Below are 245,196 nucleotides of genomic sequence, written 5' to 3'. Positions count from 1 at the left end.
AAAAAAAAAATTGTTTCCAGCCTTAAAATCCCACTGGATGTTATCTGCCTTTATACATTTTTCTTTATAGTGTTTCAAGAACAAACTGTCACCAACTAGTTATTTTTTTCATTTAGGTCCAGAAAATGTATGTTATTTTTTTCTTCCTACTTCCCACATGCCAGCTAAAACCACTTATTTCCATTTATTCAAAGCTGTCTTCAAATATATCTCCTCCAAAAAAAGAAAGTTGCAAAACCATTACCTTCTGTATAATCTCATATTTCTTTTTTCCTACGTATTTCCTGAGTGATACATCCTTCAAATTGAGTAATTTATATCTTGTCCAAAGAGCTTTGTACTGTTCTTTGTGATGCTTTCTTGTTTTTTTCTTTTTTTCTCTTTTTTGCAGGTGCATGTGTTTGTATTGGTGATCATAGTCGGAGGAAGAATTCATCATCCTTTCTTCACTTTTAAAAATACATCATCTCTTACTTTTCAGTTTATACAGGGGCTTCCATATTGGTGGGGGGAGTATGTATAGCTTTACAGATATAGATGTCCATTCATTCATCCATTCAACAAGGACCTATAGTGTTTTGGCACTGTTTTAGGTGTGTGATAGACAGCAGTGAAGAAAAGTTGAATTCTGCTCTCAGAGATCTTAACTCCCAGTAGGGATCATAGGCAAAAATAACACAAACAAGTAGACACATAGTATAATATCTGAAATGTCAGTAGATACATAGCATAGTGGTAAGTGCTATGTTACAAAAATAAAGCAGGGCAAGAGCAGTATAATGTCTTGTTTAAAAATAGCAGATGAGATCAGAAAATCTAGGATACAATATGGTGACTATAGTTAAAACCAAGGTATTGTATTCTTAAAATTTGTTGAGAGTAGATTTTAAGTTTTCTTACCACAAAAAAATTATAAGTATGCGAGGTAATGTATTAATTAGCTCGATTTAGCTATTTCACAATGTATACATATTTCGAAATAACATGTTGCACATGATAAATATATAAGATTTTTATTTGCCAATTTAACAACTACTTAATTAAAAAAAATATATAGCAGATGAGATGACCATATAGAATATGGCTCTGGAATTAAACTGCCTGGATTTTAATCCTGGCTCTGATACTTATGAGCTTTGTAACGTTGGGGAGGTTATTTAATCATTTGTATGACTCAGTTTGCACGTCTGTAAAGTGGGGATAATATAGTATCTACCTCAAAGAGTTGCTGTAAAGACTAAATGAGTTAAAATATGTAAAACAATGGCAGGGCACTGTTGCTTACACCTGTAATCCCAGCACTTTGGGAGGCTGAGGCGGGCAGATCACTTGAGCTCAGGAGTTCCAGACCAGCCTGGGCAACATGGCAAAACCCCATTTCTACTAAAGATACAAAGAAAATTAGCTGGGCATGGTGGTGCACCCCTGTAGTCCCAGCTACTCAGGAGGCTGAGGTGGGAGGATCACCTGAGCCCAGGAGGTAGTGGCTGCAGTGAGCTGTCATTGCACCACTGTACTCCAGAGCCCGGGCGACAGAGTGAGACCCTGTCTCAAAAAATAGTTACAATAAGGCTGGGCGTGGTGGCTCATGTCTGTAATCCTAGCACTTTGGGAGGCCGAGATGGGTGGATCACCTGAGGTCAGGAGTTCAAGACCAGCCTGGCTGACATGCCGAAACTCTGTCTCTACTAAAAATACAAAAATTAGCCAGGTGTGGTGGCGGGCGCCTATAATCCCAGCTACTCAGGAGGCTGAGGCAGGAGAATCTCTTGAACCTAGGGGGCGGAGGTTCCAGTGAGCCAACATTGCATCACTTCATTCCAACCTGGGCGAAAATAGCGAAACTCCATCTCAAAAAATAATAATAACAATTATTATTATAAACTATTAATATTAAGAAGAACCAGAAGTTATGGGGGTCCTATTAAAGTTTAATGAAAATCAATCTGAGGAGGTGAATGAAATGAAGGAAACAAATCTTGTGATGTCTACCAGACAGAACCTACCAGGCAGAAGAAAAAGCACACAGAAAAACAGATGAGGTTGGTATGGCTTGAGCAGAATGAGTGGGTAATAGTTGTAGGGAATGTGGTAAAAGAATGGAGTTGGGCCAAATCAGCTAGGGCCTTACAGGTCATAGAAAAACTTCAGGTGGTATTCTAAGAGTGATGGGAAGTCATCAGAGGGCTTTTAGCTGAGCAGCATCATGACCTAATGTTTAGAAGGATTATCCTGGCTGCTATGTGGAGAATAGGCTAAAAGGGGCAAGACAGCTGGTTGTTAAAAACATGTACCAGCACACTACTGTATTCAAGATATACTAATAAATAGAAAAAGGCAAGGTGTGGGACAAAATGAGTGATATACTGCCATTTGCATTTTAAAAATCTCTATATGTGTGTATTTGTAACATATATGTGTATATATACACATACATACATTTTACAGCTATACATAAACATTACATGTATACATATGCACAATGTATATTAGATATGTATTTTCTTCATATACATATCCTATCTCTGGAAGGAAGGATATGTAAGAGACTGGTAACAGTGATACTTTGAAGAAGGGAACTAGATTACAGGATTTAAAAGATTATCTTTTGCAATTTTTGAATTTTGTTATTTGAGACAGAGTCTCGCCTGTCGCCAGGCTGGAGTGCAGTGGCGCGATCTCGGCTCACTGCAACCTCTGCCTCCCGGGTTCAAGGATTCTCCTGCCTCAGCCTCTCGAGTAGCTGGGTCTACAGGCGTGCACCACCATGCCCAGCTAATTTTTGTAATTTTTAGTAGAGACAGAGTTTCACCATGTTGGCCAGGATGGTCTTGACCTCTTGTCCTCGTGATCAGTGCCTGCCTCAGCCTCCCAAAGTGCTGGGATTACAGGCATGAGCCACCGCAGCCAGCCTTGGATTTTGTTCTATGTGAATGTATTACCTATTTAAAAATAGATAAATATTGTTGGAAACTTGAAAAACAGAAAAATAAAGAAAACATAAATAAACATTAAAAGGAAAAAAAAAATCAGAATCATTTTACCCAGATGTTAAAAGGTGGTAGTGAAATCAAGGTTGAGGGACAGGGCTATAACTAAAGGTACCACGATGGATTGGATATGCTCGATAGGAAAAAACATGAACATCACCCCCAAAGGTCCTAGTATGTGTAAAATAAAGTAAAACACGGCATCGTTTCCTGATGCCTTTTTATTTCAATGATAATTTAACTAGTGTCAGTTGGGTGTACAATTATTGTGTCATACTTTATTTCCTTGATTTTTTTTTTTTTTTTTTTGAGACAGAGTCTCGCTCTGTCTCCCAGGCTGGAGTGCAGCGGTGCGATCTCGTTTCAATGCAACCTCCACCTGGTGGGTTCAAGCGATTCTCACACCTCAGCCACCTGTGTAGCTGGAATTACAGGTGCGTGCAACCACGCCCAGCTAATTTTTGTAGTTTTAGTAGAGACGGGGTTTTGCCATGCTGGCCAGGCCAGTCTCCAACTCTGGACCTCAAGTGATCTGCCCGCTTCAGCCTTCCAAAGTGCTGGGATTATAGGCATGAGGCACCATGCCCAGCCTTCAATTCTTTCTAACTTTAAAAAATTTTGGTCATGTGTGATGACTCATTCCTGTAATCTCAACACTTTAAGAGGTTGAGGCAGGAGGTTCGTTTGACCCCAGGAGTTGGGGACAAGCCTGGGCAACATAGGGAGACCCCATCTCTAGTAAAAAAAAAAAAAAAAAAAATTAGCCAGAGGTGGTGGCGTGGACTACCTGTGGTCCCAGCTACTTGGGAGGCTGAGGCAGGAGGATCACCTGAGCCTGGGGAGATTAAGTTTACAGTGAGCTATGATGGTGCCACTGCACTCCAGCCTGGGGAGACAGGGTGAGACCCTGTTTCAAAAAAATTGTTTCTGTCGGCCGGACGCGGTGGCTCACGCCTGTAATCCCAGCACTTTGGGAGGCCGAGGTGGGCAGATCACGAGGTCAGGAGTTCGAGACCATCCTGGCTAATACGATGAAACCCCGTCTCTACTACAAAAATACAAAAAAAAATTAGCCTGGCGTGGTGGCAGATGCCTGTAGTCCCAGCTACTCGGCAGGCTGAGGCAGGAGAATGGCGTGAACCCAGGAGGCAGAGCTTGCAGTAAGCCGAGATTGTGCCACTGCACTCCAGCCTGGGCAACAGAGCAAGACTCCGTCTCAAAAAAAAAAAAAAAAAAAAATAAGAAAATTAGCCGGGTGTGCGGAGGGCGCCGGTAGTCCCAGCTACTCGGGAGGCTGAGGCAGGAGAATGGCGTGAACTCGGGAGGCGGAGCTTGCAGTAAGCCAGGAACGCGCCACTGCACCTGGACGACAGAGCAAGACTCCATCTCAAAAAACAAAAAAGTTTCTGTCACTTAAAAAATGTTTTTCTTTTAAAAAAAGAAAAATCCTGCCCTCTGTGTACATCACTGTGTTTTCAACAATGTCTGTTTTCCTTTGTGCTGCTTGCACATCATGTTCACTTCCGCAAATTTTAACATTCTTTTCACTTCTCTCTAGGCCTTGCTGTCTCATGTTTTGTCAACAGGAAGAAAAATACGTCTTCAAGTTTGTTTTGTTTGTTTGTTTGAGATGGAATCTCGCTCTGTCGCCCAGGCTGGAGGTGCAGTGGCGCGATCTCGGCTCACTGCAATCTCAGCCTCCTGGGTTCAAGCGATTCTCCTGCCTCAGCCTCCCGAGTAGCTGGGACTACAGACGCCCGCCACCGTGCCCGGCTAATTTTTTTGCATTTTTAGTAGAGATGGGGTTTCACCGTGTTAGCCTGGATGGTCTCGATTTCCTGACCTCATGATCCGCCCGCCTTGGCCTTCCAAAGTGCTGGGATTACCGGCATGAGCTACCACACTCGGCTGTCTTCATGTTTTATCTTATCTTCCTTGACGCTTATATTTCTGTTTTGTGTTCTTTTAATTCATGACAATTTGTTTAGTCTCAACTTTTATTTGCTCTATGGTGAGAATGCTTTATCTACTATTTGTTTTGCGGGGGCGGGGGGTGGGTATTCCCATCTTTTCTTTTTTTTATAGTTCCTATGCTAGTTTTTATTTTATTTTAGGTCAACTTTAAATAAGGTGAGTTCTTATCTATTTACTGGAGTTTTGTATGGAAGAGGCCAAGATGGTATTCATGGTCAGCAGAAACTCTCCTCATGAGACAGGGTTATGTGCTACATGTGTGAATAAACTGTGTTTTGCTTCTCTGCAGCCTCCTTGAGATCAGCACCAATGGGATGTCACAATGCAGACTCTCTCCCCTGCTCTTTCCTCAACTACAGACTACTTCCTGAAAAATATGATTAGTTTATGATGTTTCTTGCTCAAATCTGCTTCCTCAGCTTTTTCTCAGTACCAAACTGTCCAGAAAAGTTCCCACCACCAGAATCTCATTCCATTGTTGCAAACAAAGAGATTATTGATTTTTCATCTTAGGCTACGCACTTCACGTTAGAGTCATGGATTCTGCTGGCTCTGTACATTTCTGTTTGATCTTCACTGCTTTTGGCAGACGTTTTTTCTATTTTAGTTTCAAATGTCTTCTAGTTGCATCAGATATAGAGTTGACATTACCGTTTCTTATTCTTCTTATTACTTTTGGGTGGCTAGGCAGTAAAGACCTACGTTCTTTGCCATATTAATACCTAGATAAGATCAGAAGATCATTTTGCATTAATTCTGCCTGGCATTTAGTAGACTCTTCCAATCCAAGTCTGGGAAATGTTCTTTTTTTATTTCTTTGATAATTGTCTCCCTTTTATTCTTACAGTCCTATAGCTGTATAATTTTAGTTATATTTATCTTCTGTATCTCTTAATATTGCTGTACTTTTTCTTTTTCTTCTTTTTTTTTTCTTTGAGACAGAGTCTTGCTCTGTTGCCCAGGCTGGAGTGCAGTGGCACGATCTCGGCTCACTGCTGGCTCTGCCTCCCGGGTTCACACCATTCTTCCCCCTCAGCCTCTGAGTATCTGGGACTACAGACGCCCGCCACCATGCCCAGCTAATTTTTTTGTATTTTTAGTAGAGACGGGGTTTCATCGCGTTAGCCAGGATAGTCTCGATCTCCTGACCTCATGATCTGCCCGTCTCTGCCTCCCAAAGTGTTGGGATTACAGGCATGAGCCACCACGCCTGGTCTATTGCTGTACTTTTTCTTTTGTTCATTTTTTTTCTTTTTTGCATAAATTTTGGAAAAGTCTCTCAGCTCAGTTTTCCAACTCATTAATTGTATATTCAGGTTAGGGTTAGAGTTATTGTATATTCAGCCCAATTATTGGATTTAGCAATCTTTTTTTTTTTTTTTTTTTTTTTGAGAAGGATTCTCACTCCATCACCCAGACTGGAGTGCAGTGGCGCAATATCGGCTCACTGCAATCTCTGCCTCCTGGGTTCAAGCAATTCTCTTGCCTCAGCCTCCTGAGTAGCTGGGATTACAGGCGCCTGCCACCACGCCTAAGTTTTGTATTTTTAGTAGAGACAGGATTTCACCATGTTGGCCAGGCTAGTCTTGAACTCCTGACCTCAAATGATCCACCCGCCTCGGCCTCCAAAAGTGCTGGGATTACAGGCATGAGCCACCATGCCTGGCCACAATAATATTTTAAAATTTCCATGAATTCTGGTTGTGTTTCACAGCAGCTGTCTCTTGTTTCAATGTGATATACTTTAAAGCAACTCTGAGGATATGAACTATGTTTAATTTCAAGTATTTATCTGTTTCTATTGACTATTTTTTTTAAGTGGGCTAGTTCTATTTGTTAAATTTGGTGCTGTCTCTAATGCTCTTGGTTTCTCCAAATGTTTGTTGGTTCTTTTTTTTTTGTTCCATTTGTAGGAACAGAATTTCAGTCTAGACTGAAATTCATAGCTGGACGCATTTCCTCACTTCAAATGAGAACTCATGTTTACCTGGCAGTGAATGCAAGTTTTGATTACAAGAATCCGCCTCATGGGATTTGGTAGGGATAGGCAGACTCTGTAGGTAACGTCTCTTCTTAGAACGGTTTCCTGACCCTCCAGGTTATTGTCCTTTTCCTCTGACCTTAGCTTACTCTGGAACAGTAGTATGTTGGTAAATGTTTGACAGCCAGCTCTGGGTGGAGTGGGGGAAGTCCTAGTTTGCAGCATTTCCTGATTTCCATGCAATGTAAAACCTCCCACCCTAGCCAATTTTCAAGCTAGCAACATAACAATCACTGAATGGGGAGTTGAGAAGAGATGTGCAAACTAGATTCTTAAGAGACTGACTTCATTTAGAATACCATTGCTGTGGGGCTGCTGTACTATGTCAGAAAACTATACCCATGACACTCATCTAAGCCCAAACAATGGAGCCAGCTGCTCCAAGAGCAACTCCAGGAATTGATGGGGACTTAGGGGTATGGCTCCGTTATTTCTTCAGTTAACAAAGTACTTTGTTCCTTTGAATGGTTTTAGGTTCTTATGTCCTGCTAGATTTCTCTACCAATTCCCACGTTTTTTATTTTTTTCAAAAATTCCTTTCCATGTTGTTTGCTGGAAGAACCTTTTCTGGTTTTCCTGTGCTGCTTTGAATTCATTTTTCTATTTCTTTGTGATTTCAGTGGAATTTGGAGAAGGAATGGCAAAGCGGAAGTCCGTCTCCTATTTGATGCCTTAACTTGTTTTTACTGGAAGTCACTTCCTCTTTCATCTCAGAGGCTGATTTGCCTCCCATAACCAGTGATTTTCCTGTAAGCTCATTATCCTGGATGATGGTTTGACTAACCAAGGCTACTGGCTGCTGAGGGGTTTCTGAGGAAACTTTGGTAGCCTGATTGAGGCCATCTGCCTCTCCACCTGGGCTCTAGTTGTGGAGTACACTGCTCTGTTCATGGAGGCCATGCACACTGGCCAGAGAAGAGCAGCCCAGGTGCAAAAGGATCCAAGTAAGCATTTTCCTTTCTCACAGGTCAAATAAGAGGATTTCCCACATTTATTCAGAAGGTAGTTGAAAGTGGTCAGCCCCAGATCTCCTCTATGTGACTCTTTGGTTGATGCTACTTGTACCTCCACACTTGGAAGGCCCGTTCTGGACAGGAGCAACTTTCACTTTACTCTGGAAACGTGGGCAGGTGGGCACAGAATAGAGTGAGTCTGAGGCAGAAACTCCTTCAGGCTAACTTTGTGACAGACACTGTTCTAAGTCTTTAGGTGAGTTAACTCATTTAGTCTTCAAGACAATCCTCTGAAGTAGGTATTGTTATCATCCTCAGTTTGCAGACACAGAAACTGAGACACAGAAAAGCCATTCAGCCACTCAGTGGTTGAGGCAGGACTGACACTCAAGAAGTCTTGTGACAGTTGTAATGAGTTCGTCGTGATGGTGGCTACCAGGTAGGTGTGTGGATAGATATGTAGTGGCCTCTCCTCCGATGGAAAACTCCCAAAGCACTGTGAAACAGTCTGGTAGCTGTAGTTGCTGAGGTGTGTAAGGGCATCAGTGAGCTCAGCAGACTGTGTTCCAAGTCACATTAAAGAGGCAGATTTATTGCAAGCCTATCTCCTAGAGACAGAATGTATTTTCCAAAAATGGGCAAAACACTGTGTCCCGTCTCACATGCTGTTCTTATAATGTAACTTTGATACTACATACTTATTTAGAAATGGAAGCCCGTGTTTCCTCCCTTTGATGCTGGGCAGAATTGTGACTACAATGAAAATAATGCTATATGGCTTTTGAGGCTAGGTCCTAAAAGGTAATGCAATATACATATAGTTCTCTTGGAACATTTAATATTGAAATCCGACCACCACGCTGTAAAGAAGCCTGCAGCCCACGGAGAAGTCCACACAGCCAGAAACTGAGGCCCAAGGCTCACATCCCTAGCTGAGCTCCTGGCCTACAGCCAGCCCCAAGGTGCCGTCATGTGAATGAGACGTTTTGAAAGTGGATCCCCTAGGCCCAGGCAAGCCATTCCTGACAATAAAATGTGGAACAGAGATGTGATTCCTTTTTAAGACCTCCCCAAATAACAGATTCCTAAGCAAAAATAAAGGACCGTTGTTGTTTTAAGCCACTAGGTTTTGGAGTGGTTTGTTATATAGCCATAGATACATTCTTGGCTATTACCTGCTTGTCTCCAAAAAATCCAAAACTCAGTCTAATAGGTGGGACTTCCCCTGAGGGCTCTGGCAATTATCAAACTTTCCCCATAACTTTCACCAAATTATTGAGCTGCTCCAGGAGAGGAAGAATATAAAGAGTATATTTACAATTCTGTCCGGAATTGGTGGGTTCTTGGTCTCGCTGACTTCAAGAATGAAGCCACAGACCCTGTGGTGAGTGTTACAGTTCTTAAAGATGGTGTGTCTGCAGTTTATTCCTTCAGATGTTCAGATGTGTCCGGCGTTTCTTCCTTCTCATGGATTCGTGGTCTCGCTGACTTCAGGAGTGAAGCTGCAGACCTTCGTGGTGAGTGTCACAGCTCTTAAAGGTGGCGCATCTGGAGTTGTTCATTCCTTCCCGTGGGTTCGTGGTCTTGTTGGCTTCAGGAGTGAAACTGCAGACCTTCAAGGTGAATGTTACAGCTCTTAAAGGCGGTGCAGACCCAAAGAGTGAGCAGCAGCAAAATTTATTGTGAAGAGTGAAAGAACAAAGCTTCCACAGCGTGGAAGGGGACCCGAGCATGTTGACACTCCTGGCTCAGGCAGCCTGCTTTTATTCCCTTATCTGGCCCCATCCACATCCTGATGATTGGTCCATTTCACAGAGAGCTGATCAGTCCGTTTTACAGAGAGCTGATTGGTCCATTTTGACAGAGTGCTGATTGGTGCATTTACAATCCCTGAGCTAGACACAGAGTGCTGATTGGTGCATTTACAATTCTCTAGCTAGACATAAAAGTTCTCCAAGTCCCCATCAGATTAGCCAGATACAGAGTGCTGATTGGTGCATCCACAAACCCCGAGCTACACACAGAGTACTGATTAGTGCATATACAACCCTCCAACATGAAAGTTCTCCAAGTCCCCACCCGACTCAGGAGCCCAGCTGGCTTCGCCTAGTGGATCCCATGCTGGGGCCGTGGGTGGAGGTGCTTATCAGTCCTGCGCCACACGCCTGCACTCCTCAGCCCTTGGGCGGTCGACGGGACTGGGTGCCACAGAGCAGGGGGCGGTGCCCGTCGGGGAGGCTCTGGCTGCATGGGGGCCCAATGGTGCTGGCGGGGCTCAGGCATGGTGGGCTGCAGGTCCTGAGCCCTGCCCCGCAGGGAGGCAGCTGAGGCCCCGCAAGAATTTGAGTGTGGTGTGGGCGGGCCAGCAGTGCTGGGGGACCCGGCGCACCCTCCACAGCTGCTGGCCTGGGTGCTAAGCCCCTCATTGCCTGGGGCCGGCAGCGCCGGCCAGCCACTCTGAGTGCGGGGCCCGCTGAGACCACGCCCACCCAGAACTCATGCTGGCCCGCGAGCACTGCATGCAGCCCCGGTTCCCACCTGCGCCTCTCCCTCCACACCTCCCTGCAAGCAGAGGGAGCCAGCTCCAGCCTCGGCCAGCCCAGAGAGGGGCTCCCACAGTGCAGCGGCGGGCTGAAGGGCTCCTCAAGCACAGCCAGAGTGGACGCCGAGGCCAAGGAGGCCTCTCAATCCCCCCTCTAAACAGGACACCCCAACTACTGTTGGGAATTTGGCCAATGACCGCTCTAGCTACTTCCTGATTGATAGGGGCAATGAAGGGGTCCTGCAGTTGTAGTGTCCTCCAGAGGGGGAGCTCTCTAGGCCAGTGAAAGTGCCAGCAGGTCAGTCCAGGGATCCTCGGTAGAAGTTGTTAGTTGAACTCATTTGGGGTTCCATTTGTAAGACCATCTGTAGCTTGATGGCCTCGATTCTAGAGGAAACAAATTTAACAAGGAGGTTAAAAATACAGGGTCCAAAGGCAAGTAACAGCAAGATGGCTGCCACAGGACCTAGAAAGGGGAGAAGCCATGTTGCCCAACTCCAGAGGTTGGTATAAGAATTCGACAGGCATTGCCTGATTTCAGGAGCCTTTTCCTGTAAATGCTGGGTGGCATCTTGTACTATCCCTGACTGGTTAGTGTAAAAACAACACTCTTCCCCTAAGAAGGTACAGAGTCCTCCTTTCTCAGCAGTGAGGAGGTCTACGCCTCGGTGGTTTTGGAGAGTCACTGCTGCCAGAGAGTCTATTTGGGATTGTAGAGTAAGCATAGATTTCATTATTTCTTGCAAACTATCTGAGAAAGCCTTTGAGAGTGTGTGGTAGTAGGATAATGAAATAGATAAACTGGCTATTTTGGTTCCTGTAGCAGTAGCCATTCGTAACCCTATAAGTAGGGGTATTAGTTGTATGGCTCTGCGCTGATGGACTTGAGCTTTGAGGGATACTGATAAGGTCTGATTTCCTGGGGCAATGTTAATGTTGGGACTTAGAAAGACTAAGGTGCAGGTGCCTGTCCAGTTAGTGGGGAGGCAGATATAGGTCGATGTTCCACATAAGAAGAATATACCTTGCTGGGTAGACAGAACTGGTTGTGTATGTTAAAAAGGTGTGTGTATTTGTTGTTTTCATTTTCCCATATTCCTAGAGTACTTGCCAAGGTAGCTCCAGTGAGTGGCTGGAAAGGGGTGTTGGGAGCAAACTGAGTGGCTCCCTGTGTTCTATTTTCCCATTGGAGAAAAAAACATTTTGTATCCACTAGGAACCATTCAAGACAGTGATTGAAATAGGGGATTAGAAGGCATTCACTAGTGGTGGGGGAGCTTTTACAGGGGGTCCAGGGGTGAATGGTCATGCAGGGAGTATGTTTGCCATTACCAAACCTGGACTGTTCATTAAGCAGGGAGAAGTTGATGATTTTTGGGGGCCCTGAGAAGCGGACAAGCCATCTGAATGGAGCTGTTTAGATGACTCGGAAGTTACTATGATCAGTTGGGGCTTGAAGTTGTAGGCTGTAATTACACTGATGTGGTAGTAGGTGCCCCAGGGGCAGGCCTGATAACAGGTTGCATTGGATGCATAAAGGGGCTTGGAAAGTTAAGATGGTATTCATAGTTACCGGGCCATGTGTGGGCTTTTCATTGCTTGTGTAATAGGTGAGGTTGGAAATGTAAGAACTTAAAAGTTGGATTGCACGTCCTGTTAGGGTATTCTTGGTCCTATCAGAGATGGAGAAGTTGGCTGATGATTGCATATTTAGAAGTCAGAAAGAGTCTTTTCCTTCATAACAAGGGTGGTACATTAAATTGGTTAAGACCTAGTTTTTTGCGGGAATGGGAGTGGCAACATAAGCAGAGGTTGATAGAAAGATACAAAGCCAACAGTCATTTGCCAGGGAAGGACTGGACTGGTTTAACAGAGAGTGGGTTAAATTGAGAGTCTTGTAGAGGTAACTAGGAGCTAGTGGAAGGGGAGGGGTGATTGTATAAGGTATCCAAGGAAGCAGGAGGGATACATAGGCAATGAGCAAATAGGAAGATAAAGGGGGTGCTCTGGAACACGAGATCATTTTATCGAGTCTGAGTTAAAAGTAGGAGTAAATTGCTGTCAAAAGGAAGGAAGATAAAAAGAAGGTTGACGTGATTAGGATTTTTGTCCTGGCAGGAGCTACAGTATATAGTCCTATCGCAAAGAGTATGGTTAGTATGCTGTTTTCACTTATCTTTTTTAAGGAGGAAGGGGTTTTTCCTCAGGATCAGTGGTAGGAGACTTTTTAGTCTGGGATGTTTCCTTCTGAAATAGGAGATGCAAGTCCTCCAATGGTTCGCAGGTGTATCAATGCTGGTCTGGCTGATCTTGGGACTCCAAAGCTGATAGTCCTGCAGGTTCCTCAGGGGATGTCCAAAGTTTAACTTGGGTGTGGTGAATCCAAGATTCCACTCCTGCCACCTTAAGTGCAGTGAGTAGAGAGGATTAGCGAGTGTGGTCCTTCCCACAAAGAGTCCATAGATGGGGAGGTAGATGGGAGAGATTTGACCAACACTAGATCTCCTAGTTGAAACATCTCTGTTCCCTTTACTCTGTGACATCCTGCAGGTAGGTTTTTAAGGTTTTATTGATATTTTGCCAAAGAAGTTATATCTTTCACCAAGTTGGCCATTTCCTGATCAAGTATGAGGTCATTTGTGAGAAAAGGTCGTCCATACCACATTTCATATGGACTGAGCCCTATTTTGTGGGGAGAATTTCGGATTCTCAACAGGGCCATGGGCAAAAGAGTAGGCCATGGGAGATGAGTTTCTTGTGTTAGTTTCCTTAAGTGCCTCTTGAGTGTTTCATTTGCCTTCTCGACCTTCCCTGAGGAGTGTGGCCTCCAGGAGCAGTGAAGGTGATATTGTATCCCTAGCACCCTGGAAATTCGCTGAGTTATCGTGGCTTTAAAGCCACAATATGGCTTTAAATGGCTTTAAAGCTGGACCATTGTCACTCTGTAAGCTTTGGGGAAGCCCAAATCTAGGAATTATTTCATGAATTAGGACTTTAATCACTTCCTGAGCCTTCTCTGTCTTGCAGGGGAAAGCTTCTATCCAATTTGTAAAGGTATCAACACAGACCAACAAGTACAGAAATCCCTTTGACTTACGCATATGGGTGAAGTCTAACTGCCAGTCCTCTCCAGGATAGTGACATATTTTTTGTTCCCCCAAAGGGGCCTTATGATGGACCAAGGGATTATTCCTTTGGCACGCCTCACAGGCTTTGACTACCTGTTGGATGGTGCGGAGGAGATTTGGCCCTGTTAATAGGGATTTGGCCATTTGATGAGTGTTTTCAATACCCATATGAAAAGTTTGGTGGAGGGTTTTAAGTATTTTCCACTAGCTGGCTTCGGGTATAAGTACATTTCCTTCTTCTGTTGCCAACTACCCTGAGGGGAGAAAACTATGCCCCCCTGAAAGTCCCCACTCTGCTTCAGCTGGGGAATACTGGGGCTTAATCTCTTGGAGGGGGTTGTTCCATACCAAGGGTTCTTCCATAGGTATTTCTAGTGGGGGGTTCTGCCTGGCAGCAATTTTGGCCTCAGCATCTGCCCGACAGTTTCCTCCTGCCTTTTCTCCTTCACCTTTCTGGTGGCTTTGGCAATGTAAGACTGCCACCTCCTTGGGTTTTTGCACTGTGTGCAATAACTCTATAATTTCCTTGTGGTATTTAATAAGGGTTCCCCCAGAGGTTAGGAATTCCCTTTCTTTCCATATTGCAGTACGGGCATGTAAGATTAGATAAGCATACTTGCTATCTGTATACACATTTATTCTTTTTCCCTTTCCCAGTTCTAAGGCTCGGGTAAATGCCACTAGTTCTGCTAACTGGGCACTGGTCCCTGGGGGAAGAGGCTTACTTTCAAGTATGGTTACATCACTAACTATGGCATAACCTGCCCTTTGTATCCCATTCTCCACAAATGAACTTCCATCGGTATATAGGTTAAAGTCAGGATTAGCTAAGGAGACTTCTAAGAAATCATCTCAGGCAGCGTAAGTCTGGACTATAATTTGTTGGCAGCCATGCTCAATTGGATCCCCATCCTCTGAGAGAAAAGTGGCAGGGTTGAGGGCCATGCATGTACGTTTTTGAAGCACCAGTCCCTCAAGGAGTAGCACCTGGTATCTAAGTAGGTGGCTGTCTGATAGCCATAAACTTCCTTTGGCACCTAGTGTGCCATTTACATCATGAGTAGTCCAGACAGTGAGATCCTTTCCTTGTATTATTTTGATAGCCTCTAACACTAAGACAGCCACCGCCGCAACTACCCATAAACAGTGAGGCCAGCCTTTTGCTACTGCATCAGTTTCCTTACTTACGTATGCCACTGGTTGTGGGGTTGTCCCACGAGTCTGTGTAAGGACTCCAAGAGCTATCTCTGCTCTCTCTGTGACATATAAAGAGAAGTTTTGTCCTGTGGGAAGGCTTAAAGCTGGAGCTTGTACTAGGGCCTGCTTTTAGTAGAATGGTTCCCATTCTACTAGATGAGTATTTGCCCTCTGGGTTTCCTTGACTAGAGTATAGAGGGGCCTGGCTTTCTCACTGTATCAGGGGATCCATAGTCAGCAAAAGCCAGTAATTCCAAGGAACCCCCACAACTGTTTTAATGTCTTAGGGCAAGGATAAGCCAGTGTAGGCTGTATTCATTCCTTGCTGAGGGCCTTGTTCCCTCTGGGCCTAGATATTTGACCTGCTGTAGGCAAAGCTGGGCCTTCGACCTAGATACCTTGTACCCTTGATTAGCTAGAAAGTTCAAGAGATCTAGAGTAGCCTGCTGGCACGAGGCTTCTGAACTCGTAACCAAAAGCAAATCATCCACATACTGACGGAACAGAGGGCCTGGACTTGAGAAGTGGCCTAGATCTTGGGCCAGTGCCTGACCAAACAGGAGAGGGCTATCCCTAAACCCTTGGGGCAAGACTGTCTATGTAAGTTGGGATGTGTGGTCTGTGGGATCCTCAAAGGCAAAGAGAAACTGGGAGTCAGAGTGCAGGGGAATACAGAAGAAGGCATCCTTGAGGTCCAGAACTGTGAACCATTCTGCTTCCTCTGGTATTTGAGAGAGGAGGGTATAGGAGTTTGGTACAACTGGATATAAAGGAATTACTACCTCATTGATGAGTCTAAGATCTTGCACTAGTCTCCACTGAACGTTCGGTTTTTATACTCCTAGAATTGGGGTGTTGCAGGGACTGCTGCATTTCCTTGCTAAGCCTCGAGCTTTTAAATGTTTAACAATATCCTGCAATCCTTTATGAGCTTCAGGCCTTAAGGGATATTGCCTTTAATAAGGAAAAGTGGTGGGGTCTTTTAGCCTGATTTGCACTGGGCGGGCATTTTTTTGCCCTTCCAAGTTGTCCTTCCAATACCCAGACTTCAGGGTTGATTCCCTCCCCAAGTAGGGGACAACAAATGGGTAACTTGTTCCCCGTATTCATGTAGATAATAGCTCCAGCTTTGGCTAATATATCCCTCCCTAATAAGGGTGTGGGACTTTCAGGCATAACAAGAAAGTCATGTGAAAAGAGCAAAGTCTCCCAATTACAACTGAGGAGATGGGAGAAATACCTGGTTACAGGCTGTCCCAGGATTCCTCGGATGGTAACGGACCTTGAGGACAATCGTCCAGAACAGGAGATTAGCACTGAGAAGGCTGCACCAGTGTCCAGGAAGAAGTCAATTTCCTGGCCCTCAATGGTTAAACATACCCGGAGCTCAGTGAGGGTGATGACATGAGCTGGCGTTTGCCCCAGGCACCCTCAATCCTGTTGTTGGATAATCTGGTTGGGGGCTTCTGACCCAGAGATCCTTTGTCCTCTGGGGCAGTGCACCTTCCAGTGATTGCCTCGGCATAGCAGACATGGACGAGGGGGCGGCTTGTTTCTCATTGGACAATCTTTTTTAAAGTGTCCTTGCAAACCACACTGGTAACAAGCCCTACTGGGTGATTGGCCTGCTCCACCCTCTGTCCTCTCTGAACCACCAAGGCTTGCTTGTCTGAGGGCCAAGACTAAGGCTGCAGCCTTTTTCTGATCTTGCTTTTCCTTTTGGGCTTGTTCCTCTTGGTCCCTATTATAGAACAATGAGGTTGCCAGGTTTAATAATGCCTCCAAATTTTGTTCAGGGACCAGGGATTGCTTTTGGAGCTTTCTCCTGATATCTGCAGCTGACTGGGTAATAAACTTATCTTTTAGAATCAATTGACCCTCGAGTGATTTGGGTGACAAGGGAGTATATTTTCTTAAGGCCTCCCACAGCTGCTCAAGGAAGGCAGGATTTTCTTCCTTTCCTTGAGTTATGGTGAACATCATTGAATAATTCATGGGCTTTTTCCTAATTCTCCTTAGTCCTTCTAGAACACAGGTCAACAGATATTTATGACTCCAGTCCCCATAATCTGAGTCAAGGTCCCAGTGGGGATCCATACTGGGGACGGCTTGCTGACCGGAAGGGAATTTATCCCTTTCTTTGGCTGTCAATTCTATCATTCACTTGACTAAGATACCAAGTATCTTTTAAACTCTTGGGCTGCAGCTAAAGCTGCATTCTTTTCATTAAAGGCCAGGGTTTGATCTAACAGTAGCATGACATCCCTCCAAGCAAGGTTGAAGGTTTGCCCTAGACCCTGTAGGACATCTATGTACCTATCAGGATCATCTGAAAACTTCCTCAGTCTGCCTTGATCTGCTTTAAATCACACAGGGAGAAGGGGACATGTACCTGGGTTGGGCCAAATTCCCTTCCCCCTACAGCGTGAAGGGAACATAACCGATAGCCTGGGGGTTTTTGTGGTCCTTTGGAGATTTCTTTGCTTATTTCCTTCTGGGCAGGGAAGATTAGAAGAGGATTATCATTAATAGGAAGGGTAGCTATAGGGATGCTAGGATATGGGGGTAAGTTGAGAGGTCCTCCTGTGGGATGTAAATTGCAAGCTTTGCATAGTTGTATATTCTCCTTCAATGAAAAGAAAGCTTGGACATAAGGTACTTCACTCCATTTGCCTTCCCTCTTACAGAAAAGGTCAAGCTGCAGGATAGTATTGTAATTTATACTTCCCTCAGGTGGCCATTTTTTCCCATCAGAGAGAGAATATTGGGGCCAAGCCATAGTGCAGAAAAAAATGAGCCGCCTCTTTTTCAGGGTTTGTGGGTCAAATTGGTCCCAATGGCTTAGGATGCATTTCAAGGGTGAGCCTGTTGATGCCTGTTTCCTATCTGAAAGACAAAACTGCCCACGGTTTTGGTTTGTTTTGTTTCTCCCGCTGCCCAAGAACCCGCAACAGTCCCTGGACCCTGCTGATCAGAATAGTTGCACTCACCAACGCAGCAGCAGAAACAACCCCTGCCCAAGAACCCGCAAAAGTCCCTGGACCCTGCTGATCAGAATAGTTGCACTCACTGACACAGCAGCAGAAATGCTAGTTTTCCTCCCAGACCACAAGGAGAACTGAGGAAAGTCAGATTTAGTGGCCTTTATTGATGCATTCTCGAAAACCTGCACCCTTGCCTGTCCTCCTAGACCACAAGGAGGACCAAGAAAAATCAGATTTAGTTGCCCTTACTGACGCATTCTCAAAAACCTGTTAGAGTCCTAAGCATTTTCCTGTTAGTATTGGGACCTTACCCATGTCCTATAAAGATGTTATGCCCCAAAAATTAAGTGGAGGGCCATACCCTGAGGGAGGGAAGGGATTCTCCAGGGTTGGAAGAGTGACATCTTTTGTCCTCACTTATATGAATAGGAAGGATACAATTTCTGAGGTTCCCCATATCCTAGCTTCAGGAATAGCTTTTGTTAGGCCTGCTAGTCTGAGGAGGGATCCTACAATTCCAGGTAGTCCCCCCTACGATGGGGCTTTGGGCAAAAATTATGTCTTTCTGATTGGTGAGCCTGGGTGCCTAAAGAAAGGAATAGAGTCCTAGAGTTTATACTAGAAATCATTCTTATAGGAGAAACTAGAAAAGCACCAGAGACAGGGAGTGATTTTTAGAAGTGGGACTAGCCTCGGAGAAGAGAGGCAAGAGGAAGTTTGTTGGGCAGGCATTAGGACCCAAGAGGCAAGGGTCAGGGTAGATAGAATAGATGGGCGAGTCTTGCTTGGGCGACATGACTTTGAGAGTTCCGCTCATGGCTGCAGGGTCAATCAACTTGTTGTCGGGACCCCGGAGCTGAATGGCTTTCCTCTCTGTCAACCCTCAGCTCAGCCCAGAAGTACAGGAAAAGCAATGCTCCCAACTCTGAAGAGTTGGGGGTTGTTAGCCCTTTCCCAGAAAGCCTGACACCCGTGTCTTTAGTCTGGCGGCCGCACTAGTTGCTTTTAACTGGCCAAGAGGTGCCCAGTATTTAGCCGCCCAATTCTAAGGAAAAATAGGACAGAATAGCAAGCAAAAGGGGTCTGATGGTACTCACTGCTTGGTGATAGGTGACAGTCTCACCGCTTGGCAATAGGCGACAGTCTCACCGCTCAGCGATAGGTGATAGTCTCACCACTCAGCGATAGGTGATAGTCCCATCTGGGTCACCAAAATGTGTCTGAAATTGGTCTTGCTGACTTCAAGAATGAAGCTGCAGACCCTCGCAGTGAGTGTTACAGTTCCTAAAGATGGTGTGTCCTGAGTTTGTTCCTTCAGATGTTCAGATGTGTCCAGAGTTTCTTCCTTCTGGTGGGTTCGTGGTCTCGCTGACTTCAGGAGTGAAGCTGCAGACCTTCGCATGAGTGTTACAGCTCTTAAAGGCAATGCATCTGGAGTTGTTCATTCCTTCCGGTGGGTTCATGGTCTTGCTGGCTTCAGGAGTGAAGCTGCAGACCTTCGTGGTGAGTGTTACAGCCCTTAAAGGCCACGCGGACTCAAAGAGTGAGCAGCAGCAAGATTTATTGCAAAGAGTGAAAAAACAAAGCTTCCACAGCGTGGAACGGGACCTGAGCAGGTTGCCACCACTGGCTCAGGCAGCCTGCTTTTATTCCTTTATCTGGCCCCACCCACATCCTGCTGATTGGTCCATTTTACCGAGAGCTGATTGGTCCATTTTGACAGGGTGCTGATTGGTGCATTTACAATCCCTGAGCTAGACACAGAGTGCTGATTGGTGCATTTACAATCCTCTAGCTAGACATAAAAGTTCACCAAGTCCCCACCAGATTAGCTAGATACAGAGCACTGATTGGTGCATCCATAAACCCTGAGCTACACACAGAGTACTGATTGGTGCATATACAATCCTCCAGTTAGACATAAAAGTTCTCCAAGTCCCCATAGGACTCAGGAGCCCAGCTGGCTTGGCCTAGTGGATCCTGCGCCGGGGCCGCAGGCAGAGCTGCCCGTCAGTCCTGCACGGTGCACCCACACTCAGCCCTTGGGCGGTCGATGGGACCGGGCGCCGCGGAGCAGGGGACGGCACCCGTCGAGGAGGCTCGGGCTGCGTGGGAGCCCACCGGGGGTGGGGAGGCTCGGGCATGGTGGGCTGCAGGTCCTGAGCCCTGCCCCACGGAGAGGCGGCTGAGGCCTGGTGAGAATTCGAGCACAGCACGGGTGGGCCGGCAGTGCTGGGGGACCCGGCGCACCCTCCACAGCTGCTGGCCCGGGTGCTAAGCCCCTCACTGCCCGGGGCCGGCAGTGCCGGCTGGCCACTCCGAGTGGGGAGCTGCGGAGCCTGTGCCCACCCGGAACTCGTGCTGGCCTGCGAGCGCCACATACAGCCCTGGTTCCCACCCATGCCTCTCCCTCCACACCTCCCCACAAGCAGAGGGAGCCAGCTCTGGCCTCAGGCAGCCCAGAGAGGGGCTCCCACAGTGCAGTGGTGGGCTGAAGGCCTCCTCAAGCACAGCCAGAGTGAACGCCGAGGCCGAGGAGGCGCCGAGAGCAAGTGAGGGCTGCTAGCACGTTGTCACCTCTCACAATCTTCCTTTATTTCATTTATTTTTAAATTTTTTTTTTTTTTTGAGATGGAGTCTCACTCTGCTGCCCAGGCTGGAGTGCAGTGGCACAATCTTGGCTCACTGCAACCTCCACCTTGGGTTCAAGTGATTCTCCTTGTATCAGCCTCCCGAGTAGCTGGAATTTACAAGCATGTGCCACCACACCCGGCTAATTTTTTTTGTATTTTAGTAGAGATGGGATTTCACTATGTTTGCCAGGCTGGTCTCGAACTCCTGACCTCAAGTGATTCGCCCACCTCAGCCTCCCAAAGTGCTGGGATTATAGGTGTGAGCCACTGCACCCAGCTTACCTTTAAATCTTTAACCTATTTAGAATACAGTTTAGATGGAGTCATAACATAGAAATCTAACTTTGTTTCTAGTTATAACACAACAGTTAATTAAATTTTTCATCGTTTTGCTATTGATTTAAAATATCACCTTTATCATAAATTGGGCCCCTAAAGGCAATATTATCAAGGTAAAGTTGAGCATAAAATAAACCTACACACAGAAGGGGATAGAAAGGAAATTTGCTAATTTGACCTTCACACTAGATGGAGAAAATCTCTGCTAAAAATTCATAACCACAAACCAGGGTGTACATGAATGTGTAGCCTGAGTTCATGGTACTTAAAAAAAATCAACCAACTCTCAAGCAGAAAATGTATTTCAAAGTGGCCCTGGGTTACTTGTATGCCAAGTAAGTAGCAGAGGCAAACATAAATTTTCTCTGGACAACAATAATTTCAACTCATGCCTCAAGAACTTCCACAAATAAAGTTCTAAGAAACATGAAATAAGCAAAGTTAAAAATCACAAAACACAAGGAAATCAGGTGCCATAAAGAAAAGAGAATCACACATACAAAGAATTCAGATATTGAAATTATCAGACACACAGTATAAACAACTATGTTGGCTGGGGGGCAGTGGCTCATGCCTGTAATCCCAGCACATTGGGAGGCCAAGGTGGGAGGATCACTTGAGGCCAGGAGTTCAAGACCGGCTTGGGGAACATGGTGCGATCCTGTCTCTAACTAAAATAAAAAACTTACCCAGGCATGATGGCATGTGCCTGCAGTCCTAGCTACTCAGGAGGCTCTCTTGAGCCCAGGAGTTTGAGGCTGCAGTGAGCTATAATCATACCACCACACTCCAGCTCAGGCAACAGGCTGAAACCCTGTCTCTAAAAAGAAAAAAAATTATGTTTAATATGTTTACACAAAAAAAAGAAATTGAAAATCATAAGCAAGGAAATAACAGACTATATAAAGTAACCAGATTTGAAAAAGCATTAACTAGAACTTTTAGTTCAATACAATAAATAAAATTAAAAATTCAATGGAAAAATTAAGTGGAGAATTAAACAGAACCAAAGACAGAATTAGTGAACTGGAAGATAGATATCTGAAGACAGTGAGAAAGAGATAAAAATACTAAAAAGTGGCCGGGCCTGGTGGCTCATGCCTGTAATCCCAGCACTTTGGGATGCCGAGGTGGGTGGATCACTTGAGGTCAGGAGTTCAAGACTAGCCTGGCCAACGTGGCGAAACCCTATCTCTACTAAAAATACAAAAAAATTAGCAGGTTGTGGTGGTAGGCGCCTGTAATCCCAGCCACTCGGGAGGCTGAGACAGGAGAATCGCTTGAACCCAGGAGGTGGAGGTTGCAGTGAGCCAAGATCGCACCACTGCACTCCAGCCTGGGTGACAGAGCAAGACTCTATCTATCTATCTAAAAGTTATTAAAAGACAGACAAAAGAGTGAGGTCTAACAAACATTTTATGATATTCCACAAGTAGACAAGAAAATATTCAATGTTTTAGAAGTGAACTGGTAAAAATTATTAATAGGTATTAATCTGCATACCTAGCAAGACCAATGTCTCCCAAGCAGGATAAATTAGAAATATTTCCACAAACAGGATAAATTAGAAGGATTTCCACACTATTTTAAGATCTGAGAAACAAAGAGAAAAGCAGATGACCTATCAAAAAAATGAAAAAAAATGGTAATTCTCTGGGCGTGGTGGCTCACACCTGTAATCCCAGCACTTTGGGAGGCCGAGGCGGGTGGACCACCTGAGGTCAGGAGTTCAAGACCAGCCTGACCAACATGGAGAAACTCTGTCTCTACTAAAAATACAAAAAAAATTAACCGGGCGTGGTGACACATGCCTGTAATCCCAGCTACTCAGGAGGCTGAGGCAGGAGAATCGCTTGAACCTGGGAGGCGGAGGTTGCGGTGAGCCAAGATCGTGCCATTGCACTCCAGCCTGGGCAACAAGAGTGAAACTCAGTCTCAAAAAAAAAAATAAAAATAAAAATAAAAAAAGGTAATTAGACTGAGGACTTACTTGTCAACAACAACAATTTAAGGCTCAAGACAATGGAATGATATCTTCAATGTGCTAAGAGAAAATAAATGTCAACCCAGAATTATCTGCCCAGTGAAAAGATCTTTCAAGAAAGAAAGCAGAATTAGAAAAAAAAATTAGGCAAGCAAAAATAGAATTTACTACAACTGGTAATATGGTTAGGCTGTGTCCCCACTGAAATCTCATCTTGAACTGTAGTTTCCACAATCCTCATGTGTCGTGGGAGGGACCCAGTGCGAGGGAATTTAATCATGGGGGTGGTTATCCTTATGCTGTTCTTGTGATAGTTGTCATGAGATCTGATGGTTTTATAAGGTTCTTTTCCCCCTTTTGCTTGGCACTTCTCCTTCCAAATTGCAAAATCAACAAACAAATTTTTTTAAATTGGGACATTATTATTCAATATTAAATACAAAACTACAGGAATTTAACTTTCAGCCACAAAACAAATTTGCTGTAGATAGAAAATGGATTAATTGAACAGTAAATGTATTTATTAATACTACACATCTCACCATTTATGTGCAAACTTCTGGTAGACAGAAAAATTTGAAATAGTCATCTATTTTTTTTTTGCCAGATTTGCAAGTAAGATTAAATTGGTGGCTTTGGAAGATTAGAAAAAGTAACACCACCAAATAAAACTTTCTTCTGATAATATGATGATTAACTGGAATGGCAATTCCTATCAGAAAGCCACAGAAGATAGCTTAGTACTGACCTCTGGTGCAGCAGAAAGCCTGAAAAATAGATATTAAATAACTCCATTTGGCTGGTTGCCAACAAACACTTGAGGAGCTCCTGTCTTTATCAATCATCTTTAATTTGGGATTATGACAATTCATTCCTTTGGCTGATGAAACTAGAAGACTTAACCAAATTAGATAATGGGTTAAGGACTACTGGGCCCCTTGTTCCTTCATTAACCCTGAGTGAGTCTTAACTGAATGTCTCTCTTGTTTCTTTCCCACCCCTAATGTGTGAGCCCAATCAGAGTGGGAAAATGCTCCCCACACCAACAGTGTGCAGTCTTGACTACCATCATCAGGACTCTATGTTGTGGCATAGCAAACCTCACAATCAGACAGGAACAAGCAACCATAAACAGATATATCAGGCCTTTGGACAATAATCACCTGTATCAGTCTGATACTTGAGCTCTGTGTTGGTAACAACTTACCTAAAAATGGGTGGCAGTGACAGTATTTTTGTTAAAGCATGGGCTCTTGAGTCACACTGATCAATTATTTGGGTTCAAATCCTGGTTTCATTACATATGACTTATTTGCTTCTGTGAGCCAGGAATAATAGAACTTACCTCAGAGGCTGTCAAGATTAAATGAGTTAATATACATAAAACACTTAGACATGTCCTCATTCATTCAACAAATATTTACTGAGCATTTACTTTGTTTCAGGAATTTTTCAGGGCACTGGAGATACTTGAGCAAACAAAATACAAAAAGCCTCTGACATCTTGTGAAGTGTACATGCTATTTTGTTATTGTTGTTAAAAGGGAACTTCAATTTCCCAAGAACTCTCTGGGTCCTTGCTAACTCAAAGTGAGTGAGTAAGGTCCATAAACAATGAGGCATCACCTGGGAGCCTGTGAGAAATGCACAATCTCAGGACCAATACAGACTTAATGAATCAAGAGATGCATTTTAACAAGATTCTCAGGAGACCCACATGTACATTAACGTTTGAAATGTCCTGTCTATATCATAAATACTGTACTTGGACTTAAGGAAATATCTTGAAGGTTTCCTGCATTCCAAGGTGAGAATGGCATTGAAATTGTAAAACTGCTCTAAAAAATGTTTTCAAGATTATTTTCATGTAAAAATGCACGTTGAAATAACTGACCTTAAGGGGTGGAAATATGCTTATTATATGTATATGCCTTACATTCCTACAAAATACTGTTCCGATAATAACATTCCAGGGTTAATCTAGGTAAATGGCTCCCTCTAATGGAAATATTTTGATTTATACATCACTGGGTATAGCTTAAGCTTAGAGTCCTAAGAGAATCTCAAGAAAAAACTCATTCTAAGAATCTGAAGGAAAATGTGCATGCCTACAAAGGACAAATAAAGGATGAGGTTTAACAAAAACAGAAATGCTTGTAAAATCCTAGCATACACGGGAAAGACTTAGTAACCTTCAATTCCTTTCTTTTCACATATAAAGAGTGGGCCTTCGAACAAGTGTTAACTTTTAAACTGTAAGGAAGTGTTAAGAAGAGAGCATCTCAAATATACTTTTCTAATTGGGAATATGTGCCTTCAAAGTGAAAAAGTGAAAGTACTTAAGGAATTTTGTCAGTAAAGATGACAAAATTTCAATGGTAAGAACGTCAATTACTTTTGCACCAACCTAATATATTATCTGTCCTTGTAGAAAATATTGAATACTTGAGTTTAACAACAAAACCTCTTATACTCTTTAGTTCCCAAGAATACTGGATTAGAAATGATCTTAAGTTAACACATCATATAATAAGTGTTGTTATAAATTTGCCTTTTTAGGGTGGGCATGCTGCCTCATGCCTGTAATCCCAGCACTTTGGGAGACCGAGATGGGGGTCAGTCACCTGAGGTCAGGAGTTCGAGACTAGCCTGGCCAACGTGGTGAAACCCTGTCTCTACTATTAAAAAAAAAAAATTAGCTGGGCATGGTGGCGGGCACCTGTAATTCCAGCTACTCAGGAGGCTGAGGCAGGAGAACCGCTTGAACCGAGGCGGCGGAGGTTGCAGTGAGCCAAGATGGTGCCACTGCACTCCAGCCTGGGGGACAAGAGCAAAACTCCATCTCAAAAAACAAACAAACAAAAACACACACAAAAAACAAACAAAAAAACTGCCTTTTTTCCCAGTCCTAGTTCTATTATAAAAGGCAAACTTGCTAAAAAAAAATAATAGATATGCTGCCATTGTATGGTAAGCAAATAGATCTCCTCTGGTGCAATGAAGTTATGTTTGAAATGAGTATTTATGTACCATTTAAAGAATAACCATGTGCCCACCACCCAGGTACACAGATGTTCATGATTGTATTCTCAGCTCTGCTTCAAAGATGTAACCATCTTAATGTTGTATTATACATGTATACATGCATCACTATGTATTTTTTTTTTAAACTTCGATATAAATGGCTTCTCTTTAGGTACAGAATTGAGACTGGCTTTTTTGGCCAAGCTCTATTTTAAAAGTTTGCCCATTCTTTCGAGCATTTGGGTTATTCCTTTTTGTTTTTTTGCTATTACAATGCTGATATACACTCTTTCCTGGCACATATGTCAAGTTATTCTAAGGCATATATACACCGTACATACACCTTGGGGGTAGAACATAGGTCTAGGGGTAGGCATAGGTTTTAGCCTACGCAAGTGTTCAACTTTACTGGGTAATGGCAAATTGGTTTCCAAAGCAGTTGGACTAAATCATCACTGTAAGTTCCTATTCCTCCACCATTCATCCTAACAATTGATAGAGACTGAGTTTTCAATTTTTGCCAGTTCAGTGAATGTGAAGATATTTAGCACCTTTCCATTTGTTTACGGGCTATCATGCAGGTTACTTAGGGGATGATTTATAGGTCAAACTATACACACAGACATATATATGTATTTTAAATATATTAGTAATTTATAAGTTCCCTTCACGTTGTACAAAGTTACTCCCACTAGCGATGTATGAATATCTGTTTCTATATTCCCTAGATAAGAGTATGTCCTCAAGCCTCTTTCATCTTTAATGTGTGTGTGACCTATTAAATTTCAGTTGATTGGAGTGACTATCTTTAAAACTTAAACTCAAACTAGTGAACTATACATACCCATTGCCTACTTTTCTATTGGGCCATCCTGACTTGTAGTGCTTTATAGATTAGAACATTACCATTTTCTGTGAAAGGAGTCTGTCAAGTTTTTCCCAAGCTTTACTGTCATGTAGACTTTTTTTGTTGTTGTTTTTTGAGACAGGGTATCACTCTGCTGTCCAGTCTGGAGTGCAGTGGCATGATCATAGCTCAGTGCAATCTTCAACTCCTAGGCTCAAGTGATCCTCCCGAAACAGCCTCCCAGAAGTAGCTAGGACCACAGGTGTGTGATACTATGCTCGGCTAATTTTATTTTTTGTAGAGATGGGCATCTCTCTAAGTTGCCCAGGCTGGTCTTGAACTCCTGGGCTTAAGCAATCCTCCCAACTTGTCCAACCAAAGTGCCACAACGCCCAGGTAATTTTTGTATTTTTTGTAGAGATTGGGTTTCACCATGTTGCTCAGGCTAGTCTCAAACTCCTGAGCTCAAGATCCACCTGCCTTGGCCTCCCAAGGTGCTGAGATTATAGGCATGAGCCACCACACCTGGCCTTTTAAAAATTATACTTTGAAGTGCCATAGAAGAGTTTCCAAATATACTAGTGTATTTAGATGTTTCTAAACTTAGTTCTTCTAAGCTGCCTATTCATCCATCAGTTTTAATTCCTGAAGCCATAATTTAAAAGAATGTCAAACTGGCATTGTCCCACACTCATTATTGTTTTAACAATTTTTCTGCCTTATCTTACTTTTTCATATGAACTCGAAAATCTCATCTAATTACAAAAACTTGTTGCTCATCTTTTTTTGGGGATGGTGTTTTATTTTGAATGTAGACACTAGAAGCTGGTAATATTCAGGGTTGTAATCTGGCCACTTTGGCCTGTTTATTCACTCTTCATAAGCTTCCAAATTTTTTGAACAACTCAGTTTTAAAGAAACAAAGCCACTGAACTTGGCCTTGAGGAGAACAGAAGCCCAAGCTTTGTAGAATCCTAGAAGAGAGGAAGGAGATGGCTCTCATTCTACGTCTCCCATAGCCATACAGAAATCTGCCAAAATAATGACCTTCATGCTATAAATGTAATTCTCACTGCGGCAATATACATCACAATACTACGCTCCTTTGATCTTTAGTCAGCTCTCAGACTTTGATGTTGAGTGCTACACGGTTAGTCCCTACCATCTTTAATTGTTCCAGTCCTCAGATGATGTTCTTGTTCAATGATTTGAAACAGTATTTATACACCAACTTCCTGCTTTCCATCTTCAGCCAGGTTATCTCCCTGAACTCCAACTGCCTACTCTACTTCTCATGGATGTCTCAAACCAAATGCCAGATCTTCCCTACTCTGGTTAAGGTAAACTGCACCCTTCCAGCTGCTCAAGTCAGACCAAAAGTCTTAAGAGCCACCTGTGATTCTTCTCTCCACAACCCAACTCCAGTATATGTTGATTCCTTAAAACATATCCAGATATCCAGCCACTTTTCACCTTCCCCACTACCACCCTGATTCAAGCCATTGATAACTCTTCCCTGTTCATAATAGCATCCCCTAAAGGGTCTACTTGCTTCGACCCTTGTGCTATATAGTCTATTCTCAACTACATCACTTTTCTAACCCAAAACCCTACAATAACCCTTTACTTCATTCAGATATAACACCTATACCATCTGGCCTTCCAGTTCTCTCTCAGATCTAATCTACTCCTCTCCCTTAATCTGGGTGCTCAAATTAGAAACCTCTCATTTGTTTTACACAAATGCACTACAGTTCTTGGGACATCTGTCCTTATTGTTCCCTTTACCTGAAGTATTCTTCCTCAGACATCTATCATTTCTTCAGCTTTTTGCTCATATAATGACACCCTCTCAGACCCACCTGCTTACTCCATTTGAAAAAGCAACCTCCCCTACTCTATCATCATCTTCCATCTCCTTCTTTCCTTATGGGCACTTGCCACCATTAACACACTACTATCTGTCTTCCTAAAAGAGAATGTTAAGCTCCATGAGATCATGGAACACTGCCTGCAATATAAGACTCAAATAACTGTTAAATATGTAACAAAAACCTAGATTCTGTATATAAAATTTCCTAAAGTTAGAAAATCATGCTATTAAATCACAACTTACAGCACACATGACAGAATCCACTGAAGTTGGTGCTGGATATGAAAATTAGTACAATTTAACTGAAAGGTAATTTGACTAGACCAACTACCTTTGACCTGCTAGTTTCACTAAGAAATCGCTACAGATGTTTGCAAACATTTAAGCATTGCGACTCTCACTACAACTTTATTTCTAAGAGTGAAAAATTAAAAATAACTTCTGAATGTCCAACAACAGTAAGATAGTTGCATAAATTGCTTACAGAATATGTAGGTATGTCCATGTATATTAACGAACAATTCTGGATATAACTAAAAACACAAATTCACCATATATTTATATATGTGCACAGGAATATTAACAGCAGTTATCACTAGGTAGTTGTATTACAATTCATTTAACTGTTCACTTGTCTTTCTTAAAATTGTTTCAAGTTCTTCAAGAAGTAACACAAAGCTTGAAAAGAATACTTAAGATTTAAATAATCAGAGTAAGACTGCCATAACATGCATATAAGTGAATTGACCGGCACAAAAACCTAAAGGGTCTCAGTATCTAACTCTTCTCTGTATTGTTCTTGCCAATGGTTTAGAAATTGTGTTAAATTTACAAATCGTGGCCAGGGGCGGTGGCTCACACCTGTAATCCCAGCAATTTGGGAGGCAAAAGTGGGCGTATCACTCAAGGTGTTCACTTGAGGTCAGGAGTTCGAGTCCAGCCTGGCCAACATGGCCAAACTCTGTCTCTACTAAAAAAAAAAAAAAAAAAAAAAAAAAATTTAGCCAGGCGTGGTGGCGTGTGCCTGTAATTCCAGCTACTTGGGAAGCTGAGATGGGAGAATTGCTTGAACCTAGGAGGCGGAAGTTGCAGGGAGCAGATATCGTGCCACTGAAGACTGGGAGACACAGCGAGAGTCCTCTCAATTAAAAAAAGAATTTAAAAATTGTGATGTGTAAATTATTTGTGTCTATCTGAATACTGAAGATGTTTCAGGAGGTTCTTAAACTTTTACATCAAATTAACACAACTCAGAAATTAAGAATTTTTAAAATGACAGAGCTTTGGCAATTCCATATTCCACTGTATAGAACACAAAGAAAATTCAAAGTTAACTGTGTAGTTCCTATTGCCACTTTTCCAATCATTCTTAAAGAATCTTAAAGAATCATTCTTAAAGAATCACGTGAAATTGTGGAGTCATACTGATTATGAACTCATTACAAGAATGCCCACCAGTCCAAGAATTGTTAAGCCAGCCTTACTCATTTATCATTACGATGGTTTAATCACCTGAACTGAGAAGAAAAAGATCATTTGCATAAAATGGGTAGGGCTCTAGTATCACTAAAATATTGACGACTTAGAAAAGACTTTCGGTTTCTAATCTTGAATAAGAATTAGGATAACTTTAATTATCTTTTCCCCACAACCTAAGTCCTAAAATTCTGGAATATTAAACTCTTGAGGCTGTGTTTTAGAACATGATATCCAAGTTCCAATTTTATTTTCTTGTTAACACAACAGAAGTATCTCAAATATTTTCTTGGCCAGGTAACAAAGAAAAAGAAACCCAAGCCTCACTTCTCTTAAAAGTTTTGGAATTGTACTGATCTAATCTTAGGCTCTTTCCTGTTCTAAATCTCAAATAAAATACTGTATGACAAGGCCGGGCACGGTGGCTCACAGCTGTAATCCCAACACTTTGAGAGGCCGAGACAGGTGGATCACCTGAGGCCAGGAGTTCAATCAAGACTAGCCTGGCCAACATGGTGAACCCCCATCTTTACTGAAAATATAAAAGTTAGCCGGGCGTGACAGCACATGCCTTAATCCCAAATACTTGGGAAGCTGAGGCAGGAGAATCGTTTGAACCCGGGAGGCAGAGGTTTCAGTGAGACAAGACTGTGCCACTGCACTCCAGCCTGGGCAACAGAGCAAGACTCCGTCTCAAAAACAAAAGACAAAAAACAAACAAAAACATATGACAGTTATGCACACATACTCCCTGAAATGTGTTAATACATTTAATTAGTAACATGCAACTATATTAATGGATTACAACCTGAAGAAAAAATTATTTTATAAATGTTAATTCCCCAAATTACAAATCTTAACTGTTTGAAGGATAAACAGGAAGCCTTAATAGGACATACATTCATACACACTCATGCAATCTCTCCTTACATCAACGTTTTATATTCACAATTTCACCTTTAATTCCTTTTACGGAATAGTATCTCCCCATCCTCAAACAGCAGAACCTATAATCAACTGTTTAAAACACATCAAGGAGTTAAGTTAAAATGCGGAAAAATAGGCTTTTACTATACTATACAAATAAGAAAACACTTGTTTTAAGAAATAAATGATGTTCCACAACAAAAGTGTACTAATGTGTAAGCTAAGGAAAAAACAAACAAAACAAAACCTCATACTAAAAACAAGGAAAAAAATCCCAAAAAACATAAGGCTTATCTAGACCCAAAATGGGGTAAGAGGGAAAAAGAAAACTCATTTCCTTTCATTAAAAATCAGAGTGCAACATCTATAGTTAAACAACTTTATTAACATAGTCAAGCAGTGATTAACATTCACATCTATTATGTCACATCATACAAATGTAAATACAAAATTACTACAGTACAATATATATTCTCTGCATGATCCAAAATATTTGGTGGCCCCAAAAAACTCTCTTTAAAATTCAGCAGCTTATCAAAAATTAAAACCGTGTTCTATTTAAAATGGAGATCTGTTAGCACAGAGTTAGACTTCAAGAAATATCAATTTAGTACAGTTTGAGAAGTTGCAGGAGGATATGTTTGAAGGACACATTCTAACATAGTGTGGCAGGTACAGGAAACAAGATTTAAAGCTTTTAAGCATAACTCATACAACCTAAGTTGTCAGCAGAAAGATCCAGTTATTTATAACTAAAGCTAATGCTACTAAATTATTGCACCCAATGTTAACATATTAAGTGTAAAACTGTTTTGTAATATGAAGTGATTTACCACGTTTAAACATCTCTTCTCACAAGATGATAATCTATTAAGTAAAACTAATTATACAGTATTGTCTAATTATTGTCTCCATAAAAATCACCCAAGCTCAATGTGCTTATATATCCATAAAGGAAAACAACAACAAAGTAATATGCGGAAAGTACAGTGGAACCCCTTTATGAGGCCGATATTAGAAGGGGACCAACACTGCCTTACAGGCTAACCATGTTATAACAGGCTTTTAAAAAGATGTAATACCAGCGAAATAGCTAACCTTGAATAATACCAAGCCACAGTATAAGGAAATTCTATGGTAGATAAACAAAAACTGCAATAAAAGGAAAAACTGCTTTTCTTATTAGTGATACATTGCTTGGCAAATAGATTTGGCCTGGTTTTAAAATGTACAAGATGTGAAAAAAAATCACCATTTTAACTTCTTTCAAAGTCATGCATACATTCAGCTATTATGCATCTTTTAAAAAACACAATACATTCTGGGATACAAATCACAATGAACAATTGTGTAATTTAAATGTATACCTTAAAAATTAATATGTATAATAACTAGGCATAAAGAATTATCTACGTAAGTAATGCTAATGGGTGAAAGATCTATGTAAGATTGAAAAAATTAGTCACAACTCACTTGGAAAGCCTAAAGGTGAATAAAACTAACTTTTATGTAAAATCTAATTTTAGAGAGGCATTAGAAGTATCTCCATATTTAATACAGTATAAAATGCACTAAGTTGGTATACAATGCTATATTGCATGGTATTATTACCAGATAATATTGTTAACACAGCTCATTACTGATCTGACTTTTCACTTAGATTATCCCAGGCCCTTAACTATCTTAAGACCAGTTTTCTTAAATGTTCCAAGGCCTATACTTCATTAACAACACTAGTAGCAACAGTTAGTTTCCCCACCTTGTATTATTTGCAAAAATAATTCAGTAAGCAAAGCTGTGTGTGTTTTAAAGTATTATCAAAGGAAGGACTTAAATTGCAGTTATGCATGATACACTCTTCCCCTGGGAAGAATGCTTTTGCACCATTATGTTAATACATTCAATATGAATAATATGAAGCAAAAAACCACTTTTCCCTCATGGCAAAGGACTTAAATTTAGACTAAGAGTTTAAGATGTAATTAATTTATTTCTGGCATTTCTGCTAGGCAGAATAATTATATATAGGGGAGAAAAATTTCCACTTTCCTATTTTGAGAGTTGGAAGAAAATGACGACCGTATGTAGCTCATTTTCAGGTAAACCTGTACGCAAAAGGCTTGTCAGGAGGGCTTTATACCACCCCAGCCTGCTAGAATATTAGGAAAAAAATCAGACTAAATGGAAAGATTCTCAATGAAATACACTAAAAAACAAAGAATGTAACTAAGATGACCCTTTATAAGCATGTCACCAAAGCAAAAACAATACAAGAGTATTCACCTGAGATAAAACTTGTATCTGAATATTTTATAACTGAGTAGACACAGCATTTCAAGAGGAAAATCCATTGAAATTAGTTTAAAATATACATCTGATCCTATTTTACAATATATGCAATTTAAGCAATTCAGATCAATGAAAAAGTCTTAACCAAAAAAATCACAGTGTTTATCAATGTTAATTACAAAATGTATGCTACTTGTTTTGTTTTTAAGATGTAATGGCTTGGTTAAGTGTTTTAAAATCTATTCTTCTGAAATCTAACTTGCGTAACAAAATCAAGTAGCAATAATGTAAAGCATCAGAACTGGCTCTTAAAAGATTATTTACATGTTGATTATTTGGGAAATAACCAACCAAAAAATATAAAAAAGTGATTTTTTTTTTTTACACAGTATGAAGTCATTGAAGAGATTAGACAATACAAAAAGCAAAATTCTTTCCTGAATAAATGAATACCTGTGGCACTAAGTTCACTCGCTAATGGACTGTAACACGGAACTGCCAAACATGCATTTAAGTTATATTAATTACACTTTCTGTTTCCAACTTAGGTTGATCAGCAGCTTTGTTCTGTTAGAATCCTTCAAAGAGAGAAGCTCAAACAGGAAAAAGAAGGCATATATAAAACAGTAAACACTGACCTCCTGAGGTTCCTACAACATAAAAATATTCAAGTAGAAAATCTACATCACTTAGCAGCGGCTATTTCTGTAGTTGAGCACACTAACAGCATTTTAGTGTGTAAGGAGCAGATGAAGTAAGCCGTGCTTTAAGCATGCCAAGAGGCAGAAACACTGGAATGTAACAAAGACAAACTCACAATTTCATAGACATTCAGTCAACATTCAAAACTATTAAGACTACACCACAAGAATTAAGTTGCTTTATATATATCCCATGATGTATTAGGTTTTATCAGAATAAATGCTAAATCAGAGCTTACCTCAAAAGATAACTTAAATGGCTTCTGCAAATTCCTGTTCTACACTATGTATCTGAAATATAAATTAGGAAGAAACAATAACCTCAAGGGTGAAAAGTACACAAAAAATCCCAACTCAAATTCAGATTGCCAGTCATATTTACCTAATTTTATTTTCTATTTTCAAATTAAATTTCATTTAAATACAAAAAAAGTCAAGTGATTACAAAACTGGGTGCATTTTTAATAGTGTTATTCATCTGCCTAACTGGAAACTAATTTTTAACGAGACAGGTGACAATATTGCCTTTAGTCAATACAGAATTGTCAACCACAGGTTCAAATAACTTTACTGAAGATTGTTATGTGTTTAAATTGAATTTGGTCATGTCCATTTAAAATACTATCTATTCCAGAATATTAATCTCTCATATTAGAATTCTAAGTATTTGAAGCACTACAGAGTATCACTATAATCTAAGAATAAAACAGCTACTCTACTCAGTTATTAAAAGACTAACAGGGAGGCAAATTTTGAGCTCCCAGTGAAGCAACGGTACTAGAAAACAAAATGCTGTATACCCTTTGAATCCAACTTATAATTTTAAAAATATCAGGCACTATAAAATAATTTAATTTCAGGCTCTACAGACTGAAATTTGCAAAGCCAAAGTAGAGGAAAGGTGAAAGAACATGTTAAAAAACAGAACAAAACGAAACAAAACAAAACACACACACACACAGTAACAAAAACCTTTCTACATGCTACCATGCATTTGAAATTTTTGAAACAGTATAAATTCACACGCACACAGCTCAAACTTCAGTGCAATGGCTGTATCATTCAACACTTTTAGAGAATAGAACCATGCAAAGAGGAGCAACTGCTTATAAAAATGGTTATTCAGTATTTATTCTGCAATGCAAACGTGACAAACTAAAATATAAAAAGGCTGTTATGGCTTAACATTTTTGTTGCAGATTAAATATGCAGCATTGAAAAATGGAAAGGCGTGGCTTCATCTCTGACCAGCAGAGTTAAAAAGAAAAATCTCTCCATTTTCCTTCATCATCATGGGATACACTGTTCAGGCAATCCAAATTAATAAAGACTTGCACTTTCATATGAACACAAGATCAAGTGTACCAGTTAGGTTTTCACATTCACAGTATATAAGAAAATACACATGGAAGGAAAAGTAAAGGGTTAACTTAACAAGGATTTATTCACAGGAATACATGTAAGTAGAGAAAAATAACAGAAAAGCTAAACAAATGAAATGAAGAGGATCCAAACCAACTTTCACTCTGTAGCTTTTAACTTGCACCCTGTGTGCATATATCTAGGGCACAGAGGGCCACCAACATGCGCCAAAATACAGTGTAGGAACCCTGCATTACATCCATTAACTTAAACATATCTTTAAGATCATGCTTTGAACAAAAAAAGGGAAGCTTAGAAGGCAGTATGTTGAGTGGGAATAAACATTGAAATATAGCAATCATTTTTCAACTTCTACAATTGTCTTTATGTGCCAACTAACATTTATGCAGCCTTTTACAGATCTTTTACCATGTAATTTAAATTTTAGAAGTTTTGATAAAATCACTAGTAGTATATAACCATGCAGAAAGCACATCACACTGACAGCACAGAGGCAAAGATTTTGCACAGGTATATCAGCTTTCCACATTGTGCAGGTTACACACAATACAATATCAATCTTATTCCTAACAGATCCTAAAAAAGATATTTCAAGGCCTACCTGTAAACTACAGTACTTTATATATCTATATTCTTAATAAAAATAAAATCCACAAATCTTAAAAAGGAACTTTAAATGCAGGGCTATATTGAATTGGTAAACCGCAACACAAACTGGCGCAACATAGGTAAATGAATACCAATCTCACTCTATGTGATGCAAGCATGCTACTTTCCCACTAATTTAAATTACTTTCAACCACTATGAGCCATAATGCATGCCTGAACCTTAAACTGCACTTTAAAAAGTAACATCTTGGCCTAGAAATTAAATCTAATGAACCATCAAATTATATCCGCTACATTAATGTTCAATGCAAAATTAAGATGTCATCTTTAGTTTGATATGCCCAACCCCATTTATTCCTCCCCTCCCTGCCCACCCCAAAAAAGGTAAAAGGAGTGACTCATTTGGCATTTCACAGGGTGCTTCATTGTTTATGTTTGTTTTGTTTTATTTCCAACTTTTTTGGGGTACCTTAAATTGTAACTTCCAAGAACCTGCTTCTACTATGGGAAGGCAAGCTGACTTTAACTATATTAGTTTTGTTTGTGTAGTTCTTCATCAACATGCAAAACAAGGCCCCATCATGTGGGAAAACTTATATAAAAAAACTTTAAATTAAAAAAAAAAAAAAAGCTTCTTTACTATTTGTAACTCCCATTCTTAGGTTTCCTTTATTGTGCGCTATAGAATTGTTCCTCTTTCTTGTCCCTAGGCATCATTTATATGGTTCTTGTTTTGGTACAATTCCCCATAATATTCCACAATGTACTGTTTTGTGAGTAGACTGAATAGATTTTTTTTTTTTTTTTTGCTTCTTCACATCCACTGCGGAGTTGTAACTGGAGACATATTTCCACCCACAAAGACTCCAGATGTTAAAACGTTTCCCAACATCGACTTAATACAGTGACGGCAACACCTCCCTCCCGCCCCTCCCAGTAGGGTTGGGATTGTACTGTATTCCCTACTGGTTTACCCTTCCCCCCTGTAAAGGGTAACATTTTCCCTGGGTGCAGAGGCTCCCTCATAGTCTCCAAGACTGAAGGACCTATAAGAAAAAGAACAAAAACAATTTTATCTTTAACAATCGTTTGTCTTTCAAAGCCAGCGGAACACAAAATTAATCAAATAAGAATGCTATCTTTACCTATAAAGAAAAGGAGAAATTTGGACAAATTGCCTAATATTGTGTTAGTCACTTACAACCATGCTGCTTCCTTCTCCTATGGCACTGAATTGTTTGCTGCATCAGGTATGAAAAGTGAGGCCAAGCTGGGTAGGAGAGTTGTATAGACAGGTGCACAACTTTGTATAGTGAAATATGCCTCGTATGATGCTATCAGTCTAATTCTTTATCCCCTTTTGCAAAATGGGACCCAGCGGGAACTGGTTATTTCTTATATAACAAGTGGCCTTACTTTCTTAAAAATAAAGTAGCACTTTCTTTAGGACAATCCTTAGAATGAAAACCCCATCTTTTTTCCCCCCAGTATTCCCAATATTAAGCAAACAAAAATCCAACCTATCAAAACACAAAGGAGCACTTGTTATTTGGGGTTGTCTGGTATTTTAGCCTAGAAGGCACTAGAAGTGTTCATTACCACAGCAGGGTCACTACATTCAGTAATTATCAGAAAACAAATTCTACATAAAAACAGAGAGAAAAAGGCAAATTTAACATTTATTTATTTATTTTGGAGATAGCACCTTGCTCTGTCACCCAGGCTGGAATGCAGTGGTGTGAATATGGCTCACTGAAGCCCCAACCTCCTGGGCTCAAGCAATCCTCCTGCCCCAGCCTCCTGAGTAGCTGGGACCATAGGTGCATACCACCATGCCCAGCTAATTTTTTTCTTCTTAATTTTTTCATAGAGATGGAGGTCTCATCATGTTGCCCAGGCAGGTCTCAAAATCCTGGGCTCACAATGCTCCCACCTCAGCCTCCCAAAATGCTAGGATTATAGATGTGGGCCATCACACCCTGCCTACACTTGCCTTCTTGATGTTCCTAATTAGTTCTCATTCTGATCCTATTTCACTTGGTCATTTCCACTATCTTCCAGTCACTTCGTTTTCCTGGTAACAACTTTTTTCTATGCTAAACAGTTTTAATGATAAAAAGGATATTAAGAAATAAGGTAAGATTACTGGGAGATTTAAACTGTTACCTGATAGTGGTCCTTTTACAAACAGAACTCTACTACCCAATCATGCCAAATTTTGGTCATTTACGAACGTTCATGTGAATTCACAGAGGGCAGTTAATCCATCTGTGTAGAAATACAAGCAACCCCTTTTCTCCTGCCTCTGAAGAAAGGGAAGAGGAGTATAAAAAGGCAGGAATAAAAGATACTGATCTACTTTTAGCTCTAATTACAAAACCGAGAACTATTTCATACTGTCTTAGAACAGTTAATTCATAATTGGTGATGAGACCACAGAGGTAATAAATCTGAAAGTGCTCAAGACTTGTTAGTAGCTCATTGAACCTTTGAAGCTACAAGTCATTCTCATCTTTTGCATTCTCATAATCTAACATAAGGTGAATCCAGCACTTTTCCAAAATGCCAAAGCCATTTTGGAAAACAGCTCTTGAGGATTCAAGACTGAAGGAGGACAACACATACAAAGGGCTCTGACACATTCTGGAAGCTTCGAGTCCATTTCTACTACCTTCTAGGTTAGACAGCTTGGATGGTGAAATCTTTCCAGATTTAAATTTTAGCTTGGAGTAAACAAGCAAGCAAGCCAAAAAAAAAAACCCTCCAATTCAATCTAAAGTGTAATTCAACTTGGTGTACATCTTCTGTACATGCTCATTCAGCACATCTTCTGGCTTCCAGTCAAATATGTCTTAATTCATGTTGAAAATCTAAAGATGCATGTCGAAACCCTGATATTTATTGTACTGGCCCAGTTCCTAACCTTTACTGAGTCAACTTAGTGTGCCAGGCAACATACTAAGTTCTGGCATCACATACAGTATAGTATTTAATCCTCAACATAACTCAATGACAAAACCGAAGCTCAGAGATGAGAACTGCTAGTCCCATTTAAGTACAGAAAAGCTCAAGGAGCAAGAGTCCAAATGAATATAGTCCATCCCAAATTAAAACAGAATCTTTCATTACTTATTTTAAAGTATAGTGCTAGGCACCGGGCTCAGTGGCTCACACCTGTAAATCCCAGCACTTTGGGAGGCCGAGGTGGGTGCATCACGAGGTCAGGAGTTCGAGACCAGCCTGGCCAACATGGTGAAACCCCATCTCTACTAAAAATACAAAAATTAGCCAGGCATGGTGGCATGCACCTGTAATCCCAGCTACTTGGGAGGCTGGGGCAGGAGAATTGCTTGAACCCAGGAGGCGGAGATTGCAGTGAACCAAGATTGCGCCACTGCACTCCAGCCTGGGCGAGAAGAGTCTCTGTCTCCAAAAAAAAAAAAAAAAAAAAAAGAGTGATGGGCACATGGTAGGTACCCAGTGAAACATACAGTGAAAAACAAAAACAGCGGGAAAACCCAATTGAGTTTTCTTTCAAAGCACATGAAATGAAAAGTCCTTGTTATAGCAGAGACTATAAATTCATGCTCCAAAATGAAATCAATTTTACTCCATAACTACGAATGCCAATGTCTTCTTGCAGGAAGAAAGAAAGAAAAAAAGGAATAGTTGAAGCAATGTCGAGAAATCCAACCAGTGTACCAACATGGATTTCTTTATACCTACGATTCAACCTGGAGCTATTCGTTTTTCTTGGCTTGTTGGTTCTATTAAGAAAATTTCTTTAGCCTTAAGTAATTTTATTTTGTATTTATTTGAGATGGAGTCTTGCTCTGTCCCCTAGGCTGGAGTGCAGTGGCAAGATCTTGGCTCACTGCAATCCCCATCTCCCAGGTTCAAACAATATTCCCACCTCAGCCTCCTGAGTAGCAGGGACTACAAAAGCACGTGCCACCACACGTGGCTAATTTTTGTATTTTTAGTAGAGATGGGTTTTGACCATGTTGGCCAGGCTGGTCTCAAACTCCTGACCTCAAATGACCTGCCCACCTTGGCCTCCCCAAGTGCTGGCATTACAGGCATGAGCCACCACACCTGGCTCACTTAAGTAATTTTAAATTTAAAGCCCAAGATAGAATGATATGAGGCTACATTTTATTCAACCTCTATAGAAAACGAATAGCTTTTTATTTTATTTAGTAGTTTGAAATGATAGCCCTAACAAAATTTTCTTCATCCTGAAAATTTCCAAACTTCTTATAACTTACCCCTAATTTTGGGACTGCAGCTTAAGTGTATTAGATTAAACACCATAAAAAGCTGCAAGACGCTCTTTTAAGGGAAGAGGAAACTGGTCAGAGAAACGCCTCCAATTTTCATCACCAACTTGATTTTTAAATCCATGAAGGATCTGTAAGAGTGAAAAACCATTAATTTATCAATAACAAGAGAAAAATTCAGATCAGCATAGCTTCTGAAATCCAACACAACTATTTTATTATTTATAAATTTTATCCATTTTAAAGTAGCAATTCTCAAACTTCGTAGGATTCTACACCATTCCCTGCTAATATGGTCTGGCTCTGTGTCCCCACCCAAATCTCATCTTGAATTGTACTCCCATAATTCCCACGTGTTGTGGGAGGGACCCAGTGGGAGATAATTGAATCATTGGGGTAGTTTTTCCTATACTCTTCTGGTGGTAGTGAGTAAGTCTCATGAGATCTGATGGCTTGATAAGGGGAAACCCATTTCACTTGATTCTCATTTTCTTTCTTGCCTGCTGCAATTTAAGACTTGTCTTTCACCTTCCACCATGACAGTGAGGCCTCCCCAACCACATGGAACTGTGAGTCGAATTAAACCTCTTTCTTTTGTAAATTACCCAGTCTTGGGCATATCTTTTTGTGTGTTTGGGGGGGACAGAGTTTCACTCTTATTGCCCATGCTGGAGTGCAATGGCACGATCTTGGCTCACTGCAACCTCCACTTCCTGGGTTCAAGTGATTCTCCTGCCTCAGCCTCCTGAGTAGCTGGGATTACAGCCGTCTGCCACCACCCCCAGCTAATTTTTTGTATTTTTAGTAGAGATGGCGTTTCACCATGTTGGCCAGGCTGGTCTTGAACTCCTGACCTCAGGTGATCCACCCGCCTCGGCCTCCCAAAGTGCTGGGATTACAAGTATGAGCCACTGAGCCCGGCCCTTGGGCATATCTTTATCAGCAGCGTGAATATGGACTAATACACCGGCCTTGCCTAAAAGTACCTCATAGCATATGCTTAAACTCTGCTTTGAGAAGTTTAGAATTTGGCAAGTGTTCCAGTAACAGATATACTCTAAGCAATCTCTGATACCATACTAATGAAAAAACAAAGCAGTAGAGAAGTCATCCAAGCAATACAATTTTTATGTCGTATTTTTTCAAACTGGAAATATACAAGCTTTGAGTTCATGGCAAACTATAGTTCACTAACTTTAATCTTGGGTGATTCAAATGTGTAACTGCATTTTATTTTTTACTGTGGCTGATGAGTTAATCAAAAGGGGGTATTAACAAAGCAAATAATGACATGGGCTTACTCCTGTGGCAGCCATTTAGATTTACTCTTTTTCAGATTATACTCAAAGTCTCCATTTCCATCTTGAAAAACATATACTATTTTCCTTAAATGGAATAATGGGACCACCTAAACTAGTGGTACACTTGGGAAAATACTTTCAAAGTGCATCCTCTACAGATAAGAGTCACTGCTGCATTTTAAGAAAAGATCAAGCCAACTTTGTTACCAAGAATAAAGGTTATATATATAAACTGTCAATACTGACTTGAAGAGCCTAAGTTTCACAAAAAATGTAAACACAATTTAAAGTTTTCCAATAAGATATTAACAGTCCCAAGATGATGCATTATAAAGACTTATTAGTTACCTTACAGAACATGTCTCTGAGATCATCTTTTGGGTTAATCCATGATGCAACGGCATCACAAAAAAATATAAAATCCTGTAACAAGCAAGAAACACATCTTAGGTTGATATTATATTGGTCAAACTCAGCAAAAGATATATGTAAACCTCAGAGTTTAAGTCACAATAGAATCTAGCTTAAAAAAGGAAACATTTAAAAATTAACTATGATCATAAGGAAGTAGAAGAGATTACCTTAATGGCTGTCCCTATTAGCCCACAGTCAAGGAACCTCAACTCATTCAGTTTATACCAGACTTTAATGTCCTGCACCACACAACAAAATAACCCCCTGTGCAGTAAATGTTCAGCATCAGAAATGAACTGAAAGCACCAAATCGACACCCATAAAAATACTCTTTCATTTACCGGATTAAAGAAAAACATAAAACCAATGATCTTACAGTTCTGACTGGCCTAGAAAGAAATTAAAGCTAGCTAAATATATATTAAATGACCTTGATTTGAAATAGAGAAATTAGTAATTTCAAGGTCCATTTTCAGATATAACTTAGTTGAAACAACCAAAAAATTGAAGAAAAACTAATTATGTAATTACAAATACCCAATCCAAACAAGAACAAAAAACCCAACTTTTGGACAATTACTTAAAAGATAATCAGGCTATTCTGACTACAAGAACAAGATGATAATATGCTTTAAGCATTTCATTAAAATATTCTCAATCTTGCCTATCATACTGAAACATTAACAGTTCAACAAACAGCATTCAACATATTGCTGATTTTGACATGTCAACTATAAATTTTACTATTAAATTCAGAGAACTTCACTAATTTCAAAAAATTTGGTAATACTACAGTGTGTGTATGTTTATTTAAGCAAATAAGATTTGCTTAACATAATTTATTCAAATTATGGCTTCCAAATACCAAATCTGATGTTAAAAATTTAAATGCACAGATACCTAGAATTTGTGATCAAAAAATTTAAATGTAAATAAACCTATGACATTTTATTTTAACCATATCCAAAATAAGGTATGTGAATCAAAGTTATAAAACAGAAATTTCTACCAACTCTTAAGTTGGTAACAATTTTATGATCATACATGTGCTACTTTTATCATCTTAAAACATTAATTCAAAAAGAAAGAAACAATAAAATCCTGGTCGGAAGATACTTTTGAAAAAGATGGTACATGTCATATCAGATACCTCTAACACACATTTGAGATCACACAAAGTTCTTAAGTATTAAAAAAAAAAAAAACCAGAAAATGTCAAAAGCTTATTTTTTAACTAGAAACCTCTCAAGATGGCACTGGCTTGTTCTAACAGTAAGTTATGAATATTTTATGAGTGTGAAATCAGTCAGAAGTTATTTTCTAATTCTAACTTGTAGGTTTTCAACGTCTATCACCTATATCGATTTGAATTTTATAAAACAGAATTAACGTTTCTAAAACCGAGTGAAGAAAAACCACAATACAAGCTAGGAAACATCAAAAGGTCACAATTTAAAAATGTTCAAAACACCCCTCTTGGAGTGGAAAGTTTCAATTTTCTTGAAAATTAAGAATTGTGAGAAAGTTATTGCTATAAAAGCATTTTTTTGGGGCAGTTTTATAACTCTTGTGTGCATTCCTGGAAACCAAAATTTAGTTCTTCGCTTCCTTCCCTCAACTACATTTTTTTTTCCAGACGAAGTCTCGCTCTTGTCCCCCAGACTGGAGAGCAATAGCGTGATCTCAGCTCATTGCAACCTCCGCCTCCCAGGTTCAAGCAATTCTCCTGCCTCAGCCTCCCGAGTAGCTGGGATTACAGGCACCTGCCACCACGCCTGGCTAATTTTTTATGTGAAGTAGAGACGGGGTTTCACCATGTTGACCTGGCTGGTCTCGAACTCCTGACCTCGTGATCTGCCCGCCTTGGCCTCAACTACATTTTTTAATTGATTTGATGTATCTTGGGTCTCTTGTCTACAGGATTTCTTCCACGCTTTCTTTTCCTTAAACGTGTCTGCTGAAGAATCCAGGTATTTAACCTAGAGTCCCACAGTTAGCATTTTGTTCACTGAATATACATGGTGTAATTCAACATGTTTTTGTGTGTTTAGAAAATTGGCAGTTGGATCCAGATGCTTAACTGGACTCATGTTCAATACTACTTTCGAATAATTAAAATGTCTACACATAACTTGAACTTGGAAAACATAGTAAAGATGAATAAATCATAAGCTCTCAAAATTAGAGCAATTTCAATGGTTGATTTGTATTTTGTTTTATTCATTATTTCTAAATCTGATTCAAAGTATTTTATTTAGAACAGAGAGATAGTATTCCTACTATTTGGTCACTCTATTAAGTGTAGATATCCACAAACTGATAACCAGGGATGGGAGGCAGGGACAAAGTAAATAAACGAGGTCTGAAATTTGGATGAAAGAAGCCATGGCCTGATTCAAGACAAGAATATAACCTTGTTGTCCCAATCTGCTGTTACTATCTCATTTCATGACAAAAAAAATTTAGGGAAAAAAAAAGGCATTACAATTTCAAGATATTAAGAAATATACATTTTAAAGGTTTAACTGTATTTTGATATCTTTGAAAATAACTTTTTATAATTAAAGTATTAGAATGTTTCTTCCTTTAAAATTTTATTAATTAGACATTAAAAACAAATCTTTGTGAACATCTTACTTGGATTACGCCACTGGGATTCACACTGATCATGGTACAAATTCCACGGAATGCTGAATCCTTTTCCTCATTGTCTCTTATGTTTCTCAGAGAGGTGCACCTATTGAATTACAGAATTGAGTTTAGCATTTAAGTAACAAGCAGATTCAATTACAATACTAATGGACAGTATTTAATGGAATAAGCACCACAGTATAGATAATGATTATATTAAAAGAGTTTTTCGGAAAGCTTTAGTTTCGTTTACTCATACTTCCTGTTTGTTGGGCCCATCTTATCTCAATACAGTAGAAACAGTGAAATCCACATTTTCTTAATAAATTGCATTTATAAAGCAGATAACTAATTTGAATCTCCCATTTAAACTATTAATGAGCCTGAGCCAAGAAGAACAAATTACCAAATTAACTTTTAAAATTGTACTCATGACTTGTATTCCATTAAACACTACTAAAATGATTTGAATTGAAAGATTATCAATTGAAAGAAGCAAAACATAGGATATAGTGCCACAATATAAACTATTACTATATAGCTTATGGTGTAGATGTTTAACTTTTACATTAACAAGCAAATAATATTTTTATACGTAACAAATTTAAACATGTATTTCTTAATGCAATCCAAGTTTCCAAATTAATTCTAAAAAAGAAACGTAATGCAAAAACCTAAATTTATAGAATTTGCATGCATCTTTATTTTTCTGGTGGATATTTAAATGCTTTTTATGTATAATCAAGCTTTTTAACACAGCAAGCATGTGACAATCTTATCCCATGCATCAATTAGTCGTTAGCCACAACATAAAATAAATATACATGACGATGCTATTGAAAAACCTCACAAACCTGATAGGACAAGATTAGTCACATGGTTGGCAATGATAAAGGATTGTGATTTTTGTAACCAACTGAAAATATATCTAAAAGTGAGATAGAGAAAGAAAGAGTGAAGAAAAATGAATTAAAAAAAAAGATTGAATAATACACACCAGGGTCTTATAAACTGCTGTAGCATGGGGGCCACCTCTTGAGGACAAACGTAACCAAGACGACCAATTGTTATTGCTAAGGTAACGCAATCACGGTTATACACCACCAAACGCCAACCAAGACATGAGCAAATGAGGGGGAAGGAGAAAAAATAAAGAAAAAACAACAAATAACTCAGAAACAGAAACCAACAGAATTTGTGTATGATAATAAACATAAGATTTCACCAGTGCTGTTTATTACCACCCCCTAAAATAAGGGGCAGCAACATATATGGCATACTCTTGGAAAAAGAAAAACAAAAGGAATTAAAAAAATCTAAAGATTGAGAGAACACCAAAAACCATGATGAACTGCTTTTCTCGCTCAATCGAGTGTCAAGGTATCATTCTGTTAATAAGATGAGCAGTTAAATGGACAAATTTAGAGAACCTTCATTCAAAAGCCAGCCAAAATTTCAGAATTTAATAATAAAATCCATAGTTTTTTTCGTGAGGAAATATCAGTAAATGTGATTATATTTCTCAAGTATCTCAAACTAATACAGGTAAAAGTGATTTCCATTCCTTGGAAATTATCTAGGGAATTTAAACCAAATTTTTGGTAGTTTTAAAAATTTTTTCTTTGATTAACATTTGCCAAACCAACCAGTGGAAATTTGTTACCTTACATCAAAATCAACTGTCAGATTTTAGGTCTCATGGTACTCACTGAACGAATGGATTAGAATATTGCTATGCTACAATGTCAAATCTCATGTTGTCAAACCTCTGATAACTCAGGTAACAGTCCACTAACTTTAAGACATGTTTGAAATAAAATTCTAATAAAGGAAATTTACAGTCCACTGCAATGACATATGATATGTGGACCATAGGAAAAAATAAATATTCTGTTTCTGCTATTAAAGGTACAGCACAAAATAGATACTACATTTTACTAATTACATACTATTTTTTTTTTACAATTTTGAAGTGGGCAAACATATATTCACCATAGAAATTGAGGAAGTCTTTAAACTTACAAAGAGCTAAAACAAGTGCAACTCGGAACTGCATTCTGCAATTCAAAGGTACGTACATGTAAATACATTCATACACAACAGGAAAAAATACAAACAGAAAACAAACCATGAAGTGCTTTAATGGTGTTCTCTCAAAAACTTACAGGTTAACCTTTCATAAAAAAAGGGTGGGGGATAAAGAAAAATGTTTAAGGATTACTTGAAGCAAACTACACAGATAATACTAAAATCCAGCAGATTCATATGAAGCAAGAGAAAGAAAACCTATGTTCAAAAGACACAAACTATGCAACATTCTCATTAAACAGGCAAGTATGAACAATCCAATGAAACATGCGATAAAGCAGATGATGGTCCATTGAAAAAGTTCAGTGCAGGATATACTAATCGGAAAAAAGCAAATTAATGGCAGACTAAGGAATTGGCTTTATGAAATACTGAGATAAAGGTAATTAAAAGCTGCTAAAATCTAGATATTAGCCATTGACAACGATTTTAATAATTAAAAAAACCCACTTTTTTGGGTAAGAAATAAAGAAAACAATACTTTATGTAGCCACTTGTGATAACAGGTAATCTAATGAATCCCAAGTGTGTTTCTCAATAATATCAATTTAATCCATCAACTTTAGGGTATTATGACTTATTTATTTATGTAGGACATAATCATACTTAAAATATAATCTTATAAATAAAGCCAATTTGTTAAACTATGTAACAAATTCACCAGTTGATATCCCACAAGAAACTTTCATATACATTACACTCAACATTTATTTGCAGTTAAGCATTCACATTTAAAAATAAATAGAAGTTTCTTTAGGTTCAACAATAATTTTATAATGGCAACTGTTTCAAATCTGAATGTCATGTATAGGTACTGCATTCTGAAAAGATAAAATCCTAACAAGATTTCATAACCCATCCTATACATAGATTTTTGTACTTTTCAGCAAGAAAATCTAATTCACTTTGTGAAATAAACAGTACCCATACAGCCAAACAGCCAGATAACTGCTTCATAATTAAAAGATTTCCTTCCATACCAATAAACATTATCAATTTTAATAGCATTAGAATAAAATGAACTTTCTATAACTTAAAAATACCAAATAAAAATGCCTTTGAAAAGTAACTTTCTTATTTGGAAAACCTTATTTTAATCTTTGGTATTCTGGTAGAATACTCATTGAATTATAAATAAATTATGGGAATCATCTTAGTATGTAAAGAAAGGAATGTGCCTGAATGAAAACAAAATTTCTGTTTTTCTGGATTGTTAGCAGCAATCAGGGAGGGTAGAAAGAAAAGGACCGAATCCACCCACAAATGTGTTCTATAGTATGGAAGGTACTCTTTAATATAAACATGCTCTCTATAAATGCAAAAGAGAAACAAGCTTCCTAAAAAAAAAAATAAATAAAAAAAAAAAATCCCATAACATACTGCCTAAATTCCCAATTCGAAGAAAATTATATGATGAAATACAAACTACAAATGCCACTGTTAACCAATTTGCCACTGAATCTTTTTGACCACATTTGGACAGATTAAAAAAAACATTACTTCCCAGCTCCCAGTTACTCTCCGAATTGATTTAAAAGCAAAATTCAGGTGGTTCAATAGTTATCTTTGCTGGGATCCATTTTAGGAAGTATTATAACACTGGAATAGGGGAAAAAAGTGTTTTTCTGGTGATACCACTGAATATATAACCACCGAAAACTGGTTATAGAATGTAGCTGAAACAGTCTAATTACTGAAAATCCAAAATAGCAATTAAATACAAAATAAGCTAGATTTTAAAAGCTAGTTTTGCTTTGGTTTCTCTACGCATATTAAAATTAAAAGGCAACAAATTTTCTCTTCACTGAAACAGTTCAGTCATATGGTACCTGTATTCTCTAACAACGTCTTTGGTGTGTTGGGTCTGTTAATGATTTCTACAAGCTGGTGCAACACCATAGGAATATAAGGCTGCATCTCTATACCTAGAGATCATCCCAAAAAGAAAAAAACAAAAAAGAAAAAATTGAACGTTAAAATATCAATGTGAAATATTTTGCTTCCTGTATTAACTCTGACATGTCATATATAGAAATACAAATAATTAAAATTAAAGCAATTACAAAAATATCAAGGCACCTAAAAATGTATATTTTATTTATTTATTTATTTTGAGACAAAGTTTCACTCCGTCGCCAGGCTGGAGTGCAGTGGTGCAATCTCAGCTCACTGAAACCTCTGCCTCCCAGGTTCAGCGATTCTCCTGACTCAGCCTCCCAAATAGTTGGGATTATAGGCACCCGCTACCATGCCAGCTAATTTTTGTATTTTTAGTAGAGACGGGGTTTCACCATGTCAACCAGGCTGGTCTCAAACTCCTGACCTCAGGTGATCTGCCCACCTCAGCCTCCCAAAGTGCTGGGATTACAGGCGTGAGCCACCGCGCCAGGCCTTATGCTTTTAAATAGGGAAAAACATCTTACCCATTTGAATGGAGATTTCTCCAATTGCCCATGTGGCATTGTTGCAGACTGAAATGAATTCTGGATTTAGGTTGGTTCCCAATATTGGCATGAAATCAGCTAGAAAAAAAATTTAAACTATGTAGTAAACTTTTCAATAGCAGTATATTGTACTTTAAAGGAAATCTACTAGGTGGAAACAGAAATCTAAGCAAGAAATAACAAGTTTCACCATTAAAAAAAACTATTGCAACATCAATTTTAAAATTGGTGGAAATAAACTAGACAACTGTATTTAAAAATATTTTTTAAAGGGGTTGGTAATGTTTATCTTAAGAAACTGAAGAAAGCAGTATCTGGCCAATGAACTTTCAAATAATGTGGAACAGGAAATACAAGTTTGGGTATATTTTACATACCACTAAAAAGAGTTGGTCAGAGTAATCTCTTGTAATTAAACTAAAAAAAAAAAAAAAAAATCAGTGATTTTGGCTTTTAAAGCAACTTTCACTCTTGTGCTCTGATTGTGGTCTCTGAATATCATTTTCCACTAAAAAAAAATGGACTCTCAGAAAATGTCACATTACAGGCAAAGGCAGGAAATGTGCAAAATAAGTGGACTATCTTGTCATAATGAAAGAACTCGGGAGCCAACTTAAGTTCTCACTGCAAGCAGTACAACAGCTTGAACATCATGAAGTCACACTAGCACTAAAAAAAAAATAAAACAAAAACTAAACTCTGAAACATCAAAGATACCTTTGGAGGATGCTAGGAATCAATTCATTATTTTGAAAATTGGTAAATAAAAAAGAATCAAGTATTTATCTTGCCTCTGCTATATGATTTTACCTCAGGATAGTAATTTATTGATATGAGAAATGTCTCTCTATATAAGTATCTTCATTATTAAATGAAGAATTAAGAGTATCATAATTTTTTAAACTCCTAATAAATCAGGAGATGTAAGCCAGGGTTTCTTGATCTCAGCAATATTGACAGTTTGGGCCAGATCATTTTTTTGCTGGGGGGAAGGGGAGCTGTCTCCTGTATTATAAGATGTTTAGCAACATCCTTTGCTTCTACCCACTAGACATCAATGCACCTCTCCAGCGTTAAACAAAATGTCTCCAGACATTGGCAAATGTTCCCTGAATGGCAAAATTGCCCCTAGTTGAGAATCACTAATTGAGACAACCATCAAGATTGATAACATTTAAAAAAAAAAAAGGAGGGGCAACTAGACACTATGTACAGTAAGTACACAATACCATCTATAAAGTCTTAAAAACAAAACAACGTAAATCTCATTAAACCTCAGTCTCCGTATCAAAACAATTTACAGTAGATACAACGGACAGAGGAACATGTTAAAGACAACAGAAAGATGCAATCAGTAAAATCCACAGTAAACGAAACTCTATAGAATAAAAAACATGGTTTCTTTAACAAAAAACAATTGTTAAGAAGAGATAGTATAGTATGTCCTAAAATATTAAGACTTCAAATGCTGTGTTTGAGATTTGCTCCAAAATATCTGAGATCTATGTATCTCACCATTGACAACAGTATATAGGAAACATGACTGGACAGTTGAAGCTGGGTGATAGGAGGTTTGTTACATTTTTTCTACTTTTGTACATCTTAAACACTTTATAATAAAAAAATTAAATCCTTTCATATAAGTTTCAACTAAAAAACTAAACTAGATGGTAAATATGAGAATGATAAGCTTCCCATAAGAATTCATTACACTGTTAGGTTTAAACTTGATGGTTCTTAATATATCATAATTCATGTTAATTATGTTAGTTTTTTGAGAAATGGTTATTATCCAAAAGCACAATTATATCAGATGATAAAACATTCAATTAGTATTTTAAATTAAGGTTTAAATGAAGTATTAAAACAATTTTTTTTCTTTTTTTTTTTTTTGAGATGGAGTCTCGCTCTGTTGCCCAGGCTGGAGTGTAGTGGTACAATATCAGCTCACTGCAGACTCTGCCTCCCGGGTTCAAGCGATTCTCCTGCGTCAGTTTCCCAAGTAGCTGGAACTATAGGCACATGCCACCACGCCTGTTTAAGTTTTTGTATTTTTAGTAGAAGCGGGGTTTCACTGTGTTAGCCAGGATGGTCTTGATCTCCTGACTTCATGACCTGCCCGCCTTGGCCTTCCAAAGTGCTGGCATTACAGGTGTGAGCCACTGTGCCCAGCCGTATTAAAACAATTGTTACCCAACATGCTGAGATACAGAAAACGGGGAAAAAAATCCCATAACTCATTTATAACCCATAGGTTTGAGAACAATTCAGGGTACAACATTCAAGGAATTCCTTATCATTGTCACAAAAGGCCAAGACAAATGCTATGCTAGTCTCGAACCTCGCACTCCTGACCTCAAGTGATCTGCCTGCCTTGGCCTCCCAAAGTGCTGGGATTACAGGTGTGAGCTCCCAGGCCCAGTCTCAGTTGAAGTGACATTTGTTGGAAGTTTTCTGCAATATCTGAAAAAGTATGCTGGTTTGCTAGAGAAGAAAACCTGATTATTACTATTTCTGTGTACCTCTACCAAAAAGGTGGCTACTCAAAAAAGGATCTATTAACTAGTCCATGGTACCAAGGCTTCCCTGGTGGGCATGTCCTTTACTTTAAAGTATATTACTAAGCTTTCCTCCAGTCACAGGAGTACCTAAAAAGCTGAGATGACAGCAAGCTCAAGGAAATATTAGGGGTTCCTGCCATCTTGCCTGTTTCAATCACAGCAAGTTTACTTTAACCAATAAAGTGTACATTTATAAATGTTGGGATTCCATGCAATTTCAGTTTAATAATAAAAAAACAAAGCTGATGTAAAAGTAACTTTAAAAAACCATATTCATAGCAGTAGAAAATATTCATACCTATACAAGGCTTAACATGCTGAAAGCAAGCTTTTGTGAGGTCACCTAACAGGGCAAAAGAACTCTGTCGAACTTCTGGCATTTTATCCTACAAGAAATAAGAAGAAATTAACCCCAATGTGACACAGAGAAACAGGCTTCAATTCATTTTCACCTTTCAAGTCTCACCTGCATGCACTGATACATTAGTGTTAGGATATTACTTCGGGCTACCAGCTGTTCAATGTTGCCTCCAAGTCCTTCAGCCAGGCCACTCAGTAAATCAAGAGCCACTATCATAAAATCTTTATCTGGAGCTTCATATTGATCTGGTTGAGCATTGTTTAGCTGAAATTAGACACAATGTTTTTTGTAAGTTTGTTTTTAATTAACTACTTAAAAAGTTTGTATACATTATGCCTATCTTTAGAAAAATGTCCACCATGTCAAGAAGGGGAAGACATTTTAAAAAAATTACCATGGCTTGTGCAAGAGTCTTCTGTACTAGGTTTACACAACGCTGATACACAGGTTCACAGTATGGAAGGAAGCCAGACTGCAGTGCTGTGGCAACCGAAGATAGGCACTAGGAAGAATAAAGTACACATGCTAAATTTTCTGGGTATACTGAAGATTATGATGAATGCTTAAAAACTGCGCTCAACAGGATCTCCTGGTCATTTATGAGCTTGCTCTACTAGTTTCTACAGTAGCAGGTTTTTTTAATTACCCCCCGCCCAAACCTCTCTTTTGGAAGCCATTCATTGTTGTTAGTTTGCAGGCCAATCAGGTCAGCTTTACTCAGAGGAAGCGTTTCTACAAGAAACATTATATTTCAAGGACAGATTGAGTATTATGTGTTCATATTTTTCCTTCAAATTGAAGAGACTCATTTCATGCTCCCATCATGGTCAATGTTGTGAATGGACTTTACTGGGGACATTCTGAGATCCTGCCAGAAAGTAATATATATACAGTTGGCCCTCTGTATCTACGGATTCAACCAATCTTGAATCAAAAGTATTTAGAAAAACAATTAAAATGATTTAAAGTATATTGGGAGGAGATGCATAGGCCATATGCAAATACCACACCATTTTATATAAGGGACTTGAGCATCGCTGGATTTTTGTATCCAAGGGGAGTCCTGGAAACAATCCCCTGCGGATACTGAGGGATGACTGCATACAAAAAAAGAACCATAATGATTCTTCTTGTTTTGTTGGGCCCAGAATTGCTCTTGGTCATAGAAAATTTAACTTCTTTGGTTAAGGACAATCCACAGTAGAAGATGGTGAACCTTGAAATAACGGGGAGCAAGAATGAAAAGGCCTGAACTGGTTCTATCGATGTCAGTTCAACTAAGTTTAAGTGACTACATTTCACAGTGTGTTCAGTTACTAGAACATCATATAAAAGTTTGCAATGGAAGGGGTGTTAAAAAAAAAAAAAGTAGTAAGTACACATGGAAACATTTTCAAATTCGAAAATAAGTACCTCCTTACTGGCACCAAATCCCACTACTCCACATGATATGTATGAGTGAAAAGATACATGTATATTCCGGTATATATATCCTCCCAGTAAGTTATCTACTCTGGACAGTAGATAACAAAACAGAACTTAAAACTCTAATTTATTATCAATTAAGTAAAGCAGGTTAGAGAACAACATGTATTATATAATTTCCTTTGTCTACTTCAGAATATAAATTTATTAACACTTTTCTTATCATATATACCCATTTTGGATTTGAACATGTGTTCTTGGCAACAGATTAAATATTACTAGCCCTGCATACCTCAAGTAAAGGGAAGAGATCTTTATCTTCATCCTTTAACATGTTCCATTTCTGGATCAGTGGAGGCATTAGCATCTGAATATATTCCTATTTACAATGATGAAAAACATATAAAGTTCCACTATCACATGTCAACAAGACCATTTTGAGTCTTTGAAAATTAAAATCCATTTTGAGCAATTGTGTAAAATCATTACAAAAGGCATTTTAAGAGTCATTCTTCACTCTGCATAGTCCCTTTTAAAGTTTTCCTTTCTTTTGCCTACCTTTATACTTACATGACCGTGTTCTAGTTTTAGATCTAGAACTAGTGATCTACTGATCTTTATCCTTGTTGAAAAAAAAAGTCTATCAATAAACACACAGCTAATCAAAATCTATTACTTTAAAAAATCACAATCAAGGAAGATCTAAGTTTTTCTTTTTTTTTTGAGACGGAGTCTCGCTCTGTCGCCCAGGCTAGAGTGCAGCGGCGTGATCTCAGCTCACTGCAAGCTCCGCCTCCCAGGTCCACGCCATTCTCTTGCCTCAGCCCTTCCGAGTAGCTGGGACTACAGGCGCCCGCCACCACACCTGGCTAATTTTTTGCATTTTTAGTAGAGACAGGGTTTCACCGTGTTAGCCAGGATGGTCTCGATCTCCTGACCTTTTGATCCGCCTGCTTCAGCCTCCCAAAGTGCTGGGATTACAGGCGTGCGCCACTGTGCCCGGCCCTAAGTTTTTCTCTTTAAGTTACAGAATATTTTTAGTTCTGGGGCTGGGCATGGTGGCTCACACCTGTAATTCCAGCACTTTGGGAGGCTGAGGCAGGCAGATCACTTGAACCCAGGAGTTTGGGCCAGCCTGGGCAACATGGCAAAACTATCTCTACAAAAAGTTGGCCAGGAATGGTGGTACACGCCTGTGGTCTCAGCTACAGGGGAGGCTGAAATGGGAGGATTGCTTGAGCCCAGGAGGTGGAGGTTGCAATGAGCTGTGATCACACCACTGCACTCTAGCCTAGGCGACAAAGTGAGACCTTGTCACAAAAAAAAAAAAAAAAGAAATTCCTTTTAGTCATGGAACTGTAACGTGTAATATGGCTGTTACTATATAGTACATTTTTAAATCAACAGGTAAACTTATACAGATGCATTTGTAGAAAAACAGACTTAAAATCATTTAAGTGTCAAACTAAAGAATGATCCATAAAACGACTAAACATAGTGATCATGTAAACAGGGGCACAGATTCTAAAGACATTCAGAAAACAAACCCCCACGAAAACCAAACCAAGCAACCAACAGCAAAGCAAACCTATAAACTGCCCTATACCAAATCTTAAGTGTAACCTAAAAATAAAACAATTTCTTAAGACTTTGGATATAGCAATCATATAGAAGTCTATTCAGCAGGGTATGTGGAGCTATATTAAAATTCTACTATCACTTAAATCCTCATTAGACAAATCCATCCTCCTCTTCTACTAACACTACTGGAAACAAGGAACTTTTGCATTATTATTTAGCATTTTTAAACCTACTACCCCAATTTCTAATTGTTTTATACAGTATATTCCCCATACCTGCTGAGAAAACAAAGATGTCTAGATATGGTACTCTAAAGCTACAGTGTTTATGAAGCGGTAGATTCAAAAACATTAGGAATTAAGTAAAAGCAGATATCTAGATTATAAAAACTTTTTTACCCCTTTGCTTTAGTCATTCTAAAAAGTATCAGAGCATTCATGTGAAATGCTGCTGTAGTTCCCACACCAAGTATATACTTACTTTAAGAATACCATACGAAAGGGGATACACTTGCTGCCTTTGTAAGATCTATACTCTTAAAGTAGCTAACGCTAACTATTCACATCTCCCAAAACATCTTAATTTCTAAATATATGCTAATCTATTGATTGTAACTATGCTACACATTATTTTCCATAATAGTTCTTAACAGATACTTACTGGTTTGTTTAAATGATGTCCTACTGAATCTGCTAATGTTCCTATGGCATCGTAAAGAATGAGCAGGTTCTTATGCTGGTATTTACTAAATGCAAAGACCAGGGTATCAAGTATATAAGCAAGGTAAGGAACAAGTTCTGTACAAGCCTCCTCTTCTAGGGTAGCAAAGGCACTGTTTAAAAAAAAAAAAAGAATACTTATTGACTGTAAGATATATCTAACTCTTAATTTCTAAAATGTTTATGTTCTGTTTCACCCAATCAGGAATTTCCTAAAATGGTCTAAGCCATCTGTTAATGAAAGCCCTGGTCATCAGCACCGCGAATTATTTACCGATTTCTTCTATAGCACTTGCCATAAATGATAATTATGTTGTTGCTTTCTACTTCCTACTAACCTGTAAGTCTCAAGATGGCAGGGACTTTATGTAAACTCAGCATTTAGTATATGCTTAACAATTAATAGCTTAAAAAAAACCCACATACTGAATGAATAAATTATAGGATCTCAAACATAATCTATATCCTCCCTCCCTTAATATCTTCCAGATATGACTGCTTCAGATGGATTAAGGTTAAACTCAAATTTACTTTCCCTGTCAGGCGCGGTGGCTCACACCTGCAATCCCAGCACTTTGGGAGGCCAAGATGGGTGGATCACTTGAGGTCAGGAGTTCGAGACCAGCCTGGCCAACATGGCAAAACCCCATCTCTACTAAAAATACAAAAATTAGCTGGGCATGGTGTCGCACACCTGTAGTCCCAGCTACGCAGGAGAATTGCTTGAACCCGAGGGGCAGAGGTTACAGTAAGCCAAGATCACACCACTGCACTCCAGCCTGGGCGACAGAGCAAGACTCCATCTAAAAAAAATAAAATAAAATTTTACTTTTTTTTGTTCAACAGTTATTTTTTCCTACTATCAAGGTCAATGGTAAAAGCAAACCTACTCGAAAAAGAACTATAAACATAAGCAGAAGGCCCTTTTAAAATATAAAGGTATGTTGCAGGAAACTGGAATATTTGTAGTAATAAAAGCAACTGCTGGCTTGATATAAAGAGACAGCTTCCAAACCAACCAATAGAATGGCTACTAGAGCAGAACTACTAAGCGCTCAAAGACCTGTAACTGGTTAAGTGACAGACCACAGGTCCCTATGGGACTTTCTGAGTTACGGTGGTTGACCTGTAGTCTAAGGATGTCAATCTGCTCAAACTTTGTTATTCCTTCAAGAGTAGGAGTCCTACCATCACTACTTCAGATGTCTGAGGGAATTAGGGTGTAAGATAATTCTGTTATAATAACCACTGAGTGGGAAAAATGAGCCAAAGAAGAAACAGCTAAGATCGATGTCATCACATTTAGATCTACAAAATCATCAGGTAAAACCCACATGACAAAATTCTCCTGGCCAAACAAAATGTATAAAATATGCTAATATGCAAACCCAAAAGCTACAGATCCTGCAAAAAACTTCACCAAGAAAAAAGAAAACTAAGCTTTCTGATGTAACTGGAAAATTTTCAATTACGAAACACTTCATTAAAGGTTTAACACCAACACTCCATCAGAAGGTTGAAAATTAGTTTTTCACTACCACAAAGAACACTGTGTTATGAATCTGTCCCACCTGCAGGCAGCTTCTTGTACTCTCTTGTTGCTATCCAGGATGCGCTTTAGCAATTCTGTCATTAATGGCTTCAGGTACGTGTCTGGTGGCTGGCTGACTACCCAGTGTGCATAGCGGCTAAGAGTCCAGCATGTTATGGAACGCACAAGAGCCTTTTTATCAGAGAGGCACTGAATAAGGTGAGGAATAAGCTCAGGCAAGTATGGAATCATGCCCTGCATGCAACCTAGAAAAAAAATAAATCTTTCAAAATGCTAAAATTTAGTTAACATTATTTTGGTTGATTATGAAAATAAAACACGTTATCTATGAAAAAATTCAGAATATCTCTACTGCTATACACATACTACAATAATCTATACCAAAATTATTCTTAAAACCCTGAAGTTAGAGCTACCTGCTCCCAAGCATCTTACAGTGTTTCAATTTCTTCTAATAGATGTTTACTGCCAGGACAAAATCAATAATAACCCTTCATAGAGAATGATGAGAGTCTTGCCTTATTGTGCTTCCTATACTTTCCTAAAGAATCAAGGATTTTTTTTTTTTAAAGCAATGGGGATGCTTCAGACATCAGAGCCTTTCATGCTGTTCCCTTAATTTTTTTTATTTTTTATTGAGATAGGGTCTTGCTCTGTCACCCAGGCTGGAGTGCAATGGCACGATTTCAGCTCACTGCAACTGTCACTTCCCAGGTTCAAGCAATTCTCCTGCCTCAGCCTTCCAAGTAGCTGGGACTACAGGCACATGCCACCACGCCCAGCTAATTTTTGTAGTTTTAGCAGATGTGGTTTCACCATGTAAACCAGGCTGGTCTTGAACCCACCTCAGGTAATCCACCCGCCTAGGCCTCCCAAAGTGCTGAGATTACAGGCGTGAGCCACCATGCCTGGCCTCTGTTACCTTTATTATAACAAAAACATTTTGCAAAATATCTAGCTGGGGTTAGAAGACAGCCTATGGCTTTTTAATACTAGTTATCTGGTTCAAAATAGAAATTCCTTAAAGTAGCCTAGCCTTATTAGTACCTAATAGTAGTAAGAAGCCAACTTACATAATTCAAACTGGACTTAGGCTTACCTTCAGCAATTGCTCCTAAAACCAAAATGCCTGATTCTTTAACAACCCATTCATGATGAAAAAGTAATTCTTTCAAAAGGGGCAAAATATGTGGCAGCAGTTCATCACGATACACATTTGCAAGAACATCTAGGGCAGCAGCAGAACATTTTCCTAAGGAAATATTTAATTAAAAAATATTACATTAACCTCTATTACTTATATATTAAAATATTTATTGTATATGTAACATTTTATTCATATCTCTAATACAGAGTTTTAAAATAAGAATTCAACTGAATAGGAGGTAGTTTGTCATGTGAAAACATTTCTGTTTTTTTTTTTCTGAGACGGAGTCTTGTTCTGTCGCCCAGGCTGGAGTGCAGTGGTGCAATCTCGGCTCACTGCAACTTCCGCCTCCCAGGTTCAAGTGATTCTCCTGCTTTAGCCTCCTGAGTAGCTGGGATTACAGGTGCGTGCCAGCACACACAGCTGATTTTTGTATTTTTAGGAGAGATGGGGTTTCACCATGTTGGCCAGGATGGTCTCGAACTCCTGACCTCGTGATCCACCCTCCCCAGCCTCCCAAAGTGCTGGGATTACAGGTGTGAGCCACCACGCCCGGCCGAAAACATTTTCTATTAAGATGAATATTTTTTATGACAAGAACTTACTTGGCAAATTAATTGTGAAGACATTGTATTCTGTACATAACTGTCATACTAGAATTCTGTCTATACAGTAAAACAAATACTGTGCCACTCAATTCAGTGCTTCTAACATAACCATTCAATATGATACACTCATATTACAATCATGATTACAATCACTGTTACAATCATGCACAAAACATACATTATTAACTCTACTTAACATTTCCAGCAGTATATCATCTAGAATTAAACAGACAATTACTTAGCTGGACTTTAGACACAAAAACTGGAAGAAGTCACTGGCACATGAAACATAACACATGCTAGAAAATACTCTTTTACAGACAAAGAATTAACTATGGGACTATAAATCAACCCAATTTTTATTATCATAATAATTTAGACAAGAGCAACAAAATCGAAAAGAACAACAAAATATCATTTAACTGTTATGGGTAGGAACGTGTTCCTGAAAGTTCATGTAAAGCAACAAAGATGGGAGGTGGGGCCTATCAAGAGATGATTAGGTCTTAAGGGTTCTGCCCTCATAAATGGGTTAATGTCGTTATTGTAGGAGTGGGTTAGTTATCAAGAGAGTTGGCTTATTATAAGCGTGAATTGAGCTCTCTCTTAGGTGTGTCCTTCTGTCATCAGATGATGTTGCAAGGAGGTTCTCACCAGACGCAGCCCCTCCACTCTGAACTTCAGGTATCCTGTTATAGTAGCACAAAATGGACTACGAAAATATCAAAAATTTCCAACGTGAACTAGGCATAGCAAATGGCTAATCACAAACTACTAGACAATAATAAAATCCTTAAAAAAAACCCAAACCAAACCAAAACAAAACCATTACATTGGCCAGAAATTAACACCTTACCCATCAATAAGGATCTTAGTTATACCACATGGTAGAGCCACACAACTAAACAGTACACTGACATGCAACAAAAGGAAATCTAAATCTGTAAGTACTGAGGAAGAATAAGGCATATGATATACACAAAGAAAGCAGCAGAGTACATATAATTTGATTTCACTTTTAGAAATTTGGCTTCTCCTCTAAAAAAGATGCCTGTATGTTTTTCCAAGCATGCACAGAAAAGCTTTTGGAAGGATACAAAGAATGGGATATGAAGAGGAAGTGTTCCCCCATCCATGTATATTATTTTGTAGAGTTTTCTGTGTAATGATCTTGAGCTATCCTGCTCCCCCAATCTGAAAGTAGGGATACACTGGGAAGTAATCTGTAATAGTAGTAAACACCATGTGTTGTCTTAACAAGTGAGACTTGGGTCCCAATACTAGATGTGCTATCAGTACTAGCTATGCTAACCTTGGGTAAATCTCTATTTCTGCAGTTTTCTTGCCTATTCAAGGTTGTTGGAATTCTTAAATATTACTTTATTCTTACTTATGATTAAACAGACTTTGATATGCATGCAAAGTCCTTGGCCCAGTGCCTGGCACATTAGGCACTCTAAATAGAATGTTAGTTATAGGAAACTGAAGAGGCAACAGAGAAATTAGCATTATCTAACCAAATGAATAACACAGCCCAGACTGATAATGTCTGTTCTTAACTGCTTTAATCATAGTTATTAGAAATCCCAACACTTTGAATTAAGAGTAGTGGCTCTAAACTGGGGTTGATTTTGTTCCCCCAGGAGATAATGGTTGTCACAATTGTGTTTGTGCTGCTGGCATCTTTGGGTAGAGGCCAGGGATGCTGCTTAACATCCCACAACGTGCAGGACGGCCTCTGCAACAAAGAATTACGTGCATGATGTGGCACTCACATGTAGAAAAAAAAAAAAAAAAAGAATTATGTGGCCCAAAATGCCAATAGTGCCAAGGCTGAGAAACCCTGAACTAGAGCAGTAGAGGTTTAAAATCCAGAAAGCAAGCAAGCAAAATCAGAACACAGGTGTTTAGGTTCATCCCCAATTAGGAAGTGTGGGCCAGAATGCTAGCTCCACAGGTGATATGATTTTGCAGCTAAGGTTGGAAATTAACGTATTTTAAAAAGCATATTTCATAAGTTTTGAATATAACAAAGCAACTTATATTATTTTAGAATTACCTATGATAGCCAATTCTCATGCAAATTACCACACAAAAAACACTCATATTAGAAAAACCAAAAAAGCTTGTGGCAATGTTCTTACAGTATTAAAACAAACAGCCTTTTGAGAAATGGTAGTTTAAGAATATAATAATGATAAAATAAGAGCAGGTCCACCAGGAAAATGCAAACCAAAACCACAAAATACCACTTCACATCCACTAGAATGACTATAATAATAAAGAGATAATAAAGCAAGTGAGCATGTGAAGAAACTGGAACCCTCCAGACAATGCTGCTAGGAAAGCAGAACGGTGCAGTCACTTTGGAAAACATCCTGGTTATTTCTCAAAAGGTTAAACATACAGTTACCATACGACCCCAACAATCCTTCTCCTGAGTGTTTACCCAAGAGAACTGAATACACATTGGGCCAGACACAGTGGCTCACGCCTGTAATCCTAGCACCTTGGGAGGGCAAAGCGGGTGGATCGCTTGAGCCCAACAGCTCAAGACCAGCCTGGGCAACATGGCAAAACTGTCTCTACCAAAAAAAAAAAAAAAAAAAAAATCAGCCAGGTGTATTGGTGCACACCTGTAGTCCCAGCTACTTGGGGAGCTGAGGTGGGAGATCACCAGAGCCTGGGGAGGTCAAGGCTGCGGTGGGCCATGACTGCGCCACTGCATAATCACGCTAGCCTGGGTGACAGAGACCCTGCCTCAAAACAAAACAAAACAAAAAACAAACAAACAAAAAAAGTCTACACACAAAAATTATACATGAGTATTTATAGCATCACAACTCAACAGCTACAAAAAGAGAAACACAGATGTCCACCAACCAATGAATGGAGAATATGTGGCATATTACTACAATGAAATATTATTTCACAATACAAGTGAATGCTACAACATGAACCATGAAAACTTTATGCTAAGTTACAGAAGATGGTCACAAAGGACAATGCATTGTATGACTCCATTTACATGAAATGTCTAGAATAGGCAAACCCAGAGATAGAATATTGACTAGTAGTTGCCCAGAGCCAGTGAACAATAGGGAGTTACTGCTAAAGGGTATGGGTGATGAAAACATAGTCTACAACTGATTGTGGTAATGGTTGAACAGCTCTCTAAATATAATAAAAACCAATGAAATGTATACTTTAATGGGTAGTAAATTGTACAGTAGATGAATTATACCCCCATGAAGTTATCATCAAAGTAGGCAACTGTGCTTTTCCCTTTCTGACTTACTTAGATTCCAGTCAGAAATTGTATCATCATCATCAATTTCATCATCATCATCATCTTCCTCTTCAATTCCATCTTCATCATGCTGCTGAGCCACCGTCCTTGATCGGTGAAAACGTGGCCGTATATCCTGTTCACTATCAGGAATCGTTTCGTCTTCTTCAACATCACCCTGTTGTTTTTTTTTTTTTTTTAAGAGAAATTTTTGGTGGCATTCATTATAGGCTAATAATATGTACATGAGTAAGAGAAACAGAATATCCAGAGATGGGGTCATGCACAGAATTCTGAAGTATACTTCCAGAGTGATTAAGAACCACGCCCATGTACAGAACATATTCGTTACAGAGGGGTGAATAGACTGACATAACACACCTGTTAGGTTATATGGACCTTTCAGCCAACTACATGGCCTCCACTGGCTGGTATAATCTAAGTTACCTGAATCAAATTCAGAGCAGCATATATAAGAATGTTTTTAAAATAACTCCAAGTAATTAAGGGGAAATTAATAATAACCCTACCAATGTCACCATCTAGTACCAAATTAAGCAAGAATTTATCATTACTCAAACTTACGCTTCTATCTTTAAACTTCTGTAACCTATTGTGGATAACAGGAAGTCTATTTACAGGAGATCTATTCTCAATGAATGCTTTATTGGCCAAATCCAAAGATGTACTAAGTCAATATACAAATCATGTTCCCTATTCATCAAAAAAGCTTCCTTACCTTAAGTAGGATAATATCTATATCTGAGTACTTCATGCCATTCACTAACACAGGAATCAACCTATAAAGAAAGAAATTCATGAAACAAAGACCTAAAGATCTCAACAGAATAATTAGTAAGTCTTAACCTTACACGTACTAATAAAACCAATGAGATAATCAACGGTAATATTATCTTTGAACTTATTCAGTGATATATGTCTGCTCTCATTAACTGAAGAAATGCTAATAGAGAAAAGGAAGCAGTGAAATACAAAATCCCCTGGATAGGTTTAAGAAATGTGGGCCAGCCAAACTTTCATGCTCAAAGTCCTTCTAAATTCTAAAATAGAAAGATTAGTAGTAATTAAACATTAGAGCTAGCACAATTTAACTAGGTAAGACTTACAATACATAGAACTATATTTTGTAAGATACAGGCATTTTGCAGGAGAACCAGGTGTATCTGGACACTAACAGTTAATCACTGACGATCTTTGTCAACAATTTCAGGGAAATGGTGAGGACAGACATCAGAATGTTAAGATAATGAAGAGTTAACAAATTGTGGGTTAAAGAAGTGAAGACAGTAAGTCCCACTCAAAAAAAGTTTGAGTTTTTTTTTTTTTGAAGGCAAAAAGCTGCAGCAAGTTATAAAGTCATGGAAAATGAGGCAACAAGGAGAAGCTAAGAGTGAATATTTATCTGGTATGGTGAGGGTCTCTGGGTATAAGAAAATTTTATACTATACAGACCCTTAAGGAGAAAATTGGTTAGGAGAGAACAGCTCATATGAAATTACTATCTGTAAGTTTTGGGGCAAGATAAAGGGTCACCTGCTTTCTTTACAAGCCTAAGTGCTCAAAGTGAATTAAGAGAATATCAAAACAGTAATAAAGGTTTCAAACAGTTGCTCTTGGTGAATAAAAGATAAAAGCTGATCTAGAACATGAATTAGCAGATTGTGAAGAGACCACTTGCGGTTGAAGACCACAGATTTCTATAGCCAACAATCCCCCTAGGGGAGTGTAACTTTCCCCAAAGGCATTCGACAACCTGGTTAAAGAAAAGAGTTCAGAGTTCAATTAGTCTAGAGCAGGGTAGATAGAAATTTCAGGTTAGTATGGTTTATTTGTGGCTCTGACATTTGTCAGATAAAGAGAGAATAAAAATAATCAGATTAGGTCGAGGCGAGCAGATCACGACGTCAGGAGTTTGAGACCAGCCCGGCCAACATAGTGAAATCCAGTCTCTACTAAAAATACAAAAATTAGCTGGACGTGGTGGCACACGCCTGTAGTCCCAGCTACTTGGGAGGCTGAGGCAGGAGAATCACTTGAACCCGGGTGGTGGAGCTTGTAATGAGCCGAGACTGCGCCACTGCACTCCAGCCTGGGAAACAGAGTGAGACTCCATCTCAAAATAATAATAATAATAATAATAAAAGAATCAGATTAGAACAAAAAGAGGTCAAGGGGCTTGGAATGGGGTGGCAGATGGGCCTAGTAAGGTTTGCAAGAAATAAAGGACTGGCTGGTAAAGCTGGGCAAATAAGAAAAAATGAGGTCAGAAAATAAGACATGGAAATTAACTGTGACCATGTGGCAATTTGGCATGTGCCTGGCCAAGTCTAATCATGCTAGGCAAACTCTTATCTTTGAGCAGGTCTAATTGTGAAGATTTCTCCTGAAGCCCCCATGTAGCCATTAAAAACGAGTTTTTTTTTTTTTTTGAGATGGAGTCTTGCTCTTGTCACCCAGGCTGGAGTGCAATGGCACAATCTTGGCTCACTGCAACCTCCGCTTCCCGGGTTCAAGCTATTCTCCTGCCTCAGCCTCCCAAGTAGCTGGGACTACAAGCATGCGCCACCATGCCTGGCTAATTTTTTATATTTTTAGTAGAGATGGGGTTTCACCATGTTGGCTAAGCTGGTCTTGAACTCCAGACCTCAGGTGATACACCTGCCTTGGACTCCCAAAGTGCTGGGATTACAGGCATAAGCTACTGCACCCAGTCAAAAACGAGTTTTTTAACGCAACATCACATAAAGTAATAACATAGACAATAAACGTTTACTGAATACTTAAATATGGGCTGAGCATTGGGTTGTTTTACATGGAAAATCCACACAACAGCCCTATAAGACATTAATGTACAAGAATAAAGGTGGAAAAAAGCCCAAATGATTTTGTAAAAACAACAGAAATCAAGAGCTGCTATATCAAATCACAAAATACATTAATGTTCAATAATAAAAACAGTACTAGTTAAAAAAAAAAAAAGAGAAACTATATAGCCCAGAATGATAATAGAACTTAATATCCTCCTTGTTACACTGGTGCATTTTTTTTCTGAGAAAGGGTCTCACTCTGTTGCCTAAGCTGGAGTGCAGTGGTGCCATCTCGGCTCATGGCTCACTGCAGTCTCTGCCTCCTGGGTTCAAGTGACTCTCCTGCCTCAGCCACCCAAGTAGCTGGAATTGCAGGCATGTGCTGCCACGCCCAGCTAATTTTGTATTTTTGGTAGAGACGGGTTTCACCATGTTGCCCAGGCTGGTCTTGAACTCCTGAGTGCAAGCGATCTGCCTGCCTCAGGCTCCCAAAGTGCTGGGGTTAAAGGCATGAGTCACTGTGCCCAGTCTACAATGGTGCTTTCTAAATGAGTTTATATTTATGAGTGATCTTGTAACACACACAATTTTAATTCCTATGCAAACACTTTTTGCTCGTATTATACTAAGCAAGTGTATAATACTTGTTTTTCCTATTAATAGGAAAAACAAATTACTGCGTTGTGCTTTTTAATCTCAGCATCAGATTGATGTTGATATTCTGCTATCCTGTCAATACATTATCGAAAACAATAAAAACAGCTGCGTTTTATATATAAAAGTGGCTCCCACTGGGTACCGTGGCCCATGGCTGTAATCCCAAAGTTTTGGGAGGCCAAGCAGTATGAATTGCTTGAGGCCAGAGGATCAAGACCAGCTTGGGCAGTACAGTGAGACCTCCTCTCATACTCAAGTCATGACTGGCTTGAGTTGTTTAATGTTGGCACTAATTAGCACAGCAAAGTGGGTGGTGCTAATCTTTTAATTTCCTGCTTGGTTTAGGAATATTTGGATTATATTAGTGCAGTAATAGAGTTAGAGTACCTAGTTATAATTCCATATTTTTAACATCATCTCTAATGTTATAGCCTAGGTTTTCATTAGCATAGGTTTGTTATAGCATAGGTTTATGTTATAGCCTAGGTTTCTATTAATAAAATCTCTGGAGTGAAGCAGCTGCTGCTGAAATTTGGGGGCAAATAACTGCAGCCTGCTGGGAACAGGACTTCTAAAAGGAAGTATGTCTGGAAGGCTGTGGCCCAAGGCCTTTTCTGCTGGTTAAAAGCAGGGTCTCCAGAACCAAAGGAAACACACAGCTCTTCTTAAAATTGAAGATGTTGATGCATGAGGTGAAACAGAATTCTCTTTGGGCAAGAGATGTGCTTATGTACATAAAACAAAGAACAACACAGAGACTCCTGGCGACAAACTAAACAAAGCCAGAGTAATCTGGGCCCATGGAAACGGTGGCACGGTTCGTGCCAAATTTCAAAACAATCTTCCTGCTGAGACCATTGGACACAAAATCTGAGGGATGCTGTACCCCTCAAGGATTTAAACTAACGAAAAGTCAATAAATAAAAGTGGATTTCTGCTCTTGAAGAAAAAAAGAAAATCTCTGCAGTTTTAATAAAAATTAGTATCTATGACTTTTAGAATTATATGACCCCACAGAAACCCAAACGTATCATCAAAGTGGTATTACAAAGTAAAGAGAAAAGGAAGAACAATTAATAGATTTCCTAAAGAGAAAAAAATCCAGTCAGTGTATTTGGAGGGCAAGGTTAAGCAAGATACGACGCACCTTGCTTAACCTTACCCTCCAAATAAACTGACTGGAATTGTTGCTTTCTTGATGGAAAGAAAAAACTCAGTTGACCATATGAAAATAGGAACATTCAAGTACCATAAACATCTGAAAAAAAAACCCAAAAAACCCTTTACTATTAAGACATATTAAAAACTTTTTTTGTTTTTGCTTATCCAGATGGCTAAGATTTGAGAAATTAAAATTCATGGCTGGCAAAGTTGTGACAGAATAGACACACAGTGGGGTATATACAGTTCTATGAATTTCCTAGAGAACTATTTGGAATATTGTGAAAAAACATTAAAATGCTTATATACTTTGAGGAAAAAAATCACTCCTAGTAATTATAACAAAAAGAAACAACCTTTTATTGACAAAGAAATTCACTCCAGGATTATTTATGAGGTGAAAAAAAGCCAAAACAACCTAAATATTCAATGGCAGAGAACAGTCTCTCTCTCTCTCTCTATAGTGTACACATATATAATCGTCAATTATGTAAATATGGTTATGTATACCATGATGGAATAGCATCCCTCCACTGAAGTTTTAAAGACTAATGACATGGAGGAAAGCACACAGCATACAATAACTGAAAAGAACAAACCATTAAATAGTATACTTAAAATTTTAAGCACTAACTATAGGCAAGATGTCATGTTAATGTATTATATATTATTAAATCAAATTCCTTCTCAAACACCCTGAATACATGCTATTTAGTATACAGTACTTTCACAGAAAAGAACATTAAAAGATGACATAAAAAATACTACCAGTGATTACTCAGGGTGGTGAAAATGCGGAAAATATAAAATTTTCTGCAATTTAGTTTTCTCCCATGAGCTTATATTACTTTACTTTTAGAAAAATGGGCTTAACATTAAGTTAACTAAATTTTGCTGCATCACAACTAGTGGGAAATTATTTTTTGGAAAAAAACAAAACTTCACAATACAGTCTGTGGTTAAATAACAAGGATTGTTTTGTAAGAACAAAACCAAAAAAAAAAAAACCAAAAAAACCCCACAAAAATACTGTGCTGTAAATTATCCAAAATCAATTATAATTTAGAACAAACCATACTCACATTTTTTTTTTAAAATAGGCAATTGCTTTTTGAAAAATCTCTTTACCAACAATAAAATTAAGTGGCTTCTTTAGAATCTCACTCCGATGGCAAAAGAATGAATTTTATAAAAATATGAAAATGAAGAATCACTTAAGAAATTAAAGAACAAGGCAGCATTTATAAGAGGGAACACTTACTTAGGAAGATGCCTTACGAGTACATCTTTGCATATTGGCTGTTCAGCTAAAGTTAGCCAAAATTCACAGGCTTCTAAAGCCACATTTTCATCTTGATCTTGAGTCCTCTGTAGCATGTACTGAAAACACAAGATCCTTAATATTAGTCAGTTTAAATCACACAATTAATATCAATTCAGTCCTATTATCAAGCAAGCTTTTGACCTTATGGTTTTCAACCTAGGCATTTTAATTTTTTTGTTTTTTTGAGATGGAGTCTCACTCTGTCGCCCAGGCTGGAGCGCAGTGGCGTGATCTTGGCTCACTGCAAGCTCCGCCTTCCGGGTTCATGCCATTCTCCTGCCTCAGCCTCCCGAGCAGATGGGACTACAGGCGCCCGCCACCACGCCTGGCTAATTTTTTTGTATTTTTAGTAGACAGGCTTTCACCGTGTTAGCCAGGATGGTTTCGATCTCCTGACCTCGTGATCTGCCTGCCTTGGCCTCCCAAAGTGTTGGGATTACAGGTGTGAGCCACCGTGCCTGGCCTGCATTTGAATTTTTAAAAAGTTTCCTAGGTGACTATAAAATACAGTTAAATTTAAGAAACACTGATTTAAACTGTTACTCAATGAAAAGTGTTCAGTGAATGTATTATCTGTTTCTGTGTAGTTTTTTTATGATACTACTGAGATTTTTGAAATGTGAATGTTAAATATTAAGCCTTCTTAGAAACATAAAAATAAAAATTAAGAACTCATTATATATTTCTTAAAATGAAGACTCCACAACTACTCAAGCTGTCTCTTGTATATAGACTTTCACGTATTTAAAGTGACATATACACACTGAAATTATAAAGATAATTTTTAATTTGGGAAATAGTAGTGACATTTCTTAGTGTGAATATAATTTGTAATTCTCAACAAAATAGATTTCTCATGTCCTCTGAACACACCAAGCCAAATTCACTCACGTGATTTCACAATGTACCTGAGGGTAGAAGTGCCAACTAACAGATTGTACACATCCTCTTACGGACTGAAACATCTCACCTAACAAAATATGCCCACACAACAGTGTCATAGGCCAACCCCTATTACATGCTACATCAGGTCCTACTCCTTTGCTACTGAGTATTGTGGAAGAAAGAACTGTAACATTATAAATTAGGCTCCCAAGCTGTGACCAAGCAACTGATAAAATTTCTTCACTTTAGTTAACACTAAACTTTCAATCAGTCCCGCCTGACTTTCCAAAGAAAAAACAGGCCTACCTTATGCAGCCATGTGTAAAGTTTTAGAACAGGTGTTGCTGCATACCATGAATGCTAGCCTTTTAACAGATCTTAGACTGCATCCTTTAAAAAAGATCCTCCCTTCTCTCTACCATATGGAACTTTGGAAGTGAAAAGGAGGCTCTAGATAACATACTACTTAAAACACTTCCAAAGTTATACAGTATGTACAACTATACCCAGAAATACAAAACTCCCCACAAAGATAACTTAAAATTTTAAGACAATCATAATTATTTTACAGTCCCCTTCTCATCCGGTATGTTGTATTTTCTATCTAGTATTTCTCTTAGGGGAAAGATGATGAAAGAGCCTTTAAATTGCCAATGTTACCTCAACTATATTATGCATGTGAGGAAGCAGGCGATCCATTCGAACTTCGAGCAACATCACAAGTGCTCGGCACACATTTTTCCGTACCTCTGGTTCTTCATCACCAGCTAATGCAAAGAGATTCTGTTGCACAAGAAATAATTTTTTCTAGTTTTAGAAAGGCTTACACACAAGTAATAAGTAACCTGCAAGTTGGTGACATTTAAAGGAACCCTACAAAGGTACCAAAAACTGACTGAATTGGCCTACAATATTAGATTATAAGAATTAAATAATGATAACTGACAAAGATTATGATTTTGATAAAAGATGAAGAGCTATTCTTTTCTGATAGAGTACAATCAGTTGTACTTTGAGGAAATTTTTAGTTTTTAAGAAACCACGTCATTAGGACATAGGAGCATTTGTTTGCTCATCCAGAAGCAGAGACAAAAGACTATTCCCTGCCAACCCTGATTTTTAAGGTGAGAGGTGGTAATAGATTCAAGATTTATAAAAAGGTGATACAGATTCAAAAGTCGACAAATATTAGTATATACTGATTTTCTAACTTAACCCTAAACTGATATTGTTCAATAAAATTAGTAATAAATACTATGCTGTTCCCTACATCTGCAAGTAAAAAGCAATGTCTGAATGGACAATAGACTATTTTGTTTAATCTTCAAAACTCTAAGATGTTATTATTCAATTTTACAAATAAGGAAAGAAACTAATAGAAGTTAAGTAACTTGATAACCAGCAGAAGATGTGAATCTGGCTTTCATGGAATCAGAGTTCACACACTCATTTCCCTATACCAACAAGCTTCCACTAGAAGAAAAAGACATCTCTCAGAGTGGGGATGTGAGAGGAAAACACAATGAAGCCTTCCTCATGTCACACATAAAGTCTTACTTTATTTACACATACATGTATTAAAAGCAGTAAAACAAGCATTTAAAAAGTAAGTAACATCCCATGTGTCCCACTGTCTTTTTCCGGGAAATCACAGAAACCCTCTACAAAATGAACCTAAAATCTCATTACAAGAAAGAGGAGAAATTCAATGATCAAATGGGACATTGTGTGAAGTACTATTGCAGCATTTTTAAAATGCTGATTTCCCCAAGTCCTGCTTCCACATTTGACACTCTCAAAACTATGTAGTTCCTGTTTTAATTGTATTTTACATAGAAAAGAGCACTGTTTTCCCAGCAGGCATTGCCATTAACAGTACATCCTCCATTAAATTTTATTAAAAGATTTCATTAATTTACTCTAGAGAACAGCAACTGGCTTGGGGGTGGGGATATCCAATGCCATCATCTTGCATTTGTCACTTTTGTTACTACTGTCAATGAATACCCAGCTTTGCCAAGGTTATACATTATAGCCATGTACTGGTAACCAACAAACTTTTCATCAATATGTTAGACTTAGCAGACATGATACCATGAAAACAATGGCAAGTGAAGAAAATTAGTTTACTTATTCACTTGGCAAATTGCTACTGAGAGCCTACTATATGTTAGAGGCACTTCCTCCAGAGGTTTACTGTTTTTGTAGGGTGGAGAATTGGCTAAATCCTGTAGGACTATCAAGTAGTAAACAAATATTAACATATTTAATAGTAAAGCAAAATATTTTAAAATGTTAGAAAATGTTTCTGCCTCACTTGCTGAGTACAGTCCTATGAAATTTTTATTTTCAGAGATAATTCAATTTCATTTATTTTAGATTATATTTCCTTATAAGGTGCTGGTATGTCTATCACTGTCCCCTTTATTAAACTGTGAAAGAATAATACTAAAAGAAAACGCCAGGATAATTGCAACAGAAATACTACTGTTAATACTTTAATAGCTAACATGAAGTGCTTGCTTACTCTGTGGCAGGCATTGTTCCAATTTACTTATATCAACTAGGTTTATAACAATCCAACAAGGTAGGTCAATTATTGACTCATTTTACAGATGATATAAAGAAAACATCAGTTAAATAAAGCGTCTAAGGTTAAAAGCTACTAAACTGAGAAGCTGGGATTTGAACACCAATAGTCTACTCCAGACCTCTACTATTATCCACTACATTATGAGACTAGACTGAAAGAAAACACCTTGCAGGCATAAAATTTAAGTATCCCTAGTATCAAACACAGTTATCTGTTCCATAGTAGGTAGTAGTCAGTAAAACTATTTAAGACACATTTTGGTTTTAACTTGTAAATGGCTAAAGGATCTTTATGGCTACTACTCTTAGTTTATTAGTAAAAGATGCTCAGAAAGAAGCTGGTCAATTTAAGTGACGAGAAAAAAAGTTACGTAACCCCCCCTTCTCTTCCTTATAATTTCCCAACAGTAGCATAAGCAGTCTGACTTCTAAGGGACTTTTAAAATTCGATTTCATGAAAATAAAAGTGAAGGTGCTTAAGGAACTTTAACAATCCTTTTAATTGTTATCAAGTAGCAGAGATTTTGAGAAGAAATTGTGGTGCTTATGGTTCCTGGCCAGAAAATTATGCTCTTTCCGCTTTTATCAGAAAGTTCAAAATGCCTTTAAGAGTCTACTTTTCCTGATGCCTCTAATTTTACAATGGAAACCAATGGAAAATGCTGTCCTTGTAGTCTGTGCCTTCAGATTCTACCAAATCAACTTAATCTAACCTCACCAATTTTTCACATTTCAAAAACTGCATGAGCTGAGGGACTTGGTTTCCATATGCAATTTGAACAGTATATTGAAGGAAAAATTTTTAAAGTAGTCAAGATACTAAACATCTCCCGCCACCAAAATCAGTGTTTGTAGAATGAAACAAGGAGAAAAATTAGTAAAAGTGCCTTCTCAGCTAACAAAAGTTACAGTCTATCCCATATCCAGTTTTAATACTATCAGAAATAATTTAATTAAATATTGAGTTTAGAATTATAAATGATTCTTGTTTTAAAGCAAAACTACATGCAGTTAGCATCACCTAACCTTCTCAAAAAAAAAAGCTGGGGGGTGGGGTGGGAGACAAGAACAAGTCTTACCTCAATAAAAGAATCAATGTGCAACATCAGAGCTTGAGTCCTACTGATGATAAACTGATTGACACATGCAACAGCATGAGACCTGGAAACAAAGTTTAAAATTTAAAATATGCTCATTGTAACTTTGTTCTATCTATAGAAAATTGGCAAAAACATTCCTCCATAAAAATATTATGGTATGTCTATCAATACACCCACTAAAAAGAATAAGTCAAACTTCTGTATCAACAAGGAAAGAATTTGAATGAAATATTAAGTGCAAAATGCAAGTTGCAGAGCAATATGTATTTCTAAGCAACTGAAAAATGTTAGAAAGGATGTGCAAATTTTTAATAGTGCATACCCCTGAAGAGTGGAGACTGGGGAGGGGCAAAATTTATTTTTTTAGATACCTACAGATTTAAAAATGATAGGTAAACATTCCTTTTCAAACTAAAAATGGAGAATAGTCCATGTGTTCTGGCATATGCAATCCAATTGCTCAGCAGTTCTTATTGGCACCAACTTTAAAAATTTACTCTTAATCTAATCATTTCTCACTGCTTTCACTTCTCTCATCCAAGCCATGATCTCTGATCTCTTACCAGGGTTAATGAAATAGGCTGTACTTGGTTTCCTGACTTCCCTTGTGCCAAACCCCACTACAGCCTGTTTGACACACACAGACCACATTATACTCTCATTCAGATTGCTGCAGTAAAACTTAATCTACTTTTTCTACAAAAGGTCAAACAGTAAATATTTTAAGCTTCATGGGCCACATGAAGACCTTTGTTATCATTTTTTTCCCTCTTAATTGCAACCTCTTAAATTTAAAAATCATCCTTACCTTGCAGGTCATGGGCTAAATTTGGCTCCATGGGACATAGTTTGCTGACTACTTGCCTAGACATTCCTTTATACTGTGGCTCCTCCCTTACGCCCTAACTTCAATTCCCATTATGCTGCTACAACCCAAAGTTTCTTTCTTTTGTCACTCTAAAAGGCTGATTCCTAATTCCAGAGACTTCTCACTTGCTGTTCTGTCTTAAACATTCTTCACCATCTTTCATAGACTCACTTCCTTACTTTGTTCAGTCTTTGCACAAATGTTTCCTTTACAGAGAGCCATTTTTATAAAGTATCTCTGAATCACTGTCTATCCCTGATCTCATTATTTTTCCATTGTACTTATCACTGTATGAAATCATATTACTTATTCATTATCTGTCCTGTCTCCTCTTCTGAAATATAACCCCATGAAAACCTTTCTTTGTCTTAACCACTGTGCCAAAAACAGTTGATTTTTGGTTCTGCAGTTACAGCAAAGCACATAAACATTTACTAAAATAACATTAAGTGAAAAAAGCATACTATGGGGAGCTCAACCACTTAAATGTTCAACACAGGGTAAGCTGCCTATGCTTTAAAGTCTGTTTTTCTCATTCTATAAAACTACTACTGGCTGGGCGCAGTGGCTCACGCCAGTAATCCCAGCACTTTGGGAGGCCGAGGCGGGCGGATCACTTGAGGTCAGGAGTTCTAGACCAGCCTGGCCAACATGGTGAAACCCTGCCTCTACTAAAAACACAAAAATTAGCCGGGCCTGGTGGTGCATGCCTGTAATCCCAGCTATTCGGGAGGCTGAGGCAGGAGGCAGGAGAATCGCTCGAACCCGGGCAGCGGAGGTTGCAGTGAGCCGAGATTGCGCCACTGTACTCCAGCCTGGGCGATGGAGTGAGACTCAGTCTCAAAAAAAAAAAAACAACTCTGTCTCAAAAACAATAGTAACCTACAATTCATTCATTTGTTGGGGGGGATTAAACTACATGAGCTAATATATGTTAAGTACTTGGCATAGTAAACAAACGGAAAAAAAATAATACAATAAAGTCTTTTAAAGGGCCTTTAAATCAAGAACAAAAATCTTTTAACTTGCATTTTTTTTGTGTGCATGTAAGGCAAAATTTAAAGGCAGAAATCTCTCCTATCCCCAACCTCCAGAGGCACCTACTACTAGCCTCCCCAAACCATTTTTAGAAACTTGGGAACAGTTAGGACTTACATTTTAAATTAAAACAAACAGTTTGACATGCTTTCTTTAGAAGTTTAATATAGTTTCTATACATCAGCAATTAAGAAAAAAACTAGAAAGTGTAACTTAAATGCTACCATTTACAATAGTATCATAAGACCAAGTGCCTAGGAATACATTTAATATGTAATATGTTCAAGGCCTCTAAAAAGAAAAGTATAAAACTTCATTAAAAACAAGCAATTGGCCAGGCACGGTGGGTCACGCCTGTAATCCCAGCACTCTGGGAGGCTACGGTGGGTGGATCACCTGAGGTCAGGAGTTGGAGACCAGGCTGGCCAACATGGTGAAACCCCATCTCTACCAAAAATAAAAAAATTAGCTGAGAGTGATGGCATGTGCCTGTAATCCCAGCTACTTGGGAGGCTGAGGCAGGAGAATCGCTTGAACCTGGGAGGTGGAGGTTGCAGTGAGCAGGGATAATGCCATTGCACTCCAGTCTGGGAGACAAGAGCAAAACTCCATCTCAAAAAAAAAAAAAAAAAAAGCAATTAGTATTGTGAAAATGACTATTTCTCCTAAATTGATCTACAGATTTAATGTTATTTCAATGTAAATTCCAACAAGGCTTTTCATGAAACTTGACAACTGTAGAATTTATAAGGAAGAGAAAAGGCATTCCTACTGTCCTACTGTAAGCTCTAAATATCATTTCCTAATAAAAGAAATCAGATCTAGGCCAGAAATACAGATGATAAACTTGGAATGCTATGGATATCTGTGTATATAAAAATAAAACTTCCTTGTATTGATTTCTGGTGATCAAAGGCAATAACAAAGGCCTTTGTTATTAAAAATAAATAATCAATAATCAATATCAATTTGTTAATTAGATCTGTCTGATACTATATAAATGGCATTTGTGAAGAATGAATTTTTTTCCAATATGATCTCTTCCTTATAGATTATAAGAAAATATTCCCCCTAGAAGCATCTGAGGTATTTAGCAAGCTCAGAGTAATTCTGCTAAATCATGTATATTTTCAATTCTAATTTCTCATCCTGAAAGTCTGCATATTCCAGGTCAAATTCTGATTTTTAGCCTTTCTTCAACTCATATTTTTATAAGGTAAAACTGTTTTTATTTTTTTTTTTTTGAGATGGAGTCTCACTCTGTCACCCAGGAGGGAGTGCAGTGGCACAATGTCAGCTCACCGCAACCTCCGCCTCCTGGGTTCAAGTGATTCTCCTGCTTCAGTCTCCTGAGTAACTGGGATTACAGGTGCATGCCACCATGCCAGGCTAACTTTTGTATTTTTAATGGAGGTAGGGTTTTGCCATGTTGGCCAGGCTGGTCTCAAACTCCTGACCTCAGGTGATCCACTCGCCTCAGCCTCCCAAAGTGCTGGGATTACAGGTGCGAGCCACCATGCCCTGCTGTTTATTATTTTAAAAGTTCTGCCAAATTTATATGCTGTAAAACTGTAGGCCTTATTTTCATTCCATTCTGGGACAGAATATAAATTTACCTTATAAATAGGAGTAACGTTACCCAAAATTGTTTCCAAGTTGAGATAAGCCAGAACACAAGAAAAATAAGGAAAAATTATCTTAATATAGTTTGAGCTGTTTGTACAACTCTTTCCTTGCTGTGTAGAAATTCATTGCAACATGTTATAAACTTTTTTATTTTGAGATGGAGTTTTGCTCTTGTTGCCCATGCTGGAGTTGCAATGGCACGATCTCGGCTTACTGCAACCTCCGCCTCCCAGGTTCAAGTGATTCTCATGCCTCAGCCTCCCGAGTAGCTATGATTACAAGCGCCCGCCACCACGTCCAGCTAATTTTTTGTATCTGTAGTAGAGACAGGGTTTCACCATGTTGGCCAGGCTAGTCTTGAACCCCTGACTTCAGGTCATCCACCACGCCCCAGCCTAAACTTCAAGTAACTGCAACTTGTTAAAAAAAGAAAAAAGCCTCAAACACTCCAATTTTCGCTCTGAGATATATCAGAATTCAATTTGAAGCTTTAGTCATGAAACAGCAATGGAATAAAATAGAGGCCCATTAATACACCTATGCATGCATATAACAGAGGTGACATTTTAAACTGATGGGGAGAAAGGACTATAAAATAAATGTGACAGCAAGAAAAAGTTACCTAAATGGAAAAGACAGAATGTTTATCTATCTCATAACACACCCACAAATGCCTGATATATTAAGTTTTTTTCGTTTTTTTTTTGAGATGGAGTCTTGCTCTGTCATCCAGGCTGGAGGGCAGTGGCACAATCTCAGCTCACTGCAAGCTCCGTCTCCCGGGTTCATGCCATTCTCCTGCCTCAGCCTCCTGAGTTGCTGGGACTACAGGCGCCTGCCACCATACCCGGCTAATTTTTTGTATTTTTAGTAGAGGCAGGGTTTCACCATGTTAGCAAGGATGGTCTCGATCTCCTGACCTCGTGATCCGCTCGCCTCGGCCTCCCAAAGTGCTGGGATTACAGGTGTGAGCCACCGCGCCCGGCCATATTAAGCTCTTAAATGTCAAAAAGCCCTTAACATTTTAAACTCTTAGTAAAGACAAAAAGGGATTAAGATATTCTCTACACACATAACTGATAAAGGATGAGAATTCCTATAAATCAATGGAGTACAAATAACCTAGTAGAAAAAAGGAAGAGACAAGAACAAGATAAAGGCAAAAAACATACAAGATCTTCAACATCATTAATGATAGCAGAGTATAATCAAGACCATAATGAAACACCAAATATCTATTTGATTGGCAACACTTAAAAAATACGCCAATTGTCACGCAATGGAATGTTACAGGAGTCAAAATGAGCTATAGTAATTCAGTACAGATGAATGCAACATAACATTAAAGTTGCCTACGTCTACATTCAGTACTGTGCAGTTCTTACAATGCTAAAAACTAAGATATATATCACCCTTTGCATATGCATGCAATAAAATTATCTATCAAGAAATGTAAGGCAAGTATGAAATTGGGATTTAGATGTAGACTGCTGTCAAGGTCTTCATTTTGTTTCAGGTGGTGGATCTGATTGCTTATGTTATTAAAAATAATATATAACTAAAGGCTAAATACGAGTAGGCCATGATGAGAATGTCATCAACTAAGAATAATTCAATTCTGAGTACCTCAAGTCTGATAAAATGGTTCTTATTTTTAAATTGTTTAGTCATTGCCTATAGAACTAGGCAATACAGTTTCCTATACTCTAATTTTATATTCTTGAAGTCCAACAGTTATGTTGAGAGAAGAACGCTTAAGAGTACATAGTAAATGTCAAACTACATTAATAAGGTATTAAATAATGTAGAATAACATCATATTAAAGATGGATGATACATTTAGTATATATTTACAGCAGATAGTTATTTACCCAAATATACATTAAAAAGAAAAATGCTAAAAGTATGTACAACAGAATCTCAAATGGGTATTAATCAACATTCATGGAACAGAATTTTTTTTTTTTTCAGACAGGGTCTTACTCCATCACTCAGGCTAGAGCACAGTGGCTCACTGCAGCCTTGAATTCCTAGGTTCAAGTGATTCTCCTGCTTGAGCCTCCAGAGTAGCTAGGACTATAGGCACACACACCACTACACTCGGCTAATTTTTTAAACTTAGTTTTTGCAGAGAAAGGGTCTTGCTATGTTGTGCAGGCTGGTCTCTAACTCCTGGTCTCAAGCAATCCTCCTGCCTCAGCCTCCCAAAGTGCTGTGATTTTAGGTGAAATATTTCTGAATTGCTCTACTTTACCTAATGTTTTAATCAAATGACCATCTACAAAATAAAAATTGTGAAAAAATATTAATATTTAATATCCAGCAATGGTGTATCAATTACCAGAAATATGGTTTTTGAATTTTTTTCTGTTTTTCTTTTTTGAGACAAGGTCTCGTTCTGTCGCCCAGGCTGGAGTGCAGTGGTACAACCTCAGTCCACTGCAACCTCCTCCTTCTGGGCTTAAGCAATCCTCCCACCTTGGCCCTCCAAGTAGCTGGGACCACAGGTGTGTGACACCATGCCCAGCTAATTTTTATATTTTTTGTACAGATGGGGTCTCATCACGTTGCCCAGGCTGGTCTTGAACTCCTGAGCTCAAGTGATCCACCCACCTGGGCCTCCCAAAGTGTTAGGATTACAGGCATGAGCCACCAGGCCCAGCTGTTTTTTTTAATTACTGAGAATCAGTCACAAAAAGTGAAGTATGTATATTGCCACATTTTCATTACCTTAGTTAAAATGTTAAAAGGGAGAAGCTTCCTGGAAACATGAACTCCTATCCAGTTAACTATGCCAGAAATAACAACATTATAATAATGTTGTAATAATGGAAAACCAAATACCTCCACGTTCTCACTTATAAGTGGGAGCTAAACATTTGGTACACATCGACATAAAGATGGGAACAACAGACACTGGGGAATATAAGAAGGGGGTGGGAAAGGGCCAAACTAGCTAATGGGTACTATGCTTACCACCTAGGTGATGGATTCATTTGTACTCTAAACCCCCAGCATCACGCAATATGCCTTTGTAACAAACCTGCACATGTATCCCAATTCTAAAATCAAAGCTTAAAAAAAAAAAACAAAAAAAAACAAAAAAAAACACCCACAACTAATCCTGGCCTTAAATAAAGGAAGTTAGAAGATGCCTGTTAACTACCATGAATATAATTAACCACTGTAAAAGGCACAAAACTTTTATCATGTTTAACGAAAATTTCCTCACAAAGAGTCAACATTTCACAGGTTTTGTTACTGAAGTAGTCAATTTCAATTACATAAGTTCACCTCTCTGGAACATCCAATATCTTTTGCTAATGTCAAAAATATTAGGTAATGAAAACTAAGATAATGGTCAGGTTTCTATCAGAGTTAATCAATTAGTACTGGCAATGTAAATACCTTATTTTTGGACTACTATGCTTGAAGAACTGTAAAAATTTGGGAATCATGATGTTGAGAGGACGATCTAAAACATCACTATCTAAAATCTCAGCAGAATCTTCACAAATCTTCTGAAGGGCACCAAATGCTCCCTGTAAGAGACACATTTAAATTATTAGAATTTGTTAAAAAAGAAGTCATTTGAAAACAAACTGAAGAATGCTGATTAATTTGTATGGACTAATGTTCTCAGCCCACATAAAATGCCTTCTAAAATCCGTAAATTTAATCATTCAATTTTTTTTTTTTGAGACGGAGTCTTGGGTCTGTCGCCCAGGCTGGAGCGCAGTGGCACAATCTCGGGTCACTGCAACTTCTGCCTCCCGGGTTCAAGTGACTCTCCTGCCTCAGCCTCCCGAGTAGCTGGGATTACAGGTGCCTGCCATTGTGCCCGGCTAAGTTTTGTATTTTTAGTAGAGATGGGGTTTCACCGTGTTGGCCAGGCTGGTCTCAAACTCCTGACCTCAGCTGGTCTGCCTGCCTCAGCCTCCCAAAGTGCTGGGATTACAGGCGAGGGCCACCACGCCCGCTCTAATATTCAATTTTAAAACAAATTATTATATCATCGAGTATGTAAAAATCTCAGTTAAAATGCAAGGGTATATTTTAGTTTTAGCATTAAATGACTTAGAAGTGGAGGATATTTTGGTTGGCAGGAATTAAATACCAGTTTGTTTAAATTAAATATAAAACTCCACATTTACATAGAAGAGTACTTAACCACTGTAATACTTTTCTTTTTGAAGCACAGAGAGGTCATTAATACCATTAAAAAGTTACTTAGGCCAGGTGTGGTGGCTCAAGCCTGTAATCCCAGCACTTTGAGAGGCCGAGGCGGGTGGATTACCTGAGGTCAGGAGTTCGAGACCAGCCTAGCTAACATGGTGAAACCCCGTCTCTACTAAAAACAAAAAAATTAGCTGGGCGTGGTGGTGCATGCCTGTAATCCCAGCTACTCTGGAGGCTGAGGCATGAGAATCACTTGAACCTGGGAGGCAGAGGGTGCAGTGGGCTGAGATGGCACCACTGCACTCCAGCCTGGGTGACAGAGCGAAACTCTGTCTCAAAAAAAGAAAAAAAAAGTTACTTACATATAGAAAAAAAAGTTACTTACATATAAAAGTATTCACTGGGTAACTGGTGACAAAATCTGTTGCAAGGGCAGGCAATGCAAATTGGCAACCATTTTCCTATAACCATTTTAATACTAAAGGGGATAATCCAGAGCCTTTGTACATAACATGTAACCTACTAGTTACCCACCCACCTACTTTACTGTTTATATTATATAATTCCATCAGCAGCAACTTGATGCTTATTCTCCATAGTACAGTTTTAAAGTGTCCAACAGAAGGTAAAATCCTTTAAGGAAATTACCCAACATCCTTTTAGATTTTATAATGTCTTAAAAATATTAAATCTGAAAATATTTTTAAGTCTAAAATTAAATCAATATATTAAATTTCAGTCTTCAATTTAATATGCATTAAATATCAGAAATTTTAATTGTCATGCTAAAATAGTAATATTCAATTATTAAGGGTTTTTTTTTAAAAAAAGCTTTACTTCTGAAAGCCTATTACATCAAGTTAAATGTGAACTTGTTACCCATGTGGCAATTAAAAATTTCAAATAAGAACAAACATTTAGCTATCACTCCATACCAACATCTGGAAAACCACTATCTTTAGTTCAGATGGATGGGAATATTGTTTATTTACAGTATGACTTCTATGTAGTACACTAGCTCAACAATTTCACAATTACTGCAGCTTAAATTTTTTATTCTTGGAAAGCACTTGCTTAAAATTTTGATCTTCTTTTACATTATTACCATCACACCAAAGCACTATTTAAATGCAATCAACTGTCACATGATGACTTATCATTTAGCTTTTCTGTAATCTGTAATCTTATCAGTGTATTTCCAAAGCCGTTTTTTTTGAGATGGCTGGAGTGCAGTGGTGCAATCTCAGCCCACTGCAATCTCCACCTCCTGGGTTCAAGCGAGTCTCCTGCCTCAGCCTCCAGAGTAGCTGAGATTACAGGCATTCGACACCATGCCTGGCTAATGTTTGTATTTCAGTAGAGATGGGGTTTCACCATGTTGGCCAGGCTGGTCTCTCAAACTCCTGACCTCAAATGATCCACCTGCCTCAGTCTCCCAAAGTGCTGGAATTATAGGTGTGAGCCACCACAGCCTCCTGAGTAGCTGGGACCACAGGCACACATCACCACACCTGGCCAATTTCTTCTAATAGGGTTTTACCACATTGCCCAGGCTGGTCTTGAACTCACGCAATCCACCCACCTAGGCCTTGGGATTACAGGTGTGAGCCACCATGCCCGATCGTTTTTTTTTCCCTTTTAGGTTAGGTTATTCCTGTGGGGGTTTTTTGTTGTTGACAGGTTATTCCTGTGCCTGCCCTGCCTTCAACCTCCGCTCTTTGAGAGGTAGAGGAGTCACTGCTTTATAGAGTCAAAACACCAAATATGGTTTCCACAAAAAATAGATTTCTACCCAAATTGGAAGCCTAATTAAAGAGATACTTACAGTATCCACTAACCATGAGAAATCATCCTCTCTCCCCAAACGAAAAGGATGCTAGTGATCTAATCAGTGGCAAAAAAAAAAAAACCAAACCAAACCAAACTAAACCCCACAGGTCAGAGTTAATGTATGATTAAAATGAAGACAATGGTCCAGCGCAGTGGCTCACACCTGTAATCCTAACACTTTGGGAGGCTGAGACAGGTGGATCATTTGAGGCCAAGGGTTCAAGACCAGCCTGTCCAACATGGTGAAACTCTGTCTCTACTAAAAATACAAAAAAAATTAGGCGGGCTTGGTGGCTCATGCCTGTAATCCCAGCTACTCAGGAGGCTGAGGTGGGAGAATTGCTTGATTCTGGGAGGCAGAGGTTGCAGTGAGCTGAGATTGCGCCACTGCACTTCAGCCTGGGCAACAGAGTGAGATCGTTTGAAACAAACGAACAAACAAAAAAAACGAAGACAAGTTTAGTGAAGTGCAGTGGCTCATGCCTGTAATCCCAGCACTTTGGGAGGCTGAGGCTGGAGGACTGCTTGAGCTCAGGAGTTCAGGGTCAGCCTGAACAGCGAGACCCCATCTCTACCAAAAAAAAAGAAAAAATTAGTCTAGCATGATAGCACATGCCTGTAGTACCCACTACTTGGGAGGCTGAGGCTGGAGGATTGCTTGAGCCCAGGAGGTTGAGGTGAGCTACGATGGTGCCACTGCACTCCAGCCTGAGCGACAGAGTGAGACGCTGTCTCAAAAAAAAAAAATAAATAATAAAAAAATAAAAAACACAAGTTCAGCATCCCTTAGATATCTCACATTAAGAGGCATAAAAACAATTTAGAGAAGCTAAAAAAGTACTCATGGTCCAGAAATTTGGTAAATTTCATTCTATCTTTAACTGATTAAGCTTGACAAAAACTGTATATTACATACATATACATCCAAGAATAATTTTAGAACAGAAAAGCAAGATACGTCCCTGTGTGAAATATAGTAAAAGAGGTTTATAATGTAACAGGTTTTATAGAAAAACAAATGATTTACAAATGTAATATAACACAAAGGTAACTTTAGGTTTCTAAGTTTTGAGAAGCTGTATGTTTCAGAGGAACTATTTTTCCCAAAAGCTGCTAATACACAACATGACAAGAAAAACAGAAAACACCCAATTATGTATGAAACAAATACCCTTACCTCACAGGTATTATAATCTTCAGAATCCAACAGGCTACAGAGTTTTGGTAAGAGATCAGGCCAATTCTGCAATTCTCCCTTGGAGGCTATAGTTGTGATCAAAATACCTTGAACAAAAACACACTTCTTTAGGAAATCCAACAGCATTATGTCAGGTATTGCCATGTGAGCAACTGTGTGCACAAACACATTTTATGTAAATAATAACATTTGGCCAGGCATGGTGGCTCATGCTGTAATCCCAGCATTCTGGGAGGCCGAGGCGGGCAGATCTCTTGAGCCCAGGAATTCCAGACCAGCCTGGGCAATATGGTGAAACCCTCTCTCTACTAAAAATACAAGAAAACCAGCTGGGCATGATGGTACGTGCCTGTGATCCCAGCTATTCAGGAGGCTGAAGTGAGAGGATCACCTGAGTCAAGGAGGTCGAGGCTGCAGTGAGCCATGACTATGAGACCACACTCATGCCTGGGCAGAGGGAGACCCTGTCTCAAAAAATTAGTAACACTCACCAACACCCATACCATTGCGTACCTTGTCGAAAAAAAACCTCACATAAACCAGATCTGTTTCTAATACTGTTTTTCAACATTTTACCCTCTAAGGTTTTTTGAGTTAAATTTACCAAGTATAAGAATGCAACTTCTTTTTCTGTCATAATACCAACAATAGCTCCACCAATTAAAATTAATTCTAATGGCTGGGCACGGTGGCTCACACCTGTAATCCCAGCACTTTGGGAGGCCGAGGCGGGCGGATCACATGAGGTTGGGAGTTCAAGATCAGCCTGACCAACATGGAGAAACCCCATCTCTACTAAAAATACATAATTAGCCGGGCATGGTGGCACATGCCTGTAATCTCAGCTACTCAGGAGGCTGAGGCAGGAGAATCGCTTGAACCCGGGAGGCGGAGGTTGCAGTGAGCCGAGATCACGCCACTGCACTCCAGTCTGGGCAACAAGAATGAAACTCTGGCTCAAAAAAAAAAAAAATTAAAAAAAAATAAAAAATTAAAAATAAATAAAAATTCTAATTTATCCGTACAAAAGAGTAGAAAGAAAATATGCCAAAATGTTAGCAGCACTTAACACTGGGTGATGAACTTATGAGTCTGTTAGGTTCAAATAAAAGACACATTAAGAAGCTAAAAATAGCTCCCTGACTTAATCTGGAACCAGAGCCAAGGACCATGGTAGGAAAAACTTAAGTAGATGAGTATCACTTGAGAATAATCCTCTTTGTTTCGCTGCTTACAACACTCTCCCTCATGTAGGCAGGCTACATACTCCTACAACAGTTCCCACTTACTGGATCAAGAATGAGTCGCCAGAAAGGTGATCTTGGAGGCTGGGTGGCCCATGCTCACTGATCATGTTGTTCTGACTGAATGGATTATCTCAACTGTGTTATGCAGTAGAGTTGTGATAGTCAATGAATTACGCAAATACACACAAACGTAAGGAAAGTTTTGTTAATACAAACACAAGGACAACAGAAAGGTTTCGTGTTAATATTTTTTCCTGCCTTAGTAAACATATTAGTGATATAATATGCTTAGTGATTATGGATCTTTTAGTGCCAGAAGAGTATAAACTCTGACAATAGGCAAATTATATGCATTCTAAGCTGCAAAATAGGAGTGTACAAAAATGAAAAAAGAAAACTCTTCATAGGGTTATTTTGAAAATTCAATTGGATATATAGAAAATGCCTGGCATCTAGTAAACACTCAATGACTATTACTGAGCAGCAAATATCACCATGTGTATAAATTTTCTACCTTTAGTTTTGAGAAGGTTGCTCTCAATGATAAAGAACTAAAAAAGAATCTAGAAAGTAAAGCTCCTGGCAAATTTATTCTCCACACACAAAAAAATTAAATTGTATAGTAAGAATTAATGTACTGATAGCATTTTCAAGATATAGCCCTTACAATAAAATAGCCTTCCATTAAGATCCAAAAGCAGCAAGATCTGATCCTTCCTGAAAATTAGTCTTTCCTAAAGTTAAAATATAAAAGAAAGAAGGGAATGAGAAAGATCTGGATCTGTCTAAAAGAAACCAAGCATAACTTAAAAAAGACTACAAACAAGCAATAAATAACAAAAATTAAACCCAATCTACAACTTGGTACTAACAAACTGCTCACATTCATTACTTCTGTTAGCAGAACACTAAAGAATGTTGATGGACTAACAAACTTATCTGGACCCATAATCTCACCCAAGCATGAAGAAGCATCTAATACCTAGCACAGCTGCAAAAAGTGGGAAGTGACACATATTTCTCAGTATTTATAACAAATACGGGAATGAAATCAGTGTGCTTGGCAACACCTATTAAAATCTTAAAAACATTTAAACACACTTTGACCCAATAATGCCAAATACACAAATTAATCCTATAGAAATTTTCCTGTAAGTATACAAACATATAGGAGATAATATTCATTGAAATAATAAAATTACAAACAAACTGTATACTCTCTAAACAAGAGAAACATCTTTATTTCATCTGATGAATTTCCCCACAGTCATTAAGATGTGGTCCCTTCCAAATAGACTTCCTTGATAAGATTCCCAACATGTATTGTTAAGGTTAATAAAAATTTTACAAGCCAAAGCTGCTAGTCTATTTTTATAATCAGCAATCTTTTAATTAAAATATTTAAGTATTGTATATATTATTAATAGATGCTGAGAAATACAAAAATAACACATGGTCCTTGCCCTTAAGGAGCTCAGTCAGGCACTCCCTGACCCCAACATGTGGCATGGTCTGGAGACATTTTTGGTTGCTACAGCAGGGTGTGTGGCTGCTGCTGGTATCCAATGGGTAGAGGTCAGGTGTGCTGATTAACATCCTGTAGTGCACAGACAAAATAGCCCAACAACAAAGAATTATCTGGTCCAAAATGTCAAGTGCTGAGGTTGGAAAACTCTGGTCTAGAGGAACAGAGTCCTACATCAACTGATAATGTAGAGTCAGAGTACTTGCACTACTATACATATACCAAGAATTTTCTGTGAAGGTTAGTAAGTGATGAAGAGTCTGTTGCCAATTCTTAGAGATGATTTTCAGAAACTCTAAAAAATTATTTCACTTACAAAATATGTTCCTAGAAGTGTTTTAAATCTTTTTCTCATGTAAACTAAGATTAGGCAATTTGAGTGATTAAAAAAAAAAAACCTTCCCAGATTTGTTGGAAAGCACCTGTTTAAATAACTCATCAATTTTCCTGAAGCAAAACAAATAAAACAACAACAAAATTATAAAATACTTAAGAGTCTTTTTTTTTTTTTTTTTTTGAGACAGTCTCACTCTGTCATCCAGGCTGGAGTGCAGTGGCGCGATCTTGGCTCACTGCAAGCTCTGCCTCCCGGGTTCATGCCATTCTCCTGCCTCAGCCTCCCGAGTAGCTGGGACTACAGGTGCCCACCACCACACCCGGCTAATTTTTTGTATTTTTAGTAGAGACGGGGTTTCACCATGTTAGCCAGGATGGTTTCGATCTCCTGACCTCATGATCCGCTCACCTCGGCCTCCCAAAGTGCTGGGATTACAGGGATGAGCCACCGCACCTGGCCAATACTTTAGAGTCTTAATGCTGTGCCCCCAGAATAATTTCTCCCCTCTTTGGGAAGAATCTGTCAATCATACTTTCCACCACCTTCACCAATGCATATCAAAAATCGGGGTGGAGGTGGGTGTGAAGGGAGGAGGGACAAAAATGAACTCATTTTTAGCTAACTTATTTCAAGCTCATAGCTGTTTTATCTAGTTAATATTACAGACTTTTTAAAATAGAAAATTTCACATACATATATAAAAACAGAAAAATATAATGAACTAAATGTATCCATTAACTAGCTTCAGCAATCATTAATACATGGTCAATCTTGTTTCATCCATACTTCTACCCACAACCACCTTCACATTCCTAATTGCTTTTTTATCAAATCCCAGACATCATGTCATTTGAAAATACACTGCAGTTATGTTTGAAGCTCCTTCATCTGTAGTAAAGCAACTAAATAAAAGCTGTTTCTATCCTGAAAACTGCAGTGGTCCCTCACAATTAGAATACTTAAATATCTACTTAACGTAAACAAACTAAAATGAAAGACCTTTCGTATTCTACTAAAACACAGCAAGAAATAAAAATGCCTACCTAAGTCAATTTCACCAATCTCTGTTTTAAAATAAGTCAGATGATACCTAAGTGCTTAAATAATTCCCAAGATAAAGTCAGCTCCTAAACATGTTCAAAAACCTTATGGAAGGTGAATGCACTCATTGGGAGATAAAACCAATTCTCTCCCCCTAGTTCTATTACTTCTAACCTTTCAAATTTAAAGACACAAAGTACTGTAGTTTGAACCAAATGGCACTTAAAGATAGGTTTATAATGAAATACAGTTTAGGAAGAAACAATCTCAAATCTAGTTTCTATATCCTCTCCTTTCCTTTCAGCTGAGTTGCCAACACTCAGAGGAAACCCACCTTCCTTCTAAATCCCATTCCACTTATGTATGGGGATTTCTCTCCTGGATCTGAAACGGAAAAAGCTGGCACACACTCACCATTCTTTTTAACAGTGTCAAGAGTAGGTAAAGCCTCAAGGTACGTAAGAGTACATTAGAGTAAACTAGGGAGTCCTTTTTCTCAAACCACAAATGTCCTCTACCCATCAAATTTAAAATCAGTGTCAATGATGGCACTGTTTAATACAAGAGTATCTGGAGGGAGGTCATAGAGCCAATGCTTTGTAAGTAAGAGATAAATATTTTTCAAACCCACAACAAGACAAAATAGGAACTCTTTTTTTTTTTTTTTTTGAGACAGATTTTCACTCGTCACCCAGGCTGCAGTGCAATGGCGTGATCTCGGCTCACTGCAACCTCCACCTTCCGGGTTCAAGCGATTTTCCTGCCTCAGCCTCCCAAGTAGCTGGGATTACAAGCACACGCCACCACACCCAGCTAATTTTTTTGTATTCTTAGTAGAGACAGGGCTTCACCATGTCAGGCTGGTCTCGATCTCCTGACCTCAGGTGATCCATCCGCCTCAGCCTCCCAAAGTGCTGGGATTACAGGCATGAGCCACCGTGCCTGGCCAGGAACTCTTAATGAAAGCATCTGACTCATTTAACGGACTTTCATTTAACCAGCTTGGGTAGATTAACAGAAGCTTTCCAGGTCCCTGTAGAAGTTAGCTGCTTAAGCCCATGGTATACTAAAGGCTGCCCATTAGTAGGCTCCTCTTCAGTATAGCTATTTATTACTGCTTCCATTGGTTGGCAAATTGTGTTAACCAATAGCCAGTTGTGTGTGTTTCCAAATAGATTTATAAGAGTTACTATAATTAAGCATGTTAATTCAGTATTACATAAGCTAACAGAAAGCTGTACTGCGCCTGAAAATAAGTTGAACGCTCTGAAAAGACTAAAAAGTTGCTGCTGAATTACTGACAAGGCAAATATTTAAAAACAAGGGAGAAAATAGTAAAAATCTAGAATCCTACATACACTTAGGTTTTTCATAAACAATTAAAAATTATTTCTTCACATGTAAAAGTGAAACAAGGAATTACGCATTATGCTAGACAGAAAATAGGAACTCCAAGCCAGGCGCCATGGCTCAGGCCTGTAATCTCAGCACTTTGGGAGGCTGAGGCAGGCAGATCACCTGAGGTCAGGAGTTATAGACCAGCCTGGCCAACATGGTGAAACTCTGTCTCTACTAAAAAGTACAAAAATTAGCCAGGCATGGTGACGAGTGCCTGTAATCACAGCTACTCAGGAGGCTGAGGCAGGAGAATCACTTGAATCCAGGAGGCGGAGGTTGCAGTGAGTTGAGATTGTGCCACTGTACTCCAGCCTGGGCAATAGAGACTGCTTCAAAACAAAAACAAAAACAAAAAACAGAACTCTAATCTGCATGCTCAAGAAAAAGTAGTGTCCGCAAATTAATATCACTTGTTGATGCCCCATTTTAACCAACTTTGATTAGGCTAAGTTTGATTAGGCTCTCCTCTTACCCAGGGTCACTGGTTTCACTGGATGAGAGAGCTTTTACCATGATTATACCATTTCAAAAGAATTTAAAGGCAATGAAAGTTTCCCCATCACAATTTAACATGAAACAGATAAAAATTCCTAAGGAAATAATCTGTCATCTCTAAAAATGACCCAGTTACAAACAAAGTAAGCAAAACTGTTGTAATGTAACTTACCAACAGTGGCTCTAATCAGAGGAGAGGAGTCACCAATATTATTTAAACATTCACTTTTAATAAAGTCTGTTACACCATTTGGGAAGTTCTGAAAGTGTGCTTTCACATTATTCTTCAAGATGAGACCACTCAATGATCTTGTGGGTTCATCTGTAATAAAATAGTAATAGTAATGAGTTTTGAAGTAGTCTTAATTTCAAAATGTGCCGATAATAGTTTTAAAAATATTTATATTCAAAAGTTGATTGACATTCAAACTTGCTATAACCAGTTAAAATAATTATAACTGATTAACAAAAGATTAGCTCTATCATTTATAGCTCAGGGTTTTTCAACCTTGACATACTGACAATTATTTGTTGGAGGGTGCTGTCCTGTGCATTTTAAGATGTTAAGTAGCATCATCAGCCACAGATGCCAGCAGCACCCCTCCAAGTTGTGTTAACCAAAAATGTTTCCAGATAATGTCAAATGTTTTCTGGGGGTTAAAATTGCCAATGGTTGAGAACCACTGATTTAAGAGTTAATTTCGTTTATATGTATGGCCACTGTGCTCAAGCTTTATTGTTTCCTGATATAAACATCATTATAGGGCTGGAAGTATTAGTCATTAAAAATATCCTATTAAAATTTTGTTGTTGGTTTTTTTTTAAGGCTGGGCGTGGTGGTTCATGCCTATAATCCCAGCCCTTTGGGAGGCCAGGAGTTCGAGACCAGACCGGCCAACATGGTGAAACCCCCATCTACTAAAAACCCCCAAATTAGCCAGGCATGGTGGTGTGTGCCTGTAATCCCAGCTGCTTGGGAGGCGGAGGCAGGAGAATCACTTGAACTCAGAAGGCAGAGGCTGCAGGCAGAGAAGCCAAGATCATGCCACTACACTCCAACCTAGGCGACAGAGTGAGACTCTATCTCAAAAACAAAAAAAAAATTTTTGAAATCATTTTCCTCCAGTGTCAAAAAAATATTGAAAAATTAAGTGGACAAAGAATATATAAGATCATCTTCATGTAACAAATATAATTGCTGTTAATTTATATCATGTTTTTCATTTGCCTCTGAAGTTAAAAGCAAAAAAAAACCTCCAAAAACATTTAAAAAGAGTTTTCTTAAAATAAGTTTAATCCATAGATAGTACTTACAAATTTTCAAAAAGCTACTTAATACTAGTAAAACATAACTGATGGCTTTACCAGTTGGCATCAACACCAACAATATTAGCAACAGTTAACATCTTCGAAATGCTTATGACTTATTAAACATTGCTAAGTGCTTTCCAAGTGGCACTGCACTTAATCCTTACAACTTCATGAGCCAGGTATTATTCACCCCATTGCACAAGTGAAGAAACTAAGGACTTTGAATCATTCTTCAGTATTACCCCCCTCTCAAAGGGCTGTAAGATGAAGAGCTGGCATGTTGAACAGAATGTTACTGTAACACCATTGTTTTACCCGTCTTATTAAAAAATAATATATCCCAAGCTTGTTCTAGTTAGTATGATGTTCCCAAACTCTGACTGGCGCTGAAATCTTCAAGAGTGAAGCACATGTAGAGGCAAAAAGAGCAGTTTCTCTGCACACAAACTTCATTCAGGTCATCACAGCACTATAAAACCTTGTATGTCATCATTTAAAAACTACTTTCCATTTTCAATTACAATCCATTGAGAGACTCCATCTCAAAACAAAACAAAACAAACAAACAAAAATACCTTTAAAGTCTCTTAAAAGTTAAAAACTGCCACGAAATAAATGAAGCCAGATATTTAACTTCTTTAAGCAATAAACTTGCCTTAAATTACTTGTTAATAATTCAGCCATATAATTATTTTAAATGGCATGACTTTGTTTACAAGAAATATAGTATATTGTTTTTACCATAAAGGTTACAAGATGAAGAGTTTTAATAAACCACAACATGAGGTGAAACAACTCAATATTAAAAGTATATACTCTCTTAAAATCCATTTTAAAAATTCAACGACTAACGATTTCCTTTGTTTTACAAAAATTATGACTACTTCAGTGGACCCTCAATTTGTTCATTTGTAAAGTGAGGTAATTAGAGCAGCTGATCTGAGGTCTCTTATAGATCAAAAATTTTACTCTACAATTCAGTGATAAGATTACTAAATTAGCATTTTCATTTAAGATGTTACTTGTATTGCTGCTTTAATATGAACAGCCATGATGCAAAGATTTTTTTAAAATGGAAAACTACATGCAGCAAACTTGTGTCCCAATCTTCCCAGGGAAAAAAAATAAATGCATAAACACAGGAAGAAATACCAAGTGTTATACCAACGTAAAACTACTGCATCCTCGGAGAAACTGCATAACGAACATAAGAAACACATTTTAGGGTCAAGAAAATCTGAATAAAATCCTTTCCAACATTTTATGGTTTTGTAATTAATGTCTTTGTGGAAGCAATGACTTCCAAACTCTCTTGCCACTACTGAACAAGTTGTGTGTTTGTGTTTTTTTAAAGTACTTCTTAAGTACTTAAGTACACTGGAGTGCAGTGGCAGGATCACAGCTCACTGTAGCCTTGACCTCCTGAGCTCAGGTGATCCTCCCACCTCAGCCTCCTGAGTAGCGGGACCACAGGTGTGTGCCACTATGCCAGCTAATTTTTAGAGATGGAGTTTCACCATTCACTATGTTGCTGATCTTGAACTCCTTGCCTGAAGCAATCTTCCTGCTTTGGCCTCTCAAAGTGCTGGGATTACAGGCCTGAGCCACCTTGCCTGGCCTGAAGGAAGTATCCTCATATCCCAAGAAAGCTTTACTCAAAAGTATAATATTTTAACAATCCTAGTATTTGGAATGGAGGATAAGAACATGAGAGTGGACAGCTTAGTAAAAATAAATTTAAAAATTTCAAATAAAACAATTAGATTTAAAAAATCCATTTATAAATATCTTAGTAAAGAAACAAACAGGTTGATCACAACCTGTGTCAGAAAAACTTCTACATTAAGAAGCAATGTATCACAAATATATTTATCAAACTAGGAATATTAATTGTTGAAATAATTCTTAGTTTCTTAAAACCTAGACTTCAGAGTTCTAAATTTTCTATTGTGTCCTTCATTCACAAATTAAAATCCCCCAAATTAACTACAAAATCAACTGAAAATAAAATCCCCCAAATTAACTACAAAATCAACTGAAAATAATTCAAAAGAAATCACCGTGCATGAATTATGAAAATCTGATACAAGATCGTGAGTTTTTACTACACATTAACACCATTAACCTGTCAGAATTTGGAGCTGAAACTTTACAGATGGTCTGGTTGTCTAAAACTTGTTATTTCCCAATTCCAAGTGCAGTGATTTTATTAATTGCACCATGGCTTCTAAAACACTAATCACTGAATAGGGTACAGTGCTTTCATTTAGAGGCCAATTAGTTGCTCAATAAATATTTAATTGACTTCTATGTGTCCACAATGTTTCAGGAAGGGAATACCCAAATAATGCTATGAGAAACAACTCTCACTACAACGTAAGCTCCTTGAGGGCAGGATTTTTGTCTGTTTTGTTCACTTTTCTCTCTTGAGCCTGTAAATTGCATGGCAGAGATGGTGCTCCATAAATATTTATGAAATAATGTCTAGTGGGATGCATTACACATTATTAGAAATAATCAAATGACCATGTTATTTAAAAATCAGACTACTCAGGCTTTAAACTGTCATAGAAATCATTTAAATTTAAAATTAAGAGTCATGAAAAAGTTTCATGTATACTTTTAGAAGTTTTTTAAAAAGTTACAAAAGTCTACTTATGAATAGAATGATCCCACTTTTTGCTAAATAATTTTAAAATAGTATGTGGCTATATAAGAGCAGAGAAGGATATAATTCAAGAGATCAACAATAATCATCTCTGGAAGATGGGATAAATAATTTTTCATTTTGATTATATGACCTTTCAATTTTTTTCTACAAAAAACACACATATTCAGTTATTAAAACCTACATTCAATCTTTGTATTACAACCTTTGCTATATCCATCTATATGCATGAAAGCAAAACATTAAAGTAGACTTTACAACAAATTTTTCATCTGCAAAGAATTAAGTAACTTATTATACAAACACCCTATTAAAAATGAATGCTGGCTGGGCACGGTGGCTAACACCTGCAATCCCAGCACTTTGGGAGACTGTGGCAGGCGAATCCCCAGAGGCCAGGAGTTCAAGGTTAGCCTGGTCAACAAGGCAAAACTCTGTCTCTACTAAAAATACAGAAAAATTAGCTGGATGTGGTGGTGCATGCCTGTAATCCCAGCTACCAGGGAGGTTTGGCATGAGAATTGCTTGAACCCGGGAGGCAGATGTTGTGGTGAGCCAAGATCGCACCACTGCACTCCAGCCTGGGTGATAGAGTGAGACTCTATCTGTATATACATAAAAAAAAGGAATGCTTATTAAACATGTAAATACTGAGTGGTATTAACTAAGACTGTTCATCCCACATCTATAAAGCACAAGGCTACTACAAAACGAAATCCTTTGAAATGAATAATTCTCAGTACATTTAAATAGGTCTTAAAGAAACTTTAAATAGTTATCAATACAAATCCTACTTACCTTCAGATTTTAATTTTGTAAGAACAAAAATCAAGTAGTTGTTAAAGTCTGGATATTGATTAAGTTGTTCCAGTTTCTAGAACAAACAGTAGTTAAGGAAACTTCTCTGTGTAATCTCAAGAAGAAATTAAGCATTTTAAATCTAAAAATCAAGGATCTCTTTGGTGATATTTTCAGTCCTACATTTTTTTTTTTAAACTAAGAATAAGGATATCTTACTAAATCTATCAACATGCTATTTCAAAAACACGCTAGTGCTTGCTAAACCTCTTAGGTGCTTTATGGCTGAAATGTATCAATTACATGCAATACAACATAAGAAAGTTCCAGCTTCAGCATGCTCAATATAGCAAAAAATATTCAAAAAAATTATTGGATTTCAACTTTAAACCACTCTAAATAGAAAGGTATTTAAGCATAAAATGACAAAAATAAAAGCATTCCAAATGAAAACAAGTCTCTCAGAGTTGAAGATCATTTAGAGAAATTAACTTTACAGAATAACTTTAAAAAAAAGATACTTTTCAGACTCATTTGTTCTTTAGAATCCAAAAAGATAAACTGCCATTTATGCACAAGGCTATATATCTTATTATAAAGTCAGCATTATGAGATTATTGCACTACAGTTGTACAATTCTTCCCCTCATCCCCAAGATTCAACATTTCTAGTGATACCAATTTGCAGGTATTTCATCGCTGTCGGGAGGCAGCTGTGACAAAATGCTCTATTACATCTTTTTTCAAGCCCTGACTCCCAACTCCTAACTAATATGCTTCCCAATTGTGTTTTACTACACAGAAAGATTAAAATGTTTTGTTACCCAACAAATCTAAATTTCTGATTAAATCCATGAATCAAACTCCAGTAACACTTTATTAGCTATTTATTACATATTTGAATACCCTCAATGTTTAGGGGTCAGAAAGTAAACGAACCAACAACATAGTCTCTAGTAACTGCAAGGTGTAACTACTTTCTCCAACCAAGACAGTAATTCTTGTTTTAGTGAATGGCCCAGATTAACAACATGCTGATATGCCAATGAATTTTTCAAAACTATTTCCTGATAAGGTTTACCTTCTTACAACTTGAGCTACATCTCTTTATCCTATTATACTGGTCTTTCAAAAAGTACTCAAAAGCCTATACAAAACAATAATTAAATATATTATCTTCTTAGGAGAGACAAAATAAGGCACTCTGAAACAGCAGTATGTATTTTTAGCTAAAGTAGTTTTCCTCTCAAAGCAACAGAAAGTTGTTCTTTCTCAGAGGACATACTAAGTTCCAGGCACACAGAATAAACTGTAAATAGACTACTAGCCCAAGCACGGTACTAAGCATTTATGAGGTACCTAATAAATGTAGACTAAAACAAGAAATTATGATATATGGTGCCACAGAATAACTACAATGCAGGATTGGGCTAAGTTAAGAAACTAGTAACTGTATAATACCTGCAATTAATCAACTATCAACTTCTATCATCCCTAGAACTATGACAACACAAATTAAGACTGAGCCATAGCACGGTTTACAAGATACAAACGGCAATACATTCCAAAACTGTTCTTTCCTCAGTACTAGAAGTATCCAAACAAAATGGCTTTAAAAAATCCAAGCAGATCTAAATAATCATCCCTTCCACTTTTAAATGGGAAGTATTACATTAACCAAGAAGGTAAGTACTAATTTTGTCATCTATTGAAGGTTTTAAATTACGGCAATGCAGTATTTCTGCGAAACCCTCGGGGTAAATAACTTCATCTTTATAGATGTTTTAAATGTAAATAAACTCAAACACGAAGAGCTTACTTACCAAACTCCATATTAAATAATTTTGCTGCTTTTTGACAATAAAAATCAAGAGGCTTTTCTGCAAAAAATAGTAGACTTAACTAACTTCTTTAGGCTTAAAAGATCGGGGGTTAAAAGGTTATTCATGATATAATGAGTGAATGTTTCCTTTACTGGATCCAATAAGAGCTCTCCATTTGAGCACGGTTTAGGGCACTACAGAAAGCATACGTGGTACAGTTTTGGTTCTCTTAACCTTTTCTGTCTCTCAAACCGTAGCAACAGGATCACTACACCAGCACACTCGGTAAAGACCTAGATAATTGTGCAGTCAGCCTTGAGCCAAAGCTTTAAAAAGAAAATCTCACTTGGGTGACACGGAGCTCGCAACAGGTGTTAACACCAATAACCCCAGGGTGAGGCACAGAGACCCCTTTCCCCCACCTGTAGGTCCCCAGCCCTTTTAGGGAAAGGACGTGGAAAAAAAACCCCAGGACCCACAGCTGCAGTTCAAACCCCGCGCCAGCTCCACCCATTTCTGGCCAGTCAGGCGGCGAGCTCCGCCGCGCACACAGCGCCCTCCACCCGGCCTCCCGCTCGGCCCGCCACCCCCACCCGCGGGGCGCATTGTGTGGGCCCGGGCCGCTCCCGCCCGCCCGCTCCCTATCCCCGCGGCAGGTCAGCGGCGGGCGGGGACGTGGCGGCCCGGCCCGCGCACATGTCGCGATCCCGGGCGGCGGCCGGGGGCCCCCGCCTCCTGCGCGCCGGAAGCCGGTGGCCTTGACGGCGTGAGCCCCACGCGGCGGCGCCCCCGGCCCAGGCACCAGGGCCGCGTGCGCGACTCGCCCGGCAGGGGCAGCGGCTTCCCCCGCGCGCGGACCCAGGGAGGAGGCCGGGCTCGGAGGGCGGGGGAGGGGCAGAGGCGGAGGCGACGGGAGCCCCCGGCCGCCGGGAGCTGGGCCGCAGCGCGGGGCGAGCTGCGCGGGTGGCGGCCAGGCCTCGGAAAGGATACTTGTTGCACGGTTCTCTGGATGGTGGTGTCTGGGGACTGGGACTCCTTCAACAGCTGCAGGATTTGCTGAAGCCCTTGCTCGTCAGGTTTCCACTCATACTCCATCTTGGTTTGCTGCAAATAAAGCCAGACACAGGAAGAGACGGAGCAAATGTTACTCCCGGTGCACAGGCCCAGAGGCTTCCCGCGCGCAGCTGACCCGTTCTCCCCGCCACCACAACCCCAGCGCTACCCAGACGCCGCGGACCTGCCTGAGGTGCCCTGAAGGAAGTCACGGACAGTGAAACCCGGCGGAACTGCTCCTGGCAGCCCGGCCGCCAACGTCTGTTGCTGCTGCTGCCGCCGCGGCCGCCGAGCGCAAGGAGCCGACCAGACTGAGTCACCGCGAATTTGCAATCTGGCCCCAAGATCCGCTCACGGGAGCCCCCTGGGTCCTAGTGCCACGCAGTTTTCTCCAACCCAACCCATCTCTAATTCCGACCAGATTACTACTGACTTAAGGGCTAATAAAAAGTCAAGTCCTTATCAAAACCCCTGCGCAACACCTGAAGAGATCTGTTTTGGGTATATTATTTTACATACACATGGTGAATTAACGAAAAATGATCGAAATAGGGTAAAAAGGTTGTTAATTTCCCTGACAGTTCAGCAATAATTAGAAGCAATAAAAATGTTTACATTTCAATTTGATATATAAGACACTAAAAATAGTCTAAAATATTGATGCAGTCACAACCCAGACCTCGAAAACCATTATATGCAACATTTGCAGAACCTGACAAAAAAAATTGCATTTCTGCATAAACTTCAACTTTTGAACTCTTATCAAGGGAAATAAATTCCATTATGAAATAACTACATTCCAAAAGTAAGGACTTTGGGTCGAAGGAAACACAATAAAAATGATGTAATTTTACAACTGGATAGTGTTTAATTCCATTAAAGTATTTTCACATACTACATTTTCTCATTTGATTTTCATTACAACCTAGTGAGGTATTATTTGCCTCCATGTGGCAACTAAAGCGAAAAAAGATCTGAGCAAACAACCACACTTAATCAGTGAAGACTGAGACACGAATATAGGTTTTTAAAGCTACTGTGAGTGGCATCTGCTACAGTCAACTGAAGCTATTAATGGCATTTTTCACTAAAACTAAACGCTTAAACAAAAACAACAAAATGTAATTATCAAGCATAACTTATTTGTAAAAACCAAACAGTATGATAAAGGAGAGGATTTTTAACATGAAAAGTCCCTTGCTAGTAGGGGCTAAAAAAACTACTACCTTTCCACCTCTCTAGTTAGCTTTTTCTTTCTTTTTAAAAATGCCTTTTCCTCTCTCTTTCACTCTTATTTTTCTGCTTAATATCCTGTAATCTGACTTTGCTCACCAAGTTCTAATGACTTCGTAAATGGCCTAATCTAATAAACTGTTCTTAAACAAAAAAAACCCAAAACAAAATCACCACCATCTGGACATAAAATGTATTAATACTGTAGTGTTTTTATTCTAGTCTTCATTCTATGTGTTTTTATGCACATTATATTTTATAATAATGGGATTGTCCTGTTACTTGCCTGACTTTATATATCATTAAATATTTATTGAAAATATTTCAGTAAAAAGTGAGTAGTATTCCATTGTACCACTATGTCATTTATTTTTATACACTTTTATTTGATACAATATAGACACAACATTGTACAAATGATAAGCATATGATCCATAGATGGATTTTTACAAAGTGAACCCATCTGTGTAACCAACACCCAGCTCAAGATAGAGATCGCTGAGTACGAAGAGGTTTCTTTTGTGTCCAATCCCAGCCATCAACCCTTCCTAAAGTAATCCCCAGTATAATTTCTATCACTATAGATTTCTCCCCTTCCCTCTCTTAACTTCAGAAACTTTTAAAAAACTACAAATATTATAATAAATCAAACAACATGGTTGTATAAGACAAGTTAGTTCAATCCTATCTCTAGGCTCCCTAGAGAATCTGTTTTAACAGTTTTATGTGAATCTTTCTACATTCTAATCTCATATATATTTTTCCTCTTTTTTTTAGATCATCCTCAATACTACACTAACACTAACTCTACAACGTTTTTTACACATAATATGACATGGCCATAATTCCCGGCCAATACATACCAATTTAACTCACCTTTTAATAGATGCACATTGGTCTTGAGAATGGATAGAGCATAATTTGTTCAACCATCTCCTGATTGGCTTCCAGATTGCTTCTACTTTTTTGCCACTACCAACAACACGGTAAAAAAATTCTTGTACCAATGTCCCTACGTAATAGTGGCAACCTGGTGGGGTTATTAGGCCAAAAAGTATGTGAATTTAAAAACTTTAAACAGTTATTACCAAATTACTTTCCAAAAAGTTACACAATTCACACACGCCAACAATATGAATGTTTCCTTTATCTCCACCAGCACATTCTTTTAATTTTCATGAAGCTAACCAATGACAATTTAATTTCCCCTGATACTAGTGGGGGTGGGGAACTTAAAGTCTGAGCCTTAGTAATATTAGAGTTGGAGCTGCTACCAGGCATACCCTACCTGCTGAGGTGACATTCAGATAGCCCACTTAACCCCCTAGCTGCCCTTTTAAACAAGAAACTAAAGCAAGGGACCAATAGCAGTCAAGTCTGAAAGGCATCTTCATTATCACATCCATCCTGAGGATGGCTGCACCATAATATCAGGCCAATAGCATGCTTCCTTCTTTATTTCTGTCGTCAAATAGGGTTTTCTTTTCAAATGGCTTGGTATTAAGGACATTTAATTTGATCAGCCTATGATGACAGAATAGGTGTTTCCCCACACCTTACTCAAATTATCTGTAATAAAGGGCTCTCAAGAATATTTGATTCAGATGACTGCTTGATAAGAGATCTTAGGCCACTTTGAACTTTTCTATCACATCTTTTTAAAAAGTGTGATAAAATCTACATACATAACATTTATCATTTTAAGTATACAGTTCAGTGGCATCCATCTCCAAAACTTACCATATTTTAAAAGCCATTAAAATTAGGAAAAATCTTATACCCTGGGGTAGCCAGACATTGCAGGGTTAATTAGATAACATCTGAAGTACTTCAAGCTAACCAAGCACATCAGGATTATTATATGAGGTAGAAATCATTTATTTAAATAGTAAACTACATTTATATTAATTAAATAGAATATCAAGATCAATATTGGATTTTCTTATAAAATTTAAATATTACCTGGAGTATTCTTTTTGCATGTTGAAGGCTCAGCTTTCTAAATATCTCAAAAAAAGGAAGCAGTACTTCAAATTTCACTCCCTTAGATGATACTCCATACTACACTAATATTAACTTTACAACTTATGCCTGATTGGCCCATGACATTCAATGGTGACCAAAAAAAAAAAAAAAAAAAAAAAAAGGCATTTCAACAAGCCAAAATAGTTATTTGAAAAACAAGATAGAAGACAGCCCCAGAATAAAAAGTAGCCTGCAAGTGGTGAGTTACTGTGATACCATTTTGGACTTTCAGAAGACTAGAGCTTACTCATGAGTAAGTTTTTAACTTAAATTTACATAAAAATTTTGAATTTGCTACAGTTGAGAATCATGTGAGGTAAAGAAGCCAGACTGGCTGAAGAGAAAGTAAAAATATATAGCTTCTTCCTTGCTGGATAGTCTGTAAAATACAGTTTAAAAAGCAGACTGGAGATATGGACTCAACTGACCTATGTTTGAATTCTAGTTCTTCCACTTAATAGCAGTGAAAACCTGGGCAAGTTAATTAATGAGTCTTAGTTTCCCAACCCTAAAATGGGAATATACTAGCTCTGTATGCAGATCACAGGTACCTTGCACACAATATGTGTAATTTGAAAAATAGTAGTTTTATAGTTAAATGAATGGCTTTCTAGCATCTGCAAGATAAAAATCTAACTTCTTTTCATGGAAGAAGTCTCTTCATCATCTGGTTCATCACCTTCAAAGACACTTTTATCTATGACTCAACTTCCAACTTTATGCTCCATCATCTTTTCCTGCACCTCTCCTACCTCTGAGCTGTTGCATAGGGATTTCCTGCTGGGAATGCCCTCTTTAAACCTGACCAACTGGCAAACTCCTTCTCACTCTTTAGAGCTACCCTCATTCTCTGATTTTCCAAATATTTATTGAGAGTCTTTCTTGGCACTATGATTGATACTGGATACTATTTCTCTTCTGTGTCATTATTCCAAGATCTCCCCACAAGACTTAAGTGTATTTTTCATTACAGATCTATGGTTTATAGCTATTTCCATTCTAGAAACTGTCATATTGTATTATAATTATTTCTAGGTCTGTCCTGGCAATAGATCACAAGTTCCTTGAGAGCAGGGACAGTGTCTTTTCACTTTCTTTGCCTAGCAGAGTCCAATTCAACAAATACTTGTTGAATAAACACTATTGTTGTTGCTATTAATTCAACTGAGTAAATATTAAGTAGAACAACTACCATGTGCTCAGTGAATTTCGGAGATTCAAAGATAAGTAAAATATAGTTTTTATCGCCACTAAGTTCTCATTTGGTGAGAGACGCAGATGAGCTGTCAATGAATAAAGTATATGATAAAGTACAATAGGAAAAGAGAGAAAAGCAAATACATTCCACCAGGAGAGAGAGATGCATTTTCCCCCCATCTGGTTCAATTAAAATTTTTTCCATCTAATTTCAACTAAATTCAAAGTTAGACGTTTCCATCTATATGCTGAATCACTATGAATGTGAGAAATGTTGCTATTAGTGACGTCATTTCCCAAAATGGTAAACAACTCTTGGTAGAGATCCAAACAAAACAAGGTACAATTGTCCTTCAATAACATAGTAGTTTTTTGTTTTTTGTTTTTCTTTTTTTGAGATGGAATCTTGCTCTGTCACCCAGGCTGGAGTGCAGTGGTGCGATCTCGGCTCACTGCAACCTCTGCCTCTCAGGTTCAAACAATTCTCCTGCCTCAGCCTCCCGAGTAGCTGGGATTACAGGTGTGTGCTAGCATGCTCGGTTAATTTTTGAATTTTTAGCAGAGACAGGGTTTCACCATGTTGTCCAGGCTGGTCTGGAACTCCTGACCTCAAGTGATCTGCCCGCCTCAGCCTCCTGAAGTGCTGGGATTACAGGCGTGAGCCACCTTGCCCGGCCATAGTTTTTATTCCTAGAAAATTCAACATATATTAAAACTCTGCAAAAAGTTCCACGTGTATATGTAAAATTGAGTTAGGCTCTTGGCTCTGATATCTATAAACAGATTTCTTACACCTTTGTGACTATCTAACGAGACATTTATAAATCATACAAAGCTAGGACAATTCTTCATGGTGAACATCTAGCACCTCTCAGCCCTGCCCAGTAAATGACAAGAGCACCTCCCAGTCACTAGGACACCTCCAGAGAGCAGCACTGCCTCAGTGGAGAATGACTATGGTAGGGAAAGTACAAAGGGCTGTGAAAACATTATGCTAACCCAGTTAGGAGGTCAAGAAAGGACTTCCTTGATGAAGTGACTCTTTATCAGAAATCTAACAGGAATTACCAAAAAGCAAAAGTGAGGCTAGGAGGACCTCATAGATGATGTTAGGAAGCTTGGACTATCTTAAGGATAATACAAAGCTTGTGAAAGGGGTTTAAATTGATAAAAAACACGATCAAAGTCTGGAAAAGAATTAATCCTCCTAGAAATGGGGAAGGAGAGGTTCATCTTTTGCTCTATAGCTTCAATATTAGGTTAATTTTTAGAATGTGGCATATTTCAATAAAAAATGATTTTTAAAACCCATCAGTTTGCAATGAGGGCAGGAGGAGCCATAGGAAGACCTAACTGTCCAATCTGCATATAAAATGGAATTCCAGTTTGTTAGGGGAAGGGCAGTCCTGTTTCACAGAGAGCCAAGATGCTACCAAAAACTCTGGTACTTAAAGACTTAAACACATGCACTATTTTGTTAGTAATAGTGATAGCTAATATTTTTTGAGTGCCAAGCAATGTTCTAAGCACTTCACAACTCTATGATGCTGCTCTATTAATTACATTTTACAAATAAGTACATTGAGGCACAGAGAAGTTAGTTGCCTAAGGTTGCTCAGCTAGTAAATGCCAAAGCCATGATTCAAACCCAACTAATCCGGCTCCAGTGTCCAGTCTGGAAACCCCTGATATACTGCCTTTCCAAAAGAAACATCAATCTCCATAAACTGGGAAACTACTCATAAATATAACCATGTGCATACTAAAGAACATATATTTTTATACCTTTGTGGTGAGGTAAAAGAGAAAAGTAAAATCACACTTCACCATCATTAAAGTCATAATAGATCTAAAAAACCAGTAGTATGTATATAGTATGACAATATAATAAAAATGAGGTATTTCCGTAGCATTGAGTAAATGAGTTAAAAACATTCTAAATATAATCTTCACAACACCCCTCTGTCGTAAGTAGGTAGCAAGTATTATTTTTATTTGACAAGCAGATAAATCAAAACAGCTTAAGAAATTTGCTGAATCATTTGCTGAATGTGAATCAGATATGTAGACTTCCACAGAAAATATCTCTTATGCTGTTTTCTTTTTTTTACAGAAAAATGCTATGATGAGCAAGGACAAAAAAAATCACAGCTATCCAATGATCTAAAAAGAGCATGCTATTTAAAGAATACAATTATTTAATAAAACTTTTATGAGAAATTGAACCAAAGTTCAGGTATGAAGGGAAAGAAGGAAAAGTTTACAGGCACCTAATGATGAATCAAAATGTTGACAAACTTGTTAAATTATAGCTATCAGTGGAACTAGAAAGTCCTTTAAGGAAGTCTATAGGCTGGGCGCAGTGGCTCATTCCTGTAATCCCAGCACTTTGGGAAGCCGAGGCGGGTGGATCACAAGGTCATGAGTTCGAGACCTGGTGAAACCCTGTCTCTACTAAAAAAATACAAAAATTAGCCAGGCGTGGTGGCATGCCCCTGTAATCTCAGCTACTTAGGAGGCTGAGGCAGGAGAATCACTTGAACCAGGGAGGCGGAAAAAAAAAATCTATAATGAGCGAGGCGCGGTGGCTCACGCCTGTAATCCCAGCACTTTGGGAGGCTGAGGCGGGTGTATCTCCTGAGGTCAGGAGTTTGAGACCAGCCTGGCCAACATGGTGAAACCCCGTCTCTACTAAAAATACAAAAAATCAGCTGGGCGTGGTGGTGGGCGCCTGTAATCCCTACTAGGGAGGCTGAGGCAGGAGAATCTCTTGAACCAAGGAGGTGGAGCTTGCAGTGAGCCAAGATTGTGCCATTGCACTCCAGCATGGGTAACAAGAGGGAAATTCGGTCTCCAAAAAAAAAAAAAAAAAAAAAAAAAAAAGAGAGAGTCTAAAATCAGAGGTTATGGATCAAGAAGGAAGAGAAAAAAATGCAAGACTAACTGTTGAACTCATATTAGTTGCGGAAATGAGCTCAACTAGATTAGAAGGGCAGGGACCATAACTCATGTTACACAGTGGTAGGCACATGGGTTTTAAATCATCCTCGATTGAGACTGACGGGTAAATCATTTGGTTCACCACTTGAAAATAGGCTAAGATGTTAAAATTTTAACTTTCTGGCATTACAAAGTTATTGTCATCTAAGAGACACAGAAAATGGAAAATAGGTACTAAGGAAAGTTTGAATAAATGTATGCTTAGAGTGCCTTTTCTGGAAGAACTTTGAAGATGACTAGACATGCTTACCAAATGCTAGTTAAAGTTTACAAATCAACATTAAAAAAAAAGTGTGGTATCAAATTGAGTGATAAGAAGGAAAGCTTGATCTCAAAATTTGACCCAATCTATAACCAGACACTTCCTATACTTTAGCCCATTTAATATTCACAATAGCACTATGAGGTAGATGTTAACTCCATTTTATATTAACCGAGGTTCAGAGAGGTTAAGTAGCTTGCCCAGCTAGTATGTGGCAGATGAAGCATTCAAAACCAAACCTGTGTGATTCCAAAGTCTAAACCATGCCTACTAATAACAGCAACCCTGTTATCATTAATGGGTCCTTCCATGTGCCAGTTATTATGTTAAATTCTTTAAATACATGATCTCATTTAATTCCATGAATATGTACTATGATTATCTCCATTTTACAGAAGAGGAACAGGCTTAAGAGAACTTAAGCAATGTGTCCAAGATCACACAGTAATGAATAAAGCAAGGACTCAAGCCCAGATGCACCCAACTCCAGAGCCCATGCACTGAACTACTACTCTGCCATATTATTCTCATTCTGCCACCCCACGAACATGTGACTAACCCTTAGAGAACTTAACAGTGGGCAGACTATGAGCGGTCTGCGTTATACAACTCTTTCTCTTTCTATTCCATGCATCACCAATAATTCAACAGCTCTCTTGATGAATGTCTACTTCAGGTCAATCACTTGAGATATGATAACTGCACCTTGCTTTTCAGAGCACAAATTTTTCATTTTTAATGAAAACAAAAGGCTGATAGGAGTAACACCTCCCACATATTTAACTTTTAGTTATCTCATTGTCACCCTCAAAACATCAACTCCTTGTTGAGTTCTAAAACAGATTTAACCTTCATGGTTGGTCTCACTCTCCATGTATGTTTAAGCAACTTAAATCAGTGGTTCTCAACCCTGACTACACATTATAATTACTGGGAACTTATAGCCAGTTGAGAACCATTATATTAAATTAATATATCTGCTCCTGGCAATTTCCATTATTTCTTACTCTAATAAGCAGTGGTGTTCTAGCTGTACTAGAAATAACAGAAAACAGAAAAAGACAACAGAATACAGACTGCACCGATTAATATGGGAAACATTACTAATCACTAAAGAAGTCTTTGATGAAAACCAAAACATAAGAACATACTGTTTAAAGTTACATAATAATTTGTACTTCTTAGTAAGGACTGGTAAGTACAATGTTTATTTACTTTGTAATTTAACAGTGACAGAGAATGGGTAAGAAGTTCCACTTAAGTTGTAAGACAGAAATGAGAACTTGGGAAAAGTAAGTTTTGGGGGAAGTTTATCTCCCGTAAATAATAACAACACACACTAGAAAATTATGATCCTTAACTGGCAAAATATGATTTACATTTGTATATCAAATCAACTTATCTTGTGAATAACTAGATCTTTCTTCAAATGGCAATATTAAGTCATTCATAAAAGTAAACTCTTCTAATAAGCCTACACATTAAAAACCAATTAATCAAAATAATTAGGTCCCTGATTCTCTTAGCATCATAGGATTTATTAATGTGCTTTACTAGGGATTGTCACACTGCTACATTCAACTGGAGAGTTAGTTTTTAAGTAGTTCAATGGACTACTGTCACTGCCTATTGTTAACCCTAGTCCAATAGTTTTCATTTTTCTGTGACACAGATTTAAGAAAAAAAGCTTCTTAAAAGCCTTACGTATTATAAATTTCCTTTCAGAACATTGACTTATCACTGCCAAGTGGTTTTAAGTAAACACAGTGCTTAAAAAGTTTCAAAGTACTTTCATATTTTACTTCATTTAATTTTCAAAACTACCCTGTGAGTTAAGGAAACTGTCTCAGTGATATTAAGTCACTTGCCAAAAATTGCTCAGCTAGTAAATGTTAAGAATTGGGTTGGAATAAATGTCTATTTCTGGTCGAATGTTTCTACTACTCCAAACTATTCCTTTAATTCATAGTTCATTAAATATGTAAGTACCATCAATTAAAAGAGTAGCTTGTCTTCAAGTAACACTGCTCTACACTGATTATACATTTGCTGATTTATATGATGATATGCATAAAAGATGGAGACAAGCTGTAGTACTCTAGGTAAAATAATGGTACTGAATGACAAAATATGAGCACCAGGCAAGTTATTAATTACAGCTATACTTACTGAATTTAAGGAACTAGTAAAAAAGGCTATGATGCAAATAGCCAAATATTTTCCTGTGAAACACATCTGAAATTGTAAGTTAATAAAAGGTATGATTCAATATTTTAGAATCCACTTTACAAATTAATAAAGTGAGACATACCTAAACAGTTGATAGGAAGCCAAGCTGATAATTAAAAAAAATTAGCACACTGGGATAACCATTATAGCTCATTTTGATAACTACAAGTATACTGTTTTATTGCCGTTCGATTGCTCCTGAAGTTCTGAAGTGAGAGGGATCCAGGAATGTCTTATTCATGTCCAAAGCTATCCTTCATTAAGTATAATGTATGGATTCAGTATTTCACATTTTCAAGTGTATGCAGAAAAAGGAACACAGCACTGTATTTATTGGTAAGGGCTGAATGAGAAAAGGATCACAGCAGTTTAGATAGCAAAATAGAAAGGTTAAAAAAAAGTTAAGTGGTTAGTAGGCTGATTAGCATTAGGTTTTACCTAACCATACATTTCTTCATAGAAATCTTACACACAACAGGGGCATATATTAGTCAGATTTCAGTTATGAAAAGATAGACATAGCAGAAAAAACTTTTGAAAGGGAATCAATTTTTACAAGTTTAGTTCCTGATGGAGTAGAGGAAGCATGGGTTCTGGAGTCATACACTCATTGGCTCAAATCCCAGTTCTGTTAATTATTGACGCTGTCTTTTTTAGGAAAATTGTCCAATCTTCTGAGCCACAGTTTAGTCATCTGTGAAATGGGGTTGATGAGAAGATTAACTGAGAATGTAAAGTACCACAATAGTCAGTACTTAATGTTTGTTCCCTGCACACTATACTCCCAACTAAAATTGTCATTAAGACCCAGGTTTACTGATGGCAGTTCGTACCATCAGATAACAATAAGATGAAGATTTCTTAGATTATTTTTGTACAATCAAAGAATATGTATCAAAATGGGCTGTTTAACTTATCATTTAAATGAAGTGATGCTATGGTTTGAATGTTTGTATCCCTCCAAAACTCATGTTGAAACTTAATTCCAAATGCGATAGTATTAAGAGGTGGGGACTTTGGAAGGCACTTTGGACTGCCATTGTCATGACAGCTCTGCCCTCGTGAATGGAATTAATGCCCTTATAAAAGGGCTTGAGGGAATCTGTTTGGCCCTGCTGCTCCCCTTCAGCCATGTGAGAAAATAGTGTTTGTTCCTTCCTCCATGTGAGGATGCTGCAAGGTGTCACTTACGAAGCAGAAAGCCAGATTTCATGACACACCTAATTCACTGGTGCCTTGAACTTGAACTTCCCAGCCTCCAGAAGTGTGAGAAATATATTATATTACTTACAAATTACCCAATCTAAAATATCTTGTTATAGCACAGGAATGGACTAAGACAGAAATTGGCACCAAGAAGTGGGGTGCTACTATACGAAATACCTAAAAATGTGGAAGTGGCTTTGCAATTGGGTAACGGGTAGAGGTTGGATGGTAAAGGGCTATTCTGGTAAGGGCTCAGAAGAGGAGAGCTGCATGACATGCCTCAATCCTCTTAGGGATTTCTTAAGTGGTCCTCTCTGTACTGGTAGAAATACAGACAGTAAAGGCTATCCTGATGAGGTCTCTGAGACAGATATGAGGAATATGTTATTGGAAACTGCAGGAAAGGCCATTCTTGTTGCAAAGGGGCAAAGAACTTTGCTGAATTGTGTTCATGTCCTAGCGTTTTGTGGAAGGCAGGACTTAAGAGTGATGAAATAGGATATTTGGCAAAGTGTTCAAGGTGTGGCATGGCTTCTCTTGACTGCTTATAGTAAGATGCAGGAAGAGAGAAACAAATTGAAGATGGAATTTGTAACTAAAAGGAAGGCAGAACTTAAAGATTTGAAAAATTCTGAACCTGACTGTTTGATAAGGAGATTAGTATGGACAGAAAGAAGCTAGGTGCTATTCATCAAGACAATGAACAAATGAACCAAAGGCATTTCAGAGATGGTTGGGACTATCTTGCCTATTAGAAGCCCAGAATGCCAGTGCCTTGGGAACAGAATGATTTCAAGGCTCTGCTACCCACATTATAGTGCAGCACTCCCTGGCTACCCTAGCTGTGGCTCAGCCACACCCAGGTGCAGCTCAGACCACCCCTCCAGAGAGCATAGGTGGTAAACCTTGGTGGTATCTACATGGTGCTAACTCTGCAGGTGCACAGAATGCACAAGCTGTGGGAGCACTGTTACCTCACCTAGATTTCAAAGAACACCCTGAAAAACCCTGGGGCTCAGGCAGAGCACCATCACACGGTGGGGCCACCGCAGAGGCCCCACTAGGGCACTGCCTAGTGGAGCTGTGGTAGCGGGGATACAGCAGAGAGCCTACACAAGGGCAATACCTAATGGAGCTGTTGGAGTGGATCCCCTTAGACTGAAAGAGCCACTGGAGTGCAATTCCAGCTTGGGAGAACCACAGGCAGTAGACTCTAACTCATGACAACTGCAGCATAGGCTGTGCCCAGCAAAGCCATGGGGGCAGGGTGACCTGGAGCCTTGGGAGCCCAACCCCCACCCAACTGTATCTGGAAGGCAACACATAAAAGTCAAAGAAGATTAATCTGGAGCCTTAAGATTTAATCTTGTTTGCCTTCTTGGGTCTTGGGCTTACTTGGTTTTGCAGGCTCATAGCTGGAGAGCAATTTGCCTCAAGATGAATCATACTTTGGGCCTCACTCATATCTGATTTAGATGAGATTCTGGGCTTCAGACTTTTGAATTAATGCTGGAACAAGTTAAGACTTCTGGGACTATTGGGATAGAATGAATGTATTTTGATAGAAGCACATAAATTTTGGGGGGCCAGGGGCAGAATGCTATGATTTGAATGTGTCCTTCCAAAATTCATCTTGAAACTTAACCCTCAATGCAACAATATTAATAGGTGGAGCCTTTAGGAAGTGATTATGTCATGAGAGTTCTGTCCTCATTAATGGGATTAATACCCTTATCAAATGGCTTAAGGGATCCAGTTTGGCCTTTCTGCTCCCCTTCCACCATGTGAGGGCACACCCCTTTTTCCATGTAGGGATGCAGCAAGAAGGCTCCATTTATGAAGCAGAGGGCAAGCCTTCACTAGACATCAAATTGGCTGGACTTCCCAGGCTGTGTACTACTATGAGAAACATATTTTTATTATTTTATAAATTACCCAGTCTTAAGGTATTTTGCAACAGGAACAGACTAAGGCAGATGATATTCTAAAGTAGAAAAATCAAAACAGAAATACTGGAAGAATAAGAACAAAGAAAAAAATGGAAATCAAGCAGATATGAATTAAATCAGTACAAAAATCGTATAAGGGCAAAAACTAAGTACAGTCATGTGTCAGCTAAGGACAGGGATACAGTCTGAGAAATGCATTGTTAGGCAATTTCCTTGTTGTAGTAACATCATAGAGTATGCTTACACAAACTTAGATGGTATAGCCTACTATACGTCTAGGCTATATGGTATAGCTTGTGGCTCCTAGGCCACAAACCTGTATAGCATGTTGCTGTACTGAATACTGTAGGCAATGGTAACACAATGGTAAGTACTTGTGTATCTACACATATGTAAACATACAGAAGGTACAGTAAAAAAGCATAAAAAGATAAAAGGCATAAAAATAAAAAATAAAGTATAAAAAGCATGAAAAATAAAAAAATGGTTTATCAATATAAGGGACTTACCATGAATGGAGCTTACAGGACTAGAAGTTGCTCTGGGTGAGTCAGAGAGTAAGCAGTGAGTGAATGCAAAGGCCTAGGACAATACTGTACACTACTGTACTTAACATTTTCTTTCTTCAATAATAAATTAACCTCAGCTGTTACTGTAACTTTTTACTTTATGAACTTTAGATTTTAAAAATTTTGACTCTTTTAATACTTAGCTTTTAACACAAACACATTGTACAGCTATACAAACATATTTTCTCTTTATATCCTTATTCTACACGCTTTTTTATATTAATTTTTGTTTTACTTTTTAAACTTTTTTGTTAAAAATGAAGACACGAACACACACATTGGCCTAGGCCTGCACAGGGTCAGTGTCATCAATGCCACTGTCTTCCACCTCTGTATCTTGTCCCACTGGAAGGTCTTCAGCAGCAATAACAAGCATGGAGCTGTCATCTCCCGTGATAACAATGCCTTCTTCTAGAATACCTCCTGAAGGACCTGGCTGAGGTGGTTTTACAATGGGCTTTTTAAAAAATAAGTAGAAGTACACTAAACATAACAATAATATAGTAAATACATGAAACAATAATAGTTATTTACTATCCTTATCAAGTATTATGTATTGTGCATAATCATACGTGCTATATTTTCACATAACTGGCAGTGCAGGTTTATTTACACCAGTGCCACCACAGACATATGAGTGAGTAATGCATTGCATTATGGCATCAAGACGCAATAGAAGCTTTTCAGCTCTATCATAATCTTATGGGACCACCATGGTATGTGTAGTCCATTGTTGACTGAAATGCATGAGTGTAGCTGGTGGAGGATGGACCTCATATTATGCAAAGGGATAGGACAAGAAAATTCTATAGAGATGGTCCAAAAGTGGGAAAAAATCAGTAGAAACTAATGTCATACGATAGACTACCATACAACTAAAAGTTTAGTACAAAAAACAGCAGCATATATTCTGTAAGTGTTCACATTATTTTTCTGTTACTGTGATAAAGAAACATTGAGGCTCAACCAAGATTAATGAGACGTATAAAAATTCATGAGTATAAAAAACAGAATGAAATGTGAGATGGGAAGGAAATCTGAAATTACACTGGACACAAAAGATAATGTTAATCTGTACACATTAAGAAAGTGTTGTTTATAAGCATAGACCCTTAAAACTGAATCTTACATTAAAAAGCTTATTTTAGTCTTACAAATAGAGATATTAAGTTGTTGGCCAATTGAATATCATGTGTATTCATTCCCCTCAGCCCACAAAATAAAAATTTATTAACTTTAACTGTAATTAGAGAATGGCAATCATAGCATCTAAGCTTCAGAATGCAATGAGTACTAGAAAACATCTATCCAATCCTCTTATTTTAAAAATAGGGAATTCAAGACCCAGAAATCAACATTACAGATTAAGAGGGGCTGTGTGCAGTGGCTCATGCCTGTAATCCCAGCACTTAGGGAGGTAGAGGTGGAAGAACTCCCTAAAACATTCAAATTCTTCCACTTAAAGCAAAAACATCTTGGGACTAGTTTGTCATAATACATAACATTATATAATTATGTAATATATATAATCATGTGGTATATATTTGAATTTTTGTCTAATATTGCTAACCTGATTAAGCTCTTTTATTTTCAAGAGGGGGAATAACTCAAATTCGGATTGTCTAAGAGAAAAGGGGAGGTTTATTTTAAGTCATTCATGGATTAGAAATAGAAAGCCATCAGGAAGTAAGGCAGTTTTCAGCAGCAGGGAGTTCTCTAGGAACTGCAGGGTTGGTACAATGAAGGCTGATGACTGCCATGGGAATTAATTTCCTTCGATTTGAACACCAATGTAAATCTGAGAGCTGACATGCAAGTCTCTGAAAGGTAGGAAGTCTAATGAATATACCCAGATGGGTGGAGAGTAAACTGAGTGGGAAGAGTAGAGAAAACCCAGAATAAAGTCATCTGCCAATTCAGGTGTACACCTCTTTACGGACAACAGAATTCCTTCCCCATCTACTTCTATCCCTCTCCTCTCTTCTCTTCCCCTATCTTTTCCAAATTACACTATTTTGTTTCTGAGCACTGACAATCACTGCCACTGATGCCATCGAGGGAAAAAACACCTCACAATATTCATTTTACTAACACTTTACACCAGGAGAAGATGTAGGGACAGTGGCAATTTACTCTCGCTATGATGCTAGCTTTCAGGTAGTACTTGGTTCTCAAGACTCAGACACTCCATATCTCAAAGGACCTACAACATCTCTTAGGCATTTCCAGGAGGTACCACTGTTGACAAATATAGCAGATGAATATCTGCTTTATATGAACAAGTATAAAAGAGAGCTCCTAAAATATTCCAACAAGAAAGCAATATATTAGTAACTTTTCTGGGAAGCTAATATAGAACCAATAGTAGCACATGAAAGAAAATTCACAGGAGGAAATACAACATTAAACAAACATGAGAAAATGCTGAACCTTACTAGTAATCAAATAAATGTAATAATGAAGCAATGGTTTTAGTCCAATTAGCAAAGATAATTTTGGAATGATAATATCCTATGCTGCTGAGGAGATGATGATTCAACTTTAACAAATTACTGATGGTAGTGTAAAACTAATATGACCTATAAGGAATAACTCAACAATCTATATTGAGCCATATACATTTTCATATACTTTGTCCTCATGATTACACTTCTGAGCCTGTATCCTAAGAATCCTAAATACACAAAAGAGGGTATTATACTCAAAGATTTTATCCTAGGGTTATTTCTAGTATCAATAGTAAATATATGGCAAATAATATAACCTTCAACTGATGGGGCTATTATGCAACAATCAAAAAAAGAAGGTTAATTTCTGTAATGACGTGAAAAGTATTTATGCTTAAAAAGTGAGAAAAAAAGATAAAATACTTAAGTTACGGTACCTAAATGGTTAAGTTTTAGTTACCTAGACAATTAATGTACTTAGACCAACTTTTTCCCAGATTAAGCTATTAAAATAAGTAGGCATACCATGAAGAAAATACTGAAAAGAAAAAATCTTCATAGTTATAAAAAAAATGGATTCAACTTTTGCAAAGCTCAATCATTGTACCAGAAAAATTGTTTGATAATCCAAGAGACTTAGTTTCAGAGAAAGGCTTTCTCGAATATTAGAGAACAGAAGTTTTACTTAGGTAATAGGAGTTATTACATAGTCTATACTTGTGATTACTGTTCTGATACCTTGTGTATACAAAATAATTTTTAATATGTTAATAATATGAAATTCATGTTGACATTTAAATGCTACAAAATACTAAGTAAAAAATACAGAAACAGTAATAGTATAAAATTTAGAAGAACAAATCCCCAAATTTTATTTTATATCAAAAGACATAATAATACAAGGATCTTTCATCAATTTCCTAATTTTTCAAATGCTGATACAAAATTCTGGAAATATAAGAAAAAACAATAAATAGCTCAAACAATATGTTGAACTAGAAGAACTAAGAAAAAAACCCTACTAAATGTGTAAAAGCCAAAAGCAAATGAAAATGAATTTTAGCTTAGAAAAGAGGGCCTATATTCTTCAATGGTTCTTGAGACTTCTGCAGAAATAAGTTCTACAGACTGTCTCAATAATCATAACTAAAATATGTTAAGTAAAAAACTAATTCATAGTAAAATCTCTACTGCAAAAATAAATAAATCTAAAGTACTTATGTTAGAAACATCAATAGATTCTTCTTAATACATTTTTCTGCCGAAGAAAACTAATGTGGTAAATAAGAAGGGATGGAAAGAACATGAATGCTTACAAATATCTTGACTAACGAGCTAATGGCATAATTCTGTGTGCCTGTTTAGTCTTTAAGGTAGATACCATTCATGGCTATACACTTACAACTGGTAGACATAAGAGTCTAATTACTATTTCAAAAATACATACTATTTCCATTACAGCAAACCGATTCTTAGAAAAAAACATAAATTCATTTATTATAAACTTGTCCTAAATCCTGGAGGAGGGTTGAGAGGCACAAAAAGAAAATCTTTGTCTTGAGTCACATGAAATGATACCTCAATTTAAAGAATAATTTCATGTAGTAACTGATCCATATTATTTACAGTTAATAAAATACATAATCTTCAGTTAACTCTTGGTCATACATTATTATAAGCATACTGTGCATCTCCTAGAAGGAAGGAATGCCCCCTATTAAATCAAAAGCAAACATTTCTTAAGTGCTTGTATGTGCAGGATCTCACAGCTGGAAATTACCAATATAATAATAAAACATCTGAAAAGAGAGGATGAACTCAGAAATTCCTAAGATTTCTTAACTTATTAATTTAAATTGTTATTAAATTCAATAATTCAATATGTGGGTAGGCATTTGATGAACTTGCCCAAAAACATTTGAGATGTTCAGGAGTTTGTATTTCCCAGAATCAGAATACAATAATTTTATCTAAAATGACAATTTTGCCCTAGCTGCTGAGCAATTTAAACTCTACGGGAATCACACTCCAGTGAGTGTGTGTATATTCTGCTTTACAAATAAAAATTGCCTGCCACGTACCTAACAAAAGTCTCTAGCCCATTAGGATGTAAGGTTAAAACAAAGCTAGAATTTTTATTAGCGCCTTATCCTTTTTATGTCTCATCCTTTTATTTCTCTACTGACTCTTAAGCTTCTCCATCAAATTCCTACATTAAATATTGAACTACCATACCACTCTCTTGATTCAGAGCTTATTATCTATGCTAAAACCAGACTCCAGGAAAATCTCCTACCTTCACAATCCCTTTATGGTTTCATTGTTTCCTATTTGGGCAGGGGTATCAGGCCAAGGGAAGGATGACACAGACACTTAAACTCACAGCCACAACCTGTCTAGAGCTAACAGCCCAGGGTAACTGCATGGGGCTTTAGGACCAACTGCCTTCCTCTAAGGGTGTTTAAGTCTTCAGTGCCAAGAAGAGCCAAAATAACATCAGAAAAAAAGAAGGGGCATCAGGAATCTGGGGCTCTAGTCTCAATTCTCTGCATAAGAACAGCCAGCTGGGAAATCCTACACCAATCACATACTCTCATTTGGTTTAGTTCCTCACCTATAAAGCAACTAAAGACCATGTTCCTTTCAGCTTCTAGAAGTAAAACATTTAGATAACTATAAACAAGGAATAGTCATACTTCACATACAGAAGCTGGCATTACTTCTTATACTTGCTACTGAAATCTCCAAGCCACTCCTATCCTTGAGGGAAACTTGTATTCAACTCGATTGTTCAACAGTAGTTCTGGGTCTAAGTTACCTGAGTGAAAGCTACATGTCACTTGAATCTTTCAGCAAATACTTGGGCTCCTGTGAAAGAGCACAGTACTGTGCCAGCCTTAGGTGACTTCTTGCAGAAGTCATATTCAATAGCAGGAACAATCTTTGGTTGAAAATGTCAGAGACAAATTTTCATCATAACTTGTGCTTCTATCCAACGGAAGTCTTTACTCACTACCCCTCAAAACTGTGTAACAGAAAACTGTGTTCATCACTGAACCAAAAATTCAATGGAGCATTCTAATGCCTATTCTGAAGCACTTGTGGTTCCAATGTTTCACTCTTTAATGCTCTTTTCCTAAATTAAGTCTCATAATATTTTCTAATAAAGGTTTGACATGCAGGATTTTACAAGCTGAAACAAACTCTTTTTGAAAAACTCTTAAACCATGTCCATATACTACTGCCAACTCAACTCTATCACAAAAGAATCCAAGTTGTTTTACCTTTCTAAACAATGAGTACCAATAACTCTGAAAACACATCATTTATGCCAAAGTCTGATAAATTTACATATAAAGTATCTTCACTTTTCTCACTCTTCCTTCTGTTCTAATGTTTATCAGGATGACATATTAAACTGATCTACCATAATGAAGAGTTATAATACACATCTAGAAATTTTTTAATTATCCTTCTGATATAACGATCATTGCAAATACCTCCATCTAAAAAGACATGACAACTAAATATAGTATAAAATCCTAGACCAGATCAGGTACTGGTAGAAAAAAAACATGCTACAAAAAATGTTACTGGGACAACTGGCAAAATTGTAATGTGAGCTGTAAAAAACTAAATATCCTGAATTTGCTCACGTATGCAGTTTCATAAGATAATATTCTGGCTCTCAGGATATGCACATTAAAGTATTAAGGGCTAAAGAGGCACAGATGTATGCAGCTTACTCTCAAATGACCCCCAAAAATTTGTGTGTGTGTGTGTGTGTGTGTGTGTGTGTAGAGAGGGAGAGAAGCAAACAAAAATGTAGCAAAATGTTAAAAATTGGTGAATCCAGGTAAAGTAAATATGGGAGTTTTCTGAATTATTTGTACTACTTTTCTGTAGTTCAAAATTAATTTAAAATAATATCTTTAAAAACCAGCTTAGACTCCATTCATCCCCCACAACTAAATTTCTCCACTCCCTACCATTCACAGAAACATCTTGAAAGTTGTAAATAGTCACTGTCTGCCATTGTACTCCACTCCACTGAGAGATTTCCATGGTGCCAAACCCAACAACTTCTTCTTGGCCTCATCTTAATTTCTTCACAGTGCTGAATGCAGGTGACCACTCTTTCACCTCTTATGGCACCACATCTCGCTGGTTCTCCTCGTATCTCACGGGCTGCTCTTTGTCTCCTTTGCTGGCTCCCCTCAATATCCTAGACCCCCTTCTATTCCCTATCTATATAATCTCATCAGTCTGCAACATTAAAAGCACCCTGAATTCCAGACTCAAGTATCCAACATCTGACAAGACATATCTGCTTGTTTGTCAAATGGACATCTCAAACTTTGCTGGTTGAAAGAAAACTCTTTTTTTTTGGCAGGATCTCCCTCTGTTGCCCAGCCTGGAGTGCAGTAGCATGACCACAGATCACTACAAGCTTGACCTCCCAGGCTCAAGTAATCCTCTCACCTCAGCATCCTGAATAGCTGGGACTTATAGGCACATGCCACCATGCCCAGCTAATTTAAAAAAATTTTGTGTGTGTGTAGACAGGGTCTCCCTATGTTGCCCAGGCTTGAAACAAAACTCTTGATTCCCTTCTCCAACCCATTCCAATCTGCTTCTCCTCCAGTTGCCTAATACCACTAAATACTACTAGTTTTCACTCAGTTGTTCAGGCCAATTATGGAGATCACAAGCAATGATCCTTATTTCCCTTGATTTCCTTCCTATCCCAAATCCTAACCATCAGCCAAGACTCTTAAAATACACCATCAAAATATACTCTGAATTGACCACTTCTCACCCCCTCTGCTGTCTACCCTAGTCCATGGTCTAGACAGATTTCCCTGCCTCCTCTTTTGTTCCCTCATAACCCATTCTCTGAGACAAAGCAGCAAAAATGATCTGTAATTATTAAATCTGTAATTAAATCATATATTCCCCCCATCAAAATCTTCCAATGGTTTCCTATCACACAGAAGATCTTATATCCTCATCACAGCCTGCAAAGCTGTACCTAACATGGGTGCCTGCCCATCTCTCTGAACTTATCTCCTAGTAGTCTCTGTCCCCTTTTTCACTATGTTCATCATACTGGTTTTCTTACAGTGCCCAGATCATGCTAAGTTTGTTCCCACCTAAGGGCCTTTACTTTTGCATGCTGTTTCCCCCATATTCACATTGCTCACTCCTTCCCTTCTTTCAGATTGACTGCTGGCCAAATAAGACATTTAAGAAAGGCAATGTCCTCTTTCTTTTCTCTCTACCCTACCCTTTACTCTCCATTTCCTCCCACTGCTTTATTTTCTTAATATGTATTTGTTTTTTCTCATCTCTTCATTAAAAAAACTTAATGTAAAACATTAACATGTGACAGTTTCTCATTGCTAAAAAAAAGAAAAGCAAATAATATATATGAAATTCAAGCTCCTTTCAACTGTCTCTCTTAATCCTGGTCCCCTCCCGAGAAGTACTTTAGTATGCATTTGGTTATGTATCCTTGTAGAGTTCTTCTCTATGGAATTAAATACACAGGTATCTGTAGAAACAAAAAGTGTTTTAGGCCTGTTCTGTAACAAACTTCAAAATACGCCTTAACTTTCCTAGTCATTATACACAGATTTTGTTACTCATTGTAATATATAGGTCTATTGGTGAACATTTAACATAATTACCATTTTGCACCATCACGAACAATTCATTTAACAAATACTTACTAAGTGTCTACTACATTCTAGGCTCTGTATCTGTATCTTGCAGATACAGCAAAAAATAAAACAAAGATCTTGCCCTCTTGGAGCTTGTATTCTTGCAGGAGGAGGAGGAGGACAATAAACAGAATAAAATATATAGTGTAAACTTTTTTTGAAAAGGGCCAGAGAGTAAATATTTTTGGCTTTGCAGGCCACATATATATGTCACATATTTTTTGCTTTGTTTCACAACTCTTTAAAAATGTAAAAACCATTCTTTTGCTTATAGGATGTACAAAAACAGGGCAGAAGCTCATGGAGCTGTGGCTTGCTGACCCCTAATATAGTATGTTAGAAGGTGGTATGTGCTATGCAAAAAATAAAAAGGAGTCCAGGATAAGAGTGGGCGGGGAAGGGCAGGACAGAATATAGTATTAAACAGGGTATTCATAGACGGTAAGATCTGAGCAAAGACTGGCAGGTTAAGTCCATTGAGCCAAGCAGATATGTGGAAGAAGTGCATTTCAGAGAGTGGAGCCAGCAAGAGTCCTAAAGTAGGAACAGGACAGACATAGCAAGGAGGCCAGTGAGTAAGGGGAGGACAGTGGTAACAGTAAATGAGGTCAGGAAGGTAAGGAGAAAGTGGAGGAGATTGGGCAGATCATGTAGAGCCTCACAGGACCAGCTTTTCTCTGAGTGAATGAAAGGGAATGACTTAGTCCATTCAGGTTGCTATAACAAAATACCATAAATGAGATAGCTTATAAATGACAGAAATTGATTTCTTACCATTCTGTAGGATGGGAAGTCCAAGATCAAGGCATATTCAGTATCTGGCGAGGGCTGCTTTCTAGCTCACAGACTTCTTGCTGTGCCCTCAAGAGACAAAGGGCAAGGGATCTCTCTAGGGTTTTGTTTTGTTTTGAGACAGTCTCACCCTGTCACCCAGGCTGAAGTGCAGTGGCGTGACCTCAGCTCACTGCAACTTCCACCTCCTGGGTTCAAGCGATTCTCCTGCCTCAGCCTCCCGAGTAGCTGGGACTACAGGCACGTGCCCCCACGCCCGGCTAATTTTTTGTATTTTTAGTAGAGACGGGGTTTCACGGTGTTAGCCAGGATGGTCTCTCGATCTCCTGACCTCGTGATCCGCCCACCTCAGCCTCCCAAAGTGCTGGGAGTATAGACATAAGCCACCGCACCTGGCCTCTAGGACTTTTTAAGGGCACCAATCCTATTCGTGAGGACTCCACTCCCATTTCCTAATACTATCACCTTGGGAGTTAGGATTTCAGCAGTTTGGGAGGACACATACATTCAGACCATAACAGGAGCCATTGCAGGAGAAGTGACAGGGACTGTCTTAATTTGCGAAAGGTTTATTCTGGCTACTGTATTGAGAAAATACTGCTGGGAGGGGATAGGGCAGAAGGCGCAGACCAGGTAGTAACCTATTTCAGTAATCCAACAAGATGTGATGGTAGTGGCTTGGACAAGGGTGGTGGCAGTGGGGGAAGCAGTGAGGCATGATAGGATTTTGGATGTATTTTGACGATACAGAAAACAGATTGTCCTGAAAGAACAGATGTGAAGAGTAAAAGAAAAAGTGAAGTAAAAAAATAACGCCAAGATTTTGGTCTGAGCTACAGGAGGACGGAGTTGCCACTGACAGAAATGGGGGAGTCTGTGGGTAAAGCAGGCATTGGGGAGAAAGTTTAGGAGTTTAGTTTCGGATATGCTGACTTTGATGTCTATTATTAAACATTTAGGGGAGATGTTGAATAGGTAGTTGCACATATAAGACTGGAATTGAGGAGAGGGGCTAAAGATCTAAATTTGGGTATTGTTGATATTTACGTGGTATTTAAAGCCATGAGACTAAATGAGATTACCAATAAAGTGAGCACAGATACAAACAAATAAACAAACAGTTAAGACTTGGGGCTCTCCAACATTAAGAGGTCAGTGAAAATAAAGGAAAAGGAGAATTACAAGGACCAGCACTGAGACAGCAGATAACCAGGAACGTGTGACATCCTGGAAGGCAAAGAAGAAATGGTTTCAAGGCTAAGGGAAGCAAACAGCTGTGTCAAATGCTGCTGACAGGTCACATAGGATGAGAATCAATAACATAGGACATTTAACAATATGGGGGCTACTGAAGAACCAGAGGAGCTGTTTCTGTGGGAGTGGTGCAGACAAAGGCCTGACTAGAGTGGGTTTAACAGTACTAGAGGAGAGAACTTGGCAATAGCAAGTACAGACAACTATTTTGAGAAATACTGCTCCCAAAGGAAACAAAAAATCGGGGTAATGTGGTGAAGTGGAAGATTTTTTCCTAAGAGGGGAGAAATAATAGCATATCTGTTTGCTGACAGAAATTATTCAATAAAAAGAACAAAATTGATGATGTGGAAGAAGAGAACCTGAAGCAAAGTCCTTGAGCAGATGAGAGAGAATGGGGCCTAGTACAAAGGCAGACAAGAATATGAACAGTTAATCTAAGGTAACGGGCAGGAAGACAGCCATGTACTGAGCAAATGCTGCATAGACCCTTTCATAAATAGAGTGCCAGAGGTATGTGGAGTGGTGGCAATCTATGGAAGTTCTGATTACTTCAATTTTCTTAGCAAAGTGGGAAGCAAGGTCATTAGCTGAAGGTGAGGATGGGAAAAGAGATATAGAAGGTTTGGGGAAAATAAGATATGAAATAGTCATTTAGAAGAGTGGAAGAGTAAGCAGACTAGGAAAATACAGTACAACCATCAGGCAGCATTACAGACCCACTTAAGGTTTGTGGCCATGTGTGGTTGTGTGGTTTTTTTCTGGCCATGCTCAGTTACATAGGGGCGAGTGCAAAAAAACCCCCAGAGTTTGTTTTAACTAGGGCTCTGGTTTTGCCAAACAAGCAAAGAGCAAGGAAAGGGATCCAAAGAAGTAATTAAACTGATTAACCATGAAATTTAGATGAGTAAATTCCACGTAAAAGGGAGTGAAAACATCAAGAGGGTAAGGGGCAGGGCAGCAGTAATAGGATCAATGGGTTGGAGATTCCACTGGGGTCAGAAGATGGTTAGGGCTGAGGCACTAGCAGTGAACTGCAAAAACAGGAAGAAGCAGTAACAGAGCAGAACACATGAAATGGCAACTATGAAGGGACTGCAGTTATTGACAGTGCACGACGGTATCACTGTGGAATGAGTGGCTGATATGGCGTAGATGGGAAGAGCACTGGAAGAGAGGTCTAGGAAATGAGAGGCCAGGGTTTGGGTGGATCAATTATGTACATTCTTATCAATTTCAGTAAAAAGACTGGAGAGTGGGACAGTGAACCTTTATGACATAATTCAAAACTGAAGATTATAGGGAGAAAGGAGGAAGCATAGTCTGAAAGAAGTAAGAAGACTCATGACAGATATCTTTCCCACCTCTAGAAACAGTGGAAGAAAAGTTACGGAGCAAACAAACAAAAACAGCCACAACTGCACAGTGGAAGAGAGTCCGCTTTCCATTAGAGCAAGAAACTGAAAACAACATCTAAGAATGGTTCAGACTGGATTTTGCAGATGATGGACAGTTAATTTCACAAAGTACAGTAGAAGGGTATGAAAAGTTGAGAAGGGGTTTAAGAAAAAGCATAGACCCCACTCCAGCCTGGACAAGAGAGCTAGACTGTGTCTCCAAAAAAAAAAAAAAAAAAAAAGAAGTGTAGACCCAGGCCAGGACGGCAGCGGTGGCTCACACCTGTAATCTCAGCACTTTGGGAGGCCAAGGTGGGCAGATTGCCTGAGGTCAGAAGTTGGAGACCTGCCTGCAGAGCACAGTGAAACCCCATCTCTACTAAAATACAAAAAATCAGCTGGGCATGGCGGTATGTGCCTGTAGTACCAGTTACTCAGGAGGCTGAGGCAGGAGAATTGCTTGAACCCAGGAGGCAGAGGTTGCAGTGAGCCGAAATCACGCCACTGCACTCCAGCCTGGGCAACAGAGCAAGACTCCATCTCCAAAAAAAAAAAAAAAAAAAGTGTAGACCTTTTTATGAATGGAGTGCCAGAGATAAAATGTGAACAGGAAGTCTGGAGTTTCTGTGGTTACTGACAAAGACTAATCCTAGCACACATGACTCCTGATACACTCATGTGTTTCTCTAAGCAATGGAAACTGCTGGGTCAAAGATGTTTTTACTTTAAATTAGCCGTACTGATACATTCAATGTTATCCTTACAACCTTCTCAATACATACTAACAAAACTTTTTTCTCTTTTGCCAGTATAATGAGAAAAAAAAAAATGTCACTGCTTTACTTTGCATTTTTCTGCTGGTGAGGTAAATCATTATTCCATGTTTACCTGCTAGCCATATTTCCTCTTCTGTGGAGCTTGCCCACTTAAAAAACTGAGTTATTTTCCCTTTTAAATCGATGTAGAGTGCTTTAAAAATCTATTTTATTCTGCTCTTAATGATTCATACAAATCAATCTTCTAGATTCATTTCACATCTTTCAATGGCTCATGACAGGGTGACATAAGGCTTAGTAGGTTCTCTCTCTTCAACACCCCTTTGTACTATATATTAGTTTCTCTAATTAAGGCCTTAGTCAAATCTGGCCATACCATTGGTTTCATAACTGTTTTTGCACTACAGTGGTAGAGATGGTATGGCCCACAAAGCAGAAAATATTTGCTATCTGGCCCTTTACAGAAAGTTTGTGGACCCCTGCTATATACCTTTCAGGGCCCCTGAACCACTTAAGAGTTCCAAGAACACAGCAGATCCTTATGTTTACTGACACACTCACTGAAATGCTGTTCCTAGTTCCCAAAATGCTCCAGACTTTCCCCCTAATCTATTCAACGAATCTATTACTGGCCTTTCTTGGTGTTTTTACAGATTTATATCACAAAAGCTGTAAATACACTTATTGAACTTGTTTATTTACATATCTCTTTCTCCACTAGTATGTAAATCTCTCGACAAGAGATAATCCCAGCAGTAATAAATGGCACAAAAGTCCTTCATGGTTTGCTAGCTCTCTCATCATTTCCTAGTTCTGCTATGCTCCAGTCAAAATATATATTTAATTTCATTAAATATTTTTCAAAAACATAATTTCAAATGGTAGCATAATAATCAATACTTTTATCTTCATATAATACAATAATCTGTACTTTTATATTCATATCTAAAATTTTGGTGGATACCACCTATTCTTAATAATTTATTTGCATTTATTTAGTATATTCATGATTTGCGGAAATACTTCTCTTCCTTAATTCCTTTCTTAGTAAAAACAAAAGTGGTGGAATCTTATCCTTCATAGCATTAACTTTTTCATCTGTGGTAGAAACATATGCATCTAGGATAAAGGGGCTCCACTAATAAATTATTTTACTAATGGCTTCGGAGTCATCTATAAAATGCAACTCAAATATGAGTGTTTTTTTCTCTAATTTTCAGTATAAATTTAACTTCCTACACCTTGTAGGCAGTTCTATTCTCCTTATGTGAAACACATATTACTTTTTTGTTTGTTTCCCCAGGAAAACCTTCATTTACTTTACCGGGAGTTTTACTAAACATATATTTCAATTTAAGCACTTATGGGCTTTTTCATTTCTCTTACTCCCCAAATTTAATCAAATTTGAGATTTCTTTGGTTTTCTCTCACCTATTTGTGTTAAGATCATTAAGAATTGCACCCACAGATATTTGGTGCATTCACTTTAGAACCCGGTTTTATATAGTTGTTACCAATTATATCTCATCCAGGTAAAGATTTTCTTTTTCTAAAATGTGGAAAGTTAAGCCCTGTCTTGTTTAACTTTGCAACTTACCCATTCATTATTCCCAGCTCAGTTTAGCTATCTTGAAAATGTGGTCTGTGATCTATAGTTAGTTACAGTATAAAATTCTGAATATGTATATGATATAAAAGTATACAAATAAAACAGCACGATGAGCTTTGCAGTCAAGCAGATCTAGATTCAGATTCAGGCTGGAACGCTCTGAGCCCTTGGACAAAGTACTTACCTATTTACACTTTGTTTTCTCATCAGTAAAATAGAAGTAACTCCCATGTATAACACAGAGCCAACATAATAAATGAGAAAAATGTACACGAAAGTGACAATGTATGTTAAATGCCTACAAATGATGTCTAGTACATTACAAGGAAAATGTTAATCCACCCTCTATTCCTCCAATCCCAAAGCAACAGGAACAATAAATACTGTGTAGTCTCAATTTATTATATTAATAAGTTCATTATTAAATTCCCTTAAGTAAAAGCAATTTGGCAGTATGGACCATGAGCTTTGGATGTTTACTTTGACTCAGTATTTTTGCTTTGGGGACTCTAAATAATCTAGAATGCAGAAATTGATTTTTGTATGAGGATGTTCATTGCAGTGTTTCTTATAACTGCAAAAAAATTAGAAACTGTTTAATAATGAGAAATCCACACAAACATGCAAACATTAACTATGGTGACAAAATAATTAAGGAGCATAAGAAAATGCTTATGGTGAGAATACAAAATTACTCACATAGTAAAGTCTCAACTGTGAAAAAAATCCAATAAACTCAGAAAAAAACATTGGAAGGAAATGCACAAAAGGGCTTACAGTAGTTGCTACGTAGTACTGATATTTGTAATTTTTATTTTATGGTTTTCTATATTTTCTGAAATAATTAACAATGATAATGACATTGATGATAACAGTAGTTATTATTTATAGAAAAGTTAATACATGTCAGGCCCAGTTTTAAGAGCTTAGTGTATTAACTCATTTAATCCTCATAAGATGAAAAAGTGAGATTAAATAACTTGTCCAAGGTCACACAGATAATTACAGAAGGTGCCAAAATCTGAATCCAAATAGTGTGGCTCCAAAGCGCCTGTTCTCTAGACTACACTGAAAAGTTTTGCTTTGTTTCAAAAATTTAACCATTAAAAAGGAATATATCAATCCCAACTTTATGGTCTCACAGTTATCAGCTTTTTTTCAGTACTGAGTTGTAACATTCACTCTGGCATGGAGTGTCTTTTTGGATTAAGATGTAGCCACTATTCCTATATGTATTCTATCTACTCCAGAAAATTCCAGGACAAATCCACCTCCCTATTTCCCATTTCAATATCTCATTTGACCATTGAGACTCTAGAACTCTAATATTCCTACTTATTACAGCAACTTACAGTACTTCAAAGGACCCTTCAAAGCAACCCAATCAAACTTGCTTTTGAAAACCTCTCCTAACTAATATCCACGCATACAACTACAAATCAGTTACCACTTGCTGTGGTTTGAATATGGTGTGCCTGTCTCCATCAAAATTCATGTTGAAATCTGATCATGATCTCGTGGACATGATTTAGTTCCCTGAAGGTGAGTTGTTAGAAAGCCAGGCCCTTCCCTCAGATTTCCCCCTCTTTGCCTGGGGGTGGCTTCCCCTTTGACCTTCTCTAGCAGGTTATGATGCAGCACAACACGCTGACCAGATGGCGGCGCCTTGCTTCTTATACTTCCCAGCCTGCAGAACCGTGAGCTAAATAATAAAGCTCTTCTCTTTATAAATGACCCAGTCTCAGGTATTCTTTTACAGCAACCCAATACGGATTAAGGCACCACTCTTGCAACCATCTGTCTTCCATTGTGAAGTTCATCCCTTGCACAATCCGGAAGACTCCTTCACCTGCCAACACTCAACAGATTTACCATGGCAATGGCTGAATAGGGTCAACTAAGAAAAATCTCAACCTCCAGGGGAATTTCACTGTTTCTGATCCTTCCTCTTTGAGGATGGCATTGTTCTCCATTGTTTTTGAAAACCTCATCAGTTTCTTTGATTCTCTCAGCTTTCTCACCCTTTTGCTGGTAAACCAAACTGTTTTGAGGGGGGAAGATATCTTTTTAGCACCAATATGTATTCAAATATCAATCTCAGGAAAAAATATCACAATTTATACCCTGGCCAATAAAAAGAACTCCCCCACTTACTGCTGTGCTCCTCTCTGCAGTTTATATTTGATAAATTCATTTATTTCATTACATATGTCACTTGGTTTGACTTCGCTTTATAACCAGGTTTTTTTTCTTAAAAAAAATTTGCAGAATCCAACATGGTTAAAATTCAAGAAATTCTTCTAAATATAGATGTTTACATTTCAATATGGTAGCTCATTTACAACATTTAGAAAAACTGAGTTCATGGAATGGCTTTAAAATTATAAATAAGCAAAATTACAGTCATAAAAACAATGAACACAATAAGAAGTGTTGATATTGGAAAAGCTCACAACTAGAATCATATATTTTTACAAAAATCTTATTCTGCTCACATTATATAATGGTAATAAAGCCACTGAGAGTTGAGGTAGAAGTGCAAATAAGATTTTTATAGATATTTCAGTGGGAGGAATTTAATAATTCCTGACTAGGACAAAGATGCAGCCACATCAAGGGTGGCGGCCCCTTTTAGGAAAAAGAAAACAGAACACTAGTACTTCATTAGGCTCACGTTAAATTGCATGAAGTAAAAATCGTACTGCCAAACTAGTATTAATTTATGCATTGCATAGCTAGAGACTAAAAAAGAAATCTGCACCTACAAACTATTATTTCCCTTTTGTGGTTGCTAATTTTCATCCTGGTACAGCCTTCTCTAGGAACAACTAGGGTGCTAGGTAAGGTAAAAGTGGAAAACAGATCCTTTCCCAAAAAACGGAACTTCCCCCTTTTCCACTAAACATAGCTTCTTCACCACTCTAACATGAAAGCTTTGATATAACAGGGAAACTTAAAATGCTGCAGGAACTTTTGTTATTCTAAAAGTGAGTACGTCAGGACAGCCATTTTACAACCTTCATTTCCAAACACCTATTACACCATACATCTTGCAATTTTAAAAGTATTTTTTCTTTAGGGTAAAAAAAGTACCACTTACACATTCATCATTTAAGTCATTACAGTTTCAAAGGACAGTTATTAAGCTTCTTAATACAGCTGTCAAAATCAATTTGTAGATAGCCTCCAATTTCAAATTTCTACATTTACATCTACTGATAGACCAACCTGATTAGCGATTAAGATAACAGACTTAAACTCTAAGCAATCCTTGCAAAATCCAGTTGATTTTTAAAATCAGTAAGCAACACGCGATCATTTTTAAAGAAAGTCATTCCGAAAATAGCTTGATTGTGGTGGCCAGTCTGCTCCTCAGCAGCTGTTCCCTGTTGCTTGTACGCATGGGAGTGGAGGTAGAAGTGCAAAACCCACAAGCCCACGCAAAACTCGTACAGTCACAAACATTATGTAAACATGTCGTGAGGCCAAGAGGCCCCAAGGAGAAAGAACCGCCAGGAGGAAGAGATCGGCCAGCTGCATGTGAGGACGATGGGCGCTGTGTGCGGACGCGGGAGACCCGGGCAGAGGGGCCCAGGGCAGGACAAAGACTAGCCCATCTCGGGCAGCGCCGACCAGCGCCCAGAACCAGTGAGAGGCAGCCGTCCCGGGGCAGCCGACTGCAGCACTCAAGGGCCCTCAAACGCCACAGCTTAACAGGCGAGGCAAACGCTCCCCTGAATATCAGACCCTTCCCTTCCCGCCCCTTGTAACGGGCTCCCGCCGCCCCTAACAGGCTCCTCGGACACTTGAGGAGCCGCCGTCGCCTGCTCCCTACCCGGGTCCCGCAGGGCGCCTGGGTGGGCAGCTGTTGGGGTTAGAACCGCGCCGCCGCTGCCTCCCGGCTTCAAACGGCCGGGCAGGCGCCGAGAGAGCGGGCGAGCCCGGCGTCTCTCCCGTAGGCGCGTCACGCAGCTCGAAGCTCCCAGCCTCCGTTCCCGCCCCTCCAGTTCGGGGCCGCGCACCCTCACGCCACCTACCCGGTCCCACACCATCCCAGAGGCCTCGGGCGCTCGGGCCTTCGGCCGAAGCGGCACTGCCTCCCGTCCGGGGCCTGAAATGGCTGCGGAACAAAGAGAATCTGGGCTTCACCGAGCGCCGGTCCGATTGGCCGGGGGGCGGAGCCCGCCGCGGGAACGTTCGGCGGCGGTCGCCTTGGCAACGGCGGCGGGGCTGGGAAAATTGCTGCCTGCGTCGGCTGGGCCTGTGGGCTTGTAGGCCTGCGTCCGGCAGCGCGCGGCCGTGCTTTCTAAGCGGGCTCGGTAGCACCAGACTTCACCGGCCCGGCGCGGGGCTCGAAAGTGCTCGCACTCCCTGCGGCCAGCGCGCTGACCGGAGCCTCTGGGTCTCGCACGCAGCAGCTGCAGACGCTGCCCGGCGCGGTGGGGCTGAGAGCAAAACGGCCCGCCAGTGTGGTTGCCCAGACAGTGCTGGGCCCTCCTAGGTGGATGGCCCTGCCCCAGCCTAACTTCTGTACCCCAGCATAACCTCCAAAGCAACAGCCGTGCCCTGGGAGCCTGTTCAACACTGAACATATCCCACAATAACACAGTTCCAGCGTCGCTGGTAAAAAGCAGAAATGGCTTTGGTAGGTAGATGCGGGTGGATGGCTGCCTGCTTAGAGCAAGATGGGCTTTTGACGTATGTTGTATCTGGCGTATAAACTATGTAATTAAAATTCAGTGATTTATAAAATTTTTACGTCTCCAGGTGTGCAATCCTATAAAACTGTAGTTTCTTGCTCTTAGAAATAACAAGCCCTTCTCTCCCTAACCTGCCATCATGAGAAATTAAAATGTCCTGTATTTTCTGTACGGCAAATGATTCAAAATTGGAGTGGTGGACGTTTTTATACCCAATTGCAACAACGGTAATGAGATAAATATCAGTTCCCTTCCCTCAGATTATTCTTATATATAAAATTTACCGTATAAAAATACTTAAAATTTGCATAGCTAGCTGATTTTTATTTTCTAAGGTGATGATGCCCGTGATAATATTCCTCACATGATCAATGTGAGTAGAAATACCAGCAGTTCCGACTATCTTACTGGAAGTGCTGTATATATTTTGAAAATGTGTAACAGTTGTTGCCTTCCTGTCATAGTTTAGGTAAAATTACAGTACATAATACTAGAAAATGTCTAAATTTTTACTAAGATAATTTATTTGTTCATCTAAACGTGTTAACAATTTTCATTTGAACTATTTGAACTATTTGAACTATTTGAAATAATTTTCATTTTGCAGGAACAACTAGTTTATTTAACTTAAAATTTGAGACTAAAAGTACCTTTTTTAATCATTGGGAAATTGAATTTAGCAAGGGAAAATATTATAGATAACTAAAATACTCATGATTTCAACATGTTATAATATTAATTTGATAGTAATTGGATACAGTAGTGTATATCAAAAAGAGGCCCCCCCCCCAAATAGGAGTAGATTACTAAGAAAAAAATGTAATATAAACTTTTCTAAATGGTAGTTTATCTGCAGGAAAATATACCCAGAAAAAGTATATTTATCCAAATAACAAATGGCTTATTTCTGCATTTGAAAAGTTACATCGTGGATTAGGATCTATACAAATCAGAAGATGTGTAGTATTTGCATTCTACTTTGCTAAAGGAAAAAATACAAATATTTCTAAAATCTAAAGCATTAGCAAATAATGACAGATGTAAATACTGCTGACTAAGCAATTAGTAGTACACTTGATTAATAGTTTGGAAATAACTGAAATGAATTGAAGAAAAAGTAACATATTATTTAGCATAAGAGTATTTATTGGCCAAAATATTTTGAAAGAAAAAAGTGTTGATTATCAGATGTTGTAAAATTGAGATTAAGCAAATTAAATATGTATTCTTTTGTAAAAATTAAAGTGAATGAAAATATTAATATAAAACAGTTCTATGTTGAATAGAGATTACACATGTAGCCTTTTTGTCTCTTCTAGGTCAAATTAAAAATACATGTTTTAAACAGTAAATCTTATTAACAAGGATTTATTAACATGGCTTATTTTATTTTTCTTTGACAGTTTGCACATATAATAGCAGCTATACAGTAGTATTTTCTCTTTATACCTAAATATGCTCATGTGGTAAAACTTTGAAGAATTATTAATAATTTTTAAATGACAAAAATGAAGTTAAAATTTATAAACTTTGTTTTTACCTTTAAAACATAGATACTTTATATTTAAAATTTCTGTATTAATTTTATTTTCTTAGGTGAAAAATTTACCAAGACAAAAATAAAAACATGTTAGAAGTTACAAAATAGCATCTGAGGGAGAAAACATACCCATAAGCTTTCACCTAGGAATGACAAGATGCTTATTTTGTCAGGTGTAGCATTGCTGAAACAAGTATGGAGCTTGCAGACAGAGGACCTATATGCAGATGCTGGCTTTACCATTTATGAATGCTTTTGGTTCAGTCTTTCTGAGCTTCACTTTCTTTTGTCTGAAACAAGATTAAGTAAGGTAAGTTACATAAAGAACTCATTAGCAGACTGCAGGGCAGGTTGTTAGAGGGCAATGAATGAAAGTGTTACTAGACATTAATATAAATCAAAGATGTTTGAGAAGGAGGAATATTATTGAAAAAGTAGGTCTGGAAGTTCAAAAATTGTTAAATAAATATCTTTAATAGGCAATTGTTGGTGAGTATATGGAAACCTAGTAAGATAAGTAATTTTTTATATACAGGCAAGCTTCTAAAATAGAATAAGCCTGGGTGCAGTGGCTCACGCCTGTAATCCCAGCACTTTGGGAGGCTGAGATGGGCGGATTACCTGAGGTCAGGAGTTCAAGGCCAGCCGGCCAACATGGTGAAACCTTGTCTCTACTAAAAATACAAAAATTAGCTGGGCATGGTGGCAGGCGCCTGTAATTCTAGCTACTCAGGAGGCTGAGGCAGGAGAATTGCTTGAATCTGGGAGGCAGAGGTTGCGGTGAGCCAAGATCAGGCCATTCATTTGCACTCCAGCCTGGGTGACAGAGCAAGACTTCGTCTCAAAAATAAATGAAAAAATAAAAATAAATAAATAAATAAAATAGAATAGAATCTTCTAAAATATTGTTGCCATTTATACTTCTGGAAAGACAATTATTTCACATTAGGTAGTTTAAAGAATTGCCTTACACTGAAACATCTTCAGGTTGACATTATGAAAAAAAGTTTCAGTAATTATTTAGAAGAATTTAATTAAAATATTGAAGAGGACAATTGTAGTCAATATTCAGAAATGTGTAAATAATCTACAGGCATTTCTCATTTAAAGTAAACCCAATATATAAAGTTTGAATTCTTAAAAATGATAAATTAGGGAGTTATTAACTGGGAAAAATTAACTTCAAATCTCCTGTAAGTATTAATATGTCCTAGTGATTATAATATGATTCTGCTTATAAAAAGGTCTACTTAGACTTCCACTTTTGGGAAGATGGAGTAGATATACTTGTCCCTATTCCTCCTACTAAGTATAATTAAAACTTCTGAACATTACATATAAAACAAACATAAAAGTCTCCAAATGGTGGAAAGAAGACAGATCAACTAGAGACCTTGGAACCCAAGGAACAACATGATGGTTAATTGCCTGTGTCTTCTTTTTGCTTTAGATACACCGGACTTGAAACTTTAGACATCAGCAACCTAGAAACACCAATGGCACAGACAAAAAAAGCCCTATCAAAACACTGCTCCAGCTGAAGGGCCAGAAAAGGAGTATAGCAGACAGAAAACTTTTTGACAATAAATGCATACTCTAGGCAAAACTACAGACAGAATTGTGACCCCATCCTACTCATGTCAGCAAAGTCCTAGTGAAGAGCCTAAACCCCCACCCTCACCAGACTATTAGGTAGTTTAAAGAATTGCCTTACACTGAAACATCTTCAGGTTAGCATTATGGAAAAATATTTAAGTAATTATTTAGAGGTGCCCTAAGCCCTTCTTCCCAGGGTGGTGTCAGAGAAGGTCAAATAAAGAACCAGTACTTTCATCATCACAAGCCAGTAACAAGGAGTCTCCCATCTTGGGTGTCAGTGGAGGCCAAATGAGGAACTTGGATGTCTCCTCCAACTTGGCAACAATGAGGTGGTGCCTGCTCCCCATACCCACTTCCCCTGCCACTACCATGCTAGAAAATGCCAGCTAAAAGAGATTTTAATAAGATTCAAAACCTCATAAATATCCCGTATGTCCAGGTTTTATGAAAATCACTCATTATATCGAGAACTGGGAAGATCTCAAACTGTATGAAAAAAGACCATTAATAAATGACAAAACCAAGAAAACAAAAATGTTAGCATTATCTGACAAAGATGTTAAAGCAGACATCATAAAAATGCTTCAGTGAGCAACTACAAAAACACTTGAAACAAATGAAAAAAATAGAAAGTCTCATTAGATAACAGAAGACATAAAGAAAAACCAAATGGAAATTTTAGAACTGAAAAATACAATAATGAAAATAAAAAACTAAATGAATTGAGTAACAGAACGAAGGAGACAAAGGAATGAATCAAGGAACTTGAAGACAGAACAATAGAAATTATCCACTCTAAAAAAGAGAGGAAATAGACTAAAAAGAACAGAGTCTCATGGAACTAAGTGACTGCAACAAAAGATGTAACATTCATGAAATCAGAGTCCTAGAGGGAGAAAAGAAAAAGGGTGAGGCTAAAAGTACTCAAATAAATAATGTCTGAAAACTTCTGAAATTTGGTGAAAGAGATAAACCTACAGATTCAAGAAGCTGAGTGAATTTTCAACGAAGGAGCCAAAACAGTTAAATGGGAAGAAGGTAGTTATTTTTTAACAAATAGTGCTGAAACAACAGGGTATCCACATGTAAAAGAACAAAGTTGGACATCTGCTTCACACTGTATACAAAAATTAACTTAAAATGGATCATAGAACAAAATATAAGTGCTAAAACTATAAAATTATCAGAAGTAAACATGGAATTAAATTTTTGTGACCTGGAGTTAGGAAAAGACCTCCTACATATGACACCAAAAACACAAGCAATAAAAGAAAAAGTAAACAAGTTGGATTTCATCAAAATTTCAGACTTTCATGCTTCAAATGGCACCACCAAGAAAGAAAATGAAAAGACAGCACACAGAATGGGAGAAAATATTTGCAAATTACATATCCAATAAGAGATTTATATTTAGTATAGATAAAAAACTCTTACACCTCAATAATAAAAAACAACCTAATTAAAAAATGGAGAAAGGATCTGTATAGACATTTCTTCAAATAAGATATACAAATGACAAATACACTTATGAAAAGAAGCTCAAGATCATTAGCTATTAGGGAAATGCAAATCAAAACAAGGAGATACCACTTCACAATCATTAGAATATCTATAATATGAAGTACAGATAACAAGAATTGGGGAGGATATGGAGAAATTGGAACCCCCATACATTGCTGGTGGGAATGTAAAATGCTACAGCTGCTCTGGAAAACTGTGGCAGTTCCTCAGACAATTAAATATAGAGTTACCCTATGACTCAGGAATTCTACTCCAAATAAAAATGAAAACATATGTCTACACAAAAAGTGGTACAAAAAGCAGGATTATTTGTAATTATTTGTAATGTCCAAAAAGTGAAACAACTCAAATGTCCATCAATTGATTAATGAATAAACGAATATAGTATATGTATACAATGGACTATTAATTGATACTAAAAAGGAATAAAGTGCTAATACATGCTACAGTATGAATAAACCTTGAAAACATTATGCTTTCTTTAAGTGAAAGAAGCCAGTTACAAAAGCCACATGTTACATTATGTGAAAGTCTAAAATAAGCAGATATATAGAGACGAAGCCTATTAGTGGTTTCCAAGGGTCAAGGAGGGAAACAGTGATTACTAATAGGTATAGGGTTTCTTTTCTAGGTGATTAAAGTGTTCTAAAGTTAGATAGTGGGGGTTACACAATGTTGTGAATCTAAAAACCACTGAATTATAAACTTTAAAAGGGTGAGTTTCATGGTTAAAAATTATCTCAATAAAGCTGTTACTAAAAAAAAGACAAATGAAACCTAATAGGATAAACTCAGAGTTTCATGCCAAGATATATCATTCAACTTTTGAAAACTAAGAACATAGAAAAAATTGTTAAAAGCAGAGAGCAAGAAATTACACCTTACTTGTAAGGGAAAAGCAATTTGAATGACAGTGGATCTTACATCAGAAACCATGGACTCCATAAGGAAGTGACACAACATCTTTCAAGTGCCAAGAGGAAAAAACTGTCAACCCAAATCCAATATCCAGCAAAAATACCCTTTAGGAATGGAGGGGAAATAATGACATTCTCAGATGAAGGGAAACTAAGAGATTTTGTCACTAGCAGTTTTTTTTCTAAAAGCGTGGCTACAGAAAGTTCTTGAAACAGAAAGGAAATTATGAAAGAAAGAATATTGGAACATTAAGAACCAAGAAAACACTAAGTAAAAATATGAGTAAATATAATAGGCTTCCCTTCTCCTCTTGAGTTTTCTAAATTATATTTGAAGGTTAAAGCAGAAATTTTAACATCTGATTTGGTAGACAGAATACTTGAGACAATCATATTATAAAAGGAAAAAGGTAAGGAGCTATAAAGGGAAATAAGGTTTCTACACTTCACTTGAACTGGCAAAATGACACCACAAGTACACTGGGATAGGTTTGATATCGATATTGACTTAGTCCGCTTATGCTGTTATATCACAATACCTGAGACTGAGTAATTTAGAATAAACTGAAATTGATTTTCTCACAGTTCTGGAAATCGGGAAGTCCTAGATCAAGGCATTGGCATCTGGTGTCTGCTGAGGACCATCTTGTTGCATGAAGCCTCTTTCATAAGGGCCTTAATTAATGAGGAAGAACTTTCATGACTTAATTACCTCTTAAAGACTTTATTACCTAATACCATCACATTGGCAATGTCTGAATTTTGGAAGGGACACATTTAACCATAGCAAATATATGAAAAAATTTAAGTTATAAAAATATGTATAATTTTAATACCTAAAGCAACTAGTGAAAAAGAAATAGATACACCCAAAAACAAAAATTAATATGGAATTCTAAAAAGTAACCCACAGGAAGTAACCCACAAGAAGATAAGGAAAAGAAAACAGAGAAATGAAAAACAGAGAGAATAGACAGAAAACAAAATACAAAATAACTGACTTAAGCTCTAACATATCTGTAATTACATTCAACATAAATGGAAAAAAGGATTGTTGGAGGTGGGTGGCAAGATGACTGAATAGGAACAGCTCCAGTCTGCAGCTCCTAGTGAGATCAATGCAGAAGGGCGAGTGATTTCTGCATTTCCAACTGAGGTACTTGGCTCTTCTCATTGGGACTGGTTAGATAGTGGGTTCAGCCCATGGAGAGCAAGTTGAAGCAGGGTGGGATGTTGCCTCACCCGGGAAGCACAAGGGGTCAGGGAACTCCCTCCCCTAGTCAAGGGAAGCTGTGAGGGACTGTGCTGTGAGGAATGGTGCATTCTGGCCCACATACTATGCTTTTCCCACGGTCTTTGCAACCCGCAGACCAGGAGATTCCCTTGGGACCCTACTCCACCAGGGCCCTTGGTTTCACGCATAAAACTGGGCAGCCATTTGGGCAGACATTGAACTAGCTGCAGGAGTTTTTTTTTCATACCCCGGTGGCACCTGGAATGCCAGCGAGACAGAAGCATGCACTCCCCTGGAAAAGGGGCTGAAGCCAGGGAATCAAGTGGTCTAGCTCAGTGGATCCCACCCCCACAGAACCCAGCAAGCTAATACCTAACTGGCTTGAAACTTTGCTGCCAGCACAGCAGTCTGAAGTTGACCTGGGATGCTCAAGCTTGGTGGGGGGAGGGGTATCTGCCATTACTGAGGCTTGAGTACATGGTTTTCCCCTCACAGTGTAAACAAAGCCTCCGGGGAGGTTCAAACTCGGTGGATCCCACTACAGCTTAGCAAAGCCTCTGTAGCCAGACTGTCTCTCTAGATTCCTCCTCTCTGGGCAGGGCATCTCTGAAAGAAAGGCAGTAGGCCCAGTCAGGGGCTTATAGATAAAACTCCCATCTCCCTGGGACAGAGCACCTGGGGGAAGGGGCGGCTGTGGGTGCAGCTTTAGCAGACTTAAACTTTCCTGTCTGCCAGCTCTGAAGAGAGCAGTGGATCTTTCAGCACAGTGCTCGAGCTCTGCTACAGGACAGACTGCCTCCTCAAGTGGGTTCCTGACCCTCGTGCCTCTTGACTGGGGGACACCTCCCAGGAGGGGTCAACAGACACCTCATGCAGGAGAGCTCTGGCTGGCATCTGGCAGGTGCCCCTCTGGGATGAAGCTTCCAGAGGAAGGAAAAGGCAGCAATCTTTGCTGTTCTGCAGTCTCTGCTGGTGATACCCAGGCACAGAGAATCTGGAGTGGACTTCCAGCAAACTCCAGCAAACCTGCAGCAGAGGGGCCTGACTGTAACAAACAGAAAGAAATAGCATCAACAGCAAGAAAAAGGACGTCCACACAAAAACCTCATCCGAAGGTCACCAGCATCAAAGACCAAAGGTAGATAAATCCACAAAGGTGAGGAAAAACGAGCGCAAAAGCCTGAAAATTCCAAAAATCAGAATGCTTCTTTTCTTCCAAAGGATCACACCTCCTTGCCAGCAAGGGAACAAAACTGGACACAGAATGAATTTGACAAATTGAACAGAAGTAGGCTTCATAGGGTGGATAATAACAAACTCCTCTGAGCTAAAGGAGCATGTTCTAATCCAATGCAAGGAAGCTAAGAACCTTGAAAAAAGGTTAGACGAATTGCTAACTAGAATAACCAGTTTAGAGAAGAATATAAATTACCTGATGGAGCTGAAAAACACAGCATGAGAACTTCGTGAAGCATACACAAGTATCAATAGCCGAATCAATCAAGCAGAAGAAAGGCTATCAAAGATTGAAGATCAACTTAATGAAATAAGGTGTGAAGACAAGATTAGAGAAAAAAGAATGAAAAGTAATTAACAAAGCCTCCAAGAAATGTGGGACTATGTGAAAAGACCAAACCTACATTTGATTGGTGTACCTGAAAGTGACAGGGAGAATGGAACCAAGGTGGAAAACACTCTTTAGGATATTATCCAGGAGAACTTCCCCAGCCTAGCAAGACAGGCCAACATTCAAATTCAGGAAATACAGAGAACAGAGAACACCATGAAGATACTCCTCAAGAAGAGCAACCCCAAGACACATAATTGTCAGATTCACTAAGGTTGAAATGAAGGTAAAAATGTTAAGGGCAGCCAGAGAGAAAGGTCAGGTTACCCACAAAGGGAAGCCCATCAGACTAACAGTGGACCTCTCTGCAGAAACCCTACAAGCCAGAAGAGAGTGGAGGCTAATATTCAACATTCTTAAAGAAAAGAATTTTCAACCCAGAATTTCATATCCAGCCAAACTAAGCTTCATAAGCAAAGGAGAAATAAAATCCTTTACAGACAAGCAAATGCTGAGGGGTTTTGTCACCACCAGGCCTACCTTACAAGAACTCCTGAAGGAAGCACTAAATATGGAAAGGAACAACTGGTACCAGCCACTGCAAAAACATACCAAATTGTAAAGACTATCAACACTATGAAGAAACTACATCAACTAACAGGCAAAATAAACAGCTAGCATCATAATGACAGAATCAAATTCACACACAACAATATTAACCTTAAATGTAAATGGGCTAACTGCCCCAATTAAAAGACACAGACTGGCAAATTGGATAAACAGTCAAGACCCATTAGTGTGCTGTATTTAGGAGACCGATTTCACGTGCAAAGACACACATAGTCTAGGGATCAATGCAACAAGAAGAGCTAACTATCCTAAATATATATGCACCCAATATAGGAGCACCCAGATTCATAAAGCAAGTACTTTGAGACCTACAAAGAGAATTAGACTCCCACACAATAATAGTGGGAGACTTTAACATCCCACTGTCAATATTACACAGATCAACAAGACAGAAAATTAACAAGGATATTCAGGACTTGAACTCAGCTGTGGACCAAGCAGGGCTAATAGACATCTACAGAACTCTTCACCCCAAATCAACAGAATATACATTCTTCTCAGCACCACATCACACTTATTCTAAAATTGACCACATAATTGAAAGTAAAACACTCCTCAGCAAATGCAAAAAACGGAAATCATAACAAACAGTCTCTCAGACCACAGTGCAATCAAATAAGAGCTCAGGATTAAGAAACTCACTCAAAACCACACAACTACATGGAAACTGAACAGCCTGCTCCTGAATGACTACTGGGTAGATAATGAAATTATAAGGCAGAAATAAGTTCTTGGAGACCAATGAGAACAAAGACACGATGTACCAGAATCTCTGGAACGCAGCTGAAGCAGAGTTTAGAGGGAAATTTATAGCACTAAATGCCCACAGAAGAAAGTGGGAAAGGTCTAAAATCAACACTCTAACATCACAATTAAAAAAGTTAGAGAAGCAGAGGCAGGCAGATTCAAAAGCTAGCTGAAGACAAGAAATAACTAAGATCAGAGCGGAAGTGAGGGAGATAAAAACATGAAAAACCCTTCAAAAAGTCAATGAATCCAGGAGCTGGTTTTTTGAAAAGATTAACAAAATAGATGGACCGCTAGCTGGATTAATAGGGAACAAAGGAGAGAAGAATCAAATGGACACAATAGAGAAAGATGGAGGGGATGTCACCATTGATCTCACAGAGATATGAACTACCATCAGAGAATACTATAAACACCTCTGTGCAGATAAGCTGGAAAGTCTAGAAGAGGTGGATACATTCCTGGATGCATGCACCCTCCCAGGACTAAACTGGGAGGAGGTTGAATCCCTGAATAGACCAATGACTAGTTCTGAAATTGATATGGTAATTAATAGCCTGCCAACCAAGGAAAGCCCAGGGCCAGACAGATTCACAGCCAAATTCTACAAGGGATGCAGACAGGAGCTGGTACCATTCCTTCTGAAACTGTTCCGAACAATGGAAAAAGAGGGACTCCTCCCTAGCTCATTTTATGAGGCCAGAATCATCCTGGTGCCAAGACCTGGCAGAGACACAACAGAAAAAGGAAATTTTGGGCCAGTGTCCCTGGTGAACACTAATTCGAAAATCCTCAGTAAAATGCTGGTGGGCCGAGTTCAGCAGCACATCAAGAAGCTTATCCACCATGATCAGGTCAGCTTCATCCCTGGGGTGCAAGGCTGGTTCAACATAAGCAGATCGATGAATGTGGTCCATCACATGGGCAGAGCCAGTGACAAAGGCCATATGATTGTCTTAGTGGATGCAGAGAGGGCCTTTGATGGAGTTTGGCACCCCTTCATGCAGGAAACTCTAAATAAACTAGGTATTGATCATACGTATCTCAAAATAATGGGAGCTGTTTATGACAAACCTATGGCCAATGTCATGCTGAATGGTCAGGGGCTTTGAAAACCAGCACAAGACAGGGGTGCTGTCTCTCACCACTCCTACTCAACATAGTATTGGAAGTTCTGCCCAGGGCAATCAGGTAGGAGAAAGAAATGGGGGGTGTTCAGACAAGAAGAGAGGAAGTCAAATTGTCTCTGTTTGCAGATGACATGATTGTGTATTTGGAAAACCCCATTGTCTCAACCCAAAATCTCCTTAGGCTGGTGAGCAATTTCGGCAAAGTCTCAGGATACAAAATCAATGTGCAAGAATTGCAGGCATTCCTATACACCAATAATAGACAAGCAGTGAGCCAATTAGTGAGTGAACGCCCATTCACAATTGCTACAAGGAGAGTAGAATATCTAGGAGTACAATTTACAGGGGATGTGAAGGACCTCTTCGAGGAGAGCTGCAGGCCACTGTTCAATGGAGATAGGAGAGGACACAAATGGAGTGTTCCAGGCTCATGGATGGGAAGAATCAATATTGTAGAAATGGCTGTACTGCCCAATGTGATTTATAGATTCAGTGCTATCCCCATCAAGCTACCATTGACTTTATTCACAGAATTAGAAAAAACTACTTTAAATTTCATATGGAACCAAAAAGGAGCCCGTATAGCCAAGACAATCCGAAGCAAAAAGAGCAAAGCTAGAGGCATCATGCTACCTGACTTCAAACTATAATACAAGGCTACAGTAACCAAAACTGCATGGTACTGGTACCAAAATAGACATATAGGCCAATGGAACAGAACAGAGGCCTCAGAAATAATGCCACATATCTACAACCATCTGATCTTTGACAAACCTGACAAAAACAAGCAATGGGGAAAGGATTCCCTATTTCATAAATGGTGTTGGGAAAACTGGCTAGCCATATGTAGAAAACTGAAACTGGACCCCTTCCTTACACCTTATACAAAAATTAACTGAAGATGGATTAAAGACTTAAATGTAAGACCAAAAACTGTAAAAACTCTGGAAGAAAACCTAGGCAATACCATTTAGGACATAGGCATGGGCAAAGTCTTCATGGTTAAAACACCAAAAGCCAGGGCAACAAAAGCCAAAATTGACAGATGGGATCTAATTAAACTAAGGAGCTTCTGCACAGCAAAAGAAACTATCATCAGAGTGAACAGGCAGCCTACAGAATGGGAAAAAATTTTTGCAATCCATCTGACAAAGGGCTAATATCTAGAATCTACAAGGAACTTAAACAAATTTACAAGAAAAAATCAAACAACCGCATCAAAAAGTGGGCAAAGTATATGAACAGACACTTCTCAAAAGAAGACATTTATGCAGGCAACAAGCATATGAAAAAAAGCTCATCATCACTGGTCATTAGAGAAATGCAAATCAAAACCACAGTGAGATACCATCTCATGCCAGTTAGAATGGTGATTATTAAAAAGTTAGGAAACAACAGATGCTGGAGAGGATGTGGAGAAAAAGGAACACTTTTACACTGTTGGTGGGAGTGTAAATTAGTTCAACCATTGTGGAAGACAGTGTGACAATTCCTCAAGGATGTAGAACCAGAAATACCATTTGACCCAGCAATCCCATTACTGGGTATATACCCAAAGGATTATAAATCATTCTACTATAAAGACACATGCGCCTGTATGTTTATTGCAGCACTATTCACCATAGCAAAGACTTGGAGCTGACTGAAATGCCCATCAATGATAGACTGGATAAAGAAAATATGGCACATATACACCATGTAATACTATGCAGCCATTAAAAAGGATGAGTTCATGTCCTTTGCAGGGACATGGATGAAGCTGGAAACTATCATTCTCAGCAAACTAACACAGGAACAGAAAACCAAACCCTGCATGTTCTCACTCATAAGTGGGAGTTGAACAATGAGAACACATGGACCCAGGGAGGGGAACATCACACACTGGGGCCTGTCTGGGGGTAGGGGGCTGGGGGAGGGATAGCATTAGGAGAAATGCCTAATGTAGGTGATGGGTTGATGGGTGCAGCAAACCACCATGGCACGTGTATACCTATGTAACAAACCTGCACATTCTGCACATGTATCCCAGAACATAAAGTATAGTAAAAACAAACAAACAAAAAAACAAAACACAAATGATCTACAACATTGTATTTTGACTGGCAGAATGGATTAGAAAATATGAACCGTGTATATGCTTTCTACAAGAAACTCACTTCAAGTATAATAATAGGCAAGTTGAAAGTAAAAGAATAAAAAAAGATATATGATGTAATAATTAACCAAAAGAAAGTAGGAGTGGCTATATTGATATCACATAAAGCATACTTCAGAGCAAAGAAAAGTGCCAGAGTCAAAGGGAGATATTATGGAATAATATAGGGTCAATCCACCAAAAAGACACAGCAATTGTAAATGTGTCTGCACCAAATAACAGCTGCAAACTAGTGAAACAGGAAACGTCCCGTTGTCCCCCTCTCAGGGCATGCGATGTGGGTGTGGCTTGCTTCTTCAGTTCCCTGCTGGTCAAACCTCTAGAGGAGCATACAAATGGGCAAGCTGTGGGCCTCCAACCCCATGGCAGTGTCTAGGGGTGAATGTTTACAGCTGAACCCCCGGTGGGCATGTGTTACAGGGTGCTCTTTTAGTTTAGCCATCCATAGGTGGCTTGTGTTAGCTTAATTAGGCTCCTACCTTATCGCAAAGACAGAGGGCTTTCTGTATCCCAGGGTTCTTGCCTTGGTGTACCAGAAGAATCAGATCACACATGGGCTTGGAGAATGTGTGCAAGGTTTTATTGAGTGGGAAGTAGCTCTCAGCAGATGGGGGAGCCAGAAGGGAGATAGTTTTCTCTTGAAGTCGGGGTGCTCGGCAGCCCAGGGTCTCCGTCGATTGCCATGGCCAAACTCTGCCTTGTTCTGCTGGTCGATGGCATGCTGGTGCCTGTTATGTGCTCTTCTGCCAGTGTGCTCCCCTCGCCATCCTCTCGCCGTCCAGCTGCTTGTGTGCCTCCCTGCTAGAATCTTGAGAGTTTTTATAGGCACAAGATGGGGGTGTGGTGGGCCAGGGTGGTCTTGGGAAATGGAACATTTGGGTATGGAGTCAGGAGTGCCTGTCCTCACCTAGGTCCACGGGCACAGAGCCAGCAGTTAAGCCCTTGCCAGGGACCTGCCCTTCCCTTCCCAGCACTTCCTTGCCCACTTCTGTATCACTAGGTGAACTGATAGTACTAATAGGAGAAACAGGCAAATCCACAATTATAGTTAGAGACTTCAGCACCACTTAATAGTTTATAAAACAGCTAGATGAAAAATCAGCAAGAATGCAGAAGAACTCAACAATACCATCAACCAAAAGGATTTAATCAACATTTATAAAATACTCTACCCAATAACAGCAGACTTAACATTCTTTTCAAGTGTTTATGGAACAAATGTCAAGATAGACCATATCCTTGTTATAAAACAAAGCTCCATAAATTTCAAAGAATTGAAATTATATACTGTGTTTTTTTACCATAACATAATCAAACTAGAAATCAATAACAGCAAAATGTTCTCCAAACATTTGTAAACTAAACAACACACTTCCAAATAATCTATGGGCCAGATAAGTCTGAAGGGAAATTTAAAAATATATTGAACTGAATCAAAATGAAAATATAACATATAAAATTTTATGACACAGCTAAAACAGGGCTATAAGGGAAATTTATAGCATATGTTAGGTTAAACTTAAGTGCATTTATTAGAAATGATGAAAAGTCTCAAATCAATAAGACAATAAATGTAATTTACCCTTATATCTCTTTACTGTCTCCTTTTTTATAATTGTCTTAAATGTTTCCTCTAAATACATTTAGAATCACATCAGATAATGTGATTTTTCAGCCATCAAACATAATTTAGAAAACTCAAGGGCCAGGCATGGTGGCTCATGCCTGTAATCCCAGCACTTTGGGAGGCTGAGGCAGGAGGATCACGAGGTCAGGAGTTCAAGACCAGCCTGGCCAACATGGTGAAACCCTTGTCTCTACTAAAAATACAAAAATTAGTCGGGCATGGTGGTGGGTGCCTTTAATCCCAGCTAATCAGGAGGCTGAGGCAGCAGAATTGCTTGAACCCGGGAGGTAGAGGTTGCAGTGAGCCAAGATCATGCCATTGCACTCCAGCCTGGGTGACAAGAGCAAGACTCCATCTCAAAAAAAAAAAAAAAAGGAAGAAAAAAAAAGAAAACTCAAGAGAAGGAAGCTTGTTGTATTTAGGCATATTTTTGAGTAAAGTATTTTTTCTTAGTTATCAATGTTCCTAAATTCCTTCTTTTATAATGTACTTTCTGTTTAGATTTTTTTAAGTCATTCTTTTAAAAGAAGTCTGCTGGTGACAAAATCTCTTAGTTTTCTTTCATCTGAGAATGCCATTATTTCCCCTTCCCACCCCAAGATCCTAGAAAAAGAAAGAAAAACCAAAAGCAAGTGAAGAAACAGAATTAATAAAGGTAGAAACAGAAATTAATGAAGTTAAAAACAGAAAGAGAAAAATCAATGAAACAAAAAGCTTCTTTGGAAAAAAATTAAAATCAACAAACGTTCATCTCTTTTTCTTATGAAAAAGAAGAGAGAAGACATGAATTACCAAACTCAAGAATGAAACAGAGGATATCACTACAAACCCTGCAGATATAAAAAAGATGATAAGGGAATAGTAAAAACAATTCTGCATGCAAAAATCTGACAACTTAGATGAAATGGATCAATTCCTTAAAAAGCACAAATGACTATAGTTTGCCCAACATGAAATAGATAATTTGAATTATATAACTATTATATAAATGTAACTATTAAGAGAATTGAATTTATAATTTTAAAACTGCTTGAAAATAAATATCAAGGCCCAGGTGGTTTCACTGGACAATTCTACCAAACATTTAAAGAATTAACATCAATTACATATCTTTTCCAGAAAAATAAGAGAGGAGGGAGCATTTCCTAATTCATTTTATGTAGCTATTCTCACCCTGTTATCAAAACCATACAAAGACAACATAAAAAGGAAATCTTCAGGCCAATATTTAATGAACATGAACTCAAAAATTCTTAACAAGATGTTAGCAAATAGAATTCAGCAATATATAAAAAGAATTACATACCATGAAAAAGTGATTTTTTTAATGGATGCAAGTCTAATCCAATATTCAAAAATCAGTCAGCATCATTAGCCATTACAGAAATGCAAATTAAGCCACAATAAGACATCACTACACACCTATCTGAATGTCTGGAATTTAAAAAATAAGTGACAGCACAATATCTGGCAAGAATTCAGAGAAACTGAATCACTTATACATTGCTGTTGGGAAAAAAACGAAACTTGTGATTACCCTTTGACCTAGCCATTGTTAGAAGAGTTATCAAATAAATCAAAACTTATTTTCACAGAAAATCTGTACATGAGTGTTTATAGCAGTTTTATTTGTAATGTCTAAAAACTGGAAACAACCCAGATGTTTTTCAATGAATGAATAAAGAAAGTGTGGTATATCCATAACCAAGGAATACTACTCAGAAATAAAAAGCAGACAAACAATTGATACAAACAACAACCCGGATAAATCTCTAGAGAATTTTAAGGGAAAAAGAGCCAAACCATGGTTCCCCTAGCAAAGGCCATTCCCTGTACATTATGTCCCTCCAGTCTTCTCTCTCCTGACTTCTTCAACCTCAAGTGACACATATTACCAATTTGCCATTTAATCTCCTTCCTTTTGCATCTTCACAATACAACTCTGATTTTCTTTTTTCTTCTTTAAGAAGTAGTGAGCACAAGGGTTAAAGGCAAAGCATTAATGCCAGGTGTATCTAGGCTCAAATCTTGGCTTTGCTATCATGGAGACATCAGTTGGCCTTTGGAAGCCTTGGTTTCCTCATCTGTCTGATAATAATAAAAATAGTATCTATCTTCTAAGGTTGTTGAGAGGATTAAATGAGCCTATGCATGTAATGGGCTTGTCACAGTGCCTAGCTCAAAGTAAGCACTCAACTAAATGCCAACTATGATTATTTTTATTGCTTGGGGTGCATAATAATTTGTTCTAGGTGAATTGAAAATAATGCCAATTCTACTAACATTATTAACAGTATAGCCAAAATGGAGGAATGCAAACTTTTTTCTTTAGAAATGTCTCAGTATTGATAAATGTTTTGAGTGTAAAAATAAAGATGAGTTGGGCATATTGTTTAATCCAAACAAAGCAAAACTAGTGGCAAATAATGGCAAAACTTAATGAGAATGCTATCTAAAGGTATCTCAAATTTAGATCTTTTGTTGAAAGGCATGGGGGTAAAAGACTGAGTTAGTCTTCTCTTATCTCTTGCATGATGCTAATCGGGGTAAAAAATCAGTTTTCTTCTATTGCCTGCATTCTTCACCCACCCCCTCCAAGTTCTTTTCCTTCTGATCGTTTTTGTTTATGCCTTTGATTTTGGAGGCTTTCTTTAAATATCTGGTGAGGTTTGGTTCTCCCTTCAGAAATATTTAAGAGTAAGGCACCGAAAAGCTGTTTGGAAGCTGTGTTGTAATGAGGAACTTGTAGACAGGTGGGCATCTCTTGAGGGATGTGGGACATTAAGACAGCTTTTGTGTTGAGGGACTTTCTGGGTCTCCATAGAAGGCTCCTCTGATGTCTTGGTTGGGAGGAATAAGAATGATTCCTTGTGTCCTGGCACCTGGAAGGAGTTATAGGGCTAGAGGTAGAAGGTTGATTATGACTAATTAGTCCCTTATTTTCTGGCTGGTGCCTCATCTCTGCTCTCTGTGTTCCTGGAGTCCTCATATCTGGGGCCTCACTGGTTCAAATGCCATAGAAAATAAACCTCCTCCTTCCTGAAGGGTGAGACAAGAGTAGTTAGCTGGCTTCATAAGGTAGGGCTCCAGTGCTCTTTTCAACTGGTTCTCCCTCTGTCAGTCCCACCCTGCATCTCTGCCTTTTCTGTACCTCCAATTCCTGAGCCCTTTTCCAGCTTCATGGAGAGAATCAGCATACTTCCGTATGGTATTAGGAACTTTGATTTCAGGTTTCTCTGCTCTTCTAAGAGCAGAATTTGGAAAAAATAGAAGAGTTCCATTTCCAAAATTTAGAAAAAATGGAAGACATTTACCGTCAGTTTCAGGTGCTTTCAGAAGAGAGAAGTGACAAAAATATATGTAGTAGCTTAAACCAAAATATTTGATCCTACTTTAAAAATATTTTTTAATTTTTTTTTTTTTTTTTTTTTTTTTGAGACGGAGTTTCCCTCTTGTTGCCCAGGCTGGAGTGCAATGGCACAATCTCGGCTCACTGCAACCTCTGCCTCCCGGGTTCAAGCGATTCTCCTGCCTCAGCCTCCCGAGTAGCTGGGATTACAGGCATGTGCCACCACGCCTGGCTAATTTTGTATTTTTAGTAGAGACAGGGTTTCTCCATGTTGGTCAGGCTGATCTCGAACTCCTGACCTCAGGTGATCCGCCCCCCTCAGCCTCCCAAAGTGCTGGGATTACAAGTGTGAGCCACCGTGCCCGGCCTAAATTCATTTTATTTTTTGAGAGACCAGATAAGCTGGGCGCTGTGGCTCACACCTGTAATCCTAGCACTTTGGAAAGCCAAGGCCAGTGGATGGCTTGAGCTCAGGAGTGAGATCAGCCTGGGCAACATAGTGAACCCTACCCTACAGAAAAAAACATACAAAAAATTAGCCCCACTTGGTAGTGCGACTGTGGTCCTAGCTACTCAGGAGGCTGAGGTGGAGGATCACCTTAGCCAGGCAGGCCAAGGCTGCAGTGAGCCAAGATTGCGCCACTGCACTCCAGCCTGGGCAACAGAGAAAGACCTTGTTTCTATTCTTTTTCTTTTTTTTTTTTTTGAGAGACAGGGTTTTCTCTGTTGCCCAGACTGGAGTGCAATGGCACAATCATAGCTCACTGTAGCCTCAAACTTCTGGCAATACTCCTGCCTCAGCTTCTCAAGTAGCTGGGACTACAGGCACAGATCACCATGCCTGGCTAATTAAAAACATTCTTTTTTTCATTTTTGTAGAGACTGTGGTGGAAGGGTATGGAGAGTGTCCCACTTTATTGCCCAGACTGGTCTAGAGCTCCTGGGCTCAAATGATCCTCTCACTTCCAAAAATGTTGGGATTACAGGTGTGACCCACAGTGCCCAGCCTGATACTACTTTTTAGAGCCATTAAATTATATTCTAAACATGATTTCATTTTTAATTTTGATTGTAAGAAAAAAAGTAGTTCCATGTGTGTGACTATATGTAATTTTGAGTTAGCAGGTTTACAACTAGAATTAAATATTTTAAACATTTAGTTTCAATTTCACTAATAATTTAGAAGTCACTTATAATTTTATTATAATTACATGTGGAATAACATGTAATTGGTCCAAATAATCTGCCATATCATTTTTCATGTTTTGTATGTCATGAAAATTCTGCACAAAATTAATTTATACATGAATTCGAAGCTTTCATAAAAAGAGACATTCTATCCAGAAAAGTTTATGTTTTTAAACCTAGATTGTTATAGCAAAATTTACAGATTAAAAAATCAAGATTCCTGTATACATATCTCTTAAATTATCCCTGGAGATAGAAACCAAATAAGGGAAATAGGAAAATCTGTTTATAATTTTTAATTTCTGTACCAGAAATTCTGGAACCATAATATCCAAGCATCAATGCATTCCACCAAACCATGGAGCCTTTCTGCTACGAAGATGACTTCCAAACTTTTAAAGTAACGAAAGATTTCCTTATAAAGTTTTCCCTTGGGGCTCTGAAGTCATACCTATGCTGGACTGGCTTCTTTTTCTCTTCCTCTGCATTTTTAGTTCAATTTCAACTGCACTTCTCAGGTATTACGTCTGTTTTGTCCTTAGTATTCACTGTTTTTCTTCCTTTAAGAGTCAATAGATTGGCAGTTTGTCAAAAGACCAATTTGTGATTCCGTATGTTATGCTTTTTCTAGCACTCCTGTCAGGGAAGATTTAAAGAATTCTAAAATGAGAACTGTCTCTTTTCTAGTTGGCCTGAAGTGTAAGTGGTAATTTGGATTTGCTTTGCCCATACTGGTAATGATTGTACAGTTAGAGAAATGAATTTTAAAGCATGAAAGCTCTGCCTCCATTTCACAGGGCTTGTGTTGCCCATGGGGAAAAACATATCTCACGGTCCCTTAGGACTAAACAGAAGGAAGACTTTCTAATCTTGGAATTGGATTTTTTCTGACGGCATACATATTTGCATAAATTACAAAGAAAAATCATTAGGGATTTTATTATGAAGAATATATAAGTTGATAAGACATCTACAAAAATCAAAACAAAGGAAAATTTCAACAATAATTGTGGATAAGCTATTAATTTCTGTCCCTTAACACCTTTCCCACTTCCTCATTAACTCTTTTCTGTATGCTGGTTAGTCATGTTTATGACTTTTTGCTCAAATAATTGTATTCTTTCCTCAGAAGTATGTTCTGATATATGGAGTGCATAATTACTTTGTAATTCTTGTGGATATAATACTGGAATTTGACTGCTGAGGAAGCAGGAGGCCATCATATTGCTACGTCAAGGATTTACCATGATTCTAGTATATCTTAAACTGTTTTAATCCAAAAGACTATTTCTCTCAAATTATCACACATCTTTTATTTTTTCTCTCACTTCAAGATCTGAGAAGCTGAAATTAAGGCCCATCTTACAGGTGCAACAAAAATCTATACATCGTTTACATAGTGTCTAAGATCCTGTAAAATCTTCTTTAACAGACAACTGTACTACTCTGTGCAACAGAATCTGAAGGAGAAGGGCTCAGAAGTGACAGATTCAAGGTGAAAATATCTCTAAGCCACACAGATCAATTTTTGCTGGAGAAAGTACATCTTATACTAGTTAAGCTAATGGGAAAATTTCAATTTAAAAGGAAGGAGTAATGTGAGCAGATAACTCAAGGCACTCTCATAGAAGTCACAGAGGTGAACAGGGCTATGGGAGAAGTAATCATACCTGCTGGGAAGATTATCTGAAGATGAGAGATTTCATCTTATTAGAAGTTGTGTTCTTTTAGATTTATTTGATTGATTTATTTTTTTTATTTTTTTTTTCGAGGGAGAAGGCACCAAACAAGACTCTGACCAGCTTAGGCAAAAGGAAGAACTTATATAAAGTATACTGAGATGAGTTGAACAAACTACTCTACAGATAAGAATCCAGCTAGCCTAGGGACCAGCAATATTAGATCCTCTGCTTGCTTCTTTTTTCTGTAGACTATCTTTTTCATGGGAACACAGCTGCCTAGCACACCCAAGGTTTTCACTTTATGGCTTCAAGAATGAGAGACCAACTTGCTTTCCATATTTTTTCCTATCCAAGACCTAAATTCCTGAGGATGGGACTCACTGGCTCTGATTAGGCGAGGTATCCACACCTGGATCACACAGATGATTAGCAGTGGCCAGGAGGAAGGGTCACATTATAGCTGCACTATGATGGAAGGATGAAAAAGGGAGGGAGGAGCAGTTCCTAGAACAAGCAGAGAAGCTAGAGAGACTTACCCCAGAGTTTTCCATTGCAGAGGTACTACTCCAAATCATATGATTTGTGAGATTTAATTGGAAGAAATGATTTGATGTTTGGGTACAAAAATTCCACTATCCCATCATCGTATTTTGATAAGATAGCAGTACCTAAAGGTTTACCAAGGTTTACTTTAACAATTTAGATATGAGTAGTTTATTAATATTAATTTTATACATTTCTCTAATAGGTTATTCATTTTAAATTGCAGCCGCAGTCATCCATAAATCTAATGCAGTAACCTCATTTTACAGAAGAGAACTCTAAGAGGATAACTAATTTGGCCAAGATCACATGGTAAATAGTGAAAACATCTGGGCTGGAATCCAAGTGTTATTTTTTATCTAGTGCTACTATCTTGATCTCATTATTTGTTTAGAAGTACTTTATCTTTTGCCAAAAATATTTAACAATTATGGGTTCTTATATGTACAATCTTTGAATCAAAGTATACATAAATCCCAGGTCTCCCAGTGTCCAGTAGCAGCAAGACTTAGAGGAGGTCAGAACATTAGCTCAGAAACTGAGGAACATGAATTCTATGTAGTACTCTGTGCTGAGTGAAAGGCCTCTTCTGCACAGAGATGACTTGCAAAGAAATCTGAAGGAAAAGCCAGGATTTAGGAAGCAGGTTTGGATTCTATTAGCTCCAGGATAGTACTGTAATGCTAGATCAGGGTGTATCACAATTTGATATTGCAAAGATGATCTGACTGATAAAGATTTCAAAGCAAGCATTACTAGTAAGGGCGCCATGCATAGAAGACGGACAATAACATGTAAACCAGTGGCCCCCAACCTTTTTGGCACCAGGGACCGATTTTGTGGACAATTTTTCCAGGGACTGGAGTGGGGGCTGTGTAGGGGGGTGTGGGGGTATTGGGGGTGTGGGGGTATTGGGGGTGTGGGGGTATTGGGGGTGTGGGGGTATTGGGGGTGTGGGGGTATTAGGGGTGTGGGAATGTATGGGTGAGGTGGATAGGAGGGTGGTTTTAGGATGAAACTGTTCCACCTCAGATTATCAGGCATTTGATTCTTACAAAGAGTGTGCAACCTAGATCCTTCGTGGTTTTGGGATGAAACTGTTCCACCTCAGATCATCAGGCCTTAGATTCTTATAAAGAGTATGCAACCTAGATCCCTCACATATGCAGTTCACAATAGGATTCGTGCTTCTATGAGAATCTGATGCCGCTGCTGATCTGACAGTAGGCAGAGCTCAGGCAGTAATGCTCGCTTGCCTCCTGCTGTGCAGCCCGGTTCCTAACAGGCCACGAACCAGTACCAGTCTTCGGCCAGGGGGTGGGGGACCCCTGATGTAAACAAACAAGCTAATTCAAAATAACAATAATAACTGCCATGAAGAGAGCAAAATGAAGGATGTGATAAAGAGTGAGGAGAGGCTACTCAAGACTGGGGAATCAGGGAAATTGTCTCTCTAAATCAGTGAATGATTCAATGAAAAGGAAGCTTCCTCCCTGCTTCGAGTTGTCCTGCCTTTTCTAGATGGAACCAATGTTCATCTTACCTATGTTGATTGATGTCTCATGTCTTCCTAAAATGTATAAAACCAAACTGTATTCTGACCACCTTGGGCACATGTCATCAGGACCTCCTGAGGCTGTGTCACGGGCACGTATCCTCAGCCTTGGCAAAATAAACTTTCTAAGTTAACTAAGACCTGTCTCAGATTTTCGGGGTTCACAAAAGTATGAAAACTTTAATGAAATAATTTTTAAAAACGCAAATGAAAGGAAAGACATAGTATGACTATGAATAGTAAAGAAAATACTTCCCAGATTAATGTATAGATTTACCATATTCCTATTAAAAACCAAAGAATACTTTATAGAACTCAATAAAATGATTCCAAAACTGTTTTCCAAAATAAATGGGCAGAATTTTCATATAGTACTCTAAGAGAAGAAAAATTGTAAGGAAGAACTATTCTTGTTAGATACTAGGATTTTAAAAGGAATGAGTGGAAATGATATGGAATGAGTTTAAAAAATGAAGTAAGAGGTAATTGAACAGATAGCCTAGTTTACATAGATGTTAAAGATATGATGAAGTCAGCTTATGCAAGTAATGAAGTAATTAACAAAAGAATCATGATTTAAGAACTAGTAAGAAAACCAACAGGGCATGGTAGCTCATACCTGTCATCCCAGCTGTTTGGGAGGCTGAGGCAGGAGGACTGCTTGAGCCCAGGAGCTTAAGGGTTCAGTGAGCCACTGTACTCCAGCCTGGGTGACAGAGTGAGACGCTGACTCTAAAAAAAAAAAGCATGGGTTGGAAACTTAATCCTCAATGCAGTAATTTTGGGAGATGAGACCTAATGGGAGATGTTTATTTTCCACCCTCATGAATGGATTACTGCTGAATAAAAAGGAGTTGAGGCTTCAAGTTTGATCTCTTGCTTGCTAACATGCTCTCTTATCCTTCTGCCCTCTACCGTGGGATAACACAGAAGGAAGGCCCTTGACAGATGCTGGCCCCTCAATCTTGGACTTCATATCCTCCAGAAATGTAAGAAATACACTTTTTTGTTGTTGTTTTTTTTTTGAGACAGGGTCACTCTGTCACCCAGGCTGAAGTGCAGTGGCATGATCATGGCTCACTGCAGCCTCAACTCCTGGGCTCAAGTGATCCTCCCATGTCAGCCTCCCAAGGAGCTGGGACTACCTGGCTAATTTTTCTTTATGGTAGAGGTGGGGTCTCACTATGTTGCCCAGGCTGGTCTCAAATTCCTGGGCTCAAGTGATCCTCCCCACCTTGGCCTCCCAAAGTGCTGGGATTACAGCATGAGCCACTGTGTCCAGCCAAATTTCTTTTCTTTATAAATTACCCAGTTTGTGGTATTTTTCCATAGCAACAGAAAATGGACTAAGACAACCAGATATTAATATGCAAAAACTTTAACTTGGACCTTCACCTCACACTACTTTATTCATTCTGCAAGAGGCTGCACGTCAGGACTTTACTTTTTTGGAAACCTAGCATTAAATCATTTAAAAGTTGCCAGATTTTTTTTTTTTATAAAGATGGAGTCATTGATTCATCTTTGGAGCAGGCTTTCTTTGTTTTGGGAGAATTACCAGAATGGGCCTTTTGAATTACACACATCTAGAGCAAGTACTCACTTGTTGCTTTTTGAGGAGATTGAAGTTTCTAGTAAGCTGACAAGTTTCGTTTAGAAGTATAAATTGGGTTTAGTGGCTTGTGTATGTCCTTTCAAAATCAGAGGGGGAAAATATGTAGCCTTAGAATATGGATTTTGGCTGAATTGTCCTTGCAAACTACTGTTTGTTTATTTATTTTGGAAGAGAGAGTCAGAGAGAGAGAGAGAGAGTTTTGTCTAAGTGATTGGTAACAGGAGATTGTCTCACTGGACCATGCCAAGAGTGTTGTGTAGATCTGAGCTCTTTATTATGGAGATAAAAATTGTGAAAGGGAATCAGGGGACTAGGATTGGTATAATACCACCTGGATTTGGAACATTGGTGTCTTTCACATAGTGTTATTTAAGACAGAATAACTCAGACTTGTGTTATTTAAGAATAACTTAAGTTACAGAATAACTGAGACTTGTAAAATGTACTGCTGATCTTCATCATTGCCTGTCTGGCCATAGGAGCCAGACTGTACTCTGCATTAGTGGGTGCTCCCACTGTCAATTATTTAATTTAACTCATTTAATCTTCGCAACAGCCAAAAGAAGCAGGGCATGGATTTGAAGAGGAAAGATCTCTCTCTGAATCTCTTTGTTTGTCTTTACATCTCTTTCTCCTCTCTGCACACACATATACTCCCACCACAGCGGTTCTTAGGGCCAGTGTTCCAGAGTGTGGAGATGCCTGGCGATTTTCTGTTGGTGGGGTGAGCTGGCCATTGCCACATTGTGTTCCCAAAGTAACTCCTTCCAGTTGAAATCTACACTGCATTGAGAGTTTTGCTCTGTCACCCAGGCTGGTGTGCAGTGGTGCGATTTCGGCTCACTGCAATCTCCACCTCCCAGGTTCAAGCGATTCTTGTGCCTCAACCTTCCAAGTAGCTGGGACTACAGGTGTGCACTGCCATGCCAAGCTGATTTTTGTATTTTTAGTAGAGACAGGGTTTCACCATGTTGGCCAGGCTGGTCTTCAACTCCTGGCCTCATGTGATCCACCTGCCTCGGCCTCCCAAAATGCTGGGATTATAGGCATGAGCCACTGTGCCCAGCCTGCATTGTACTTCTTTCATACCCAAGTTTGCAGTACATTTTTGTTAATTGTTTTATTCATGTGTTACCTGTGCTTTAGATAATTAAGGGAGGGATCAGAGTCTATGCTTGGAGAATAACTCATAGGGCAGAGCAGTATTCCAGAGAAGCTGGTTATCTGATGGCAGAAGTGACTTGCTGGACTCTAACAGCGCTGACAAATGATTATAGTACTGATATAGTGGAACATTTAACAGATCCATGGGAAGGAAATCCTCCGGAAGAATAGCTTTTTTGTAGCCTATGGAATGCAAGTTCATAGTTTTTATAAGTTGGCTATTAAAGAAAAAGTGACCTTATTATGTAGTCTCAAGTGGGTGTGGTCTGTGGACTACTGGGGCCAATTCAGTTGTTCCTTCACTTATTCATTCCACAAATATTTATTGGTAGTTCATTACATGCTGGGACTGGGCTAGGCATATAGATACAATGATGATTAACAGAGTCTCTGCCCTTTAGGAGAAAACTACAGGAATTTAAATATTAACAAACCAAATTGTAAGAAAATAAGAAGAAAAAAGGAGAGCAATCAGAAATGAAAAAATAGAAGATGGACGCACATAACCATACAAACATTTAAAATATCTATAATGTGAAAAACAATAAAAGGAGCTTAAAAAGAAAACAAGAGACTGAGAGAATTACTTGTACTAAATAGGTCTTTGCCAATTAATAACAAGGATAGCCTTTACTCCAGTTTCCAATACCTTTGTCCTCAGTTCCATCTGAAACCTCATCAGAACAGCCTTTATTATCCATATTTTTTCTTAAAAAATTTTTATTGATGCATAATAATTGTAAAGATTTGTGTGGTCCATTTAATATTTGATACATTCATACAGTGATTAAATCAGAGTAGGATATCCATCACTTCAAACATTTATCATTTTTCTGTGTTGGGAACATTTCAAATATTTTCTAGCTATTTTGAAATATACAATAAATTATGGTTAACTATAGTCACTCTACTATGTTATCAAACACTAGAAATTATTCCTTCTGTTAGCTGTATTTTTGTACCTATTAACCAACCTCTTTTCACCCCCAATTCTCCCCTACTCTTCTCAGCCTCTGGTAATCATCATTCTACTCTGACCAAGAGACCAACTTTTTTACCTACCACATTTGGGTGAGAACATGTGATATTTGTGTTTCCGTGCCTGGCTTACATCACATAACATAATGTCCTTCAGTTCCATCCTTGTTGCTGAGAATGACAGAATTTCATTTTTTTCATGGCTGAACAATATTCCATTGTGTATATATGCTACATTTTCCTTATCCATTCGTTTCTGGACACTTAGATTGATTATATATGTTGGCTATTGTGAATAGTGCTGCGATAAATATGGAGTGCAGATATCTCTTCAGTATACTGATTTTCTTTCTTTTAGCTATATACCCAGCAGTGTGACTGCTGGATTATATGGCAGATCTATTTTTAGTTATTTGTGAAACCTCCATACTGTTTTTCACAGTGCCTATACTAATTTACATTCTCACCAACAATGTACAAGCATTCCCCTTTCTCCACATTCCACAAGCATTTGTTATTTTTTTGTCTTTTTGATAATAGCCATTTTAACTGAGGTGAGATGATATTACATTGTGGTTTTGATTTGCATTGCCCTGATGATTAGTGATATTGAACATTTTTGTGTGTCTTCTGAGAAATGTCTACTCATATCATTTGCCCATTTTAAAATCAGATTTTTTTTTTTTTTGCTGTTGAGTCCTTGTATATTCTTTTTATTAATCCCTTGTCAGATGGATAGTTTGCAAATATTTTATCCCATTCAACAGTCTCTTCAGTCTACTGATCATTTCCTTTGCTGCACAGAAGCTTTTTAGTTTGATGTAATCCCATTTGTCCATTTTTGCTTCTGTTGCTTTTGAGGTCTCACCCAAAAAATCTTTGCCCAGACCAATGTACTAAAGCATTCTCCAATATTTTTCTTCTAGTAGCTTCAGGATTTTTAGGTCTCACATTTAAGTCTTTAATCTATTTTCATTTGATTTTTGTATATGTTGAGAGATAGGGGTCTGGTTTTACTCTTCTGCATGAATATATCCAGTTTTCCTGGCACCATTTATTGAAGAAACTGTCCTTTACCCAATGTATATTCTTGGCACCTTTGTCAAAAAATAGTTGGCTATAAATGTGTGAATTTATTTCTGGGTTCTATTCTGTTTTATTGGTCTATATGTCTGTTTTTATGCCAGTACCATGCTGTTTAGGTTACTATAGCAGCTCTTTAGTATAATTTGAAATCAGGTAGTGTGATGTCTCCAGCATTGTTCCTTTTGTTCAAGATTGCCTTGGCTAATCATGGTCTTCTGTGGTTCTATGCAAACTTTAGGATTTTTTTTTTCTATTTCTGTGAAGGATATCATTGGTACTTTGAGAGGAGTTGCATTGAATTGGTAGATCACTTTGGATAGTATGGACATTTTAAAAACATTAGTTCCTCCAGTCCGTGAGCATAGCACATCTTTCCATTTGTTTGAGCCCTCTTCCATTTCTTAGTTTAAGTGTTTAATCGATTTCATCATAGAGATCTTTCACTTCTTTGGTTACATTTATTCCTAGTTTTTTTTCATAACCATTGTAAATGGGATTGCTTTATTGGTTAGTTTTTCAGATTGTTGGTTGTTAGTGTATAGAAATGCTGCTGATTTTTGTATGTTGATTTTGTATTCTGCAACTTTACTGAATTTATTGACCCGTTCTAACAATTTTTTTGGTGACATCTTTTTCTAAATATAGGACCACGTTATCTGTGAACAAGGATAATTTGATTTTCTCCTTTCCAATTTGGATGCCCTTTATTTTGTTCTCTTGCCTAATTGCCCTGGCTAGGACTTCCAGTACTATATTGAATAAAATTTATGAAAGTGGGCATCTTTGTCTTCATCCAGATATTAGAAGAAAGACTTTCAATTTTTCTCCATTTAGTATGATGTTAGCTGTGGATTTGTTATATATGTCTTTTATTGTTTTGAGGTATGTTAGTTCTATATCTAGTTTTTTGAGAGATTTTATCATAAAGGCATATTGAATATTGTTGAATGATTTTTTAGCATTTATTGTAACTATCGCATGGTTTTTGTTCTTAATTCTGCTAATGTGATATATCTGTTTATTGATTTGCATATGTTGAACCATCCCTGCATTCCTGGGATGAATCCCACTTGATCACAATGAATGAGGTTTTTAATGTGTTGCTGAATTCAGTTTGCTAGTATTTTGCTGAGAAATTTTGCATCTATGTTCATCAGGGATATTTGCCTGTAGTTTTCTTTTGTGTTTGTGTCCTTGTCTGATTTTGGTATCAGGGTAGTGTTGACCTCATAGAATGAGTTTTAAAGTATTCCCTCCTCTTCAACTTTTTGGGATAGTTTGAGTAGAATTGGTGTTATTTCTTCTTTAAATGCTTGGTAGAATTTAGCAGTGAAGCCATCATGTTCTGGGCTTTGATGGGAGACTTTTTTTTACCACTTCAATCTTGTTACTTGTTATTGATCAGTTCTGATTTTCTATTTCTTTGTGGTTCAGTCTTGGTAGATTGTATGTGTACAGGAGTTTTATCCGTATCTTCTAGACTTTCCAATTTGTTGGCATATAGTTGTTCACAATAACCTCTAATGATTCTTTATGTTTCTGTGGTATCAATTATAATGTCTCCTTTTTCAACTCTGATTTCATTTATTTGGGTATTCTCTCTTTTTCTTAGTCTAGCTAAAGATTTGTCAGTTTTGCTTATCTTTTTTAAAAATCTTTTTATTTTGTTAATCTTTTTTTGTCTGTTTCATTTATTTCTGCCCTGATCTTTATTATTTCTTTTCTTCTACTGATTTTGGGTTTGGTTTGTTCTTGCTTTTCTAGTTCCTTGAGATGCATCATTAAGTTGTTTATTTGAAGTCTTTCTACTTTTTTGATGTAGATATTTAATGCTATACCCTTCTTTCTTAGCACTACTTTTGCTGTATCCCATAGGTTTTGGTACATTGTGTTTCCATTTTAATTTGTCTTGAGGAATTTTAAGTTTTCTTTTAAATTTCTTCATCAGTCCCTCCATTGTTCAGGAGCATGTTGTTTTATTTCCATTAATTTGTACAGTTTTAAACATTCTTTCCATTATTGATTTCCAGGTTTATTCCAGAAAAAAATATGTTGTTATTATTTTGATTTTTAAAAAATTATTAAGATATATTGTCTCTCCTGGAGAATGTTTTGTGGAAATCTTCCACGTGTTCTGGAAAAATATGTGTATTCTGCAGCTGTTAAATGGAATGTTCTGCAAATATCTGTTAGGTTCATTTGATCTAGAGTGCAGTTTAACTCTCATGTGTCTTTGCTGATTTTCTGTCTTCACAATCTGTCCATTACTGAAAGTGGGGTGCTGAAGTCCCTTACTATTACTGCACTGTAATAATACATGGTATTATAATCTCTCCCTTTAGGTCAATTAATATTTGTTTTAAATGTTTGGGTGTTTTGGTGCTGAGTGTATATATATTTGTTGTATCCTCTTGCTGTATTGACCCTTTTATCATTATATAATATCCTTCTTTTCCTTTTTTTTTAAACTGTTCTTGACTTAAAGTCTATTTTCTCTACTGTAAGTATAGCTACTCCTGCTCTTTTTTGGTTTCCAGTTGCATGGAATATCTGTTTTAATTCTGCCACTTTCCATCTGTGCATGTCTTTATAGGTGAAGTGGGTTTCTTAAAGACAGCATATAATTGGGTCTTTTAAAAAATCTTAACCCATTTAGCCACTCATGTCTTTTATTTGGAGAATTTAATACATTTACATTCAAAAGTATTATTGATAGGTAAGGATTTATTACTGCCATTTTGTTACTTGTTTTCTGATTGCTTTGTGGGTCCTTCCCTCCACTTTCCGTCTCTTACTGTCTTCTTTGGGGTTAAGCAATTTTCTCTAGTGATACATGTTGATTCCATGCTATTTAAGTGTCTCTATTATATATTGTTACTTTCTGGTTACTATAAAGCTTACAGAATCCTCTTATAGTTATAACAGGTTATCTCAAACTGATATTGACTTGACTTTGATTGCAAAGTAAAGAAAGTAACAAAACAAACTCTACACTTTAGCACCCTTCTTTTTGATTCTTGATTTTTCAGCTTACATCATTTTATATTGCTTATTTCTTAACCAATTGTTGTCATTATTTTTATAAAATAGTTTTGTCTTTTAGTCTTCTTACTTAAGCCATTAGTTGTTTCTTTATCTCAATTACAGCATTAAACTATTCTAAATTTGTCTGTTTTCTTTCTTTTACCAGTAAGTTTAATACATTTAGATGTTTTCATGTTACACATTAGCATCCATTTCTTTCAGATTGAAGAACTCCCTTCAGTACTTCTTGTAAGGCAGGTCTGGTGTTGATGATTTCCTCAGCTTTTGTTTGTCTGGGAAAGTCTTTATCTCTCTTTTGTGTTTGAAGGATAGCTTTTCTAGGTACAATATGCATGGCTGGCAGTTTATTTTCCTTCAGCACTTTGAATATAGCATCCTTATCTCTCTTGGCCTACAGGGTTTCTGCTGAGAAATCCATTGCATATCATATTGGAGCTCCATCAAATGTGATATTTTTTTCTTTCCTTTTGCTGCATTGAGTATCCTTTTTTGTCTTTGATTTTTGCTAATTTGATTATGATGTGTCTTGAAGAATTCCTCTTTGGACTGAGTTTGGTTGATAACTTCTGAGCTGCTTGTACCTGGATGCTGTCATCCTTCTTCATTGTTTCCTTAAATATGCTTTCTAAGCTCTTTTCTCTCGTTTCCTTAAGGAATTCCTATTATGTAGAGGTCAGTTCATTTAATGGTTTCCTGTAATTCTCATAGGCCTTCCTCATTTTTTTTAATTCTTTTTTTTTCTCCCTTGATTGGGTAATTTCATATGTTTTGTCTTCAGGCTCATTAATTCTTTCCTCTGTTTGATCAAGTCTGCTCTTGAAGCTTTCTAATGAGTTTTTCAGTTCAGTTATTGTATTCTTTATTTGTAGGTTCTCTATTATTTTAAAAATTGTTTTCGTTTCTTTGTCAAATTTCTTATTTTGTTCCTGGATAGTTTTCCAAATTTCATTTAGTTTTCTATCCATATTTGCTTGTGATCTCTGAACTTGTTTAAGAGGATTATTTTGAATTCTCTCTCAGACATTTCATGGATATTCAATTCTTCTGGGTTCATTGCTGTAGCTTTGTTGGTTTCTCTTGGTCATGTCATATTTCTTGAGTTTTCACAATCTTTGTTTCTTTACATTGATGCCTGATAATTTGAGGAGACCGCCACCTCTTCCAGTGTTTGCAGATATTCACTGGTGGTGTTAGACCTTTACTACTTACTCTCAGAACTTAAATGCTGTTCTGTTGTTGCTTCTCATTTTGGGGAGGACTTATGGTGAACTGAACTGACACACTGCAGTGGAACTAACTTGTTGCCCTATTGTTGTTTCCTGGCCTGTGGGAAGACTCATATTGAACACTGGAATTTAAATGCTTCTCCATAACTAAATTGTTGCCCTCATATTGTTTTTGAGTCTGTGGAAAACTTACAGTGAGCACTGGAACTTAGATGTTGCCCCAGAAATATATTACTGCCCTGCAAATATTTCCCATTCTGAGGAAGACTTATGTTGGCACTGTAACTTAATTTTGACCTTTTAGTTGTTTCTGGGAAGGCAATTCTCCACACAAGCACCTGGGCTTTGTGGAACATGCAGCCAAGGATTTGGGCTTTCCTGTGGGTTGTGACCCTTGCAGTGCTATGGTGCTAATCAGTCTCTTCAACTTGGGATCTCCGCTTATTGGAGTGCAGAGAGGCTCTCAAGATCTACTTTCCAATCATGGTGACTAATGCCCTGCTTTTTGTCCCCAATTCACTGAAGGTGGTTTAGCCCTCCTGGAACTCCTGATGATTCCTGTGGGACAGGAGAGGAGTAGGCTTCCATAAAGATTTGAAGATCAATGGAGAGATAGAACATGCACCTCCAATTCCCTCCGCTCACCACAGAAACCATGAGTTTAAAGAAATTCTCTATAAGTGGTATTTTGCTGGCTTGGGAAAGGCAATGGCACAATCTGAAATGAACATTTCTTTTACCAGTTGTGACTTCTCTCAATTCTGTGGATGCAGGGGAGGTCTCCATTTCTCCCCCAAGTTCTGGAGAATTCAGGGTGATATTCTTGCCTTTGAATATTTTCTAGTTATATTTTTGTTGTGGAACTGATGCTGGGGAATCTTCTACTCCACAATCTTGCTGATGTCACTGTACTGTTCATATTTCTATCAGCATCCTAATCACAACCACTTAGGCAATAACTAAGGAGTTCCAAACTTTCTTTAGTCTTCTTGTCTGCTAAGCCCTCAAAATCCAGGCTTTTTCTAGCTTGTTTCTACAAATTCTTCCAACCTTTTTCCATTACCCAGTTCCAAAGCCACTTCTACATTTTCGGGTATTTGTTATCAGCAACACCCCACTTCTCTGTACCAATTTTCTGTATTAGCTTGTTTTCTGTTGCTTGTAACAGAATATTTGAAACTGCAGAATTTAAAAGAAAAAGAATTTATTTCTTACAATTATGGAGGCTAAGAAGTCTCAAGTTGAGGGGCGATAGCTGGTGAGAGCCTTTTTGCTGGTGGGGCCTCTTTGAAGAGTCCCAAGGCAGTTCAAGACATCACATGATGAGGGGGCTGAACATGTTAGCTCAAATTTCTAGTGCTTGTCTTATAAATCCACCAGTCCAACTCCCATGATAACCCATGAATCCATTAACCATTTAATCTATTAATTCATGAATGGATTAATCTGTTCATTATGGCTAAACCCTCATGATCCAATCACCTCTTAAAGGCCTCACCTCTCAAAGATGCCACATTGGGGAGTAAGTTTCAAAATGAATTTTTTGAGGGGACATTTAAATCATGGCAGGGTATAGGGTTTCAGATTTGCAAGATAAAAAGTCTGGAGATCTGTTTCACAACATGTGAACATACTTAACACTATTAAACTGTATGCTTAATGGTTAAGATGATAAATTACAGGTTATGTGTTTTTTACTACAATTTAAAAAAACTATGCCTGTTTTAAATAAGTAGCTCACTCTCTTGTAAAATTTACTACCTTATCAAATTGTTCAAATTGAACCAGTGACTGAACTGTGGTCTTCTCTAGGGTACTTAAAATTACTAAAATAAAAGAGTCAGTATATAAACCAACAGCTGGTAATGCTTTTAAAATAATTCACTTATTTAAACTGTGACACAAAAAAGAGGTTTTAAAATCTTACTCAAGTACTCTTTAAAAATAACAAATATATTAATTACTTGATGTCTTTACTATATCTAAAATAATTGCTGTAACAGAGGTAGAGACACAGTAAAAGAGGTACTATTGAAGCTAGTATACTATACTGTGGATACTATTGAAATACGTTAGAAGTACTATTGAAATTTTTTAACAGAATAGCACACTAAACAGACTGACTGAAGTTCTTATACAGGGATCTCATGTAAATAACAACAAAATAATAATAAGTCCATCAATTCCATAAGAGATATATACAAAATTTGGATGCCAAAATTCTTTTCTTTTTTTTTTTTTTTTGATATGGAGTCTCATTCTGTCATCCAGGCTGGAGTGCAGTGGCGTGATCTTGACTCATTGCAACCTCTGCCTCCCATGTTCAAGTGATTCTTCTGGCTCAGCCTCCTGAGTAGCTGGGATTACAGGCATGTGCCACCATGCCCGGCTAATTTTTATATTTTTAGTAGAGACAGGGTTTCACCATGTTGGCCAGGCTGGTCTCGAACTCCTGACCTCAGGTGATCCACCTGCCTCAGCCTCCCAAAGTGCTGGGATTACAGGCATGAGCCATCGTGCCTGGCCTGGATGCCAAAATTCTTAAAAGAAACATGGGAAGTTATCTCCTTATAAGCTCCATAAGACTAAGATCTGGCAAAACCAGATCTTGAAGTATGAGATGAAACCTCAAATTGACACTTGCCAAAATTCTCCATTAAACACCACATCACAGTAGGGATAAATTTGCCACAGTATTAAACACTGACTAGAAAACTTCTGTAGTATAACAGAGGACATGTCCTGTTCATGCATTATCTATACTAAATTAAGCTCAGTATGGTTTTGGGATGATTCAAGCACATTACATTTATTGTGCACTTTATTTCTATTATTATTACATTGTAATATATAATAAAATAATTATACAACTCCCCATAATGTTGAATTAGCAGGAACCCTGAGCTTGTTTTCCTGCAACTAGAAGGTCTTATCTGGAGGTAATGGGAAACAGTGGCAGATAATCCTCATAAGGAGTAGCCACCTAGATTTCTTGCATGTGCAGTTCACAATAAGATTCACACTTCTGTGAGAATCTAATGCCACCGCTGATCTGACAAGAGGCAGAGCTCAGGTGGTAATGTGAGTGATGGAGGACAGCTGGAAACACAGATGAAGCTTCACTTGCTTGGCCACCACTCACCTCTGTGTGGCCCGGTTCCTAACAGGCCACGAACCGGTGCCAGGGGTTGTGGACCCCTGCTCTAAGTAATAGTTTTAGCATCCCCAAATAGATTTATATAATTTATACAATTGTGTTTATTAATGTGTACTAATAGGTACAGTTATTTTCTAGGTAAGTTGAAGTATTTGCCTATCAAAAATCCACAGCCCTTACTATGGCAGAAAACAAAATAAAAAAAAAAACAACAAAATAAAAGCACAACTAGATTTTGTGTTACTAACTTAGAATATTCCAATTATCTAATACACAGGCATATTTAATTAGAATGCTTATTTATAGAATGCTTACATAAAAGCTATGTAAGTCTTTTTCCATTAGTCATAAACTTTATTATCCTTATCACTCTTAATCCTCTGAAAAAATGAAAAGGTCCTTGACCAAACTGAAAAGTTACATCTGCTAGATATGTTAAATTGAGGTTCTCCAGAGATCCTTCAGCAGATGGTTCACAGAAGTTGACTGCTAACCCAAGATCCTCAGAACAAGCTAATGATTACATGGAGTAGATAATTTTGGCTCCAGATCATTGGAAGAAGATTCTTCTATATATTACACTCTCTATTGAATATTCTTATATATTACATTTGTGGTAATACTATTCTCCTTTATTGCCTTAAAGTATTCTACTTCTGACTTACCCTATCATATTCACTTTACTAGTGATAATGAGTTACTATGTCTAGACCAGAGTTGACAAACTATGGCTTACAGACCTAATCTGGCCTCCCACTTGTTTTTGCAAATAAAATTTTTTTAGAACACAGCCACAGCCATTTTTTTTAACATGTTGCCTATGGCTGCTCTTGTGCTACAACAGCAGAGCTGAGTTGTGACCAAAAAACAATATATGGATCACAAAGCCAAAAATATTTAATATCTAGTTTTTTACAGAGAAAGTTTGCTGATCCTTGATCTGGATAATTATCATCATAACTCTACAATTCAGTTATTCCAAGCTATTTTTAGCTCAGCCATTTAAATAAATGATGTTAAGGTATGTTACTCTGACTTTCCAATAGCAGTACTCTTTGTCCAAGAAGCATAGTGAGAAAGAAAACAACAACAACAACAACAAAAAAAACCAGAAAAAGCCAAACAAACAATACTCTGCATGCAATATATAAGTGAAATAAAATGTCCTTGCACCAGGGAAATTACAAAATACAAACAACAACTATTTGTCAACAGTACTCAGAAACAATATATCTGGAGTTCCATCAATGTTGAATTATCTCTTCTGTATATTTTTGTTATTTTTTTTTCTGTAAAACAGTGAAACTCTTTAGTGCCAACATAGGACCAAGATTAATTGTTCTGTTGAATTATTAGTTAGGCCATTCCAACAGTGTAATTTCTGTGGTAGTCAGTCTCCAAGATAATACCTAATGATTTTCGCTTCTTGGTGTTCATGCCCTTGTACACCTCATACCTCTCCCACACTGTGCTGAGGTTGGTATATGTGACCTCTATGGCAACAGTGATGGTATGTTACTTCCAATGTTAGATAATAAAAGACAACGTATTTTCTGCCTTATTCTCTATCATACAATTCACTCTAGGGAAAGTTAGCTGCCATGTTGTCAGCAGCTCTGTGGAAAGGCCCATGTGGCAAGGAATTGAGAAATCTTGCCAACAGCCCATGAGAAACTGAGGCCTCCAGTCCACAGCCAGGTGAGTGATCCTTCTTGGAAGTACGTGGATCCTATACTCTATTCCAGCCTTCAGAGAACTGCAGCCTTAGCTGACATCCTGGCTGCAACTTTGTAAGAGACACTAATCCAGAACCACTCAGATAAGATGCTCCAAAACTTATAACCCTCAGGAATTATATGACATAATTTTCTTGTTTTCAAGCTGCTAAATTGGGAATCATTTGTTATAGAGCAAAAGATAACTGATACAATTTAGCTCCCCCACTAAATTCCCCAACATCCCAAATGAATTATGTATCATTTCAAAGAGTACATAAAACCCTTTATGGAGAGAGAATTCTGAGAATAATGATCCTATCCACAGGAGTGAAACTACTAGAAGCTTTCACAAAAAAATTACTTTGGTTGACATAGTAAATACTACATCCCAAACTGTGAGGCACAGCAAACACAACAAACCAGTTTAAATTCCTTAAACCAAGTAGTTATAAATAATAGAATTGTCTTGGATTTTATTTTGGCCAATCAGAGAAGATTCTTTACCGTTGCTAACATTGTGTATTATACCTAAACACTTGCAGTGAATTGGAATAATCTACCTCTAAGCTAAAAGAAAAGGCAACCTGGCTACCTAAAATAAACTTGGAAAATCTTTGAGACTTGTTTTTGTGATCAGGTCTGAGAAATTTGGGGTCATGGTTCTGAAATATCTCCTGGGCCTTTCCAGTTATATTTATCTCACTGGTGTTCAATGTCTATGTTCCAGAATCTTAAATGCTTGTGTGCAGCCACCATCCTGACAAATGATTCAACAAATGATTCAAAGACAAAAACAAGAATGCAATTATTCTGATAGACACGTAAAACTGAAAATCAAATATCCACAGATGAAACTTCACCTTCAAGGAAAATTGCCAACAGAGGAAAAGAGCTGCACAACACCTGAAGTTTTCTCCTGCAGCTTTGATTGAACAAGCACCAGTAGGAAGGACTAAAAATAAAGAGGTTCCTACAAACATAGAAAAAGACTGTTTTTTTTTTTCTGTAGCAATGGAAACAAAATAGCCACAAGTACCAGTTTTAAACCCATTCAGTTGATCAAGAATAACCTGCATCAGTGAGCCCCTCTCGCTTGAGTCAGCTCACAGGGAAAGAGTCACTTCAATAAACACACCTCTCAGTGCCAGCTAATCAGCAGCAGTCTCACCTGAGTAACTGAGCTGCCGCAGATGATGTCCAACCACTCATACCCCTGAAAGTCTGTCAATTCCTAGCACTTCATGCTTCCCCTAAAGAAAAATCTGATATAAGGCTGTCTGCTGTGCCTGACTGGCATAGCCCTCCCTGATTATAGGAAGCAATGCATTCAGCTTTGTCTTGTCAATATTTTTGATGTTGAGTGCTCGTCTCATCATCTTTTGACCAATTCCCCTGATACTTTTATCATTTTTTTAACCTCTTCCTGTTTAATACTACTAAGAGTAATAGTAATGATGATGATGATTTTGTAACTGCTACTCACCATATGCTATGCACTGTGCCAAGGGCTTTCATTATCTTAATATCTGGCTACCAGCACTTTTTAGATTTTCAGGTAGCACTCACACCTGAGGCTATCCCTGGCTTATTCCATGTGCCAGTCATTTGCTGGTTGCCTTCGATTCATTCCTCACCCTTTCTCTGTTCTGTCATGGAAGGCTGACTCCTGCAGACGGAGTCTGCCAGGCTCTTCTGTCAGCTGGCTTCCAGTTCATTTCTGCTAATGGGAATCTGTGGTGAAAGATGAAAGGCCAGAAGGGAGAAAGGAGGAATATTTCTTCCCTCTCTGCTTCTGGAGGTGGCTTGGTCAATATCTGTGTTTCTTCCCATTGCTCCAGCTCTTTTGAACATGCCTTATTTCTTTTGGTGATAAAGGCATGATGCTGTAGATATCTAGGTTGTTTGGCAATCCTGTTTGGATTCTCAGCTTTTACAACACCCAATAATAAATTCTTTTTGAAACAGCTTCAATCTTTGTAATTTCCTAGAACATTGACAGAATGAGCAAGAATAGGTGGTAGAATTCATATCAGGTAGAATTGAGAGTCTTGAGATTTAGTCCCAAGTTTGTCTCTGAATCACGTGTGACCTTGAAACAATTACAGGTTGGTGCCTCAGTTTTGCTATCTATATAATGGAATTACTGATCTTTAAAGGTTCCCCTTCTGGCCCTCCGCCACTACCCTGCCCAATTAGAACCTTCTATAATGCTGGGATTGCAAGAATTAGTTTAACATTTATAAGAGTTATAACTGTTCTATTCTCTCACATAAGAGTTCAAAAATTGCTTTAAAATGAAAATGCAGAGCCCTCATTTAAAGAGCAGGGAAAAAGTGTCATTAAAAGTGTTATAAGTAAAGATTTTCCTTTAAAATTTGTATTATTTATAAAATGCTATAGAGGTAATAGTGATATATGAGCAACAATTAACTTAAAAAGTACAAAAAATTTTCTGGCATTATAACATTATACAATACAATATATAATACTACTTTATTAATGTGATATCTTGATTAATGATAAGATTTTTCAGGCTTGCTTTTCCACAAATTCATTTAATGGATCATCAAAATTTAAACTTTTAGAAATTTTATTTTCCATTGATGCAATTGAAAGTGACATTAGTTTCTCTTGGAAAATGACAGATTGCAAATAATTTTTGATAATTTTAAATTTTGATGAGGATCTTACTGCTGATGCAATTGTTATTGGAGCTGTTAAGAGTATTTTGTAGCCTGTTACATTTGGGATACATTTCTGATAAATTATTATTGCTACTATATTTTAAGACTAGTTAAGTATAGTAGTGAGAAGGTAGAAAGAGTAGAACAAAGAGTTTGATCTGTAACTGACTGAATAATCAATTGAGATAACTCACTACTCTCAGGTCAGCCTGATAAATTATTTTGATACAAAAATTTTAGCATATGTAGAGCTGATAATTCTCTTGGAGCAATTTTTCTAAAAATATTTAATTCTTTATACAAATTAGTTTTGTATAAGACTAAATTTAATTTTAAATGTAAATTTATACAACGGCATCTTAATGTTTCCTCTGACATTTCCTATAACTTGTAGAGGTTGTACAAGAAATTAAAAGTGGCTTCTTTATTTGTATAAAATTCAGAATGATGGCTTATGCAGTCTACCAATGTATCTTCAATTATAAGGAAAAAACTAATTTAAACGTGGTCTCAGCTTCCATGGTGGCACCTACCTGTAGTCCCAGCTTCTTCAGAGCCTGAGGCAGAAGGATCCCTTGAATCCAGGAGTTGGAGGCAGAATCCCTTAAGTCCAGGAGTTCAAGGCTGTAGTGTGCCATGATCATGTCTGTGACTAGCCACTGCTCTCCAGCCTGGGCAACACAGCAAAAGCCTGTCTCAAAAATAAATAAATAAATAAATAAATAAATAAATGTGAAATTGTTTTACTCATTAATAGTTTGCTCATTTGAAGCTTCATATGAAACTAGTGTATTTTTCTATCAAATGCTACCATCTTTAAATTTATTTTATATTTTTAAGCCATGATCTTTAAATTTCTTTTCCATTTCCAAGCCTATTTCTCTTTCTAAGCAGCCTTGTAATGTTGAGGCTGTTTTCAAAATGTAAGATTCTCAACTCTTTAGAGAATTTTAATGGCTCCCTGATATGCTTTCTCGCAATGTCCGTGTGTGCAGTTTTATTTTGTAATAATCTACTGAGAGTTTACTGCCTGTGTCCTGGCAGTTCCTGTCCTGGCCTCAGGCCAGAATTAATATTTGTACAGACACCACAAGGTTAGGTTCCAGGGACTGATGGCCAAGCCCGTCTCCCTCTGTGGGTCCCAGCGACGCCTACACACAGAATCCCTTCTTTCTCCCTTGGCTGCAGCCACTGCTGCTCTTGCGGCTGCTGTCACTCTCCCTGCTGCCATCCTGGTCCCATGTCCAGGTCCAGCAGCCTTAGTCAGGTAAATATAATCTTTTTGTGTACTTAAGACCTTGAAAGATGAGCAGAATACTGCACAAGAGGAGCCAGGGGTGTTTATCTTCTTTGTACAAGAAATTTTTGTAGCCTCAAATGTGAGGGACCTCAGTCATTGAGACTTACTGGCACCAGTAAGTCTAAAATCAGGGGCCCAGACACAGAGCCACAGATGCTCAGGAAAAGCCGTAGCATTGCCAGGGGACCCAGGGGATTGAGCACAATTGTTTCCGAGATGTTCAACAACATATTCGGTATTATAGGTGACTGAGAATCTTTCAGAAGTGGTGTTACATGAAGATTGGTGTGTTGGAGCAAACAGTATCTGACCACCTTGAGGAAACTTAACAAGTTTACTTACATGCCAGCATGTTATCTTTAGTACTTCTTGAATATTCTACATGATTCATTCACTGTAGGTGTGAGATATGTTGTACTGTTTTTTTTTTACAATGATACTGTAAAAAATTTAATGGAAAAATGTTTTAAAACAAGTTTTGAAAACTTTTTGTTATGGAAAATTTCAAACATATTCAAAAGTAGAGTGAATAGATAGTATAATGAACCCCACTTTAGGTACCCATTAACTCAGCTTCAGTGATTTCTTGACTGAATTTTATCTACGTCTCCATTCCCTTCCCTCAGTCCTAGGTTATTTTGAAACAAATCCCAAACATCCTATTATTTTATCAGCAAATATTTTAATAGTATCTTTAAAAGATTAAGTACTATTATTTCACCTAAAAAATGAACGATTCTTAATACTATAAAATAGTTGTTAGTTAAATTTCTCTAATTATCTCAATTTTTTTTCAGAGTTTGTTTGAACCATGATCTAAACACACTCTGCATACTGCTATTAGTTGGTATGCTTCTTAAGTCTCTTTTAATATATAATTGTTGGCTGGGTGCCATGGCTAATGCCTGTAATCCCGGCACTTTGGGAGGTCGAAGTGGGCAGATCACTTGAGCTCAGAAGTTCGAGACTAGCCTAGGCAAAATAGAGAAACCCTGTCTCTACAAAAAATACATAAAAAAATTTGTTGGGCATGGTGGCGTGTGCCTGTGGTCCCAGCGACTTGGGACGCTAAGACAGGAGGATTGCTTGAGCCTGTGAGGTGGAGGTTGCAGTGAGCTGAGATTGCACCACTGCAATCCAGCTTGGGTGACAGGAGTAAAACTCTGTCTGAAAAAAACAAAAAACAAAAAATAAAAACCAAAAAAACCAAAAAAACCCTGTCTCAAAAAAAAAAAAACCACAAACAAACCCAGATGTATATACATACATATATACACATATGTATGTGTGTGTATATATATATATATATATATATATATATATTTGCCCCATCTCCTCTTTTTTCCTTTGTGATTTATTTGTTGAAGAAACTGGGTCATTTTGTCCTGTAGAATGAATCATGGTATGGATTCCGCTTCTTGCATCCTGCTGTGGTCTGAATGTTTGTGTCCCTGCAAAACTCATATGCTGAAATTCCAGCCCCTAAGGAAATGGTATTAGGAGATGAGGTTTTTGGGAGGTAATTAGGTCATGAGGGTGGAGCCCTCATGAATGGCATTAGTGCCCTTCATCAAAGAGATCCAAGAGAGACCTTGTGTTCCTTCCACCATGTGGGGACATGGTAAAAATATGGTTGTCCATGAACTATAAGCAGGCCCTTGCTAGACACCAAAGCCTTGATCTTGGAGTTCTTAGCCTCCAGAATTTGAGAAATAAATTTCTGTTTTTTATAAGCCATTCAGTTTATTGTATATTTTTTAGAGCAGCCTGAATGGGCAAAGACACACCTCTAGGTGATTGTTTAACATATTCTGCTGTTCTTTGTTTTTTTTTTTTTTAAGAGAAATAACAATTTTTATTTAAGGTTCTCATTCAGCACTTCTTGGGTTAGCTCCAGGAATTCCTATTTTCTTTTTTTTAAAATTTTATTATTATTATACTTTAAGTCTTAGGGTACATGTGCACAACGTGCAGGTTTGTTACATATGTATACATGTGCCATGTTGGTGTGCCGCACCCATTAAGTCGTCATTTAGCATTAGGTATATCTCCTAATGCTATCCCTCCCCGCTCCCCCCACCCCACAACAGTCCCTGGTGTGTGATGTTCCCCTTCCTGTGTCCATGTGTTCTCATTGTTCAATTCCCACCTATGAGTGAGAACATGTGGTGTTTGGTTTTTTGTTCTTGCAATAGTTTGCTGAGAATGATGGTTTCCAGTTTCATCCATGTCTCTACAAAGGACACGAACTCATCAATTTTTATGGCTACATAGTATTCCATGGTGTATATTTGCCACATTTTCTTAATCCAGTCTATCATTGTTGGACATTTGGGTTGGTTCCAGGTCTTCGCTATTGTGACTAGTGCCGCAATAAACATATGTGTGCATGTGTCTTTATAGCAGCATGATTTATAATCCTTTGGTTATATACCCAGTAATGGGATGGCTGGGTCAAATGGTATTTCTAGTTCTAGATCCCTGAGGAATCGCCACACTGACTTCCACAATGGTTGAACTAGTTTACAGTCCCACCAACTGTGTAAAAGTGTTCCTATTTCTCCACATCCTCTCTAGCACCAGTTGTTTCCTGACTTTTTAATGATTGCCATTCTAACTGGTGTGAGATGGTACCTCATTGTGGTTTTGATTTGCATTTCTCTGATGGCCAGTGATGATGAGCATTTTTTCATGTGTTTTTTGGCTGCATAAATGTCTTCTTTTGAGAAGTGTCTGTTCATATACTTTGCCCACTTGTTGATGGGGTTGTTTGTTTTTTTCTTGTAAATTTGTTTGAGTTCATTGTAGATTCTGGATATTAGCCCTTTGTCAGATGAGTAGGTTGCAAAAATTTTCTCCCATTCTGTAGGTGGCCTGTTCACTCTCATGGTAGTTTCTTTTGCTGTTCAGAAGCTCTTTAGTTTAATGAGATCCCATTTGTCAATTTTGGCTTTTGTTGCCATTGCTTTTGGTGTTTTAGACATGAAGTCCTTGCCCATGCCTACTTCCTGAATGGTATTGCCTAGGTTTTCTTCTAGGGTTTTTATCATTTTAGGTCTAACATTTAAGTCTTTAATCTATCTCGAATTAATTTTTGTATAAGGTATAAGGAAGGGATCCAGTTTCAGCTTTCTACATATGGCTAGCCAGTTTTCCCAGCACCATTTATTAAACAGGGACTCCTTTCCCCATTTCTTGTTTTTGTCAGGTTTGTCAAAGATCAGATAGTTGTAGATATGTGGCGTTATTTCTGAGGGCTCTGTTCTGTTCCATTGATCTATATCTCTGTTTTGGTACCAGTACCATGCTGTTTTGGTTACTGTAGCCTTGTAGTATAGTTTGAAGTCAGGTAGCGTGATGCCTCCAGGTTTGTTCTTTTGGCTTAGGATTGAAATGGCGATGCGGGCTCTTTTTTGGTTCCATATGAACTTTAAAGTAGTTTTTTCCAATTCTGTGAAGAAAGTCATTGGTAGCTTGATGGGGATGGCATTGAATCTATAAATTACCTTGGGCAGTATGGCCATTTTCACGATGTTGGTTCTTCCTATCCATGAGCATGGAATGTTCTTCCATTTGTTTGTATCCTCTTTTATTTCATTGAGCAGTGGTTTGTAGTTCTCCTTGAAGAGGTCCTTCACGTCCCTTGTAAGTTGGATTCCTACGTATTTTATTCTCTTTGAAGCAATTGTGAATGGGAGTTCACTCATGATTTGGCTCTCTGTTTGTCTGTTATTGGTGTATAAGAATGCTTGTGATTTTTGTACATTGATTTTGTATCCTGAGACTTTGCTGAAGTTGCTTATCAGGTTGAGGAGATTTTGGGCTGAGACAATGGGGTTTTCTAGATATACAATCCTGTCATCTGCAAACAGGGACAATTTGACTTCCTCTTTTCCTAATTGAATACCCTTTATTTCCTTCTCCTGCCTGATTGCCCTGGCCAGAACTTCTAACACTATGTTGAATAGGAGTGGTGAGAGAGGGCATCCCTGTCTTGTGCCCGTTTTCAAAGGGCATGCTTCCAGTTTTTGCCCATTCAGTATGATATTGGCTGTGGGTTTGTCATAGATAGCTCTTATTATTTTGAGATATGTCCCATCAATACCTAATTTATTGAGAGTTTTTAGCATGAAGGGTTGTTGAATTTTGTCAAAGGCCTTTTCTGCATCTATTGAGATAATCATGTGGTTTTTGTCTTTGGTTCTGTTTATATGCTGGATTACATTTATTGATTTGCATATGTTGAACCAGCCTTGCATCCCAGGGATGAAGCCCACTTGATCATGGTGGATAAGCTTTTTGATGTGCTGCTGGATTTGGTTTGCCAGTATTTTATTGAGGATTTTTGCATCAATGTTCATCAAGGATATTGGTCTAAAATTCTCATTTTTGGTTGTGTCTCTGCCCAGCTTTGGTATCAGGATGATGCTGGCCTCATAAAATGAGTTAGGGAGGATTCCCTCTTTTTCTATTGATTGGAATAGTTTCAGAAGGAATGGTACCAACTCCTCTTTGTACCTCTGATAGAATTCGGCTGTGAATCCATCTGGTCCTGGACTTTTTTTGGTTGGTAAGCTATTGATTATTGCCTCAATTTCAGAGCCTGTTATTGGTCTATTCAGAGATTCAACTTCTTCCTGGTTTAGTCTTGGGAGGATGTATGTGTTGAGGAATTTATCCATTTCTTCTAGATTTTCTAGTTTATTTGCATAGAGGTGTTTATAGTATTCTCTGATGGTAGTTTGTATTTCTGTGGGATCAGTGGTGATATCCCCTTTATCATTTTTTATTGCGTCTATTTGATTCTTCTCTCTTTTCTTCTTTATTAGTCTTGCTAGTGGTCTATCAATTTTGTTGATCTTTTCAAAAAACCAGCTCCTGGATTCATTAATTTTTTGAAGGGCTTTTTGTGTCTCTATTTCCTTCAGTTCTGCTCTGATTTTAGTTATTTCTTGCCTTCTGCTAGCTTTTGAATGTGTTTGCTCTTGCTTTTCTAGTTCTTTTAATTGTGATGTTAGGGTGTCAATTTTGGATCTTTCCTGCTTTCTCTTGTGGGCATTTAGTGCTATAAATTTCCCTCTACACACTGCTTTGAATGTGTCCCAGAGATTCTGGTATGATGTGTCTTTGTTCTCATTGGTTTCAAAGAACATCTTTATTTCTGCCTTCATTTCATTATTTACCCAGTAGTCATTCAGGAGCAGGTTGTTCAGTTTCCATGTAGTTGAGTGGTTTTGAGTGAGTTTCTTATTCCTGAGTTCTAGTTTGATTGCACTGTGGTCTGAGAGACAATTTGTTATAATTTCTGTTCTTTTACATTTGCTGAGGAGTGCTTTACTTCCAACTATGTGGTCAATTTTGGAATAGGTGTGGTGTGGTGCTGAAAAGAATGTATATTCTACTGATTTGGGGTGGAGAGTTCTGCAGATGTCTATTAGGTCCGCTTGGTGCAGAGCTGAGTTCAATTCCTGGGTATCCTTGTTAACTTTCTGTCTCGTTGATCTCTGTAATGTTGACAGTGGGGTGTTAAAGTCTCCCTTTATTATTATGTGGGAGTCTAAGTCTCTTTGTTGGTCACTCAGGACTTGCTTTATGAATCTGGGTGTTCCTGTATTGGGCGCATATACATTTAGGATAGTTAGCTCTTCCTGTTGAATTGATCCCTTTGCCATTATGTAATGGCCTTCTTTGTCTCTTTTGATCTTTGTTGGTTTAAAGTCTGTTTTATCAGAGACTAGGATTGCAACCCCTGCCTTTTTTTGTTTTCCATTTTCTTGGTAGATCTTCCTCCATCCCTTTATTTTGAGCCTATGTGTGTCTCTGCACGTGAGATGGGTTTCCTGAATACAGCACACTGATGGGTTTTGACTCTTTATCCAATTTGCCAGTCTGTGTCTTTTAATTGGAGCATTTAGCCCATTTATATTTAAGGTTAATATTGTTATGTGTGAATTTGATCCTGTCATTATGATGTTAGCCGGTTATTTTGCTGGTTAGTTGATGCAGTTTCTTCCTAGCCTGGATGGTCTTTACAATTTGGCATGTTTTTGCAGTGGCTGGTACCGGTTGTTCCTTTCCACGGTTAGTGCTTCCTTCAGGAGCTCTTTTAGGGCAGGCCTGGTGGTGACAAAATCTCTCAGCATTTGTTTGTCTGTAAAGGATTTTATTTCTCCTTCACTTAGGAAGCTTAGTTTGGCCAGATATGAAATTCTGAGTTGAAAATTCTTCTGTTTAAGAATGTTGAATATTGGCCCCCACTCTCTTCTGGCTTGTAGAGTTTCTGCTGAGAGATCAGCTGTTAGTCTGATGGGCTTCCCTTTGTGGGTAACCTGACCTTTCTCTCTGGCTGCCCTTAACATTTTTTACTTCATTTCAACTTTGGTGAATCTGACAATTATGTGTGTTGGAGTTGCTCTTCTCAAGGAGTATCTTTGTGGCATTCTCTGTATTTCCTGAATTTGAATGTTGGCCTGCCTTGCTAAGTTGGGGAAGTTCTCCTGGATAATATCCTGCAGAGTGTTTTCCAACTTGGTTCCATTCTCCCCATCACTTTCAGGTACACCAACCAGATGTAGATTTGGTCTTTTCACATAGTCCCATATTTCTTGGAGGCTTTGTTAATTTCTTTTTATTCTTTTTTCTCTAAACTTCTCTTCTCACTTCATTTCATTCATTTTGTCTTCCATCACTGATACCCTTTCTTCCAGTTGATCACATTGGCTACTGAGGTTTCTGCATTCATCGCGTAGCTCTTGTGCCTTGGTTTTCAGTTCCATTGGGTCCTTTAAGGACTTCTCTGCATTGGTTATTCTAGTTATCCATTCGTCTAATTTTTTTTCAAAGCTTTTAACTTCTTTGCCATTGGTTTGGATTTCCTCCTGTAGCTCGGAGTAGTTTGATTGTCTGAAGCCTTCTTCTCACAACTCGTCAAAGTCTTTCTCCGTCCAGCTTTGTTCCATTGCTGGTGAGGAGCTGCATTCCTTTGGAGGAGAAGAGGCGCTCTGATTTTTAGAGTTTCCAGTTTTTCTGCTCTGTTTTTTTCCCATCTTTGTGGTTTTATCTACCTTTGGTCTTTGATGATGGTGACGTACAGATGGGTTTTTGGTGTGGATGTCCTTTCTGTTTGTTAGTTTTCCTTGTAACAGTCAGGACCCTCAGCTGCAGGTCTGTTGGAGTTTGCTAGAGGTCCACTCCAGACCCTGTTTGCCTGGGTGTCAGCAGCGGTGGCTGCAGAACAGCGGATATTGGTGAACCACAAATGCTGCTGCCTGATCGTTCCTCTGGAAGTTTTATCTCAGAGGAGTACCCGGCCATGTGAGGTGTCAGTCTGCCCCTACTGGGGGGTGCCTCCCAGTTAGGCTACTCGGGGGTCAGGTATCCACTTGAGGAGGCAGTCTGCCCGTTCTCAGATCTCAAGCTGCGTGCTGGGAGAACCACTACTCTCTTCAAAGCTGTCAGAGAGGGGCAGTTAAGTCTGCAGAGGTTACTGCTGTCTTTTTGTTTGTCTGTGCCCTGCCCCCAGAGGTGGAGCCTACAGAGGCAGGCAGGCCTCCTTGAGCTGTGGTGGGCTCCACCCAGTTCGAGCTTCCTGGCCGCTTTGTTTACCTAATCAAACAACTAACTCAGCCATGGCGGGTGCCCCTCCCCCAGCCTCACTGTGGCTTTGCAGTTTGATCTCGGACTGCTGTGCTAGCAATGAGTGAGACTCTGTGTGCATAGGACCCTCTGAGCCAGGTGTGGGATATAATCTCCTGGTGTGCCGTTTTTTAAGCCTGTTGGAAAAGAGCAGTATTAGGGTGGGAGTGACCCGATTTTCCAGGTGCCGTCTGTCACCCCTTTCTTTGACTAGGAAAGGGAATTTCCCTGACCCCTTGCGCTTCCCGGGTGAGGCGATGTCTCACCCTGCTTTGTTTTGCGTACGGTGCGCTGCACCCACTGTCCTGCACCTACTGTCTGGCACTCCCCAGTGAGATGAACCCGGTACCTCAGTTGGAAATGCAGAAATCGCCCGTCTTCTGTGTCGGTCACGCTGGGGGCTGTAGATCGGAGCTGTTCCTATTCGGCCATCTTGACTCCTCCTCCTGTTCTTTGTATTTCTGTAACTTGTTCCTTGTATTTCTGTAGGCTTAAGAGATTTATCTTTGATTATTTGGTGTGTGGCTACTTCATAGGTGTTCTTGCGTACTTCTATCTAGACACAATAATGTCACTTTTTTGTGATGTTAGCAGCCATTAAATCTTTTTTCAGATCCATTATTTCATGAGGGTTTACAAAAGGATTATATTTAAATTGTATCATTATTTATTAGCTGGGCTATATCTATAAAGATAAACCTCTCTGTATAAAATATGGTTATTATGGTCTGAAGTATAGTATGCATAAAAAAACAAGACTTATGCTTATGCTTGATTCTTTCTCTTTATTTGCCAGTTTTTGAAATAGTGAATTGCTTCTCCAGCATTCTCCATATGTGACCAATGAGTTTTTAAAAGAATAATTATCAATTCATGAGTTTAAATTTATTTGATGTGTTTTAATCCCTACTAATGCCCACATTGTCTCATCTTTGGCCAGTGAGAGAATTGTTTGGCTCTTGAGTCCTTTGACAGGCTCACCCTAGTCTTTTATAGTTTCCTTGCTTTTTGGTATAGCCTGATATTCCAGCTTCATCTGGCACATTTTCTGTCCCAGGTTTGGAAACAGCTATTTCTCCAATGTATCCTCTGTTTTTTAGTGGAAATGATGTTTTCAAAGTACAGTCAAGTTTGTAGGTTTTTCCAGTAGACAGAGCCAGGAGTTTTTAAAAATAAAATAAATGATGAATTCATACTGATACTTCTAATTCAAACTCAGCATCACAGGGTTTTTGTTTAACATTATCAATCTTACGTCATCTGTATCTTCTTTCTCCATGAAGAAATTGGTTGCTTCTCAAGGACACCAACATAATTATTCATTTGCTTTGTCCCACAGAACATAACCCCCAAAATAACTGTATCAACACTATACCAACAATGTGTTTACTGCAGACAATTTATAATTCTTTTATTTTATTTTTAGAGACAAGGTCTCACTTTGACACCCAGGCTGGAATGCAGTGGCACGATTATTGTAATCTTGAGCCCAGTATAGCTGGGACTACAGGAGCACTCTTTTACACCTAGCTAATTTTAAAACTTATTTGTACAGGCAGGGCCTCACTATGTTGCCCAGGCTAGTCTTGAACTTCCGGGCTTAAATGACCGTCCTACCTCAGGCTTCTAGAGCCCTGGGATTACAGGTGTGAGTCACTGCACTGGCCCAATTTACCGTTATTTATATAGTACTTTTTGTCTTTAGGTTTAATCCTACTAGGATTAAACAATCAAATTATTGTGTTATAAAGTCATTGGAAATAATTTGTGTGATCTATTTTTAAAATTTTGTTTTTGCTTTATTGAATTTAATTTTTAAATTTAATTTTGTTTTATAATTATGTAAAATATTTATGTGTCCTCAAAGTCAAATATACAAAATGAAATATATTCAGAGTAGTGTAACTTTTGCCTCTGCCCCTACTCTATTCTCTCTCTCTCTCCCACAGTTTTTTTAAAATTAAATTTTTGGTTTAGTATTCTATTTTTTATAGTTATTATAGTGTGTCAAGAAGATATATAAAGTTGGTCAGGGTCGTCAGCAAACTAGGTATCTTTCACAACCTGAAGTTGTAGAGTCTAGGGGTGAGGAGGGAAAAGGAGGATGGAGGTAGGCATTGGGCTTCTGATGGGCATAGCAAGAGTAAATATGACCTGGAGATTGAAGAGTCTGCTGTTGCTTGCTCAAATAAACAAAGAAAAATGCTATAAATAACTGGGAAGATATTAGAAAAACTAGAATGACAGTGAGAAGAAAGGTAAAGATTCATTCAACACTTATCAAGAACTCATTGTTTTCTAGGAATGGTGACAAGGCAAGACTGATCAAGTTTCACAGAAGGTCTAATTTCTTAGTCAGTATACATTTTCATTTGTGATTACTTGGGTTCTCTTATTTTATTCATATAGTAATGAAGTAGTTGAGAAGAAGTTGACTTTGGATTGGGCCTATCAGGAAATGTTTCAGTCCAGTTCTAAGGTTCTATAGTGTCTTGTTTCAGTAGATGGCTCTTGGTAGATAGACAGCCAAAGAGATAGATAGAGAGGCAAAGAGAATAGATTGAGAGGCAAAAGATAGACAGGGAGACAAAGAGAAAGGGCATCCCAGGAAGAAGGGGACAGGTGACCTAGGTGTGTTTGTGAGCATTCATTCATGGCTGTTCTCATGTGAATCATTTCTTTTTCTTTTTTTTGTGATGAAGTCTTGTTCTGTTGCCCACGCTGGAGTGCAGTGGCGCAATCTTGGCTCACTGCAACCTCTGCCTCCTGGATTCAAGCGATTCTCCTGCCTCAGCCTCCAGAGTGGTTGCGATTACAGGCACGTGCCACTACACCCAGCTAATTTTTGTACTTTTATAGAAACAAGGTTTCACCATGTTGTTCTTGAACTCCTGACCTCAAGTGATCTGCCCACCTCGGCTTCCCAAAGTGCTGGGAATACAGGTGTGAGCCATTGCCCCTGGCCAGGTAAATATGGAAGGTGATGGATATACATATATTTTTTTAAGAGATGGGGCCTTGCTATGTTGCAGGCTGGTCTTGAACTCCTGGGCTCAAACGATCCTCGCACCTTGGCCTCCCAAAATGCTAGGATTACAGGTGAATCATATGAATCATTTCTAAAACCAGGACTTGGGCCAAAACAACTTAACATGCTTAAAAATACTAGATGATTTGGCAGAACCAACCAGTATGGTATAAATGGAACATTTTAAAATAAGAAGAATTTATTTTCTCTCATAGAATTATGTTATCTAGAGTAAGATGATTAATTGTGTGTATCCACTTGACTGGCCACAGGGTGCCTAGACTAAATACGATTTCTGTTGTGTCTTTCTAGATGTTTCTGGATGAGATTAGCATTCAAATTCGTGGACTCATTAAAGTAGATGGCCCTCTCCAATATGGGTGGGCATCATCCAATCTGTTGAAGGTGTGAAGAGAACAAAATGAGAAGGAAGGAAGAATTCACCTTTTTTCTTGCTGCCCACCTGCTTGGGCTGGGACATCGCATCTCACCTTCTCCAGCCTTTGGATGAGGATTTACACCCTGGTTCTCAGGCCTTCAGGCTCTAACTGGAGCTACACTGTCAGCTTTCCTGGGCCTCCAGATTGCAGACGGTGGATCACGGTACTTTTTAGCCTCCATCATAATGTAAGCCAATTCCTAATGATATATCTCTCTCTCTCTCTATCTATATATCTATCTCCTCTCTAGTTCCGTTTCTCTGGAGAACCCTAACACATACAGTCAGAGATTAAGTTTTTTGTTTTTTGCTTTTTTTGAGACGGAGTGTTGCTCTTGTTGCCCAGGTTGGAGTGCAATGGCGTGATCTTGGCTTACTGCAGCTCCGGTTCTCATGCTTCACTCTCCTGAGTAGCTGGGACTACAGGTGCGTGCCAGTATTCTTAGTAGAGATGGAGTTTCACCATGTTGACCAGGCTGGTCTTGAACTCCTGACCTCAGGTGATCCACCCACCTCAGCCTCCCAAAGTGCTGGGATTACAGGCGTGAGCCACTGCGCCTGGTCAAAATTAGTTGTTGTTGTTTTTTTTTAATTTAAATAAGGCCCGTCTGTGAAAAAGGCAAAAAGAGCCCTTTTAAACAATACTGTTTGTTATTTCACAAAAATCTCAGTTGCTCTTATTACAGCTCTAAAAGTGAAATAGTCAGGTGAAATGGGAAAAAATTGTTCTCAGTTATTCTAAATGGTTGTAAGGCACCACTTGTTATAGTGCTGCTTTTATTTTTTCTGTGTTACTTGTCGGGTTTGTGAGGGAGTAAAATACGTTCTTGGTTACAGTAGTAAGAGAGAGAAGAAATTACTGCATTTCATCAACTTAAGATGCCATCGACTATAAGATGTACTGTTATTTTATGCACGTTAAGAAAGAGAAAAAAACTGTCATTAAACCATAACACAATATAAGATCCATTTCAATTTCAGAGATATTAAAATGTGAAAATAAGTGTGCATTTTAGAATCAATATGATCTAGTAATTGTTGACTGCCTACTGTGTACCAGGCTTTGTTGCTGATCCTTGACAAACACTGCCTTCATTAACCTAGTGATGTGTGTACCCCTGGCCCTATTTTACAGATGAGAAAAAAGAGGCACAGTGAAGCTAAATATATTGGCTAAAGATCACAAAGCTAGTAAGTAGAACAAGCTACTTACCTACTTGAACAAGAAACTTCCTCTTTTCAAACCTCTGTTCTGTTCTTTTTTTTGAAACTACGACAGTCATTTATTCTCTCTAACAGTTACTATTGGTGAGGAATTTTGGAGTAATTTGATTGGGTGTTCTGGCTCAAGGGTCTCTTATGAGTTTGCAGTCAGATGTCAGCTGTGGCTACATCATCTGGACACATGACTGAGGCTGGAACATTCAATTTCAAGGTATCTCATTCATATGGCTGGTAAGTTGGTGCTGGCTGTTGGCTAAGAGTCTTAATTTCTGGCCACATGGGCCACTCCATGAGGCTGCTTGAGTGTCCTCTCAACATGGTGTCTGGATCTTTGGATTACAAAAGACCAATGTGGAATCTGCAATGCCATTTATAATTTATACTTGAAAGTTCACACACTTCTGCTGTACAAACTTCTGTTCTTACCTGTGACTCTTTTGTCAAGCTGTGTCTTGATAAATTGTAACACTTTTGAGTCTTTGAAGAAGGTGATCTGTTTTTAGTGTAGGTACTTTTCATTGATCTCAAACACTTGCAGCATAATACTGGGAAGATAATGAATCACTGAGTTTAAAATCATTACTTGAGTAATGTTAATGAAAATCTTTTGGGGTATATATTTGAATGCCAAATAGTTATTGACTATCCAAAAAGTGGTTTTCCTTGGTCTCTAGACAGGGACTTTGCATGTGTCAGGGTTCTTAAGTAGATAGAAAGAAAGCAAGATAAATCAATAGATAGATTTAGATACAGCCGTATGAGAGGGGATTTAGTAGGGGAATTGGCTTACATGATTATGGAGGCTGAGAAGCCCCACGACAGGCCATCTGCAAGCTAGAGACCCCAGGATACTTGTAGCATGTCTCAGTCTAAGTCCGAAGCCCTCAGAACCAGGGAGGCTGATGTTTAACTCTCAGTCTGAAGCTGAAGGCCTGAGAACCCGGGGGGCCACTGGTATAAGTCCTGAAGTTCAAAAGCCAGAGAGCCTGGAGTTCTGATATCCAAGGACAGGAGAAGAATATATCCCAGCTCTAGAAGAGAGGAAATTTATTTTTGTTCTATCTGGATCCCCAGCCAATTTGGTGGTGCCAGCTCACATTGAGGGCAGATCTTCACTGGTCAGTCTATTGACTCATGCACCAGTCTCCTCCAGAACCACCCTCACAGACACACCCAGAAATGATCCATAACCAGTTCTCTAGATATTCCTTAATCCAGTCAGGTTGGCACCTAAAATTAACCACCACAGGGCTTTACTTTATATGTCTAACATTCCTCAAAGAGTTCCTAGCCAAGGGCTATTGTTGTGTTCAATAGTAGAATGCTAAAATGCCTTTTATTAAGACAGTTCCGTACTGCTTTTAAAATGCTCTGGGCTATTTCCATTCTAAACTACTGAAGCATACACTTGTGGAAAAGCAGTAAGAATCCTAACACATAATCTAGTTGAGAGCAGAACTCAGAAAATGAGACAGTTAACAGGCAAGCATTTGTCTTTGGGGTGAAACTTCCCTTTGTTTTAGTGTGGACAGCTTGAGTGAATTATTTTAGTAATGTATTTGTAGGGCAAACACCTATCCATTTTTTGGGGGGAAGCCCAGGATGTAAAGTAATAATCTCAAATGCAAAAGTTTTAGAGTAAGATATTAAGTGTTTGTTTAATAATATAAATGTAGTGTATTAGCAAGTTAATGAAAAAAAATCCTAAATCTGGATTTAGACTATCCTTTACATGAAAATTATTGTGTTAGTGGAATTACGTGTCTTTTTGTTCAAGCAGTGTCATTTTAAGGTTGGGAACCATGGCAGGAAGATCATGCAGGTCTGGACTTCCTTTCCCCTCAAGGCAAATAGAATTCTGTGATAAGGATATAGAGCGGCTTGAAGCTAGATGAACTGGTGTTCATCTGTGTAGGACCATTGGTGTCTTACACAGAAGCTATTTAAGAAGGAACAGCCCTGGTTTGGAGAAATGTTTAAAGACTCACTCTAGTGATTGTCCCGGGTGCGTCTTTGAGATGAGGGCAGCCTCACCCTGAAGGAACTGGGTTCTCATGTTCCTGCCATCCTGAGGTGAAACAGAAAAGGGTCTTGGACAATGGAGTGAAAGCAATCAATCCTTGTTTCTTGGGAGCAAAGAGGGAATTGAGATTATCCTCTGGTATATGGAAGTGTCTGAAGATTTCTGTGGATGGGGGTGCACCTGGTATATGGAAGTGTCTGAAGATTTCTGTGGATGGGGGTGCAACTGACTCCCACTCCTATTAGAAAAAAACCTGTGGGAGTCAGGTAGAGACAGTCAACTTGTGTTTGGGCTGTGGCTTTCAAAGTAACCACCTTTAGTCATGCTATAGGTTGCCTTCTAGGGGTATTCTATTCTTTCAAATCTTTCAGTGAAGCCTTATTTAAAGGGATAGCCCCTTCCTAGATGTGCCTTGGGGGCATTAATGAAAGGATCTATGTCCATGCTTGGGGTCTACATGACACTGGGGAGGCAGAAAGAGTCTAGGGCAGGGGGTTAGGTCTGAGCGGAAGTGCTGTGCACGGAGTAGCCCAATAATCCAGAAACAGCATCTGTCTGGGGTATCCCAAGAATTTGCAGAACTTGCCATCATTCCTCAGGTTTTCACTGCTGTACTTGAGAAAGTAACCAAATGAAAGATGTGACTTTCTGCTTTTACAGGGATGTAGGTCAGGCTATTGTCATTTGGGCATTGAAGAGAAGGTTGCCTTTGGAAAGCAGGAGAACTTGGGGGGAATAGCTGACTTGCATATCCTTCAATACTCCACTTAGCTATCATTCCTTCTAACGTCTCCTCAGCTTCATGTCTGAGTTCAGTGTATTTTCTAGTGTTCCTTTAGCCCCCGGATGCTATCATTTACACAAGCAAATAATAATTACAACAGACTCTTATTGAGCGCTTACATTGTGCCAAACACTAAGTTAAGTGCTTTACATGGATTATCTCATTCAATAATTTGGTAATCTCCATTTTTCAGCAGAGGACACTGAAACCTAGAGAAATTATGTGATTTTCTTCAAGTCCTACAGAGAGACACTCATAGAGCCAGATTTTGAACCAAGATGGTCTAGTCCAGAGCCAGTACATGCAGGATTTAGAATATACTCATTTTATTTTTCCCCTTTTCCAGTTTTTTTTTTTTTTAAGTACTATGAGCTTTCTTAGGATAGTCTCTTTCCTTTATATCTGTATCCTTATCTTTTAGTATAGGGCTAGGCACCTTAGTAAGTGTTTGACAAATGTTTGTGAAAAGGATAAATGAAAGACAGAGCCTAAGCCATGAAATTTTAAGACAATACACTGAAGCTGTTACAGTTTATGACTGAATAAATAAAGTACCCAGCTCTCCTCTTGGTACATAATCATCATTTAATAAGTGTTAATTATTTGTTGTCATTAAGTTAGTTATTTTATTATCATTTAAGGCCAGAGGATCACTTGAGGCCAGGATTTCAAGACCAGCCTGGGCAACATAGTGAGACCTCTGGATCTCTGCCAAAAAAAAAAAAAGTTATATTTATTTAGAAAAACAATTATTTTTGCATAGAAATGCATCATATGTCTTAATTTTTCAAAATTTCCTTCACTTTAATCACATATTTCCACATGATTTTAGAAAGAGGTGAATGGTTAATTTCTATGCAGTATTTTGAATGTATAGGAGTTAAATGTCACTTTTGATAGAGTTTTCCCTTGAAATTTGAGCTGTGCTTGCTTGAAATATGAATATAGTTAAGTAGAAAAGCAGGCTGCTACAAGTTCAATTTAAGAAATCTGTAGTGTAACAATTTGAGAATGAAGATGACACTAAATGTAAAAGGTTTCTTATCATATGTGTCCAGCTACCACAGCCTGAGGACAAAAGCCAACTGCCAGATTAGAGGAATATTATGATTTTAGTATACAAAACTTAGCTTTCTTATTTTTTGCTTCATAGCCAATCTATTCCCATTATTCTTACTACAAAAGTTCCTAAATTGATTTTACATTAAAAATTTTATAAATCTAAAATATATTATGATACCTACTTATGGTATTGGAATATCCTGATGTGGATGTCTTTGAGGAGGTATCTCAAGTAAATTATTATATCTCATTATTGTTATATTTACCCTTTACCCATTTGTGGCAGAGCCTTCTGGTTGTACATTCAAATATCCATTCTCTCTCCTCCTTACGAACAGAATCTTGCATTTATATGGGGGCAATACACCAAATAATGGACTTAGCCTTCCTTGCAACTAGGTGTGGGTGGATTATCTGCTCAAAAAGATAAAAATGCAAGTGTTGTGGGTTATTTTGGGAAAATCTCTTTTAAAAGGAGGGAGTAGACCCTTCTTTTCCCCTTCTTTTTTCCCATTGCCTGGAATGTATACCTAATGCCTGGAGCTCCAGCAGCTATTCTGGGAACATGAGGTGACATTGGGAATAGAAGCCAAAAATGGCAAAACATTAATGTAGAAAGATCCTGGGCCTCTAACACCATGAAGCCTTAACACTAGCATTGAACTACCAATTTCTGGCCTTCTGTTATGTGAAAGAGGTATACACTTTCATCTTATTTCCACTGTTACTTTGGGTCTTTCTGTTATATATGGCCAAACCCAATCCTACTAAATAAACCATTATTTTAATAAAGTATCAGAAACTTTTCAAGAGAACTTTCTTTGTATTTCTATCAGTGTGTCAAGGTGCCTTCATTGTGTGGTGTTTTGTTTTTGTTCATCTCTAGCCTCCTTGTCCTATCTTCCCTTCTCTAACACTCTTGTTAGTTTCCCTTTAAGATGTCAGCTATTTTGAGGACCCTTATTGCCATACTCCTGTTTTCAGTATTACTGTAAGGATCTTATCATTTTCTCATTTACCGCTCTTTTCTCTGAAATTTGCCTAGGGCCGCAGCATAAATCTACAGTTACAACCGTGAAGGTAGAAGTTGCTCATTAATTCAGAGGGCAGGAACTTGTGAACACAACTGTTCTAAGTGATATTTTATTTAATAGGATTTGTGGATACTAATTTTTAGATGGTGTTTCTAGGATGATAGATTAGCAAATAATGAGTTGAATACAGATAGTCTTGATTTCAACCAAGCATTTGATAGTCTCTAATGAGAAACAGTGCATACAAAGAACCCTGACCAAGGAGTCTAGAGCTTTGACTCCCAGCTCTGACATTCATTAGCTATAAGAAAATATATCTTTTGACTTGGAAAAGACATCTAAACTCCTTGACCCTCTGTTTCCTTATCTGTAAAACGAGCTGCGATAATGATAAAATGAGCTGTGATAAATATTAAATGAGTTAATGCACACGTAATAATACAAACATTTTTGTTTTTAGTTCTAACATACTTTGGAAATATAATGTACTTTGCAAACATAATGTACTTTGGATCAATGGTAAAAAATCTGAGTCCAGAACTAAGTATAGTCTTGCTAGCTATGTGATTTGGGCCAAATTATTTAATGTCTCTGAGCCTCAGCTTTCCTATCTATAAAATGAAAATGATGATAGTACAGCCTTACATGGCTGTTGTGAGAATTAAATGAAATAATATATGTGAAGACTCCAAGGCAGTACCTGGTACTCAAAAAATGAAAAATATTAGTATTCTTATGGTTATTGCCATTATTACTTTCTTGGAGATAAATGGTGAACTTGTAGATAAATGTCTTGCTGATATTTAGAGTAGATAAATGGATGTGTAGTTGACCCATACTATAAAAAGAATATCTATTACTAGCTTAAAATCAACTTAAAGGAACAAAATGGGTAGAATATTGCAGGCTCAGCCAATGTTTTTATTAATGTGATGTGTGAAGATCAACTTTGCTTATTACATGTGATCATAACACCAAATTGGTAGGAATGAAACCACGGATGTAATATAATGGAAAAGACTTAGAGTTCGAACACTTTGGCTTTGAGACCCAAAATTCAACCATATGACTCAGTTTCTTCATCTGTAAAATGATATTAACACTAGCAAAATACCAGGAAGATGCATTGTGAATATATGTTTTAAAGTGTCTCACATAATTCATGACTCATTCTGAAAAATGACAGTAGGTTTGCTTGTTTGCCATTTAAAGTAGATCCAATAAATGGCAATAATATAAATACCATTTACAAGCTTCAAAATTATGCAATTTCTTTTAAAAAATAGAGAATTTGAATTATTTCAAATTTTATGCACAAAATGTACATTTACTAGTATTTCCAATTCATGTACTAAAACTTTGCATAAAATGAATCAACCTGGGCTGCTACTCAGGAGATGGCTGGATTTTTTGGATTCTGAAACCAGCCTGAAACATTGGGAAGATTTGAGAAGAGCAATTTGACCAAAACCTGATGGTTGTTCCTAGAAAGATCAATTTTGATAGAAGACTGACAATACATTTTTTTGTCTCTCAGCCGTATCTCGGAGACAATGATGCCCTGCTGGTATGGGGTAAAAGCTGGCTGAAGCTGACTAGATAAGCTAGATTTATGTATTAAGTTGGATAAAACTGAAATTTGAAGCTATCCTGGGTACCTGTTATTTTCCTGTTTGTCGTTCAGACTACAAGAAGGGTCTAGCCACAGATATCTACCAACAGTGGCTATATCAAATGCAGTCTCAGTCTTACTTGACTTCTAAAGCCTTGTGTTTTTATGGCTTTGCCATAGCTACTGTGGTGAAGAGCTCTACGTGGGCCCATGCATTTCTCTTACCTGAGGCTAACACTCAGAATCTCTGGCCTATCTTACCATTACTAGATTTCTATGAAGTCCTACATAGAAGACTAGCTGCTAGTGGCTGCTGAAGTGGCCACAGCCTGGATGTTCAGAGGAATCCGCTCCTCATAGAGCAAATTTTGATTAGGGGGAAATAGGAATCAGGATGGAGCTAGCAGAAAAATTCCCTCCCTACTTCTCCCTGCAGTGGACTGTTCTGAGTTATGATTTTTCCATATAGCCTGCCCAGACAGGTCCTGCATGGCCAAGTGGGAGTCAAGCAATGCTTGTTTTGAAATAGTAGCCAGTGTGATCAATGCATTATCTTACATTTGCTTCCCATATTCTGCTGCTTCAATTGTCTTTTCCTTTTCTCTTGCTGCCCTGGGATTACGCTTGTCCATAAGCCTTGCCTCATGCTCATTTTTTTTTTTTTTTTTTTCTAGAGAACTCAGACTACAGCACTTACTATGAGCAGTAAATTCAGCTAGGTAATGAGTCTGTACCTTCTAAAAGCTACAATTTAGGTTAAGAGACAGACACATGAAGCGTACACTACAATACAAAGCCACACAGGATGACAACACATTATCTCATCTTTGAGATCCTCCAAAACTTGGGTAGTTATCTCGGGTTCTGGTGATTTCTTTTTGCACTACTTATCACATCCTGATTTACCTCTAACATTGCAGTTAGTCCTCTGAGATTTATTGAAGCTCTTCACCTTATGTGAAGGCCAGCATTTTCCTTGGAGTTTCAATAAAATATTTTGAATGTGTTTGTTTCTGTGGATATTTTGCTTTAGAAAATATACCACTTAGTTTTTCTCTAATAATAGCATTTTATCATAGTTCTCTTTTAAAATCAAATTATTGTCAGATTTTTTGGCTATTCTTCTGAGTCAGATAATTGAGTATAATGATGTTGTTTACCCATAGATACTATTTAGACTAATTTTTGTCCTGCTTTGTTAAATTAATTTAGCAGTCCTTGCAGCCTAGCTAGCTGCCTATATGGTGCTATGGTGGGTGTTTTGGACCCAGACTTTATATTTTTGAACACAGTTGTCTCTAAGTGGAGACAAAAATGTGACTTAATTTGAAAAGTGCCAGAAATTTGCTTTAGTTGACTAAAGGTAGAAGATAAAATGTGTTGTGGGGGAAGTCTTTTTCTTCATTTTGGAAGGATTACTTTGTTGTCTTATTCATGTAGATATAAATTAGGTGTATAGGTTAAATATTGCTGCTTAACAAATCATCCTAAAACTTACAACAAGAACAGTAATTTATTTTTCACAAAGTTTCTGAGGGTCATTAACTCAGAAATAGCTTAGCTGGGTAGTTCTGGCTCAGGGTCTGCCATGAGATTTGCTAATCCATCACTTGGCAGTTATGATGTTGATCAGGGATGTAGTCTTCAAAAGGCTTTACTGGGGCTGGAAGATCCATTTCCAAACAGGCTCACTCATAGGGTTAGCAAGTTGATGCTGGCAGTTGGAGGAGGCCTCAGTTCCTCACCACTTGGATATCTCCGTGGGGCTGTTTTGGTATTCTCATGACATGGTAGCTGGTTTCCCCAGCATGAATGATCAAAGAGAAAGCAAGAAGAGGGTAGAATGTTTTAAGTGACATAGCCTTGATAGTCGCACATTGTCACTTCCATTGGATTCTGTTGGTTGCACAGACCAACCCTGATATACTGTAGGAGGGAACTATACAAGGAAGGTAATGAGCACCAGGAGGCAAGAGTCATTAGGGAGCCATCTGGAGGCTGGCTACCACATTAAATTGTATCTGTTATTTTTCTTGAAAGCCTTTTAACTGTGGAGTAATCCAAATGCAAATCTTATCAGACAGGGATGAGAGGTATTTTGTTTGATAACAACATTCTCAAAGGCTGACCTGATGGGAGATCAGCATGCATCTCTGCAGAGATTAATTTAATGATAAGTGATTTTTCTTCCTCCTCTGCTGGAGAGACCACCAGTGGTAGTGAGAAGGGAAAAAACGAGATGCCCATTGGAAGGACTCACAGGGATGGGGTAAAATCTTAAGTTTTTGCAGTTTTAACTTTAGTAACTCAAAGTTCCTGTAGCTCACACTTCTGGCAAAATTCCCACAGAAAGTTCTGTCATTCTCCAAAGGGCCCCTGGCTTCATGCATGCCCACAGTCCAGCCTGTTAGGAGCAATCATCACATAGGACTGCTGTGTTCTCTCTCGTGTTCCAGCTTCACTGAGTCCATGTCTGCAGCCTCCATTTTTTTTTCTGGAATATACTTTTTTCCCTGAAGCTACAAATACGCTAGGAGCTAAAGGGATGCCGGACCCAGTGCAGCTGATTTCTCACAGGGAAATCAGCCCTTTCTCTAACTTTTGGGTCCTACGTCATTGCCAGGGCCCTGAAGCTGCACCACCTATGCCCAGATCATTGCAAGGTGTTTCATGAAAACAGGTCCTTTATGTCTTGGATTAACTATCCACCAAAAATGCACAAGGACCAATAGTAGTGTTTAGGCACAGTTAGTCTAAAACCACAGTCCAAAAGAAAACATGCCTCCAAAGGAAATGGTGTTTGCAGAAAATCAGCTCGTCCTATAACATAGATAACATTTTCTCATCTCAGCTTGAGCATTCTTTTTTCCTTGAGAGGTACTCTCTTAACTATTTTTTCATTATGGCCTGTGACTTGCATACCCAAAGACCCTTTCTGGTAGGCTTTCCTAGAACAAAGAGTGAGTCTTCTGTAATGCCTTATCAAAATCTCTACTTCTTAGGCTAGCAGGGTGGCTCATGCCTATAATCCCAGCACTCTGAGAGACTGAGGAGGGAGGATCACTTGAGCCCAGGAATTCGAGACCAGCTTGACAACATAGCAAGACCCCCCATCTCTAAAAAAATTAAAAATTAATCAGACATGGTGCTTCAGTGAGCCATGATCACACCACTGCACTCCAGCCTGGTGACAGAGTGAGATCTTGTTTCAAAAAAAACAAAAACAAAAACAAAAACTCTACTTCTTGCATATCAAAAGCTCTTGCATAGCTGGACTAAATCCTTCTTGGTCATGGTGTATAATTCTTTTTACACATTGTGGAGTTTGATTTTCTAATATCTTAGAGGATTTTGTGGCTGGGTTCATGAAAGATACTAGTCTGTAGTTTTCTGTTTTCTGGAAGAGATTGTGTAAAATTGGTGTTAAATTTTTGGTAGAATTCCACAGTGAAACCATCTGACAATTGATCGGCTTCTCCTTCCCTCTTTCCTTCCCTCCCTCCTCCCTTCCTTCCTCTTTCTCTTCCTTCCTTCCTTTCTTTTAATAGACTTTATTTTTTAGAGCAGTTTTAGGTTCACAGCAAAATCGAGCAGAAGGTACAGAGATTTTCCACATGCTCTCTTGTCCCCACGCATGGGTACCCTTCCCCATTATCTACTTCCTTCACCAGAGTGGTGCATTTGTTACAACTGATGAACCCACATTGACACATTATTATCACCCAAAGTCTGTGGCTTACATTAGGCTTTACTCTTGGTGTTTTACCTTCCATGGATTTACACAAATGTATAATGACATGTATGTACCATTATAGTACTGCACAGAGTTGTTTCACTGCCCTGCGAATCCTCAGCTTATTCATTCCTCTCTCCCCTGGCAACCACTCATCTTTTCACTGTCTCTGTAGCTTTGCTTTTTCCAGAATGTCATATACTGTAGTATGTGACACACAGCATAGCACATAGCTACACACAGCACGTAGCTTTTTCAGGTTGGCTTCTTTCACTTAGTAATAAGCATTTAGGTTTCCTCTATGTCTTTTTATGGCTTGACAGTCATTTCTTTTTAGTGCTGAATAATATTCTATTGTTTGGATATACCACACTTTATTCATCTACTGAAGGACATCTTGTTTTTTTCCAAGTTTTGGTAACTGTGAATAAAGCTACTATAAACATCCGTGTGCAGGTTTTTGTCAACTATATCCAGTTGATTGATGGGTCACTGAGTTCAACTATGTCCTTATTGATTTTCTGCCTAATGGATCTGTCCATTTCTGACAGAGGGATAGTGAAGCCTCTAACTACAGTAGTGGGTTCATCTCTTTCTCTTTGCAGTTCTATTAGTTTTTGCCTCCTTTATTTTGATGCGTGCTTGTCAGGTGACAGGTTGTTATGTGTTCTTGGAGAATTAGGCCCTTTATCATTATGTAATAATGCTCCTCTCTATCCCTGAGAACTTTCCTTGCTCTGAAGTTTGCTCTAACATTAATATAGCTAGTCCTGCTTTGTTTTGGTTAGTGTTAGCATAGTATATCTTTCTTTATCCATTAACTTTTAATCTATGTGTGTCTTTCTATTTAAAGTGGGTTTCTTGCAGACAATGTAGAGTTGGGTGGTTTTTTTGATCAATTTGGATAATCTGTTTGTTAATTGGTACACTTAAACCACTGACATTTAAAGTGATTAGTAATATATTTGGATTAATATCTAGCATACTTATTACTGCTGTTTGTTCCCTTTTTTCTTATTCCCTTTTTGTCTTCCACTCTTTTTCTATCTTTTGTGGTTTTGATTGAATATTTTATGATTCTTTTTTTCTCCTTTCTTCACATATCAGTTGTATTTTTTTTTTACCTTTTTTTCAGTGGCTGCCCTAGAGTTTGCAATATATATTCACAACTAATCCACATTCAAATAACACTATACTGCTTCACAATTAGTGCAAGTACCTTATAATTAAAAAATAATCACAATTCCTCCCTGCCATCCTGTGTGTATCACTGCTTGCATTCATTTCACTAACACAGAAGGATACATAATCAAATACAGTAGTCCCCCCTTATCTTCAGTGGATACCTTCCAAGACCCCCAGTTGATGCCTGAAATCAAAGATAGTACTGACACTGATTGGCATCAAGTGGAACACACTTCTGTTCACGTCTTCCACCCACAAATTTAATGCCTTTTTCATCTTAACAAAGCACTTATCATGCACTGTGGCTGTAACTTTTGCAGTCTGAGGTCTGACAGCAAAACTAGCATGCATTTTGTTTTTCTTTCTGCACAGTTCACGGATTGAAATTCATTCTTATTGTAGAATTTAGCAACCTCAGCATTTTGTTTTTTCCCCTTTCCCTATTAAGTAAAAAACTCACCTTTTCATTTAAAGGGAGCACTTTAAGGCTTCCCTTTGGCCTATTCAAACTGCCACCATCACTACTCTTGTGCTTTGGGGCCAAGCACAAGGACTGCGATACTGAGGCAGTTGATCTGATTACCAAAATGGCTACTAAGTGACTGACATGTGGTTAGGGTACACAGCAGAGGTCCCCCACCCCCGTCGGTCGCGGACCTGGACCTGTTTGTGGCTTGTTAGGAACGGGCCGCAGAGCAGGAGGTGAGCACCCGGCAAACATTACCGCCTGAGCTCCACCTCCTGTCAGATCAGCAGCTGGCATTAGATTCTCATAGGAGCGCTAACCCTATTGTGAACCGGTATGCGAGGGATCTAGATTGAGTGTTCCTTATGAGAATCTAATGCCTGATGCTCTGAGGTGGAACAGTTTCATCCGGAAGGCATCCCCTCACCACCCTGCCGTCCGTGGAAAAATTGTCTTCCACAAAACCGGTCTCTGGTGCCAAAAAAGTTGGGGACCGCTAGTATACAGCATAGATACGCTGGATGAAGGGAAGATTCACGCCCCAGGCAGGATGGCATGAGATTTCATCACATTGCTTAGAACGGCGGACAATTCAAAACTTACCAATTGTTTATTTCTAGAATTTTCCATTTAATATTGTATTGTATTGTATTGTATTATTTTTCGAGACAGTGCCTCTCACTCTGTTGCCCAGGCTGGAGTGCGGTGGCGCCATCTCGGCTCACTGCAACCTCCGCCTCCCGGGTTCAAGTGATTTTCCTGCCTCAGCCTCCCGAGTTACCTGGGATTACAGGCATGCGCCACCAGGCCCAGCTAATTTTTGCGTTTTTAGTAGACATGGGTTTTGCCATGTTGGCCAGACTGGCCTCAAACTCCTGGCCTCAAGCAATCCACCTGTCTTGGTCTCCCAAAATGCTGGGATTACAGGTGTGAGCCACCGCGCCTAGCCTCCATTTAATATTTTCGACCTTGGTTGACCATAGGTAAATGAAACCGAAGAAAGGGGAACTGCAGATAAGTGGGAACTATTGTACATTGTTGCTATTATTTTTTTGAACAAACTCTTCTCTGTGGGATTAGTTAAAATAAGAACAAATAAAACTTTTAATTTTACCTTCACTTATTCATTCTTTCTTGTTCTTCCTTTATGTAGATATGAGTTTCTGACTTACATATTGTCCCTTCTCTCTAAAGAACTTACAACATTTCTTGCAAGGCAAATCTATTGGCAATCCATTCCGTCCATTTTTATTTGTCTGAGGAAGTCTTTATTTCTCCTTCAGTTTTGAAATATAATTTTGCAGAATTCTAGATTGGCTTTTTTTCTTTTTATCTCAACACTTTGAATGTTTCACTCCATTCTTTTCCAGCTTGCATGGTTTCTGAGAAGCTGGATGTAATTCTTATCTTTGCTTCTCTGTAAGTTAGGTGTTTTTTTCCCCTTTGGCTTCTTTCCTGATTTTTGGTTTATCTTTAGTTGTTCTGTAGTTTGAATATGCTGAGGCATAGTTTTTTGACATTTATCCTGCTTGGTGCTCTCTGAGCTTCCTAGATCTGTGGTTTGGCATCTGACATTAATTTGGTAAGGTTCCCAGTTATTATTGTTTCAGGTATTTTTCTTCCCTTCCTTCTTTCATCTCTTTCTTGTATTGTCATTGCGTGTGTGTTATACCTTTTATATAGTTGTCCCACAGTTCTTGAATATTCTGGGGAGTTTTCAGTCTTTTTTTCTCTTTGCTTTTCAGTCTTAGCAGTTTCTGTTGAGATATCCTCAAGTTCAGAGATTCCTTCCTCAGCCATGTCCAATGTGCCAATAAGCTCATTATTCTGTAGTTCTGTGTTTTTGATCTCTAGCATTTCTTTCGGGCTTCTTCTTAGAATTTCACCTCTCTGCTTACATTGCCCGTCTGTATGCATAGTGTTTACTTTACACATTAAATAGCCCTTATCATCTTAATCATAGTTGTTTTAAATTCCCAATTTGGTAATTCCAACATCCCTGCTATATCTGGGTCTGGTTCTGATACTTAACTCTGTTTTTTCACATTATGTTTTTCACCTTTTAGTATACCTTGTAGTTTTTTCTTTTTTGATGTCATCTGAAATAAAGATAATTTATTTTTCGCTTTTCAAACTCAAGGTCTTTTTTTTTCTTGCATAATTTTCCTGGCATCACCAGAACAATGTTTAGAGGAAATAATAAAAGTGAACATTCTTATCTGGTTCTCAATCTTCTGAGGAAAATATTCAGTGTTCAGTCTTTCATCATTAAAAGTGAGCCTGAAGCTGGGCACCGTGGCTCACGCCTATAATCCCAGCACTTTGGGAGGCCGAGGCAGATGTATCATTTGAGGTCAGGAGTTCAAGATCAGGCATGCCAACATGGTGAAACCCTGTCTCTATTAAAAATACAAAAATTAGCTGAGTGGTAGTGCATGCTCCTGTAATCCCAGCTACTCTGGAGGCTGAGACAAGAGAATTGCTTGAGCCTGGGAGGTGGAGGGTGCAGTGAGCCGAGATTGTGACACAGCACTCCAGTCTGGGCGACACAGTGAGATAGAGTGAGACCCTGTCTCAAAAAAAAAGAAAAAAAAAAAGATGCTAGTCACAGATTTGTAGTCTTTATCAGCCATCTGTAAATAGCAATCATTTTTTTTCTTTCTATGTAATTTGTTTTTGATAGCCTGACATGATGTACTGGGTAAAGAGAACTTCGTAAATAAGCCTTTAGTAATGTGGTAGTAAGGTGTGGGGTGAGGGGAAGCCTTCCATAGCCCTATGGTTAGGTCTCAGTCTTTTAGTGAGCCCATGCCTGTGGACTGTAAACTTAGGGAGTGGTTCTCAGTTTTTCCCCTTTAGGTGGGACAGGATGGCTACAGGAGGCTTGAGTTGGGTATTTTTCTTGTGTTACTAAGAAGGCTTGAACCAGCTGGTTGGATATTTCCTTTCCCCCAGGTCAGCTAGACTCTGATAAAACCCCAGCAGGTTAGGCTGTGATTTGTTTCTTCCGAGGGCAGGCTTTGTTAAGAAGAACAGAATGCTCTAGAGCATTCACAATTACTCATTTTCTTTCCTTTTACTGGAATCACTAAGGGATGTTTCTCTGACATTTACTCTCACAAAAATGTGCCATCTTCCCCATCCCCTTGACTGGGTATCCCTGGAGTTTTTATCTTCCAGACTTGTCCACACTGAGCCTCCAGCAATTTGTCAACTACAGTTCAGGTTCTCTCACCCTGTCACCAGTTCCACATAGGTTTCTGCTCATGAACTCCTGCTTTGGTAAATTATGATTCTCTGTATTTACCTGTCTTCCCAATTTGGGGGGCAGCAGATTGCCCTACAAGCTCACTTCTCTTATGGACCTAAGAGGAGCTGTTGATTTTTCAGGTTATTCAGCTTTTTTACTTGTGATTAGGGCAGAGTGACCATGTCAAAGTTTCTTATATGTTGGACCAGAAATTGGGAGTCCAAGATTTCTTATTCAGAAGCTTTTAAATTATAAATTTGATTTAATGGCTATAGGGGTAATTTAGTTATCAATGTAATCTAGGCAGAGTATGGGTAGTTTGTTATTTTTAAGGAATTGATTGGTCTATTTCTTCCAAGTTGTTGACTACATGAACGTGAGGTTGTTATGTAGTGATATGCTTAGGCTTTGCATCCCCACCCAAACCTCATCTTGAATTGTAATCCCCATAATCCTCATAATCCCCATGCATCAAGGAAGAGACCAGGTAGAAGTAACTGAATCATGGGGGTGGTTTCCTCCATGATGTTATTGTGATAGTGAGTGAGTTCTCATGAGATCTGATGGTTTTTATAAGGGGCTCTTCCCCCTTCTCTTGGCACTTCTCCTTCCTGATGCCTTGTGAAGAAGGTGCCTTGCTTCCCCTTCACCTTCCACCGCAACTGTAAGTTTCCTGAGGCCTCCCCAGCCATGTTGAACTGTGAGTCAATTAAACCTCTTTCCTTTATAAATTACCCAGTCTCAGGCAGTTCTTTATAGCACTGTGAAAATGGACTAATACATGTAGTATTTCCTTATCATCCTTTTACTGGCTGCAGGATCTGTAGTGATATCTTATTTCATTCCTGCAGGATCTGTAGTGATATCTTATTTCATTCCTGCTATTGATAATTTTTGTCTTCTCTTTTTTTATTTTTTACCAGTATCGCTAAAGGATTATCAATTTTATTGATTTTTTTTAAACCCCCCTCTAATTTCATTGACATTCTCTATCATTTTCCTATTTTTTATTTAATTGATTTCTGCTCTTATTATTTCCTTTTTTCTGCTGGGTTTGAGTTTGCTTTGATCTTGTTTTTCTAATTCTTGAGGTGGGAACTTAGTTTATTAATTTGAGATCTTTCCTCTTTTCTAATGTAAGCATTAGAAATGTAAGTGCTGTAAGTTTCTCAGCATTGCTTTAACTGCATCCCACATATTTTGATATGTTGTAATTTTAATTGTATTGAAATTCTATGTGTTTAAAAATTTTTGTTTGAACTCCATCTTTGACCATGGGTCATTTAAAAGTGTGTTGTTTAATTTCTAAGTATTTTAAGAAAATTTTATCTTATTACTGATTCCTGGTTTGTTTCTGTTATGGTTAGAAAAACACTCTGTATGATTTTAGTTTTAAAACATTTGTTGAGGTTTTATGGACCAGGAGATGGTCTACCTTGGTGAATGAATGTTCCATGGGCACTGGAAAAAAGTGTCTATTCCGTTTTTGTTGGGTGGAATGTTTTATATGTCAATTAGGTTCTGTTGGTTAATTATATTTTTCAAATATTCTATATCCTTGATGATTTTCCATCTAATAGTTTTCTCATTTGCTGAGCAATCAAAAGCTCTTTAGTTTTAAAAAGAGGCTTTTTGGAAGAATCATCATCCTCAATAATAAACAGTTAAAGATCAATTTCAAAGCAACATGTGCTTTCTTTCCTTCTAGGAATGTCTCTGTTGCTTCCAAACTCAGGCTAGAATCAATCAGTGGTCACTTTCTCCTTTTGCAAATAACCCAAATTATATTCTAGATTCTTTATTTTGGATGCAGCTGAATAACCTTCCAACCTGACTTATATTTATAGGTTGCTATTTTCTTCCCGTATATTTACATAGTCTGCTAGTTATTCCCCATACTGCCAAATGTCTTCTGAAATAATCAGCTGTCAGAGGTGAGAAAAATCTGTTAACACATGCTGTGTGGCACAGCACAGAGCTGTGATTAAAAAATGATCTGGAGTATTAAAAATTCAAGCTGTCCTCTTCTAGCTAAGCTTTAAGCAAGTGCTAGTCACTTGCCCAAGGTCATTTGACTTTTGCCAGATTCTCTGTACTTTGAACACTCTTGTAATACTTCTTATGTGGCACCATTTACAACTTCCTTGCATACCGTCTAGATATTTCACATGGAACTGCTAAGTAAACTGTGCTTAATGTCTTGGATCCATCCAGTCTCTTGGGCCAGAGCTCTGGGAATCCCTAATTGGCGGTTTCTCTGTTATTGCACACATTTTACGTATCTCCTGTGGATTCTGCCTCCAAAATTCCTTTCAAATTTATCTCTTTCTCCTCATCTCCATTGCCATTGGCTTGGTTCAGGCCCTCATCAAGACTTTCCTGGATAATTCCAGTAGTATGCACACTGGACTCACCTTGCTTTAATTCATCCTCCATGTTACTACTGTGAGAATAATCTAAATATAAATGAAATCACATTTCTCCTTCTTAAAGTCCTTCTATAAATCTTCTCATAGGTACTGGGATCAAATTCAAGCGATAAGTTAGCTGACAGATATTTGCCTCTCTAATCTCATTTTCACCAACCTCCCTTCTGTGCTTATTTGCAGCCACTTAAACTGCAATTACCTTAAGTTTATGCTGTTTATTGCCCTATGCATTAGCAGTTATTGTTCCTTCTGCCTTACATGAATTTTCTACTCATCCTTCAAGACCTAGGTCAGGCATCATCCCCTCTAAAATGGCTTTCCGGTGTGGGTTGGATGTTTCTCCCATGTTCCACAGCATCTTCTACATGATTCCTTCCATATGAGATGCAGTATTGCATTGTGTTGTGGGCTCTGAAGCCAGAGTATGTGAGTGTAAGTTGCCCTTTTTTTTTATTTTTTTGACAGAGTGTTGCTGTCTCACCCAGGCTGGAGTGCAGTGGCGTGATCTTGGCTCACTGCCACCTCTGTCTCCTGGGTTCAAGCGATTCTCCTGCCCCAGCCTCCCAAGTAGCTGGGATTATAGGCCTGTGCCACCATGCCCGGCTAATTTTTGTATTTTTAGTAGAGAAGGGGTTTCCCCATGTTGGCCATGCTGCTCTCAAACTCCTGACCTCAGGTGATCTGCCCACCTCGGCCTCCCAAAGTGTTGGGATTACAGGTGTGAGCCACCGCGCCCGGCCATAAATCACCTTTTTAAAATGACTACCTGTGTGACCTCTGCAAGTTTTTTAGCTTTTTTCATTCCTCAGGTTTCCTGTCTGTGAAGTGATAACAGTGTCTGTCTCATGTGGTTGCTTTGGGTTTTATATTGAGGTGACAAACATGGAGTTCTTAGAATTATGCCTACATGAGAGTCAGATGCTCAATGCATGTCAGCCGTTCCCAGTAATTTATTTTCTTTTCAGTTTGCTGTTTCATAAGATCCTAAACTTTCAATGGGATGTAACTAGTCTTTGTTTTCTCAGCACCTAGTGCAAAGAAGGCATTCAATACTTTGTGAATGCATAAATGAACTATAAGCACCATATGTAAGGTGTTATTTTACTTGGTGATACTTTCCTATTCCCCAGTACTTTCTGACACATTTAGCTCATACAAGAACAAGCTAGCAGTGTGCATAGCAAGTCTTTAAACAATTATAGTAAATTATAGCATATATATTATATAAGATAGTATATTATTTATTTCCAAAGCAAGATTTCTTAAGTTAGGGAAGAATAATCTGTAAATTTGATAGAACTTTATTGTTTGGGTGATTTGTTTTGAAAAGTCAGCACTATTCTTTCTTGTTGGTGTGTGGCATCTTCTATGATACCGTGTGCCACTAGCTTCAAATTATGACAAAATCCACATATTGCTCATGTTGTTGACATAGGGGAAAATTCTGTTTCCTATCTTCTTTGAATCTCTCACATATTTTTGCATTTTACACAGTGTTTCATAATCATATCATGTGTGCAACAGACTAAAAACAAGCAAGCTCCTCCCATCTCCCTGAGAAAAGACTGCTAAGAGGCGCAAGATTTCATTTTCCAGCAACATTGTCTGGCAAATACATAAGACGTTCATCTTCCTCCATTTCTAGATTAATATGTTTTTATTTAATAAAACTAACCACATTATGTAGCAGTCCATAGTCTTCTGGATGTCTATATTAGAATTAGGTTTGACTGTGAATGATAGAAACTCAAAATAACAATGGCTTAAACAAGTTAAAAGCTTATGTCTCTTATGTAAACAGAAGCAGTCCTGAGCTAGAATGGCAGTTCAATCATCAGAGACCAAGGCTCTCTCCAGCATGCTGCTCTGCCATCCTTAATACACAGGTTCAACTCCTAGTTTGAGAGAACTGTTCCTTTCCAGCCTTCACATCCTCAGTCCAGCCAGCAGGAAAAGGAAAACACCCTGCGGCTATTTAAGGACACTCCCTGTAAGTTGCATATGCATTCCCATTTATCAGAACTTGGTCACAGGGCCACATCCAGCTCAAAGTAAGTCTTGGGAATGTAGTCTTTGTCCTGGGTGGCCATGTGCTCAGCTGAAAATTGTGGGTTCTATTTCTGAGAAGGAATAAATGTATATTAGATGACTACTACCAGTCTATGCTACTTTGTCTTTGCCATTTAAGTGTCTCAGCTTACTTGGGTCCAAGATTAAAAAAATAGTGGAAAAAATGGCCTATCGATGTAAAAAATATGTATTTGATCCTTCAGAAGGGTCAAAATTAGGGTGTTAGCTAGTATAAGACTCTTTTTAAATTTTAGAAGCTATGTTAATTTTATGAATTGACTCCAAAATATTTTTTAAAATATTAATATTGTTATAGAAAATATTTCTCATAAAGGAGCAATACGAAAATAAACTGGCATATGACACCAAAGGCACAGGCAACAAAAGACAAAGTAGACAAATTGTACTTCATCAAAATCAAAAGCTTTGTGTATCAACGGCCAGGTGCAGTGGCTCATGCCTGTAATCCCAGTACTTTGGGAGGCTGAGGTGGGAAGATCACTCGAACCCAGGAGTTTGAGACCAGCCTGGGCAACATGGCCGGGCCCTGTATCAAAAAAAAAAAAAAAAAAAAAGAAAGAAAGAGATATCTGATATCTGAGAAGGGAGAAATATCAAGAATATGTGAAGAACTACAACTCAACAACAAAAAAACCATACAATCCAATTTTAAAAATGGGCAAAGGACTTGAGTAGACATTTTCTAAAGAAACTATAAATGGCCAAAAAGCACATAAAAAGATGCTCAACATCACTAATCACTAGAGAAATGCAAATAAAAAAACACAAGGAGATACCACTTTTCACCTATTAGAATAGGTATTATTTAAAAAAATCAGTAAATAAGGGTTGGCAAGGATGTGGAGAAACTGGAACCCTTGTGTAATGATGCTGGGAATGTAAAATGTTATGACCTTGGTAAAAAACTGTATGGTGATTCCTCAAAAAGTTAAAAATAAAATTACCTTATGATCCAGGAATTTCGCTTTTGAGTATATACCCAAAAGAATTGAAAACAGGGTCTCAAATGGACATTTATACACTCACGTTCATAACAGCATTATTCACAATAGCCAAAAGGTGGGAGCAATCCAAATATCTATCAGTGGATGAATGGATAATACAAATATTGTGTCTACATATAATCAAATATTATTCAGCATTAAAAAGAAAGGGAATTCTGATGCATATTACAATATAGATAAGCCTTATAGACATTATGTTAGGTGAAATAAGTCAGTCACTAAAGGACAAGTACTGTCTGATTCTACTTATATGAGGTATCTACAATAGTCAGATTCATAGAGACAAAAAGTAGAATGGCATTTGCCGGAGGCTCGGGGGAAGAGGAGTGGAGATATTTTGTTTAATGGGTACGGTTTCATTTTGGGAAGATGAAAGGGTTCTAGAGATGGATGATGGTGATAGTTGTACAATATGAATATATTTAATGCCACTGAACTATACTCTTAAAAATGGTTAAAATGCTAAATTTTATGTAAATTTTATATTTTACCATTTTATATAAAAATATTTTATATTTTTATACACATGCATTTATAAAATCAGTCTTAAAGTCATTTCTAGAATTTTTTTCCCAAGAATCTTGATCTTATTTTGAAATGTTATTTTTAAAAAAATGCTATAAAACATACACAAAACAGAGATAATAACATATGGAAAAGTTCCTAGTTCCCTTTACTTAATGTTAACACCTCAATTTGAAATAAATATTTTCTGTGAATGATTAGACCATTGCCCCAATTGTTGAGTGCCATTTGTATTCATCCCTCTCATTCCAGTGATGTGAAAAGCCAGCTACGAACTTTTCATATCTGTGAACTGAACTGAACTAAAAAAGCCTTAGAAAACCTGACTTACTATAGATTCTGCAAAAGTAGCAGCATTGTACATATCAAGAGTTGGCTAACTTTTTCTGTAAAAAGCCAGATAGTAAATAAACATCCTAGGCTTTGTGGACGACATTAGGCCTGTTGAACAGTCTATAAAAAAATTTTTTTTAAACATCCCTATAAAAATATAAAAACTTCTTAGCTAGTGGGGCCCTGAAGTAAAAGGCTATAATTTGCTGACCTCTGGAAGACCATGAAGCCCTTCTGTCACCAAGCCACAGTTAATAGGTAGATGTGGGCATGTGATAAAGGTAAGCCAATCTTTAGAGTGCCAGCAACCCCTCTCTGGGCCTGACTCAAATAGAGTAAGTGAAGCACATCGGGTTTATTTCCTGAAACTCTGATAAGGAAGCATGCAGAAATAAGCCACCCCAGGAGGAACAGAGTGAGTCCTAAGTGAGAGACGAGGGGGTGGTTATTCCCTAGAATAGGCTCAGTTCCAATCCCACTGTATACGTATAATAAACCACTTTTTCTTGAGGGAATTTATGTGTTCCTTGTAACCAGAAGAACCTAAATTACTTTCATTGATTACAAATGTAAATTGATACAACAGAAGACAGCCTGGCAATATTTAATAAAGTTGAATATGGGCATATTAGTGATCCAGCAATTCCATGCTTTGATAGTTTTCCTAAAAAATTACTGGACATGTGTACCAGAAGACATTTATAACAACACTCACAGCATGTAGCAGAGGGTCCACAGAGACTGTTAACCTGATCAAATCCCAGTTCTGCTCTTTACACAGCTGTATGACCTTGGATAAATCACGTAGTTCTCTGTGCCCCATTTTCCTGACCTGTGGGTTGAGAACAATTATTTTATCCTTACAAGGTTGTCATGGGGGTTAAATAAGTTAATATACATAGAGTGCTGGGCACAATCCAAATGCTATATTTTTAGCTATTATTACAACTCTCATTATTGTAGCATCATTGTTCATAATAGTAAAAAACTGAAAACAAGCTAAACCTCTATCACTAGAGCATGGGTAAATAAATTGCAGTATGTTTATACTATAGAATCTTATAGCATAGGAGTAAAAAGAATGAACTAGAGCCACATATATCAATAGGTACAAATCTTAGACACATAGTGTTGAAAGAAAAGTCCAGGCACAGAAGAACACATGTAGTATGATCCCTATGTTATAACATAAGCAAAATTAAACCTATTCTTTAGAGACACACATATAGGTAGCAACAGTACAAAGAAAAAATGGGAAAGAGACAAAACTCAAGATAGTGAACAGGCAGATGGGATTGGGAAAGAGCTTCAGAGACATTTGTGAGGTTCTTAAGTTCATAAATTTGGTGGTAGCTTCATGAGTGTTCTATGTTATAAATGTGGAACAATTAACCTCAATGAACCAAACCTTTAAGAAATTTTCTTCAAGAAAATTTACATGGACATGAACTGAACTGGTGGAAAATCCAGAAATAAGAATGAAAACAAATAGTTTTAATAGTTAATATGCTCTTTCAAGAATTCATTCAGGAACTAAATTGGTTGAATGAAATTTGCTCTATGAAATACTTTTTGATGGAAATTTATCACTGCTAGTATACTTATTAGGATGTTTGTCTTAATATGTCTCAATAAATTCAAAGTCATTATGATCTGATGGTCATATTTAGCTGAATAAAATCATCCTGTGCATAGTTAACAAAAACTTACGGTACAATAGACATCGAATTTATATAATGAGCTTTACATATTCATAGGAAAAACAAGGTTTTGACAGAAGTCTGGGTGGGAATCAGGTGTCAGGTAAACCTAAATGGCCAACTAGCTAAAAGGCAAAATAGCAAGAAAATATTCATCTCTAGAGATAAGAGAAACAGGAAAATACCAAGAAATAGATCATCAAGGCAGAAAACTAACAAAGATATTTGGGACCCAAACTTGACACTTGACCAAATGGACCTAACAGACACATCTATAGAACACTGCACCAAACAACAACAGAATATACATTGTTTTCATCTGCACATGGCACATACTGTGAGATTGACCACAGACTCAGCCATAAGGCCATTCTCAACAAATTAAAAAAACCTGAAGTCATGCCAACCACACACTCAGACCATGGAGCAGTAAAAATAGACATCAATACCAAGAAGATCTCTCAAAACCATACAATTACATGGAAATTAAGCAATCTGCTACTGAATGACTTTTGGATAAAGGCAGAAATCAAGAAATTCTTTGAAACTAATGAAAATAAAAATACAACACACCAAAATCTCCAGGATATAGCTAAAGCAGTGTTAAAAGGAAAGTTTATAGTGCCAAATGCCTATGTCAAAAACCAGAAAAATCTCTAACAACCTAACATCCCACCTAGAGGAGCTGGAAAAATTAAGAGCAAGCCAACTCCAAACCTAGCAGAAGAAAAGAAGTAACGCAAATTAGAGCTGAACTGAACAAAATTGAGATGCAAAAATCTATGCAAAAGATTAATGAAACCAAAAGTGGGTTTTTTAAAGAATAAATAAGATAGTAATAAAAAGGAAGATCCAAATAAACAGCATTAGAAGTGACGAAGGTGACATTACCACTGAACCCACAGAAATACAAAAGAAAACCACTCAGAGACTATTATGAACACCTCTATGTACACAAATGAGAAAACCTAGAAGAAATGGTAAGATCCTGGAAGCCTACAGCCCTCCAAGATTGAACCAAGAAGAAATTTAATAACTGAATAGACCAATAATGAGTTCCAAAATTAAGTCATTAATAAAAAAACCTACCAACCAGAAAAATACCCTTGGACCAGATGGATTCATAGCCAAATTCTACCAGATATATAAAGAAGATCTGGTAGGCCAGGCACAGCAGCTCATGCCTGTCATCCTAGCACTTTGGGAGGCCAAGGTCGGGGGATTATTTGAGGACAGGGGTTCAAGACTGACCTGGGAAACATGGAGAGACCCTGTCTCTACAAAAAGTACAAAATTCACTAGATGTGGTGGTGCATGTCTATAGTTCCAGCTATTTGGGGGGCTGAGGTGGGAGGATCGCTTGAGCCCAGGAGGTCAAGGCTGCAGTGAGCTGTGATCACACCACTGCACTCCACCCTGAGCAACAGAGTGAGGCCCTACCACAAAAAAAAAAAAAAAAAGAGCTGGTATCAATTCTACCGAAAGTATTTCAAAAAATTGAGGAGGAAGGACTCTTCCTTAACTCATTCAATGAAGCCAGCATCATTCTGATACCAAAACTTGGCAGAAACTCAATGAAGAAGAAAACTTTAGGCCAATATCCCCGATGAACACAGATGCAAAAATCCTCAACTAAATACTAGCAAATCGAATCCAGCAGCGCTTTAAAAAGCTAATCCACCTTGACGAAGTAGGCTTTATCCCTAGGAGGCAAGGTTGGTTCAATATATGCAAATCAATTAATGCAATTCATCACATAAACAGAACTAAAAACAAAAGCCACATAATCATCTCAATAGATGCAGAAAAGGCTTTTGATAAAATTCAACACCTGTTCATGTTAAAAACCCTCAACAAACTAGGCATCAAAGGAACATGCCTCAAAATAATAAGGGCCATATATGACAAACCCATAGTGAACATCATACTGAATGGGCAAAAGCTGGAAGCATTTCCCTTGAGAAATGGAAGAGAAGGATGCTCACTCTCACTACTCCTATTCAACAGAGTACTGGAAGTCCTAGCCAAAGCAATTAGGCAAGAGAAGGAAATAAAAGGCATCTAAATAGGAGGAGACGAAGTCAAACTATCTCTCTTCATGGATGATATGATTCTATACCTAGGAAACCCCATAGCCTCTGCACAAAAGCTCCTAGAACTGATAATTTTAATAAAGTTTCAGTATACAAAATCAATGTACAAACATCAGCAGCATTTCTATATACCAATAATGTCCAAGCTGAGAGCTGAATCAAGAATGCAATCCTATTCATAATCACCACAAAAAGAATAAAATGCATAGAAATACAGCTAACCAGGGAGGTGAAAGATCTCTACAACAAGAATTACAGTAAAATACTGCTGAAAGAAATCAGAGATGACACAAGCAAATAGAAAAATATTCCATGCTAATGGATAGGAAGGATCAATATTGTTAAAATAGCCATAACTGCCCAAAGCAATTTACACATTCACTGCTATTCCTATCAAACTACCAATGACATTCTTCATAGAAAAAAAAAATTCTAAAATTCATATGGAACCAAAAATGAACCCTAATAGTCAAAGCAATCCTAAGCAAAAAGAACAAAGCTGGAGGAAATCTGACTTCAACTGTACTACAAGGCTACAGTAACTGAAACAGCATGGTACTGGTATAAAAACAGACACATAGACCAATGAGGCATGTTAAACCCAGAAATAAAGTCACACACCTACAATCATCCAATCTTTGGCAAACTCAATAATAAGCAATGGGGAAGGGATTCCCTAATCAATAAACGGTGCTGGAATAACTGGCTAGCCATATGCAAAAGACTGAAACTGGACCCATACCTTTCACCATATACAGAAATCAACTTGAGATGGATTAAAGACTTAAACATAGAACCCAAAACTATAAAGACTCAATAGGGAGAACCCAAGAAATACTATTTATTCTGGACATAGACCTCGGCAAAGATTTCATGACAAAGGCTCTAAAAACAATTGCAACAAAACAAAGAAATTGATAAATGGGACCTAATTAAACTAAAGAGCTGGGACACAGCAAAAGGAACCATCAACAGGGTAAACCGATAGTCTACAGAAGGGGAGAACATTTTTGCAAACTAAACATCTGACAAAGGTTTAATATCCAGAATCTATAAGGAGCTTAAACAAGCAAAAAAGAAACCACCTCACTAAAAAATGGGCAAAGAACATAAACAAGCACTTCTAAAAGAAGACATACAGGTAACCAACAGGCATATGAATAAATGCTCAACATCATTCATCATTAGAGAAATGCAAATCAAAACCACAATGAGATACTATCTCACGCCAGTCAGAATGGCTATTATTAAAAAGTCAAAAAATAATAGATGTTGGCAAGGTTGTGAAGAAAAGAGAATACTCATACACTCCTGGTGGGAATGCGAATTAGTTCAGCCACTGTGCAAAACAGTTTGGTGATTTCTCAAAGAACTTAAAACAGAATTACCACTAGAACCAGCAATCCCATTACTGGATATATGCTCAGAGGAATATGAATTATTCTAACATAAAGACACATGCATGTGCATGCTTATTGCAGCACTTTTCACAATAGCAAAGACATGTAATCAACCTAGATGTCCATCAACAGTGGACTGGATAAAGAAAATGTGGTACATATACACCATGGAATGCTATGCAGCCATAAAAGAATGAAATCATGTTCTTTGCAGCAACATGATGCAGCTGGAGGCCATTATCCTAAGTGAATTAGTGCAGGAACAGAAAACCAAATACTGCATGTTCTCATAAGTGGGTGTTAAACATTGAGTATACATGGACACAAAGGCAGGAACAATAGACACCAAGACTTGCTTGAGGGTGAAGGGTGGGAGGAGGGTGAGGATAAAAAGCTACCTATTGGGTACTACGCTCACTATGTGAGTGATGAAATCATTCGTACACCAAACCCCAGTGACATGCAACTTATCCATGTAACAAACCTGCACATGTACACCCTGATCCTAAAATAAAAGTTGGAAGAAAAAATAAATAAATAAAAAAGAATAATGAATTCAATGTTGAGGTGATCATTTGGATGATAAGTTTGATCAATGAAGCTGGCACATGCAGTTTAGGAGTGGACATATCTGTGGACCACTTCACTTCCAAAAGCCACTGCATAGTTAGCTGTTTTCTGAGGCAACAGCAAATACACAGCCTTCAGGATATCTTCAGGGGGGAGACTACAGCAATTTCTGGAATACATCAGCCTGTAAGCTTTTATGGCAATGTGTTGAAAGAAGAAGTTAATCAGAGCATTCATGAGGTCCAAGGTGTGAGATGATATGCCTCTATGGGACATCACTTCCTTTAGGACCTTGTTTATGAAGAATGAGTAATTTCCGTGGCCAAAATCAATGCTGGAATGTGCTTTCTTTGCTTTCTTTCTGGAGGTTGGGGTTTGATGTCTTTTGGAGTACTTATACTTTTTGGTGGTGGACCTAGCCATTGTGGATGTTGTTCCTCTGATCAGTTACGAATGGAGAGAAGAAGGGCCCAAGAATAGGTGGGAGTGCTCATCTTTATTATTATTATTATTATACTTTAAGTTCTAGGGTACATGGGCACAAGGTGCTGGTTTGTTACATATGTATACATGTGCCATGTTGGTGTGCTGCACCCGTTAATTCATCATTTTCATTAGGTATATCTCCTAATGCTATCCCTCCCCCCTCCCCTCATCCCATGACAGGCCCCAGTGTGTGATGTTCCCCACCCTGTGTCCAACTGTTCTCATTGTTCAATTCCCAACTATGAGTGAGAACATGTGGTGTTTGGTTTTCTGTCCTTGCGATAGTTTGCTGAGAATGATGGTTTCCAGCTTCATCCACATCCCTACAAAGGACATGAACTCATCCTTTTTCATGGCTACATAGTATTCCATGGTGTATATGTGCCACATTTTCTTAATCCAGTCTATCATTGATGGACATTTGGGTTGGTTCCAAGTCTTTGCTATTGTGAATAGTGCCGCAATAAACATACATGTGCATGTGTCTTTATAGCAGCATGATTTATAGTCCTTTGGGTATATACCCAGTAATGGGATGGCTGGGTCAAAAGGTATTTCTAGTTCTAGATCCTTGAGGAATCGCCATACTGTCTTCCACAATGGTTGAACTAGTTTACAGTCCCACCAACAGTGTAAAAGTGTTCCTATTTCTCCACATCCTCTCCAGCACCTGTTGTTTCCTGACTTTTTAATGATCGCCATTCTAACTGATGTGAGATGGTATCTCATTGTGGTTTTGATTTGCTTTTCTCTGATGGCCAGTGATGATGAGTATTTTTTCATGTGTCTGTTGGCTGCATAAATGTCTTCTTTTGAGAAGTGTCTGTTCATATCCTTTGCCCACTTTTTGATGGGGTTGTTTGATTTTTCTCTTGTAAATTTGTTTAAGTTTTTTGAGGATTCTGGATATAAACCCTTTGTCAGATTCGTAGATTGCAAAAATTTTATCCCATTCTGTGGGTTGCCTATTCACTCTGATGGTAGTTTCTTTTGCTGTGCAGAAGCTCTTTAGTTTAATGAGATTCCATTTGTCAATTTTGGCTTTTGTTGCCATTGCTTTTGGCGTTTTAGTCATGAAGTCCTTGCCCATGCCTATGTCCTGAATAGTATTGCCTAGGTTTTCTTCTAGGGTTTTTATGGTTTTAGGTCTAACATGTAAGTCTTTAATCCATCTTGAATTAATTTTTGTATAAGGTATAAGGTAGGGATCCAGTTTCAGCTTTCTACATATGGCTAGCCAGTTTTCCCAGCACCACTTATTAAACAGGGACTCCTTTCCCCATTTCTTGTTTTTTTCAGGTTTGTCAAAGATCAGATAGTTGTAGATCTGTGGTATTATTTCTGAGGACTCTATTCTGTTCCATTGGTCTATATCTCTGTTTTGGTAACAGTGCCATGCTGTTTTAGTTACTGTAGCCTTGTAGCATAGTTTGAAGTCAGGTAGCGTGATGCCTCCAGGTTTGTTCTTTCGGCTTAGGATTGTCTTGGCAATGTGAGCTCTTTTCTGGTTCCATATGAACTTTAAAGTAGTTTTTTCCAATTCTGTGAAGAAAGTCATTGGTAGCTTGATGGGGATGGCATTGAATCTATAAATTACCTTGGGCAGTATGGCCATTTTCATGATATTGATTCTTCCTATCCATGAGCATGGAATGTTCTTCCGTTTGTTTGGGTCTTCTTTTTATTTCGTTGAGCAGTGGTTTGTAGTTCTCCTTGAAGAGGTCCTTCACGTCCCTTGTAAGTTGGATTCCTAGGTATTTTATTCTCTTTGAAGCAATAGTGAATGGGAATTCACTAATGATTTGGCTCTCTGTTTGTCTGTTATTGGTGTATAAGAATGCTTGTGATTTTTGTACATTGATTTTGTATCCTGAGACTTTGCTTAAGTTGTTTATCAGCTTAAGGAGATTTTGGGCTGAGACGATGGGGTTTTCTAAATATACAATCATGTCATCTGCAAATAGGGACAATTTGACTTCCTCTTTTCCTAATTGAATACCCTTTATTTCTTTCTTTTGCCTGATTGCCCTGGTCAGAACTTCCAACACTATGTTGAATAGGAGTGGTGAGAGAGGGCATCCCTGTCTTGTGCCAGTTTTCAAAGGGAATGCTTCTAGTTTTTGCCCATTCCGTATGACATTGGCTGTGGGTTTGTCATACATAGCTCTTATTATTTTGAGATACGTCCCATGAATACCTAATTTATTGAGAGCTTTTAGCATGAAGGGCTGTTGAATTTTGTCAAAGGATTTTTCTGCATCTGTGATAAACCACATGAGATAATCATGTGGTTTTTGTCTTTGGTTCTGTTTATATGCTGGATTACGTTTATTGATTTGCATATGTTGAACCAGCCTTGCATCCCAGGGATGAAGCCAACCTGATCATGGTGGATAAGCTTTTTGATGAGCTGCTGGATTCGGTTTGCCAGTATTTTATTGAGGATTTTTGCATCGATGTTCATCAGGGATATTGGTCTAAAATTCTCTTTTTTTGTTGTGTCTCTGCCAGGCTTTGGCAACAGGATGATTTTGGCCTCATAAAATGAGTTAGGGAGGATTCCCTCTTTTTCTATTGATTGGAATAATTTCAGAATGAATGGTACCAGCTCCTCTTTGTACCTCTGGTAGAATTTGGCTGTGAATACATCTGGTCCTGGACTTTTTTTGATTGGTAGGCTATTAACTATTGCCTCAATTTCAGAACCTGTTGTTGGTCTATTCAGGGATTCAACTTCTTCCTGGTTTAGTGTTGGGAGGGTGTATGTGTCCAGGAATTTATCCATTTCTTCTAGATTTTCTAGTTTATTTGCATAGAGGTGTTTATAATATTCTCTGATGGTAGTTTGTATTTCTGTGGGATGGGTGGTGATATCCCCTTTATTATTTTGTATTGCATCTATTTGATTCTCCTATCTTTTCTTCTCTATTAGTCTTTCTAGCAGTCTGTCAATTTTGTTGATCTTTTCAAAAAAAACCAGCTCCTGGATTCATTGATTTTTTTGAACGGTTTTTTGTGTCTCTATCTCCTTCAGTTCTGCTCTGATCTTAGTTATTTCTTGCCTTCTGCTAGCTTTTGAATGTGTTTGCTCTTGCTTCTCTAGTTCTTTTAATTGTGATGTTAGGGTGTCGATTTTAGATCCCTCCTGCTTTCTCTTGTGGGCATTTAGTGCTATAAATTTCCCTCTACACACTGCTTTAAATGTGTCCCAGAGATTCTGGTATGTTGTGTCTTTGTTCTCATTGGTTTCAAAGAATATCTTTATTTCTGCCTTCATTTCTTTATGTACCCAGTAGTCATTCAGGAGCAGGTTGTTCAGTTTCCATGTAGTTGGGCGGTTTTGAGTGAGTTTCTTAATCGTGAGTTCTATTTTGATTGCACTGTGGTCTGAGAGACAGTTTGTTATAATTTCTGTTCTTTTACATTTGCTGAGGAGTGCTTTACTTCCAACTATGTGGTCAATTTTGGAATAAGTGTGATGTGGTGCTGAGAAGAATGTATATTCTGTTGATTTGGGTGGAGAGTTCTGTAGATGTCTATTAGGTCCACTTGGTGCAGAGCTGAATTCAATTCCTGGAAATCCTTGTTAACTATCTGTCTCGTTACTCTGTCTAATGTTGACATTGGGGTGTTAAAGTCTCCCATTATTATTGCATGGGAGTCTAAGTCTCTTTGTAGGTGTCCAAGGACTTGCTTTATGAATCTGAGTGCTCCTGTATTGGGTGCATATATATGTAGAATAGTTAGCCCTTCTCGTTGAATTGATCCCTTTTTGATTATGTAATGGCCTTCTTTGTCTCTTTTCATCTTTGTTGGTTTAAAGTCTGTTTTATCAGAGACAAGGTTGCAACCCCTGCTTTTTTTGTTTTCCATTTGCTTGGTAGATCTTCCTCCATTCCTTTATTTTGAGCCTATGTATGTCTCTGCACGTGAGATGGGTTTCCTGAATACAGCACAATGATGGGTCTTGACTCTTTATCCAATTTGCCAGTCTGTGTCTTTTAATTGGAGCATTTAGCCCATTTACATTTAAGGTTAATATTGGTATGTGTGAATTTGATCCTGTCATTATGATGTTAGCTGGTTATTTTGCTCGATAGTTGATGCAGTTTCTTCCTAGCATCGATGGTCTTCACAATTTGGCATGTTTTTGCAGTGGCTGGTACCGATTGTTCCTTTCCATGTTTACTGCTTCCTTCAGGAGCTCTCGTAAGGCAGACCTGGTGGTGACAAAATCTCTCAGCATTTGTTTGTCTGTAAAGGATTTTATTTCTCCTTCACTTAGGAAGCTTAGTTTGGCTGGATATGAAATTCTGGGTTGAAAATACTTGTAAGAATGTTGAATATTGGCTCCCACTCTCTTCTGACTTGTAGAGTTTCTGCCGAGAGATCTGCTGTTAGTCTGTTGGGCTTCCCTTTGTGGGTAGCCTGACCTTTCTCTCTGGCTGCCCTTAACATTTTTTTCCTTCATTACAACTTTGGTGAATCTGACAATTATGTGTGTTGGAGTTGCTCTTCTCAAGGAGTATCTTTGTGGCATTCTCTGTATTTCCTGAATTTGAATGTTGTCCTGACTCGCTAGGTTGGGGAAGTTCTCCTGGATAATATCCTGCAGAGTGTTTTCCAACTTGGTTCCGTTCTCCCCGTCACTTTCAGGTACACCAATCAGGTGTAGATTTGGTCTTTTCACATAGTCCCATAATTCTTGGGGGCTTTGTTCATTTCTTTTTATTCTTTTTTCTCTAAACTTCTCTTCTCACTTCATTTCATTTATTTGATCTTCAATCACTGATATCCTTTCTTCCAGTTGATCGAATCAGCTACTGAAGCTCGTGCATGTGTCACATAGTTCTCATGCCATGGTTTTCAGCTCCATCAGGTCATTTAAGACTTCTCTACACTGTTTATTGTAGTTAGCCATTCTTCTCATCTTTTTTCAAGGTTTTTAGCTTCTTTGTGATGGGTTAGAACATGCTCCTTTAGCTCGGAGAAGTTTGTTATTACTGATCGTCTGAAGCCTTCTTTCAACTTGTCAAAGTCATTATCTGTCCAACTTTGTTCCATTGCTGGTGATGAGCTGCATTCCTTTGGAGGAGAAAAAGTGCTCTGATTTTTAGAATTTTCAGCTTTTCTGCTCTGGTTTCTCCCATCTTTGTGGTTTTATCTACCTTTGGTCTTTGATGATGGTGACGTACAGATGGGGTTTTGGTGTAGATGTCCCTTCTGTTTGTTAGTTTTCCTTGTAACAGTCAGGACCCTCAGCTGCAGGTATGTTGGAGTTTGCTGGAGGTCCACTCCAGACCCTGTTTGCCTGTGTATCACCAGAGGAGGCTGCAGAACAGCAAATATTGCAGAATGGCAGATGTTGCTGCCTGATTCTTCTTCTGGAAGCTTCGTCTCAGAGGGGCACCCAGCTGTATGAGGTGTCAGTCAGCCCCTACTGGGAGGTGTCTCCCAGTTAGGCTACTTGGGGGTCAGGGACCCACTTGAGGAGGCAGTCTGTCTGTTCTCAGATCTCAAACTCTGTGCTGGGAGAACCACTACTCTCTTCAAAGCTGTCAGACAGGGACGTTTAAGTCTGCAGAAGTTTCTGCTGCCTTTTGTTAAGCTATGCCCTGTCCCCAGAGGGGGAGTCTACATAGGCAGGCAGGCCTCCTTGAGCTGTTGTGGTCTCCACCCAGTTCGAGCTTCCAGGCCACTTTGTTTACCTACTCAAGCCTCAGCAATGGCGGATGTCCCTCCCCCAGCCTTGCTGCCACCTTGCAGTTTGATCTCAGACTGCTGTGCTAGCAGTGAGCGAGGCTCTGTGGGCATAGGATCCTCTGAGCCAGGCGCAGGATATAATCTCCTCGTGTGCCATTTGCTAAGAAAAGCTCAGTATTAGGGTGGGAATGTTCTGATTTTCCAAGTACCATCAGTCATGGCTTCCCTTTGCTAGGAAAGGTAATTCCAGGACCCCTTGCACTTCCTGGGTGAGGTGATGCCCCACCCTGCCCCGTGTGCTGCACCCACTATCTGACAAGCCCCAGTGAGATGAACCCAATACCTCAGTTGGAAATGCAGAAAACACCCGTCTTCTGCGTCGCTCATGCTGGGAGCTGCAGCCTATTCAGCCATCTTGGAACCTCCCCACTGGGATTGCTCATCTTTATAGAGACATGTCACAGTTAGACTTCAGAGGCTTCTCTCTGATTGGAGGTTGCTTTACCTATGTCACAATCACCTAGCAATAGCACTGATTTGTTGTTAAGGGCAAATCTTGTTCTTGACCAACTTAAAGCTTTCCTAAGAAGGAGGATTGAGGCTGATTTCAGGGCAGAAAAGAGGAGTGCTCATTCTTTCAACGTTGTTTCTTAGCAATTTGCAAGCTTAATATACAATGTCCTCAGAATTGCAAAATTCCATCAAACTGGGAAGGTTAGTGAAAGGGAAGGAAAGTTGCCGTAGGCCTTTTCTCAGGGCCACTTTGTTCATAAAAGCATTCATAAATTCATTTTATGAGCAAATGAATAATTAAATAAGCCACTAAAGTCTCAAAATGATTATTTTATTAAAAAAAAAGTATGGCTAATCTGGTTTTAAGAATTGTGACCACTACTTTAAAAATGCTTAAGTTTTTGTCTAGACTCACACTCCGCAGGAGCGAGTATGTACAACCAAAGAATAAAACAAAAACTCCCCTATTTTATTGTTAAAATTGTGACATGTGGACTGTATTTTTTAACCTTTTATAACAACATTAATATCATTCTTGCAAATTTCACAGATTTCATTGCATGGTCTGCATTTAGTTGATATTGTAGTTCTTTTTTTTGTTTTTTTTTTTTTTGCAGAGACAAGTGAACATTTATTTTTATGCCTTACTTCCTATGTGTATTTCAAGTCTTTTTCAAAACAAGCTCCCAGGAATCTCCAGATTCAATTATGTCCTTGGGCTTGGTCGACTGCTGCAGGAGTCTTAGGGAGCCTTGTACAAATGCTAGAGTGACTCATTTACCAACATTAAACCCTAGGATAGATGCAACAAAGCAGGACTCCTTCTTCCATGGAATGTGCTGATTTCAGACGACGCAGCACCCAATGTAGAAAACGCCGGAATTTTTCCTTGGAACTGGACTGTGATGAGAGGTGCTTGCCATGAACATAAGCTACTGTCTTTTCCTTTCTTTTTTTGCGATGGAGTTTTGCTCCTTGCCCAGGCTGGAGTGCAATGGCGTGATCTCGGCTCACTACAACTTCCACCTCCCAGGTTTGAGTGATTCTCGTGCCTCAGCCTCCCGAGTAGCTGGGATTACAGGCATGCACCACCATGCCTGGCTAATTTTTGTATTTTTAGTAGAGACGGCATTTCTTCCTGTTGGTCAGGCTGGTCTCGAACTCCCAACCTCAGGTGACACACCCGCCTCAGCCTCCCAAAGTGTTGGGATTACAAGTGTGAGCCACCACTCCCGGCCAGCTAATGTCTTTTCTTTGACCCTTCCTTTCCAGTTTTTGAAGATAAAGCAGGAAATAATCTTCTCTGAAGATACTTGATAAAAATTCCTAAAACAACAAAACACATGCTTCCACTTCATTGATAAAAATTTACCGCACTTTGGCACCTGGGTCTAGTTCAGCTGGCAGATGAGCTGATTGATGCGTTCATCCCGATAGCCAGGTGTGCCCATCTCCTTGAGGAAGTTCACTCTATTTTTGGTAGCATGACGGGCCACTGAGAGGTGGAAAGGGCGCAAGAACCACGAGATCTCCTGGAAATGCTTCCCTGGGAAGGCAATTTCATGAATGAGGTCTTCCAAGCAAATGATGCTAAACTTCCCCAGGTGCTCCTCAATCACTGTGTTGTCTGTCAGAGGGATGGTCTTATTCTTGACCTTGGCTTGTCCACATTTCAAAATGAGTTCTTGGACAGACTTCAGATTTGGAAATGCCCAGGTCACATAAGGTTCCACTATATGCAGCATTTTTAGATTCTGGGGGGTGAGCATTTTTAGATTCTGGGGGGTGACTTTTACAAAGACACCACTAAAAATTTTCTTGATCATGGTGGATAAGCTTTTTGATGTGCTGCTGGATTTGGTTTGCCAGTATTTTATTGAGGATTTTTGCATCAATGTTCATCAAGGATATTGGTCTAAAATTCTTTTTTTTGGTTGTGTCTCTGCCCGGCTTTGGTATCAGGATGATGCTGGCCTCATAAAATGAGTTAGGGAGGATTCCCTCTTTTTCTATTGATTGGAGTAGTTTCAGAAGGAATGGTACCAGTTCCTCCTTGTACCTCTGGTAGAATTCAGCTGCGAATCCATCTGATCCTGGACTCTTTTTGGTTGGTAAGCTATTGATTATTGCCTCAATTTCAGAGCCTGTTATTGGTCTATTCAGAGATTCAACTTCTTCCTGGTTTAGTCTTGGGAGGGTGTATGTGTCGAGGAATTTATCCATTTCTTCTAGATTTTCTAGTTTATTTGCGTAGAGGTGTTTGTAGTATTCTCTGATGGTAGTTTGTATTTCTGTGGGATTGGTGGTGATATCCCCTTTATCATTTTTTATTGCATCTATTTGATTCTTCTCTCTTTTCTTCTTTATTAGTCTTGCTAGCGGTCTATCAATTTTGTTGATCCTTTCAAAAAACCAGCTCCTGGATTCATTAATTTTTTGAAGGGTTTTTTGTGTCTCTATTTCCTTCAGTTCTGCTCTGATTTTAGTTATTTCTTGCCTTCTGCTAGCTTTTGAATGTGTTTGCTCTTGCTTTTCTAGTTCTTTTAATTGTGATGTTAGGGTGTCAATTTTGGATCTTTCCTGCTTTCTCTTGTGGGCATTTAGTGCCATAAATTTCCCTCTACACACTGCTTTGAATGTGTCCCAGAGATTCTGGTATGTTGTGTCTTTGTTCTCATTGGTTTCAAAGAACATCTTTATTTCTGCCTTCATTTCTTTATGTACCCAGTAGTCATTCAGGAGCAGGTTGTTCAGTTTCCATGTAGTTGAGCAGTTTTGAGTGAGTTTCTTAATCCTGAGTTCTGGTGGGCTTCATCCCTGGGATGCAAGGCTGGTTCAATATACGCAAATCAATAAATGTAATCCAGCATATAAACAGAACCAAAGACAAAAACCACATGATTATCTCAATAGATGCAGAAAAGGCCTTTGACAAAATTCAACAACCTTCATGCTAAAAACTCAATAAATTAGGTATTGATGGGACATATCTCAAAATAATAAGAGCTATCTATGACAAACCCACAGCCAATATCATACTGAATGGGCAAAAACTGGAAGCATGCCCTTTGAAAACAGGCACAAGACAGGGATGCCCTCTCTCACCACTCCTATTCAACATAGTGTTGGAAGTTCTGGCCAGGGCAATCAGGCAGGAGAAGGAAATAAAGGGTATTCAATTAGGAAAAGAGGAAGTCAAATTGTCCCTGTTTGCAGATGACATGATTGTATATCTAGAAAACCCCATTGTCTCAGCCCAAAATCTCCTTAGGCTGATAAGCAACTTAAGCAAAGTCTCAAGATACAAAATCAATGTACAAAAATCACAAGCATTCTTATACACCAATAACAGACAAACAGAGAGCCAAATCATGAGTGAACTCCCATTCACAATTGCTTCAAAGAGAATAAAATACCCAGGAATCCAACTTAAAGGGATGTGAAGGACCTCTTCAAGGAGAGCTACAAACCACTGCTCAATGAAATAAAAGAGGATACAAACAAATGGAAGAACATTCCATGCTCATGGGTAGGAAGAATCAATATCATGAAAATGGCCATACTGCCCAAGGTAATTTATAGATTCAATGCCATCCCCATCAAGCTACCAATGACTTTCTTCACAGAATTGGAAAAAACTACTTTAAAGTTCATATGAAACCAAAAAAGAGCCCGCATCACCAACTCAGTCCTGAGCCAAAAGAACAAAGCTGGAGGCATCACGCTACCTGACTTCAAACTACACTACAAGACTACAGTAACCAAAACAGCATGGTACTGGTACCAAAACAGAGATATAGATCAACGGAACAGAACAGAGCCCTCAGAAATAATGCCGCATATCTACAACTATCTGATCTTTGACAAACCTAACAAAAACAAGAAATGGGGAAAGGAGTCCCTGTTTAATAAGTGGTGCTGGGAAAACTGGCTAGCCATATGTAGAAAGCTGAAACTGTATCCCTTCCTTACACCTTATACAAAAATTAATTCAAGATGGATTAAAGACTTACATGTTAGACCTAAAACCATAAAAACCCTAGAAGAAATCCTAGGCAATACCATTCAGGTCATAGGCATGGGCAAGGACTTCATGTCTAAAACACCAAAAGCAATGGCAACAAAAGCCAAAATTGACAAATGGGATCTAATTAAACTAAAGAGCTTCTGCACAGCAAAAGAAACTACTGTCAGAGTGAACAGGCAACCTACAAAATGGGAGAAAATTTTCACAACCTACTCATCTGACAAAGGGCTAATATCCAGAATCTACAATGAACTCAAACAAATTTACAAGAAACAAACAAACAACCCCATCAAAAAGTGGGCAAAGGACATGAACAGACACTTCTCAAAAGAAGACATTTATGCAGCCAAAAAACACGTGAAAAAATGCTCACCATCACTGACCATCAGAGAAATGCAAATCAAAACCACAATGAGATACCATCTCACACCAGTTAGAATGGCAATCATTAAAAAGTCAGGAAACAACAGGTGCTGGAGAGGATGTGGAGAAATAGGAACGCTTTTACACTGTTGGTGGGACCGTAAACTAGTTCAACCATTGTGGAAGTCAGTGTGGCGATTCCTCAGGGATCTAGAACTAGAAATACCATTTGACCCAGCCATCCCATTACTGGGTATATACCCAAAGGACTATAAATCATGCTGCTATAAAGACACATGCACACGTATGTTTATTGCGGCACTATTCACAATAGCAAAGACTTGGAACCAACCCAAATGTCCAACAATGATAGACTGGATTAAGAAAATGTGGCACATATACACCATGGAATACTATGCAGCCATAAAAAATGATGAGTTCATGTCCTTTGTAGGGATATGGATGAAATTGGCAATCATCATTCTCAGTAAACTATCGCAAGAACAAAAAACCAAACACCACATATTCTCACTCATAGGTGGGAATTGAACAATGAGACACATGGACACAGGAAGAGGAACATCACACTCTGGGGACTGTTATGGGGTGGGGGGAGGGGGGAGGGATAGCTTTAGGAGATATACCTAATGCTAAATGATCAGTTAACGGGTGCAGCACACCAACATGGCACATGTATACATATGTAACTAACCTGCACATTGTGCACATGTACCCTAAAACTTAAAGTATAATAATAAAAAAAAAATTTTCTTTAGGCAAAGTCTTGCAATGGTTCTCTGCACCAGTAAACTCACGCTATCAATCCTTTTGATGCTTACAACAAAGGCCAAGGAATGTTTATCTGGCATTTCCAAGGCATGAAGTTTCACTTCTAGTCTTCTGAAACATCACATTTCTGCTGCCAGGAATCATGTAGGAATGATTCCAGTCGCTTAAACCTGAGCCCTTTTCCTTTCTTCTGCTCCTTCTTTGCCAAAAGTGCCTGCTTTGTCTGGGTGGCTTTGAGGGCTTGATAAGCCTTCCTCTTTTATAGGAGATTTTCTGGAACCAAAGGGATTTTTCTTTGCTCTTGCTCCACCGTCTTTCTAGTGGTGCAGCTACTGATCATCTACTTGATATTATAGTTCTGTTATTAACCAAAAGATGTTTGTAGGGTCACTCTTGAACATGTGCTTTTAAAACATATTTCATTTGCTTTGTTAATCAAATTTATCCTTAAGTAAAAGAAAAAGACATACAAGTAACTATAAAAATAATAGGCTTGGTGCCATGGTTAACACCTGTAATCCCAGCACCTCAAGAGGCTAAGGGGGGTGGATTGCTTCAGCCCAGGATTTCAAGGCCAGCATGGGCAACATAGAAAAACCACATCTCTACAAAATATATGAAAATTAGTGGAGAGTGGTGGTGCACACCTGTAGTCCCAGCTACTTGAGATGCTGGGAGGGGAGCATCACCCGAGCCCGGGAAGTCAAGGCTGTGGTGAGCTGTGATTGTGCCACTGCACTCCAGCCTGGGTGATACAGTGAGACCCTGTCTCAGAAATAAAAACAAAAAACAGTGTATGAGCATTTCAATTATTCACAATTGCCACAACTCTTAATGCTGTCACTAAATGTCCTTCACTAGGAGCTTCTTCACAGACGAGGTAGACTGGCTTATGTGTAATTTCTGGAATGTTATCTGTAATTTCTCCCCTTTCTCTCCCACTCAAGAAAGTAAATCTGAAATGAGGAAATAAGCAAAAAGTGACTTATAATAAAATAATATGATTTCAATTTGTAAATCATCAGACATAACTACTTTATGCTTTACTGTGGATATAATGAAATAGATGCTTACATATACATGTAGAATCTCTGTGCAGGTGGCAGCTATAAATATAGGCTGATATAAGTGTGCTGGTGGTTAATAATGACATCTTAAATATCATGAGTAGCATTGCTGTTTTTTAAAAATAAATCTTACTGTGTATAAAAAAAATGTTACTATAGGGATACTTTGAACAAGTTCTGAATTCTAAAGACAATAGACATCATTTGTAAATAGCCATACCATACTGTAAGTAACACACTTCAGACTGTGTTCATTACACTAAGAGGGAGGCTGCTGCTTTCAGGGATGCTTGGGAGTGACGATCTTTAGTCAGCTTTTGCTAATTTTGCTTTCAAATTTCTCTCTATATAATTACTTAGTTAGCTTAATTATAGCATAGCTTTATTTGCTACCATTTAGAAGTAACTATCAGGTGGAGAACATTGATTCCCTCTTCTTCCACATATCCACGTTAAAGAGCTTCCACAAGCCTAACGATCCTGGCCTTTCTTCCTGCATCACTTACTCCTCCCTGGAACAAATGACTTACTGATGGGGAGGTGAAGACCGGACAGCCACATGGGTCTCAGCCACTTCAGGATTCTCCCTGGGATATGACTGTTGGGAGCTCTGTCACTGGGAAAGGGTCACTATTTGCCAGCTGCTCATGACTGAGCAGGTCCTTCTGCTTAATGATTTGGTGCTATATTAGAAGCTTATTGTTGCACCACACCTAAAGACTGTTCTCCAAATAGCTTGCCAGTAATAAAGCTGATGTTTTCATCTCCATCTTTCTGGCTCCTTTGACTCTCTCAGTTGGTTCTGTGCTTCAGTGAGGAGAAGAAAGGATGCAAAGAATTACAGTAGCTAAAAGAAAAGTGTTTTTAAAGCCCAAACAATAAGCTGTCTGCTAAGATACTGAATGACCAGAAAGTCCAGAAAATGAGGAATACTGGTTCTGTAAAAGTTATTGCTAACTTAGGGTTAACTCAAATTTTCTTCTAAAATTCAATGAATTATTCTAAAATATGTATGAGTTCACCACCAATAGGCTGTTTTTTTTGTTTTTTTCCTTCTCACTTCCTCCTCCTCCAGACAGACTGGGACAAAGGATAAACACCTTTTTGCATAATGGCCTGCAGGAGATGCCCACAATATGATTAATCCAGGCAGTGCAGCAAGTCTGTTTACTTTCATCTATCACACCCTGAGAATGGACAGTGTAAGAACCTCTGTCTTTTCTCCCCTTCCCCTCTGCCTCTATCCCAAGATCCCAGCTTTAGAATGAAGCCTGGTGTCCTTCAGTAGGAGACACAATAGATTGGAAGGACTGATGGCTAGTATACCAGAGGTCCTCGGTCTCCAAGCTATTCAAAAGGCAGGCTAGAGTCCAAAGTCAAGAACTGTTTCATGCATTTTTCCAGGCTCTTGTTTTGTGCTCCATCATATTATGTCTATATAGGACATGGACTGTATTGTGTCCTCCTTCCCATGATTGAGTAGGTAAAGGATTGGAGTTATAGCGGCTTATTCTTTCATTGATGACTCAGGATCTTGTAATGATTCAAGGTCATCAACAAGACTACCCGTGATTATCTCACAATAATATAACTGTGGCAGAGGTGACATTAACTCAAAGCAGAAGCATGCACTGACAGGTATGAGTGTACTCTAGGAACATTTTTATAGCCACAGTATTAGTTTTCTATTGCTTTAACAAATCACCACAAATCTAGCAGCTTGAAACAACACAGATCTACTCTCTTACAATTCTGGCCTCTCGGGGGCTAAAATCAAGATGTGGTCAGGGTTGCTTTCCTTTCTGGAGGCTCCAGGGGAGAGTCTGCTTTCTTGCCTTTTCCAGCTTCTAGAGGCCACTTGTGTTCTTTAGCTTTTCCTCTGTCTTCCAAGCCAGCAGTGGCAGGTGGAGTCTTTCACACATTGCATCATCCTGACCCTGACTCTCCTGCCTCCCTCTTTTACTTAGAAGGACCCTTGTGATTACATTGGACCCACCCTGATAATCCACGATAAACTCCCTATCTTAAGGTCTTTGGTTTAATCACATCTGCAAAGTCCCTTTTGCCATGCAATGGAACATATTCATAGGTTCCAGGGTTTGAGACATGGATGTCTTTGGCTGGGGGGTGGTGGCGGGGGGGGATTTATTTTGCCCACCACGGCCACCATCAACAGAATGGGATTGTCATAGAAGATCTGGGTCACTGATGGTAAAGTAGTCAGAGATGAAAAATACTGTCCTTAGTAGGTGACCAGAAATATATTCTAAAAAATACTTTCTATATATATGGGTTTTCTTGTCATTCGCTTATTTTTCTTCTAAAAAATAGAGAGAGTTGCCTTGGATTTTTACTTTCTGTGCTGTGTCTCTACATTATAATTCCAAAACTATGCTTAGTAAAACATTTTACCCTTGGAAGGCAGGATGATGACAGTAGAGGTAGGTATTTCTTCTTCTTCTTTTTTTTTTTTTTTTTTAATTTGAGACAGAGTCTTGCTCTGTCGCCCAGGCTGGAGTGCAGTGGTGCAATCTCGGCTCACTGCAACCTCTGCCTCCATGGTTCAAGCAATTCTCCTGCTTCAGTCTCCCGAGTAGCTGGGATTACAGGCACCTGCCACCATGCCTGGCTAATTTTTGTGTTTTTAGTAGAATCAGGGTTTCACTATTTTGGCCAGGCTGGTCTTGAACTCCTGACCTCAAGTGATCCACCTGCCTCAGCCGCCCAAACTGCTGGGATTACGGCAAGATATTTCTTCTTTTCTTTCTTACTTCTTTCCTTCTCACATTCCCTTCTCCATCTCTTCTCTCCTGCTTGCTCTTTTTCACAAGTATTTATCTGATGCCAACCATGTGCCAGGCACTGCATGAGTTACACTGTGCAGATACAGAGATGAAGAAGATATAATTCCCACTCTTAAAGAACTCACAGTTTATTGAGGTAGGCAGACATGGAAATAGTTGATTATTATAAACAGAGAGATAAAGGCTATGCCAGGCATCCACAGGGTGTAAGCGAGGAGAGAGCGAGAGACGGTGGCTCGTAGATCACTTGGCCTGTCAGGGCAGTCTTCTAAGATGGGGAGTTACTGTTTTAGTTGCATTTTGAAGAACACAGATGTTATTCAAGCAGATAAAGTTGGTGGTGGTGGGGAGAGGGTGTGTGGGGCACGCAAATAAAGTACTTTCAGGAAATGTTTTCCTTTGTTTGTGCATGCGGATGGGAGACCCACAGTCTGGAAGAGGCAATGTGGGGCCTGAGATTGACGGTCTCATCTTGTCTGGCAGTACTCTGGTATGGGAGGATTTGGAATCTCCAGAGACGGGCGCAGGAAGCATGTTTGCCAGGATGTAATCTAGGTACCAGTTAAGGCAGTGGTTCTTTAGTCTGGGTACACCCTGGAAACACCTAGGGATGTTAAACAAACAAAACCAAAACAACAGAACATCCATGCCACAGCTAGACTCAGGCTAACTAAATCAGATTCTGCAGGGGCCAGGAGAACCAATGAGCTAAGACAGAGCAAAATATTTGAAGGTGTTGGGGAGCTTTTTAATTTTTTTCTCAAACACAGAGGAAAGGGTTAAGAGGGAGGGAAAAGAAGAAGGATAGGAGGTGAGCAGATGGGAGGGCAGATGAGTGCAAGAATGGCCTCAGAGGGCGACACATGTTCTTTGATCATGAGACTCCTAGCACTGAGATATGAAGAGAAGTAGACTTTGATGTAAACTTGTTTCTGTGCATCATAGATTGAAACAACCTGAAAAGCTCCTTCAGCGTTTGACAAGAAAGATCTAGAAGAACTGAGAAAGGTTGAGGAGGGAGGAACCAGGCTGGTGTCCTCTTTGCTGGGGAGACCGGTTTAGCTTTTGCCTGTTTTATATTTCTATGTTTGGAAATAAAACAACAAACAATGTTCCATGCTCCCGTTTCCTGACTTATTGACAATTTTCTGGCCTAGGTAACTTCTCTTTGACTTCCCCGTCTTTCACTGCATTCCTAAGGCTGATGTTCCTGACCTCACCAGTGCAGAGATCTCCCACACCCAAGTCACTTGTGTCCTGCTTCGGCTAATCTGAAAGCCGGGTCATTGTTCTCAGATGACCTGAGAGAGAGAGAGAGAGAGAGAGAAATTAGAGTAGCTTTGTGCAGAGTAAGAATGTCATAATAAAGGAATTAGCCTTGAGAGTAAGTTGAAGGTTGTCAAATCCTGGATGAGGTTCCTGAGAAGTCTGAAGATCTTTAGCAGAAAACGGAAAATGTATTAGGACAACAGAGAGAAGAAAAATTCTAATTTTGTTTTGAGTTCTCATTCACTTATTGTAGTAAAACATAATGAACTAAAAAGCAATTAAAGCCCTCTGAATCAATACTTTTATCACTGTAGGTGGATTTTTCTCTTACTATGCTAAGAGTATCCTTGTTCAGCACACGGAATTGGCATTGAAGTTGCCCAAGATCACATGCCTGCCAAATTATGGAGCCAGGAGGTAAACGAGGCCTGACAGACATCTAAGCTGGGGCTCTTAATCACTATACTACACTCCCTCCCATTCGTTGGTCGAAAAGGGAGGATGTTCTAAGCAGGAAGAAAAGAATAAATAAAAACAGTGAGGCATGAAATCACAAGCTACATTCAAGAACTAAGGGGAAATTATTTTGCTAAGAGTAGAGAGATTACATGTGAGAGAGATGGTTCAAAAGGTATGGTCGGGCTGGGCACAGTGGCTCATGCCTGTAATCCCGGCACTTTGGGAGGCTGAGGCGGGTGGATCACGAGGTCAGGAGATAGAGACCATCCTGGCTAATACGGTGAAACTCTGTCTGTCCTAAAAATACAAACAAATAAACAAACAAACAAAAACCACACAATTAGCCGGGCGTGGTGGCGGGCGCCCGTAGTCCCCAGCTACTAAGGAGTCTGAGGCGGGAGAGTGGAGTGAACTCGGGAGGCGGAGCTTGCAGTGAGTCGAGATTGCGCTACTGCCCTCCAGCCTGGGCGACAGAGCGAGACTCATTCCCCACCCCCCGCCCCCCCAAAAAAAAGGTATGGTGGGCTCAGTTTATAATGTCTTAATTGTAGTCTAAGGTATTACAATTATTCTATAGGTATTTGAGAATCACCAAGAATTGGAAGGATGAATGTAATTGGCTTAAAGTGATGTTTTGAGATGATCGATTTGGAGCCAGGTGCAGGAGGGAATAGAAGAAATGAGGTTAGAGAATCCAGCGATGCTATTGCTCAGTGGCCTGGGAGGGGCAAAATAGAGGCCTGGACTGGAGGTAATGGGAATGAAAAGGAGGAATCATCTCTGAAAGAACTGGTGAGGTGTGATGATTGATTTACTACTTGAGACCGAAAAGAAAGAAGCCTCTAATAAAATGCTACCATGTACTGAGCACCGATGATGTGTCTAGGCACTGTTCTACATACTTTCCAGGTATCAGTCGGTTCTCACAGCAACCCTGTGATACAGGTACTATCATTAGCATCTCCTGTTCCCAGGTGAGGAAACTAAGCGGGTCTCAGATCACATAGCTAGTAGCAGAGCCAGGATTCAGAGCCAAGCACCTTGGTTGCAGGCCCCTTGCTCCTTACTCTCAGACACCCTGCTTCTCCCCTGGCCCTTAGGTGTGTGGTGCTCTACCTGCACGTAACCATTGTGTCTTGTTCATCTCCACAGGCGTCCAGGCAAGCAGAGAGCACTTCCGCTTCACAGCTGTAAATGTAGCTGTCGCCAACAAATAAGTGTCAGAATCATGACTTGAACCCAGATCTAACTCTGTCTCCAGTGCCCTGGCCAAACCTTCGTGCTTGAGACTACAAGGGAAAAAGAAAAAAGAAAGATTCATGAACCAAAATAGTGCACTGGGGGCAATGGAGAAGATATGATTTTAGGATTTAGGATGAAAAATCTGATTTTAAGCAACTTCAGGAGTATGCTTTTCTCATTTTACATTCAGTAGAATTCCTGAGGCTGTGGTCCGTATAAAGAGGGAATCATTTCTTTTCTCAACAAAAGAGAAGATTCTGACAACCATCATGTAGGTTTACATTCTAGATGAGTCAGAAGGAAAGCCACACCTTTACCTAGGGGGAAAGGATGATTGATTTTAAATTGGGAAGAAAGGATTTAAGGAAGGGAGCCTACACTAAGAGAATCCTAATACAGTTTTAAAAGCATGTATCTTCTTCAGTTGTCCTGCAATGCCCTTTTAAGCTGGCTTACACATAAAGAAATCAGAAAGGCAAATATATTACACGTCATAAAATTAGAGGCTAATAAGCATAATAAGAAAATTATGTCCATTGCAAAATAGCCAACTAGAAACCAGGGGCTGCCAAGTGTTTTCTTTAAGTGCACAGGAATATTTTCCAGTCTAAGTGATATAATAAAGTCCTGCCTTGGTTATACTCAAATAACAAAATCCAGTATTGAATTTGGTGAAATCTAAAGACCTAGATCCACTGTCCCTCCAGGGCCCGATGAAAGAAAAGAATTCTCTAAGGAGCTCAGTCTGAAGACATTCATGCCAAGGCTAGTTCCCAATGTTCTTTTTGCTGAGTTTTATTTTAAATAAGTTTTATTTCAATGTAGTACAGTCTTTCTCTTGGTTTCCCAGTCTCTTTAGTCTCTCTGGGCAAGGCTGAGCTGCTAGAGACCTCTTAGAGGAATGCTAGACTGAGTGAGGCAATTCATTTCAGAGTGTGCTGGAGGCTGCCATCTGGGGACATAATCTCTCTGGTCTACTGTCCGAAATCATCATTTATGATTAACATCTGCAGAGTACTTTCTACCTTCCAAAATGTCAAGAGTTGATCAACTGAAAGAATGATACTATACCCTGGAGTAGGCCTTGTCAGTTTCCCTGATGAGGCCCCATCTCCTCTCTCTTGTGTAAAAATGTATTATTTTTTCACAAGGAAGGGTTTAGGGGACATCTCCTTACATGGATCTGTCTAGGATCCACAGAATATTGTAACCAAGAATCTTGGGCCAATAGAACACCTTAGACGTGCTTATTTTTTTTCCAGCTAAACAGATAAGGCAAGTTGTGATATAATTGAGGACTCTAAAATAACACTGTGGTTCTTCTCTGAATGGTGCTTCCAACAGAGTTGGTTCAAGAAATCTCTTGCCTTCTGGGCATTTTATCTTCACTACTGAGAATCTCATCACCTTGAAGAAGTCAAGGCCATACAACACAAAGAGTTTTTAAAACACAGTTTCCTGCCATTTCCTTAATAATCCTTTGATATGAGCAGGCTAGCCCTACTGCTTTACAGGTGAAATTCGGAGAAATTAAGCTACTTACTTCAAAGATGCATACCCCAGAAATGTGTTAAACTGAGCCTAGAACTAGGTGTTTGTTTGTTTGTTTGTTTTTTGAGACGGAGTTTCGCTCTTGTTGCCCAGGCTGGAGTGCAATGGTGCGATCTTGGCTCACCGCAATCTCTGCCTCCTGGGTTCAAGTGATTCTCCTGCCTCAGCCTCCCGAGTAGCTGGGATTACAGGCATGGGCCACCACTCTCAGCTCACGCTTGTAATCCTAGCACTTTGGGAAGCCGAGGCGGGGTGGGGGATCACCTGAGGTCGGGAGTTTGTGACCAACCTGACCAACGTGGAGAAATCCCGTCTCTACAAAAAATACAAAATTAGCAGATCTAGGTTTCTTTACACTGCATTGTACTGCTGGAATCAAAGCACATACCTAACTCGGCAGCCTTAGTGCAGTTGGTGGTTTTCAGGGGACTTAGTAGTATCTGTTAGAGTCTCTTTGGGGTTCTGCAGGTCCTTCATTCGTGTAAGAACCTTTGATGTGCACCCCAGTACTTAGGGAAATACTGACTTACATGACTCAGAGACTCATGAACTATTTCCTTTCCAAAATGCTTTTCTTCTCCTACCTATCACCTCATGATTTGTTCTACCATCTTGCCATCCAAATCAACTGCAATTTCAACAAAAAGAGAAAAAACTATTATAAAAAGGACTGTGGAAGTAGTCAAAATTGGCTTATTTTTTCTGCGTGGGCCTTTCCTCTGCCTCCTCACCTCCACTACAGATCGTACTCCCAACAACCTAAATCACTCACTTAACACTTGCATTTCTGTACCTTTTCTCTCTTCACTTAAGTAGGACTTTAATGCACTGAGAAGTAAAAACAGATTATGGAGAGGAGCTCAAATTCTGGATCTGCCACTGATGTTTAAGCTGCATGTCTTTGTGCATACCCATTCTCTATCAGTGCTTTCTCCATTTTTAGGAAATTCTCTAATGGAAGACAGGGCCTAAAATTCCTGGAATGATAGGAAATGGGAGCTCCTGAGGGTCTTAGTCATTATTATATTCCTAGTGCTAGCACAATTACTTATACCTACTGGTGTTCAAAAAGTAATTCTGAATGAATGAATAGGGCCCTCCCAGAGCAGTTGGAAGGCCACATCTCAGTCTTTCACATTGCAGGGAACTGCAGGGAACAAACATTTGTGAATGCTGTTGTGCGGGTGCTTTATATGTGTAATCTCATTTAATCCTCATAATAGCTCTATGAAGTAGGTTTTATGAGCGCTATGCTGCAGTGAGGGAAGCAAGGATCACAGATAGAGGTGAAGGAATGTGCTCAAGATCATAAGTCAGTGATAGGACTGGAATTGGAAGTTCATTCTGCCCACCTTTGGAGCCTGTGTTTTCTGATATACTGAGCTACTCCTGAAGGACATAGGTATTGTCTCTAGAAGTCACCATATTTTATTTCACTCTCCTCCACCCCTTCAGAAGGAACATTGAATACCACTATATTCAAATATTTAAACGTTTTCTCTTGGGCTCAGTTCAAAGTTTTCTTTTTTCCCCTTGGCTGTTTGTCTACTTTCTCACCTATGATGTAAGTATTTCACAAAATGCCCCTGAAGTTAAAGCCCAATATAACAATATCAGGAGCAAATTTAGAGAAAAGATGTCACATGACTTAAGAGAGCTATATTTAGCAATGTTTATAATACTGTAAAAATATTTTTGTGGAATAGCTCTTACTACAGAAGTTTTTAAAATACTTAATCAAGAGTTGAGGTTATTACTGATTCTCTAGCATGCAAGCATCCTCCGCCTTTTGCAATTGTTAGTCCCCTCCATGGTGAAGTGACTCCATGGCTAAGCTGGGTCTGCTGTGCATCCGGACCCTCAGACATCCTCAGGTGTTAGATCTGCCACAGGAAGCAATGAGATGTGAGATGTGTCGGCTTTATGTCTGAAGATGTCTTGTGCCATGACAAAATTTAACTGGTCCAATATTACTTAACCATGCATACTTTAGAGTAGTCAATAAAGATTCCAAATGGGTTCAGAAACCCAGGAACAGGAACGAGCAACCTCAAGCTCTGGAGATATTTTCATGACAAAATGTTGGAAGCTAAATGTTATGACATTTACCTAATTTTGCTTCATATTACACATGTTTTGTCTTCTCTACTAGACTGTAAGTGACTTGATAAAAAGAATGTTTTTGTATTCCTCCACTGCTCTTATCACAGTGCCTTTTAAAGAATATTTTTTCAATAAACATATATTTTTCCTATTTATTTTCCTATTTCTTATATTACTCCTTGCTAAATGCTTCATTGTTTCATTATGGCCCTCATCAGCAATGTGAGGAAGGTATTTTTTCCCTTAAATTAGTGGTTTCATGGTTATCCCTATCAGTATATTTACCTTTTCCTATTTCTTACATTCCTATTTCTTTTATTTCTATTTCCTATTTTTTATGGAAAATGGGATAACTCTTTTATCTTTCCTAAGTAGCCAACATAAACTCATATTTTTCTGAAATAGTTGATTTCTATAGAATGCACTAGCCTGTTAGAACCAAGGTAATTCTTCTACTTAGAGTAATAAGATAAGGTTCTGGAAGGAAAAGATATTATGTGGATCTCAATTTTCTTAGCTATGATGTAAATAAAAGATAAATATGGACTCATGATGCCCTGAATTCGTAGAAAAATAATTTCCTGGAGACCAGGAGAAAGTGTTCCTTAGGGGAGATGACCACCATCTTCTTGGAGCAGCTCCTGCTGGTGTAAGTGATGGCCACGGTCTGCAGACACAGTAACCTTTGGTAATGAGATCACATCAATTTTTTTTTAGCTGAGCAAAAATCACGAAGTTGTTGAGTAATTCATGTAAACAAAGAGGAACAAATTATTGAGTGCCTACTATGTGCTAAGCACCCTGCTAAATGCTTCATTGTTTCATTTTGGCCTCTCAGCAGCAATGTGAGAAAGATATTATTTTCCTCAAATTAGTGGTTTCATGGTTATCCCTATAATTATGTTCACTCGTATTCTGATATACTTCCTCGAATAAGAAAAAAATAGGGTAGGGCTCCAGGTTTTCCACAGGAAGTTGCCCAGAAGTTCAGACACTCACATGGGATTGTGCTGGCCATGGCAATGCCATCTATGTATATCTTGGTGGAAAGAAAAAAAGATTGAGAATGGCTGGACTGTAACTTGAAATGTAACCCTGGGCAGAATATCCTATCACTGGGGAAATAGTAGGTGGCTCATTCACACATATTTTTATTTTTAAAGTTGTATGATTAATTTAAGGTATAAGTGAACAGCACATCTTCAAGTTATAATTTCTCACATTACGACTTAGGACAAATATAAACAAAAACCCAGGATGATTTACTTACAGACAATGTAGAGGTGAATATTAAGTAATTAATGGTGATATGAATGGATGATATGCAGATATGACAAAATCTTGGAGATGACATGTGATTGCCTGGCATTTGGAAAACCAGGGTGCTGCCTGGTCTGAGGTCTGGAGCTCTGTGTCAATCTTTATTGAGTAGCACTCACTCACCTTCTAGGACCCAAAGAATCTTCTCTGGGGTGACTTTAGGCACTGAAGATTGGAGTGTTCAAGAGTGGAATAAAGTTGAATCTGAGTCAGACAATCAGTACCCTAATATGTCAGTTCTTCCTTCTAAATATTGGCAGGGAACAAATTTATTTTATAAATTTGTATATATCTATCTATAGAGAGAAATGGGGGGAAGGAAAAGAGAGATTTATTATAGGAATTGGCTCATGCTGTTTTGGAGGCTGGGAAGTTCTGTGAGCTGGTGTCTAAAAGCTGGAGAACCAGGAGAGCTGGTGGTGTAACTTAGTACAGATCCAAAGGCCTGAGAATTAGGGGAGCAGATGGTATAACTCCCAGTGGGAGTCCAAGGGTCTGAGAATTGGGGGCAGGGAATGAAGAGGGGAAAGTGGGTGGGGAGGGAGCTGCTAGTGTAAGTTCTGAGGTCTGAAGAGCCTAGAACCAGGAGCTTTGATGTCCAAGGACAGGAGAAGATGGATGTTCAGCTCAAACAGAGGGAGTGAATTCACCCTTCCTCCTCCTTTTTGTTCAATTTGGGCCCTCAACAGATTGGATGGTGCCTACCTGCATTGGTGAGGGTGGATCTTCTTTATTCAGCCCATGGATTCAAACATTAATCCCTTTTGGAAACACCCTCACAGACACACCCAGAACTAATGTCTCACCAGTCATCTGGGCATCCCTTAGCCCAGCCAAACTGACACATAAAAACCGTCACATGGGTGAAACTCAAGGACTCTTATCAACCGGCTTTCTGTGGAAGAGAGAGAAAATAATCTGTTTTTCTTTGACATTGGTGAGGCTTCCATGACCCTTATTTTATTTTTTATTTTTATTTATTTATTTTTTGACCCTTATTTTATTTTATTGCAGTGGTTTTCTTCACTTCTCAGAAAGGAAAATAGTCCAGGGAGTGTTTATCAAGTACTATCTATGTGCCAGACAGTGCTGACTAGAGAAATGACAGAATCATGCCCCTGAAAAGCTAAGTAAAACATTTTTAAGGAGATCTCGGGATACTGATCAGGGAGATGCAATAGATTTAAGATGCTGATTCAGGACAGGTAAGCCCAGTAAATAACAAAGACTTCTAAGAAAATCTCTGTGTATTATACTGTGGTGAAGAGGGGATTGGATTGGAGAAAATTCAACACAGAATCATAGTTGCGTATGGATGGATGCATTTGTGAAAGCTCAGGTATCCCAGGTATCCAGGTTTGCCCTTAAGCCACTACTAAAAGATAGTAGTTACTCTTATTTCTTAATATCTTCAGAGATGGGATTTCCACATTTTCCCCACAATGCTTATACTCAGGCTATTTTCTAATGTCTATCCTAAATCCCTCCTATTGAAAATTAAGCCTATCCTTTCTTGGGGAATGGCTGTCCCATGTTTCTTTCAATATCATGAATGATTGAAAAGAACTTCTTATGAATCTGCCTCCCTGTCCATCTATATTCCATTCCAAATTCTACTGTTCTCAGCACCTCTGGCCACGAATGCTATCATCCTGTTTTTTCCTTCTTGTATTTTTTTCTATCCCCAGATAATTGCACCATTACTTTTAGTGTTTCCTTCAAACTATATAAACATAAATTTCTCTTGGCTTATCATGCCTTCTCCCATATTTCAAATTTCTAAGGTTTCACAGTCTCCCTTTTTGCATTTTTTATTCTTCTTCAAATTTCTCTTCTCTTATAAACTCTAAATTTTAATTTTAGTCTTTTAGCTGGATTTAAATTCCTTCTTAGAATCAGTATTGCCTCTTTCATTCCAAGCCTCAGAGTGTATTTAGGCATTTTCATTTCTCTCTCTCTCTAGAGATATCTTTGGGCTGAAGCTTGATGAGAGGAGTCTGCTTCATGGAGATCTGTAGAGATGGGCTGAGAAGGAAGTGAAAATGCTTTCATGTGCCCACTGTACTTGGTGCATCACATTAGGGGCAGTTATTGGGAGGTACATACTTCTTAAGGGGGTCTCAGATTATTTCTTACCTCTGGACCAGAAGAAACATGGACAATGGTCACCTCTCCTACGTATGTACCATCGTACATACAAGACAAGGGAGCCCACCGGTTTAAATTGTGCTTTGCTGTGTTCTGAGCGTTATTGCTACATTATTCAGTGTGTGAGAATTTGAGGGAAAAAATTATACTTCCACTGTTTTGAATGCTTTTCTGGGCTGTAATTTCCAAGACCTGGATCTTTAGGGGTATATTACTGTTATTGCAAGAAGGGAGGGAGCAGATGGAAAATAAATATACTCAAGGGCTCAGAGGCTATTACTGATGCTGGAGGCAGGTAGTCAGGCAACAGGAAGTAAATACAGTGAAACAGTGGGAAAAAGACATTTACCTTTGGTCTCTTGAGCTGCACGAGTCGGGAGCTAGGAGATGATTAGTCCCAGGGCTTCTGCATGGGACAGCCTTAACAGGTGGTTTGTAGAATGTTCTACTCATATAGCAATTGACTCTGAGCAGCTGCATCTTATAGACCTAAAAATAGCCCCAAAATGAGATTTCTGAGACCCCAGAGCTGCATACGGCAGAGCTGGTGACAGTGATGACAGCTGGGCATCGGTGATATTGAACAGCTCTTTGCAAGGCTCCTTCCATGCCCATTGTTGGAGAGAACCTTGTAACAACCCTGTGAGGGACAAGGGCAAATGTCACTAAGACTCTGTTGTGCAGATGAAGAAACTGAGGCTGAAGGAGCTTAAATAAATTGTCCAAAGCCACGTACTTAGTTTTAATGTTACCCCACGCTTCCCAGGGCATAACAGCTTCAGGGTAGAAATGGATCCTAATATTTTCTAAGCAGTATTTCTTTTATTGCTATTCACCAACTCTTGGGAATTCCAGATCTCCTAAAATTCCTTCATAATAATAACATTAATAGTGGTAATTGCATTTAAAATTAGCTATTATTGTTTAAACATTTACACATGCTCTTTAAACCTCACAAAAATCCTAACACCTCACAGTGTTATTGTTACCTCTACTTAAAATATATATATAAAAAAGGTTCAGAGAAGTTTAATAATTTCCTGAGATAATACAGCTAGTGAGTAGCTGGTCTAAGATCATAACCACAGGATATATAGTTCCAGAGTCACGTATTTGCTTTAGGACATATTCAGGGACTCATTTAGGGAGTCCCCAGGGATGTTCCTGTGTGCTAATAAGCACAGCCCTCCTGGCAACAACAGCCTTTCCTCCTTTCCCACGTGTGGCACACTGGGTCTGCTCTGACTCTTGGCCTTGGTGGGTGTGGGTCTGGGTCTCTGTTCATGGTGGCTCCGGCTGCTTCATCTCTCCCCATTTCTGTTCCCTGTTAAAGTGGCAGTAGTCACTTCAATGAAGGAGGACCCAGTGTAAACTACTTCTCCAAGAATCATGGCCTGATGCTTTGGTTTCTTAAAGAGATGTCAGCAGTAAATACCTTTTTACCTTTTTATGTATCTCTTCTTCCTAAGAACTTGGGCATGAACCCAGAGGGGCAGGGCAGAAGGGCATGCTCTTTGATCTGTGAAAAATTGCTCTTCTCTTTCAACTGCTACTTCTCAACTTTACACAAATCATGCTGCCCCTCATCTCTTTCATGCCTAAACACACTTTCTTACCTTTCGCCTACATAGGGCCCAGGGGGCTATTCAGACGTGAGCAAGACGGTCCGATCTCTCAGAATTAATATTTCCTTTGGGCTCTTAAACTGGAAGACCCATTATCCACACTGTTACAATCATTGCTTATTATATATGTCTTAAAACCTCTCCTACTAAGTTGTGGATGTGAAGGTTTTTTTGTTTTTGTTTTTGTTTTTGAGATGGAATTTCTCTCTAGTTGCCCAGGCTGGTGTGCAAAGCTGCGATCTCAGCTCACTGCCACTGAATGTGAGGTTTTTTTTGGGGCAACACATCTTTGCATTTCCATAAACAGCAGGGTGCTTGATATGTAGTTTATGATATGAATGAAAATATGAATGAATGCATGTAGGTAAACAACATTAAGTAGTGTAGTTACTGTTGATTTTAGATTATATTTCTATCAGAATATTAAATTGAACCTTGGCTTGTACTCATTGGAAAGAATTTACATTTTTATTAAAAAAGAATGTTAAAATAAACCCAACTCATTTCTGCCACAGGGTATTTGTACTTTCTATTTCCTTTCACCGAATACTCTTCTCTGAATTTTGCATGGCTTCCTTTCTCATTTCTCTTAAATCCAATGTAAACTTCTTATAGAGGCTGTCCATGATAGCTCCATTTAAAATATTATCTACAGATGTTCTTTACTCCTTTACTCTGATCTATTTTTTCTTAACAGAGCTATTGAATGTTTTCTTATTGTGGGTAAAATAAAGTTCCATGAAGATTGAGATCCTTGTCTTATTTCCTGCTCTATCTCTAGGGCCTTGAATAGTCACTGACACGTAAGTAGTGATGGTGGCAGTGGCCCATCTGGAGCAGCTGCTGTGGGAATGCCAACTGCAGCAGGGGAGGCATGGTTGGGGCTATACACTCCATGGAGCTGGCAGGGCCTGGGAACAGGCAGAAGCCCTGCCCCCTACTGAGTTGGTGGAATGGGAGCCCTGTGATCCTGGGCAGGGCTGCAGCTGCCCAGCCATGGCTCCAGATCCAGGCATCCCTGCACTCTAGGGAGGCCAGGAAGCCCTCCTTCTCCACAGGCTCAGAAGTGCCCACTCCTGCTCCCTGGCCTCTCCCTGCTCCTGGTGCCCGCTCCAATTTCAGAGCAAAGTTGAAGCCAAGCCCAGGCATTGTTGCAACCAGCCCTCACACTGCCTCGGCCCCCTCTGAAACTTTGGGCACCAGTGAGCTCAGGGAGGGAGGCTGGGGGCTGCTGAGGGCAGTTTGGTGCAGGCCTGTAGGTGCCCCTTGGTGCAAGCAGTCTGGGGACCATGGAGAGCATGTTGATAGTGGCAGGAGGCAGACAGATTTCTGGGAGGGAAGGGGTGGGCCCCTGGTGAAGCTCCACCTTCAAGCCAGGGATGACCTGCAGCCTTGGGGCCAGGCTGCCAGTTCCAGGTGGGGTCCGTGACCCAGGACGAGAACTTATGGTGCATTTTCCAGGCCTGCCCATGGCCACCCATGGTCCAATCAATATGCACTTCCTCCCTTCTGAGCCCATAAAAATCCCAGACTCAATCAGACTTGCACACTTATTGTGATTACCTGCCTGCTGAAAGGAGCTACCCACTGCAGGTCTCCTCTCCATTGAGAGCTGGACAACCTGTCTGCGGAAAGGAACCACTCACTTCAGGTCTCCTGCAAGCTGTTTTGTTACTCAGTAAAGTTCTCTCTGCCTTGCTGACCCTCCAGTTATCTGTGTACCTCATTCTTCTTGGATGAGGGACAAGAACTTGGGACTCACTGAATGGTGAGACTGAAAGAGCTGTAACACAAACAGGGCTGAAACATGCTCCCTATTCACCACCTTGCAGGTGATGGGAAGGAGAGAAGGGTTGCCATCTTTCTGGGAGCCTAGATCTTGGAGCTCCCCAAGCCAGGGTCGTGGCATGCTGTAACACCCTCTTTGGGGCTTTGCAGTTCCTGGTGTCTCTGAGCTTTCTGGCACCATTGCATTGTCCTTGTCCAGATGCTGGTGCCCACAGCGGAAGCTGCTTGCAGTATGTCTGGTCCAGCTGTAGCCTTACATGGAGCCAGCACCTGTGCTGGCAGCTAGAGCTGCCTGTCCTGCTATAGCTGGTGCACCCGGCTGTACGCAGTGCCCAGACCCTGCATTCACTCACTCACACACCTCTCACTGCTCTGCAGCTGGCTTGCCCTTGGCAGGTATGGGATCTGGGCCAGTAGCGCAAGCTGAGTGCAGCTGCTGGACTGAGTGGGCAGAATGAGCCAGTGGGCACAAGCAAAACCCAAGTAGAGGCACTGCTGGCCACAGAGCTTTCCAGCTGGTGAAGCGACACCCTAAGGACCCTGTGACAATAGGAGCTCAATAAATATGTACTGAGTCAATGAATTAAGCCAAGAAAGGCTCCCTAAAGGGGTGTGTGCCCACATGCAGAGATTTCCTTAGTTTTTGTTAGATGCCACTCTAGTGAAGACATTCAAAGTTCAACAGTTTGGTAACATCTAAAATGTCGACTCCTCAAAAAAGTTGTTTATTGATCTCTTGTTATTGCTCCTTGAAAATGTGTATCTAGACCTATAAAACTCTTAGTTCAGAGTCCATTATTTCCTAGTATTTACAGCTGGACAGTCTCATGATGAACGACAGCTTATATGAAAACCTGGTTTTATCTGCCAAAATTGAAAAATAAGTGGACTTGAGTCCCGTGTAGATTTTAAAAATACATTTATTCTAAAAAAAAAACTATTTTGCTGGCATTAAAATATTTGACAAATTTTGGACCTTTGCTTCTGGTCATGATGAAGTAATAATGATTAGATTTACTCTCTTGCCTGAAATAAGTAAAAAATAGGACAGAGTAAATGAAACAGTGGTTCTCAGGATATTGGACATAAGATCCGGCATAACAGTGACCTTTGAGAGATGGTAAACAAGCAAGGCGAACCCTACAGTTGCCCCAGCTTACTGTCTTGAGACAGTGTCTAGGCTGCGGGACAGGGAGAAGAATCCATAACAGAGCTTAGCAGCCTCCCTGAGTCTAGGGGCTGGAGCTGGAAGTCCAGGTAAGGTAAGCCAAGTGGTTAGAGTTCAAGGACAGAGTACCAGAGAAAGAGATGCACAGAGAACCCCAGAGACATGAATAGGGTCCCCTCAAGCATTCAGCTGAGTACCAATCAGCTCATGCATATGTAAAACCCAACTGGGCTCTGGGAAGAACCACTCAGAATGATTAGAGGGAGCAACCTCTCGGGCTCACATGGCACAGGGAATAGTGCCTGCTCCCACCAGCAGTGGTGGAAAATGTCGTAATTCGCAGAGTATCCGGTGAAGTATTAAGAAGTATTTTCTCTCAGTAGCACAGCAAAATTAGCTGTATCCTAAATGCTGTTCTGGTCCTGCCTGACAAAGCCTGAAAGCATGACTTGAAGTTTCCAAGTAACTTAACAATGTCCCAGATTGTGATAAATACAAAATACAACCTGCAATTAGGTCAAAAGAAAAAAAAAATCTGTCAGTAGAAACTGACCCCAAAATGACACAAATGTTAGAATTACTAGACAAAGACATTAAAACAGCAATAACTATATGTTATCTGTTCAAGAAGCTAAAGGAAAGGTTGAACATGTTAAGTAGAGATATGAAAGGTATTTTTAAAAGACCCAAATTGAACTTCCAGAGATTAAAGCAACAATAAGACCAAAAGCACACTAAATTGTGTTAGTGGCAGATTAGACATTACAGAAGAAAAGACTAGGAAACTTGAAGGCATATCAGCAGAAACTATAATTGACAGGTTCAACAGTCATATCTCAAAAATTGCTAGAATAAGTAGACTAAAATTCAGTAACAATATAGAAGACTTAACTAACAACCAACTTGACCTTTTTGATATTTCTAGAACATTCTACTTCATAACAGCAAAATACACATTCTTTTCAAGTGTACACAGAACATTTACCAAGGCAGGCCATATTTTAGACCACATAACAAACCTCAATATGTTTAAAATAATTCAAGTCACACATATTATGCTCTCTGACCACAAGTGACTGAAATTAGAAAGCAACTGAAAGATATCTGTAAAATCCCCAAACATTTGGAAGATAAAGAAACGTTTCTAAATACCTTATGAGTCCAAGAAGAAATTAATAGAGAAATTAGAAAGTATTTTGAACTGAAGGAAATGAAAATATAACATATCAAAATTTGTGGCATACAGCTTAAGCAGGACTTAGAGAAAAAAATACAGTGCTATATAACTGTGTTAGAACAGAAAAAAGTTCTCAAATCAATGACCTTAGCTTCCACCTTAAGAAAGTTGTAAAAGAAGAGCAAATAAAACCCAGATAGGCAGAATAAGGAAAGAATAATTATCAGAGCACCATTGAATGACACAGAAAACAAAAATAATAGGGAAAAGTTAATGAAACCAAAAGCTTATTGAGAAGGTCGATAAAACGGATAAACCTCTAGCCAGACTGACTAGGATTGAGAGATGGCATCACTACAGATTATAGGGATATTAAAAGGATAATAAGGGAATACCATGAACAACTTCTTGCCAATAAGTTCAACAATATAGATGAAATGGACAAATTCCTTGAAAGATACAAATTACTAAAGCTCATTCAAGACGAAATAGATAACCTAAATATCCCTATACCTACAAAGTTTGAGTTTGTAGTGAAAAACATCCTGCAAAGAAAAATTCAGTACCAGATAACTTCAATGGTAAATCCTACCAAACATTTAAGAAAGAAACAATACAAATTTTCATAAACTCTTCCAGAAAATTGGAAAGGAGAAAGTACTTTCCAACTCATTTCATGAAACTAGAATTGCATTGATACCAAAACCTGACAAAAACATTACAAGGAAAAAAAAAATCACAAATCTGAAGCCTGGCTCTGGCCAAAATTCTATGTATGATCTTTTAGACCTGACCAAGGTAATTACAAAGGTTTCATCTAGCAGGTCTCATGGGGAAAGCTGCCTTCCCAACACCAGACTTACACTGAAGTTTCTGAAGGGAGTCACAGTCCAGGACTCAGGCCCCTGGATAGCCATTTGGAGAGGTCTTTGGTTGGGACATTGCTGCCAAGACCTCCCTCTTCATTGGAAAGTGGAGTTGGGGAGGACTTGAAGACACTTTTCCCCATTCTGACTCAGTACTCGGTACTTTTCTACTCTGGTCCTTCCTCTTTACCCTCCCTCCCCACCCTCTGGGTCCCACAGAATGGTAGGAGCCTTTTATATGGTGAGCCCTCGACAGTGAGACAATGTCCCTCAGTCCGTGCTGAGACATCTGACCCTAACTGGATGTCATTCTATAGGGCAAAAAGGGGACACTGAGGGAATCAGCACTTTCTCCTGTTTGGCCTCTTGCTTATACTATTGCAGTAAGTGATTCAGTTAGGGGTGTCTAATCTTTTGGCTTCCCTGGACCACATTGGAAGAAGAAGAATTGTCTTGGGCCACACATAAAATACACTGACACTAACGACAGCTGATGAGCTAAAAAAAATAAAAATAAAAAAGAGCAAGAAAATGTCATAATGTTTTAAGAAAGTTTACAAATTTTGTTGGGCCATATTCAAAGCCATCCTGGGCCACACGCAGCCTGTGGGCCATGGGTTGGACAAGCTTGGATTCAAGGCTTTAATGTTACTTTCATTTTGGTTTGTCTTAATGGCTACTCTGACATCCAGAAGCTAAGCACTCTCCAACTCAGTTCAACTCTTGACAAAACCAATATTCCTCATGAAATATAGAAAATCAAACCCTACAATATGTAAAAAGAATATATATCATTACCAAGAGAGTTTTATCCCAGGAATGCAAGATTGGTTTAACATTTGAAAATTAATGAATATAATTCACCATATTAAAACAAATTTAAAAATAATAATCATATGATCATCTCAAAAGATGCAAAAAGAGCATTTGACAAAGTCTAATAACCATTCCTGATTAAAAAAATAATCTTAGCAAACTAGGAATAGAAGAGAAACATCCTCATTTTGATTAAGGACATTTATGAAAAACAAAACTAACATCATACTTAAAGACAAAATGCTTTCTTCCTGAGATAGAAACAAAACAAGGTTATCTGTTATCATAGTTCTATTGAACTGGAGGTTGTAGTCCATGCAATAAAGCAAGAAAAAAATAAAAAGCATCTAGATTAGAAAAGAAGTAGTAAAGTAGTTTTTATTGATATATCATCTATGTGGACAATTTTATGGACTCTACAAAAAAGTCACTAGAATGAATAAGTAAGTTAGCAAGTTTGCAGGATACAAGATCAATATACAATTAAAATTGCATTTCTATTTACTAGCAACAAATAATGTGGAATTAAAATTTTAAAATAATACTATTTATAATAGAATTAAAATCATGAAAATCATGAAATATTTAGGGATAAATCTGACAAAAGATGTGCAAGACCTGTGGGCTGAAAACTATAAAATACTGGTGAAAGGGATTAAAGAAGACCTAAACAAAGAGAGAGAGATAATGTCTTCATGGATCAGAGACTCAGTATTTTAGAAATTTCAATTGTCCCGAAATTGATTGATAGATTCAATGCAATCTATCAATCTAAATTCCAGAAAGTTTTATATAGAAATTGACAAGCTGATTCTAAAAGTTATATGAAAATGCAAACAGCCAAAGAACTTTAGAAAGGAGAAAGAGAAGGCTAACACTACCTTATAAGATTTTAAAGTCTTATAGTAACCAAGGTCAGTATGGTACTGGCATAAAAATAGACAAATAGATCAGCAGAACAGAATATAGAGTCCAGAAATAGAACTACACATATGGGGTCAACCTGATTTTGACTAAATAGCAGAGGCAATTCAAGGAGGAAAGATACTCATTTCAAAAAATGGTGGTATTACAATGGGATATGAAAGAACCCCTGATATTATACACAAAAATTAACTCAAAAGGGATCACAGACCTAAATGTAAACCTGAAACTAAAAACTCTTACTGTCACTGAACTGAACTGGGTCCATTTGCCAGTACACAATTGAAAGCCAAACACTGAAGCACTAGGTTTTTGTACAGAGAAAAGTTTGTGGCAAGGCTGTTGAGCAAAGAGATCAGTGCCTGGCTCAAATCTGGAGCTGGGGTTCAGGGCAGATTTTATAGTCAGAGGATAATGAGGCATGATGTGATTGGATCTTGCAATAAGGTGATGGTGGGAGGTCTAATTTGACTGGCTTCTACAATGGGGTGACACCAGGGCTTGATCTGATTGAATCCTGGATCCTGCCGTGTGCCTTCTGCATCTTAATTTGGTCCCTGTTTCTTGGTCCAAGCACTTATGTTCTGCTCATTGCTGCATGCTTCATTCATCTGGGTATGCTCAGGTTACATGACCTTCAGCCTGGGGGCAGTCTGTGGCAAATGGAAAACAACTCAGCTTTGTTACATAAAAGTTGAACCAGATTGATTTGGTGATTAAGAAAACATGGGGAGAAAACTCTTTCTGGCCTTAAATTAGGCCCTTCC

The 245,196-nt window shown here is 38.7% G+C and overlaps 1 protein-coding gene, 4 long non-coding RNA genes and 2 pseudogenes across 10 annotated transcripts; 4 read left to right on the top strand and 3 right to left on the bottom strand.

Moving 5' to 3' along the window:
• Nucleotides 1–36,663: 36,663 nt before the first annotated feature.
• TNPO1 (transportin 1) lies at nt 36,664–129,084 on the bottom strand. Of its 4 annotated transcripts, none has more exons than XM_054555029.2 (25): nt 128,780–128,904; nt 97,214–97,327; nt 94,402–94,477; nt 89,797–89,946; nt 83,561–83,667; nt 79,783–79,916; nt 72,822–72,903; nt 69,811–69,933; nt 68,203–68,321; nt 63,035–63,095; nt 62,305–62,473; nt 58,351–58,503; nt 57,271–57,496; nt 55,641–55,812; nt 53,692–53,778; nt 52,369–52,476; nt 52,080–52,238; nt 51,912–51,999; nt 49,032–49,130; nt 48,438–48,533; nt 45,518–45,593; nt 44,527–44,626; nt 41,824–41,898; nt 40,163–40,305; nt 36,664–36,940 (listed from the first exon to the last, which is right to left on the bottom strand). In XM_054555029.2, the coding sequence occupies exons 2-24, from the start codon at nt 97,316–97,318 to the stop codon at nt 40,198–40,200; spliced, it is 2,673 nt and encodes an 890-aa protein (XP_054411004.1). In that variant the 5' UTR covers nt 97,319–97,327; nt 128,780–128,904; the 3' UTR covers nt 36,664–36,940; nt 40,163–40,197. The 4 variants fall into 4 exon arrangements, with proteins under 4 accessions (XP_054411004.1, XP_054411005.1, XP_054411003.1 ...); XM_054555030.2 differs by lacking the exon at nt 128,780–128,904 and adding an exon at nt 97,465–97,607; XM_054555028.2 differs by lacking the exon at nt 128,780–128,904 and adding an exon at nt 97,461–97,603.
• Nucleotides 66,364–66,681, top strand: LOC112133377 (large ribosomal subunit protein eL33-like; annotated as a pseudogene).
• Nucleotides 128,992–138,423, top strand: LOC129059426 (uncharacterized). Its single transcript, XR_008525304.2, has 3 exons — nt 128,992–129,589; nt 131,358–131,494; nt 132,635–138,423. It is a non-coding gene; the product is annotated as an uncharacterized LOC129059426 (long non-coding RNA).
• Nucleotides 138,424–148,541: 10,118 nt separating this feature from the next.
• Nucleotides 148,542–216,851, bottom strand: LOC129059427 (uncharacterized). 3 transcript variants are annotated; one of them, XR_010139972.1, is made up of 9 exons: nt 216,754–216,851; nt 205,174–205,290; nt 183,718–183,958; nt 183,354–183,472; nt 178,586–178,726; nt 170,944–171,040; nt 169,835–169,992; nt 153,248–153,360; nt 148,542–149,484 (listed from the first exon to the last, which is right to left on the bottom strand). It is a non-coding gene; the product is annotated as an uncharacterized LOC129059427 (long non-coding RNA). The 3 variants fall into 3 exon arrangements; XR_010139971.1 differs by lacking the exons at nt 183,354–183,472; nt 183,718–183,958; XR_010139970.1 differs by lacking the exons at nt 183,354–183,472; nt 183,718–183,958 and having other exon boundaries at nt 178,586–178,719.
• Nucleotides 150,098–168,771, top strand: LOC134761402 (uncharacterized). The gene is made up of 4 exons (XR_010139973.1): nt 150,098–150,343; nt 151,300–151,385; nt 166,486–166,597; nt 167,345–168,771. It is a non-coding gene; the product is annotated as an uncharacterized LOC134761402 (long non-coding RNA).
• Nucleotides 216,852–216,968: 117 nt separating the features above from the next.
• Nucleotides 216,969–223,860, top strand: LOC129059425 (uncharacterized). The gene is made up of 3 exons (XR_008525303.2): nt 216,969–217,124; nt 217,721–217,835; nt 223,628–223,860. It is a non-coding gene; the product is annotated as an uncharacterized LOC129059425 (long non-coding RNA).
• LOC100432605 (ribosomal protein uL30-like) lies at nt 218,292–222,442 on the bottom strand (annotated as a pseudogene).
• Nucleotides 223,861–245,196: the final 21,336 nt, after the last annotated feature.

The sequence above is a fragment of the Pongo abelii genome, chromosome 4 (assembly GCF_028885655.2).
Source record: "Pongo abelii isolate AG06213 chromosome 4, NHGRI_mPonAbe1-v2.0_pri, whole genome shotgun sequence".
Classification (NCBI taxonomy): Eukaryota; Metazoa; Chordata; class Mammalia; order Primates; family Hominidae; genus Pongo; species Pongo abelii.
The sequence above is the reverse complement of the archived record's forward strand: the minus strand, read 5'-3'. Positions and strand labels throughout refer to the sequence as shown.

Coding starts and splice junctions, on each gene's coding strand:
- TNPO1 (NM_001373932.1), bottom strand. Junction 55,813..57,270: donor GTACAAGAAGCTGCCTGCAG/GTGGGACAGATT, acceptor TTTTTTAAACAG/TGCCTTTGCTACCCTAGAAG. Junction 45,594..48,437: donor GACGTTGTTAGAGAATACAG/GTACCATATGAC, acceptor GCGTTACCTTAG/CAATAACAATTGGTCGTCTT.